At 48.8% G+C, this 284390-nt stretch overlaps 1 protein-coding gene and 1 long non-coding RNA gene across 3 annotated transcripts; both read right to left on the minus strand.

Moving 5' to 3' along the window:
* Positions 1-5156: 5156 nt before the first annotated feature.
* Positions 5157-227529, minus strand: LOC141060370 (pregnancy zone protein-like). 2 transcript variants are annotated; one of them, XM_073556575.1, is made up of 11 exons: positions 227438-227528; positions 173004-173294; positions 153800-153843; positions 151997-152045; positions 83544-83655; positions 61400-61592; positions 59044-59170; positions 57510-57625; positions 27205-27274; positions 8090-8128; positions 5157-5250 (listed from the first exon to the last, which is right to left on the minus strand). In XM_073556575.1, coding segments are annotated over exons 2-10 (723 nt in total). In that variant the 5' UTR covers positions 173014-173294; positions 227438-227528; the 3' UTR covers positions 5157-5250; positions 8090-8126. The 2 variants fall into 2 exon arrangements, with proteins under 2 accessions (XP_073412676.1, XP_073412677.1); XM_073556576.1 differs by lacking the exons at positions 151997-152045; positions 153800-153843 and having other exon boundaries at positions 227438-227529.
* Positions 227530-261288: 33759 nt separating this feature from the next.
* Positions 261289-278057, minus strand: LOC141060358 (uncharacterized). Its single transcript, XR_012222696.1, has 3 exons — positions 277948-278057; positions 277655-277859; positions 261289-263817 (listed from the first exon to the last, which is right to left on the minus strand). It is a non-coding gene; the product is annotated as an uncharacterized lncRNA (long non-coding RNA).
* Positions 278058-284390: the final 6333 nt, after the last annotated feature.

The following is a 284390-nucleotide window of genomic DNA, read 5'->3' on the forward strand; positions in this document are numbered from 1 at the left end:
ACGTGTGTTCAGGCTGTACAGAGTGGAGCTGCGTGTGTATGGAGCGGAGTCGTATGTGTACGGGGTGTACAGAGTGGAGCCGTGTGTGTACGGAGTGGATCTGCATGTGTACGGAGTGGAGCCATGTGTGTACAAGGTGTACAGAGCATGGCCGGATGTGTACAAGGTGTATGGAGCAGAGCCGTGTCTGTACGAGGCATACAAATCGGAACCGTGTATGTATAAGGTGTGCGGAGCCATGCGGGTACAAGATGTTTGGTGGGGAGCATTTATACCTCCCAACCATCCCGTATTCAGCAGGACAGTCACCATTTTGAATCTGCCCCACTGCCCCGGCCGGGAGGTTACTTTTCCCGTGGACACAGCAGTACATTGCGGAGCCTCGAGGAGCACTTTAAAATTTGTGAGTGACGTTCCACCGGAAGTGACATGCTGGAAGCTGACCGGAAATTAGGTAATTTCGGGAGGAGATTGTGACAGAACCATGGAGGCACTTCAGGGAATGCTTCAGATCCATCACTGTGTCCTCCTCTGACAGTGTGAACAGTGAGATCGCCTTGGACTTGGGGATGTTGGCCATGTGAGCGGATCATGATGTGTCCTGCATCAGTAGGCTCAGGTGGGCACTACAACGTGAGCCGGGCTGCTATAGTATCTTTATAGAATCTTTCTTTCTTTCTCTGTTTCTTTCTCTCTCTCTCTTCTTTCTTTCTTTCCCCTCTTCCTTCTCTCTCTCTGTTCTTTCTTTTGCTCTGTTCTTTCTTTCTTTCTTCCCCTCTTTCTTTCTCTCTCTAATCTTTCTTTCTCTCTCTGTTCTTTCTTTCTCTCTGTTCTTCCTTTCTCTGTTCTTTTTCTTTCCCCTTTCTTTCTCTCTCTTCTTTCTTTCCCCTTTTTTTCTTTCTCTCTGTTCTTTCTTTCCCCTTTTTCTTTCTCTCTGTTCTTTCTTTCCCCTTTTTCTTTCAATCTCTCTGTTCTTTCCTTCCTCTCTTTCTCTGTTCTTTCTCTCTCTCTGCTCTTTCATTCTCTCTCTGTTCTTTCTTTTCCCCTTTTTTCTCTGTTCTTTCCTTCTCTCTCCCTCTCTGTTCTTTCTTTCCCATTTCTTTTTTTCTCTCTGTTCTTTCTTTCCTCTGTTCTTTTTTTCATTATTTCTCTGTTCTTTCTCTCTGCTCTCTTTCTCTTTTTCTCTCTCTCTCTGTTCTTTCTTTCTCTCTGTTCTTTCCCCTCATTCTGTTTTTTCTTTCCCCTCTTTCTTTCTCTCTCCCTCTCTGTTCTTTCTTTCCCCTCTTTCTTTTTTTCTCTGTTTTTTTTCTGTCTACTCTTTCTTTCTCTCTCTGTTCTTTTTCTTGCTTCTTTCTTTCTCTCTCCCTCTCTGTTCTTTATTTCCCCTTTCTTTTTTCTCTTTCTGTTATTTTTTCTGTCCACTCTTTCTTTCTCTCTCTGTTCTTTTTCTTTCTTTCTCTCTGTTCTTTCTTTCTCTCTCCTTCTCTGTTCTTTCTTTCCCCTTTCTGTAACAACCCTGCTGGCATCACTGTATGGCCTCCCATCCCCCGCACACCAACTTACTTTCTGCTTTAAACCATGCTGTGAATACTGTCTGTTGCCAGCCCTGAGCTCCATGTGCTATGCCTCTTGTTTTCCTGCTTGCTCTCCATGTTTCCTGACTGTGTGTATAGGGGGGCAGCGCCTGAACTCTCTGGTTCTTATGCAGTCTGGGTGCACCTGGCTAATGGGTCTCTGACCAATTACCTAGAGCCCTGGACTATTTAACCCTGCCACAGCCACTGAAACATTGCCTGTGCAATGTCTAATCTCACTTAGTATCTTGCTGCTGAGGAGGCCAGGCCCTGTTCTGTGTATCTCCTTCTCTGTAGGAATACTCTGTCTCGCTTTTTACCTTGTCCGCCTGCCAGGAGGCAGAATATCCTGGCCCTTGAGTCTTGTTCCCAGTACCTTGTCTGTACTCTGTCTGCCTGCCAGGAGGCAGAATATCCTGGTCCTTGTGTCTTTGTCCCTGTGCCTCTGTCTGAACTCAGTCTTACCTCTGTCTGTCAGTCTCCTTGTTTGTGGTTCCTTCTCTGCCGTGTCTTTCCTTGTGTCCTCCCTGTCTGTGCATCTGCACCCTCGCAGCTTTATCTGTGCATCTGCACCCTCGCAGCTTTATCTGTGCATCTGCACCCTCGCAGCTTTATCTGTGCATCTGCATGGCTCCCTAGCCGCTCTGTCTGCACGGCTCCCTAGCCGCTCTGTCTGCACGGCTCCCTAGCCGCTCTGTCTGCACGGCTCCCTAGCCGCTCTGTCTGCACGGCTCCCTAGCCGCTCCGCACTCCTGCGGCTCTGCCTGCTCCGCACTCCTGCGGCTCTGTCTACCTGCACCTCCTGTGTGGACAGGTCCAAACCTGTTTCTTCATATTCCACTCCTTCCTGCCTATATCCATACCTGCACCTCCTGTGTGAACAGGTCCAAACCTGTTCTCTCATATACCACTCCTGCTTGCCCTGTGTCTCAAGCCGTCCCCTACCTGTCCAGTGTCTCCAAGCCGTGCCCGCTTGCCCAGTGTCTCCAAGCCGTGTCCAGTGTCTCCAAGCTGTGTCCAGTGTCTCCAAGCCGTGCCCGCTTGCCCAGTGTCTTCAAGCCGTGCCCGCGTGCCCAGTGTCTCCAAGCCGTGCCTGCTTGCCCAGTGTCTCAGCCGTGCCTGTCGTGTCTACCTGCCTGCCTATCTATAGCACCTGTCCAAGTAACTTGTCCCCGAGTGGGATCAGCAGCCACAGCCAGACACCACCCTGGAGTGGCACCCGACAGCTATCTGCCGCACAAGCCTGACCTCACCATCAGAGGCTCCAGTGAAGACCGAGGTAGCTGTCGTAGTCACGCCCCTTCCAGGGTAGTCTGGTTTGTGGCACAGTGGGGCCACAACCCCCCGGCTCGCGCCTTTCAGCCAAGGCGCGAGCGTGACACTTTCTTTTTTTCCCTCTTTGTTCTTTTTTTCTGTCCACTCTTACTTTCTCTCTGTTCTTTCTTTCCCCTCTTTCTTGCTCTGTTTTTTTTCTGTCCCCTTTCTTTCCCCTCTCTCTTTGCTCTTGCTTTTCTCTCTCTCTCCTTGTTCTTTCTCTATCTCTCTGTTCTTTCTTTCTTTCCCCTATTTCTTTTTTCCCTCTCTCTGTTCTTTTTTCTGTCCCCTCTTTCTTTCTCTGTTCTTTCTTTCTCTCTCTGTTTTTTCCCATCTTTCTTTCTCTCTCTGTTCTTCCTTTCTTTCTCTGTTCTTTTTTCCTTCTTTTTTTCTCTCTGTTCTCTTTGCCATCATTCTTTCTATCGCTCTGTTCTTTCTTTTTTTCTCTTTCTTTCTCCCTCCCTGTTCTTTCTTTCTCCTTTCTTTTTTCTCTCTCTGTTTTTTATTCTACCCCCTCTTTCTTTCTCTCTGTTCTTTCTTTCCCCTCTTTCTTTCTCTTTCCCTCTCTGCTCTTTCTTTTTCTGTTTTCTTTCTCTTTCTTTCTCTCTCCCTCTCTGTTCTTTCTTTCCTCCCCGCTTTTTTTTTGTCTCTCTCTGTTCTTTTTTTCTGTCCCCTCTTTCTTTCTCTCTGTTCTCTTTCTTTCTGTTTCTTTCCCCTCTTTCTTTCTCTCTCTAATCTTTTTCTTTCGCTCTGTTCTTCCTTTCTTTCTCTGTTTTCTTTCTCCCTCTGTTCTCTCTTTCTCTCTCTGTTCTTTCTTTCTCTCTCTGTTCTTTCTTTCTGTTTCTTCTTTCTTTCTTCCCCTCTTTCTTTCTTTGTTTCTTTCTTTCCCTCTCTGTTCTTTCTTTCTCTGTCTGTCTTCTTTCTTTTCCTCAGTAGCAGTCAATGTGCCAACAGTACCAGCTACTGTGCCCATAATGCCAGCCACTGTGCCCTCAGTACCAGTGTGATCAGCAGTGCTAAATGGTTGCAGTTGGGGCGTGAACATGGGTGTGACTAGTTATGAAATAGGCGTGGTCAGGGCGTGGCCTAAAATTTGCCACAGCGCGCTACATGCGCCACAGCCTTTGTCCCTCCTTCCCTTCTTCAAAAGTTGGGAGGTATGATAGAACAATAGACACATGTTTGGCCCAGGCAGTTTGGTCGGGGAACACATTCTGTTTCTCTGTGGTTGGTTTTCTGCTCATTGTGGCTTTTTATGATGGAAATGTCTCAGGGGCTGGAGAGGATCCAGATCTAAAGACGAAGATTTCGGGGAGATGATGTGATGTCTTCTCTGAGGAACCAGGAACTCGATAAGAAGCCAGAACAGCTCTACAAGCCTGGAGCACAGATAACCACACAAGAGCTGTCATTCTCAAGGTTGTCAGACCCCACAATCACCCTTATATTATGTTCCTCCATCTGAACTGCCATATCATCTGAATATCCTTTAAAGGACCACAGAGGTCCTAAACAGAACAACAATAAGATCCTTGTAGTTTTCCTTCAGGGAATCCGTCAGCAGTTGTTTTCTATTTAATGTGAGAGCAGCACGCTGTTGGGTCCAGAGACCCTGATTCCAGCCATGTGTCACTTATTGGGTGCCTTGTTTTATCAGCTGATTATCACTGCAGGACTAGGGGTCTCGTGCCTCCTGGTCATACTGCTCTGTATAACCCCGCCCCCACCAATGTGCAGTGCACGCGGATTTGCCAATCAGGGGTGTAGGCGGTGCTATACACAAATAACCAATCAGGGGTGTGGGAGGTGCTACACAGGGCTCAACAATCCGAGCTCTGCTACAACTGCAGCAGAGAAATCAAAGATTGTAACAAAATGAAAGGAAGTGACACAGCGCTAGGATCAGGGTCTTTATCGACAGGAGATAAAATTGTCAGAAGGCTCCTGATAACTATCTCCAGATTTATTAGGACTCTGCACCAATCATTTGTGTTCTCACCCCTTCCCCCGATAATTGCTGCGAGCTGTGATTTTCTGTGTAATTATTCACTATGGACTGTAAGGATTAGAGAAGCAGTGCCCCCATGTGGCCAGGCTGTGTCTGGTATTGCAGCTCAGCCCATATTAAATAAATAAATCTGGACTCTAGTAACAGATATGGCCCATGGGTGAGGAGGTCTCGGACTTTAGAGGACGGCATGACTTCCCAACTCAGGACAACTTCTCAAAGTCCTCGGCAAACTCTGAATAATGAGACACACGGGAGGATAAAGCACACAAGGTTTATTACTGACTCGACAATGTGCAGCAGATAGGGGAGGCTGAGGCTCCGCAGGACGCACTGGCACAATGCAGACCCTCCCTGCGGGAAACATGGGAAAAAACAAAATTAGAATTAGTCCAGACGAGGAGACGATCTGGTGATCTACAGACAGGACACAACAGTGAGATCAAGTAGCAGTCCGTTCACTCTCATTTACTAATTCTATCTTTTCACCATCAGCAGGTGAAATCTCTGACCATCGGCATCGCGGATCCGCAGATCGACCCTCAGGTCAGTGATTTCAATAGCATCATTTAGTGCAAATAATGTAATGCACAAGTTCTCCAGTGGGGGCGCAACAGGGGAATTGAACACTTGAAGCCAGGATCCTCCGCAGATGACATCTGATCACGGGAGGCCTCACCAGAGGGGGTTATTATGAGGAATCTTTTCCATACATCCCTGGGGACTTGGAGAACTAAGTAGCCATGCAAAGAAGAATTAAGGAATCCAGCATGACTAAGTCCATGCTTCTCTAGCAAAGATTAAGAGGGGGATCCCTGTCAGAATGTATGAAGCAATGATAGAGGACATCTCCCAATATTGGGGACAGGAGAGGTAAAGAATGGGGGACTAGTAATTGCAAATTCCTCAACCCAATGCAATATCTGTTACAGCCTCTCCTCCTACCATGTGCCATGTGGTGAGTGATACTGGAGGCCAATGGTGGACAACCATATGATGGGCAAAGCCTAGAGGTGTCTTCTGACTGTCGGAAAGGTACAACAGAGGGATTGGTGGATGGATATGTCGTGTGGATAATGCTGGGTGAGATGACATGTTGACACTGGTTGATGAACAATATATTGGACACTAGATGGACAATACATGTGGATACTGATGGATGAAAATAACTTGTAGGCAATGCTGGGCGAGATGACGTGGACACTGGTGGATGGACATATGATGAGCACAGCTTGAGAGTGTTTTCCAACCACAAGACCGATACAGTGGGTACGGAAAGTATTCAGACATCTTTGAATTTTTCATGCTTTGTTTCATTGCAGCCATTTGATAAATACAGAAAAGTTCATGTTTTTCTCCTGCTATGGGGGTGTTTTTCAGCTGCAGGGACAGGACGTCTGGTTGCCATTGAAGGAAACATGAATGCGGCCAAGTGCAGAGATATTTTGGATGAAAACCTCTTCCAGAGTGCTCTGGACATCAGACTTGGCCGAAGGTTCACCGTCCAACAAGACAATGACGCTAAGCACACAGCTAAAATAACAAAGGGGTGACTTCAGAACAACTATGTGACCATTCCTGACTGGCCCAGCCAGAGCCCTGACCTAAACCCAATTGATCATCTCTGTAGAGACCTGAAAATGGCTGTCCACCAACGTTCACCATCCAACCTGACGGAACTGGAGAGGATCTCCAAGGAAGAATGGTAGAGGATCCCCAAATCCAGGGGTGAGAAACTTGTGGCATCATTCCCAAGAAGACTCATGGCTGTACTTGCTCAAAACGTGTGTGGTGCTTGCAGGTAAGCAGGATGCAGTGACGAGTCGCGAGACAATTTGGTGCTTTCTATAATAGTGTTTATAAGACTAGAGGGAACTCTCCTCAGTCACGGCCTGATCACCAAAAGGGGTAACACGGGTTGCCCTCGCAGGGGCTCTATACAATTAAACACAAATGGGTAGAACACGACTACTTCTGGCAATAGCCGGTCACTATAGTGCCGCTGTATGGCCGACTATGGGTCCTTAAATATATAGTCAACTTAGCCATCCAGATGTCCCTCGCCGTTCGGGATGATGGTCTTTCGGCATAGTAGTTGCTGGGCCCAGTTGCTGAGGCGTTGACGAAGTCTTCACGCGCTCCGGCTGATGACACTGGAGCCCCACAGGCCCCGGCGGAGTCCTTGGATGGATGGGCCACAGCCCCCCCCGGACTGGGGCAAGTGGCAGCGATGTGTTGTGGTGAATGACAGGCCACCTGCGCAGCTAACGGCTGGGACGGGGAGTCCGCGGTCAGCAGAGGCCCGGCCCCTGCTGCGGACCGGAGCGGGACAGTGGTGGCCGCCGATGGCACTGGGCTTGCCGCGATCACGGGTGAGGGCAAAGCGGCTGCGGGCAGTGGGAGACAGGCTGCAGCCGTGGGTTGGAGTGAGGCGGCAGCTGCTGCTGGTGGCCGCGGGCAGGAGCGAGGCGGCAACGGCCGCAGCCGCGGGCTGGAAGAAGGTGGCGGCAGCCGCTGGTCAACGCGGGGCAGCGGTTCTCGGACGGTCGTCTCGGCACCGTCCTACTGATGTCCAGGGGAAGTATCTCTCCTGTCTCTGGCCTCCTTCCTGGCTCTGGTGAGTCGCATTGGCTCTGTCGCTCCCACGATCTCCTGCTCCTGTCTCGTTCTGCTGACTCATCGTCCCGGGAATTTCCCGCCTCCCTTATACTGGTCCCTCCCCCACCCCTTTTGTTTGTCACAATGGTCCGCCCCCAAACTCTGTCCCCCGGAAACAGTTTTCCCCGGAACCCAGGTGACGGTCCCCTTGGTTCCGACCCGGACACTCGACGGGGACCCTCTCTCCCACACGTGCTTCTACTCAATACTGAGCAAAGGGGCTGAATACTTATGACCATGGGAGATTTCAGTTTTTCTTTTTTAATAAATGTGCAACAATTTCTACACTTCTGTTTTTTTCACTCAAGATGGGGTGCAGAGTGCACATTAATGAGAAAAAATGAACTTTATTAATTTACCAAATGGCTGCAATGAAACAAAGAGTGAAAAATGTAAAGGGGTGTGAATACTTTCTGTACCCACTGTATAATATAGACAGTGAAGACAAGGAGAAGCATGTGAAGATCTTGGGACTGGAGGACAGGGAGGAGAGTCAGATGTGGGTCACAGCACATGCCATCACTCGCACGCTCACCTTAACAGTTTACCACGTAGCTGATCGTCTTCTCTTCCTCTGCCATAAAAGAAGAGATGAAAATCATTAGGAGAGCAGCACAAGGGAAGAAAAAGGCGGCGGCACTGATCGGGTGCCAACAGTCTGACGTGAGCGACGTTCACAAGTGTGGACACCCTGCAGCACCCGACACCTCGCGTCAAATACCCATCACATCACCATCATCACGTATGGACAAAGCAGTGTGGAGCCGCACCATTCCCTTCAATCATGCACTGCCGGGATGATGACATATCGTGACATAGCGATGTGGAGGTGCCTGAACGACTGGAGGAGAATTCTATTATTAACCCCTTTACCCCCAATGGTGGTTTGCACGTTAATGACCGAGCCAATTTTTACAATTCTGACCACTGTCCCTTTATGAGGTAATAACTCTGGAACGCTTCAATGGATCTAGGCGATTCTGAGACTGTTTTCTCGTGGCATATTGTACTTCACTTTAGTGGTAAAATTTCTTTGCTATAACGTGCGTTTATTTATGAAAAAAACAGAAATATAGCGAAAATTTTGCAATTTTCAAACTTTGAATTTTTATGCCCTTAAAACAGAGAAATATGTGACACAAAATAGTTACTAAATAACATTTCCCATATGTCTACCTTACATCAGCACAATTTTGGAAACAAAATTTTTTTTGTTAGGAAGTTATAAGGGTTAGGTTACTTTCACACTAGCTTTGTTTTGCAGCGCGTTTTTCCCGCAAAAAAACGCATGGAAAAAACGCATACAAACGCATACAAATGCTGCATTTTTTCAAGCATTTTTGTGAGCATGCATGAAAAAAACGCAGCGTTTTTATGCGTTTGTATGCGTTTTTAGTGCGTTTTACCCGCGTTTGCGTTTTTTTCCAACATTAGTTGGCCCCTCACACTAACCCAAACCATGACTTTACTAACCCTAACCCTTAACCAAACCATACCCTAACCCTTAATCAAACCATACTAACCCTAACCCTTAACCAAACCCTAACCCTAAACCCTAACTAACCCTAACCCTTAACCAAACCATACCCTAACCCTAACCCTGACCCTAACCCTTAACCAAACCATACTAACCCTAATTCTAACCCTTAACCAAACCCTAACCCTAACTAACCCTAAACCCTAACCCTTAACCAAACCATACTAACCCAAACCCTAACCCTAAACCCCCTTAACTAACCCTAACTCTAACCCAAACCCCTAATTTCCATTGTCTAACCAATGCTCAACAAAAAAACGCATGCGCAAAAAACAGCATACATGAGCATGCCAATGTGCACATATGCGCACCCATAGACTTTTATAATGGGTGTCTTGCTGTAAAAAAACGCATGCGTTTTTTTGAGGCAAGTCGGATGCCCAAAAAATGCAACAGGATGCATTTTGTGCGCCCGAGCACACACCACAAAAAAACGCATGAGCGTAAAAACGCATACAAATGCATGTGTATGCGCACATAAGCGCATCCCATGCAAAATATAGGAAAAAAAAGCACATGCGTTTTTTAGCGCTAAAATACAGCGCAAAAAAACGCAAGTGTGAAACCAGCCTTAAACAGCGATTTCTCATTTTTACAACAAAACTTACAAATCCATTTTTTTTATGGACCACATCACATTTGAAGCCACTTTGAGGGGTCTATATGACAGAAAATACCCAAAAGTGACACCATTCTAAAAACTGCACCCCTCAAGCTACTCAACACTACACTCAAGAAGATTATTAACCCTTCAGGTGCTTCACAGGAGCAGAAGCAACATGGAAGGAAAAATAAACATTTCACTTTTTAGTCTCAAAAATGATCTTTTAGCAACAATTTTTTTATTTTCTCAAGGGTAACAGGAGAAATTGGACCCCAAAAGTTGTTGTCCAATTTGTCCTGAGTACGCTGACACCCAATATGTGGGGAGGGACCACTGTTTGGGCGCATGGCAGGGCTCAGAAGGGAAGGAGCGCCGTTGGACTTTTTCAACCTATAATTGGCTGGAATTGAGATCGGAGGCCATGTCACGTTTGGAGAGCCCTGATGTGCCTAAACAGTGGAAACCCCCCCACAAGTGACCCCATTTTGGAAACTAGACCCCCTAAGGAACTTATCTAGATGTGTGGTGAGCACTTTGAACCCCCAAGTGTTTTGCTAAAGTTTATAATGCCCGGGCATGAAAAAAAAAAAAAAAAAAATTTTCCACATAAATGATTTCCTAGTCCCCAATTTATAATTTTCCCAAGAATAATAGGAGAAATTGGACCCCAAAAGTTGTTGTCCAATTTGTCCTGAGTACGCTGATACCCCACATGTGGGAGAAAACTACTGTCTGGGCACACGTCGGGGCTCGGAAGGGAAGTAATGATGTTTTGGAATGCAGACTTTGATGGAATGGTCTGTGAGCGTCTTTTTTCTTTTTCCAAAGCCCCTGATGTGCCTAAACAGTAGAAACCCCCCACAAGTGACCCCATTTTGGAAACTAGACCCCCTAAGGAACTTAAAACCTACAAAAGACAAAATGAACAAAAACCCTGCTGTAACTAAATAAGTAAAAGCAAAAGTGCATCTAAATAATACAGAGTTTCTAGTAATACTGTTTTTGATCAAAAGTAGCATGAAAGCCATCCCACCACGACACGGTAACTCTGTTCGGGATAGTCCTACACTGTCTAATATTAAAAACCTGATCAAAACCAGTATTACTAAAAACTCTGTATTATTTAGATGCACTTTTGCTTTAACTTATTAGTTACAGCAGGGTTTTTGTTCATTTTGTCTTTTGCAGGTTGTATGTTTTATGGCCAATGTCAACATGCATTTATATGCTGCATGTGTATCAACTCAAGTCAAGCTCAATTTTTGTGCTTTTTCCCCTAAGGAACTTATCTATAATATTATAATGCCCGGGCATGAAAATACAAAATCCTATTTTGTTCGCACATAAATTATCTTTTAGTCCCCAATTTTTAATTTTCCCAAGAGTAACAGGAGAAATTGAATCGCAAAAGTCGTTGTCCAATTTGTCCAGAGTACGCTGGTATCCCACATGTGGTAAAAAACTGTTTGGGCACACGTCGGGGCTCGAAAGGGAAGTAGTGATGTTTTGGAATGCAGACTTTGATGGTCTGCTGGCGTCATGTTCCGTTTGCAGAGCCCCTGATGTGCCTAAACAGGAAAAAACCCACATGTGACATCATTTTGGATACTAGACCTCCAAAGAACAAATCTAGATGTGCCCCCAACTAATCTAATGTAAATTAGTAGTGCATGAAGGTGTGGTACAATTTGAAGCAATCCTTCATACACAGGCCAGGTTTTTCAAGGCAGGTGTCGCATTGATAAGTGGTGTCCCTGCGTATTCCTTTTTTGTAACACACTTGACACCTTTTTTGTGGCTTACCTTTTCTTTGGGTTGGCGGGACCTCCCCCGGAAAATGCTGACCTGGTACAATACAAGCACCTTCAGTTCCAGAAGTACTGGGGCCCGCTGCTTCCTGAGTGCCAAACATCATGACCTTAACCACTACCTCCTGGAACTGAAGGTACGACGTATCAGTGTGGCATGCACATCGTGAGAGCAGGAATGCGTTGAGCATTGCCTGTTGTGAGTTCATTTTTCCCTTCACCATTGAGGTCTGATGAACTCCCTCTTCTGGTGAAGGAAGGTAGTGAGGCTGATTACCAGACACCTGGGCAGCTAGATGATGACTGGGTGGCTGGAATTGAGGGCTGGATATAGAATCATAGAATCATAGAATCATAGAATCATAGAATCGTAGAGTTGGAAGGGACCTCCTGGGCCATCTGGTCCAACCCCCTGCTCAAAGCAGGATTCGCTAAATCATCCCAGTCAGATGTCTGTCCAGCCTCTGTTTGAAGACTTCCATTGAAGGAGAACTCACCACTTCTCGTGGCAGCCTGTTCCACTCATTGATCACTCTAACTGTCAAAAAGTTTTTTCTAATATCTAATCTGTGTCTCCTCCCATTCAGTTTCATCCCATTGCTTCTAGTCTTTCCTTGTGCAAATGAGAATAAAGTTGATCCTTCTACAATGTGACAGCCCTTTAGATATTTGTAGACAGCTATTAAGTCTCCTCTCAGTCTTCTCTTTTGCAAACTAAACATTCCCAAATCCTGCAACCTTTCCTCATAAGACAGGGTTTGCAGACCGGTCACCATTCTGGTCGCTCTTTTCTGAACTTGCTCCAGTTTGTTGATGTCTTTTTTAAAATGTGGTGCCCAAAACTGGACACAATATTCCAGATGAGGTCTGACCAAAGAGGAGTAGAGGGAAATAATGACTTCACGTGATCTAGACTGTATGCTTCTGTTAATACATCCTAGAATTGCATTTGCCTTTTTTGCTGCTGCATCACATATATAAGGCTGCCGACGCCCTTCTTCCTGGCTGGTGATTTTCTTGCTGGATTCTTGGAGACCAGTCTGATTCCTGCATCTCAAAGCTAAGTTTTTCTGCTCTGCTTTGTACTCTTCAGTTTTGTTTTTGTTTTGCCTTGTTTTTTGGGAGTTCTGCAATCCCCGGCCGGGGGTGAGCTGAATTCCATTTTTGTCTCTGATCTGTTGATATTTTGCTCTGTCTTCAGAATATACCTGAGTGCTGATATAGTCTTTTGAAGCCTAGCGACTTCAGGGCCTGTTTTTCCGATCAGTTGGTTGGCTCATTTTGATAGGGTTTTTGCGGATGGCAGACAGCAGCTTTCCTATCCTGTCCTATGTAGTTAGCTTGGGCCCCATCATTTGCTCAACCTATCTTTCTATCTGTGTTAGTGTTTTCATCTTGCTTCACCGTCATTATATGTTGGGCGCTGCCTATTGCTTTGGGGTCTGCTCTGGGGCAGTTTAGTTTTTCCCCTTTCTGTCGTTAGGCTATATAGTTCTCTGGCTGTGATTGAGGGGTCTAGGGCACCGTAGGAACCCCCCACGGCTACTGCTAGTTGTTGTGGATAGGTTCAGGGGTCTGCAATCCGATAGCTGCCAACCTCTCTGGTTTTTCTGGACTTAGCTGGTATTTTGTTTTTTCCTCCTTCGGTGACTCATCATAACAGAATCACCAGCCATACCGCAGATCCTAGGGTACTCAATAGCAGGAGAGAATTGTAAAAAAAAAAAAAAAAAAAATGTCAGAATTTTTTTTTTTTTTTGTGTGCATATTTTTTCCTCTATATCTCTGAGGCCGTAGGGGGAATTTTTCTCTCAATGGAGATGAAGCAATTGTCTGATCGTGTGGAGCAGCTCGCTGCTGAAGTGCGGGGAATTTCCGCCTATCTTGCTCATTCACATGCTGCTGAACCAAAGATTCCTTCTCCTGATGTATTTGTGGGGGATCGGTCTAAATTCTTGAATTTCAAGAATAATTGTAAATTATTTTTTGCCTTGAAGCCTAACTCGTCGGGGAACTCCGCGCAGCAGGTTAAAATTGTCATCTCTTTGCTGCGCGGCGATCCCCAGGATTGGGCATTTTCTTTGAAACCTGATGATCCTATTCTGAATAATGTGAACTCATTTTTTCAAGCCTTGGGGTTGTTGCATGATGAACCTAATGCTATTGATCAGGCTGAAAAGACCCTGTTGGCATTAAGCCAGGGTCGGGATTCGGCAGAGTTGTACTGTCAAAAATTCCGAAAGTGGGCGGTCCTTACTACCTGGAATGATGGTGCCTTGGCAGCCCTCTTTCGGAAGGGTTTGTCAGAAACTGTAAAAGATACTATGGTGGGATTTCCTGTTCCCTCTGGTCTTGACGATTCTATGTCATTAGCCATTCAGGTGGATCGGTGTTTACGTGAACGCAAAACTACACGAGAGATGTTACCACCTGTTGAACAAATGTCTGAACCTATGCAATGTGATAGAGTTTTGTCTAGGGCGCAACGTCAGGAGTTCAGAAGGCGTAATAAGCTGTGTTTTTTTTGTGGAGATGCCTCACATATTATTTCTGTCTGCCCTAAACGAGAGAAACGTTGTGCACACACGTTTTCTGTGGGTGGTGTTCAACCTAAGTTTCTTCTGGCAATTACACTGATCTGCTCCCTGTCCACATTTTCCGCCAAGGCTTTTGTGGATTCAGGAGCAGCTCTGAACCTGATGGACTTGGATTTTGCTAAACGTTGTGGATTTCCTATGACACCTCTGCGGACGCCTATCCCTTTGAGGGGTATTGATGCTACTCCTTTGGCGAAGAATAAACCTCAGTTTTGGACCCAGGTGGTAATGCGGTTCGCCCCAGACCATCAAGAAAATTGCAGATTTTGGGTGTTGCATAATTTGCATGATACCATTGTTCTGGGGTTTCCCTGGTTGCAAATCCATAATCCAGTTCTGGATTGGAAATCTTTATCTGTGGTGAGTTGGGGTTGTCGGTGTGCCCTTAGTGATGCTCCTGTTTTCTCCACCTCTCCACAGTCACATGATGTTCCTGACTATTTGGCTGACTTTTATGATGTATTTAGAGAGAATGAGTCTGCGTCTTTGCCTCCTCATAGGAGTTATGACTGTGCTATTGAGCTGAACCCGGGGTGTAAATTCCCCAAGGGTCGGCTTTTCAATTTATCTTTACCTGAGCACGAGGCTATGCGATCCTATATTAAGGAGGCATTGGAGATGGGTCATATTAGACCATCCTCTTCACCTTTAGGTGCTGGGTTTTTTTTCGTGGCTAAAAAGGATGGTTCATTAAGGCCTTGTATTGACTATCGTGCCCTCAACAAAATTACTGTTAAATATCAGTATCCGTTACCCCTGATTTCTGATCTATTCTCCAGAGTTAAAGGTGCTTGCTGGTTTACCAAGCTTGACCTCAGGGGGGCGTATAATCTTATCCGCATTAAGCAGGGGGATGAATGGAAGACGGCGTTTAATACTCCGGAGGGACATTTTGAGTACCTGGTGATGCCTTTTGGGCTCACTAATGCCCCTTCTGTCTTCCAGTGCTTCATGAACGATATATTCCGAGACTTTGTGGATAAATTTTTGATTATCTATCTGGATGATATTTTGATCTTCTCCAAGAATTGGGACTCTCATGTGGAACATGTTCGGACTGTGTTCCGGATTTTGAGGGAGAATTCGCCTTTTTGGGGTACAGAGGATTTCATTTTTGGGATTTATTTTGTCTCTGTCAAGTAGTGAAATGGACCCGGCCAAGGTACAGGCCATTTATGATTGGGTTCAGCCCACTTCTTTGAAGGCCCTCCAGAAGTTTTTGGGTTTTGCTAATTTTTATCGGAAATTTATAGCTAATTTTTCTGGTATTGCCAAACCATTGACTGATCTGACTAAGAAGGGTGCTGATGTGTTGAATTGGTCTCCGGAGGCTGTTTCTTCCTTTCAGGAGCTGAAGCGAAGGTTCACTTCTGCTCCGGTTTTGCGGCAACCTGATGTCTCACTCCCGTTTCTGGTGGAGGTGGACGCTTCTGAGATTGGTGCAGGAGCGGTGTTGTCCCAAAAAGATCCTGTGACATCTAAAATGAATCCTTGTGCTTTCTTTTCCTGAAAGTTCTCCCCATCCGAACGTAACTATGATGTGGGGAATCGGGAACTGTTGGCCATGAAATGGGCATTTGAGGAGTGGAGACATTGGTTGGAGGGAGCCAAACACCAAGTCGTGGTCCTTACTGACCACAAGAATTTGATTTACCTGGAGTCGGCCAAGCACTTGAATCCTAGACAGGCTAGGTGGGCCTTATTTTTCACACGTTTTGATTTTGTGGTCTCTTTTCTTCCGGGCACTAAGAATGTCAAGGCAGACACCCTCTCTAGGAGTTTCCTTGCTGATTCTCCTGTTGTGACTAAACCTGCTACCATCTTAGGCGAGGGGGTAGTTCTTTCTGCCATCTCGCCCGATTTGAGACGTGCTCTGGAAGAGTTTCAGGAGGACAAACCTGAGCGTTGTCCCAGTGGAAAGTTGTATGTTCCTGACCAGTGGAGGAAGAAAGTGATGTCTGAAGTTCATTGCTCTGCATTGGCTGGTCATCCAGGTATTTTTGGTACTAGAGATCTGGTGAGTCGATCTTTTTGGTGGCCCTTCTTGTCTCGTGATGTCAGGAATTTTGTGCAGTCCTGTGGGACTTGCTCCCGGTCTAAACCTTGTTCTCACTCTAGTGGTTTGTTGATGCCTTTGCCGGTGCCCAGGAGGCCATGGACCCATATTTCAATGGATTTTATCTCTGATATGCCTGTCTCTCAGAGAATGACTGTTATTTGGGTGATTTGTGATAGATTCTCTAAGATGGTCCATCTTGTACCACTCCCTAAGTTGCTATCTTCCTCTGAGTTGGTGCCCTTGTTTTTGCAACAGGTGGTTCGCTTGCACAGGATTCCTGAGAACATTGTATCTGACAGAGGAGTTCAGTTTGTGTCTAGATTTTGGAGGACTTTCTGTTCCAAGCTGGGAATTCAGTTGTCCTTCTCCTCTGCGTTTCACCCTCAGACTAATGGGCAGACGGAGAGAACAAACCAGACTTTGGAGTTGTATTTGAGATGTTTTATTTCTGCCGATCAGGATGATTGGGTTTCATTTTTGCCCTTGGCCGAATTTGCTTTAAATAATAGAGCTAGTTCTGCCACTTTGATGTCACCTTTTTTTTGTAACTTTGGTTTTCACCCTCGATTTTCTTCAGGGCAGGTGAAGCCTTCTGCCTGCCCAGGTGTTGACACTGTGGTGGAGAGAATGCACCAGATCTGAGACCAAGTAGTGGATAAGTTGTCTCTCTCCCAGGAAAAGGCCCAGCGGTTTTCCAACCGGCGTAGGACCGTTGGTCCCCAGTTTAAGGTGGGCGATATGGTTTGGTTATCATCAAAAAATATCGCTATGAAGGTGGCTTCTCCTAAGTTTAAGCCTAGATTTATTGGACCTTACAAGATTTTGGAGATTATTAATCTCCATTAGTCTCTTTTCGGTTGGCTCTTCCTGTCACATTTAAAATTCATAATGTGTTTCATAAGTCCTTGTTGAAGAGGTTTGTTCAACCAGTAGTTCCTGTGGTGGCACCTCCTGACCCTATATTGGTTGAAGGTAACATGGAATATGAGGTAGAGAAGATACTGGATTCCCGTCTGGCTAGATGGAGACTCCAGTATTTGGTTAAGTGGAAGGGTTATGGTCAGGAGGATAATTCCTGGGTCTCTGCCTCTGATATTCATGTTGAAAGATTGGTGCGTGCCTTTCATCGGGCTCACCCGGATCGCCCTGGTGGCATGGATGAGGGTTCGGTGACCCCTCCTCAAGGGGGAGGTACTGTTGTGAGTTCATTTTTCCCTTCACCATTGAGGTCTGATGAACTCCCTCTTCTGGTGAAGGAAGGTAGTGAGGCTGATTACCAGACACCTGGGCAGCTAGATGATGACTGGGTGGCTGGAATTGAGGACTGGATATAAGGCTGCCGACGCCCTTCTTCCTGGCTGGTGATTTTCCTGCTGGATTCTTGGAGACCAGTCTGATTCCTGCATCTCAAAGCTAAGTTTTTCTGCTCTGCTTTGTACTCTTCAGTTTTGTTTTTGTTTTGCCTTGTTTTTTGGGAGTTCTGCAATCCCCGGCCGGGGGTGAGCTGAATTCCATTTTTGTCTCTGATCTGTTGATATTTTGCTCTGTCTTCAGAATATACCTGAGTGCTGATATAGTCTTTTGAAGCCTAGCGACTTCAAGGCCTGTTTTTCCGATCAGCCGGTTGGCTCATTTTGATAGGGTTTTTGCGGATGGCAGACAGCAGCTTTCCTATCCTGTCCTATGTAGTTAGCTTGGGCCACATCATTTGCTCAACCTATCTTTCTATCTGTGTTAGTGTTTTCATCTTGCTTCACCGTCATTATATGTTGGGGGCTGCCTATTGCTTTGGGGTCTGCTCTGGGGCAGTTTAGTTTTTCCCCTTTCTGTCTTTAGGCTATATAGTTCTCTGGCTGTGATCGAGGGGTCTAGGGCACCATAGGAACCCCCCACGGCTACTGCTAGTTGTTGTGGATAGGTTCAGGGGTCTGCAATCCGATAGCTGCCAACCTCTCTGGTTTTTCTGGACTTAGCTGGTATTTTGTTTTTTCCTCCTTCGGTGACTCATCATAACAATTGCCATTTGGACGATGTACATGGCCAGCTTTTAATACCACACCTTGGCCTTCCTCAAAGCATTGTACAGTTGAAGGAGTTGATCGGAGAGATCAACGCCCCCCATGTTTTTATTGTACCCCAGTACACAGGTTGGTTTGCTGACCTGTATAGAGGTACCCCGTACAGTGCAGAGGGCACTGCCATCACCGTGTATGGTGGTCAAGAGAAGGACATCCCTCTTGTCCTTGTACTTGACCACCAGTAGGTGGTCGCTACATTGGGCTCTGCGCTCACCTTTTCGGAGCATCTGCCCAAGTAGCGTCTTTGGGAGGCCTCTCTGATTTTTGCGGACAGTACCGCATGTTGTGGTACCTCGCTAAGAGAGGGATTTGTAGAGTGGCATACTGGTATAAAAGTGTAGAGGTGATAATCTTTATCCAGCTCCAGCAGTGGGTGTACCAAATCCCACACAATTTTCCCACTCACTCCCAGGAAAGGAGGACACACAGGGGGTTCAATCCTGGTGCCCTTTCTTTCCTAGACTCTAAACCTGTGGGTGTACCCTGAGGTACTCTCACACAGCTTATAGAGTTTGATTCCATACCTGGCCCTCTTTCTGGGTAGGTACTGACGGAATCGCAGCCTTCCCTTGAAATGAACTAAAGACTCATCCACGCAGATGTCTCTTTGGGGCACGTACACCTCAGCAAACTTTTTGTTGAAGTGTTCAATGACTGGCCGAACTTTGAAAACACGGTCAAAGTTGGGGTCATCTCATGCGGGACACTGCATTATCAGTATAATGCAGGAATTAATGATTGGCCTCAAAACGCGTCCGGGCCTTGACCATTCGGAACACTGGAGTGTTATATAAAATATCAACACTCCAATATTACCGAAGTTTGGGCTTCTTCAGGATCCCCATATGGAGGACCAGGCCCCAAAACTGCATCATTTCAACTGCGTCTACAGGAGACCAGTTTGAAAATGATGAACGCGGGTGTTGCTCCAAAAATTGACGAGCGTACAAATTAGTTTGCGCCACCATGAGGTTAATAAAATCCTCAGAGAAAAAGACTTTGAAAAATTCAATTTCTGTGAGGCCGGTGGTGTCAAATTTGATTCCTGATTCTGCCACAAAATCAGGAATTAGTGGCTCGTAATTTTCGGGGGCAAGGTCCATATGGGGAGCGCTGGGTCAGCTGCGGGCACGGTCAGAGCTGCCTCATCTTCTGTCCTGGAGCGTCTGTATAGCGGTTCCGCAGGACCCCAGGAGGAAGATGAGGAGGGGGAAGAGGATGAAGAATCCGAAATATATAGAAAAGTGGGATCGTCATCCTCGCTATCAGTGTCGGAGGCAAGTAAAGCTTATGCCTCCTCCATTGAATAGCGCTGTTGGGATCAATTTGATGGCATTTTTGTGTGAATATGGTGCTTGGGTGTACTTTATTGAAAACTGTGTGTATATGCGTGGGGGGGTAGTGATTGCTGTAAACTATTCCGTAAAGAAAAAGCTGTGGAAAAAAAGTCTAAAATAGCAGGCCCTAGCTCTGATAAGTGAACTGCGTGTCACTTATCAAAATTAGGCTGCTGGATGTGCGCATGGGGGTGGCGAAAATAAGTGTCTAAAACAGCCGGCATGAGCTCTGGTAAGTGAACTGTTTTACTTATCAAAGTTCGGCAGCAGCTGTATGTGCGCACAGGAGTGGCGCAGGGGGGTGTTGAAGAAAAAAAATAAGGAAAACGGCAGGCACAAACTTTAATAAGTGAACTGTGTCACTTATCAAAGTTTGGCGGCTGGGGGATTTGTGTACGGAGTTGGCGCTAAGGGGGCAGAGAAAAAAAAAGGGAGCATGAGAGTTCATCGTTGAACTGCGTCACCAATCAAAGCTCAGCGGATGCGCAAAGGGGGGAGGAGGGGGGTAAAACAAGGGGGATGGGGATTGGGGTGGATGAAGAGAGATTGGGCAGGGATCAACAGATAGGGTTGTAGTTAGGTGGCACAAAGGGGGTGAAAAAAATGAAAAACAGCAGGCACAAGCTTTGATAAGTGACAAGTGTCACTTATCCAAGTTTTGTGGCTGTGGAATGTGTGTACAGAGGTGGCGCAAATACCGACAATACATGTTGGGGGCTGTCTATTGCTTTGGGGTCTGCTCTGGGGCAGTTTAGATTTTCCCTTTCTTTCTTTAGGCTTATTTAGTTCTCCGGCCATGATGAGGCATCTAGGACCACCGTAGGCACGCCCCACGGCTACTGCTAGTTGTGTGGATAGGATCAGGGGTCTGCAATCCGCTAGTTACCAACCTCTCCGGTTTTCTGGGCTTAGCTTGCTTTTTGTTTTTTCCTCCTCAGTGACTCATTCATAACAGAAATGTGTGTGGACGTGAGGAGAAGAGCTGGAAGATTGAGCAGAGTCCAGGCTCACTTCTAGCTATAGCGCATGATCTGGAGCCCGGTCTCCAAGGTTGTTTGGATACTGATGTTCCTGCAGCAGAAACCGGAGGAATAGGAAGCTGTAAATGCTCTGTTCCCATATAAGACTCGGAAGCACAACAGCAACGGGTGAGCCAGAAGAAGAAGAAGGGTGCAGCTGTCTGCCATACGAGGGAGTTCTAGATGAGAACAAGAAAGTGGAACTTCAGTGTAACACAGTACTGCAAGTACCTAAGATAAGCGCTAGAAAGGAGACTACACAACCCATCTGCATAGAGAGATTCCTAAGTTGCTTCTAGGCCAGCCAGCCTCTGTTCCATCTGTAATCTGGAATTCTGAACTGCATTTACCAAGCAAAGTAAAGGTAAAAGAAACTGCACTATATTGTGTCCTTGCCTCCTTCCTGCAAACTCTCCAGCAATCTGTGCCAGACACTACACCCTCTTCCTCAACACCTATCCTCACTGCCCTGGGACCACAGCTCTACCTGTGGAGGGCTACAACATCATTGCTGCCCCACACCATCTGTCCCAGAGGATCTGCACTGCAGTGTCGGCTTAACACCTTCATTGCCGATCACCACAGGTGGCGTCACGTATCATCCACTTATAAACTTTAATCAGCCACTCTTAACCCCGTTTACACGGACGCCCAGGGCCATGGACTGGGTCACCGCTACTGTGACACTTCCCTCTGAGATACCGGCCCAGTACCGAGTACCCCACTGCCCTGGCGGGCGACCCACATCCTCGCCGGAGAGAGTCGCACTACTGGCGTCCTCTGCATGTGTGTCACCTGTATCTGCGGGGGACCCGGTGGTGAAGTGCACACAGGAGCGTGGAGATGGTCTGCAGCTGCCAGCACATGCTCTGCTGAAAAGCAGGGTGTGGTAATTAAACCCTGCATTATCACTCTTAAATGGGCAGCTGCACTGCAAATAGCAACATTCCCAGCAGAAAGCAATGTAAAAAACACAACTAGAAATGTAAATAAGAAAGGAAGTGGTGTGAATAGTGTCTGTGACAATGGTGAAGGGTCAGGTGTTGGAGGGGCGGTTTCTGCTGGAGGTATGGTTGGTGTGAATAGTGTCTGTGACAATGGTGGAGGGGCGGTTTCTGCTGGAGGTATGGTTGGTGTGAATTCTGCTAGTGAAAATAGTGAGGCTGAGGTCAGTGAGGTGGAGATGGTTGACTGTGAGGTTGAGAGTTCAGGGAATTTAGGGGCTGGTCCATCGCCCCCCTCACCTGCAGGCACCATTAGTTATGCGGCTGCTGCAGGTGGGATTCTGCGGGGGTCTTCCTCATCTCCAGACCCAGGGAATGATGCTTTTCACAGCCATTTCCTGGAGGCCCTCAAAAAAGGGGAGCGGACGATCAATGTAGAGGGAAGAGAGGTGGAGTTGTCCTTCTGGCTAGATAAGTTTGGTCTAGCTGCCTTCCAAGAAAAAAGGGGAGGGGAGACCGTGTGGTCCCTCCCAACAGCCAGGCAGGGGGGTCTCCAGGAGAAATGTAGTTCGTCTTCGCTGGAGGGGCGATGAGGCATGTCCATCCAGGACAAATGTGGTGAAGCTCCTCATGAAGATGGACTTCAGGGCTATTGACATCGTTGCTCTGATACATCCTTTTGGGACCTCCACCTTTGATATCAGCTTTGTCCGGCCGGAAGGCTTGGAGCTCTTTTGGTTGAATTATGAGCTGGTAAAGGAGGAGCCCGGCTGGCGAGGGTTTGCCATGGAGGCAATTTCTCGCCAAAGTGGGCCGAAGAAAGTGACCATTTTAACATGTAATGAGTCTCTTTCTGGCATCGACATAATGACCTGGTTGAGCCAGTACGGCGAGGTTGTGGAGGTCCCTAAGAAGAACCGGGACGATTTTGGCATCTGGTCAGGAGGCTGGACCTTCATGGTAAAGTTGAAGCGTTCAGGGGGCACTGTCACCCACATCCCTTCCTCGGCTTTCCTGGGAAGGGATCGGATTCTGGTCTTCTACCAGGGGCATCCGAAGGTCTGCCACAGGTGCGGTGATCCTCGCCACTTCAGCGCGGGTTGCAAGGTGCAGAAATGTGCCTTCTGTGGTGAGGTGGGTCACCTCGCCGCATCTTGTGCTGTCATTCGATGTCACCTGTGTGGTGATCTAGGTCACCCATTCAGCCACTGCCCTCATTCCTTCTCTAATGCCATGGCCGGCCGGGCATAGGGGAGCCGGGAGGAAGTTCTTGGCGGTGCAACCTCTGCAGAGTTTGGAGGAGGCAACGGGGGAGGAGCTGAGGGGCCGATGAGGAATAGCAGGGCTAGTGGCCCCTCTTACCAGCAGAGGTAGGCAAGGCGTCAGGAGGGCACGGGGCAGGATGTGCCTCGGGAAACTGGGGTAATGGCTGCCCCCTACTCTGAGGTGACGGCCCATTTCACTAAGGCCCGGGGGGAGGAAGCGGTGAATGAGGAGATCAGACAGATGGAGAATGAGGAGATAGCTGATCTCTCAGATACCTCCCAATATGAAAGTTTTGATGAGGATGGAGGAGAACCGCCAAAAGAAAGGGGTGACAAGGGTACCAAGAGTGCCAAAAGTAAAAAAAAAAGAAGAAAAAGAAGGGAGATGGAAAATCTTCTCCCTCCCTGACCAAGGTGCCTAAGGAAGGTCCCACTGACTCCCCTCTGATCCCCCTCTCTAACCGGTACCAAGCCCTTGACGACCCTGCTGAGACAGGGGTCGGGGTGAGGTTCCGGAGGTAACATCGGGAGGGTCTTGGGGAGGGGGCGGAGTCCCTTATCCAGAGGGTTTGTCTTCTTCAGGAGGTGGGGCCAACCCTAGGTCCAGTGATGAGAAATAGGTGGGAAGGATGGATACCTCTGTCTCTCTGAAAAGAAGAGGGGGGCTTCATCGTCCGGAAATGAATGGGCTAGGAAAATGGGTGGGGGGAAGAAAAAGGCCATCTAACTCGATCACTCATGATGGCGGCACCCACCCCGTTGACTCTGGCGACCATTAATGTGGCTAGTATAAAGTCTGATGCAGCTAGATTTGCGGCCTTTGATTTTCTCACCCGATTTGAGGCTGACATTTTGTTTTTGCAGGAGACCAGACTTACGGATGTGGGGGCCATACGCAAGGCGGAGAGCGAGTGGAGGTGCGGATCCTCGTACTGGTCTCTTGTGGCTGAGCCGTATAGCGGGGTGGCAGTCCTTTTTAAGACTTCATCGGTTGAGTGCCGGAGAGTTATCGATGTAGAAATGGGGAGGTGCCTGGTCTTAGACGTCTTCATGAGGGGACAGGAGCTTCGGCTCATTAACCTCTATGGTCCACAGTCAAAGTGGGACCTTAAATGTCTCTTCCTGAAGATTAAGCATTTTCTTTTTATGAGCCGGCAGGTGGTCTTGTCTTTGGAGGCGACTTTAATACTGTTACAAGGGTTCGTGATAGGGGAGGCTCCATTGACCGGCTGGCTTATGATAGTAATACTCTTAATAGCATAGCTAGTGACGCTCGCCTGGTGGATGTCCATGTCCGGCACACCTCAGGTCACAGTGGTTTCACCTTTCATAGAGGTAGCTGCAGGTCTAGGATAGACAGGTTTTTTTTTGAAGGAGGAAGCCATCTCTTCAGCAGTGTCCGTTGTTGAGGTGGAGTTCTCCGATCACTGTCTGATTTCTTTTTCTCTGAATGTTTCAAAAACCCCTCGGATGGGAAAAGGACTATGGAAGCTGAATTCGTCCCTCTTGGAAGAAGCAGGGATAAGACAATCCTTTGAGTACTTTCTTCAGAGCCAGGTACCGCTTTTGGATCTCTGTAGCGATAAGTTAGAGTAGTGGGAGATGTTCAAGGAACGGGTTGCGAGTTTCTTCCGCCAGCTCTCGAGCCTCAGGAGCCTGAGCAGGTACCGCCTGTATCAGGAACTGAGGAGGAAACTTGAACAGCTCATCTCGACTGGGGGTGACCATGAGGAAATCTCCAGAGTGAAGTCTTTACTCAAGAGGTGTCAGTATGATAGGCACACATCTTTGGTTTTTGAGAGGGATTTCGGGAGGTACCGCTCGCCCGACCCCTACAGAAACTGTAAGATGTCAGTGAGTTGTGAGGTAGTGACAGGTTTGGTCGACAGTACGGGTTCCCTGAACAGATCCAAATCAGGGATCTTGGAGGTGATCAGATCTTTCTACTCACACCTCTTGGGGAAGAGGGATCTGGATCGGAACATGATGTCGGCTTTCCTGGCCGAAGCCATCCCTTAGCCAGGGGATGTCCCCTCGCTTCACGAGGCAATCAGGGAAGAGGAAGTGCGACTGGCCATTCATGGGCTTCGGCCTAAGAAATCGCCAGGCCCGGATGGCTTAACATCTAAGTTTTATAAGACCTTCAGGGACTCCTTGGTCCCCCTCTTGACTGAGGTGTTTAAAGAGCGTCTCTCCAAGGGCACTCTTTCCCAGTCAATGAGGCAGTCGGCCCTGATTATCCTGTCAAAAGGACTCGTCCCGTATTGAGAATTGGCATCCCATAGCGCTTCTCAATACGGACCAGAAGGTTCTGGCAAAGGTGCTGTTCAAACGGCTGTTGAAGTTTGCACCCTGGCTCCTTTCGGGGACCCAGCACTTCTCTGTTCCAGGCCGCAGCACTTTTAGTGCTCGGTGTCCGAGAGGCAGTGGAGCAGGGTAGGGTGAGTCAATGGAAGGGGTATTTGCTGTCTTTAGACCAGGCGAAAGCTTTTGATCGGGTGAATCATGAGTACCTCTGGTCCGTCCTTCTGAGGTACGGTCTGCCTGGGGGGGTTTGTGAATTGGCTAAAGATCTTGTATGAAGGGGCAGAGACCTTCCCGCTCATGAATGGTTGGTCTGGCCGCCCTTTTGAGGTTGGGTCTGGGGTCCACCAGGGCTGTCCAGTGAGCCCGCTGTTATATGTGTTCGCGATAGATCCCCTTTTGAGGATTGAACGCGGTCCGTTGGGAGTCAGGATGGACCAGGCAGCCCCAGATGCCACTCTGAGGGTGGTAGCATATGCCGATGATGTCCCCATTTTCGTGTCCTCGGGGAGTGACTAGAAAGAGAGTCACAATCACTGGTCAATCCGGGGTGTCCGTCCCTTATGAGGTACAGTTCGAGCACTGGGCCCCCAACGGGACTGCACCTCTATATGATTCCACCCATGAATCACCCCACCACGGGGACAAACCTCAGATCCTCTTTGCAGCAACAGACACAGGAAAACCACACCAACGGTCAGTCTGAACAGTATAACTGCCAACTTACCGTGGTTGTCGTGGGGGATGATCAGTCCCAATTTTCCAGCACCTGTGTCCGCTCCGAGGGTCCTTTGTCTTGTTGTCCTCCGGGGGCAGAGGCGTCCCTATTCGGGGGCCCCACGTTGGGCGCCAGCTGATAGGGAGAGGATTAAATTAACCCTTCATGGTTGATCCAGTGATTTCCAAATTAATCCACAGGGCGTTGCTAGCAACTGGGAATAACCACACGGAGACGGGGGTCTCTGTACGGGAGGATCAAGACAGATTACCAGTCCCCTTTATTTTAGTCACTTTTTATAATATTTTGCTTAATTATGCAAAGTTCTCAACTACCAATAGCATCGTTGTAATGCTTCACTTTATAAGCCAATAATATTGCAAGAAAACCGGAAACTACATATATGTCAGTATCCAAATAGCATAGAAAGTAGTGTAATGGCATATTCTTCAGAGTAGTACACCCCCGGGTCCCTTATCTTGCACCTGATGAGGAAGAGTCTGGTTTCATGACAGCCTGAACTTTTCATCCCAATTGCAAAAAATGTATCTTAAAGCAACAAAAATGGAGAAATGAAACCTTCAGAGAATGGAGAAAATGAAACTACAGCTCTGATTTTAGTTTTAACCCTTCACAACACCATGTGTGGAGGTGTTACACCATGTGTGGGCGCGTTACACCATGTGTGGGGGCGTTACACCATGTGTAGGGGCGATACACCATGTGTGGGGGGCGTTACACCATGTGTGGGGGCGTTACACCATGTGCGGGGGCGTTACACCATGTGCGGGGGCGTTACACCATGTGCGGGGGCGTTACACTATGTGTGGGGGCGTTACACCATGTGTGGGGGGCGTTACACCATGTGTGGGGGGCGTTACACCATGAGTGGGGGGAGTTACACCATGTGTGGGGGCGTTACACCATGTGTGGGGGCGTTACACCATGTGTGGGGGGCGTTACACCATGTGTGGGGGGCGTTACACCATGTGTGGGGGGCGTTACACCATGTGTGGGGGGCGTTACACCATGTGTGGGGGGCGTTACACCATGTGTGGGGGCGTTACACCATGTGTGGCGGCATAAAACTCATGAAAATTTGAGGTCATAATTGCGGCGTCCCTGTTCTCGTCTTGACCGGATAGAGTAAATGCGTACGACTTCAGTGCCAGTTTGTAGAGGCTGGCATTCTCCAGAGTCTCATTGGTAACACACTTCAGTGCCCGCTGCACGATCACATCCTACAGCAGGAAATAAACGGCAGCTCTGACTTACGCTGGCACCATCCCTCTCCCCATCGCACCTTATGTAACGCAATAAGGGAAATCCCAGAACATCGCTATGTACGAGGTGTCTGGAGATCCTGGGTCTGACACTTACACTGCAGGATGACCTCCAGTAATCCAATCGTAATATATGCACTCAGATAAACCTCATCATCCATGCCGCCCTGAGAAGAGAGGAAATCACAGCAGTAATCAGTAGAGGATGGGATTCTTTACAGTAATAGTCACACTCATAAAGATAACGGAGGACACGAGGACTTACACTACAGATGCAAATCAATTATAAAATAATCAATTTTGTTACAAACATCCGCAAAAAAAAAATTGATTCCATTGAATCCAAATCGCTTAGTATTTGATTCACACAAATCCAATGGTGGCTACTGTCGTGCTGGAATGTGAGGACCAGAAAGGACGCAAAAAACAATAATATATGACACTCATCTGCCATTCCCTCACCCGCCTCACCTGTCACAACTCCGCAGCTCCTCACCTGTCACAACTCCGCAGCTCCACACCTGTCACAACTCCGCAGCTCCACACCTGTCCCACCTCAACAGTTCCTCACCTGTCCTAAGTCCGCAGCTCCTCACCTGTCCTAACTCCTCAGCTCCTCACCTGTCACAACTCTGCAGCTCCGCACCTGTCCCACCTCCACAGCTCCACACCTGTCCTAACTCTGCAGCTCCGCACCTGTCCCACCTCCACAGTTCCTCACCTGTTCTAAGTCCGCAGCTCCGCACCTGTCACAACTCCGCAGCTCCTCACCTGTCACAACTCCGCAGCTCCGCACCTGTCCCACCTCCAAACCTGTCCTAACTCTGCAGCTCCACACATGTCCCACCTCCACAGTTCCTCACCTGTCCTAACTCTGCAGCTCCGCACCTGTCACAACTCCGCAGCTCCTCACCTGTCACAACTCCGCAGCTCCGCACCTGTCCCACCTCCAAACCTGTCCTAACTCTGCAGCTCCGCACATGTCCCACCTCCACAGTTCCTCACCTGTCCTAACTCTGCAGCTCCGCACCTGTCACAACTCCGCAGCTCCTCACCTGTCACAACTCCGCAGCTCCGCACCTGTACCACCTCCACAGTTCCTCACCAGTTCTAAGTCCGCAGCTCCTCACCTGTCCTAACTCCGCAGATCCTCACCTGTCACAACTCCGCAGCTCCACACCTGTCCTACCTCCACACCTGTCCCAACTCCGCAGCTTCGCACCTGTCCCAACTCCGCAGCTCCGCACCTGTCCTAACTTCGCAGCTCCGCAACTGTCCCAACTACACAGCTCCGCACCTGTCCCACCTCCACAGCTCCACACCTGTCCCAGCTCCGCACCTGTCCCACCTCCACAGTTCCTCGCCTGTCCCATCTACGCAGCTCAGCACCTGTCCCATCTACACAGCTTCACTTCTCTCAGTACTGATCCCTCATGATAGATGTCATGCAGCACGGAGTCCAGCCAGCAATAGAAAGCGAAAATCAAAGAGGAATGAGAAGAGGACAAGGTGGGGAGATGCGGATGTTGGACAGGTGGGGGGGCTAGAATCAGGGCCGGACTGAGACCAAAAAGCAGAACTGGCACAAAAAAAAATTACCAGCCCACATACAATACCCTCACCCAAATCGTAGAACACTGGCAGGTTGTGCCAACTTTTGCTTTAGCTCACACACACACGTATCACACAGCTCACACACACAAGTAGCTCACACATAAACACAGCCTCACACATACACGCAGCCACACACACGCAGCCTCACACATACACGCAGCCTCACACATACACGCAGCCTCACACATACACGCAGCCTCACACATACACGCAGCCTCACACATACACGCAGCCTCACACATACACGCAGCCACACACATACACGCAGCCTCACACATACACGCAGCCTCACACATACACGCAGCCTCACACATACACGCAGCTACACACATACACGCAGCCACACACACGCAGCCACACACATACACGCAGCCTCACACATACACGCAGCCTCACACATACACGCAGCCACACACATACACGCAGCCTCACATACACGCAGCCTCACACATACACGCAGCCACACACATACACGCAGCCTCACACATACACGCTGCCTCACACATACACGCAGCCACACACATACACGCAGCCTCACACATACACGCAGCCTCACACATACACGCAGCCACACACATACACGCAGCCACACACATACACGCAGCCTCACACATACACGCAGCCACACACATACACGCAGCCTCACACATACACGCAGCATCACACATACACGCAGTCACACACATACACGCAGCCACACACATACACGCAGCCTCACACATACACGCTGCCTCACACATACACGCAGCCACACACATACACGCAGCCTCACACATACACGCAGCCTCACACATACACGCAGCCTCACACATACACGCTGCCTCACACATACACGCAGCCACACACATACACGCAGCCTCACACATACACGCAGCCACACACATACACGCAGCCACACACATACACGCAGCCTCACACATACACGCAGCCTCACACATACACGCAGCCTCACACATACACGCAGCCTCACACATACACGCAGCCACACACATACACGCAGCCTCACACATACACGCAGCCACACACATACACGCAGCCACACACATACACGCAGCCTCACACATACACGCAGCCTCACACATACACGCAGCCTCACACATACACGCAGCCACACACATACACGCAGCCACACACATACACGCAGCCTCACACATACACGCAGCCACACACATACACGCAGCCACACACATACACGCAGCCTCACATACACGCAGCCACACACATACACGCAGCCTCACACATACACGCAGCCACACACATACACGCAGCCACACACATACACGCAGCCTCACACATACACGCAGCCACACACATACACGCAGCCACACACATACACGCAGCCACACACATACACGCAGCCTCACACATACACGCAGTCACACACATACACGCAGTCACACACATACACGCAGTCACACACATACACGCAGTCACACACATACACGCAGTCACACACATACACGCAGCCTCACACATACACGCAGCCACACACATACACGCAGCCTCACACATACACGCAGCCACACACATACACGCAGCCACACACATACACGCAGCCACACACATACACGCAGCCACACACATACACGCAGCCTCACACATACACGCAGCCACACATACACGCAGCCTCACACATACACGCAGCCACACACATACACGCAGTCACACACATACACGCAGCCACACACATACACGCAGCCACACACATACACGCAGTCACACACATACATGCAGTCACACACACACGCAGCCACACACATACACACAGCCTCACACATACACGCAGCCACACACATACACGCAGCCACACATACAGTCACACACATACACACACATACACACATACACGCAGCCACACACATACACACCTCACATACAGCCACACACAGCATCACACATACACACACATACACGCAGTCACACACATACACGCAGCCACACACATACACGCAGTCACACACATACACGCAGCCACACACATACACACAACCTCACATACAGCCACACACAACCTCACATACAGCCACACACAACCTCACACATACACAAAGCCACACACAACCTCACATACAAACAGCCACACACATACACGCAGCCACACACAACCTCACATACACACAGCCACATACATACACACAACCTCACATACACACAGCCTCACACATACACACAACCTCACATACACACAGCCTCACACATACACACAACCACACACATACACGCAGCCACACACATACACGCAGCCACACACATACACACAACCTCACATACACACAGCCACACACATACACGCAGCCACAAACATATACGCAGCCACACACATACACACAACCTCACATACACACAACCTCACATACACACAACCTCACATACACACAGCCACACACATACACACAACCACACACATACACACAACCACACACATACACACAGCCACACATACAGCCACACACATACACGCAGCCACACATACAGCCACACACAGCCTCACACATACACACAGCCACACACATACACGCAGCCACACACATACACACAGCCACACACATACACACAGCCACACACATACACGCAGCCACACACATACACGCAGCCACACACACCTCACATACACGCAGCCCCACACATACACACAGCCACACACATACACAGCCACACACATACACGCAGCCTCTCACATACACAGCCACACACATACACGCAGCCACACACATACACGCAGCCTCACACATACACGCAGCCACACACATACACGCAGCCACACACATACACGCAGCCACACACATACACGCAGCCACACACATACACGCAGCCACACACATACACGCAGCCACACACATGCACGCAGCCACACACATACACGCAGTCACACACATACACGCAGCCACACACATACACGCAGCCACACACATACACGCAGCTACACACATGCACGCAGCCACACACATACACACCTCACACATACACGCAGCCACACACATACACGCAGCTACACACATACACGCAGCCACACACATACACGCAGCCACACACATACACGCAGCCACACACATACACGCAGCCACACACATACACACCTCACACATACACGCAGCCACACACATACACGCAGCCACACACATACACGCAGTCACACACATACACGCAGCCACACACATACACACCTCACACATACACGCAGCCACACACATACACACAGCCTCACACATACACACCTCACACATACACGCAGCCACACACATACACGCAGCCACACACATACACACCTCACACATACACGCAGCCACACACATACACGCAGCCACACACATACACACCTCACACATACACGCAGCCACACACATACACGCAGCTATACACATACACACAGCCTCACACATACACACAGCCACACACATACACGCAGCCACACACATACACACCTCACACATACACGCAGCCACACACACTCTCCTCTGTGGTGCAGGAGAGGCTGGTGTCCACGTGCAGCTCTTCAGCTTCTCCTGCTCACAGCAGCACTGTCTGCACATCCCTGATCTCTTCTCTCTACCGGGATACTAGCAGATGAGAGCAGGGGGAGCTGTCACCTGCTGACAGGAGCTTATCTCTCCCTGGGAGCAGCCACCTATGCTGACCTTTTGCTGATGTTTCATCCCTCAGAGCCAGCTGCACAGGAGGACAACAGCCCCGGAGCTTTCATAACGACGCCCCTGGAGGAGAGCAGAGAGGCGTCCTGTGCGCGCCCAGGCGGCCCTTTCAAATTTCTGACCTGGGCTCTGTGTGAGCGCACTGAAGAGGGCCGCAGCTGCACTCACACACTGAGGCAGGTGGCTGCGGCCCTTATCAGCGCGTGCACCAACAGGAGTGTGAGCGCACACAGAGCCTAGTCAGAAGTTTTAAAGGGCCGGCGGCCCATTTTGTAGTTCAGAGCCACCGGCCCACCGGGAATCTGCCCGGTTCGCCAGATTATCAATCTGGTCCTGGTTAGAATGCAGTATTGAGACTACACCGTGTGCAGAATTATTAGGCAAGTTGTATTTGAGAGGATTCTTTTTATTATTGAACAACAGCTATGTTCTCAATCAACCGAAAAGACTCATAAATATCAAAGCTTAATATTTTTGGAAGTTGGTGTGGGTTTTTTTAGATTTGGCTATCTTAGGAGGATATCTGTTTGTGCAGGTCACTATTACTGTGCATAATTATTAGGCAACTTAATAAAAACCCAATATATACCCATCTCACTTGTTTATTTTCACCATGTAAACCAATATAACACAAAATTTATAAATCAACATTTCTGACATTCAAAACCAAAAAAAAAATCAGTGCCCAACATAGCCACCTTTCCTTACGATGACATTCACCTTCCTTCCATCCAGAGATTCTGTCAGTTGCTTGATCTGTTTACGGTCAACATTGCAATGTGCCGCAGCCACCACAGCCTCCCAGACACTGTACCGAGAGGTGTACTGTTTTCCCTCCCTGTAGATCTCACAGGTTCTCTATGGGGTTCAGATCAGGTGAACAAGGGGGCCATGTCATTATTTTTTCTTCTTTTAGACCTTTACTGGGCAGCCACGCTGTGTAGTATTTGGATGCATGTGATGGAGCATTGTCCTGCATGAAAATCATGTTTTTCTTGAACGATACCGACTTCTTCCTGTACCACTGCTTGTAGAAGGTGTCTTTCAGAAACTGGCAGTAGGTCTGGGAGTTGAGCTTCACTCCATCCTCAACCCGAAAAGGTCCCACAAGTTCATCTTTGATGATACCAGCCCATACCAGTACCCCACCTCCACCTTGCTGACGTCTGAGTCGGAGTGAAGCTCTCTGCCCTTTACTGATCCAGCCTCGGGCCCATCCATCTGGCCAATCAAGAGTCACTCTCATTTCATCAGTCCATAAATCCTTAGAAAAATCAGTCTTAAGATAAAAACGTCAAGACTGGGCCAAGAAATATCTTATGTTTCTTGTTGAAAGGTGGTCGTTTTCCAGCCTTCCTTACCTTGGCCATGTCCCTGAGTATGGCACACCTTGTGCTTTTTGATACTCCAGTAATGTTACAGCTCTTAAATATGGTAGAACTGGTGATAAATGGCATCTTGGCAGCTTCACGCTTGATTTTCCTCAATTCATGGGCAGTTATTGTGAGCCTTTTTTTTATCAGCACGCTTCTTGCGACCCTGTTGGCTATTTGCCATGAAACGCTTGATTGTTCAGTGATCACGCTTCAAAAGTTTGGCAATTTCAAGACTGCTGCATCCCTCTGCAAGACATCTCACAATTTTTGACTTTTCAGAGTCCGTCAAATCTCTCTTCTGACCCATTTTGCCAAAGGACAGGAAGTTGCCTAATAATTAAGCACACCTTATATAGGGTGTTGATGTCATTAGACCACACCCCTCCTCATTACAGAGATGCAAATCACCTGATTTACATAATTGGCAGTTGGCTTTCAAGCCTATACAGCTTGGAGTAGGACAACTTGTATGAAAAGGAGGATGTGATCAAAATACTCATTTGCCTAATAATTCTGCACCCAGTGTACAACTCTCGGAAGGAAAACAAATAAATAATAATAAATAATCTTTATTTTTATATAGCGCTAACATATTCTGCAGCGCTTTACAGTTTGCACACATTTTTCATCACTGTCCCCGATGGGGCTCACAATCTAAATTCCCTATCAGTATGTCTTTGGAGTGTGGGAGGAAACCGGAGTACCCGGAGGAAACCCACGCAAACACGGGGAGAACATACAAACTCCTTGCAGATGTTGTCCTTGGTGGGATGCGAACCCAGGACCCCAGCGCTGCAAGGCTGCAGCGCTAACCACTGAGCCACCGTGCTGGATGGATGTGATCAAAATACTCATTTGCCTAATAATTCTGCACCCAGTGTACAACTCTCGGAAGGAAAACAAATGCTAATGATCAACAGCAGCAAAGCTAGTTTAATAAATAACAATTGTATGTTCATATTCAAATATGTAATAATTGCTGCTGAAGGACTAAAATATGGACCAGTTGCTATGAATGACTCAGAAAAGGGGGGGGGGGGGGGGGTTTACAACCACAACTACGACCAAAAAAGTCCATGTATAATTAACAAAAAATCATCTTTATTAGACATACAAAATACACAGAAAGCGGTGAGCATGGGTGAAACCACCGGCGCAGCTGTGCCGTAAAAACAAAGAGATGCCTGACCCAGGAGATTACATCAATATATACAAATACCATGATAGAAGACAGAATGTGGTAATAAGGAAATGTGCCAGCCGACACAAACACATATAGTGTCACCATAAGTCCTGCAGGGCACATACTGCCATATTAGATATGTAGGGACCCTTAATGTATTAAGTATTACCTATAATATGGATTGCTTGATGGGTTAATAGGGTCAGCGTGTCTACCCCGACGCGCGTTTCGGATGCTCGTCTGTCATCATTGTATTTGTACATATTGATGTAATCTCTTGGGTCAGGCGTCTCGAGTCAGGTGGCAGAGTCTTTAGAGCACAGGGGGAGGAGTCTTTAGACTACAGGTGACGGAGTCTTTAGAGCACAGGGGGCAGAGTCTTTAGAGCACAGGGGGCAGAGTCTTTAGAGCACAGGGGGCGGAGTCTTTAGAGCACAGGGGGCGGAGTCTTTAGAGCACAGGTGGCAGAGTCTTTAGAGCACAGGTGGCAGTCTTTAGAGCACAGGGGAAAAGCCAGAAACGAAAAGCAGCAAATACTCTCCAGCGATGCTCTAGGTGTGCTGAACGCTTATGGAGGAAAACAAACACACCAGAAGACTTCATACACTTCAAATTTATGTTAAGGACATATAACTCTGCCCTTCACCTCACCAAACAGACCTACTTCACCACCCTGAGCTCCTCACTATCCAACAACCCCAAGAAACTTTTTGACACCTTTCACTCCCTCCTCAGGCCAAAAGCACAAGCCCCTATCACAGACATTTGTGCTGATAACCTGGCCTCCCACTTTATAGAGAAAATAGACAATATCCGCCAGGAAATCCGCTCCCAATCACCAAGTTCAGTGACTCCCATCCCTCCCTACATCTCCCCTGGCTCACTCTCCACATTCGATACCATCACAGAAGAAGTCTCCAGGCTTCTCTCCTCTTCTCGTCCGACTACATGCACAACTGACCCCATTCCCTCACATCTCCTCCAGTCTCTCTCTCCAGTCGTCACAACTACAATCTTTAATCTCTCCCTCTCCTCTGGCATTTTCCCCTCCTCCTTCAAGCACTATCATTACTCCATTACTAAAGAAACCCACCCTCGACCCATCCTGCACAAACAACTACAGACCAGTCTCCAATCTCCCCTTCATCTCTAAACTCTTGGAGCGCCTGATATACTCCCGCCTTACCCGTTACCTCTCCACTCACTCCCTCCTAGACCCTTCACAGTCCGGTTCCCGCCCCCTATATTCGACAGAAACTGCACTCATCAAAGTGACCAATAACCTTCTTACAGCAAAACGTAACGGTGACCTCTCTGCTCATTCTTCTCAACCTTTCTGCAGCTTTCGACACTGTTGACCACCCTCTCCTACTCTCTAGGCTCCAGTCACTAGGCATTAAGGACACTGCTCTCTCCTGGTTCTCCTCCTATCTTTCTGACCGCTCCTTCAGTGTTCTGTTCTCTGGCTCCGCTTCATCTCCTCTTCCTCTCACTGAAGGGGTACCTCAGGGCTCAGTCCTTGGCCCCCTTCTCTTCCCTCTCTACACAGCCCCAATTGGACAGACCATCAGCAGATTTGGCTTTCAGTACCATCTTTATGCTGATGACACACAACTATACACATCATCCCCTGACCTTACCCCCGCTGTACTACAGAACGCCACTGACTGTCTGTCTGCAGTCTCCAACATCATGTCTGCTCTCTATCTGAAACTCAACCTCTCCAAAACTGAACTTCTTCTGCTCCCGCCGTCTACTAACCTCCCTAAATCTGACATTTCCCTCTCCGTGGGTGGCACGATAATAACACCCCGACAGCAGGCGCGCTGTCTGGGCATTATGTTTGACTCCGATCTCTCCTTCACCTCCCATATACAATCTCTTGCCCACTCGTGCCGCTTACACCTAAAGAACATCTCTAGAATCCGCCCTTTTCTCACCATGGAAACAACAAAAACTCTCACTGTTGCTCTGATCCACTCCCGCCTGGACTACTGTAACGCTCTATTAATTGGCCTCCCCCTCACTCGACTCTCCCCACTCCAGTCCATCCTTAATGCAGCAGCCAGGGTTGTCCATCTGGCTAATCGTTTCTCGGACGCGTCCACTCTTCGCCAGTCGTTACACTGGCTGCTCATTCATTACAGGATACAATTCAAAGTACTTGTTCTCACCCACAAAGCTCTCCACAGTGCGGCACCCCCTTACATCTCTTCCCTCATTTCTGTCTATCGGCCTAACCGACCACTGCGCTCTGCAAATGACTTTCGACTCACCTCTGCCCTAATCCGTACCTCCCACTCCCGACTCCAAGACTTCTCCTGTGCTGCGTCAATCCTCTGGAATGCTCTACCCCAAGATATTAGGACCTTCCACAATTTGCATCGTTGCATCGTTTTAGGCGCTCGCTCAAAACACATTTGTTCAGAGCGGCCTATCACATTCAGTAATCAAAGTCATTTTATGCTTGTGTGTGTGTTGCCCATTCACTATCTCCATCTATCCCCCACCCCCTGAAGATGGCAGGACCATCATTGTAAATACATCATTGTAAATACAAACCTGTGCTTTGTATCGCCCCCACCTCATTGTAGATTGTAAGCTCCCACGAGCAGGGTCGTCTTATTTCGCTTTAATTATTGTATTGTTAACAAGAAAAGCACTTCTGAGCATCCGCGCTGCTTTAGTGATAAGAATTCTTCAGAAATCCATATAAATCTTTCAAGTTCTTTATTATATGTACTACAGAAACTACGCGTTTCGAGGTGACAAACCGCACCTCTTCTTCAGGTTACAGTACAGAGTTGTGATCGGTCTATACAAATGACAGCTTTATATGCTGTGTGGGCGTAACCCCCCGTTGTGACAAAAGGGCGTCAACCTGCACATGCTGCACATAAAGATATTTGGAAAAGACAAGCAAAGTGACATATATATATATAGAAAAACATATATTCGGGATAGTGATAGTATTGTGTATCCTATTCAGACAATCAATGCAATAACATGGACTTTTATAATTAAATAAAAAGAAATATATAGAACACAAAAAAAAGGGAACAAGAGAGGATAAGAACCAGTTTCATTGTGGTGAGTTTGAGACATATGTCTGGCGGTTTCACCACTGAGCTATCATGAGTGATGAGCTACCAGTGAGTAGTGGAGAGTAATTACTCATTTGATATAACTAGTGAAGATAGAGTGTGCAAAAAGTTTCCTTTCACCAATAGTAGTGATAAATGGGAGTGTATAAAAGGAGCTATATTTGGAGAAATTATGTATTTTAAATCGATTTTTTTTTTTTTATTATGTTGCCATTCACATGGCAGATCTATGAAAGAACTAGAAGCACATTGCCACAATTCCCAGTGTACAAATATGCGAGTGAAAAATATAAAACCAAAGTGTTTAATTTAAAGATGTGTTTTAAAATTATTTAAAAAATTATTTAAAAATAATTTTGTGGGGAAGTTTTTAAATCCCAAAAACCAACTTAATGAAAGGACTGATACAAATTAAAAACAAATGTATTTAAAAATGAGAATTAGCGGTGAACCCAACTGTAATATAATTATGTCCACCAGAGGGAGTAGTGCTGAGTGAACTAGAATGACCCAAGGGATCCCTGAGGTATATCCCGGCCAAGAGCGTAGTAGGGGGAAAAAAAAAACAAAAAAAAAACCATTAAGAAATGTATCTCACGTAACATATATTATTTTCTCATAAAACTTCTTCTCAATTCACCAGATAAAATGTGAGGATAATTTAGTACACCTTAAAAATTTTTTACAAATAAATTAATATATTAAATATACAGAAAAATATGAAAAACATTCCTCAAGGTAAGACTTATATAAAAATATCGCATATTTCATTTAAACCTTTTGGATTAATAGTATCGAGTCGATAAATCCAATAAATTTCTTTTCTACTAAGTTGTAGAAATCTATTCGGAGCATTTTCAGGTATATGGTCAATGGGAAAAAATGTTAGAGAAGAAAAATCATTTATTTTTTATGACTGTGTTTGAAACTATTCAACTGTAAAGCGCTGCGGAATATGTTGGCGCTATATAAAGATTATTATTATTATTAAATACTCAACATTCTTATTGCGTCATGCAGAAAAATAGCAGCAGAAAAAACAGCCTTTCAGCCACGTGAGAACACGGCCTCAGCGTTACCCGTTTCTTATTCTAAAGACATACTGATAGGGAATATAGATTGTGAGCCCCATCGGGGACAGTGATGATAATGTGTGCAAACTGTAAAGCGCTGCGGAATATGCTAGCGCTATATAAAAATAAAGATTATTGTTATTATTTATTACACTTTCTTTTAGTTTAATGGAGAAAAAAGAAAGCAAAAACATTTCTTTAAGCGTTACTGTGTCTGTCTCTGCTGCAGGTAACGTGCTGTATATGTCATAGACTCCTGTGCCCGCGCAGTGCATGAACACGGCTCTCTTTCTTTTCTCCTCTTTTATGGCCATAGCTTCCAGGAAATTCTCAAATCTGTTTAGCCATTTTCTCCAGTGATGAGATTAATGATATCAGTCATATCAAACTGGGGGAACGTGTGCAAGTAGTCAGCCATGATGGAGTCTCTCAGTGGCGCTGGCGTGTGAAGCGGTACAGCAGGGGTTAGTAACTCACAGCAGCAGGTGATTGGATCCCATCCTCGTCGCCAGTTGTAATGTCCACACGATATAAGGAATTCAAGAGAGAACGCTTTAACTGTACTTTATTCTTCTCCTTCTTCCTCCAGCACACAGCATCACATTTCCTTCATCAGGCTAAACTGAAAGTGAAACTCTTCCAACCCACTTCCTGTCCATAACCTTCCAGTCACAAGATTTCCATTCTTAAAGAGACAGGTCAAATAATTTTACATTACATACACCGGGGTGAGAGAGGGGCTGGATGTTATACATCGGGGGTGAGGGTCCGGAGGTTATACATCGGGGTGAGGGGGGAGCTGGATGGTATACATTGGGGGGTGAGGGTCCGGAGGTTATACATCGAGGTGAGAGACGGGCTGGATGTTATACATCGGGGTTGCGGGTCTGGAGGTTATACATCGAGGTGAGAGACGGGCTGGATGTTATACATCGGGGTTGCGGGTCCGGAGGTTATATACCGGGGTGAGAGAGGGGCTGGATGTTATACATCAGTGGTGAGGGTCCGGAGATTATACACTGGGTGAGGGGGGCTGGATGGTATACATCGGGGGTGAGGGTCGGGAGGTTATACATCGGGGTGAGGGTACGGAGGTTATACACTGTGGTGAGAGAGGGGCTGGATGCTATACAGCGGGGTTGCGGGTCCGGAGGTTATATACCCCGGTGAGAGAGGGGCTGGATGTTATACATCGTGGGTGAGGTTCCATAGGTTATACACTGGGGTGAGGGTGAGGGCTGGATGTTATACATTGTGGGTGAGGGTACGGGGATAATGCACCGGGGTGAGAGAGGGGCTGGATGTTATACACCGGTGGTGAGGGTCTGGAGGATATACACTGGGGTGAGGGGGGGCTGGATGTTATACATCGGGGCTGAAGGTCTGAAGTTATACACTGGGGTGAGAGGGGGGGCTGGATGTTATATATCGGTGCTGAAGGTCCGAAGGTTAAACACTGGGGTGAGAGGGGGGTCTGGATGGTATACATCGGTGGTGAGGGAGCCGAGGTTATATACTGGGGTGAGAGGGGCTGGATGTTATACATCGGTGCTGAAGGTCTGAAGGTTATACACCGGGGTGAGGGGGGGCTGAATGTTACGCATCAGGGGTGAGGGTCTGGAGGTTATACACCAGGGTGAGAGAGAGGCTGGATGTTATACATCGGTGGTGAGGGTCCGGAGGTTATACACTGGGGTGAGGGGGGGCTGGATGTTATACACCGGGGGGTGAAGGTCCGAAGGTTATCCGAAGGTTATACACTAGGGGGTGACAGCCTGAATGCTACTCATCGGGGGCTGAGGAGCCAGACATTATACTCCAGTGGCTCTATTACAAGACCACCTTGGGGGTGAAGGTCCGAAGGTTATACACCAGGGTGGGGGAGGGACTGGATGTTATACATCAGGGGTGAGGGTTCGGAGGTTATACACTGGGGTGAGAGGGGGGGCTGGATGTTATACATCGTGGGTGAGGGTCTGGAGGTTATACACCGGGGTGAGGGGGGGCTGGATGTTATACATCGGGGGTGAGGGTCTGGAGGTTATACACTGGGGTGAGGGGGGGCTGGATGTTATACATCAGGGGTGAGGGGGGGGCTGGATGTTATACATCGGGGGTGAGGGTTCGGAGGTTATACACTAGAGGGTGACAGTCTGAATGCTATGCATCAGGGGCTGAGGAGCCAGACATTATACTCCAGTGGCTCTATTACATGACCACCTTGGTATCAGTGAACTCTTTACCACCCGCCAAGGAGCCACCTGTATGGAGACTATATTCACACCAGACATCAGTGCAGGCACGGAGCTCCACAATGCAGCCCCCCCCCAGCTGCAAGACTTCTCTCACTCGCTCTCTACACTGTTTAATTTTAACATCCCTGTCGGTATCACTGCATGGCTTTCCATCTCCCATCTTACTCACCACTCCGGGACATGCTGTGAGTTCTGTCCTCTGCCTGCTTCATGCTGTGAACCTCATGTCCTTGCTTGCTGCATATTTCCTGGCTGTATGCTTAGGGTGGTGGCACCGGTACTTCCTGAGTCTTGAAGAGACCGTGTGCACACTAAGTTATCCCCAGCCTATTTCCAAGAGGCATCGAGTAGTTAAAGCATCTCCACCCATAGGGTGATGCCTGAGCAACAAACTCTCAGTCCGCCTTCCGCTACTGAATTGCCAGGTCCTGTCCTGTTACTGCTTTTGCTTCTGCCACCCTGGGGTCTGTATACCCAGGCCTGTTCCTGTTTCCTGTGTGTCTCGTTTCCCGCACCCTGGGGGCTGCATACCCAGGCCTGTTCCTATCTCCTGTGTGTCCTGTGCTGCCACCCTGGGGGCTGTACACCCAGGCCCGAATCCTTCGTCCTGTACCTGTTCCAGTGTCAGCCCTTGTCTGTACTAAGTCCATTTTCTATACCTGATTGTATCCTTGTTTGTTGCCTTCCCTACTCAGCTGTGTGTATCCTTGTGTCTGCTCCCGTCCCGCATCCTGCGACTCTGCTCTGTTCCCGCTCCGCATCCTATGGCTCTGTTCTGCTCCCGCTCCGCACCCTATGGCTCTGTTCTACTCCCACTCTGCAGCCTGCGGCTCTGCTCTGCACCCTTCGGCTCTTTGTCCTTCTTGTCTGTACTGGTTCTTACCAGTTCATTTAACCCTCTAGTCTGAACTAGGTCCTACCTGTTACCATATCCTACTCATCCCTGCCTGTGTTCCCATCCCACTCCGGTTCCTCCAGTCTGAGCCGTACCCGCCTGCCTGCCAGAGTGCCAGCCGTGCCCACCTGCCTGCCAGAGTGCCAGCTGTGCCCACTTGCCTGCCAGAGTGCCAGCCATGTCCACCTGCCTGCCAGTGCCAGCCGTGCCCGACTGCCTGCCAGAGTACCAGCCGTGCCCAACAGAGTTCCTATCAGTACTTGCCCGCACTTGTCTTTAGTGTTCTGTCCCCCTGTGGGATTAGCTGCTACTGCCAGATACAGCCCTGGAACGGTACCTGGCAGCTACCTGGCGCACAGGCCTGACCTCACCACAAGAGGCTCCAGTGAAAACCAAGGTAGCTGCTTAGTCACGCTCCTCCTAGTCTGGTTTGTCGCACAGTGGGGCCACAATCCTCGCTTGCGCCATCCAGTCTGGGCGCAAGAGTTACGGTAATTCTTGCTTACAGTAATTTTTGCTTTGATAACAGGTGTTAGTATGGGTGCTAAATTCTCGCCTTCTTTGGCAAATATTGTAATGTCAAAATGGGAAGAAACCCATATTTTTGATGACAATAATGTTATTTGTAAACATATAATATGGTATGGACTAGAGATGAGCGACTTTGCCTTTTTTAGGGTTGAGTCGGGTTTCATGAAATCCGACTTTCGCAAAAGTCGGGTCGAACGAAATCGGCTGACTATAGGAAAAAGTCGGAGGCTGACTGAAACACGAAACCCAATGCAATTCAATGTGGAAGCAAAGTCGGCAGGGAGAGGAGGACAGTAAACACACCTACAGTGCCCATTTCAATGCCAAAAACATCAATTCTTATTACTGAAGCTTGTCAACCTTAATTTACTTCCTAATAATAGTTATGCATTGAAAACAGGGGGTTATTTGGCTAAAGTTGTGGGGGGGTAGGGCTGGCGCCAGGTTTTCGTGTGCCCTGGGCCAAAGAGTGTCAGTGCGCCCCATTAACACATACCACAACTCATGATGCTCCGATACGGCACAGAAATATAGGTATAGTAGAGTGACAAATACTTCACTGCTTACATGACATGACTGATCTATTTTAAATTGTACAATAGCTCAAAAAAGGACAGTATATTACTCCATACAGTATTATGGCCACCACATTGAGCCCCATATATTTCTCCATGCAGAATAATTGGTCACATATAATGTTCCATACAGTATATGATGGTCCCCATGGACAATGCTCCAGTGTGTTATGGGCCCAAATAATGCTCCACATATAATGGGCCCCATTTCTAATGCTCCAGTGTATAATGTGCCCCATAGATGCTGCTCCAGTGTCTGATGTCCCCCATTTAAAATGCTCCAGTATCTGTTGGGCCTCATGGATGATGCTCCAGTGTCTGATGTCCCCCATTTGGAATGCTCCAGTATATGATGGGCCCCATGGATGATGCTCCAGTGTCTTATGGGCCCAAATAATGCTTCATATATAATGGGCTCCATTTCTAATGCTCCAGTGTATAATGGACCCGTAAATGCTGCTCCAGTGTCTGATGTCCCCCATTTGGAATGCTCCAGTATATGATGGGCCCCATTTTTAATGAACTCAGGCATGGTATGTGAAAAGAGCTCCATGGAGTAATCTGAAGTGTGTGCTGCCGCATCCTTCACATTTCGTGTGGGTGAAGGACACAAGGAATGGGGTTGCTCCTGACCAGAAGCCTGCACTGATGACTCAGTGCTTGCATTTTTTTAAACTTCAGAAGAGGAGGCGATAGAGCTGGAGGCTGTTTCAGCAATGTAAGCCAAAAACAGTTCCTGATGTTCCTGCTTTAAAAGCAGTCTACCTACTACCAGAAAAGGGAGTCTTACAGGCCTTCCGGAGCTACACCATGACGCAGGCTCAACACCTCCTGCCCTAGCTGCTATTGTGTTTTTGGCACTACCAGCAGATGCACCACCACCATCAGTACCAGGTGGCCCCCCACGCCCACGTCCGCGTCCTCTTCCACCATACTTCCTCATGTTTTGGAAAATGGACCCAAAATACCAGCAGATATATGGTACTGTATCAGAAGCGTACAGCTCTATACAGTCTAGGGATAACAGTAAATCTCCGTATATATTTCATGAGTCATACACAGACGCTCATAGGCTCAGTATGGATTACACAATAAAATAAAAAGCTGAAAAAGGGTACAATATCACCAGATACAAGGTATATATAGTATAGTGTAAACATTCTGAATCTCCGTATATATTTCAGGAGGCAGACACAAACAGTCTCAGACCCAGTATGGATTACACAAGAATATGAAAAGCTGTAAATGGATAATGAAACACAAGCGTACAACTGTATACAGTGTAGGGGTAATCTTAAATCTCCAAATATATTTCCAGAGTAACAGACAGACGTTCACAGGCTCATTATGGATTACACCAGAATCTAAATAGCAAAAAAGGTTACTGCATCAGAAGTGTTCTGCTGTATACAGTGTTGGCCAAATTTGAAATCTCGGCATATATTTCCGGAGTCACCCTCAGACGCTCACTCAGTCTGGGTTTGACCATAATAAAAAATGCTGTAAAAAAGGTACTGGATAACAAGATAGCAAGTATATATATTATAGGATACAATTGAAATCTCCGTATACATAGTCCCGTAGTCACTTTCAGATGCTTACTCAGTATGGATTTGACCGTAATACTAAATGTCGAACAAAGGTACTGTATAACAAGTTACAAGCTGTATCGAGTATAGGGTAAAAATTGGTACCCCGATTCACCATATATATAGAAGGTGTAAACCACACACGCTCACTCACTACGGATGATACCGTAATAAAAAATTTTGAACAAAGGTACTGTATCAGCACATACCAGGTGTATCCAGTCTAGGGGTAATTGTAAATTTCTGTCTATACTTCTGGAGTCAGACACAGACACTAACAGGCTCAGTATGTATTACACCAGAATTTAAAAAGTAGAAAAAGGGAAAGGTATTCGAAGCGTACACCAGTATACAGTGTTGTGGTACTTTTAAATCTTCGTATATATTTCAATCTCTGTAAGCCAGTCCAGACTCTCCACTACTGGAAACTACATGGATACAAATACAGACGGAAAGTCGAGTGTTTGCAAAAATTTGGGAATTACTCATCGTGGGAAAACCTCCCAGTAGATGTTGCAGAGGTGATACAGACCTTCAATTACTGTGTCTGTGGAGACAGCGAAAACGGTTCTTTGTGAAAGGATTGCTTTATCGCAGTAGCGTGGATCACATCACCGTTACTCGTCTCAATCAAATTGTGATCACAGGGAGAGATGTAGTCCTCACTGCCTATCATGATGTGTCTGGTCATTTTGGAGTGCAACAGCAAGAAGCCACAGGCCGTAGGCAATTCTATTGGACTGGCATGAGAGGAGACGTTGAAAAATGGTGGCAGGAATGTTACACGTCTGTGACTATCACAACGGTGAAAGGTGATCATAAAGCACCACTGCATCCGCTTGTAAGTTGACGTCAATTACAAATGGTAGCCATTGATCAACTGAAGGTAGAGGCCAGCAGGACAGGCCATAGCTACATCTTAACCATCATCGATCAATACACCAAGTTTCTAGTGGCCGTCCCTGTGAACGATTTAACTTCCCAGACTACACAGCGGTGGAGCAGGAAGAGGTAAGTATTGCAACTTGCAAGTGCTGTGGCCATGACCAAGCAGGGGGGAACACTCATGGGTGACGATACTGGCACAAGGCCCCTCATAGTACACTGGTGTGTTTGACTGTGAGTGGCCCCCCCACCGTCAGAGACACTGTATTGTATTATGAGGGGCCCTGTGCCAGTGCCATCGGCCATCAGTGGGCCCATCCACCTGTTCAGAGCAACGGCACTTGCCCGGGTGCGCCAGGTCTTGACCTCAGCCGTTGGGGGAGGGGTGGGCAGCCCAGTTAGGGAGGTTTAAAAAATGGCATATATTGATGTGTAGGCTGGACATTCAGCAGCTGCAAATGGCGGAATTGGGCAAGTCTGAGGAAGAGGACAAAAGCGAGGCAGTTTATTGGCAACCTATGTCTCATCAGGGGAAGGTGGGATAAAATCCTTTGAAACCCATGCATGGTTCATTTTAATGAAGGTTAGATCATCAACATTTTGGGTCGACAAACGGGTCCTTTTTTCTGTCAGGATTGATCCAGCTGCACTGAAGACTCGTTCAGATAACACTCTAGCAGCAGGGCAAGTGAGCTCCTGTAAGGCATATCGTGCCAATTTAGGCCAGGTGTCCAGTTTAGAGGCCCAATATCAAAGAGGAATGACCTGTGAGGGAGAACATCAATATGGGAGGAAAAGTAGTTTGTAACCATAGTTGACAACTGCTGTCTCCTGTCACTTTTAATCAATGCAGTATTAGCAGTCGTGTGAGCGGTACTTGAGAAATCATTCCACAACATGGTCATTAAACCCGTCTCCAACGCCATTTTGGCTGTGTGCAACACGAACGCCTCTTCCATTGTGCCCACTATGGCTCGTGGGAGAACCAGCACCGCTGCTGTGTGCAGTTAAAGCCTCAAACAAATGGTTTACCAGAGTTGCTTGTTTGTTAGCCAATATTATCTCTAGGTTCTCCTGTGGCATGATGTTGTGTAATTTGCCTTTGTAGCGTGGATCGAGGATGCTGGCCAGCCAGTAGTCGTTATCCGTCATCATTTTGGCAATGCGGGGGTCCCTTTTTAGGATCCGCAAGGCATAATCGCACATATGGGCCAATGTTCCAGGTGTCAATAATGCACTGCCACTGCTGGGTGGAGGAGCACTTTCTGGCAAATCCACATCCCTCCAGTCACGCACAAACCCTGTACCTGACCTTGGAACGCCAACATTTTCTCTTGCCCCCTGAGAAGCATCCTCCTGCCCAAAATAATCATCCCCCTCATCCTCCTCCACCTCATCTAGGACAGTTCCCTGACCAGACAATGGCTGACTGTCAGCAAGGCTTCCCTCCTCCTCCGCTGCAGACGCCAGATCCTTAATGTGCGTCAAACTTTGCATGAGCAGATGCATAAGTGGGATGCTCATGCTTATGATGGCGTTGTCTGCGCTTACCAGCCTTGTACATTCCTCAAAACACTGAAGGACTTTACAGAGGTCTTTCAGCTTTGACCACTGCACATCCGACAATTCCATGTCTTCCCTCAAACTGCCTGCCCGTGTATCCTCCCACAAATGCATTACAGCCTGCCTCTGTTCGCACAGCCTCTCAACCATGTGCAGGGTGGAGTTACACCTTGTTGCAACGTCTATGATTAGGCGGTGCTTGGGGAGGTGGAGCAATCACTGCAGCTTCTGCATACGACTGGAGTGTATGGCCGAGCGACGGATGTGTGAGCACAGTCTTCGCACATTATGGAGCAGGGATGTTAACTCTGGATAATTATTAAGGAAGCACTGCACCACCAGGTTCAAAGTTTGAGCCAGGCAAGGTATGTGTGTGAGTTTTGTAGGGGCTATGGCTGCCACAAAATTACGTCCGTTACTGACTACCTTGCCTGGCTCAATATGTAGACTGCCCAGCCATGACTCAGTTTGTCGCTGCAAGTAGTCGGCCAGTACCTCCGCGGTGTGTCTGTTGTCGCCCAAAGACATCATCTTTATCACAGCCTGCTGACGCTTACCACTAGCTGTTCGATAGTGGGACACCTCGTGTGCAACACTGCAAGCTGCGGATGGAGTGCTCGTGCGACTGCACTCTGTGGACGAGCTTTCGCTTATGGAGGAGGAAGGTCGAAAGCCTCCAGCCAACTGTTTCCTATACCGTGGGCTAGGCGGCACGGTTTCGCCGCCGCTGTCCCCTGTGGAGCCTGCATCCACCACATTAACCCAGTGTGCAGTGATGGACACATAACGGCCCTGGCCATGCCTACTGGACCATGCATCTGTTGTGAGGTGCACCTTTCCACTCACTGATTGCTTGAGTGCATGGACAATGCGGTCTTTCACATGCAGGTGGAGGGTTGGGATGGCTTTTTGAGAAAAGACGTGCCGACTGGGTAGGTCATAGCGTGGGACTGCGTAGGCCATGAGCTCGCGGAAAGCTTCACTTTCAACCAAACGGTAGGGCATCATCTCTAATGAGATTAGTTTGGCAATGTAGGTGTTCAAACACAGTGTACGCGGATGAGAGGATAGTACTTTCTTGTCCTACTCAGAGTGTCTGGTAGGGTGAGCTGGACTGGAGAGCTGCATATGGGGGAAGTAGCGGTGGACCGGACGGAGTGAGAGGGGGTTGGTGATGGTATTGGTGGTGATGGCCTAGATTCAGTGTTGCGTTGCAAAACCATTTTGATTCCCTGAGTGCTTTGGCCTTGCGACGACACCTCAACATTTAGTGCTGGTGGTGTGCTTAATGGTGGCGGTGGTCTAACAGTGGAGGAAGCGATGGAGCGTTGCTGGCTACCTTCAGTCGGAGCAGGTGCACATGTGCTACCTGAGGTTTTGTAGTCCGTCCACGCTTGCAAGTGCATGTTGGTTAAATGTCTAAGCATGCAACTGGTATTCAAATTTGTTGTTTACCTCGGCTAAAGGTCCTTCCGCACTTCTTCAAGGTAACCTTTGCCTCATCAGTAGGATTTTGGACAAAGAAGTGCCACACTGCACTCTTCCTACTATGGTATACATTTTCTGGCCTTGCACGCTGTGCTAAGTTGACCGTCAGGCCAAGCTGTCCTGCAACTCTTAGTTTTTGGTCGTTTTTGGACAGCTACGGGTCTTCCAGATAACTGCTGCTGCGATGTCAATGACTGCTGCGGATCCTTCTCCTTATCTGAACTATTGCCAGCGCCACCCTCCTCCCCCAATGGATGCCAATCTGGGTCAAGAACTGGGTCATCCATTACCTCTTCTTCAAAGTCATCTGCACCTTCCTCTTTACCTTCCTCTGTGTCACTGTGTAAGGTGGTATAGTATGCGGGAAGTGGCACCTGAGTTTCATCAGGGTCAGATTCTGGCTCAGTAGACTGCGAGGGCAATGTAGTGCTCTGGGTCAATGTACCAGCAGAATCATCTAGCAGTGGCTGTGCATCAGTGCACTCCATGTCAGATTCATCTTGGACTGGGGAATTCAGTATTTGACTTGATAACCCAGGCATGGTATGTGAAAAGTGCTCCATAGAGTAATCTGAAGTGTGGGCTGCCGCATCCTTAACTTTTGGTGGGGGTGAAGGACACAAGGAAAGGTGTTTTTCCTGACCAGAACCCTGCACTGACGACTCTGTGCTTGCAGGTTTCGAACGTTCAAAAGAGGAGGCAATAGAGCTGGTGGCTGTTTTGGCAATGTACGCCAAAACCTGTTCCTGATGCTCCGGCTTTAAAAGCGGTTTTCCTACTCCAAGAAAAGGGAACCTTACAGGCCTTCTTAGGCCAGACGATGATGCGGGCTCAACACCTCCTGCCTTAGCTGCTATTGTGCTTTTGTCTGAACCAGCCGATGCACCACCACCATCAGTACCAGCTGTGCCCCCCTGCCCACGTCCACGGCCTCTTCCACCATACTTCCTCATGTTTGGGAAAATGTACCAAAAATACCAGCAGAGAGATGGTACTGTATGAGGAGCGTCCAGCTGTGTAAGCTGTATTAAAAAAATTAAATCTACGCATATATTTTGTTAGTCACAGACGCTCTCCCAGTATGTATTTGACCGTAATCCAACAAGCAGATATATGGTACTGTATCAGAAGTGTACAGCTGTATACCTTTTTTGTGTAACTAACAATCTCCGTATATGTATTTACGGAGTGTCACACACACATGCTGACTCTGTATAGATGTGACTGTAATGCGAATGGCAGATATACAATACTGTTTGGGAATCGGACAGCTCTATACGGTGTCTGTATGGAAAATTGTAAATCTCCGTCTATTTTTAAACGGAGAGACACATGCTGTCTCTGTATAGTTTTGACCGTAATCAAACAGCAGATATACTAAACTGTTTGAAAAGTGGACAGCTCTATACGGTGTAGGTCTGGAAAAATGGAAAATCTCCTGTTTTTTTTCCAAAGTCACACACAGATAGCTTGTATTTATCTGTGATACCAGCTGGTACACGGTAGTGTGTGAGGAGCGTACACCGCTATACGGTGTGTGAAAAAATGAACGCTCGGTAACTGAGCAGAACAAAATAATAAAAGTTGGAGTGCTTTGAAAAAAGCAGTTTGCACAGCAGTGTGCACACAGCAATGCAGCTATCAGGTAGCCTTAAAAGGCAGCCTAATCACCACCAGCGCTGCTGCACACAACAAAAATCCTCCCCTGTCACTGCACACTAACTGTACAGTGAAAAGCGCTATCAGCAGAAGCAGTTTTTTATTTCTTCTTCCCTGCCTAACGCTCTCCCTATTCAGAATCAGCAGCAGCAACCTCTCCCCATTCTAAGATCGACAGAAGTAAGATGGCGGTCGGCGGTCACGGCCATTTATAGCCCCTGTGACGCCACACAAAGCCAGCCAATCACTTCAATGCCCTTCTCAAAGATGGTGCTGGCCGCTGCCCATGTCATTGCGCTGCCCACAGTGTGCGTCCTCCATCATTGGCTGAAAAAAGGTGCTGGAAGCATTATTTGAAACGCGACTTTGGTGCTCGGGTCGGAGACCACATGGCCGAGCTCACGCTATGGTCGGGTTTCGATCAGCGAAACCCGACTTTAGCTAAAGTCGGCGACTTTTGAATTTGACCGACCCGTTTCGCTCAAGTCTAGTATGGACGCTATATTGATGATTTACTCTTTATATGGGGGGGTACACAAGAAGGGGCCATTAAGTTTATTGATCATATAAATAAAAATTATCATCAATTGAAATTCACTTTTGCCTTTCAAAAAAATCAGATTATTCTTTAGACTTGTGTCTTTTTGGTAACGAACTTGGACATATTGAAATTTGTACATATAGAAAGCCGAGCGCCAGTAACTCTATCCTCAGAGCCAAGTCTTGTCATCCACCACATGTCACCAAGAACATCCCATATGGTGAACTAACCAGAAGAAGAAGAAATTGTTCTGAAAAAAAATTATTTTTTAGCTGAAGCAGACAAAATCTGCGAGCGACTTTCGCTAAGAGGATATCCCAAATGGAATCTGGACGGTGCAAAGAAAAAAATTCTAAAAATAGATCGAAATAATTTATTAGCACGAAAAAAGATGAATTTATTCAAAATAATCCACAAAAAAATATGAATAATGTGGTTTTCAGCACTTCTTATAGCTCACAATACAGAGAAATTGTAGATATCAAAAAATATTTACCTATGTTAAAACAAGACGATAAATTAACCTCTTAGTGACGGAGCCAATTTTTTTAAATTCAGAAAAATATCACTTTATGTGGTGATAACTCTGGAATGCTTCAACAAATCCCATTGATTTTGAGACTATTTTTTTGTGGCACATTATAATTTATGATAATAGTAAATTTAGGTTGATATGTTTTGTGTTTATTTATAAAAAATATCAGAAACTTGACAAAAATGTAAAAAAAATTGCAATTTTCAAACTTTGAATGTTTATCCGTTTAATCCAGATAGTCATGTCACACAAAATCATTAATAAATAACATTTCCGAGATGTCTGCCTTACATCAGCACCATTTTTAGAATGCTAATTTATTTTGTTAGCCTTTTAGGAGGTTTAAAAAAAATGTAGCAGGAATTTTTCATTTTTTCAAGGAAATGTACAAAATTTATTTTTTGAGGGACCTATCCAGGTTTGAAGAGACTTTTAGGGTGCTATTTATTGAAAAACCCCAAACGTGATACCATTTTAAAAACAGCGCCCCCTGACATATTGAAAACTGCTGTCAGGTAGCTTATTAACCCTTCAGGTGATTTTCAGAAATTAATGCAAAGTAGTATAGCAGGAATGAAAAAATGTTTGTTTACCACCTAAATCTCGCTAACTTCTGAACTGACCACTATAGCCGGGAGACTCTAAAGCCCCCGTTAAACATGGCGATATCGCTAGCAATATCGCTGTAACGTCACCAATTTTGTGACGTAGCAGCGATATTGCTAGCGATATCGCAATGTATGATACTTACCTCCGACCGGCTCCCCCGCTGCTCAACGCTGGTCACGTGAGAAGGTCCTGGATCATTTCTCGTTGGCTGCTTCCTGCTGGGCTTCCTGTGGCGCCGACGAGCAACGCGTGGAGGCGGGCGGGAGGACGTCAGGACTGTAAGTAAGGTAAGTAGCGACCCCCAAGGCGTATCTAGGCTTTCTATCACCCGGGGCAAGAATTTGGTTCGGCGCCCCCCCCCGCCCAAGTACACATGCGACTTGCACACTTAGCCATGTACCCACGAGCTGCTCTCCCTAATGCTCTCAATGTTCAGTAAAAAACTGAAAGCAGGAAGAGAATCTCGTTGTCACAGGACCATACCTATGAAAATCGCATATGAGTGAAGTGTCCGTGTGATGACTACTGGAACCTGCAGAGCTGAATCCTGACATTGCAGCTTCTAAATTCTCACAACTAATGCACTGCACACTTTTAGGATTCTCACTTGCCGATGTACAGTCATGTCAGCACAAGTATGTGATTTATATACTTCTGGCCACATTCCGACTAGACGTGCCCGGCCTCGCTCCGTTCATTTTCATTGAGTGAGGCCACACATGTCTAGTCAGCATGTGACCACATGTATGTAAATTACCGGCACGAGAGAATCCTGACAGCGTTCAGTGAGCACTGTGAGAATTCAGAAGTCTGCAGTCACATAGAATGTCTGCAGACTCAGCACAAACCTGGACAACCCCTTTAATGTTCCTAACAAATAAAAACATGAGAATTAGTCAGTGTCACAAATAACATTTACATCCAGGTACCTTATAGATGACGTCTCTGCAGTCAGTCACCTTTTCTTCTTCTTGTCCAGACTCCATGATGAGTTTTCTCATCCACATCTCATCTCTGTAGACTTCCATCTTCTCCGGTCTTCTGCAGCAAATCTCCACATGACATCCTTAAAGATAGAAGTGTCATTATAATGCTCCTAAATAAAAATATCTGCAATATACTGTCTCCTCACACTATTCCCCTCCCTCCTCTAACATCCCACCTGTTCACCATACTGTCTCCTCATATATTTACCCCCTCACTCTCTATACTGTCTGCTCACACATACCCCTGACTCCCCATACTGTATCTGCACACATCCCATCACCCTCACTCCCCATACTGTGTCCACATACATTAACCCGTTAGCTCCCCATACTGTCTGCACTCATCCCCCATACTGTTTCCTCATACATACTCTTCATTTTGTGTCCTCAACTCTCCCCACACACACATTAAATACCATCCCCACTCCAAATCCCCCCACACATTAAGTATCCCCCATCCCCACTCAATAACCCCTCGTCCCTACTCCCAAATCCCCCCACACATTATGTACCCCCACTCCAAATCCCCCCACACATTAACCCCCATCCCCACTCATTAACCCCATCTCCACTCATTAACCCCCATCTCCACTCATTAACCCCCCACACATTAAACCCCATTCCCACTCATTAACCCCCATACATTAACCCCCATTTCCACACATTAACCATCTCCACTCATTAACTCCCCACTTATTAACCCCCATCCCCACATTAACCCCCATCTCCACTCATTAACCCCCACACTCATTAACCCCCACCCCCACACATTAACCCCCATCCCCACACAATAACCCCCCACACATTAACCCCCATCCCCACTCATTAACCCCATCTCCACTCATTAACCCCCACTCATTAACCCCATCTCCACTCATTAACCCCCACTCATTAACCCCATCTACACTCATTAACCCCCATCCCCACACATTAACCCCCCACCCCACTCATTAACCCCCACACATTAACCCCCATCTCCACTCATTAACCCCCACTCATTAACCCCATCTACACTCATTAACCCCCATCCCCACACATTAACCCCCCACACATTAACCCCCATCTCCACTCATTAACCCCCACAGATTAACCCCCATCTCCACTCATTAACCCCATCTCCACTCATTAGCCCCATGCCCACATTAACCCCCATCCCCACATTAACCCCCATCTCCACTCATTAACCCCCATCCCCACATTAACCCCCATCTCCACTCATTAACCCCCATCCCCACTCATTAACCCCCCCATCTCCCATCCTCGGTGGTTCTTCAGCTCCACAGAGGGGCACACTTACCACCAGCGTTTGCTCTGGGCGCCGGGGAGTGACGTCAGCAGCGTGATCACATGACCTGATCACGCTGCTGACGTCGCTCTGACCCGGCGGTCAGAGCTTCAATTGTACTGGCGTCTGTATAGACGCCAAGTACAATTGCTGCCTGGGAGCCGCCGCGGCCTCCTTCTCTGCGCTGGCTGTCAGCTTCACAGCCGACACAGAGAACAGCCGACTCACAGGATGGGGAGCGGCAGAACGCAGCCGCTGGGGGAGACACTGCGGACCGCTGCATTAGGCGGCCCGACTATGCCCCCCTGCTGCCTGCGCCCGGGGCAACTGCCCTGGTTGCCCCCCCTGGATACGCCTCTGCCCGACCCCTGCGATGTCGCTGGTGAGATCTGCCTCTGTGGCAGCTCACTAGCGACCACTTAGTGATGCACCAGCGATCCATATTGTTGTCGGGATCGCTGGTGCATCGCTAAGTGTAACGGTACCCTAAGGCCGCTCTTTGGCCATGAACTGCTTTAGCAAACATCAGGACCACACAATCATGATCTCGGTGTGTCAATTAGATTAAAGCGGAAGCCCCCACAATCTTTCAAACATTTTTCCGATGTAGTCACTTTTGACAGCAGCAACTAAGGGGTTAAACAGATATGGACGGTGCCAACACTGGTCGTTTGTGATACAACAAGTGGTCAGCTATAGTGGACAGCCGACAGCTGCTGGATTGTCACCTGTATGGGGATGCTATTCTCTTATAACTCAGGTCAGTAAAAAGACGTATTGGCTGTCATTAAGGGGTTAAAACAGATATTGTCACAAAATGATATTAAGTCTGTAGCTAAAAAGGCTCTGACCTTGGGATCGATCCGGTCACCCAGTTTGTTTTCCAGCTTTCCTGATGAATCTAATCGAGCAACTTGGCTTAACGCCACAGGGTTTATTAAGTGCGGAGCAAGTCGGTGCCAAGTATGTAATTATGTTAACACATTTTCTTCTTTATATGACAAAGAATTTGCAATACGCGATTATATTGGCTGCAATCCTGAGAATGTGGTGTACTGAGTGCAGAGTACAATATATCGGCTGCACCACGCGTCCATTAAGGCTATGTGCACATGCTGCGGATTCTGCTGCGGTTTACAATCTGCAGCACGTCAATTCTTTTCTACAGAACCGCTGCGGTTTCACACCTCATCCATTATGAGGTGTGAAACCGCAGGGCAAAACTGCAGGAAAATCCGCAGATAAACCGCAGGACTAAATCTGCAGATCCAAAAAACTCCGTGTGCACATAGCCTAAAAGTGCGGATTAGACGACATCTCTCTGCCGCAGTGAGTTCCACGCAATCTCAGCCTCTGCTGTTTCCAGACATTTCTATACTGGGAATGAAAAAGTCCATAAACCTCCAAGGGGAAGAAATTTACATCAGAAATTATAGAATCGTGAAACCCATTGGATGTTTGTGCTGGATACCTGAATTCCGCACAGTCTCAATGTGAGAGAAGATTTGATAAAGCAATATTAATTATTATTCAGAAATGCACATTTTATAGTTGATATAATTGCTATCGTGTGCAATAATCCTATATCTGTGATTGGTTTTTTCCTTTTTCTTTCATTTGCATATGTTCCATTTTTTAATTGTCTGTTCAATCAATGTTTTTCATTTATATATATATATATATATGTCCTTCTCCTACTATTAGGTAGATCATGAGTAAGACTTTTTAGATGAAACGCGTTGATCGCCGTCACTGGTGTGCCAGGTGTGCGCTATGCTTTGGATAGTTTAAGTTTTTCCAATAAAGGTTTATCCTATTTTTGCCTACTCCGTCTTGAGCTGGAGTCTTCCATTCTTCGCTTGATGTTTGCAGTAATTCTATCCACTCTCTCCCCCTCCCTTCATGGTCCTTTGTTTATCCCAGGTCGAATTTAATAAAACATGATAATCCAAGAGACAGGAAACATATATTTTCGGAATCGGTATAATTAAAGTTACGCATGGCAGAGTTTTGCGACTTCTAGGGTCACCAACCGAGGAAATGGTTTCTGCCCCCCAGAGAAACGCAGACGTGTCATATTTGGTCTCAAACGAAAGATAATTTTGCAATAATGTCGTCAGTCCGAGAGCTACCCGGCCAGAGATATGGCAAGTAGAAGTTTTAATAACTTTTAAACAAGGGGTGTACATCCCCTAGCTCACCCCACCTAGTCAGGTCAGCAAGAGAAAAGCATAAAGCTAAGACGCTCATTTGGGGGGGTTGTCAGATGCCAGAAGTGCCAGCTAAAATGCTGTGCTGAAGGACCATCCTCCCGTGGGAAGGTTCTCCTCCCCTTTATCAACACGTCCTACCTGGGACATGAGATAGGGTAAGTTTCTTATTTTAATCCTTTTCATTTGTAACTCTCTGTATATATTGTGTTCTGTCTCCTTTTGTAATATCTTTTGTATTTTTGTAAATACTGCCTATATTTTCTGGAGTAAATCTATAAAATTTACTAGTTTCGTTTTCCTTGCTCTATGATAGAACCGACACGTACCCCACGCCAAATTACGCTACCTGTGGGTTGGTTCCTGACACGATATAGTCTTTAGTATCAAACGAGGAACTGGTGGTAGCAAAGTTTTCTGGTGGTATTGGGAAACCCTGGCATTAATGGATTGGAGGTTTATGTATGTATTTCCTGCCTGAGACAAGTGATATACATACCACCCTCACTGCAAAGTGCCTGAGAGTCAGTGCACGACAAGGCAGTCTTTCCGGCGACTACTCATCCCAGGGGCAGTTCCCTGACAGACCTGAGGGTAAGAAGGGCGCCAGAGAGCTGCAAGTTCCTAACCTGTACTGTAAAGTAGAAATAGAAATTGTGGGGATTTATTTATCACCCGACTATATAATATATAAATTCCTGACAATTCAGGGCTATCTCCCCCGAATCTCTGACATCGCCCTTTCATACTCCCCCCCTCCCAGGCGGAGGTCTCTGTGCTCAGCGCTCGCAGCACTCACCACCACCGTCTTGATCACCACATCTTTGTGGACTTCTCTTGGGACCCTCGGTTCCTGTCCATCACACAGTTCCTCGCTGTTCACAGCTTCAGCGATAATAGTGACGTTCACCTGCCCTGAAGAAGGAGGAGAAGTCAGCAATAAAATAATACAGGACGTCATGTGACACTGGTTCCTGTATTTATCAACCCCAGAGGATACAGTGCAAAGGGGAGTATGATGACCATTGGGGGAGGGGCTGACAACCCCTCACATGTATACAAGCAGGTTGTCAGCAGTAATTGCTGTCGCTGGAATATAATGGATGTGGTCAAATGTAATGTCAGTGATATCATCACCAGGGGGCGGGGCTGACAACCGCAAGGGGTGTGGTCTCATGTCTATATATTAGTAATGTTATTGTAGGAGTGGTGAAGCTGACGGTCTACTCTCTGACACTCTAAAAAGGTTAAATATATTTGATGTTCACGTTTGTTATAAAAGGATGACACTCACTGCGGCTGCAGTTAGCTTAGACTGGGTTAACTGTAATGGCCGGCCCAGTTTGGAAGGGGGAACTGAGAGTTAGCGTCAAGGACAGGAAGAGACAGGGTGAGTGAGTTCTGAGCAGTGTCAGGCTCAAGACGGGGTCACCAAGGACATCATGAGCCCAGAGGCAATCCACCCCTCCTGACGAGTCCCCCTTTGCCGGCCTGGGAGCCTTGAGATGTCAGGGACCGGGGGCACATTCCTTCTGCGAGGCTGCATGAGAAACTGGACTCAGACAGTGAAAAGCAGAGTAAGATGGAATCCAGATGTACTGTTAGCAAAGGAGAAGATCCCACAGAGCTAGAAGAGATAAGAAAACGGATGTTCTACCTAAACCGAGAACCAGGGCTGAAGTTGTGACCGGTACCTGTGAGAGCTGACAACCCACTGGGCCTTATCCTCTACACCCGCCTGTAAATATTGTAAATACTCCCAATCACCAAGTAAAAGTTTGCTCATTTTTATGAACCTCGTCTCTTCTGGATTAATTGCTACCCTGGTTCCAGAAGAGGGATTTCTGGTGTCAGAAGAGGTCTGCGGGCCAGAAGTAAGCGTGATGCCCCTCACAGACAAAAGCACGCCGGGACTAGGACACAAGATGTTTGTAGAATGCCAGAGCGAGTGGGAACAGAAGCTCACCCATGACTACCTCGCTTGGGCATCTTACATCCTCACCAGGGGGCGGAGCTGACAACCATAAAGGGTGTGGCCTCATGTCACTATATCAGTGATGTCATCACCAAAGGGTGGGGCTGACCATAATGGGTGTGGTCTCATGTCACTATATCAGTGATGTCATCACCAGGGGGTGGGGCTAACAACCATAAGGGGTGTGGTCTCACATCACTATATCAGTGATGTCATCACCAGGGGGTGGGGCTAACAACCATAAGGGGTGTGGTCTCACATCACTATATCAGTGATGTCATCACCAGGGGGTGGGGCTAGCAACCATAATGGGCGTATATGGAGTGTGGTGTCATTCAGGTGGCGCTCCTGTTCTCACCTAGTGTCATTGGAGTCACATCAAAATGAGTTGTCATTTTTTCCCCTCCGGTGAGACAGAACGATTTCTTGCCGTTTTCCTCGTTCTTAAGTCGTGATTGTTTAGACGACGGTAGAGAGATGTCAATCTGGGGGTGAAACAAGACATACAGTGGGTGTAATGATAGTCTGCAGAGTACTGATGGCGGGGGAAGCTAATCAGAGTTGCTGATTGGCTGCAGCGGTCACCTGAAGCCTCCCCACTGGTAAGGCTGATGTCACCCAGCTGTGGACGAGGAGCCACATGTGGCCGGAGGGCCCATGATGTGTGGATTGTGGCTGTCTGCCATGAGCAGCAGGTGTAGCGGCCATGAAGAGCAGGTCTACAGATGGAGGCGACTTTTGTGAGCAGCCCCCGCACAAAAATCTGCACAGGTCTCTTCAGTTTGAAAAAAAAACGAAGGACGCATCAATTTTTTTTTTCGAACAGTGGAAAGAAAGTGGCCAATTTTTATGGACGTTCATTAATATCTGGACGGTTGGTGACGCTGAGCCGAGTGTGGCTCGCAACTAGGTGAGAAATGTTTGGGACCACTGTGGTTGTGGAGACCAGGAGAGCGGTGGAGGACACAGTATGAGATACTGTCCGGTGTCTGTCCAGTAGGTGTGAGCGTGCATCATTATCTACTTTCCCACCACCTCCAGCCCATTAGGACATTCATGAACTATGGCGGAAGGTACAGTCATGGCCAAAAGTTTAGAGAATGACACAAATATTAATTTTTACAAAGTCTACTGCTTCATTTTTTCTAATGGCAATTTGCATATACTCCAGAATGTTATAAAGAGTGATCAGCTTAACAGCAATTACTTGCAAAGTCAATATTTGCCTAGAAAATGAACTTTATCCCCCAAAACACATTTCAACATCATTGCAGCCCTGCCTTAAAAGGACCAGCTAACATCGTTTCAGTGATTGCTCCATTAACACAGGTGTGGGTGTTGATGAGGACAGGGCTGGAGATCAATCTGTCATGATTAAGTAAGAATGACACCACTGGACACTTTAAAAGGAGGCTGGTGCTTGGCATCGTTTCTCTTCTGTTAACCATGGTTATCTCTAAAGAAACACGTGCAGTCATCATTGCACTGCACAAAAATAGCCTAACAGGGAAGAGTATCGCAGCTAGAAAGATTGCACCTCAGTCAACAATCTATTGCAGCATCAAGAACTTCAAGGAGAGAGGTTCCCTTGTTGCCAAAAAGGCTCCAGGGCGCCCAAGAAAGACCAGCAAGCGCCAGGACCGTCTCTTAAAAGTTTTTCAGCTACGGGATCGGGCTACCAGCAGTGCAGAGCTTGCTCAGGAATGGCAGCAGGCAGGTGTGAGTGCATCTGCACGCACTGTGAGGCAGAGACTCTTGGAGCAAGGCCTGGTCTCAAGGAGGGCAGCAAAGAAGCCACTTCTCTCCAGAAAAAAACATCATGGACAGACTGATATTCTGCAAGAGGTACAGGGAGTGGACTGCTGAGGACTGGGGTAAAGTCATTTTATCTGATGAATCCCCTTTTCGATTGTTTGGGACATGTGGAAAACCGCTTATTCGGAGAAGACCAGGTGAGCGCTACCACCAGTCTTGTCTCATGCCAACTGTCAAGCATCCTGAAACCATTCATGTGTGGGGTGGCTTCTCAGCCAAGGGAATGGGCTCTCTCTCAGTCTTGCCTAAAAACACAGCCATGAATAAAGAATGGTACCAGAATGACCTCCGAGAGCAACTTCTCCCAACCGTCCAAGAGCAGTTTGGCGATCAACAATGCCTTTTTCAACATGATGGAGCACCTTGCCATAAAGCAAAGGTGATAACTAAATGGCTCAGGGAACAAAACATAGAGATTTTGGGACCATGGCCTGGAAACTCCCCAGATCTTAATCCCATTGAGAACTTGTGGTCAATCATCAAGAGACGGGTGGACAAACAAAAACCTTCAAATTCAGACACAATAAAAGCATTGATTTTGCAAGAATGGACTGCTATCAGTCAGGATTTGATCCAGAAGTTGATTGAGAGCATGCCAGGGAGAATTGCTGAGGTCCTGAAGAAGAAGGGTCAACACTGCAAATATTGACTTGCTGCATTAACTCATTCTGTCAATATAACCTTTTGTTACTCATAATATGATTGCAATTATATTTCTGTATGTGATAAAAACATCTGACAGACACACATAAAAACCAGAGGGCAGCAGATCATGTGAAAATATAATATTTGTGTCATTCTCTAAACTTTTGGCCATGACTGTATATTCTAATGATGAACGATGTGATTTTCTGGTCCTGATGGAATCCCCCTGCCTCGTACACCAGGAGGACATTTACCTTCATAGCGTGACTCATGGAGTTCAAGACTGAGACTTTGATTGAGTACTTTTCGCCACGTATCACTGAGTATGGGAGGGTGAGCTCTACAAAGAACGGCTGGAAAGTTTTAAGGTGAACTGGAGAAGAGAGACCCAACCCTCCAGAACCAGCGTCTGGGACAGAAACCGGCATCTTAGCAGAACCAGTCAATCTGCAGAAAAGAAAAAAAAACATTAAGATTCAGAGAACTACGTACATCCTTGGATGGACGATCTAATGGCGATCATTGATGACCTCACAGCAGAGACGTCTGGGGGATTTAGGAAGGAAAGTCAGAACTTGTCCCATTTGCCACCACTACCATCACCTGGACAGAGCTTCACGACCACTGACGTATAGGTACGTCCACGGTTGTGTTCTTGCCTTTGATGCGGGCTCTGGCACTGAGCCCGCATCTTTCCCGCACATGACAGCTGACCTCTCATGTGCTTCTAACATCTCTCATGTGCTGTTAACCAGTTAAATGCCGCTGTCAATCACTGACAGGAGCATTTTACGCTGTCGGCACGTCACAAGTCCCTTCCATTGGAGCCCCTGTCATGTGATCACGGGGCGCCCATTGGTTTTCATGAAAGCCGGGGGTCTGCAGAAGACCTCCGTGTCTGTCCTTGTAAATCTCTTATGAACGCCGGCCATGGGATATGCAGCCCTGTATCAGGGGCGGGCTGGGCCGGGTGGCAGGAGGGCAAGATGCTGCCTAAGCAGCTGCACAGGGCCGCTGGAGGACAGACAGGTCACGGCAGGGCTGAGCAATGTTCGTTGGGCATTTTCCTCAGTGTGTGTAAAGTGTCTCACTTCCGCCCTCTCCCCTGCCCCACTTCCGTCCTCCTTCCCCCGCCCCACTTCCGTCCTCCTTCCCCCGCCTCACTTCCGCCCTCTCCCCTGCCCCACTTCCGCCCTCTCCCCTGCCTCACTTCCGCCCTCTCCCCTGCCCCACTTCCGTCCTCCTTCCCCCGCCCCACTTCCGTCCTCCTTCCCCCGCTCCACTTCCGCCCTCTCCCCTGCCCCACTTCCGTCCTCCTTCCCCCGCCTCACTTCCGCCCTCTCCCCTGCCCCACTTCCGCCCTCTCCCCTGCCTCACTTCCGCCCTCTCCCCTGCCCCACTTCCGTCCTCCTTCCCCTGCCTCACTTCCGCCCTCTCCCCTGCCCCACTTCCGCCCTCTCCCCTGCCTCACTTCCGCCCTCTCCCCTGCCCCACTTCCGTCCTCCTTCCCCCGCCTCACTTCCGCCCTCTCCCCTGCCCCACTTCCGCCCTCTCCCCTGCCTCACTTCCGCCCTCTCCCCTGCCCCACTTCCGTCCTCCTTCCCCCGCCTCACTTCCGCCCTCTCCCCTGCCTCACTTCCGCCCTCTCCCCTGCCCCACTTCCGCCCTCTCCCCCGCCTCACTTCCGCCCTCTCCCCTGCCCCACTTCCGTCCTCCTTCCCCGCCCCACTTCCGTTCTGCACTATGAAGGCTCTCTACCACACAGCTGAATCACAGCATGACGTCATCTCCTGCAGCGGCGGCTTATTATTCCAACCCCTGGCTTGCTGAGCCTGAGCCCACCTGCATCTTCAGCAGCAGATGGCCGCCTGTCTCCCCTGCCTGCTGAGTGCTTGTGGCGCCTCCTCCCCCTGTATTGGAGTCTTTCTGCTCCTCACCTCTCCTACTTCCCTCCCGTTTGCCTTCATCTTCCATCACACTTGTTTTCTGTATTACATATTTTAGCCGCTGCTCTCCATTTTATTCCCTTTTTTTCATCCTTACCTTTAGTTACCCCTTCTGTTATATAATTATTATTTTATCACCCTCTGTTTTCTTTTTTTCCCCCTCACTTTCTATACCTAGTCCCTTCCTTGACTTTCTCACCTCCTTTAATCCTTCTGTGCCTTATCAATAAGGCTGTGTGCACACGCTGCGGATTCACCTGCGGTTTTACCTGTGGATTTTCATCTCCACAATGCAGGAGATGGGAATCCGCAGAAAGAACTGACATGCTGCGGATTGTAACCCGCAGCGACTCCGCAGCGTGTGCGCGGAGCCTAACTCTTCTCCTCACCCTTATGTGCACACACTGCGGATTCTGCTGCGGATTTGGCCTCTGCGGATCTGCAGACAGTGTACGGTACATGTAAGTCTATGGGATTTACAATCCGCAGTGCACACGCTGCAGTTTTTTCACTGCAGAAAAGCTGTGGTTTTTAAATCCGCAGAAAGAATTGACATCTCAATTCTGTGGATTCCGCTGCGGTTTGCCACCTATTCCATTGTCCAGGTGTCAAACTGCAGAGCAAAACCGCAAGTAAAACCGCAGGCCAATCCGCAAGTAAAACCGCAGGCCAATCCGCAAGTAAAACCGCAGGCCAATCCGCAAGTAAAACCGCAGGCCAATCCGCAAGTAAAACCGCAGGCCAATCCGCAAGTAAAACCGCAGGCCAATCCGCAAGTAAAACCGCTGGCCAATCCGCAAGTAAAACCGCAGGCCAATCCGCAAGTAAAACCGCAGGCCAATCCGCAAGTAAAACCGCAGGCCAATCCGCAAGTAAAACCGCTGGCCAATCCCCAAGTAAAACCGCAGGCCAATCCGCAAGTAAAACCGCAGGCCAATCCGCAAGTAAAACCGCAGGCCAATCCCCAAGTAAAACCGCAGGCCAATCCGCAAGTAAAACCGCAGGCCAATCCGCAAGTAAAACCGCTGGCCAATCCGCAAGTAAAACCGCAGGCCAATCCGCAAGTAAAACCGCAGGCCAATCCGCAAGTAAAACCGCAGGCCAATCCGCAAGTAAAACCGCTGGCCAATCCGCAAGTAAAACCGCAGGCCAATCCGCAAGTAAAACCGCTGGCCAATCCCCAAGTAAAACCGCAGGCCAATCCCCAAGTAAAACCGCAGGCCAATCCGCAAGTAAAACCGCAGGCCAATCCGCAAGTAAAACCGCAGGCCAATCCGCAAGTAAAACCGCAGGCCAATCCGCAAGTAAAACCGCAGGCCAATCCGCAAGTAAAACCGCTGGCCAATCCGCAAGTAAAACCGCAGGCCAATCCGCAAGTAAAACCGCAGGCCAATCCCCAAGTAAAACCGCAGGCCAATCCGCAAGTAAAACCGCAGGCCAATCCCCAAGTAAAACCGCAGGCCAATCCCCAAGTAAAACCGCAGGCCAATCCGCAAGTAAAACCGCAGGCCAATCCCCAAGTAAAACCGCAGGCCAATCCGCAAGTAAAACCGCAGGCCAATCCCCAAGTAAAACCGCAGGCCAATCCCCAAGTAAAACCGCAGGCCAATCCGCAAGTAAAACCGCAGGCCAATCCGCAAGTAAAACCGCAGGCCAATCCGCAAGTAAAACCGCAGGCCAATCCCCAAGTAAAACCGCAGGCCAATCCCCAAGTAAAACCGCAGGCCAATCCGCAAGTAAAGCCGCTGGCCAATCCGCAAGTAAAACCGCAGGCCAATCCCCAAGTAAAACCGCAGGCCAATCCCCAAGTAAAACCGCTGGCCAATCCGCAAGTAAAACCGCAGGCCAATCCCCAAGTAAAACCGCTGGCCAATCCGCAAGTAAAACCGCTGGCCAATCCGCAAGTAAAACCGCTGGCCAATCCGCAAGTAAAACCGCTGGCCAATCCGCAAGTAAAACCGCAGGCCAATCCGCAAGTAAAACCGCAGGCCAATCCCCAAGTAAAACCGCTGGCCAATCCGCAAGTAAAACCGCTGGCCAATCCGCAAGTAAAACCGCAGGCCAATCCCCAAGTAAAACCGCAGGCCAATCCGCAAGTAAAACCGCAGGCCAATCCGCAAGTAAAACCGCAGGCCAATCCCCAAGTAAAACCGCTGGCCAATCCGCAAGTAAAACCGCTGGCCAATCCGCAAGTAAAACCGCTGGCCAATCCGCAAGTAAAACCGCTGGCCAATCCGCAAGTAAAACCGCAGGCCAATCCGCAAGTAAAACCGCTGGCCAATCCGCAAGTAAAACCGCAGGCCAATCCGCAAGTAAAACCGCAGGCCAATCCGCAAGTAAAACCGCTGGCCAATCCGCAAGTAAAACCGCAGGCCAATCCGCAAGTAAAACCGCAGGCCAATCCGCAAGTAAAACCGCAGGCCAATCCCCAAGTAAAACCGCTGGCCAATCCGCAAGTAAAACCGCTGGCCAATCCGCAAGTAAAACCGCAGGCCAATCCGCAAGTAAAACCGCAGGCCAATCCGCAAGTAAAACCGCTGGCCAATCCGCAAGTAAAACCGCAGGCCAATCCGCAAGTAAAACCGCAGGCCAATCCGCAAGTAAAACCGCAGGCCAATCCCCAAGTAAAACCGCAGGCCAATCCGCAAGTAAAACCGCAGGCCAATCCGCAAGTAAAACCGCTGGCCAATCCGCAAGTAAAACCGCAGGCCAATCCGCAAGTAAAACCGCAGGCCAATCCGCAAGTAAAACCGCTGGCCAATCCGCAAGTAAAACCGCTGGCCAATCCGCAAGTAAAACCGCAGGCCAATCCGCAAGTAAAACCGCAGGCCAATCCGCAAGTAAAACCGCAGGCCAATCCGCAAGTAAAACCGCAGGCCAATCCCCAAGTAAAACCGCAGGCCAATCCGCAAGTAAAACCGCAGGCCAATCCGCAAGTAAAACCGCTGTCCAATCCGCAAGTAAAACCGCTGGCCAATCCGCAAGTAAAACCGCTGGCCAATCCGCAAGTAAAACCGCAGGCCAATCCCCAAGTAAAACCGCTGGCCAATCCGCAAGTAAAACCGCAGGCCAATCCGCAAGTAAAACCGCAGGCCAATCCGCAAGTAAAACCGCTGGCCAATCCGCAAGTAAAACCGCAGGCCAATCCGCAAGTAAAACCGCTGGCCAATCCGCAAGTAAAACCGCAGGCCAATCCGCAAGTAAAACCGCAGGCCAATCCGCAAGTAAAACCGCTGGCCAATCCGCAAGTAAAACCGCAGGCCAATCCCCAAGTAAAACCGCTGGCCAATCCGCAAGTAAAACCGCAGGCCAATCCGCAAGTAAAACCGCAGGCCAATCCGCAAGTAAAACCGCAGGCCAATCCCCAAGTAAAACCGCAGGCCAATCCGCAAGTAAAACCGCAGGCCAATCCGCAAGTAAAACCGCAGGCCAATCCCCAAGTAAAACCGCAGGCCAATCCGCAAGTAAAACCGCAGGCCAATCCCCAAGTAAAACCGCAGGCCAATCCGCAAGTAAAACCGCAGGCCAATCCCCAAGTAAAACCGCAGGCCAATCCGCAAGTAAAACCGCTGGCCAATCCGCAAGTAAAACCGCTGGCCAATCCCCAAGTAAAACCGCAGGCCAATCCGCAAGTAAAACCGCTGGCCAATCCGCAAGTAAAACCGCTGGCCAATCCGCAAGTAAAACCGCAGGCCAATCCCCAAGTAAAACCGCAGGCCAATCCGCAAGTAAAACCGCTGGCCAATCCGCAAGTAAAACCGCAGGCCAATCCCCAAGTAAAACCGCAGGCCAATCCGCAAGTAAAACCGCAGGCCAATCCCCAAGTAAAACCGCAGGCCAATCCGCAAGTAAAACCGCAGGCCAATCCGCAAGTAAAACCGCAGGCCAATCCGCAAGTAAAACCGCTGGCCAATCCGCAAGTAAAACCGCAGGCCAATCCCCAAGTAAAACCGCTGGCCAATCCGCAAGTAAAACCGCAGGCCAATCCCCAAGTAAAACCGCAGGCCAATCCGCAAGTAAAACCGCAGGCCAATCCCCAAGTAAAACCGCAGGCCAATCCGCAAGTAAAACCGCAGGCCAATCCGCAAGTAAAACCGCAGGCCAATCCCCAAGTAAAACCGCAGGCCAATCCGCAAGTAAAACCGCAGGCCAATCCCCAAGTAAAACCGCAGGCCAATCCGCAAGTAAAACCGCAGGCCAATCCCCAAGTAAAACCGCAGGCCAATCCGCAAGTAAAACCGCTGGCCAATCCGCAAGTAAAACCGCTGGCCAATCCCCAAGTAAAACCGCAGGCCAATCCGCAAGTAAAACCGCAGGCCAATCCGCAAGTAAAACCGCTGGCCAATCCGCAAGTAAAACCGCAGGCCAATCCCCAAGTAAAACCGCAGGCCAATCCGCAAGTAAAACCGCAGGCCAATCCCCAAGTAAAACCGCAGGCCAATCCGCAAGTAAAACCGCTGGCCAATCCGCAAGTAAAACCGCTGGCCAATCCGCAAGTAAAACCGCAGGCCAATCCGCAAGTAAAACCGCAGGCCAATCCGCAAGTAAAACCGCTGGCCAATCCGCAAGTAAAACCGCAGGCCAATCCGCAAGTAAAACCGCAGGCCAATCCGCAAGTAAAACCGCAGGCCAATCCCCAAGTAAAACCGCTGGCCAATCCGCAAGTAAAACCGCTGGCCAATCCGCAAGTAAAACCGCAGGCCAATCCGCAAGTAAAACCGCAGGCCAATCCGCAAGTAAAACCGCAGGCCAATCCGCAAGTAAAACCGCAGGCCAATCCCCAAGTAAAACCGCAGGCCAATCCGCAAGTAAAACCGCAGGCCAATCCGCAAGTAAAACCGCTGGCCAATCCGCAAGTAAAACCGCAGGCCAATCCGCAAGTAAAACCGCAGGCCAATCCGCAAGTAAAACCGCTGGCCAATCCGCAAGTAAAACCGCAGGCCAATCCGCAAGTAAAACCGCTGGCCAATCCGCAAGTAAAACCGCAGGCCAATCCGCAAGTAAAACCGCTGGCCAATCCGCAAGTAAAACCGCAGGCCAATCCGCAAGTAAAACCGCAGGCCAATCCCCAAGTAAAACCGCTGGCCAATCCGCAAGTAAAACCGCTGGCCAATCCGCAAGTAAAACCGCAGGCCAATCCGCAAGTAAAACCGCAGGCCAATCCGCAAGTAAAACCGCTGGCCAATCCGCAAGTAAAACCGCAGGCCAATCCGCAAGTAAAACCGCTGGCCAATCCGCAAGTAAAACCGCAGGCCAATCCGCAAGTAAAACCGCTGGCCAATCCGCAAGTAAAACCGCTGGCCAATCCGCAAGTAAAACCGCAGGCCAATCCCCAAGTAAAACCGCTGGCCAATCCGCAAGTAAAACCGCAGGCCAATCCGCAAGTAAAACCGCAGGCCAATCCGCAAGTAAAACCGCAGGCCAATCCCCAAGTAAAACCGCAGGCCAATCCGCAAGTAAAACCGCAGGCCAATCCGCAAGTAAAACCGCAGGCCAATCCGCAAGTAAAACCGCTGGCCAATCCGCAAGTAAAACCGCAGGCCAATCCGCAAGTAAAACCGCAGGCCAATCCGCAAGTAAAACCGCAGGCCAATCCGCAAGTAAAACCGCAGGCCAATCCGCAAGTAAAACCGCAGGCCAATCCGCAAGTAAAACCGCAGGCCAATCCGCAAGTAAAACCGCAGGCCAATCCGCAAGTAAAACCGCAGGCCAATCCGCAAGTAAAACCGCTGGCCAATCCGCAAGTAAAACCGCTGGCCAATCCGCAAGTAAAACCGCAGGCCAATCCGCAAGTAAAACCGCAGGCCAATCCGCAAGTAAAACCGCTGGCCAATCCGCAAGTAAAACCGCAGGCCAATCCGCAAGTAAAACCGCAGGCCAATCCGCAAGTAAAACCGCTGGCCAATCCCCAAGTAAAACCGCTGGCCAATCCGCAAGTAAAACCGCAGGCCAATCCGCAAGTAAAACCGCAGGCCAATCCCCAAGTAAAACCGCAGGCCAATCCGCAAGTAAAACCGCAGGCCAATCCGCAAGTAAAACCGCAGGCCAATCCCCAAGTAAAACCGCAGGCCAATCCCCAAGTAAAACCGCTGGCCAATCCGCAAGTAAAACCGCAGGCCAATCCGGAAGTAAAACCGCTGGCCAATCCGCAAGTAAAACCGCAGGCCAATCCCCAAGTAAAACCGCTGGCCAATCCGCAAGTAAAACCGCAGGCCAATCCCCAAGTAAAACCGCAGGCCAATCCGCAAGTAAAACCGCAGGCCAATCATTTTCATTTTAGCTGCAGTTTTACCTGCGGATCCGCAGATACAAATCCGCTGGTGAATCCGCAGCGTGTGCACATCGCCTCACTGACATTCCATGTTCATATCTTATTTGTTCCCACCTCCAGGACATATTCCCGTTTTTTTTTTCCTTTTCTTCTTTTTTTTCTGTATTTTTGGCTATGTGCCCACAGAATTGTCTGCAGCATTCTGCAACCCCCCCTGCAAAATGCAAGCGCTTTCAGCTTGTGGAATGCTTCTGCTTTACCAAGTGGTTTGTAGCATCGCTTGGGACGTGATTGACAGGTCGGTCGCACACAGCATAGCGCTCGACAAGTGTGACCAAATTTTACTACCGAGGCTGCCTATGCTGCAACAATAGTAAAAGATAGAATTTAAAAAAATAAAATAATAACTATGGATATACGCCCTCGATCTCCTCAGCGGTGCTGCCGGCAAGTTCCGTTCCCAGTGATGCAGCATTGCGACAATGACCTCTGATGACGTAGCGGTCACAAAGGTCCTATTGGCGTGAAGCACGCCTGGGAGCAAAGCCGCCGCCTGCACCGCTGAGGACTGGGAGGACTGCGGGGGCCGACAGAGGGTGAGTATAGCACTATTTTTTATTTTAATTCTTTTTACAGGGATATGGTACACAGGGCATGGTGGACAGTCTCCCCTCCTCCAAACCCTGGGCACCATCCGCACATGAAGCACTCACTTCATGCATGGTGGGCACAGCCACATGCGTAAAGTGAGCATTTCAATGCAATCCTATGGCAGCGGAATCGCCGCAATTCCGCCAAATTAATGGACATGCTGCGGATTTTTCCGCAATGCGATTCAGCAGTGGAAAAATCCGCAACATTGGCACAGCAACTGCGGAATCCCATTGGGATTGCATGGGATGTGTTTTAAGTAGCATTTTTTAAGCATTTCCGCGGTAGCACTTAAAAAACGCAACGTGGGCACACAGCCTTTTACTTATTCTTTTTCTCTATTTCCATGTATTTACTGACCGTGCAGGACGTTTGGCATTTTCCACAGAACACCAGGATTGGCAAATTCGCCACTGGCGCCCTGTGCTCTTCACAGATGAAAGCAGGTTCACCCTGAGCACATGTGACAGAGTCTGGAGACGCCGTGGAGAGCAATCTGCTGCCAGCAACATCCTTCAGCATGACCGGTTTGGCAGTGGGTCAGTAATGGTGTGGGGTGGCATTTCTTTGGAGGGCCGCACGGTGTTGGGCTGTGAGCACAACCCCCATCTGTGGACGTCGGGCCCTCAGACCGTCCTCATGGAGTCAGTTTCTAACCGTTTGTGCAGCCACATGCACATTTGTGGTCTGCTGGAGGTCATTTTACAGGGCTCTGGCAGCTAACCTCCTGTTCCTCCTTGCACAAAGGCTGAGGTAGCGGTCCTGCTGCAGGGTTGATGCCTTCCTGCGGCCCACTCCACGTCTCCTGGTGTACTGGCCTGTCTCCTGCCTCTGCAAACTACGCTGGCAGGCACAGCAAACCTTCTTGCAACAGCTGGCATTGATGTGCCATCCTGGATGAGCTGCACTACCTGAGCCACTTGTGTGGGTTGTAGAGTCCGTCTCATGTTACCACGAGTGTGAAAGCACAACCAACAATCAATAGTGACCAAAACATCAGCCAGAAAGCATTGGTACTGAGATGTTGTCTGTGGTCCCCACCTGCAGAACCACTCCTTTATTGAGGGTGTCTTGATAATTGCCAATAATTTCCATCTGTTGTCTGTTCCATTTGCACAACAGCATGTGAAATTGATTGTCAATCAGTGTTGCTTCCTAAGTGGACAGTTTGATTTCACAGAATTTTGATTTACTTGGAGTTATATTCTGTTGTTTAAGTGTTCCCTTTTCTTGTTGAGCAGTGTTTGTGTATATATATACAGTACAGACCAAAAGTTTGGACACACCTCATTCAAAGAGTTTTCTTTATTTTCATGACTATGAAAATTGTGGATTCACTCTGAAGGCATCAAAACTATGAATTACCACATGTGGAATTATATAATTAACAAAAAAGTGTGAAACAACTGAAAATGTCTTATATTCTAGGTTCTTCCAAGTAGCCACCTTTTGCTTTGATTACTGCTTTGCACACTCTTGGCATTCTCTTGATGAGCTTCAAGAGGTAGTCACCGGAAATGGTCTTCCAACAGTCTTGAAGGAGTTCCCAGAGATGCTTAGCACTTGTTGGCCCTTTTGCCTTCACTCTGCGGTCCAGCTCACCCCAAACCATCTCGACTGGGTTCAGGTCTGGTGACTGTGGAGGCCAGGTCATCTGGCGTAGCACCCCATCCCTCTCCTTCTTGGTCAGATAGCCCTTACACAGCCTGGAGGTGTGTTTGGGGTCATTGTCCTGTTGAAAAATAAATGATGGTCCAACTAAACGCAAACCGGATGGAATAGCATGCCGCTGCAAGATGCTGTGATAGCCATGCTGGTTCAGTATGCCTTCAATTTTGAATAAATCCCCAACAGTGTCACCAGCAAAGCATCACCACACCATCACACCTCCTCCTCCATGCTTCACGGTGGGAACCAGGCATGTAGAGTCCATCCGTTCACCTTTTCTGCGTCGCACAAAGACACGGTGGTTGGAACCAAAGATCTCAAATTTGGACTCATCAGACCAAAGCACAGATTTCCACTGGTCTAATGTCCATTCCTTGTGTTCTTTAGCCCAAATAAGTCTCTTCTGCTTGTTGCCTGTCCTTAGCAGTGGTTTCCTAGCAGCTATTTTACCATGAAGGCCTGCTGCACAAAGTCTCCTCTTAACAGTTGTTGTAGAGATGTGTCTGCTGCTAGAACTCTGTGTGGCATTGACCTGGTCTCTAATCTGAGCTGCTGTTAACCTCCGATTTCTGAGGCTGGTGACTCGGATGCACTTATCCTCCGCAGCAGAGGTGACTCTTGGTCTTCCTTTCCTGGGGTGGTCCTCATGTGGGCCAGTTTCTTTGTAGCACTTGATGTTTTTTGCCACTGCACTTGGGGACACTTTCAAAGTTTTCCCAATTTTTCGGACTGACTGACCTTCATTTCTTAAAGTAATGATGGTCACTCGCTTTTCTTTACTCAGCTGCTTTTTTCTTGCCATAATACAAATTCTAACAGTCTATTCAGTAGGACTATCGGCTGTGTATCCACCAGACTTCTGCACAACACAACTGATGGTCCCAACCCCATTTATAAGGCAAGAAATCCCACTTATTAAACCTGACAGGGCGCACCTGTGAAGTGAAGACCATTTCCGGTGACTACCTCTTGAAGCTCATCAAGAGAATGCCAAGAGTGTGCAAAGCAGTAATCAAAGCAAAAGGTGGCTACTGTGAAGAACCTAGAATATAAGACATATTTTCAGTTGTTTCACAGTTTTTTGTTAATTATATAATCCCACATGTGGTAATTCATAGTTTTGATGCCTTCAGAGTGAATCTACAATTTTCATAGTCATGAAAATAAAGAAAACTCTTTGAATGAGGTGTGTCCAAACTTTTGGTCTGTACTGTATATCATGCTTGCGGCCACAAGACCACCTGTTCCCGGTGCCGGCACCAGAGAATCCTCACAGCGCACAGTGTGCACGATGTGAGGATTCACACATAGTGACTGTAGACATGTAGCTTTAAGGGAACCTGTCACCTGTTTTGGCCGGTATAACATGCGGCCGCCGCCTTTTAGGGCTGATATAGAGCATTCTATAACGCTGTAGAGAAGCCCCCGATCCGACCTGAAAGAGAAAGTAAATAAGTTTTACTAAACTCACCCGGGGGGAGGTCCTATGTGGTTGAGTCCGATGGGTGTCGCAGGTCTGGGTCCGACGCCTCCCATCTTCATGCGATGCCGTCCTCCTGCTTGCTTCGTGACGCGCTCCTGCGCAGGCGTACTTGATCTGTCCTGTTGAGGGCAGAGCAGATTCCTGCAGTGCGCAGGCGCTGGGCCTCTCTGACCTTTCCCGCTGCCTGTGCACTGCAGAACTTTGCTCCACCCTCAGCAGGGCAGAAAAGTACGCCTGTGCCGGAAAGAGATGAGGAAGCAAGCAGGAGGACGGCATCACAAGAAGATGGGAGGCGCTGGACCTGTGACACCCATCGGACCGGTGCGCCCCCCCCACGGGTGAGTATAATAAAACTTATTTTTCTTATCTTGCAGGTTGGATCAGGGGCTTCTCTACAGCATTACAGAATCAGCCCTGAAAAGCGGTGGCCGCATCTTATGGCGGCCCAAACTGCTGAAAAGTTCCCTTTAAAATCCGACAACCCCTTTAAGGATGGGCTGCTACTCATGGGCCACTGCTGTGTGCTTGCCCCCCCAGGCTAAAATTTGCCAGTCAGCCCCTGCCTGCTATAGGTAGCACAAGCGAGGAAATCTACTGAAGTGAGTAAAAAGTGAAAAAAAGCTTGAAAAAAAATAAAAAAAAAAATATAAAAGTTCATATTACGCCTCTACTGCCCCACTGAAAACAAAATAAAAAAAAAAATACACATATTGGTTATTGCCGTGTACAGAAACGCCCGATCTACCAAAAGATAAAGTAAATTAATCTGATAGGTAAATGGCATAACAAGAAAAAAAAATCAAAGTTCCAGAATTATGTTTTTTGGTTCCTGCAACATTGCTATAAAATGCAATCGCAGGCGATCCAAAGATTGTGTCTACCATGGAAAGGCATCAATAACAACGTAAGCCCGAAGACAGCCTCAGATCCCGGAAAATGAGATGCTGTGGGAAACGGTGACAGAACCAATTTTTTTCTTACAAATTTCGGATTTTTTTAAACCACTTAAATAAAAAAGAACCTAGAGATGTTTGGTGTCTGCAAACTCGTAATGAGCCGGAGAATCATAATGGCAGGTCAGGTTTCATAGTGAACATGGTTTAAAAAAAAAATTGTGGAATTGCACTTTTTTTTTTTTGCAATTTTCCCGCACTTTGAATTTATTTCTCATTTTCCAGTACTTTATAAAGCGTGATCAATAGCTCTGGGAAGAAGGGGATCAAGAAACAAAATTGCAAGGGCATGAAGGGGTTAAAGAGCAGTCACCAATTTTCAGTTCAGAAATTAATGCTGAAAAAAAATAGAAACTTTATAATAATAGATTGTATCAGAGAAATTGGCTTCTTTCTTCTCCAGGATGAATCCTTCACAAAATCCTAAATTTCCAAGTAAAAATCTTGTTCAGTAAAGATAAAATGTTACATTATTGAGATAGGAGGGGGCGGAGCTAGAGGCAGAGCCCCGCCCCTCTACATAGAATCTTACCAGCACCAACTGTCATTTCCTATGTAAGGAGGGGGAGGAGTTAGAGGCAGAGCTCCACCCCTCTACAGAGACTCTTATCCATAGCAACTGTCATCTCATATGTAAGGAGGGGGAGGAGTTAGAGGCAGAGCTCCTCCCCTCTACATAGACTCTTATCCATAGCAACTGTCATCTCCTATGTGAGGAGGGGGAGGAGTTAGAGGCAAAGCTCCGCCCCTCTACAGAGAATCTTATCCATAGCAACTGTCATCTCCTATGTAAGGAGGGGGAGAAGTTAGAGGCAGAGCTCCTCCCCTCTACATAGAATCTTATCCATAGCAACTGTCATCTATGTAAGGAGGAGGGGGAGGAGTTAGAGGCAGAGCTCCGCCCCTCTACATAGATGACAGTTGCTATGGATAAGATTCTATGTAAGGAGGAGTTAGAGGCAGAGCTCCGCCCCTAATCATCCATAGCAACTGTCATCTCCTCTGTAAGGAGGGGGAGGAGTTAGAGGCAGAGCTCCGCCCCTCTACATAGAATCTTATCCACAGCAACTGTCATCTATGTGAGGTGGAGGGGGAGGAGTTAGAGGCAGAGCTCCGCCCCTCTACAGAGAATCTTGTCCATAGCAACTGTCATCTATGTAAGGAGGAGGGGGAGGAGTTAGAAATAAATTCAAAGTGTGGGAAAATTGCCAAAAAAAAAGTGCAATTCCACAATTTTTTTGGGGGAGGATGTACCCGTATTATGTCCCTGACACCCCTCCCCAATCTGATACTGAGGGTAATGATATTGATAATGATGTGAATATGCATGCTTTCCCTGACAGTGAATTACCTGATAATGCTTTACTTGAGAACTATTTATCTGATAATGATGATGTGTCTGTAGGAGGAGGAGTCCCCGCTGTGTAGCCAGACCGGAACCAAGGGGACTGTCACCAAGGTTCCTAGGGGACTGTTTCCGGGGGATATAATTAGAGGATGGACCAGAGAGAGTTCTAGAAGGGATGGGTTTGGAGCAAGTATAAAAACGGCTGAGGACGCCAGCAGGGAGCACTCGACCGACCAGGAGAGAAGGAGCAGGAAGGCTAGAGGGTGCCAGAGAGCCAGAGCTAGAAGAAGAGAGTAGGGACTGGAGGGACTCAAGAGAGACTCACCGCAGATAGGAGACAGATGGCACCAAGCCATCCAGCCGAGAGACACCGATTGCCCGACCGCGCACCTCGCGGCCACCACCGCCCGACTCCAGCCCGCGGCTGCGGCCTACCCGTGGCCCCCGCAGCTCCCCTCCAGCCTGCGGCTGCGACCTACCCGCTGCCATCCGCGGCCACCGCAGCTCGACTCCAGCCCGCGTCTGCGGGTTGCCCGCCACCATCCGTGGCCGCTGCTGTCCGCCCCAGCTTGGGGCTTCGGCCTACACACCCCGGTCCCCGGGCAACGCTGGCCCGCCTCTGCCGGGAGGCGCAACCCAGAGGAACTCTTCAGGGGCCTGCTGTGCCCTCGCTTCGCCTGGACGTAGGAACACCCGAAGTCTACGCCAGATCCTCGTCGGCTGGGCGCAGCGGCTGAAACCCCAAAGCAACACCGACCACCACTCTGCCGGACGTCAGAGAGGATAAGTGACACGTTGTCATTAATACCCTGCAGTTTTTCTGCACCCAAAGTTGGCCATATCGCGGCCCTATAGTGACCGGTCTCGACCGGGTAGTCGTGTTCGTGTTACCAGTATATTCTTGTTTTCATCCCTGTGAGGATAACTGCTGTTAGCTTGTTGGTTACTCGAGATAGCCCCTATAGGTATAAATATATATAATAAGTTACATCTTAAGTTCATCCCTTCTCCCGTGTCGTCACTGCATCCCGCGTACCTGTGATTACTACATGTCTACAGGTGCAGGAGTACTCAGCCACGTTACGCTGAGGGGTGAAGTGGCTGAGGAAACCCTAACAGAAGCAAGCGACTGTGCTAAGGGAAATGGGGAGATACACGAGAACTGTGAGGAAGGTGATGCCGTGCAACTGATCTGTGCCGCAAAGGAAGGTAACTGCCTCATATATAGCACTGCTCCTGAGGTATTGGGGGTGGATGGAGAGGTAGTACCCATAGCAGCGCTGGCTGATGGGTCGGTGGAAATCCCTGGGTAGCTACTGTCACCCGCAGTCAGAGTGCCCAGAAGGTGGGTAACGCCCTGCCTTCTGGACCCTCCTCAGTCAGAGGGTTGACTGAACCAGAGATGGACCCAGAGCAGGTTCCAGAGAGTTCCTGTGAGGAAGGGATGTCACTTTTGGCTGCCTACAGCCAGGAGTTTCAAGCTGCTCTGCACTCATATGTGAGCCTGGAGACCTTGAGACACCTCGCCCAGGAGCCCACATCCGAGACTGATAAGGAGAGGAAGGTCTGGGAACGAGGGAGGTTGTAATGGGAGACAGCTCCCGATAAATCCCAACAGGAGTGGTTGAGAGAAAGACAGCTGGTTGTCCTGTACCAATTTAGGGGTGAGTTCTTGCAGATTGCCCATGAGATCCCACTCATTGGACACTTGGGGATCACCAAAACTAAGGCCCGGCTGTCTCAACCCTTCCATTTGCCCAAGATGGGGACAGATGTAACCAACTACTGTCGCTCCTGTATCACCTGTCAAAGAGTGGGGAAGTCAGGGCCTGTTCCCAAGCCTCTCCTGATTTCTTTGCCAGTGATAGAGGAGCCTTTCCAGTGGATAGCAGTGGACATTGTGGGACCACTGGCCGTCCCCAGCAGCTCTGGAAAACAGTATATCCTTACTGTGGTAGACTTTGCTACCCGATACCCAGAGGCATTGGCTCTGTCTTCAACTAGGGCGGATAAGGTGGCGGATGCCCTGTTGGCCATCTTTTCATGAGTAGGATTTCCCAGGGAGATGCTTACCGATCAGGGGACTCAATTTGTGTATCGTCTAATGGAGGCTCTCTGTAAGAAAATGTAGATGAAGAGTCTGGTATCGAGCGCGTATCATCCCCAAACCAATGGTTTGCGTGAGTGCTTCAACAGTACCCTCAAACGGATGCTAAGAATGCTGGTTGAGACCCAAGGACCCGACTGGGAGTGTTACCTCCCACACCTGCTATTCTCTTACTGAGAGGTTCTGCAGGCCTCAACGGGGTTCTCCCCCTTCGAACTTCTGTACGGCAGGCGAGTCCGGGGACCCCTTGGGTTGGTGTGGGAATTCTAGGAAGAAGAGCCAAACCCTTCACAAGTGTCCATCATGGATTATGTCATGCGCTTCCGTGACAAGATGCAGATCTTAATGCAGTTGGTGCATGATATCATGGCGCAGGCTCAGGCTGACCAGAAGCACTGATACGACCAGAATGCCCGGGAGCGGACCTACCAGGTAGGTCAGAAGGTGTTGGTGCTGGTCCCCGTACCAAAGGATAAGCTTCAGGCAGCCTGGGAAGGCCCGTACGTCATATACCAAGTCACCTACCTGGTCACTCTTGACCACGTTCTGGGTGGGCGCAATGCCTTCCACGTCAACATGATGAAGGCTCATCAGGAACGTGGAGCCTGCATCCTACCAGTCTGCAACCTGCCCAAGGACGGGGAGGAAGACCCTCTCCTGGACATGATGGCCCAAGCTAAGGCCGGTGGGTCCATAGAGGACGTGGAGGTAAGCACCGAGCTATCCGCAGCGGTCGCAGCTGCAAGCCATGCTGAAGCACTTCCGGGCTGTGTTTAACAACTGACCCGGAAGGATTAAAATAGCGGTCCACAAAGTGGACACCGGGAATCATGCCCCACTACGGCGGACACCCTATCAGATCTCTGATGAGTTGCAACACATCATACGACAGGAGATAGATGGGATGTAGCAGCTGGGGGTGATTCAACGGTCCAAGAGCGTGTGGACCTCACCGGTAGTCCTGGTGCCAAAGAAGGATTGGACCACCCAGTTCTGTGTGGACTACAGAGGGCTCAATGCAATCACAGCCTCTGATGCGCACCCAATGCCAAGCATCGTGGAGCTGCTTGAGCGGTTAGCTGGCGTGCATTATCTATCCATTATGGATTTGAGTCGGGGATATTGGCAGATTCCCCTGAGCCCAAAAATGGAGGAGAGGTCCACCTTTATCACCCCCTTCGGACTATACAAATTCTTTGGCATGAAGAATGCCCCTGCCACATTCCAGCGGATGGTCAACCACCTGCTTCAGGGACTGGAGAGGTGAACTGTGGCATTCCTGGATGACATTGCCATCTTCAGTTCCTTGTTGTGAGCTCATTTTCTCGTTCACCTTGGATGTCCGATGAACTCCCTCTGCTGGTGAAAGGAGGTGGTGAAACTGATTTGGATGGGAGAAACCTATCACTTGAACAGGTGGATTGCGATTGGACATCAAGAATCTCTGAGTGGATATAAGGCAGCCGACGCCCTGTAGGGTTGCTGGTGATTTTTCTGCTCTGAGCTCTGGCCTCCAGTTCAGTTCCTGTCTTCTAAAGCTAAGTTTTGTTCTGTTATTGTTCCATGAGATTTTGTCTGATTTGCTTAGTTTTGTGTTCTGCCAACCCCGGCTGGGGCTCTGCTGAATTTCCATTTTTGTCCCTGATCGGTTAAATCTCTTTTGCTCTGTCTTCAGAATATATTGGAGTGCTGATATAGGGATTTTGAAGTCTAGTGACTTCAGGGCCGTTTTTCCTATCAGACGTGTTGGGACATTTTTTGTAGGGTTTTTGCGGATTGCAGCCAGCATCTTTTCTGTCCTTTCCTATCTAGTTAGTTGGGCCCCATCATTTTCTCTGCCTGTCTTTCTGTCTGTGTTTGTGTTTTCATCTGTTTTCACCGACAATACAAGTTGGGGGCTGTCTATTGCTTTGGGGTCTGCTCTGGGGCAGTTTAGATTTCCCCTTTCTTTCTTTAGGCTTACTTAGTTCTCCGGCTGTGAAGAGGTGTCTAGGACCACCGTAGGAACGCTCCACGGCTACTGTTGTTGTGAATAGGATCAGGGGTCTGCAATCCGCTAGCTACCAACCTCTCTGGTTTTCTGGACTTAGCTTGCATTTTTGTTTTTTCCTCCGGTGACTCATTCATAACAGTTCCTCCTGGGAGGAACACCTTCAGCATCTCCAGGAGGTGCTCAGGCGAATCCACCAAGCTGGCTTGACCATCAAGCCAGGAAAGTGCAAGATGGGCATGAGAGAGGTCCACTAACTGGGGCACCGGGTTGGCAAGGGTTCTATGAGGCCATAGTCTGGGAAAGTGGATGCCAGAAACAGGTGATGTCCTTCCTGGCCACTGCAGGGTACTATAGGCACTTTGTACAAAACTATAGTAGCCTTGCAAAGTCCTTGACGGAACTCACCCGGAAGAGGCTACCCCAAGCAGTCAACTGGACAGAAGGCTGTGAGGTGGCTTTCAGGGCTTTGAAAATGGCCCTGAGCAGCTCTCCTGTGCTAAAGGCAGTTGACAGCACTCAACCTTTCCTAGTACAGACCGACACCAGCGAGTTTGGCCTCGGTGCTGTGCTTAGCCAGGTCAACTCGGGGAACCAAGAGCACCCCATGTTGTACCTGAGCCAGAAGCTTCTGCCAAGTGAATTATTCCACCATAGAGAAGGAGTGCCTGGCCATGGTTTGGGCCCTGCAACGTTTGCAGCCCTACCTGTACGGACACACCTTCACTGTGGTGACCGACCACAACCCCCTGAGCTGCCTGCACACCGTATCTGATCCAAACGGAAGGTTGCTACTCTGGACCCTTGCTCTCCAACAGTACGACTTTACTGTTAAACACAAAAAGGGCAGCGAGCATGGCAATGCAGATGGGTTGTCCCGGTGGGGCGAGCCTACTGAGGTGCGCATGGCGGAGTTCCGAGAGTTCCTGCCTCCGTAGCGCAGTCCAAAAGGGGAGGTGTTGTGAATTCTCTTAGTCTGACTTTTGAGGCAGGGCTCCCTCTGGTGGATACTGCTGGTAGTGGAGCTGGTCAGGCTGATGGTAATCCAACAGCTGTAGAGGATGATTGGAGGAGTGGGGGTGGTGACTGGGAGCATATAAGCGAGCAAGCTTCTCTCAGTTGCTGCCGGTGATTGACTTCTTTCTGGGCATTTTTGAGGATATCTGTCTCCTGCCTGATCCTGCATTTTTCAGCTGTCATTTGCTAAATACTTTGCATCTGATTTTGCCTTGCTGTCAGGGTTCAGCCTGCTCCCCCTGGGGCTGCTGGCTCCTGCCCTGTATGTTACACCTTGCATTTGTTTGCTCAGTCTCCTGCTGTATTAGCCTGTTGCTTACTGCCAGTTCACACCTGAGTGCTGATATAGTGGGGGCGAGGTTGTGTAACCTCAGTATTTTTGTACATCAGACGTGTTGGAATTTTTAGGGTTCTTGCGTGATTGCAGAGGAGTGCCTTTCCTGTCCTGTCCTATTTAGACAGTCTGGGCCCCATCATTTGCTCAGTCTATTTTCTGTCTGTGATTGTACTTCATCTTGTCTCACCGACAATATATGTTGGGGGCTATCTAGTCTATGGGGGTTCTGCTCCGGGGCAGTTTAGATTTCACCTTTCTTACTTCAGGCTTAGTTATCTCTCCGGCTGTGCCGAGGCGTCTAGGGCTTCGTAGGTACGCTCCACGGCTACTGCTAGTTGTGTTGTTAAGATTAGGGGTCTGCAATCCGCTGAGTGACCAACCTCTCTGGTTTTCTGGTGGCATAGCCTATTGCTCTATCCTCCTCAATGACCCATTCATAACAGGGAGGTGTCAGGAATATGATGTAATTTCTTAGTGTTTTATTCACACATACAAAGCTCTGCTACATCTCCTTGGGTTTTGAATGACACGCTGCCCTTCTCCCCATTGGTTTGTAAAGTACACTGAGCTCACACACATTCCCCCTCACTAAGCTGCGGCCCCCCCTTCTTCTCTCCCTGCCATCACTGTGTAATTCTATCTCCCTATTTCTCACCCCTCCCTCAGAAATGTGATGTGAGCAGCTCACTCATCCATGTGCAAAAGCATATGGCTCTTTGTCTAATCCCGTGTTCATTTAAAGATCAAATATAATAGCACCGATTATTCATATGTACAAGAAACCTATGTTTTTGAGATCTACATCATTGGAGATATTCACCCCAGCATTTTTGGATGTCCTCGCTCTCTAGGAACTGAGAAACGGGTATCTGCTTCCACGTAATATCTAGAGATATTATGTTTAGTGTTAAATGGAAGGAAAACTTGTAGGCAAACCTATGATATCTCTGTCGTCTGTTGTCCAAAGTTCTCACCCAGAGATATTTCACTCATAAGCTTTTTAGTAACTAGAGGGGAGTGCATGCCATAGCTCCACCCACCCAGTGATGTCACCCACCAGAGAATATAAAGCTATGAAGTCCAATCAGGAGGGTGTCTTTCTGCCAGGGTAACCAGCTAGGGGAGGCTGTGCATTTTGACCAGTTGATTTTTGAAGGTTTCCCTCCCCTACCTCGACATGGTGTGCCATTGACTGATCACTGTAAGTTCATACCTTTATCCATTTTTATTTTATAATTGTTGTATATACTGTATCTGTCTCTCTTTGTAACATCTTTTGTACTTTTGTAAACACTGCCAATTCTTTTTGGAGTAAAATCTATAAAACTTTACTAGCTTTTTTCTCCTTGCTCTAAACGTACCCTCCACGACCTCCGTGCTAAAACTATGCTACTGTTGGTTTGGCTCCTGACCCGATATTGATTTTAATATCAGAACTAGGAGCTGGTGGTAGCAAAATGTGTTCTGGGGTATTTAGTAGACTCTGGCAATTACGGAATGGAGGTTTATATTGGTATTTCCCGCCCGAGACTGGAATATTCATACCGCCCTCACTGCAGCGTGCCCAATAGCCAATATACAGCAAGGCTGCCCTTCTGGTGACTACTTATCCTAGGTGTAGTTCCCTGACTTACCTGAGGGTAGGGGGGGCACCAGAGAGCTGCAAGTTCCAAACCATAACCAGTGGGATATAATAAATCTCCTGATGAACTGGGGGCAACCAAACACCCCCCAGTTCGTGACATGTGGTATGAGCCCTGGTCAATGTAGTCTTTCAATAGTCAGCCGGGCCAGCGGATGAGAGAACCCACTAACACCCGTGTCTCCACACCCTCAAACTGAGACTTGTCAGAATGACCAATATCCTAGAAGAGAAGGAAGCAGATTTCTCTTCTGTGAGATACAGTACACAGTTTCTTATTTTCTGGTGTATTATTCATTTATCAGATACAAGTGACAGTGACTGCGTAACAGTGATCAGACAGACGTGTGTGATGCCACATCCAGGAGATGGAGACGTTACTCACATCTCACACTGACACATCTAGACACTATGCAGCTCCAGATCCCCTTCTAATGTTCTGCATGGGCCGTCCCCATCTTGATTGGCTCATTTCATTTTGTTACATTCATTTGATTGGCCAGTCTGACTGCACCAAGAATAAGTAGAAGTAGTTCTGCTTCATTTTCAATGTATCAGAGCAGGGGAAGCTATGCACAAGGGTATACAAGGTATGTACAAGGGTATACAAGGTATATACAAGGGTGATGGGTGGTGCTGACAGTGGCGGCTCCTCATAGCCTGGGCTGAGATTATTCACTTGAATTAACAGCTTCCATTAATCGTCCACAACATGTGTCTCTGTCTCCATAGCAATGGGGAGCTACGGTCTCCAGCACACGCTCTGCTGACCTGTGGTGACAGGACATAGCCTACAGGAGGTGTATCGCCCCACACACCGGCTGCAGGCACGGTGTAAACCCTCTGGGTGTGAACACTGCACCCTGTGCCGAGCTCCAGGGATGGACCAGATCCTCTGCCGATCTGCCCTCAAATCACCAGGAAAGGATCCACCATAATAGCGAGGAGAATAATTACAGATTATGACAAGATGCTCAATACTCACTTAATAGTCTCTGGGAAAAAAGCGCGAGGCGTCGAGCGACTTCCACCTTCATCATTGTCCGCGACATCGACAGAAGTTTCTGTAGGTGACGATAAAAGTAACGCAGGAGCAGCTAAAGGAAAAGAGAAGAGACTCCGTCACCACCAATGTACTGAGGGGGATACATGTGTATAAGGTGTGGGGGGATACATCTGTATATACAGTAGTGCGGGGGGGATACATCCCATCTGTGGGATGATTTGAAGCGGGCTGTCCATGCTCGGCGACCATCAAACTTAACTGAACTTGAATTGTTTTGTAAACAGGAATGGTCACATATAACCTTCATCCAGGATCCAGGAACTCATTAATAGCTACAGGAAGCGACTAGAGGCTGTTATTTTTGCAAAAGGAGGATCTACGAAATATTAATGTCACTTTTATGTTGAGGTGCCCATACTTTTGTACTGGTAAAAATTTGTTTAAATGCAGATTGCACATTTTCTGTTAGTACAATAAACCTCATTTGAATCCAGAAATATAACTGAGTCCATCAGTTATTAGATATATGAAACTGAAATAGCTGTTGCAAAAGCCAAAATTGTTATAAAGAAAAAAGGTTAAAATTAATAGGGGTGCCCAAACTTTTACATATGACTGTAGTATATAGGGCAGGCCACACATGGTATATAGCCCAGCACCACATAGTATACAGCCCAGCACCACATAGTATACAGCCCATCACCACATAGTATATAGGTCAGGCCACACACGGTATATAGCCCAGCACCATATAGTATATAGGTCAGGCCACACACGGTATATAGCCCAGCACCATATAGTATATAGCTCAGGCCACACATGGTTTATAGCCCATCACCTCATAGTATATAGCCCATCACCTCATAGTATATAGCCCATCACCACATAGTATATAGGCCAGGCCACACATGGTATAGAGCCCAGCACCACATAGTATATAGCCCATCACCTCATAGTATATAGCCCATCACCACATAGTATATAGCCCATCACCACATAGTATATAGCCCATCACCACATAGTATATAGCCCATCACCACATAGTATATAGCCCATCACCACATAGTATATAGGCCAGGCCACACATGGTATAGAGCCCAGCACCACATAGTATATAGCCCATCACCACATAGTATATAGCTCAACATCACATAGTATATAGCCCATCACCACATAGTATATAGCCCAACATCACATAGTATATAGCCCATCACCACATAGTATATAGCCCATCACCACATAGTATATAGGCCAGGCCACACATGGTATAGAGCCCAGCACCACATAGTATATAGCCCATCACCTCATAGTATATAGCCCAACATCACATAGTATATAGCCCATCACCACATAGTATATAGCCCATCACCACATAGTATATAAGCCAGGCCACACATGGTATAGAGCCCAGCACCACATAGTATATAGCCCATCACCACATAGTATATAGGTCAGGCCACACACGGTATATAGCCCAGCACCATATAGTATATAGCTCAGGCCACACATGGTTTATAGCCCATCACCTCATAGTATATAGCCCATCACCACATAGTATATAGCCCATCACCTCATAGTATAAAGCAAATCACCACATAGTATATAGGTCAGGCCACACACGGTATATAGCCCAGCACCATATAGTATATAGCTCAGGCCACACATGGTTTATAGCCCATCACCTCATAGTATATAGCCCATCACCACATAGTATATAGCCCAGCACCACATAGTATACAGCCCATCACCACATAGTATATAGGTCAGGCCACACACGGTATATAGCCCAGCACCATATAGTATATAGCTCAGGCCACACATGGTTTATAGCCCATCACCTCATAGTATATAGCCCATCACCACATAGTATATAGCCCATCACCTCATAGTATATAGCCCATCACCACATAGTATATAGCCCAGCACCACATAGTATACAGCCCATCACCACATAGTATATAGGTCAGGCCACACACGGTATATAGCCCAGCACCATATAGTATATAGCTCAGGCCACACATGGTTTATAGCCCATCACCTCATAGTATATAGCCCATCACCACATAGTATATAGCCCATCACCTCATAGTATATAGCCCATCACCACATAGTATATAGGCCAGGCCACACATGGTTTATAGCCCATCACCTCATAGTATATAGCCCATCACCACATAGTATATAGCCCATCACCACATAGTATATAGGCCAGGCCACACATAGTATATAGCCCATCACCACATAGTATATAGCCCATCACCACATAGTATATAGCCCATCACCACATAGTATATAGCCCATCACCACATAGTATATAGCCCATCACCACATAGTATATAGGCCAGGCCACACATGGTATAGAGCCCAGCACCACATAGTATATAGCCCATCACCTCATAGTATATAGCCCATCACCACATAGTATATAGCCCATCACCACATAGTATATAGCCCATCACCACATAGTATATAGGCCAGGCCACACATGGTATAGAGCCCAGCACCACATAGTATATAGCCCAACATCACATAGCATATAGCCCATCACCACATAGTATATAGCCCATCACCACATAGTATATAGGCCAGGCCACACATGGTATAGAGCCCAGCACCACATAGTATATAGCCCATCACCTCATAGTATATAGCCCAACATCACATAGTATATAGCCCATCACCACATAGTATATAGCCCATCACCACATAGTATATAAGCCAGGCCACACATGGTATAGAGCCCAGCACCACATAGTATATAGCCCATCACCACATAGTATATAGGTCAGGCCACACACGGTATATAGCCCAGCACCATATAGTATATAGCTCAGGCCACACATGGTTTATAGCCCATCACCTCATAGTATATAGCCCATCACCACATAGTATATAGCCCAGCACCACATAGTATACAGCCCATCACCACATAGTATATAGGTCAGGCCACACACGGTATATAGCCCAGCACCATATAGTATATAGCTCAGGCCACACATGGTTTATAGCCCATCACCTCATAGTATATAGCCCATCACCACATAGTATATAGCCCATCACCTCATAGTATATAGCCCATCACCACATAGTATATAGGGCAGGCCACACATGGTTTATAGCCCATCACCTCATAGTATATAGCCCATCACCACATAGTATATAGGCCAGGCCACACATGGTATAGAGCCCAGCACCACATAGTATATAGCCCATCACCACATAGTATATAGCCCATCACCACATAGTATATAGCCCATCACCACATAGTATATAGCCCAGGCCACACATGGTATAGAGCCCAGCACCACATAGTATATAGCCCATCACCTCATAGTATATAGCCCAACATCACATAGTATATAGCCCATCACCACATAGTATATAGCCCATCACCACATAGTATATAGGCCAGGCCACACATGGTATAGAGCCCAGCACCACATAGTATATAGCCCATCACCTCATAGTATATAGCCCAACATCACATAGTATATAGCCCATCACCACATAGTATATAGCCCATCACCACATAGTATATAGGCCAGGCCACACATGGTATAGAGCCCAGCACCACATAGTATATAGCCCATCACCTCATAGTATATAGCCCAACATCACATAGTATATAGCCCATCACCACATAGTATATAGCCCATCACCACATAGTATATAGGCCAGGCCACACATGGTATAGAGCCCAGCACCACATAGTATATAGCCCATCACCTCATAGTATATAGCCCAACATCACATAGTATATAGCCCATCACCACATACTATATAGCCCATCACCACATAGTATATAGGCCAGGCCACACTTGGTATATAATATAGCCCAGGCCACATAGCATATACCTCCCCCCCCGAGAATAGCCCCACAATCCAGCACACATAGCGATAAAAAAAAAAATCCTTACCTTCTCCTCTTACCCGCTCTGCTCCCGCCTCCGGTCTTCTGCACTGCCTGGCACAACAGTGAGAGCGCGATGACATCATCGCGCACCCGCTGTGTGTCAGAGGCAGAGCGGGGAATGATGGGAGAGGGAGCGTCAGCTGGCGATTTCTCCATCATTGCATCCTTCATTGCGGCGGCGGGGGGGAGTCGGCGCTGGGGGCAGGCGGGCCCCCTGCCTCACAGGGGCCCCATAGCAGCGGCATGATGTGCCGCTAGTTGGGGGCCCCGGGGGGGGAGTGGGGCCCTAGGCAGCTGCCTGGTCTGCCTGCCCCTAACGCCGGCCCTGCCTTTTCCCACATATCATGCTTCAAACATAAAGATACCAAATGTAAATTTTTGGTGAAGAATCAACAAGTGGGACACAATTGTGAAGTTGAAGGAAATTTATTGGTTATTTTAAATTTTTGTGTAAAGTCAAAAACTGAAAAGTGGGGCGTGCAATATTATTCGGCCCCTGTAACTTAATACTTTGCTGCGCCACCTTTTGCTGCGATTACAGCTGCAGTCGCTTGGGGTATGTCTCTATCAGTTTTGTACATCGAGAGACTGAAATTCTTGCCCATTCTAACTTGGCAAACAGCTGGAGCTCAGTGAGGTTGGATGGAGATTGTTTGTGAACAGAAGTTTTCAGCTCTTTCCACAGATTCTCGATTGGATTCTGGTCTGAACTGTGACTTGGCCATTCTAACACCTGAAGACATTTATTTGTGAACCATTCCATTGTAGATTTTGTTTTATGTTTGGGATCATTGTCTTGGAAGACAAATCTCTGTCCCAGTCTCAGGTCTTTTACAGACTCCAACAGGTTTTCTTCAAGAATGGTCCTGTATTTGGCTCCATCCAACTTCCCATCAATTTTAACCATCTTCCCTGTCCCTGGTGAAGAAAAACAGCCCCAAACCATGATGCTGCCACCACCATGTTTGACAGTGGGGATGGTGTGTTCAGGGAGATGAGCTGTGTTGCCCTTATGCCAAACATATCATTTGGCATTGTTGCCAAAAAGTTTGATATTGGTTTCATCTGACCAGAGCACCGTCTTCCACATGTTTGGTGTGTCTCCCAGGTGGCTTGTTGCAATCTTTAAGCGACACTTTTTATGGATATCGTTGAGAAATGGCTTTCTTCTTGCCACTCTTCCATAAAGGCCAGATTTGTGTAGTGTACGACTGATTGATTTTCTATGGACAGACTGTCCCACCTCAGCTGTAGATCTCTGCAGCTCATCCAGAGTGATCATGGGCCTCTTGGCTGCATCTGTGATAAGTCTTCTCCTTGTTTGAGATGAAAGTTTAGAGGGACGGCCGGGTCTTTGTAGATTTGCAGTGGTATGATACTCCTTCCATTTCTATATGATCGCTTGCACAGTGCTCCTTGGGATGTTTAAAGTTTTGGAAATAATTTTGTATCCAAATCCGGCTTTAAACTTCTCCACAACAGTATCACGGACCTGCCTGTTGTGTTCCTTGGTCTTCATGATGCTCTCTGTGCTTCAAACAGAACCCTGAGACGATCACAGAGCAGGTGCATTTATACGGAGACTTGATTACACACAGGTGGATTATATTTATCATCATTAGTCATTTAGGACAACATTGGATCATTCAGAGATCCACAATGAACTTCTGGAGTGAGTTTGCTGCACTGAAAGTAAAGGGGCCGAATAATATTGCACGCCCCACTTTTCAGTTTTTGAATTTCCACAAAATTTAAAATAACCAATAAATTTTGTTCAACTTCACAATTGTGTCCCACTTGTTGTTGATTCTTCACCAAAAATTTTCATTTGGTATCTTTATGTTTGAAGCATGATATGTGGGAAAAGGTTGAAAAGTTCCAAAGGGCCGAACACTTTCGCAAGGCACTGTATATAGGTTACATACAATTGATCTACAGGTGTATACATAGGGTAAGTATAGGGGATCTACAAGTGTATATATACATATATTTATAGGTTACATATTCCACATCATCCCGTCAGCCAGAGCCACCGGACTACTACCCCTAATATCCCACATCATCCCATCAGCCAGAGCCACCGGACTACTACCCCTAATATCCCACATCATCCCGTCAGCCAGATCCACCGGACTACTACCCCTAATATCCCACATCATCCCATCAGCCAGTGCAACCGGACTAATACCCCTAATATCCCACATCATCCCATCAGCCAGAGCCACCGGACTACTACCACTAATATCCCACATCATCCCGTCAGCCAGTGCAACCGGACTAATACCCCTAATATCCCACATCATCCCATCAGCCAGAGCCACCGGACTACTACCCCTAATATCCCACATCATCCCATCAGCCAGAGCCACCGGACTACTACCCCTAATATCCCACATCATCCCGTCAGCCAGAGCCAGCGGACTACTCCCCCTAATATCCCACATCATCCCGTCAGCCAGAGCTACCGGACTACTACCACTAATATCCCACATCATCCCGTCAGCCAGAGCCACCGGACTACTACTCCTAATATCCCACATCATCCCATCAGCCAGAGCCACCGGACTACTACCCCTAATATCCCACATCATCCCATCAGCCAGAGCCACCGGACTACTACTCCTAATATCCCACATCATCCCATCAGCCAGAGCCACCGGACTACTACCCCTAATATCCCACATCATCCCATCAGCCAGAGCCACCGGACTACTACTCCTAATATCCCACATCATCCCATCAGCCAGAGCCACCGGACTAATACCCCTAATATCCCACATCATCCCATCAGCCAGAGCCACCGGACTACTACTCCTAATATCCCACATCATCCCATCAGCCAGAGCCACCGGACTACTACCCCTAATATCCCACATCATCCCATCAGCCAGAGCCACCGGACTACTACTCCTAATATCCCACATCATCCCATCAGCCAGATCCACCGGACTACTACCCCTAATATCCCACATCATCCCGTCAGCCAGATCCACCGGACTTCTACCCCTAATATCCCACATCATCCCGTCAGCCAGAGACAACGAACTACTACCCCTAATATCCCACATCATCCCGTCAGCCAGAGCAACCGGACTACTACGCCTAATATCCCACATCATCCCGTCAGCCAGATCCACCGGACTTCTACCCCTAATATCCCACATCATCCCGTCAGCCAGATCCACCGGACTACTACCCCTAATATCCCTCATCATCCCATCAGCCAGAGCCACCGGACTACTACCACTAATATCCCACATCATCCCATCAGCCAGAGCCACCGGACTACTACCCCTAATATCCCACATCATCCCGTCAGTCAGAGCCACCGGACTACTACTCCTAATATCCCACATCATCCCGTCAGCCAGAGCCACCGAACTACTACCCCTAATATCCCACATCATCCCGTCAGCCAGATCCACCGGACTTCTACACCTAATATCCCACATCATCCCGTCAGCCAGAGACAACGAACTACTACCCCTAATATCCCACATCATCCCGTCAGCCAGAGCCAACGAACTACTACCCCTAATATCCCACATCATCCCGTCAGCCAGAGCAACCGGACTACTACCCCTAATATCCCACATCATCCCGTCAGCCAGATCCACCGGACTACTACCCCTAATATCCCTCATCATCCCATCAGCCAGAGCCACCGGACTACTACCACTAATATCCCACATCATCCCGTCAGCCAGAGCCACCGAACTACTACCCCTAATATCCCACATCATCCCGTCAGCCAGAGCAACCGGACTACTACCCCTAATATCCCACATCATCCCGTCAGCCAGAGCCACCGAACTACTACCCCTAATATCCCACATCATCCCGTCAGCCAGAGCAACCGGACTACTACCACTAATATCCCACATCATCCCATCAGCCAGAGCCACCGGACTAATACCCCTAATATCCCTCATCATCCCATCAGCCAGAGCCACCGGACTACTACCACTAATATCCCACATCATCCCATCAGCCACAGCCACCGGACTACTACCCCTAATATCCCACATCATCCCGTCAGCCAGAGCCACCGAACTACTACCCCTAATATCCCACATCATCCCGTCAGCCAGAGCAACCGGACTACTACGCCTAATATCCCACATCATTCCGTCAGCCAGTGCTACCAGACTACTACCCCTAATATCCCACATCATCCCGTCAGCCAGAGCAACCGGACTACTACGCCTAATATCCCACATCATTCCGTCAGCCAGATCCACCGGACTTCTACCCCTAATATCCCACATCATCCCGTCAGCCAGATTCACCGAACTACTACCCCTAATATCCCACATCATCCCGTCAGCCAGATCCACCGGACTACTACCACTAATATCCCACATCATCCCGTCAGCCAGAGCAACCGGACTACTACCCCTAATATCCCACATCATCCCGTCAGCCAGAGCCACCGGACTACTACCCCTAATATCCCACATCATCCCGTCAGCCAGAGCTACCGGACTACTACCCCTAATATCCCACATCATCCCGTCAGCCAGAGCCACCGGACTACTACCCCTAATATCCCACATCATCCCGTCAGCCAGAGCTACCGGACTACTACCCCTAATATCCCACATCATCCCGTCAGCCAGAGCCACCGAACTACTACCCCTAATATCCCACATCATCCCGTCAGCCAGAGCAACCGAACTACTACCCCTAATATCCCACATCATCCCGTCAGCCAGAGCAACCAGACTACTACCACTAATATCACACATCATCCCGTCAGCCAGAGGTACCGGACTACTACCCCTAATATTCCACATCATCCCGTCAGCCAGAGCCACCGGACTACTACCCCTAATATCCCACATCATCCCATCAGCCAGAGCCACCGGACTACTACCCCTAATATCCCACATCATCCCGTCAGCCAGAGCCACCGGACTTCTATGCCTAATATCCCACATCACACCGTCAACCAGAGCCACCGGACTACTACCCCTAATATCCCACATCATCCCGTCAGCCAGAGCCACCGGACTACTACCCCTAATATCCCACATCATCCCTTCAGCCAGATCCACCGAACTACTACCCCTAATATCCCACATCATCCCGTCAGCCAGAGCCACCGGACTTCTACGCCTAATATCCCACATCATCCCATCAGCCAGAGCAACTGGACTACTACCCCTAATATCCCACATCATCCCGTCAGCCAGAGCCACCGGACTACTACCCCTAATATCCCACATCATCCCGTCAGCTAGATCCACCGGACTTCTACCCCTAATATCCCACATCATCCCGTCAGCCAGAGCCACCGAACTACTACCCCTAATATCCCACATCATCCCGTCAGCCAGAGCCACCGAACTACTACCCCTAATATCCCACATCATCCCATCAGCCAGAGCTACCGAACTACTACCACTAATATCCCACATCATCCCATCAGCCAGATCCACCGGACTTCTACCCCTAATATCCCACATCATCCCATCAGCCAGAGCAACCGGACTTCTACCCCTAATATCCCACATCATCCCATCAGCCAGATCCACCGGACTTCTACCCCTAATATCCCACATCATCCCATCAGCCAGCGCAACCGGACTACTACCCCTAATATCCCACATCATCCCGTCAGCCAGATCCACCGGACTTCTACCCCTAATATCCCACATCATCCCATCAGCCAGAGCAACCGGACTACTACCTCTAATATCCCACATCATCCCGTCAGCCAGAGCCAACGGACTACTACCCCTAATATCCCACATCATCCCATCAGCCAGAGCCACCGGACTATTACCCCTAATATCCCACATCATCCCGTCAGCCAGATCCACCGGACTTCTACCCCTAATATCCCACATCATCCCGTCAGCCAGATCCACCGGACTACTACCCCTAATATCCCACATCATCCCGTCAGCCAGAGCCACCGGACTACTACCCCTAATATCCCACATCATCCCGTCAGCCAGAGCCACCGGACTACTACCCCTAATATCCCACATCATCCCGTCAGCCAGAGCCACCGGACTACTACCCCTAATATCCCACATCATCCCGTCAGCCAGAGTCACCGGACTACTACCCCTAATATCCCACATCATCCCGTCAGCCAGAGCCACCGGACTACTACCCCTAATATCCCACATCATCCCGTCAGCCAGAGCCACCGGACTACTACCCCTAATATCCCACATCATCCCGTCAGCCAGAGACACCGGACTACTACCCCTAATATCCCACATCATCCCGTCAGCCAGAGCCACCGGACTATTACCCCTAATATCCCACATCATCCCGTCAGCCAGATCCACCGGACTTCTACCCCTAATATCCCACATCATCCCGTCAGCCAGATCCACCGGACTTCTACCCCTAATATCCCACATCATCCCATCAGCCAGAGCAACCGGACTACTACCACTAATATCCCACATCATCCCATCAGCCAGAGCCACCGGACTTCTACCCCTAATATCCCACATCATCCCATCAGCCAGAGCAACCGGACTACTACGCCTAATATCCCACATCATCCCATCAGCCAGAGCCACCGAACTACTACCACTAATATCCCACATCATCCCGTCAGCCAGAGCCAACGGACTACTACCCCTAATATCCCACATCATCCCGTCAGCCAGATCCACCGGACTTCTACCCCTAATATCCCAAATCATCCCGTCAGCCAGAGCCACCGGACTACTACCCCTAATATCCCACATCATCCCGTCAGCCAGATCCACCGGACTTCTACCCCTAATATCCCACATCATCCCATCAGCCAGAGCAACCGGACTACTACGCCTAATATCCCACATCATCCCATCAGCCAGAGCCACCGAACTACTACCACTAATATCCCACATCATCCCGTCAGCCAGAGCCAACGGACTACTACCCCTAATATCCCACATCATCCCGTCAGCCAGATCCACCGGACTTCTACCCCTAATATCCCACATCATCCCGTCAGCCAGATCCACCGGACTTCTACCCCTAATATCCCACATCATCCCATCAGCCAGAGCAACCGGACTACTACCACTAATATCCCACATCATCCCATCAGCCAGAGCTACCGAACTACTACCACTAATATCCCACATCATCCCGTCAGCCAGAGCAACCGGTCTACTACCCCTAATATCCCACATCATCCCATCAGCCAGAGCCACCGGACTACTACCCCTAATATCCCACATCATCCCATCAGCCAGAGCTACCGAACTACTACCCCTAATATCCCACATCATCCCATCAGCCAGAGCTACCGAACTACTACCCATAATATCCCACATCATCCCGTCAGCCAGAGCCAACGGACTACTACCCCTAATATCCCACATCATCCCATCAGCCAGAGCCACCGGACTACTACCCCTAATATCCCACATCATCCCGTCAGCCAGAGCCACCGGACTACTACCCCTAATATCCCACATCATCCCATCAGCCAGAGCCACCGGACTACTACCCCTAATATCCCACATCATCCCATCAGCCAGAGCAACCGGTCTACTACCCCTAATATCCCACATCATCCCATCAGCCAGAGCTACCGAACTACTACCCCTAATATCCCACATCATCCCATCAGCCAGAGCTACCGAACTACTACCACTAATATCCCACATCATCCCGTCAGCCAGAGCCACCGGACTACTACCCCTAATATCCCACATCATCCCATCAGCCAGAGCCACCGGACTACTACCCCTAATATCCCACATCATCCCATCAGCCAGAGCAACCGGTCTACTACCCCTAATATCCCACATCATCCCATCAGCCAGAGCTACCGAACTACTACCCCTAATATCCCACATCATCCCATCAGCCAGAGCTACTGAACTACTACCCATAATATCCCACATCATCCCGTCAGCCAGAGCCAACGGACTACTACCCCTAATATCCCACATCATCCCGTCAGCCAGATCCACCGGACTTCTACCCCTAATATCCCACATCATCCCATCAGCCAGAGCCACCGGACTACTACCCCTAATATCACACATCATCCCGTCAGCCAGATCCACCGGACTTCTACCCCTAATATCCCACATCATCCCGTCAGCCAGAGCCACCGGACTACTACCCCTAATATCCCACATCATCCCGTCAGCCAGAGCAACCGGACTACTACCCCTAATATCCCACATCATCCCGTCAGCCAGATCCACCGGACTTCTACCCCTAATATCCCACATCATCCCGTCAGCCAGAGCTACCGAACTACTACCCCTAATATCCCACATCATCCCGTCAGCCAGAGCCAACGGACTACTACCCCTAATATCCCACATAATCCCATCAGCCAGAGCTACCGAACTACTACCCCTAATATCCCACATCATCCCGTCAGCCAGAGCCAACGGACTACTACCCCTAATATCCCACGTCATCCCGTCAGCCAGATCCACCGGACTTCTACCCCTAATATCCCACATCATCCCATCAGCCAGAGCCACCGGACTGCTACCCCTAATATCCCACATCATCCCGTCAGCCAGATCCACCGGACTTCTACCCCTAATATCCCACATCATCCCGTCAGCCAGATCCACCGGACGTCTACCCCTAATATCCCACATCATCCCGTCAGCCAGATCCACCGGACTTCTACCCCTAATATCCCACATCATCCCGTCAGCCAGAGCAACCGGACTACTACCCCTAATATCCCACATCATCCCGTCAGCCAGAGCAACCGGACTACTACCCCTAATATCCCACATCATCCCGTCAGCCAGAGCCACCGGACTAATACCCCTATTATCCCACATCATCCCGTCAGCCAGAGCCACCGGACTACTACCCCTAATATCCCACATCATCCCGTCAGCCAGAGCAACCGGACTACTACCCCTAATATCCCACATCATCCCGTCAGCCAGAGCCACCGAACTACTACCCCTAATATCCCACATCATCCCGTCAGCCAGAGCAACCGGACTACTACGCCTAATATCCCACATCATCCCGTCAGCCAGATCCACCGGACTTCTACCCCTAATATCCCATATCATCCCATCAGCCAGAGCCACCGGACTACTACGCCTAATATCCCACATCATCCCGTCAGCCAGATCCACCGGACTTCTACCCCTAATATCCCACATCATCCCGTCAGCCAGATCCACCGAACTACTACGCCTAATATCCCACATCATCCCGTCAGCCAGAGCCACCGAACTACTACCCCTAATATCCCACATCATCCCGTCAGCCAGAGCAACCGGACTACTACCCCTAATATCCCACATCATCCCGTCAGCCAGAGCAACCGAACTACTACCCCTAATATCCCACATCATCCCGTCAGCCAGAGCAACCGGACTACTACCCCTAATATCCCACATCATCCCGTCAGCCAGAGCAACCGAACTACTACCCCTAATATCCCACATCATCCCGTCAGCGAGAGCAACCGGACTACTACGCCTAATATCCCACATCATCCCGTCAGCCAGAGCCACCGGACTACTACCCCTAATATCCCACATCATCCCGTCAGCCAGAGCCACCGGACTACTACCCCTAATATCCCACATCATCCCGTCAGCCAGATCCACCGGACTTCTACCCCTAATATCCCACATCATCCCGTCAGCCAGAGCAACCGGACTACTACGCCTAATATCCCACATCATCCCGTCAGCCAGATCCACCGGACTTCTACCCCTAATATCCCACATCATCCCATCAGCCAGAGCAACCGGACTACTACCCCTAATATCCCACATCATCCCGTCAGCCAGAGCAACCGGACTACTACCCCTAATATCCCACATCATCCCATCAGCCAGAGCAACCGGACTACTACCCCTAATATCCCACATCATCCCATCAGCCAGAGCTACCGAAAAACTACCCCTAATATCCCACATCATCCCATCAGCCAGAGCTACCGAACTACTACCCCTAATATCCCACATCATCCCGTCAGCCAGAGCTACCGAACTACTACCCCTAATATCCCACATCATCCCGTCAGCCAGAGCCACCGGACTACTACCCCTAATATCCCACATCATCCCATCAGCCAGATCCACCGGACTTCTACCCCTAATATCCCACATCATCCCATCAGCCAGAGCCACCGGACTACTACCCCTAATATCCCACATCATCCCGTCAGCCAGATCCACCGGACTTCTACCCCTAATATCCCACATCATCCCGTCAGCCAGAGCCACCGAACTACTACCCCTAATATCCCACATCATCCCGTCAGCCAGATCCACCGGACTTCTACCCCTAATATCCCACATCATCCCGTCAGCCAGAGCAACCGGACTACTACGCCTAATATCCCACATCATCCCGTCAGCCAGATCCACCGGACTTCTACCCCTAATATCCCACATCATCCCGTCAGCCAGAGCAACCGGACTACTACCCCTAATATCCCACATCATCCCGTCAGCCAGAGCAACCGGACTACTACCCCTAATATCCCACATCATCCCGTCAGCCAGAGCCACCGGACTAATACCCCTATTATCCCACATCATCCCGTCAGCCAGAGCCACCGAACTACTACCCCTAATATCCCACATCATCCCGTCAGCCAGAGCAACCGGACTACTACGCCTAATATCCCACATCATCCCGTCAGCCAGAGCAACCGGACTACTACCCCTAATATCCCACATCATCCCGTCAGCCAGATCCACCGGACTTCTACCCCTAATATCCCACATCATCCCGTCAGCCAGAGCAACCGGACTACTACCCCTAATATCCCACATCATCCCGTCAGCCAGAGCAACCGGACTACTACCCCTAATATCCCACATCATCCCGTCAGCCAGAGCCACCGGACTAATACCCCTATTATCCCACATCATCCCGTCAGCCAGAGCCACCGAACTACTACCCCTAATATCCCACATCATCCCGTCAGCCAGATCCACCGGACTTCTACCCCTAATATCCCACATCATCCCGTCAGCCAGATCCACCGAACTACTACCCCTAATATCCCATATCATCCCGTCAGCCAGAGCCACCGGACTACTACGCCTAATATCCCACATCATCCCGTCAGCCAGATCCACCGGACTTCTACCCCTAATATCCCACATCATCCCGTCAGCCAGATCCACCGAACTACTACCCCTAATATTCCACATCATCCCGTCAGCCAGAGCCACCGGACTTCTACCCCTAATATCCCACATCATCCCGTCAGCCAGAGCCACCGAACTACTACCCCTAATATCCCACATCATCCCGTCAGCCAGAGCAACCGGACTACTACCCCTAATATCCCACATCATCCCGTCAGCCAGAGCCACCGAACTACTACCCCTAATATCCCACATCATCCCGTCAGCCAGAGCAACCGGACTACTACGCCTAATATCCCACATCATCCCGTCAGCCAGATCCACCGGACTTCTACCCCTAATATCCCACATCATCCCGTCAGCCAGATCCACCGGACTTCTACCCCTAATATCCCACATCATCCCGTCAGCCAGAGCCACCGAACTACTACCCCTAATATCCCACATCATCCCGTCAGCAGGAGCAACCGGACTACTACCCCTAATATCCCACATCATCCCGTCAGCCAGAGCAACCGGACTACTACCCCTAATATCCCACATCATCTCATCAGCCAGAGCTACCGAACTACTACCACTAATATCCCACATCATCCCGTCAGCCAGAGGTACCGGACTACTACCCCTAATATTCCACATCATCCCGTCAGCCAGAGCCACCGGACTACTACCCCTAATATCCCACATCATCCCATCAGCCAGAGCCACCGGACTACTACCCCTAATATCCCACATCATCCCGTCAGCCAGAGCCACCGGACTACTACCCCTAATATCCCACATCATCCCGTCAGCCAGAGCCACCGGACTTCTACGCCTAATATCCCACATCATCCCGTCAGCCAGAGCAACTGGACTACTACCCCTAATATCCCACATCATCCCGTCAGCCAGAGCCACCGGACTACTACCCCTAATATCCCACATCATTACTTCAGCCAGATCCACCGAACTACTACCCCTAATATCCCACATCATCCCGTCAGCCAGAGCCACCGGACTTCTACGCCTAATATCTCACATCATCCCATCAGCCAGAGCCATTGGACTACTACCCCTAATATCCCACATCATCCCGTCAGCCAGAGCCACCGAACTACTACCCCTAATATCCCATATCATCCCGTCAGCCAGAGCCACCGGACTACTACCCCTAATATCCCTCATCATCCCATCAGCCAGAGCCACCGGACTACTACCCCTAATATCCCACATCATCCCGTCAGCCAGATCCACCGGACTTCTACCCCTAATATCCCACATCATCCCGTCAGCCAGAGCCACCGGACTACTACCCCTAATATCCCACATCATCCCTTCAGCCAGATCCACCGAACTACTACCCCTAATATCCCACATCATCCCGTCAGCCAGATCCACCGGACTTCTACGCCTAATATCCCACATCATCCCGTCAGCCAGAGCCACCGGACTACTACCCCTAATATCCCACATCATCCCGTCAGCCAGAGCCACCGAACTACTACCCCTAATATCCCATATCATCCCGTCAGCCAGAGCCACCCGACTACTACGCCTAATATCCCACATCATCCCGTCAGCCAGATCCACCGGACTTCTACCCCTAATATCCCACATCATCCCGTCAGCCAGAGCCACCGGACTACTACCCCTAATATCCCACATCATCCCTTCAGCCAGATCCACCGAACTACTACCCCTAATATCCCACATCATCCCGTCAGCCAGAGCCACCGGACTACTACCCCTAATATCCCACATCATCCCTTCAGCCAGATCCACCGAACTACTACCCCTAATATCCCACATCATCCCGTCAGCCAGAGCCACCGGACTACTACCCCTAATATCCCACATCATCCCTTCAGCCAGATCCACCGAACTACTACCCCTAATATCCCACATCATCCCGTCAGCCAGAGCCACCGGACTTCTACGCCTAATATCCCACATCATCCCGTCAGCCAGAGCCACCGGACTACTACCCCTAATATCCCACATCATCCCGTCAGCCAGATCCACCGAACTACTACCCCTAATATCCCATATCATCCCATCAGCCAGAGCCACCGGACTACTACGCCTAATATCCCACATCATCCCGTCAGCCAGATCCACCGGACTTCTACCCCTAATATCCCACATCATCCCGTCAGCCAGAGCCACCGGACTACTACCCCTAATATCCCACATCATCCCTTCAGCCAGATCCACCGAACTACTACCCCTAATATCCCATATCATCCCGTCAGCCAGAGCCACCGGACTACTACGCCTAATATCCCACATCATCCCGTCAGCCAGATCCACCGGACTTCTACCCCTAATATCCCACATCATCCCGTCAGCCAGATCCACCGAACTACTACCCCTAATATTCCACATCATCCCGTCAGCCAGAGCCACCGGACTTCTACCCCTAATATCCCACATCATCCCGTCAGCCAGAGCCACCGAACTACTACCCCTAATATCCCACATCATCCCGTCAGCCAGAGCAACCGGACTACTACCCCTAATATCCCACATCATCCCGTCAGCCAGAGCCACCGAACTACTACCCCTAATATCCCACATCATCCCGTCAGCCAGAGCAACCGGACTACTACGCCTAATATCCCACATCATCCCGTCAGCCAGATCCACCGGACTTCTACCCCTAATATCCCACATCATCCCGTCAGCCAGATCCACCGGACTTCTACCCCTAATATCCCACATCATCCCGTCAGCCAGAGCCACCGAACTACTACCCCTAATATCCCACATCATCCCGTCAGCAGGAGCAACCGGACTACTACCCCTAATATCCCACATCATCCCGTCAGCCAGAGCAACCGGACTACTACCCCTAATATCCCACATCATCTCATCAGCCAGAGCTACCGAACTACTACCACTAATATCCCACATCATCCCGTCAGCCAGAGGTACCGGACTACTACCCCTAATATTCCACATCATCCCGTCAGCCAGAGCCACCGGACTACTACCCCTAATATCCCACATCATCCCATCAGCCAGAGCCACCGGACTACTACCCCTAATATCCCACATCATCCCGTCAGCCAGAGCCACCGGACTACTACCCCTAATATCCCACATCATCCCATCAGCCAGAGCCACCGGACTTCTACGCCTAATATCCCACATCATCCCGTCAGCCAGAGCAACTGGACTACTACCCCTAATATCCCACATCATCCCGTCAGCCAGAGCCACCGGACTACTACCCCTAATATCCCACATCATCCCTTCAGCCAGATCCACCGAACTACTACCCCTAATATCCCACATCATCCCGTCAGCCAGAGCCACCGGACTTCTACGCCTAATATCTCACATCATCCCATCAGCCAGAGCCATTGGACTACTACCCCTAATATCCCACATCATCCCGTCAGCCAGAGCCACCGAACTACTACCCCTAATATCCCATATCATCCCGTCAGCCAGAGCCACCGGACTACTACGCCTAATATCCCACATCATCCCGTCAGCCAGATCCACCGGACTTCTACCCCTAATATCCCACATCATCCCGTCAGCCAGAGCCACCGGACTACTACCCCTAATATCCCACATCATCCCTTCAGCCAGATCCACCGAACTACTACCCCTAATATCCCACATCATCCCGTCAGCCAGATCCACCGAACTACTACCCCTAATATCCCACATCATCCCGTCAGCCAGATCCACCGGACTTCTACCCCTAATATCCCACATCATCCCGTCAGCCAGAGCCACCGAACTACTACCCCTAATATCCCACATCATCCCGTCAGCCAGAGCAACCGGACTACTACCCCTAATATCCCACATCATCCCGTCAGCCAGAGCAACCGGACTACTACCCCTAATATCCCACATCATCCCATCAGCCAGAGCTACCGAACTACTACCACTAATATCCCACATCATCCCGTCAGCCAGAGGTACCGGACTACTACCCCTAATATTCCACATCATCCCGTCAGCCAGAGCCACCGGACTACTACCCCTAATATCCCACATCATCCCATCAGCCAGAGCCACCGGACTACTACCCCTAATATCCCACATCATCCCGTCAGCCAGAGCCACCGGACTACTACCCCTAATATCCCACATCATCCCGTCAGCCAGAGCCACCGGACTTCTACGCCTAATATCCCACATCATCCCGTCAGCTAGAGCAACTGGACTACTACCCCTAATATCCCACATCATCCCGTCAGCCAGAGCCAACGGACTACTACCCCTAATATCCCACATCATCCCTTCAGCCAGATCCACCGAACTACTACCCCTAATATCCCACATCATCCCGTCAGCCAGAGCCACCGGACTTCTACGCCTAATATCCCACATCATCCCGTCAGCCAGAGCCACCGGACTACTACCCCTAATATCCCACATCATCCCGTCAGCCAGAGCCACCGAACTACTACCCCTAATATCCCATATCATCCCGTCAGCCAGAGCCACCGGACTACTACGCCTAATATCCCACATCATCCCGTCAGCCAGATCCACCGGACTTCTACCCCTAATATCCCACATCATCCCGTCAGCCAGAGCCACCGGACTACTACCCCTAATATCCCACATCATCCCTTCAGCCAGATCCACCGAACTACTACCCCTAATATCCCACATCATCCCGTCAGCCAGAGCCACCGGACTACTACCCCTAATATCCCACATCATCCCTTCAGCCAGATCCACCGAACTACTACCCCTAATATCCCACATCATCCCGTCAGCCAGAGCCACCGGACTACTACCCCTAATATCCCACATCATCCCTTCAGCCAGATCCAACGAACTACTACCCCTAATATCCCACATCATCCCGTCAGCCAGAGCCACCGGACTTCTACGCCTAATATCCCACATCATCCCGTCAGCCAGAGCCACCGGACTACTACCCCTAATATCCCACATCATCCCGTCAGCCAGATCCACCGAACTACTACCCCTAATATCCCATATCATCCCATCAGCCAGAGCCACCGGACTACTACGCCTAATATCCCACATCATCCCGTCAGCCAGATCCACCGGACTTCTACCCCTAATATCCCACATCATCCCGTCAGCCAGAGCCACCGGACTACTACCCCTAATATCCCACATCATCCCTTCAGCCAGATCCACCGAACTACTACCCCTAATATTCCACATCATCCCGTCAGCCAGAGCCACCGGACTTCTACGCCTAATATCCCACATCATCCCGTCAGCCAGAGCCACCGGACTACTACCCCTAATATCTCACATCATCCCGTCAGCTAGATCCACCGGACTTCTACCCCTAATATCCCACATCATCCCGTCAGCCAGAGCCACCGAACTACTACCCCTAATATCCCACATCATCCCGTCAGCCAGAGCTACCGGACTACTACCCCTAATATCCCACATCATCCCGTCAGCTAGATCCACCGGACTTCTACCCCTAATATCCCACATCATCCCGTCAGCCAGAGCCACCGAACTACTACCACTAATATCCCACATCATCCCATCAGCCAGATCCACCGGACTTCTACCCCTAATATCCCACAACATCCCATCAGCCAGAGCAACCGGACTACTACCCCTAATATCCCACATCATCCCATCAGCCAGAGCAACCGGACTACTACCCCTAATATCCCACATCATCCCGTCAGCCAGATCCACCGGACTTCTACCCCTAATATCCCACATCATCCCATCAGCCAGAGCAACCGGACTACTACGCCTAATATCCCACATCATCCCATCAGCCAGATCCACCGGACTTCTACCCCTAATATCCCACATCATCCCGTCAGCCAGAGCAATCGGACTACTACCCCTAATATCCCACATCATCCCATCAGACAGAGCCACCGAACTACTACCACTAATATCCCACATCATCCCATCAGCCAGATCCACCGGACTTCTACCCCTAATATCCCACATCATCCCATCAGCCAGAGCAACCGGACAACTACCCCTAATATCCCACATCATCCCATCAGCCAGAGCAACCGGACTACTACCCCTAATATCCCACATCATCCCGTCAGCCAGATCCACCGGACTTCTACCCCTAATATCCCACATCATCCCATCAGCCAGAGCAACCGGACTACTACGCCTAATATCCCACATCATCCCATCAGCCAGATCCACCGGACTTCTACCCCTAATATCCCACATCATCCCGTCAGCCAGAGCAACCGGACTACTACCCCTAATATCCCACATCATCCCGTCAGCCAGAGCTACCGAACTACTACCCCTAATATCCCACATCATCCCGTCAGCCAGATCCACCGGACTTCTACCCCTAATATCCCACATCATCCCATCAGCCAGAGCAACCGGACTACTACCCCTAATATCCCACATCATCCCATCAGCCAGAGCAACCGGACTTCTACCCCTAATATCCCACATCATCCCATCAGACAGAGCTACCGGACTTCTACCCCTAATATCCCACATCATCCCGTCAGCCAGATCCACCGGACTTCTACCACTAATATCCCACATCATCCCATCAGCCAGATCCACCGGACTTCTACCCCTAATATCCCACATCATCCCATCAGCCAGAGCAACCGGACTTCTACCCCTAATATCCCACATCATCCCATCAGCCAGAGCAACCGGACTTCTACCCCTAATATCCCACATCATCCCATCAGCCAGAGCAACCGGACTACTACCCCTAATATCCCACATCATCCCATCAGCCAGAGCAACCGGACTACTACGCCTAATATCCCACATCATCCCGTCCTCCAGATCCACCGGAGTTCTACCCCTAATATCCCACATCATCCCATCAGCCAGAGCCACTGGACTTCTACCCCTAATATCCCACATCATCCCGTCAGCCAGAGCAACCGGACTTCTACCCCTAATATCCCACATCATCCCGTCAGCCAGAGCAACCGGACTTCTACCCCTAATATCCCACATCATCCCGTCAGCCAGAGCAACCGGACTTCTACCCCTAATATCCCACATCATCCCGTCAGCCAGAGCAACCGGACTTCTACCCCTAATATCCCACATCATCCCGTCAGCCAGAGCAACCGGACTTCTACCCCTAATATCCCACATCATCCCATCAGCCAGAGCAACCGGACTACTACCACTAATATCCCACATCATCCCATCAGCCAGAGCAACCGGACTACTACGCCTAATATCCCACATCATCCCGTCAGCCAGATCCACCGGACTTCTACCCCTAATATCCCACATCATCCCGTCAGCCAGATCCACCGGACTTCTACCCCTAATATCCCACATCATCCCGTCAGCCAGAGCAACCGGACTTCTACCCCTAATATCCCACATCATCCCGTCAGCCAGAGCAACCGGACTTCTACCCCTAATATCCCACATCATACCGTCAGCCAGAGCAACCGGACTTCTACCCCTAATATCCCACATCATCCCGTCAGCCAGAGCAACCGGACTACTACCCCTAATATCCCACATCATCCCGTCAGCCAGAGCAACCGGACTACTACCCCTAATATCCCACATCATCCCATCAGCCAGAGCAACCGGACTACTACGCCTAATATCCCACATCATCCCGTCAGCCAGATCCACCGGACTTCTACCCCTAATATCCCACATCATCCCGTCAGCCAGATCCACAGGACTTCTACCCCTAATATCCCACATCATCCCGTCAGCCAGAGCAACCGGACTTCTACCCCTAATATCCCACATCATCCCGTCAGCCAGAGCAACCGGACTTCTACCCCTAATATCCCACATCATCCCGTCAGCCAGAGCAACCGGACTACTACCCCTAATATCCCACATCATCCCGTCAGCCAGAGCTACCGAACTACTACCCCTAATATCCCACATCATCCCGTCAGCCAGATCCACCGGACTTCTACCCCTAATATCCCACATCATCCCATCAGCCAGAGCAACCGGACTACTACCCCTAATATCCCACATCATCCCATCAGCCAGAGCAACCGGACTTCTACCCCTAATATCCCACATCATCCCATCAGACAGAGCTACCGGACTTCTACCCCTAATATCCCACATCATCCCGTCAGCCAGATCCACCGGACTTCTACCACTAATATCCCACATCATCCCATCAGCCAGATCCACCGGACTTCTACCCCTAATATCCCACATCATCCCATCAGCCAGAGCAACCGGACTTCTACCCCTAATATCCCACATCATCCCATCAGCCAGAGCAACCGGACTTCTACCCCTAATATCCCACATCATCCCATCAGCCAGAGCAACCGGACTACTACCCCTAATATCCCACATCATCCCATCAGCCAGAGCAACCGGACTACTACGCCTAATATCCCACATCATCCCGTCCTCCAGATCCACCGGAGTTCTACCCCTAATATCCCACATCATCCCATCAGCCAGAGCCACTGGACTTCTACCCCTAATATCCCACATCATCCCGTCAGCCAGAGCAACCGGACTTCTACCCCTAATATCCCACATCATCCCGTCAGCCAGAGCAACCGGACTTCTACCCCTAATATCCCACATCATCCCGTCAGCCAGAGCAACCGGACTTCTACCCCTAATATCCCACATCATCCCGTCAGCCAGAGCAACCGGACTTCTACCCCTAATATCCCACATCATCCCGTCAGCCAGAGCAACCGGACTTCTACCCCTAATATCCCACATCATCCCATCAGCCAGAGCAACCGGACTACTACCACTAATATCCCACATCATCCCATCAGCCAGAGCAACCGGACTACTACGCCTAATATCCCACATCATCCCGTCAGCCAGATCCACCGGACTTCTACCCCTAATATCCCACATCATCCCGTCAGCCAGATCCACCGGACTTCTCCCCCTAATATCCCACATCATCCCGTCAGCCAGAGCAACCGGACTTCTACCCCTAATATCCCACATCATCCCGTCAGCCAGAGCAACCGGACTTCTACCCCTAATATCCCACATCATACCGTCAGCCAGAGCAACCGGACTTCTACCCCTAATATCCCACATCATCCCGTCAGCCAGAGCAACCGGACTACTACCCCTAATATCCCACATCATCCCGTCAGCCAGAGCAACCGGACTACTACCCCTAATATCCCACATCATCCCATCAGCCAGAGCAACCGGACTACTACGCCTAATATCCCACATCATCCCGTCAGCCAGATCCACCGGACTTCTACCCCTAATATCCCACATCATCCCGTCAGCCAGATCCACAGGACTTCTACCCCTAATATCCCACATCATCCCGTCAGCCAGAGCAACCGGACTTCTACCCCTAATATCCCACATCATCCCGTCAGCCAGAGCAACCGGACTTCTACCCCTAATATCCCACATCATCCCGTCAGCCAGAGCAACCGGACTTCTACCCCTAATATCCCACATCATCCCATCAGCCAGAGCAACCGGACTTCTACCCCTAATATCCCACATCATCCCGTCAGCCAGAGCAACCGGACTACTACCCCTAATATCCCACATCATCCCATCAGCCAGAGCAACCGGACTACTACGCCTAATATCCCACATCATCCCATCAGCCAGAGCCACCGGACTTCTACCCCTAATATCCCACATCATCCCGTCAGCCAGATCCACCGGACTTCTACCCCTAATATCCCACATCATCCCGTCAGCCAGAGCAACCGGACTACTACCCCTAATATCCCACATCATCCCATCAGCCAGAGCTACCGAACTACTACCACTAATATCCCACATCATCCCGTCAGCCAGATCCACCGGACTACTACCCCTAATATCCCACATCATCCCATCAGCCAGAGCAACCGGACTACTACCCCTAATATCCCACATCATCCCATCAGCCAGAACTACCGAACTACTACCCCTAATATCCCACATCATCCCGTCAGCCAGAGCCACCGGACTACTCCCCCTAATATCCCACATCATCCCATCAGCCAGAGCCACCGGACTACTACCCCTAATATCCCACATCATCCCATCAGCCAGAGCCACCGGACTACTACCCCTAATATCCCACATCATCCCGTCAGCCAGAGCCACCGGACTACTACCCCTAATATCCCACATCATCCCGTCAGCCAGAGCCACCGGACTTCTACGCCTAATATCCCACATCATACCGTCAGCCAGAGCCACCGGACTACTACCCCTAATATCCCACATCATCCCGTCAGCCAGAGCCACCGGACTTCTACCCCTAATATCCCACATCATCCCGTCAGCCAGAGCCACCGGACTAATACCCCTAATATCCCACATCATCCCGTCAGCCAGAGCCACCGGACTTCTACGCCTAATATCCCACATCATACCGTCAGCCAGAGCCACCGGACTACTACCCCTAATATCCCACATCATCCCGTCAGCCAGAGCCACCGGACTACTACCCCTAATATCCCACATCATCCCGTCAGCCAGAGCCACTGGACTACTACCCCTAATATCCCACATCATCCCTTCAGCCAGATCCACCGAACTACTACCCCTAATATCCCACATCATCCCGTCAGCCAGAGCCACCGGACTTCTACGCCTAATATCCCACATCATCCCGTCAACCAGAGCAACTGGACTACTACCCCTAATATCCCACATCATCCCGTCAGCCAGAGCCACCGGACTACTACCCCTAATATCCCACATCATCCCGTCAGCTAGATCCACCGGACTTCTACCCCTAATATCCCACATCATCCCGTCAGCCAGAGCCAACGAACTACTACCCCTAATATCCCACATCATCCCGTCAGCCAGAGCCACCGAACTACTACCCCTAATATCCCACATCATCCCATCAGCCAGAGCTCCGAACTACTACCACTAATATCCCACATCATCCCATCAGCCAGATCCACCGGACTTCTACCCCTAATATCCCACATCATCCCATCAGCCAGAGCAACCGGACTTCTACCCCTAATATCCCACATCATCCCATCAGCCAGAGCAACCGGACTACTACCACTAATATCCCACATGATCCCATCAGCCAGATCCACCGGACTTCTACCCCTAATATCCCACATCATCCCATCAGCCAGAGCAACCAGACTACTACCCCTAATATCCCACATCATCCCGTCAGCCAGATCCACCGGACTTCTACCCCTAATATCCCACATCATCCCATCAGCCAGAGCAACCGGACTACTACGCCTAATATCCCACATCATCCCATCAGCCAGAGCAACCGGACTACTACCACTAATATCCCACATGATCCCATCAGCCAGATCCACCGGACTTCTACCCCTAATATCCCACATCATCCCATCAGCCAGAGCAACCGGACTACTACCCCTAATATCCCACATCATCCCGTCAGCCAGATCCACCGGATTTCTACCCCTAATATCCCACATCATCCCATCAGCCAGAGCAACCGGACTACTACCCCTAATATCCCACATCATCCCATCAGCCAGAGCTACCGAACTACTACCACTAATATCCCACATCATCCCATCAGCCAGAGCAAACGGTCTACTACCCCTAATATCCCACATCATCCCATCAGCCAGAGCTACCGAACTACTACCACTAATATCCCACATCATCCCGTCAGCCAGAGCCAACGGACTTCTACCCCTAATATCCCACATCATCCCATCAGCCAGAGATACCGGACTACTACCCCTAATATCCCACATCATCCCATCAGCCAGAGCTACCGAACTACTACCACTAATATCCCACATCATCCCGTCAGCCAGAGCCACCGGACTACTACCCCTAATATCCCACATCATCCCGTCAGCCAGAGCCACCGGACTACTACCCCTAATATCCCACATCATCCCGTCAGCTAGATCCACCGGACTTCTACCCCTAATATCCCACATCATCCCGTCAGCCAGAGCCAACGAACTACTACCCCTAATATCCCACATCATCCCGTCAGCCAGAGCCACCGAACTACTACCCCTAATATCCCACATCATCCCATCAGCCAGAGCTCCGAACTACTACCACTAATATCCCACATCATCCTGTCAGCCAGAGCCACCGGACTACTACCCCTAATATCCCACATCATCCCATCAGCCAGATCCACCGGACTTCTACCCCTAATATCCCACATCATCCCATCAGCCAGAGCAACCGGACTTCTACCCCTAATATCCCACATCATCCCATCAGCCAGAGCAACCGGACTACTACCACTAATATCCCACATGATCCCATCAGCCAGATCCACCGGACTTCTACCCCTAATATCCCACATCATCCCATCAGCCAGAGCAACCAGACTACTACCCCTAATATCCCACATCATCCCGTCAGCCAGATCCACCGGACTTCTACCCCTAATATCCCACATCATCCCATCAGCCAGAGCAACCGGACTACTACGCCTAATATCCCACATCATCCCATCAGCCAGAGCAACCGGACTACTACCACTAATATCCCACATGATCCCATCAGCCAGATCCACCGGACTTCTACCCCTAATATCCCACATCATCCCATCAGCCAGAGCAACCGGACTACTACCCCTAATATCCCACATCATCCCGTCAGCCAGATCCACCGGACTTCTACCCCTAATATCCCACATCATCCCATCAGCCAGAGCAACCGGACTACTACCCCTAATATCCCACATCATCCCATCAGCCAGAGCTACCGAACTACTACCACTAATATCCCACATCATCCCATCAGCCAGAGCAAACGGTCTACTACCCCTAATATCCCACATCATCCCATCAGCCAGAGCTACCGAACTACTACCACTAATATCCCACATCATCCCGTCAGCCAGAGCCAACGGACTTCTACCCCTAATATCCCACATCATCCCATCAGCCAGAGCTACCGGACTACTACCCCTAATATCCCACATCATCCCGTCAGCCAGATCCACCGGACTTCTACCCCTAATATCCCACATCATCCCGTCAGCCAGAGCCACCGGACTACTACCCCTAATATCCCACATCATCCCGTCAGCCAGAGCAACCGGACTACTACCCCTAATATCCCACATCATCCCGTCAGCCAGAGCAACCGGACTACTACCCCTAATATCCCACATCATCCCGTCAGCCAGATCCACCGGACTTCTACCCCTAATATCCCACATCATCCCGTCAGCCAGAGCCACCGAACTACTACCCCTAATATCCCACATCATCCCGTCAGCCAGAGCCACCGAACTACTACCCCTAATATCCCACATCATCCCATCAGCCAGAGCCACCGGACTACTACCACTAATATCCCACATCATCCCGTCAGCCAGAGCCAACGGACTACTACCCCTAATATCCCACATCATCCCGTCAGCCAGATCCACCGGACATCTACCCCTAATATCCCACATCATCCCGTCAGCCAGAGCCACCGGACTACTACCCCTAATATCCCACATCATCCCGTCAGCCAGAGCAACCGGACTACTACCCCTAATATCCCACATCATCCCGTCAGACAGAGCAACCGGACTACTACCCCTAATATCCCACATCATCCCGTCAGCCAGAGCCACCGAACTACTACCCCTAATATCCCACATCATCCCGTCAGCCAGATCCACCGGACTTCTACCCCTAATATCCCACATTATCCCGTCAGCCAGAGCCACCGAACTACTACCCCTAATATCCCACATCATCCCATCAGCCAGAGCTACCGAACTACTACCACTAATATCTCACATCATCCCATCAGCCAGAGCTACCGAACTACTACCACTAATATCCCACATCATCCCGTCAGCCAGAGCCAACGGACTACTACCCCTAATATCCCACATCATCCCGTCAGCCAGATCCACCGGACTTCTACCCCTAATATCCCACATCATCCCGTCAGCCAGAGCCACCGGACTACTACCCCTAATATCCCACATCATCCCGTCAGCCAGAGCAACCGGACTACTACCCCTAATATCCCACATCATCCCGTCAGCCAGAGCCACCGGACTACTACCCCTAATATCCCACATCATCCCGTCAGCCAGAGCCACCGAACTACTACCCCTAATATCCCACATCATCCCGTCAGCCAGAGCAACCGGACTACTACGCCTAATATCCCACATCATCCCGTCAGCCAGATCCACCGGACTACTACCACTAATATCACACATCATCCCATCATCCAGATCCACCGGACTACTACCCCTAATATCCCACATCATCCCGTCAGCCAGAGCAACCGGACTACTACCCCTAATATCCCACATCATCCCATCAGCCAGAGCAACCGGACTACTACCCCTAATATCCCACATCATCCCATCAGCCAGAGCTACCGAACTACTACCCCTAATATCCCACATCATCCCATCAGCCAGAGCTACCGAACTACTACCCCTAATATCCCACATCATCCCATCAGCCAGAGCTACCGAACTACTACCACAAATATCCCACATCATCCCGTCAGCCAGAGCTACCGAACTACTACCCCTAATATCCCACATCATCCCATCAGCCAGAGCTACCGAACAACTACCCCTTATATCCCACATCATCCCATCAGCCAGAGCTACCGAACTACTACCACTAATATCCCACATCATCCCGTCAGCCAGAGCTACCGAACTACTACCCCTAATATCCCACATCATCCCATCAGCCAGAGCTACCGAACTACTACCCCTAATATCCCACATCATCCCGTCAGCCAGAGCTACCGAACTATTACCCCTAATATCCCACATCAGCCCATCAGCCAGAGCAACCGGACTACTACCCCTAATATCCCACATCATCCCATCAGCCAGAGCTACCGAACTACTACCCCTAATATCCCACATCATCCCATCAGCCAGAGCTACCGAACTACTACCCCTAATATCCCACATCATCCCGTCAGCCAGAGCTACCGAACTACTACCCCTAATATCCCACATCATCCCATCAGCCAGAGCTACCGAACTACTACCACAAATATCCCACATCATCCCGTCAGCCAGAGCTACCGAACTACTACCCCTAATATCCCACATCATCCCATCAGCCAGAGCTACCGAACAACTACCCCTAATATCCCACATCATCCCATCAGCCAGAGCTACCGAACTACTACCACTAATATCCCACATCATCCCGTCAGCCAGAGCTACCGAACTACTACCCCTAATATCCCACATCATCCCATCAGCCAGAGCTACCGAACAACTACCCCTAATATCCCACATCATCCCATCAGCCAGAGCTACCGAACTACTACCACTAATATCCCACATCATCCCGTCAGCCAGAGCCACCGGACTACTACCACATCATCCCATCAGCCAGAGCTACCGAACTACTACCACTAATATCCCACATCATCCCGTCAGCCAGATCCACCGGACTTCTACCCCTAATATCCCACATCATCCCATCAGCCAGAGCTACCGAACTACTACCACTAATATCCCACATCATCCCATCAGCCAGAGCCACCGGACTACTACCCCTAATATCCCACATCATCCCATCAGCCAGAGCTACCGAACTACTACCACTAATATCCCACATCATCCCGTCAGCCAGAGCTACCGAACTACTACCCCTAATATCCCACATCATCCCATCAGCCAGAGCTACCGAACTACTACCACTAATATCCCACATCATCCCGTCAGCCAGAGCTACCGAACTACTACCCCTAATATCCCACATCATCCCATCAGCCAGAGCTACCGAACTACTACCACTAATATCCCACATCATCCCGTCAGCCAGCTCCACCGGACTACTACCCCTAATATCCCACATCATCCCATCAGCCAGAGCCACCGAACTACTACCCCTAATATCCCACATCATCCCGTCAGCCAGAGCAACCGGACTACTACGCCTAATATCCCACATCATCCCGTCAGCCAGATCCACCGGACTTCTACCCCTAATATCCCACATCATCACGTCAGCCAGAGCCACCGAACTACTACCCCTAATATACCACATCATCCCGTCAGCCAGAGCAACCGGACTACTACGCCTAATATCCCACTTCATCCCGTCAGCCAGATCCACCGGACTTCTACCCCTAATATCCCACATCATCCCGTCAGCCAGAGCAACCGGACTACTACCCCTAATATCCCACATCATCCCGTCAGCCAGAGCCACCGGACTAATACCCCTATTATACCACATCATCCCGTCAGCCAGAGCCACCGAACTACTACCCCTAATATCCCACATCATCCCGTCAGCCAGAGCAACCGGACTACTACGCCTAATATCCCACATCATCCCGTCAGCCAGATCCACCGAACTACTACCCCTAATATCCCACATCATCCCGTCAGCCAGAGCAACCGGACTTCTACCCCTAATATCCCACATCATCCCGTCAGCCAGAGCAACCGGACTACTACCCCTAATATCCCACATCATCCCGTCAGCCAGAGCAACCGGACTACTACCCCTAATATCCCACATCATCCCGTCAGCCAGAGCAACCGGACTACTACCCCTAATATCCCACATCATCCCGTCAGCCAGAGCAACCGGACTACTACCCCTAATATCCCACATCATCCCGTCAGCCAGAGCAACCGGACTACTACCCCTAATATCCCACATCATCCCGTCAGCCAGAGCAACCGGACTACTACCCCTAATATCCCACATCATCCCGTCAGCCAGATCCACCGGACTTCTCCCCCTAATATCCCACATCATCCCATCAGCCAGATCCACCGGACTTCTACCCCTAATATCCCACATCATCCCGTCAGCCAGAGCAACCGGACTACTACCCCTAATATCCCACATCATCCCGTCAGCCAGAGCAACCGGACTACTACCCCTAATATCCCACATCATCCCGTCAGCCAGAGCAACCGGACTACTACCCCTAATATCCCACATCATCTCGTCAGCCAGAGCAACTGGACTACTACCCCTAATATCCCACATCATCCCATCAGCCAGAGCAACCGGACTACTACCCTTAATATCCCACATCATCCCATCAGCCAGAGCAACCGGACTACTACACCTAATATCCCACATCATCCCGTCAGCCAGATCCACCGGACTTCTACCCCTAATATCCCACATCATCCCATCAGCCAGATCCACCGGACTTCTACCCCTAATATCCCACATCATCCCGTCAGCCAGAGCAACCGGACTACTACCCCTAATATCCCACATCATCCCGTCAGCCAGAGCAACCGGACTACTACCCCTAATATCCCACATCATCCCGTCAGCCAGAGCCACCGGACTACTACCCCTAATATCCCACATCATCCCATCAGCCAGAGCCACCGGACTTCTACCCCTAATATCCCACATCATCCCGTCAGCCAGATCCACCGGACTTCTACCCCTAATATCCCACATCATCCCGTCAGCCAGATCCACCGGACTACTACCCCTAATATCCCACATCATCCCGTCAGCCAGAGCAACCGGACTACTACCCCTAATGTCCCACATCATCCCGTCAGCCAGAGCAACCGGACTACTACCCCTAATATCCCACATCATCCCGTCAGCCAGAGCCACCGGACTACTACCCCTAATATCCCACATCATCCCGTCAGCTAGATCCACCGGACTTGTACCCCTAATATCCCACATCATCCCGTCAGCTAGATCCACCGGACTTCTACCCCTAATATCCCACATCATCCCATCAGCCAGATCCACCGGACTTCTACCCCTAATATCCCACATCATCCCGTCAGCCAGATCCACCGGACTTCTACCCCTAATATCCCACATCATCCCGTCAGCCAGAGCCACCGGACTACTACCCCTAATATCCCACATCATCCGTTCAGCCAGATCCACCGGACTTCTACCCCTAATATCCCACATCATCCCGTCAGCCAGATCCACCGGACTTCTACCCCTAATATCCCACATCATCCCGTCAGCCAGAGCCACCGGACTACTACCCCTAATATCCCACATCATCCCGTCAGCCAGAGCAACCGGATTACTACCCCTAATATCCCACATCATCCCGTCAGCCAGAGCAACTGGACTACTACCCCTAATATCCCACATCATCCCGTCAGCCAGAGCCACCGGACTACTACCCCTAATATCCCACATCATCCCATCAGCCAGAGCCACCGGACTTCTACCCCTAATATCCCACATCATCCCGTCAGCCAGATCCACCGGACTTCTACCCCTAATATCCCACATCATCCCGTCAGCCAGAGCCACCGGACTACTACCCCTAATATCCCACATCATCCCGTCAGCCAGAGCAACCGGACTACTACCCCTAATATCCCACATCATCCCGTCAGCCAGATCCACCGGACTTCTACCCCTAATATCCCACATCATCCCGTCAGCCAGATCCACCGGACTTCTACCCCTAATATCCCACATCATCCCGTCAGCCAGATCCACCGGACTTCTACCCCTAATATCCCACATCATCCCGTCAGCCAGATCCACCGGACTTCTACCCCTAATATCCCACATCATCCCGTCAGCCAGAGCCACCGGACTACTACCCCTAATATCCCACATCATCCCGTCAGCCAGAGCCACCGAACTACTACCCCTAATATCCCACATAATCCCGTCAGCCAGATCCACCGGACTTCTACCCCTAATATCCCACATCATCCCGTCAGCCAGAGCTACCGAACTACTACCCCTAATATCCCACATCATCCCGTCAGCCAGAGCCACCGGACTACTACCCCTAATATCCCACATCATCCCATCAGCCAGATCCACCGGACTTCTACCCCTAATATCCCACATCATCCCATCAGCCAGAGCCACCGGACTACTACCCCTAATATCCCACATCATCCCGTCAGCCAGATCCACCGGACTTCTACCCCTAATATCCCACATCATCCCGTCAGCCAGAGCCACCGAACTACTACCCCTAATATCCCACATCATCCCGTCAGCCAGATCCACCGGACTTCTACCCCTAATATCCCACATCATCCCGTCAGCCAGAGCAACCGGACTACTACCCCTAATATCCCACATCATCCCGTCAGCCAGATCCACCGGACTTCTACCCCTAATATCCCACATCATCCCGTCAGCCAGAGCAACCGGACTACTACCCCTAATATCCCACATCATCCCGTCAGCCAGAGCCACCGGACTACTACCCCTAATATCCCACATCATCCCGTCAGCCAGAGCCACCGGACTTCTACGCCTAATATCCCACATCATACCGTCAGCCAGAGCCACCGGACTACTACCCCTAATATCCCACATCATCCCGTCAGCCAGAGCCACTGGACTTCTACCCCTAATATCCCACATCATCCCGTCAGCCAGAGCCACCGGACTACTACCCCTAATATCCCACATCATCCCGTCAGCCAGAGCCACCGGACTTCTACGCCTAATATCCCACATCATACCGTCAGCCAGAGCCACCGGACTACTACCCCTAATATCCCACATCATCCCGTCAGCCAGAGCCACCGGACTACTACCCCTAATATCCCACATCATCCCGTCAGCCAGAGCCACTGGACTACTACCCCTAATATCCCACATCATCCCTTCAGCCAGATCCACCGAACTACTACCCCTAATATCCCACATCATCCCGTCAGCCAGAGCCACCGGACTTCTACGCCTAATATCCCACATCATCCCGTCAACCAGAGCAACTGGACTACTACCCCTAATATCCCACATCATCCCGTCAGCCAGAGCCACCGGACTACTACCCCTAATATCCCACATCATCCCGTCAGCTAGATCCACCGGACTTCTACCCCTAATATCCCACATCACCCCGTCAGCCAGAGCCAACGAACTACTACCCCTAATATCCCACATCATCCCGTCAGCCAGAGCCACCGAACTACTACCCCTAATATCCCACATCATCCCATCAGCCAGAGCTCCGAACTACTACCACTAATATCCCACATCATCCCATCAGCCAGATCCACCGGACTTCTACCCCTAATATCCCACATCATCCCATCAGCCAGAGCAACCGGACTTCTACCCCTAATATCCCACATCATCCCATCAGCCAGAGCAACCGGACTACTACCACTAATATCCCACATGATCCCATCAGCCAGATCCACCGGACTTCTACCCCTAATATCCCACATCATCCCATCAGCCAGAGCAACCAGACTACTACCCCTAATATCCCACATCATCCCGTCAGCCAGATCCACCGGACTTCTACCCCTAATATCCCACATCATCCCATCAGCCAGAGCAACCGGACTACTACGCCTAATATCCCACATCATCCCATCAGCCAGAGCAACCGGACTACTACCACTAATATCCCACATGATCCCATCAGCCAGATCCACCGGACTTCTACCCCTAATATCCCACATCATCCCATCAGCCAGAGCAACCGGACTACTACCCCTAATATCCCACATCATCCCGTCAGCCAGATCCACCGGACTTCTACCCCTAATATCCCACATCATCCCATCAGCCAGAGCAACCGGACTACTACCCCTAATATCCCACATCATCCCATCAGCCAGAGCTACCGAACTACTACCACTAATATCCCACATCATCCCATCAGCCAGAGCAAACGGTCTACTACCCCTAATATCCCACATCATCCCATCAGCCAGAGCTACCGAACTACTACCACTAATATCCCACATCATCCCGTCAGCCAGAGCCAACGGACTTCTACCCCTAATATCCCACATCATCCCATCAGCCAGAGATACCGGACTACTACCCCTAATATCCCACATCATCCCATCAGCCAGAGCTACCGAACTACTACCACTAATATCCCACATCATCCCGTCAGCCAGAGCCACCGGACTACTACCCCTAATATCCCACATCATCCCGTCAGCCAGAGCCACCGGACTACTACCCCTAATATCCCACATCATCCCGTCAGCTAGATCCACCGGACTTCTACCCCTAATATCCCACATCATCCCGTCAGCCAGAGCCAACGAACTACTACCCCTAATATCCCACATCATCCCGTCAGCCAGAGCCACCGAACTACTACCCTTAATATCCCACATCATCCCATCAGCCAGAGCTCCGAACTACTACCACTAATATCCCACATCATCCTGTCAGCCAGAGCCACCGGACTACTACCCCTAATATCCCACATCATCCCATCAGCCAGATCCACCGGACTTCTACCCCTAATATCCCACATCATCCCATCAGCCAGAGCAACCGGACTTCTACCCCTAATATCCCACATGATCCCATCAGCCAGATCCACCGGACTTCTACCCCTAATATCCCACATCATCCCATCAGCCAGAGCAACCAGACTACTACCCCTAATATCCCACATCATCCCGTCAGCCAGATCCACCGGACTTCTACCCCTAATATCCCACATCATCCCATCAGCCAGAGCAACCGGACTACTACGCCTAATATCCCACATCATCCCATCAGCCAGAGCAACCGGACTACTACCACTAATATCCCACATGATCCCATCAGCCAGATCCACCGGACTTCTACCCCTAATATCCCACATCATCCCATCAGCCAGAGCAACCGGACTACTACCCCTAATATCCCACATCATCCCGTCAGCCAGATCCACCGGACTTCTACCCCTAATATCCCACATCATCCCATCAGCCAGAGCAACCGGACTACTACCCCTAATATCCCCCATCATCCCATCAGCCAGAGCTACCGAACTACTACCACTAATATCCCACATCATCCCATCAGCCAGAGCAAACGGTCTACTACCCCTAATATCCCACATCATCCCATCAGCCAGAGCTACCGAACTACTACCACTAATATCCCACATCATCCCGTCAGCCAGAGCCAACGGACTTCTACCCCTAATATCCCACATCATCCCATCAGCCAGAGCTACCGGACTACTACCCCTAATATCCCACATCATCCCGTCAGCCAGATCCACCGGACTTCTACCCCTAATATCCCACATCATCCCGTCAGCCAGAGCCACCGGACTACTACCCCTAATATCCCACATCATCCCGTCAGCCAGAGCAACCGGACTACTACCCCTAATATCCCACATCATCCCGTCAGCCAGAGCAACCGGACTACTACCCCTAATATCCCACATCATCCCGTCAGCCAGATCCACCGGACTTCTACCCCTAATATCCCACATCATCCCGTCAGCCAGAGCCACCGAACTACTACCCCTAATATCCCACATCATCCCGTCAGCCAGAGCCACCGAACTACTACCCCTAATATCCCACATCATCCCATCAGCCAGAGCCACCGGACTACTACCACTAATATCCCACATCATCCCGTCAGCCAGAGCCAACGGACTACTACCCCTAATATCCCACATCATCCCGTCAGCCAGATCCACCGGACATCTACCCCTAATATCCCACATCATCCCGTCAGCCAGAGCCACCGGACTACTACCCCTAATATCCCACATCATCCCGTCAGCCAGAGCAACCGGACTACTACCCCTAATATCCCACATCATCCCATCAGCCAGAGCTACCGAACTACTACCACTAATATCCCACATCATCCCGTCAGCCAGATCCACCGGACTACTACCCCTAATATCCCACATCATCCCATCAGCCAGAGCCACCGGACTACTACCCCTAATATCCCACATCATCCCATCAGCCAGAGCCACCGGACTACTACCCCTAATATCCCACATCATCCCGTCAGCCAGAGCCACCGGACTACTACCCCTAATATCCCACATCATCCCGTCAGCCAGAGCCACCGGACTTCTACGCCTAATATCCCACATCATACCGTCAGCCAGAGCCACCGGACTACTACCCCTAATATCCCACATCATCCCGTCAGCCAGAGCCACTGGACTTCTACCCCTAATATCCCACATCATCCCGTCAGCCAGAGCCACCGGACTACTACCCCTAATATCCCACATCATCCCGTCAGCCAGAGCCACCGGACTTCTACGCCTAATATCCCACATCATACCGTCAGCCAGAGCCACCGGACTACTACCCCTAATATCCCACATCATCCCGTCAGCCAGAGCCACCGGACTACTACCCCTAATATCCCACATCATCCCGTCAGCCAGAGCCACTGGACTACTACCCCTAATATCCCACATCATCCCTTCAGCCAGATCCACCGAACTACTACCCCTAATATCCCACATCATCCCGTCAGCCAGAGCCACCGGACTTCTACGCCTAATATCCCACATCATCCCGTCAACCAGAGCAACTGGACTACTACCCCTAATATCCCACATCATCCCGTCAGCCAGAGCCACCGGACTACTACCCCTAATATCCCACATCATCCCGTCAGCTAGATCCACCGGACTTCTACCCCTAATATCCCACATCACCCCGTCAGCCAGAGCCAACGAACTACTACCCCTAATATCCCACATCATCCCGTCAGCCAGAGCCACCGAACTACTACCCCTAATATCCCACATCATCCCATCAGCCAGAGCTCCGAACTACTACCACTAATATCCCACATCATCCCATCAGCCAGATCCACCGGACTTCTACCCCTAATATCCCACATCATCCCATCAGCCAGAGCAACCGGACTTCTACCCCTAATATCCCACATCATCCCATCAGCCAGAGCAACCGGACTACTACCACTAATATCCCACATGATCCCATCAGCCAGATCCACCGGACTTCTACCCCTAATATCCCACATCATCCCATCAGCCAGAGCAACCAGACTACTACCCCTAATATCCCACATCATCCCGTCAGCCAGATCCACCGGACTTCTACCCCTAATATCCCACATCATCCCATCAGCCAGAGCAACCGGACTACTACGCCTAATATCCCACATCATCCCATCAGCCAGAGCAACCGGACTACTACCACTAATATCCCACATGATCCCATCAGCCAGATCCACCGGACTTCTACCCCTAATATCCCACATCATCCCATCAGCCAGAGCAACCGGACTACTACCCCTAATATCCCACATCATCCCGTCAGCCAGATCCACCGGACTTCTACCCCTAATATCCCACATCATCCCATCAGCCAGAGCAACCGGACTACTACCCCTAATATCCCACATCATCCCATCAGCCAGAGCTACCGAACTACTACCACTAATATCCCACATCATCCCATCAGCCAGATCCACCGGACTTCTACCCCTAATATCCCACATCATCCCATCAGCCAGAGCAACCGGACTACTACCCTTAATATCCCACATCATCCCATCAGCCAGATCCACCGGACTACTACCCCTAATATCCCACATCATCCCGTCAGCCAGAGCTACCGAACTACTACTACTAATATCCCACATCATCCCGTCAGCCAGATCCACCGGACTTCTACCCCTAATATCCCACATCATCCCATCAGACAGAGCTACCAGACTACTACCCCTAATATCCCACATCATCCCATCAGCCAGATCCACCGGACTACTACCCCTAATATCCCACATCATCCCATCAGCCACATCCACCGGACTTCTACCCCTAATATCCCACATCATCCCGTCAGCCAGAGCAACCGGACTACTACCCCTAATATCCCACATCATCCCGTCAGCCAGAGCCACCGGACTACTACCCCTAATATCCCACATCATCTCGTCAGCCAGATCCACCGGACTACTACCCCTAATATCCCACATCATCCCGTCAGCCAGAGCCACCGGACTACTACCACTAATATCCCACATCATCCCGTCAGCCAGAGCCACCGGACTACTACCACTAATATCCCACATCATCCCGTCAGCCAGAGCCACCGGACTACTACCCCTAATATCCCACATCATCCCATCAGACAGAGCTACCGGACTACTACCCCTAATATTCCACATCATCCCGTCAGCCAGAGCCACCGGACTACTACCCCTAATATCCCACATCATCCCGTCAGCCAGAGCCACCGGACTACTACCCCTAATATCCCACATCATCCCATCAGACAGAGCTACCGGACTACTACCACTAATATCCCACATCATCCCGTCAGCCAGAGCTACCGAACTACTACTCCTAATATCCCACATCATCCCGTCAGCCAGAGCTACCGAACTACTACTACTAATATCCCACATCATCCCGTCAGCCAGATCCACCGGACTTCTACCCCTAATATCCCACATCATCCCGTCAGCCAGAGCAACCGGACTACTACCCCTAATATCCCACATCATCCCGTCAGCCAGAGCTACCGAACTACTACTACTAATATCCCACATCATCCCGTCAGCCAGATCCACCGGACTTCTACCCCTAATATCCCACATCATCCCGTCAGCCAGAGCAACCGGACTACTACCCCTAATATCCCACATCATCCCATCAGCCAGAGCTACCGAACTACTACCACTAATATCCCACATCATCCCGTCAGCCAGATCCACCGGACTTCTACCCCTTATATCCCACATCATCCCGTCAGCCGGAGCAACCGGACTACTACCCCTAATATCCCACATCATCCCATCAGCCAGAGCTACCGAACTACTACTACTAATATCCCACATCATCCCGTCAGCCAGATCCACCGGAATTCTACCCCTAATATCCCACATCATCCCATCAGCCAGAGCAACCGGACTACTACCCCAAATATCCCACATCATCCCATCAGCCAGAGCAACCGGACTACTACCCCTAATATCCCACATCATCCCATCAGCCAGATCCACCGGACTACTACCCCTAATATCCCACATCATCCCATCAGCCAGATCCATCGGACTTCTACCCCTTATATCCCACATCATCTCGTCAGCCAGAGCAACCGGACTACTACCCCTAATATCCCACATCATCCCATCAGCCAGATCCACCGGACTACTACCCCTAATATCCCACATCATCCCATCAGCCAGATCCATCGGACTTCTACCCCTAATATCCCACATCATCCCGTCAGCCAGAGCAACCGGACTACTACCACTAATATCCAACATCATCCCATCAGCCAGATCCATCGGACTTCTACCCCTTATATCCCACATCATCTCGTCAGCCAGAGCAACCGGACTACTACCACTAATATCCCACATCATCCCATCAGCCAGAGCTACCGAACTACTACCACTAATATCCCACATCATCCCATCAGCCAGATCCACCGGACTACTACCCCTAATATCCCACATCATCCCATCAGCCAGAGCAACCGGACTACTACCCCTAATATCCCACATCATCCCATCAGCCAGATCCACCGGACTTCTACCCCTAATATCCCACATCATCCCGTCAGCCAGAGCCACCGGACTACTACCACTAATATCCCACATCATCCCATCAGCCAGAGCTACCGAACTACTACCACTAATATCCCACATCATCCCATCAGCCAGATCCACCGGACTACTACCCCTAATATCCCACATCATCCCATCAGCCAGAGCAACCGGACTACTACCCCTAATATCCCAAATCATCCCATCAGCCAGAGCAACCGGACTACTACCCCTAATATCCCACATCATCCCGTCAGCCAGAGTCACCGGACTTCTACCCCTAATATCCCACATCATCCCGTCAGCCAGAGCAACCGGACTACTACCGCTAATATCCCACATCATCCCGTCAGCCAGAGCAACCGGACTACTACCACTAATATCCCACATCATCCCATCAGCCAGATCCACCGGACTTCTACCCCTAATATCCCACATCATCCCGTCAGCCAGAGCAACCGGACTACTACCCCTAATATCCCACATCATCCCATCAGCCAGAGCTACCGAACTACTACCACTAATATCCCACATCATCCCGTCAGCCAGAGCCACCGGACTACTACCCCTAATATCCCACATCATCCTATCAGCCAGAGCAACCGGACTACTACCCCTAATATCCCACATCATCCCATCAGCCAGAGCAACCGGACTACTACCCCTAATATCCCACATCATCCCATCAGCCAGATCCACCGGACTACTACCCCTAATATCCCACATCATCCCATCAGCCAGATCCACCGGACTTCTACCCCTAATATCCCACATCATCCCGTCAGCCAGAGCCACCGGACTACTACCACTAATATCCCACATCATCACATCAGCCAGATCCACCGGACTACTACCCCTAATATCCCACATCATCCCATCAGCCAGAGCAACCGGACTACTACCCCTAATATCCCACATCATCCCATCAGCCAGAGCAACCGGACTACTACCCCTAATATCCCACATCATCCCGTCAGCCAGATCCACCGGACTACTACCACTAATATCCCACATCATCCCGTCAGCCAGAGTCACCGGACTTCTACCCCTAATATCCCACATCATCCCATCAGCCAGAGCAACCGGACTACTACCGCTAATATCCCACATCATCCCATCAGCCAGAGCAACCGGACTACTACCCCTAATATCCCACATCATCCCGTCAGCCAGATCCACCGGACTACTACCACTAATATCCCACATCATCCCGTCAGCCAGAGTCACCGGACTTCTACCCCTAATATCCCACATCATCCCGTCAGCCAGAGCAACCGGACTACTACCCCTAATATCCCACATCATCCCATCAGCCAGAGCAACCGGACTACTACCCCTAATATCCCACATCATCCCGTCAGCCAGAGCCACCGGACTACTACCCCTAATATCCCACATCATCCCGTCAGCCAGAGCAACCGGACTACTACCCCTAATATCCCACATCATCCCATCAGCCAGAGCTACCGAACTACTACCACTAATATCCCACATCATCCCGTCAGCCAGATCCACCGGACTTCTACCCCTTATATCCCACATCATCCCGTCAGCCAGAGCAACCGGACTACTACCACTAATATCCCACATCATCCCGTCAGCCAGATCCACCGGACTACTACCCCTAATATCCCACATCATCTCGTCAGCCAGAGCCACCGGACTACTACCACTAATATCCCACATCATCCCGTCAGCCAGAGCCACCGGACTACTACCACTAATATCCCACATCATCCCGTCAGCCAGAGCCACCGGACTACTACCCCTAATATCCCACATCATCCCGTCAGCCAGAGCTACCGGACTACTACCCCTAATATCCCACATCATCTCGTCAGCCAGAGCCACCGGACTACTACCACTAATATCCCACATCATCCCGTCAGCCAGAGCTACCGAACTACTACCCCTAATATCCCACATCATCTCGTCAGCCAGAGCCACCGGACTACTACCACTAATATCCCACATCATCCCGTCAGCCAGAGCCACCGGACTACTACCACTAATATCCCACATCATCCCGTCAGCCAGAGCCACCGGACTACTACCCCTAATATCCCACATCATCCCGTCAGCCAGAGCTACCGGACTACTACCCCTAATATCCCACATCATCTCGTCAGCCAGAGCCACCGGACTACTACCACTAATATCCCACATCATCCCGTCAGCCAGAGCTACCGGACTACTACCCCTAATATCCCACATCATCTCGTCAGCCAGAGCCATCGGACTACTACCACTAATATCCCACATCATCCCGTCAGCCAGAGCTACCGAACTACTACCCCTAATATCCCACATCATCTCGTCAGCCAGAGCCACCGGACTACTACCACTAATATCCCACATCATCCCGTCAGCCAGAGCTACCGGACTACTACCTCTAATATCCCACATCATCTCGTCAGCCAGAGCTACCGGACTACTACCCCTAATATCCCACATCATCTCGTCAGCCAGAGCCACCGGACTACTACCACTAATATCCCACATCATCCCGTCAGCCAGAGCTACCGGACTACTACCCCTAATATCCCACATCATCTCGTCAGCCAGAGCCACCGGACTACTACCACTAATATCCCACATCATCCCGTCAGCCAGAGCCACCGGACTACTACCACTAATATCCCACATCATCCCGTCAGCCAGAGCCACCGGACTACTACCACTAATATCCTACATCATCCCGTCAGCCAGAGCCACCGGACTACTACCACTAATATCCCACATCATCCCGTCAGCCAGAGCCACCGGACTACTACCCCTAATATCCCACATCATCCCGTCAGCCAGAGCTACTGGACTACTACCCCTAATATCCCACATCATCTCGTCAGCCAGAGCCACCGGACTACTACCACTAATATCCCACATCATCTCGTCAGCCAGAGCCACCGGACTACTACCACTAATATCCCACATCATCCCGTCAGCCAGAGACACCGGACTACTACCCCTAATATCCCACATCTTCCCGTCAGCCACAGCTACCGGACTACTACCCCTAATATCCCACATCATCCCGTTAGCCAGAGCCACCGGACTACTACCACTAATATCCCACATCATCCCGTCAGCCAGAGCCACCGGACTACTACCCCTAATATCCCACATCATCCCGTCAGCCAGAGCTACCGAACTACTACCCCTAATATCCCACATCATCCCGTCAGCCAGAGCCACCGGACTACTACCACTAATATCCCACATCATCCCGTCAGCCAGAGCTACCGAACTACTACCCCTAATATCCCACATCATCCCGTCAGCCAGAGCCACCGGACTACTACCACCAATATCCCACATCATCCCGTCAGCCAGAGACACCGGACTACTACCCCTAATATCCCACATCTTCCCGTCAGCCAGAGCTACCGGACTACTACCCCTAATATCCCACATCATCCCGTTAGCCACAGCCACCGGACTACTACCACTAATATCCCACATCATCCCGTCAGCCAGAGCCACCGGACTACTACCCCTAATATCCCACATCATCCCGTCAGCTAGAGCTACCGAACTACTACCCCTAATATCCCACATCATCCCGTCAGCCAGAGCCACCGGACTACTACCCCTAATATCCCACATCATCCCGTCAGCCAGAGCCACCGGACTACTACCCCTAATATCCCACATCATCCCGTCAGCCAGAGCCACCGGACTACTACCCCTAATATCCCACATCATCCCGTTAGCCAGAGCCACCGGACTACTACCACTAATATCCCACATCATCCCGTCAGCCAGAGTCACCGGACTACTACCCCTAATATCCCACATCATCCCGTCAGCCAGAGCTACCGAACTACTACCCCTAATATCCCACATCATCCCGTCAGCCAGAGCCACCGGACTACTACCCCTAATATCCCACATCATCCCGTCAGCCAGAGCCACCGGACTACTACCCCTAATATCCCACATCATCCCGTCAGCCAGAGCCACCGGACTACTACCCCTAATATCCCACATCATCCCGTCAGCCAGAGCCACCGGACTACTACCCCTAATATCCCACATCATCCCGTTAGCCAGAGCCACCGGACTACTACCACTAATATCCCACATCATCCCGTCAGCCAGAGCCACCGGACTACTACCCCTAATATCCCACATCATCCCGTCAGCCAGAGCTACCGAACTACTACCACTAATATCCCACATCATCCCGTCAGCCAGAGCTACCGAACTACTACCCCTAATATCCCACATCATCCCGTCAGCCAGAGCCACCGGACTACTACCCCTAATATCCCACACCATCCCGTCAGCCAGAGCCACCGGACTACTACCCCTAATATCCCACATCATCCCGTCAGCCAGAGCTACCGAACTACTACCCCTAATATCCCACATCATCCCGTCAGCCAGAGCCACCGGACTACTACCCCTAATATCCCACATCATCCCGTCAGCCAGAGCCACCGGACTACTACCCCTAATATCCCACATCATCCCGTCAGCCAGAGCTACCGAACTACTACCACTAATATCCCACATCATCCCGTCAGCCAGAGCCACCGGACTACTACCCCTAATATCCCACATCATCCCTTCAGCCAGAGCCACCGGACTGCTACCACTAATATCCTACATCATCCCGTAAGCCAGAGCCACCGGACTACTACCCCTAATATCCCACATCATCCCGTCAGCCAGAGCCACCGGACTGCTACCACTAATATCCTACATCATCCCATCAGCCTGAGCTACCGGACTACTACCACTAATATCCCACATCACCCCGTTAGCCAGAGCCACTGGACTACTACTCCTAATATCCCACATCATCCCATCAGCCAGAGCCACCGGACTACTACCCCTAATATCCCACATCATCCCGTCAGCCAGAGCCACCGGACTACTACCCCTAATATCCCACATCATTCCGTCAGCCAGAGCCACTGGACTACTACCCCTAATATCCCCCATCATCCCGTCAGCCAGAGCCACCGGACTACTACCCCTAATATCCCACATCATCCCGTCAGCCAGAGCCACCGGACTACTACCACTAATATCCCACATCATCCCGTCAGCCAGAGCTACCGAACTACTACCCCTAATATCCCACATCATCCCGTCAGCCAGAGCTACCAAACTACTACCCCTAATATCCCACATCATCCCGTCAGCCAGAGCCACCGGACTGCTACCACTAATATCCTACATCATCCCGTCAGCCAGAGCCACCGGACTACTACCCCTAATATCCCACATCATCCCGTCAGCCAGAGCCACCGGACTGCTACCACTAATATCCTACATCATCCCATCAGCCTGAGCTACCGGACTACTACCACTAATATCCCACATCACCCCGTTAGCCAGAGCCACTGGACTACTACTCCTAATATCCCACATCATCCCGTCAGCCAGAGCCACCGGACTGCTACCCCTAATATCCCACATCATCCCGTCAGCCAGAGCCACCGGACTGCTACCACTAATATCCTACATCATCCCATCAGCCTGAGCTACCGGACTACTACCACTAATATCCCACATCATCCCATCAGCCAGAGCCACCGGACTACTACCCCTAATATCCCACATCATCCCGTCAGCCAGAGCCACCGGACTACTACCCCTAATATCCCCCATCATCCCGTCAGCCAGAGCCGCCGGACTACTACCCCTAATATCCCACATCATCCCGTCAGCCAGAGCCACCGGACTACTACCCCTAATATCCCACATCATCCCATCAGCCAGAGCCACTGGACTACTACCCCTAATATCCCCCATCATCCCGTCAGCCAGAGCCACCGGACTACTACCACTAATATCCCACATCATCCCATCAGCCAGAGCCAACGGACTACTACCACTAATATCCCACATCATCCCGTCAGCCAGAGCCACCGGACTACTACCCCTAATATCCCACATCATCCCATCAGCCAGAGCCACTGGACTACTACCCCTAATATCCCCCATCATCCCGTCAGCCAGAGCCACCGGACTACTACCACTAATATCCCACATCATCCCATCAGCCAGAGCCAACGGACTACTACCCCTAATATCCCACATCATCCCATCAGCCAGAGCCACTGGACTACTACCCCTAATATCCCCCATCATCCCGTCAGCCAGAGCCACCGGACTACTACCACTAATATCCCACATCATCCCGTCAGCCAGAGCCACCGGACTACTACCCCTAATATCCCACATCATCCCATCAGCCAGAGCCACCGGACTACTACCCCTAATATCCCACATCATCCCGTCAGCCAGAGCCACCGGACTACTACCCCTAATATCCCACATCATCCCATCAGCCAGAGCCAACGGACTACTACCCCTACGTACAGGGAATCTATCTATCTGGTATGTACAAGCGATCTACAGGTGTATATATAGAGTACATACAGGGTGTGACGGACAGCGGACCCTGTGCCACCAATAGTTCACGATCCCACCACCGACACGGGTTTGTCAGCGGACGGAGGGACGTGACGCACTGCCGGCACACGGCTATCACAGGCACAGTGGGGGCTTGTCTTAGTTATCCCGCCACTGCAACCGTGTGATCAAAACACAGCAAGCTAATCTTGCTCTAACAATTTACCGCAGGGGGGTATTTTGGATGCCCCACCACTGCTAACAACCTTCCAAGAACTGCAGGGATTTATGTTTATCCCACTTTCTCAGTTCCACTTTGGAACTCGCAGCTCTCCGGCGCGCCCTTACCCTCAGGTCAGTCAGGGAACTGCACCTAGGATAATTAGTCGCCGGACGGGCTGCTTGTTGTGCACGGGCAACTAGACTACTGCAGTAAGGGAATTATCAATTCTGTGGCCTCAACCACTCATTCAGCAATATAAGACCCTTCTGTACTGCCAGCTAGCCTCGCCTGCCGCGCACACCACACTGCCACCAGCCACGCTTTACTTAATCAAAGAGTTAATTAAAAGGGTCCGTGGCAAAGCCCTGAAATTAGTAGTGAATATCTCAAAAAGGCGCATAGTTCATTTCTTAGAGCATGGAGACAGTGCTAATAGATTTTATCATTTATTTCCCAAAAGGGCAGTAGTTACATAGATAAAAGTTGCTATAAATTGAGACATTAAATATGTACAATGCAAATATATAAAAAATAACAAGGATTAAAACAGAAAGTACACTTACAGTTGCTCATGATTTTTTAGGCAAGCCATGTGAGGCAAGAAGGCGGAGCCACACTTCTCCACTCATCTGGGGTTCTTGTCAGCATCAAGACTCCAGCTACAACTGACTGGAATTTGGTAGGGAATACCTATAGCCTAGGGTCTGTGACCTCACGAAATGGGCGGTCTGGTGAGGTCCAACCCCCCTTCTCTCTCAGTTATAACTTAACTAAAAAAAGTTATGATAACCATATCTTAATGGGGGAAGCTCGTATGAACTCACCAAGGGTATCATGTTTCCCAGTGTAATGAACCCAACAAGAAAACATCAAGAATGCACTAGATAGGACACTCCATTTGGGAGCAAACCATATCTCAATTTCTGGAAGTCCGAGAATCGTGAAAATTAGGGGTTTAGAAAGCTGGCTTCGTGCCCTTTGCAGAAATGTGAGTTTAATATCTCTGTCACAAGCGAAGTGAGCGCTAGGCTTCTTTTAATATTTCCTATACCTGTATTCAAGCTTCCTGGTTTCAGAACAAAGCAATGCTTTCCCTTGCAAGGGGGTGAAGGCTGCGAGAGGAAATGGACGGTTTCAGGTTACCAGCAAGCACAGAGCTGATAAGGAGGGGGGTTGCAGCTACATGACAGGCTCGTCTCCTCAGTGTGTAGCAATGGGGAATTTCTAGAAGGTTCTAGAAACATCATACTTTACTTTAACATACAGATCTTACAGACATTTTAAATTACACAGGGGATCTACAGGAGTGTATATGTAGAGTACGTACAAGGGATCTACAGGTGTAAATATAGGCTACATACAGGGGATCTACAGATGTGTGTATATATAGGGTACATACAGGAGATCTACAGGTGTGTATATATAAAGTACATACAAGGGATCTACAGGTGTAAATATAGGTTACATACAGGGGATCTACAGGTGTGTGTATATATAGAGTACGTACAGGGGATCTAGAGGTGTATATATAGGGTACATACAGGGGATCTACAGGTGTATATATAGGGTACATATATGGGATCTACAGGTGTGTATATATAGAGTACATACAAGGGATCTACAGGTGTAAATATAGCCTACATACAGGGGATCTACAGGTGTAAATATAGGTTACATACAGGGGATCTACAGGTGTGTGTATATATAGAGTACGTACAGGGGATCTAGAGGTGTATATATATAGGGTACATACAGGGGATCTACAGGTGTATATATAGGGTACATATATGGGATCTACAGGTGTGTATATATAGAGTACATACAAGGGATCTACAGGTGTAAATATAGCCTACATACAAGGGATCTACAGGTGTAAATATAGGTTACATACAGGGGATCTACAGGTGTGTGTATATATAGAGTACGTACAGGGGATCTAGAGGTGTATATATATAGGGAACATACAGGGGATCTTCAGGTGTATATATAGGCTACATACAGGGGATCTACAGGTGTGTATATATAGGGTACATACAGGGGATCTACAGGTGTGTGTATATATAGGGCACACACAGGGGATCTACAGGTGTATATATAGGTACATACAGGGGATCTACAGGTGCGTATAAATAGAGTACATACAAGGGATCTACAGGTGTAAATATAGGCTACATACAGGGGATCTACAGGTGTGTGTATATATAGAGTACGTACAGGGGATCTACAGGTGTATATAGGGTACGTACAAGGGATCTACAGGTGTAAATATAGGGTACATACAGGGGATCTACAGGTGTGTGTATATGTAGGGTACATACAGGGGATCTACAGGTGTGTATATAAAAATATACTGTATATAGGTTACATACAATTGATTTACAGGTAAGTATAGGGTAAGTATAGGGGATCTACAGGTGTATATATAGGGTACATATGGGGGATCCACAGGTGTGTGTATATATAGTGTACATACAGGGGATCTACAAGTGTATATATATAGGGTAAATACAGGGTATCTACAGGTGTATATATATATAGGGTACATACAAGGGAACTACAGGTGTGTGTATATATAGGGCACATACAGGGGATCTACAGGTGTATATATATATATATATATATATATATATATATGGTAAATATGGGGTCTCTACAGGTGTGTATATATAGGGTACATACAGGGGATCTACAGGTGTGTGTGTATATAGGGTACATACAGGGGATCTACAGATGTGTGTATATATAGGTAAATACAGGGTCTCTACAGGTGTATATATAGGGCACAAAGAGTGGATCTACAGGAGTGTATATATAGGGTACATACAGGGGATCTACAGGTGTATATATAGGGTAAGTGTAGGGGATCTACAGGTGTATATATATAGGGTAAGTATAGGGCATCTGCAGGTGTATATATAGGGTACATACAGGAGATCTACATGTGTATATATAGGGTACATGCAGGGGATCTACAGGTGTGTATATATAGTGTACATACAGGGGCTCTACAGGTGTGTATATATAGGGTACACACAGGATATCTACTGGTGTATATATAGGGTACATACAGGGGATCTACAGGTGTATATATAGCTACATACAGGGGATCTACAGGTGTATATATAGGTACATACAGGGGATCTACAGATGTATATATAGGTACATACAGAGGATATACAGGTGTATATATAGGAACATACAGGGGATCTACAGGTGTATATATAGGGTACATACAGGATATCTACAGGTGTATATACAGGGTACATACAGTAGATATACAGGTGTGTATATATAGGGTACATACAGGGGATCTACAGGTGTATATATAGGTACATACAGGGGATCTACAGGTGTATATATAGGTACATACAGAGGATATACAGGTGTATATATAGGAACATACAGGGGATCTACAGGTGTATATATAGGGTACATACAGGATATCTACAGGTGTATATACAGGGTACATACAGTAGATCTACAGGTGTGTATATATAGGGTACATACAGGGGATCTACAGGTGTATATATAGGTACATACAGGGGATCTACAGGTGTATATATAGGTACATACAGAGGATATACAGGTGTATATATAGGTACATACAGAGGATATACAGGTGTATATATAGGAACATACAGGGGATCTACAGGTGTATATATAGGTACATACAGGGGATCTACAGGTGTATATATAGGTACATACAGGGGATCTACAGGTGTATATATAGGTACATACAGGGGATCTACAGATGTATATATAGGTACATACAGAGGATATACAGGTGTATATATAGGAACATACAGGGGATCTACAGGTGTATATATAGGGTACATACAGGATATCTACAGGTGTATATACAGGGTACATACAGTAGATCTACAGGTGTGTATATATAGGGTACATACAGGGGATCTACAGATGTATATATAGGTACATACAGGGGATCTACAGGTGTATATATAGGTACATACAGAGGATATACAGGTGTATATATAGGAACATACAGGGGATCTACAGGTGTATATATAGGGTACATACAGGATATCTACAGGTGTATATACAGGGTACATACAGTAGATCTACAGGTGTGTATATATAGGGTACATACAGGGGATCTACAGGTGTATATAGGTACATACAGGGGATCTACAGGTGTGTATATATACAGTAGGTACATACAGGGGATATACAGGTGTATATATAGGGTATATACATGGCATCTACAGGTGTATATATAGGGTACGTACAGGGGATCTACAGGGGCATAAATAGGGTACACACAGGGGATCTACAGGTGTGTTTATATAGGGTGCATACAGGGGATCTATAGGTGTGTATATAGGGTACATACAGGGGATCTACAACTGTATATATAGGGTACATACAGGGGATCTACAGGTGTATATATAGGGTACATACAGGGAATCTACAGGTGTATATATAGGGTACATACAGGGCATCTACAGGTGTGTGTATATATAGGGTACATACAGTGGATCTACAGGTGTATATATAGGGTATATACATGGCATATACAGGTGTATATATAGGGTACGTACAGGGGATCTACAGGGGCATAAATAGGGTACACACAGGGGATCTACAGGTGTGTTTATATAGGGTACATACAGGGGATCTATAGATGTGTATATAGGGTACATACAGGGGATCTACAACTGTATATATGGTACATAAAGGGGATCTACAGGTGTATATATATATATATATATATGGTACATACAGGGGATCTACAGGTGTATATATATAGGGTACACACAGGATATCTACTGGTGTATATATAGGGTACATACAGGGGATCTACAGGTGTATATATAGGTACATACAGGGGATCTACAGGTGTATATATAGGTACTTACAGGGGATCTACAGGTGTATATATAGGTACTTACAGGGGATCTACAGGTGTATATATAGGTACATACAGGGGATCTACAGATGTATATATAGGTACATACAGGGGATCTACAGGTGTATATATAGGTACATACAGAGGATATACAGGTGTATATATAGGAACATACAGGGGATCTACAGGTGTTTATATATAGGGTAAGTATAGGGCATTTACAGGTGTATATATAGGGTATATACAGGGGATCTACAGGTGTATATATAGGGTACATACAGGATATCTACAGGTGTATATATAGGGTACATACAGGGGATCTACAGGTGTATATATAGGTACATACAGGGGATCTACAGGTGTGTATATATAGGGCACATACAGGGGATCTACAGGTGTGTGTATATAGGGTAAATACAGGGAATCTACAGGTGTGTATATATAGGGCACATACAGGGGATCTACAGGTGTATATATAGGGTAAATACAGGGGATCTACAGGTGTGTATATATAGGGTAAATACAGGGGATCTACAGGTGTATATATAGGGTAAATACAGGGGATCTACAGGTGTATATATAGGGTACATACAGTGGATCTACAGGTGTATATATAGGGTACATACAGTGGATCTACAGGTGTGTATATATAGGGCACATACAGGGGATCTACAGGTGTGTATATATAGGGTACATACAGTGGATCTACAGGTATGTATATATAGGGTAAATGCAGGGGATCTACAGGTGTATATATAGGGTAAATACAGGGGATCTATAGGTGTGTATATAGGGTAAATACAGGGGATCTACAGGTGTGTATATATAGGGTAAATACAGGGGATCTACAGGTGTGTATATAGGGTAAATACAGGGGATCTACAGGTGTGTATATATAAGGTAAATACAGGGGATCTACAGGTGTATATATAGGGTAAATACAGGGGATCTACAGGTGTGTATATATAGAGCACATACAGGGGATCTACAGGTGTGTATATATAGGGTAAATACAGGGGATCTACAGGTGTATATATAGGGTAAATACAGGGGATCTACAGGTGTATATATAGGGTAAATACAGGGGATCTACAGGTGTGTATATATAGGGCACATACAGGGGATCTACAGGTGTGTATATATAGGGCACATACAGGGGATCTACAGGTGTATATATAGGGTAAATACAGGGGATCTACAGGTGTGTATATATAGGGCACATACAGGGGATCTACAGGTGTGTATATATAGGGCACATACAGGGGATCTACAGGTGTATATATATAGGGCACATACAGGGGATCCTGTCCTGTATGTTATATGTATGTTTTGTATGTTATGTGTTGTATGTTGTCGTTTTTTTTTTCTTTTTACATTCAACACATTAGCCGGATGATGGGACTACTACTGTCCCATCATTGGCTAATGTGTCAATCACTGTCAGGGTTGCAAGCATCGCCGGATGGGACTTGTAGTCCCATCAGACGATGCTTGCAGACACATGAACACACATACATGCATACATACATACATACATACACAGTCCCGCACCCCCCGCCGGACAGACCGATGCCCCGCAGCCCCCCCACAGCCCCGCACAGACCTCCGACAGCCCCCCGACAGCCCAATGAGCCCCGCAAAAACCCCTGACAGCCACGGCACGGACCTCCGACAGCCCCACGAAGACCTCCTACAGCCCCGCACGGAACTCCTACAGCCCGATGACCATCGCACAGGCCCTGCCAGACCCACGGACAGCCCGATGAGCCACGCAGACCCCCGCACATACGTCCATTCACCGCACCATACACGCACACACTCACTGCCCACACTCCGCCCCCACTCTCCCCCCCCCCCCCCCGGTCTGCAGCATTTCATCTACAGCAAAGCCGCAGATCTTTTTGAGATCTGCGGTTTTGCTGCGGATCAATGCAAGACAATGGGTGCAGAAACGCTGCAGAATCGCCCAAATAATTGACATGCTTCGGAAATGAACCTGCAGCTAATCTGCACGGATTTTTCCGCAGCATGTGCACAGCGGTTTTCAAATCCCATTGACTTTAATGCTACTGTACAATGCAGCAGAATCTGCTGCAGACCCGCAGGGCCAAAAACGCTGCGGATCCGCGGGAGAATCCGCAAGGTGTGCACATAGCCTTAGCCATTCTTGGGTGTTTTTAGCTGTGTGTTTTGGTTCATTATCCTGTTGCAAGACCCATGACCTGTGACTGAGACCAAGCTTTCTGACACTGGGCAGTACATTTCTCTCTGAAATCCCTTAATAATCTTGAGATTTCATTGTATCATGCACAGATTCTAGACACCCTGTGCCAGATGAAGCAAAGCAGCCGCAGAGCATAACAGAGCCTCCTCCATGTTTCACAGTAGGGACAGTGTTCTTTTCTTGATATGCTTCATTTTTCCGTCTGTGAACATAGAGCTGATGTGCCTTGCCAAAAAGTTCCATTTTTGTCTCATCTGTCCACAGGACATTCTCACAGAATCTTTATGGCTTGTAAACATGTAGTTTGGCAAATTCCAGTCTGGCATTTTTAAGATTTTTTTCAACAATGGTGTCCTCCTTGGTCGTCTCCCATGAAGTCCACTTTGGCTCATTCAATGACGGATGGTGCGATCTGACACTGATGTTCCTTGAGCTTGAAGTTCACCTTTAATCTGTTTAGAAGTTTTTCTGGGCTCTCTTGTTACCATTCGTATTATCCGCGTCTTTGATTTGTCATCAATGTTCCTCCTGCGGCCACGTCCAGTGAGGTTGTCTACAGTCTCATGGAGCTTACATTTCTGAGTAGTAACTGTAGTCACAGGAACATGGAGCTGCATGGAGAGGGTCTTATAACTTTTACCTGTAACATGTTTGTCTATAATTTTCTTTCTAATCTCCTGAGACAACTCTTTCCTTCGCTTCCTCTGGTCCATGTTGAGTGTGATACACACCATGTCACCACACAGCACAGTGAGGATCTGTAGCCTCTATACCGGCCACTCGCTGACTCCAGGATTGTAGACACCTGTGATGATCATCAGTGGACAGACCACGATGTCACATGTCCCTTTTATCACATTAATGTCAGGGGTACCATCATTTCTGTCCAGGCCGATTTCATGAGTATTATTTTTTTATAAATTCTGTGGAAGCATGGCTGAAAAGCAATGTCTGACTTTCATCTGTTCAGTTTCATAGATTTTTGATTTATTATTACTTTTGTCAGATTCAAGTTATTTCTGTCACCATTGTGGGTTTTTCTGTCATTAAACGAATGGTACCACATCTGTATATAGGTTACCTACAGGGGATCTACATATGTATTTATAGATACATACACGGGATCTACAGGTGTATATATAGGGTACATAGAGGGGAGCTACAGGTGTGTATATATAGGGTAAGTATAGGGGATCTACAGATGTATACAGTATATAGGTACATACAGGGGATCTACAGATGTATATATAGGGTAAGTATAGAGGAGCTACAGGTGCATATATAGGGTACATACAGGGGAGCTACAGGTATATATAGGGTACATACAGGGGAACTACAGGTGTATATATAGGTACATACAGGGGAGCTACAGGTGTATATATAGGTTACATACAGGGGATCTACAGGTGTGTATATATAGGTACATACAGAGGATCTACAGGTGTGTATATAGGGTACATACAGGGGATCTACAGGTGTATATATAGGGTAAGTACAGCGGGTCTACAGGTGTTTATATAGGTACATACACAGGAGCTACAGGTGTATATATAGGTACATACCGGGGATCTACAGGTGTATATATAGGGTACATACACAGGAGCTTCAGGTGTATATATAGTGTACATACACGGGAGCTACAGGTGTGTATATAGGGTAAGTACAGCAGGTCTACAGGTGTATATATAAGTACATACAGGAGATCTACAGGAGTATATATAGGGTACATACAGGGGATCTACAGGTGTATATATATAGGTACATACAGGGGCTCTACAGGTGTATATGTAGGGTAAGTATAGGGGAGATACAGGTGTGTATATAGGGTACATACAGCGCATCAACAGGTGTATATATAGGGTACATACAGGGGATCTACAGGTGTATATATAGGTACATACAGGGGATCTACAGGTGTATATATATAGGGTACATACAGGGGATCTACAGGTTTATATATAGGGTACATACATAGGAGCTACAGGTGTATATATAGGGTACACACGGGAGCTACAGGTGTATATATAGGGTAAGTACAGCGGGTCTACAGGTGTTTATATAGGTACATACAGAGGATCTACAGGTGTATATATAGGTACATACACGGGAGCTACAGGTGTGTATATAGGGTACATACACAGGAGCTACAGGTGTATATATAGGGTAAATACAGCGGGTTTACAGGTGTTTATATAGGTACATACAGAGGATCTACAGGTGTATATATAGGTACATACACGGGAGCTACAGGTGTGTATATAGGGTACATACACAGGAGCTACAGGTGTATATATAGGGTAAGTACAGCGGGTCTACAGGTGTATATATAAGTACATACAGAGGATCTACAGGTGTAATGTAATGTAAGATATGATTTTGCAGAACTTTCTAGAATCTCCCATTGCTACACACTGAGGAGACGAGCCTGTCATGTAGCTGCAACCCCCTCTTCCCCAACAACACACACACCAGTGTCTTCCTGCGTGCAGCTCTGTGAAACCTGAAACCGTCCATTTCTTCTCAAAGTCCTCTCCTACCCCATACCTGCACAGCTAAGTGGAAAGGATGTCCCTTTGTCTGAAACCACGAGGCCAATCTAGCTATAGGTGATATTAAAGAGACTGTATCGCAAAAACCATATACCTTCGAGATATAATAATCATATCACTGTGTAGGCAATGAAGCCAGCTTTCTAAACCCCTAAGTTTCACGATTCTCGGACTTCCAGAAACTGAGATATGGATTGCTCCCAAATGGACTGTCATAAGTATGGCATGCTTGGAGTTGTTTCACTATATTCGGTAAATTACAAACAATGGTACCCTACGGGTGGTTAGCTTTTCTCGTCCCGATTTAGTTAGTATAAGTTTTTAGTAAAGTTTCAACTTAGAGAGAAGGGGGGTGGAGCCTCCCCAGCCAGCCCCTTTTGTTGAGGTCACACAGCCTAGACCATAAGGGATGCGAGGGGACAATGAGCTGAGTTCAGCTGAAGTCCTCATGCCAGAAAGACGTGCGGATGAGTGGGGACGTTTGGCTAAGTGCCCCTCCCCCAGCCACATGGGATGCCTGATACCGACTAAGCACATGTGAGTGTTACTTTCTGTTCTTTTTAACCCCTTTATGTTATATTTGTGTGGTGCCCCCAGGAGTATGGTTGCCACACTGGCTTTGCCTTCCTCCAGGGGAGGGTAATGCCAGGCTTGGAGGCAATGATGGATCTCTCTCACAGTCAATCCATACATGCAACACAGTTCCACTCCAGGCCAGCAGGGGGAACTCTGAACCAGGATTAAGGGGAGGAGGGCTCTCTGAGGGCCAAGAGGAAGGAGTGGTTAGTTAGTCTGCGGAGAGTGAAGTGTGCAGACATGTGGAGAGAAGCTGGAGGTTGAGCTGAGGAAGGAGAGCTCCCTCAGCTTGAGAGCGCATGAACTGGAGCCTGGTCTCCATGGCTGTACGGATACTAATGGTCATACAACAGATACCAGAGGGGTCAGAGGCTGTAAATGCCCTGCTCCCATCTCAGACTTGAGGCACAACAGCAGTTTGGATAGAGAGCCGGGACTCAGGAGTGAGGAGTCCCCGAGATAGGCTACAGCTGTCTGCCGTGCAAGTAAGGTTCTTGAGAACATCTGACAGGAGGAACTCTAGAGTAGCTAAGTACTGGAGTGCTTCATACCACAAGGTGCTAGGAAGGAGACTGCACAGCCCGTCTGTGAGAGAGAATCCCTGAGTTGCTTCAAGGCTAGCCTGCTCCATTACCATCTGTAATCAGGACCCTGGACTGCGGTTATCAAGTAAAGGTACAGAAATTGCACCCCGCTGTGTCTTGTCTGCTTCCTACCCTTCCAGCACTGCTACATCCCCGTGCCAACCACATCTACACTGCCCTGGGACTACAGCTTCACCTGTGGGGAGCTTTTGCATCTTTGCTGCACCATACCATCAGTCCCAGCGGATCTGCATGCAGCGTTGGCCTAACATCTCACTTGCCGAACACCACAGGTGGCGTCACGAACTATTCCATTAACTACATTCCCCCATTACTTGGGTGCCCAGGGCCACGGACCGGGTCACCGCTGCTGTGACACATCCCCCTGACACCGGCCCGATACCGAGTACCCCACAGCCCTGGGAGGGCGACCCAAATTTGGCATCACGAACAGGATTACGGAGCCCGGTACCCCCCGGGTCCTGTGTGCCATAGACTGTGCTTAAAGACTGTGTGTGAAATTGGAGCCAGAAATCGCCATTGCCGCGCTGTTTGTCGTGCGCGGGAAGAAAGAGGCGGGCCTTCATGGGCGGAGCTTGCCGCAGAGTGCGAAGAAGTGAAGTGCCGCGTGGGAAGAGAGGACAGCGCGCGAGAAGAGGAGGAGCTGAGGCCTACAGCCTGGAGCGTTGGGCCTGTGAAGCGGCCGCCGGTGAGCTCCCATAACCCCCAGCCCTGGCTAAAGATAGCTAAGGGAGGAAGAGAATGTCCGTGCCACGAGGCGATGCAGCAGCGGACGCCGCCGCCAACCCCGCAGCACCGCAAGGAGGAGCGCCTGCAGCAGCGGTCGCCATAATGGCGCTGTCCTTCCCTACATACCGGGAGCGGCCTGGCTACCTCAGTACTCGGGTGAGTCACATACCCTGAGTGAATTTAAAGAGAGACTGTGCAGTTTGTTTAAAGTTTACCCCCTGTCTGAAAGCCAGAAAGTGAATATCCTGATTGGACAGCTAACGGGTGCAGCACAGAGAGAAGTGAAAGCCTGGCAGAACACTGATAGAGAGACTGTTAAAAAAATCCTGGCCAAGCTGAGAAGCACCTTTGACACTCGCTCTGCAGCTGAAATCAAGATGAGGTTCTTTGGCTGTAAACAGAGGGTGCAAGACAGTATCTGGGACTATGCTCTCAACCTGCAGGAGGCGCTGCGAGCAGTTAAGCAAGTTGATACTGACAGTGTAAAGGAAGAAGATAAACTGTTAAAGGAGCAGTTCATTGAAGGACTTCTATCCAGTACCCACAGAGGGCAGTTGCGCATCCTAACCCTGATTTTGACTTTGCTGATTTTAAGGACAGGGCTATTCGAGTACTGCAGGAACCCACTGACAGCCATCCAGCGCCCCTGAGGCACCCAGCGATCACCTACCATCAGGAAGCAACACCTTTTCCTTCCATCCCTGTGGAGGCTGATGCCCAGACTCTGGATAAAGATCCAACTGAAGAGCTGCGTCTTCAGGTCCAGGAGTTGACCAAAGGAATTGCTGCAATTACTAAAACCGTGCAGTCCCTGCAGGTGTCCTCCAAAGAAAAGATCCAGCTTGCTTCTAGTCCAGAGGATGTCCCGTGGCTCCGGAGGAGGAGAACCCCGCCACTTCGAGGAAGGAACAGCGATCGCTATGACCTGGAAGGACGTCCCATCTGTCGTCGCTGTGACAAGGCAGGTCATCTTGCAAGGTACTGTCCTTTAAACGAGCAACCCCTGGGGCCGAGGGCCAACCCCCAGGAGTAGGACCAGCAGGCCCAAGGAACTGGCGAGCCAAGTATGTGGGAGGGAGGCCGATCCTTCCTGTGGTGATTGACGGCATGCCCATGAGCGCTTTGCTGGACACTGGCTCCCAGGTGACCACTATGCCGTATATTTTGTATAAGATATATTTTGGCTGATTCTGAACTCACCCGTGGCCCCACTGATGAGCTAACAGTAGTTGCCAGTAATGGCCAGACTTTGCCGCAGATTGGATTTAAAGAGGTTACTGTTAAAGTGGGTCGGGTAGAGCTGAAATCTCAGGGCCTGATAGTTGTTGATATCGACCAACATGAATGTAATCCCATGATGACACTTGGTACAAATGTAATTGAAAACTGTCCGAAGTTATTGTCTTGTTGCAACAGGTGGCTGAGACTGCTGGTTTCGGAGAACAAAGAGTCCTGCAGAAGGAGATCCGAGCCCTGATGCAAAGACAACAGGTAGAACTCTCTGGCGGAGAGATTGGCAGCGTCAGAGTGAGTGATGCTTTCCCCATTGCAATACCCCCCAGATGTGAAATGTTGGTTTGGTGTCGGGCAGCTATAGGCCTTAGAGGAAGAGATTATCAGGCATTGGTAGAACCAGTATACTCCGATAGCAGGCCCACTGTCCTGACAGCCAGAGGGGTGGTGGATGTACGAAAAGGGAGAGTACCTGTACACCTTCTGAATTGTGGGGAGGAGGAAGCCACAATACCCCGGTACGCCACAGTTGCTAAGCTGCTCACTGTCAATAACAACTCATTGCAGGCAGCAGAGCCCTTGGTCCCATCTGACCAGGTGGAGGACAATGGTTCTGTGAACCAGCCAGAGGAGTGGTGTCAGCAACTGCAGGTGGGAACTAACTCTACACCTTCATACCAGAGAAATGGGATTTACAGAGTGACACAAGAGTATGAGCGGGTGTTCAGCAAACACCCACTAGATTTTGGGCAGGCAAAAGGGATCCAACATCATATCTCCACTGGAGACCATCCATCCATAAAGGAGAGGTACAGACCTATACCTCCCAACACAGTACCAGTGTGCTAAGAGTATGCTGAGAGAGATGAAGGAGGCTGGGGTTATCAGAGACAGTTGTAGCCCCTGGGCAGCTCCAATAGTGTTTGCAAAGAAAAAGGATGGTACCATGAGAATGTGTGTTGATTACAGGAAAATTAGCAGCATTACACATAAAGATGCCTACCCATTACCTAGAATTGAAGAGTCCTTAGCTGCACTTAAAACTGCTAACTACTTTTCCACCTTGGATCTCACTAGTGGGTATTGGCAGGTTCCTGTGGCAGAGGCAGACAAGGAGAAAACCGCATTTACCACTCCAATGGGTCTCTGTGAGTTCAATTATATGCCGTTTGGGCTCTGCACTGCTCTAGGAACATTTCAACGGCTGATGGAGTGCTGCCTGGGACACATGAACTTTGAGATGGTCCTGTTGTACCTGGATGATGTCATTGTTTTCTCCAAGACCTATGAAGATCATCTGGAACACCTGGCTGAAGTGCTTGAAGCTTTGTCCAATTTTGGCCTGAAGGTGAAGCCCTCCAAATGCCACCTCCTGAAGCCCAAGGTACAGTACCTCGGTCATGTGGTCAGTGCAGAAGGTGTGGCACCAGATCCTGACAAGGTCACGGTCATCCGGGACTGGACGAAGCCCAGCAACCTCCATGAAGTACGCCAATTCCTTGGACTGGTAAGCTACTACCGAAGATTCATCAAAGGCTTTACTGAAATAGCCACCCCTATGCAAAATCTTCTGGTGGGGCAGTCCAAGAAGAACAAACAGAAAAATTCCACCTTTGAATGGACTGAAGAGTTGGAAAGGTCCTTCGCCAGATTGAAGATGGCTCTCACAGATGACGAAGTTCCGGCCTACCCAGATTATGACAAACCCTTTGTGCTGTACACTGATGCCAGCAATGTGGGACTAGGAGCAGTACTGTCGCAGGTACAGAATGGAAAGGAAAGAGTGATCTCCTACGCCAGCAGAAGCTGCGCCCCACTGAAAGGAACAATGACAACTACAGTTCTTTCAAGCTGGAGTTGCTTGCCATAGTCTGGGCTGTCACAGAAAGGTTCAAGCATTACCTAGCCTCTGCCAAGTTTACTATCTTCACGGACAAAAATCCGTTGACCCACTTGGACACTGCAAAGCTAGGTGCACTGGAGCAGCGATGGATGGCTCGGCTGTCTAATTATGAGTTTACTATCAAGTACCTGGTGAAGGAGCTACTGTCACAAGTTGACTCACGCCCGGAGTCAGATGCTCCTGAAGAAACTCAGCAGTTGTGGAAGGAGAGTGGCCGGCTGTTTATCTATGAAGGAAAGCTGTGTCGGAGGAGTATCAATGCCCGTACTCATGAGCTGGTCTGGCAGGTGGTGGTCCCGAAAAGAGAGGCATCAATGGTCCTGGAAGCATACCGCAATCCTGGAGCTGGACACTTCGGATGGAAGAAGTTGGAAGTATTGCTCCGGGAGAGGTTCTACTGGGATGGTATGAGGAAAGCCATTGAGAGGTGGTGCCGGGAATGTTGGCAGTGTAACCTGCGCAGAAAGGATCGAGACAGCCAGAGAGCTCCTCTACAGCCAATCATCACCAAACAGCCACTTGAGTTGGTAGCCCTGGACTATGTGAAGCTGGTTCCAAGTCGGTCAGGCTACGCCTATGCACTTACCATCGTGGACCACTACGCAAGATTAATGGTAGTTGTACCTGTCAAAGATCTGACGGCCAGGACATCAGCCAGAGCATTCCAAATGCACTTCTGTAGACCACATGGGTATCCTGAAAGAGTGCTCACAGATCAAGGTCCAGCTTTCGAGGCAGAAGTGTTCCATGAATTCTGTAACCTGTATGGTTGTAAGAAGATCCGGACAACACCGTACCACCCACAGACCAATGGCATATGCGAGAAGATGAACCAGGTAGTGACTGACCTCCTGAAGACTTTGCCCTTGGAAGAGAGGAATCTGTGGCCAGAGAAGTTGCCCGATCTGGTAGACCTCTACAACCATATTCCAGTGAACTCTACCAACTGTACCCCAGCCTACTTAATGAAAGCAAGACCTGGTAATCTGCCTATTGATCTGGACATGGGATTCCTGACCCCTTAAGTAACGTCACCAGATGCTGACTGGGACACGAAGAGGCAGCAGCAGAACCGGAGAATTCAAGAATGTGTGGAGAAAAGTCTGGCCCAGGCAAGACAAAAGCAGAAGAAGCTTTACAATCGAGATGCACCTGCCGTCCCTTTGTCGCCGGGAGAGCAAGTCTTGAGAAGATTGCACAAATTGTATGATCAGTGGGAAGCTGAACCTTATACCATTATGCCCTCAAATTTTGATAATACTAAGGTATGCCTTGTTAGTAAAGATGGAGGAGAGACCTCAGCCGCGGTATCGAGAGATCAATTTGAAGTTGTGCCCCGACCAGTTAAAAGAAAGAAAAGAAGAACCAGATAATATCCATCCCAGAGTGGAAGAAGAGAAGGTCAGCACAATACTTGGAGAGTTTCCTGCGAACTGGACTAAAGTGAATGATGCAATATTGTGCCAGTATTGATGTTTCCCCAAGTGGTAGCACAGGAGGAAGTGACTCAAGAGAATCCTGAGGATCAGGAAAACCAGGCAGCAGATGCCACACCAGCAGTGGAGCCAGAGAACCCTCGCCCTGCCATTGGTGAACCTGTTGTGCCCCTGGTGAGTCTAAGAGTTGGTAGGAGAATGCTGCCCAGTTTACCCACACCAGTCTTACGCAGGTCTACCCACACCACACAAGGTATACCGCCCCTCAGATACCGCATATAGTAGAGCTAATGTGAATATTGAAATTGTTTGTGTAAATATGTAACTGTTTTTCAAGCTTTTGTGCCTACAGGTAACCTGTAAGAGTTCCCTTTGAATTTTTATGGACACTGAACCACAGGACTTGTGTGTGGTCAAAAACTTTGCTTGCAAATAATTCACCATTTGCCAGGAATGTACCATGGACATTGATGTTTGGACTCGTCATCATAGGACCATTTTTGAAACACTTGGTTTTTGTAACTTTTTTTTTAAATCCTGTACAAATTATTGTTGTTTAATTGTTTAAATGTTATTCATGTTTTCTTTGTTCAGCCCAGGAGTGCTGACTTTCACTAGGGGGGAATGTGGTGCCCCCAGGAGTATGGTTGCCACACTGGCTTTGCCTTCCTCCAGGGGAGGGTAATGCAAGGCTTGGAGGCAATGATGGATCTCTCTCACAGTCAATCCATACATGCAACACAGTTCCACTCCAGGCCAGCAGGGGGAACTCTGAACCAGGATTAAGGGGAGGAGGGCTCTCTGAGGGCCAAGAGGGAGGAGTGGTTAGTTATTCTGCGGAGGGTGAAGTGTGCAGACGTGTGGAGAGAAGCTGGAGGTTGAGCTGAGGAAGGAGAGCTCCCTCAGCTTGAGACGCATGAACTGGAGCCTGGTCTCCACGGCTGCACGGATACTAACGGTCCTACAGCAGATACCAGAGGGGTCGGAGGCTGTAAATGCCCTGCTCCCATCTCAGACTTGAGGCACAACAGCAGTTTGGATAGAGAGCCGGGAGTCAGGAGTGAGGAATCCCCGAGATAGGCTACAGCTGTCTGCCGTGCAAGTAAGGTTCTTGAGAACATCTAACAGGAGGAACTCTAGAGTAACTAAGTACTGGAGTGCTTCATACCACAAGGCGCTAGGAAGGAGACTGCGCAGCCCATCTGTGAGAGAGAATCCCTGAGTTGCTTCCAGGCTAGCCTGCTCCGTTACCATCTGTAATCAGGACCCTGGACTGCAGTTATCAAGTAAAGGTACAGAAATTGCACCCCGCTGTGTCTTGTCTGCTTCCTACCCTTCCGGCAATGCTACATCCCTGTGCCAACCACATCTACACTGCCATGGGACTACAGCTTCACCTGTGGGGAGCTTTTGCATCTTTGCTGCACCATACCATCAGCCCCAGAGGATCTGCATGCAGCGTCGGCCTAATATCTCACTTGCCGAACACCACAGATTGCGTCACGAACTATTCCATTAACTACATTCCCCCATTACTTGGGCGCCCAGGGCCACGGAACAGGTCACGGCTGCTGTGACACATCCCCCTGACACCGGCCCGGCACCGAGTACACCACAGCCCTGAGAGGGCGACCCATTTGTATTTGTACATATTTAATGTCTCAACTTTGTAACAACTTTTTATATTTGTAACCACTGCCCGACTTTTTTGGGGGAATAAATGATAAAATTATTTAGTCTGCCTTCATGCTCTAGGAAACTAACTATGCGCCTTTTTTAGATAATTACGCTACTGTTCGGGTTGGCTTCGAACCCCTCCATTAAGCCTATATCTTACGTGGAGAAACCAGGAGCTGGTGGCAGCGTGGTGTGTGAGGTTGGTTAGGCTGGTTGGCAGTCCGGAAGGGTCTTATATTGCTGGATGAGTGGTTGAGGCCACAGCATTGATAATTCCATTACTGCAGTAGTCTAATTGGCCGTGCACAACAAGCAGCCCGTCCGGCGACTAATTATCCTAGGTGCAGTTCCCTGACTGACCTGAGGGTAAGGGGGGCGCCGGAGAGCTGCGAGTTCCAAAGTGGAACTGAGAAAGTGGGATATACAGAAATCCCCGCAGTTCTTGGAAGGTTGTTAGCAGTGGTGGGGCATCCAAAATAACCCCCCTGCGGTAAATTGTTAGAGCGGGATTAGCTTGCTGTGTTTTGTTCACATGGTGCTAGCGGTGGGATAACTAAGATAAGCCCCCACTGTGCCTGTGATAGCCGTGTGCCGGCAGTGCATCTCGTCCCTCTGTCCGCTGAGAAACCCGTGTTAGTGGTGTGATTGTGACGTATTGGTGGCACCAGCCGCGCTGTTCGTCACAGCGGTCTTACATAGTCACCTTTATAAAATACTCAATTATCAGTCATTTCATCTTCATACAGGCCGGGGTGGATGATAATCGGACGACGGCCGGGTCCTGTGAGTTCAAGGGAAATGGTAGATGTGCCTCCTGCGAGGTCAAACACCTCCCCCATCCTAACTCACCTGCAATCAATAATTGCTAACATCCGTTCATACAAAGATCATCATAATTAAATGTCACAGCAATTATAAAATAAGAATAAAATCAGAACAAGATTGACAACAGTCTGAAAATCATACAGAACAGACCAAAGTGAAGAACAAAAATAAATTCACAAAAACACAGACCTATCCAATCTATCATTGAAAGCTGTCGGCCCCAACGCTTGAGGGCAGAGCAGAGTACTGCAGTGCGCCGGCGCCGGGAAAGGTCAGAGAGGTCCACATCTATGGAAGCTAACTGAAAACCATCTGGCCAAACGAAATCCTTAAGGGAATCCAAAAAATGTTTGGTATCCTTAATATAAGATGGAATGTCCCACAACAGCGGGCGTAACAACCACTCCATGTATTGGGACAAAGGCTCAGTACACGAACCTATCCCCGGTACAATCGGGCGTCCTGGAGGTGACAGAAGTGACTTGTGCATTTTAGGGAGGTGATACCAGTATGGTTTGCAAGGGAACTCCAGTAGCATTTTTTCCGTTTTTTTCTTGGAAACAATACCCATCTCCATGAAGATGTTTTAAAGCTACATAAATAAAGTCTGGATTTTTTAAGAACGGTGAGTGACATCCATTTTAGTCCCTTGAATGACATGCATTGGACTGTTCTTATTGGGTTGGCACCCGTGAGTTCTTGCAATTTAGCTTGAAGCGAGGTGATTGTGTGTCTGCTCTGAAGTGATAGCGGTGCGTTTTTTTTCTTTCTTGGATATTCAATTAATCAGTCAGACTGTAGCCTCTACAACATGGGCAAGACCAAAGAGCTTTTTAAGGATGTCAGGGACAAGATCATAGACCTTGCCAAAGCTGGAATGGGCTGCAAAACCATAAGTAAGACGCTGGGTGAGAAAGAGACAACTGTTGGTGCAATTGTAAGAATTGGAAGAAATACAAAATGACTGTCAATCGACACCAATCTGGGGCACCATGCAAAATCTCACCTTATGGGGCATCCTTGATCATGAGGAAGGTGAGAGATCAGCCTAAAACTACACGGGGGAACTTGTTAATGATCTCAAGGCAGCTAGGACCATAGTCACCAAGAAAACCATTGGTAACACATTACGCCATAAAGGTTTAAAATCATGCAGTGCCTGCAAGGTTCCACTGCTCCAGAAGGCACATGTGCAGCCTGTCTGAAGTTTTCCAATGAACACCTGGATGATTCTGTGAGTGATTGGGAGAAGGTGCTGTGGTCAGATGAGAAAAAATTGAGCACTTTAGCATTAACTCAACTCGCATTGTTTGGAAGAAGATAAATGCTGCCTATGACCCAAAGAACACCATCCCCACTGTCAAGCATGGAGGAGGAAATGATATGTTTTGGGGGCGTTTGTCTGCTAAGGGCACAGGACTACTTCACCGCATCAATGAGAGAATGGATGGAGCCATGTACTTTAAAATCCTGAGTGACAACCTCCTTCCCTCCGCCAGGACATTGAAAATGGGTCATGGCTGGGTCTTCCAGCAACACAGTGCCCCAAAACATACAGCCAAGGCAACAAAGGAATGGCTCAAAAAGAAGCACATTAAGGTCATGGAGTGGTCTAGCCAGTCTCCAGACCTTAATCCCATAGAAAACTTATGGAGGGAGATGAAGCTCCAAGTTGCCTCAAAATCTTAATGATTTAGAGATGATCTGCAAAGAGTGGAGCAAAATTCCCCCTGACATGTGCGCAATCCTCATCATCAACTACAAAACACGTCTGACTGCTGGGCTTGCCAACAAGGGTTTTACCACCAAGTATTAAGCCTTGTTTGCCAGAGGGATCAAATACTTATTTCTCACTGCAAAATGCAAATACATTTATATAATTTATATAATCTGATTTTCTGGATTTTATTTTTTGATATTCTATCTCTCAATGCTAAAATTAACCTTCCCTTAAAATTGCAGACTGTTCATGTCTATGTCAGTGGGCAATCTCACAAAATCAGCAAAGGATCCAATACTTATTTCCCGCACTGTAAAACATTTGGGGTTGTGCACAGGTTACAAACAGGCAATGTATAGGGAGGGTATATGCAGGGGACCGGCATACGCTTCCTTTGTTACTTTACCCCATACGGCTGCAGGGATGGAGATGAGGATGAAGATGCTGGTGATCATCTAGGAATAGATACAGGTTGCCATTATACACATATACACACATAAGGCATTGTTTACACACAGTTTTCTACAGATGGGGCTCTTATGTATCATAGTCTATGGGGCCGTTAACACCACACAGATGGGGCTCGTACGTATCATAGTCTATGGGGCCGTTCACACCTCACAGATGGGGCTCGTACGTATCATAGTCTATGGGGCCGTTCACACCTCACAGATGGGGCTCGTACGTATCGTAGTCTATGGGGCCGTGACACCTCACAGATGGGGCTCATACGTATCGTAGTCTATGGGGCCGTTCACACATCACAGATGGGGCTCGTATGTATCGTAGTCTATGGGGCCGTGACACCTCACAGATGGGGCTCATACGTATCGTAGTCTATGGGGCTCACACCTATCGTAGTCTATGGGGCCATTCACACCTCACAGATGGGGCTCATATGTATCGTAGTCTATGGGGCCGTGACACCTCACAGATGGGGCTCATACGTGTCGTAGTCTATGGGGCCGTTCACACCTCACAGATGGGGCTCATACGTATCATAGTCTATGGGGCCATTCACACCTCACAGATGGGGCTCACACGTATCATAGTCTATGGGGCCGTGACACCTCACAGATGGGGCTTATACATATCGTAGTCTATGGGGCCGTTCACACCTCACAGATGGGGCTCGCACCTATCGTAATCTATGGGGCCGTGACACCTCACAGATGGGGCTCATACGTATTGTAGTCTATGGGGCTGTCGACACCTCACAGATGGAGCTCGTACGTATCGTAATCTATGGGGCCGTGACACCTCACAGATCGGGCTTATACATATCGTAGTCTATGGGGCCGTGACACCTCACAGATGGGGCTCGTACGTATCGTAGTCTATGGGGCCGTGACACCTCACAGATGGGGCTCATACGTATTGTAGTCTATGGGGCTGTCGACACCTCACAGATGGGGCTCATACGTATCATAGTCTATGGGGCCGTGACACCTCACAGATGGGGCTTATACATATCGTAGTCTATGGGGCCGTGACACCTCACAGATGGGGCTTATACATATCGTAGTCTATGGGGCCGTGACACCTCACAGATGGGGCTCGTACGTATCGTAGTCTATGGGGCCGTGACACCTCACAGATGGGGCTCATACGTATTGTAGTCTATGGGGCTGTCGACACCTCACAGATGGAGCTCGTACGTATCATAATCTATGGGGCCGTGACACCTCACAGATGGGGCTCGTACGTATCGTAGTCTATGGGGCCGTTCACACCTCACAGATGGGGCTCGTACGTATCGTAATCTATGGGGCCGTGACATCTCACAGATGGGGCTCGTACGTATCGTAGTCTATGGGGCCATTGACACCTCACAGATGGGGCTCATACGTATCGTAATCTATGAGGCCGTGACACCTCACAGGTGGGGCTCGTACGTATCGTAGTCTATGGGTCCGTTCACACTTCCGTGTAATCTTGGGGAGTGACGGGGACTTGTCCGATTTCCATCAATCTCCCCAATACAAGTTTATGGTCCTGTAAGACATTGGACGCACCAGAGGCCACCGTGTGACTGATGGAGGCGGTGGAGAAAGCTCCATCAGCTGTTTTATATCATCCGAGAGAACTGATGAAGTTCTGACCAAAGGCTGCTTACCCCGGCACGGATCCCCTGAGGTGTGAATGAGGCCCTGTGCCGCACATATCCCATCACCCACGCATCAGTTGACATTCACAGAGTGATACTCACAGTGATTCCAGACGAGCGCTCTATCTGCAGATGTACACAAGTCTCTGGGTTCAAAAGAAAGTGAAAAATGAAAATACATATTTAACACAAAAACCCAAACTACATTATAAAGAGTATGTGCCCCAATTACTCTGCTTTCTAATGGCCCAGTGTAAGCGGGAAGAGCGTAGGCTAAACGCCAGAGTTGGTGTGACGCTAGTCACTTCTTGAGGCCAAGCAGTGAGTCAGAATGGTCAAGGAGGCCAAGGTCAGGAGCCAGAAGGGTACATCATAAACAGAAGGAATACCAGGAGGATAATGGATCAAGAGTTGAAGGGGTTAGGCTACTTTCACACATCAGGTTTTCGGCGTCAGGCGCGATCCGGCGTCATGCCGGAGCGCCGGATCCGGCAAATATTTCGTAAAACCGGATGTGACGGATCCGTTTTTCTGCCGGATCCGTCTCGTTCTTGACAGACAAAACCGGATCCGTCTCATCCGGTTAATCCGGTTTTTGTTCCGTTTTTTGACGGATTACGCCGGATCCGGTTTTTAAAATTGACCCTTGTGGCCTTCCGAACGGGATTGGCTACTGAAAAACTATATATACCGTGTTCCTACAGCCCTTCTTTGACAGGTTGTAGAGGAGAAAGTGCAGGTTGGAGAGAAGAGCAAGTTACTGGCGAAGATGGATGTTGTGATTGGAAATATTTTGAAGAATTTGGCGGATTTTACAGCGGAGGCGAATCGTTTGAGGGTGATTGTTCTGGAGAAGGAGAGAGCGAGACAGCGGCGCATCAGGCATCGTAGACGACGTTTGTGGATCCACCCCATCACAGCCAAGAGAATGACGCGTGGGGTCTATTCTACACTCTGCATGGACCTTCGACGAAACCCGGATAAATTTTTTGGATATGTTCGGATGAAAATGGAGAATTTTGATTACTTGGTGGAGCGCATTGCACACCTCATAAGAAAAGCGGACACCTATTGCGGCTTCTCTGTTTCACCTGCAGAGCGTCTGATGGTGACTTTAAGGTAAGCCACATTTATTGGATGTGATCGCATCAGAGCACACTTTCACTGCAATCTTGTTGGTGGTAGTTTGTATCTCCAAGTGTTAGAGCTGAGTTTTGGTATGTAATGCTGTGATTTTAAACTAATTGATTGTTTTTTAATTACCCACAGATTTCTTGCAACTGGAGAATCCCTTTCGTCACTGCATTTCCAGTACAGACTCGGGATTTCCACCATATCTGGAATAGTGAAGTACACATGCCGTGCACTGTGGGACTCCTTAGCTGAAGAGTTTTTACCAGAGCCCACAACAGAGAGGTGGATTGAAATTTCAGAAAAGTTTCTACAGATATGTCAGTTTCCCAACTGCTTGGGCGCTGTGGACGGGAAACATATCCGCATTGTAAAGCCAGCCGGATCGGGATCGGAATATTTCAATTACAAGAAATATTTTTCAATTGTCCTCATGGCCATCGCTGACGCGGAATACAAATTTATTGCTCTTGATATTGGGGCCTATGGCCGCTCCAATGACTCTCAAGTTTTCAAACTGTCTGCCATGGGGCGTAAACTGTATGGAAACACCTTCCAGTTCCCACCACCTAGAACGCTGCCGCAAACATCTGGTCCACCTATGCCATTTGTCTGTGTAGGGGATGAAGCCTTCCAGCTGTCAGAACACCTTTTGAAACCATACTCTAGCAGAGGATTGTCAAGAACAAAACGCATTTTTAATTACCGCCTCACAAGAGCAAGAAGAATGGTTGAATGTACCTTTGGTATTCTGACAGCCAAATGGCGGGTCCTATTGACTGCGATCAACCTCAAGACAGAAACTGTGGACGAGGTGATCAAAGCGTGCGTGGTACTCCACAATTTTGTTATCTGCAAGGAACCCATTTCCATTGAGGACACCTCTGAAGAAACCACCTTGCAAGATTACCATGACATTACCACTAGAAGTTCTGTGACGGTTTCAGTAATGAGGGACAATTTTGCACTATACTTTATGTCACCTCAAGGCAGAGTACACTGGCAGGATGACAGAGTGTGAAAGATTGGTGCCCTAACCAAACTTGTGTACCTTCTGGACCAACAGTATATACCTTTGCCAACCAAAGTTGGCTATCTTGTCATGGTCTCTATTTTTAGCTTTAGGCCACAGGTGTGTACCCGGTTGTGTTTTATGCAAAGTATTTCACCTTTTAACAAAAGTTGTGTACATTGGTAGGAAATCACCAACAATAAACACAACTTTTTAGGTGAAATACTTTGCTTCAAACACAACCAGGAACACAACTGTGGCAAAAAGCTAAAATTTACCCACAGTTATATACCTGGTTTTGAATACCTTTTTACCTTTTAAATACCCTGTATTTAACCTTTTTTTTAAACATAGTTCGCCGCAGAAAGAAATGACAGACAACCAGTGTAAACAATAATTTAACTTTTATTTAAAATATTTTTTTTTTGTAAAATGTTTTTACAAGAGCAAAAAAACTTTTTTAATAAACGTTTTAAAACCAACTGGGCATTTTTATTAAAAAACACATCATAAATCTGTGTAGTGTGGGGTGGAAATACTGCTGGAGGGGCTGCGGGACACTTCGACACTGGGAGTGTGGAGAGAGGACTGGATCGTGGTGGGGAAGGAACAGTTAGAGGTGATGGTGTGGAAAAAGCTACAGAATGGGTGGACATGTGGGAGGCAGAAGAGGTGGTGGGCGGTGGAGTGGAGGGTTGGGCAGGGACTGTAGGAGCAGATGATGTTGATGGCAAGTTGTATGGGGAAGGAGTTTGGTACGGGGAAGGAGTTTGGTACGGGGAAGGAGTTTGGTACGGGGAAGGAGTTTGGTACGGGGAAGGAGTTTGGTACAGGGAAGGAGTTTGGTACGGGGAAGGAGTTTGGTACGGGGAGGTTGCTGGTACTGGGGAGGTTGCTGGTACTGGGGAGGTTGCTGGTACTGGGGAGGTTGCTGGTACTGGGGAGGTGGATGGTATGTAATAGGAGGGGGAGGATGGAAAGTGGCTGGAGGGGGTGCAGGTGGAGGAACTACAGTGGTGGGAGGTGGAGGTTGGGAGGTAACGTGCTGGAGAGCAGCGTGGCATGAATGCATTACATGCATCTGCTGGGTAGGAGATAGCGTTTCCATGCGCTCCACAACAGACCTGAAAAAGGTGTGGTTTGGCGAAGATCTTGCTTCTGAATGCATGGTTTGCAGAAGTGTCTTCACCTCCAGAATGCTGGAGTTGATCTGCTGAAAGCCTGCGGAGATTTGCTCTGACAAGACTTTTAGACAGTTCTGGAAAGATGCATTCAGATGCAAGAACTCTGGCGCATAAGTCTTTTCCTGACCCCTCTGCCGCTGCCGCCCAGTACCCGCAGGTGTACTAGAGGTGGCAGGGGCAGAAGGGTGGGGTAAAGGGAAAGCGATCTCCTCACCAGCAGCTTCATGTAATGTAGGCGGCCACGATGCTCCTGCGCTGGTGGATGGGACAGATGGGTCGAATGTGTGGGAAGGCTGGGAAGGTGCAGATGTACCGGGGCGGTCGAAGTGTCCCTCGGTGCCGGTCTCCTCAGGGATCGCCTCAGAAGGGTCCAATCGTGCAGGCTCCCGAGTGCTGCTCACCGTGCTGTGGAATAAAGAGAAACAAAACAATTAAAATAGTGACATGGTATGGCCCTGGCTGAAAAAATTTTTTTACATCTAAACATTTTTTTGTCACATGTGGTGTGTAATATTTACCTTCTGGTGACCATTGTATCCCGGAGGAACGACAGGGCTCGTGCGTACTTGTACTTGCTCCTGCATCCTCCAGAGCCACTCGGGGCCCGCATCTCTTTATTGAACTCCTTCTTGAAACGATCCCTCACAGACCGCCACCGCTTCACAATTCTCTCCCCTGAAACGAGAAAGGACAAAGTGGTTAGTATACAACATCAGTGTTTCCCAAACTCCAGTCCTCATGGTCCCCAGGGGTCATGTTTTCAGGATTTCCATAGTAAATAGAAATCCTGAACACATGATCCGTGGGGACCACGAGGACTGGAGTTCGGGAAACACTGGTTTACATCAACCGGTACTGTATATACTTACGCTCTTTAATCTGGGCCCGAGCATCGAGGTCCTCCCAGCGGTCCACAAGGAGCGAACAGATTTCCTCCCAGAGCCGTCGGGTAACGATCAGGTCAGCGTGGCGGCGGTCAGCCATATTCCAGAGCGGCTCCCTTTCTCTGACGAGATCGATGAGGTGGTCCACATCAATTCCTCCATCCTCACCGTCAGAGTCGGCAGCACGCTGTGAAGGCTGTTAAAGTAAAATAGAAAAATAGCAAAATTAGTCACCACAAAAGACATGAAATAAAAAGTGTACCAAAATTTAACTTAAATATTATACTTACACACTGGTGACCGCCGCCGCCGACCCTGGGAGGCACTGCGAGGACTTCTTGGCCGAGCACCAGATTGGGAAGACTAGAGAAGAAAAGAAAAAAATTTATGTGTTTGGATGTTGCCATATTTGTTTGCTGTGTGTGGTCTGCAGAACATTGTTTTCTATGTGTTGTGTGTAGTGTGATGTTGTGTTTCTGCATTTGATGAAAAAAACTTACCAATTGTGAGCCCACTCCAGGTGTCTGTCCACCCCTTCCTTCTTCTTCTGGGAGCTCCTCTTCAGCTTGTGATTCCTGTTTTGAAATAAAAGCCAATGAATAGACATATATTACAGAGATGATGGATTTTGGAAATAAAAACTTACCGTCAAACGCTGACGATGCGAGGGAGGGCTCCCAGAAGAAGATGTGCTGTCCTCTTGCTGGCCAGACTCCATGGCTGTGGGTATTGCTGCTGCTGTTGCTGCTGCCAGTGATGCCATTTCTGCTGCTGCTGCTGCTGCATCTCTTGGGCGGCTGTTGAATAAAGAGAAACAAAGGGCCAATGAATATCTTGATATTCCATGGCCCTAGTTTTGAGGAATGGGGGATTTGATAATTACCGTCTCTCATCTGCTGCTGGACTCCCCTCCTGTTGTTCAGCATGCTGCTCCATTTGTGGTGGTGGTGGTGCTGATGGTGCTGCAGTGGTCTCCTGCCTTCTCCTGCACCTGGTTGCTGTCTTTGGTGGCATGTTGGGTGTGGCTGTGGGTCCCACTGTCTTGCATTTATATATGTGTGATGTGGGCAGAGCGACTGAGCATGCTCAGACCTAAAAAACCGGATCCGGCGCATTGCGGCACTCATAGACTTTCATTGTGTGCAAAAGCCGGACACGCCAGATCCGGCATGTCCGGCTTTTTCGCCGGAGACAAAAAATGTTACAGTAGCCGTTTTTTCCAGATGCCGGATTGCGACACATTGCCGGATCCGGCGAAAACCGGAAGAAACGTATGGCCATCCGGCGCGATCCGGCTCAAATGCAAGTCAATGGGGGGGGAACCGGCATTGCATTTCGCCGGATCCGGTTTTTGACTAAAGCGCCGGATCGCGCCTGGCGGCGAAAACCTGATGTGTGAAAGAGGCCTAACCAGTGTCTGACGACGCAGACAGACCGTGACTGGAGGGTCAAAGACAACGACCGATATTCTGACCGCTGGAGGCAGGGGAGGTCTAACGTAGGAACGAGGCCGTATGACAGATGGAGACGGTTCTCTCGACCTGTGGGGCAAGGTGTAGTGAGTGCCCAGTCGCGAGACCCTGGTGTAATGTTGTGTGTTCAACCCCACAAGGTTGAACAGAGGGGAAGGTATGTGAGTCCGCTAGGGGGCGCTGTGTGGATGTCCCAGGAGAAAGGATGAATGGCAGAATACTGAATCACCGTTGTTCCGTTGAGACTTATGTGTTGTTCAGCAATGATATTGCTGAGGTGTTGTTTCAATGTATTAGGGAGAAGTCTCCAGGTAACTAGAGAGATGGGCGGACCTGGTTACCTACAAACCCACCCAGGAGGTGTGTTTAAAGCACTGTTGGAAAGAGTGTGTAAATGCTTGAAGGACCTATGATGAGGTCAGAGTCATGTGACTCTGTGGGCGTGGCTATGTACCATATAATGTGGCCAGGGTAGGTCACAGGGGGTGAATGCTTGGACCCGGTTGGTCCAGTGTGGAAGGTCCCGCTGAGATGGGGCTTCCTGCCTGACAGCACGTGTGGACGCTGTGAGTAATGGCTGCAAGTGCCTGAGAGTTCCCTGGAGGGAATGAATGTCTGCAGTATGGAGAAGCAGCCAGGAGAGAACCCTGACGGGGTGAGAGATAACTGTGGGGCTGAAAAGCCTGTGTATTGGACATTGCTGACAGAGTGAAGCTCTGTCATGGACGCTATGCCGTTTATATATTGCTGGTCATGGTTTATGATGTTTAATAACCTGCTTGGACCGTTATGGTTATTGAAAAACCTGTGCCGGAGCTGATTTTGTGGCTGCCAAGTGAGTGATCCCCAACTTAAATGACAGCGCTACCTCACACCATGTGGTGATTGTTTGGCGTGCCGCAATCTTGTACGGACCGCGTCCTTCACCTCTGCTGATGGCCGCAGAAATTTCCGGGTCACAGATTTTATTTCGTGCAGCACCACATTTGTGGTGTATATGGCAGAATGCCCATGTAATCTATTTTATACTGGATTGACCTCTTGGGAATGAAGGGTACGTACCCATGAACACGTTAGAGATATTCAGGCGGCAAGCGAAGTGGAGGACATTCCTGGTCTAAAGACCATCCCACGCCATTTTAGGCTGTATCACAAATGTAACCCAGACACCCACAAGTCTGTGGGATTGATGGAGTACGATGCGGCATAAGGGGTGGTGGTACTAAACGTACTCTAGCACAATTGGAATGACGCTGGATAGCAATTTTGGGAAGCACGAGTCCAACTGGCTTGAATGAGCAATTAAGTTTGGCGCCCTCTCTTTAATAGCTCTTTTCCCTGCGCTTAGATTCTAATCCTGTGTGTCTATGTTTGTATTTAATCAGCAGCTTCATCTCATCGTATTATTCCACCATTGTCTGATGTCCTGAGTGATTCTGCAAATCTGAAAAAATGAGGGCGGAATAAAGAAACAAAGAAAAAATGAATAAAAGAAGATGTGTGATGATGATGATGATGATGTACCATCTAGCGAGGATCCTGCCATCTGACCGATGAAATCAGTGTGCTTTCCTGTGAATGGGACTCTGTTGATGCAGCATTTTATGATTAATTATTCATTATTTTTTATTTTATTCATTATATTATATCGTCATTGATTGTATTATGTTTTTCGGTTATTTTTATTTTGTTCTGTAGTTGGTCACTTTATTATATTGCATATTTGCACTTTATTGCACTTATCACTTTATTATTACCCCTGTGGTATCGTGATATTCATGTATATATATATATACTAGTTTTTATATAACACCACAGTATGTATCTGCTGTACCTTATTTGCCCCTTTCCGTGCCCTCATTTAAGATGGCGTTTTCAGCGTGTGCGCATGCCTAGTGCGGCAGGATCCTTGGTGCATTTCTCTGGGGACGCCCAGATTCGGGGTTGTTGGGGTCATGCCCTATGTTTTATTATGTACATTTTGGTGAATTTTGTGTAATTTTCAGTAAGTGGTCTTTGCCTAGCAGCATTTATTATTAGATCTGTTTGGGACATTTGGAGGTGTGCCTTCCATTTTAAATGTTTTTATTCTGTATACCTGTTTATATGTATTGGTCACATACTTTATTGCCTTGGGTGTGCGCTTTATATGCTGGGCCATTTTCTTGTTGATCATTGCTTTTGCCTTTGCATTGTGCAGCACCCCTCATTTATTTTCAATATTAATTATTCTCCTGCCCCTTAGTAGTGCATACATGAGCTCTGGTTTATGCTTTGTGTCCGAGTCTGTATATTATGTGTCAGTAATTTGGATATTAAATTTTTTTTTGATATTTTTATATATTTTTGGACTTTTTGACTCCATGGCTTATTTGTAGGATTTATGTCTGTTGGAGCGTCCATAGTGATTTTCTGTCCATTTGGCAGGTTAAATGTATTGATATTGTGGTGTAGTAACCACTGTGTCCTCTAGGGGGCACTGTGTGGAGGTCCCAGGAGAAGGGATGAATGGCAGAGTGTTGAGTGGCCGTTAGGTATCTCAAAGTGGGTGGCTTTGAGATGGAGACTTATGTATGAGTGATCAGCAAGGACATTGCTGAGGTGCTGCGTTAATATATGAGGGAGAAGTCTCCAGGTAACTAGAGAGATGGGCGGGCCTGGTTACCGACAAACCCACCCAGGGGCTGTGTTTAAAGCATGGTTGTAAAGAGTGTAAAAATGCCTGAAGGGCCTGTGATGAGGTCAGAGTCATGTGACCCAGTGGGCGTGGCTATGAACGATATAATGTGGCCAGGAGAGGTCACATGGAGTGAATGCTGGGACCCGATTGGTCCAGTGTGGAAGGTCCCGCTGAGATGGAGCTTCTTGCCTGACAGCACGTGTGAAGTGGCTGTGAGTAATGGTGACATGTGCCTGTTAGTTCCCTGGAGGGAATGGATGCATGCAGCATGGAGGAACAGCCGTGAGAGAACCCTGACAGGCGAGATAACTTTGAGGCTGAAGAGCCTGAGTACTGGACATTGAGTAACCTGTGTGACCACAGGCTTAACAGAGGGAAGCTCTGTAATGGACGCTATGCTGGCGATATGAACTTTATGTTATTGGTCACGGTTTATGCTGCACAATAAACCGCACGGAGTTATGGTTTTATGGAAAACCCGTGCCGGATCTGTTTTTTTGTGGCTGCTGAGCGAGTATTCCCTAACTAAATGACAGCGCTACCTCACAATATATATCAGTGGAATCTGTTGTAACAACAGAGGGAGCCTGACCAACACTGGAGGGAGCCTGACCAATAAAGGAGGGAGCCTGACCAATAAAGGTGGGAACCTGACCAATAAAGGAGGGAGCCTGACCAATAAAGGAGGGAGCCTGACAAACACTGGAGGGAGCCTGACCAATAAAGGTGGGAGCCTGACCAATAAAGGAGGGAGCCTGACCAATAAAGGTGGGAACCTGACCAATAAAGGAGGGAGCCTGACCAATAAAGGAGGGAGCCTGACCAACACTGGAGGGAGCCTGACCAATAAATATGGGAACCTGACCAATAAAGATGGGAACCTGAACAATAAGGGAGGGAGCCTGACCAATTAAGGAGGGAGCCTGACCAACACTGGAGGGAGCCTGACCAATAAATATGGGAACCCGACCAATAAGGGAGGGAGCCTGACTAATAAAGGAGGGAGCCTGACCAACACTGGAGGGAGCCTGACCAATAAACGTGGGAACCTGACCAATAAAGGAGGGAGCCTGACCAATAAAGGAGGGAGCCTGACCAACACTGGAGGGAGCCTGACCAATAAAGATGGTAACCTGACCAATAAAGATGGGAACCTGACCAATAAAGGAGGGAGCCTGACCAACACTGGAGGGAGCCTGACCAATAAAGGAGGGAGCCTGACCAATAAAGGTGGGAACCTGACCAATAAAGGAGGGAGCCTGACCAATAAAGGAGGGAGCCTGACAAACACTGGAGGGAGCCTGACCAATAAAGGTGGGAGCCTGACCAATAAAGGAGGGAGCCTGACCAATAAAGGTGGGAACCTGACCAATAAAGGAGGGAGCCTGACCAATAAAGGAGGGAGCCTGACCAATAAATATGGGAACCTGACCAATAAAGATGGGAACCTGAACAATAAGGGAGGGAGCCTGACCAATTAAGGAGGGAGCCTGACCAACACTGGAGGGAGCCTGACCAATAAATATGGGAACCCGACCAATAAGGGAGGGAGCCTGACTAATAAAGGAGGGAGCCTGACCAACACTGGAGGGAGCCTGACCAATAAAGGTGGGAACCTGACCAATAAAGGAGGGAGCCTGACCAATAAAGGAGGGAGCCTGACCAACACTGGAGGGAGCCTGACCAATAAAGATGGTAACCTGACCAATAAAGATGGGAACCTGACCAATAAAGGAGGGAGCCTGACCAACACTGGAGGGAGCCTGACCAATAAAGATGGTAACCTGACCAATAAAGATGGGAACCTGACCAATAAAGGAGGGAGCCTGACCAATACTGGAGGGAGCCTGACCAATAAAGGTGGGAACCTGACCAATAAGGGAGGGAGCCTGACCAATAAAGGTAGGAGCCTGACCAACAACAGAGGGAGCCTGAGTAACAAAGGAGGAAGACTGACCAGCAATGGATGAAGTCTGACCAGGTAGGAGCCTGACCAACAACGGAGGGAGCCTGAGTAACAAAGGAGGAAGCCTGACCAGCAATGGATGAAGTCTGACCAGGTAGGAGCCTGACCAACAAAGGAGGGAGCCTGAGTAACAAAGGAGGAAGCCTGACCAGCAATGGATGAAGTCTGACCAACGACAGAAGGAGCCTGAGTAACAAAGGAGGGAGCCTGAGCAAGAATGGATGAAGCCCGAGCAACAAAGGAGGAAGCCTGACCAGCAATGGATGAAGTCTGACCAGGTAGGAGCCTGACCAACAACGGAGGGAGCCTGAGTAACAAAGGAGGAAGCCTGACCAGCAATGGATGAAGTCTGACCAGGTAGGAGCCTGACCAACAACGAAGGGAGCCTGAGTAACAAAGGAGGAAGCCTGGCCAGCAATGGATGAAGTCTGACCAGGTAGGAGCCTGACCAACAAAGGAGGGAGCCTGACCAGCAATGGATGAAGTCTGACCAACGACAGAAGGAGCCTGAGTAACAAAGGAGGGAGCCTGAGCAAGAATGGATGAAGCCTGAGCAACAATGGCTCAGTGACTCAGGCAAAACTCCCTTCTCCTAGGAAGTATCTAATACTTCTCATAGTAGAGTTAATGTCTTCTCCACATACTTCATATGGATTCCTATCGGAAGCTCATGTGCTCCAGGGATAAAATTACCAAAAATGATCTCAAAGCTTCTTTTCTCTCTCAGAGAGGATAATTGGAGCTTCCTACTGATTTTTAAATTCCTCCAACAGAACAAGAAGAACAATCCCTCCAAATACAGATCTCTTTCCTGGAGGTCGCCCTCAAATTTCGATTGATACATTCCGTCAAAAAAAAAAAAAAAATCAACAAATTCCCTGTTAATCCCAGTGTGGTGGTGGTGGGACATTACACCCCATCCTGGTGATGGCAGAAGGGATTTCTGGCTTTCCCTTCAATTTCTTATAACCCCAGCTAGTATTTTACCATTTTCACTGAAATGTTTCTGACCCATAAAAAATCTTTTAAATAAAGTTCCTTTGGCTTCTTCTGCACTAGCGCCGTCCGCTCTCTATTCTGCTGAGGGGTCGCCATTACAATCTGTCTCGCATTCTAGAATTCCGCTTCTTCTGTAATAAATGATATATGCAGGGCAGCAACTTCCCCAAATAGCGCACCTCCAAGAAAACTGGGACATTGCCCGCTAATTATACCATGTCTCCAAGAACCCGTAACCAATATGGATTCCATCTCTGCGAATCTCCAATCACAGAATGTGCTATGAACCACTGCAGAGAAGGCTCTGACACGCCATGTGGATCACAAATAATCTTCTGTAAGTATAACCTGCCAAAAATCATTAAAGCATGAATATTCTTTTTTTCTCTGTTCTTAAGCCTCCGGACATACAAAATCCCTGTATCATGACAAACAGCGGATGGAGCTGGCAGCCAGCACCTTCTCCAGCCCCTTTCAAGAACTGCACGGTCCATTTATTATTCATTATGCCGCTAAAATCCCCAATAATCACCAGACAATGATTCCATTTAAAGGGAATCTGTCACCCCATTTTTCACCTATCAGCTGCCGGCACCGCCATCAGGGGCTTATCTCCCATTTTTCACCTATCAGCTGCCGGCACCGCCATCAGGGGCTTATCTCCAGCATTCTGTAATGCTGTAGATAAGCCCCCAATGTAACCTGAAAGAGAAGAAAAACACGTTATATTATACTCACCTCGGCGTTCAGTCTGGTCCGATGAGTGTCGCCGTCCCGTCCGGCGCCTCCCATCTTCTGCGCCTGTGCAGGAGCCACGACAGGCAGCAAAGAAGAAGACGTCACCGTTAGAAGAAGGGAGGCGCTGGACCGCAACACCCATCGGACCAAGACCGGACCCGGACCGCCCCCCCAGTGAGTATAATCTAACTCTTTTTTCTTCTCTTTCAGGTTACATCGGGGGCTTATCTACAGCGTTACATAATGCATTACAGAATGCAGGAGAGAATCCCCTGATGGCGGTGCTGGCAGCTGAAATGGGGTGACAGACTCCCTTTAACGGATTTAATGCTGCAGGGGAATAATGTGGAGGAACAAATACAAACCCTACAACACGTTGGCGTTTTCCTAAAACCCAACAGAGATTCGCGCCTTCCTTCCACATCACAAGGGACAAGCTGTGAAGAGTTCTGTGGATAAACTCTGACTCCAGGGTGGTAGGTGGTGGGCTGACGAGAAAGGAGCTGATGGCTGCCATCTTGTTATCAATAGTCTCTTCTGTGTTCAGATGAGTTCAGTCAGGCGTACAACTGCCGGCAGATGCCCGTCCTTGAGGTCAGGACCAGAGCACCTCGTGGTCCTGTCATTTGTGCCCCCCCTCACATTGCAGGTTAGAACTCTAGTTATCAACATAATCTAAAGAAACCTCAAAACTAGAGATGAGCGAATATTTCAAAGTTTGGTTCGGATTACATTTGTCGAATTTGCAATATTTGCCTATTAATTAGTTGAATATTTGCCGAACATATCCGAATGCCATTTACTTCAATGGGAGGCAAAAACAAACGCATGCACAACACCTTATAACGGCCCCAAATGCTGCCAAATCACATCAAATGAGGCACAGACACCAGGAAAGTGGCCTCAATTCACCCACAGTACAAATTGTAGCATGGCACGTCAGCAATCAGCCATCAGGGAATGGGACAGCATTTACAGCTTTCCAATGAACATCACGGTAAGACCAGGTGGGTGAGGGATCGGTGTAGGCCTCCTGTGCTGGGAGCCCTGATACCACATGCAACAGCTCAACCTGCTTTCATGCTGAGCCACACTCATGTGGCACAAATATCAGTTTTGTAGACTAATTGTCAGAAAAATGTAAGGATAGTAACACGGGTAGTTGAGTGCAAGGAAGTGAAGGTCTGACGGAGTCGGAGGACTACTGCTACAGACAACAGGAGACCCAACCAGGAGTGTTCACATTTCCAGAAATTATTGGCAGACACCAACAAAGTGGCATCAATTTACCACAGTAGAAATAGTATAATAGGGGCCCACAGGTCTTTCACTACACCCATGTGGGGAGGAGGACTCCCAGACAGTGAAGGGACAGGTACCCAGGGGACCGCCATCAGGGTTTCTGAGGGAACGATACTGGGAGGACAGTAAAAGGAAAGACTTGACTGAAGTTGTCAGGGAAACAGGGGGCGGGGCAAGCTTAAAAGGAGCAGGGGGTGCGCTGAAGTGGCTGCTGACAGAGAGCCGGACGTCAGACAGGAAGCCGTGTGAGAGAGAGAGAGGACCGAGGGAGCGGACGGTGTGTTGTGGAGAGACCGACAGGGGCCTGTGAAAGGAAAGCTGCGGACTCACCGACTAGTGACACGTGAGAGACTTGCACCGGCGGCCGCTCCCCGCATACGGTCACAAATAGCGGCTCCCTCTGCTTCCCACCTGGTTGTGACAAGGCGGCTACCTCAGGTGACCGCTGCGATGACAGACCCTTCCTTTACAGCGGTCAGGATACTGCCCCCCTGCCTTCTCCCACAGCTGCGGCCCTGTCATCACCAGCCCCAGGGGGCGTCACCTCACTACAGGCAGCAGTAGAGGCCCCTGTCCGGTTTGCTAAGGGACCCTGAGCAGAGGTTGGTGAACGGTTATATTTAGAGACTGCGTCATTACTGCGCCCCCATCAGCACCGTTTCTTCAGGGCCTGTTGCGCCCCACCGGCATCATTTCTTCAGGGCCTGTTGCGCCCCACCGGCATCATTTCTTCAGGGCCTGTTGCGCCCCACCGGCATCTTTTCTTCAGGGCATGTTGCGCCCCACTGGCACCGTTTCTTCAGGGCCTGTTGCGCCCCACCAGCACCGTTTCTTCAGGGTTTGTTACGCCCCACCGGTATTGTTTCTTCAGGGCCTGATGTGCCCCATCGGCACCATTTCTTCAGGGCCTGTTGCGCCCCACCGGTACAGTTTCTTCAGGGCCCGACGAGCCCAAACCTTCCTGGAAGATCGAGGCGTCAAGGCAGCCGCATCAACGACGTCTAAGCGGCCGCATCTGCAATCCCGAGCGACGCATGGAAGGATAAGTGGACTTTAGAAAATAAGTGTTATAGTTTGGCCATAGTCTGGCCACAAACCCCCGAGGAATCTGATGCGAAACGCACGTCGGGGTTCACCTCTTCACCCTCAGGTATACATGTGATACTTCACTGGAAGTTTATCTGCGAGATTATAGGCCATTATGCAAGTGGGCACTGTGCAATAATCGGTGTTTAAATCGTATGGACGCCTACATACCGGCCTGATACTGGCGCTACCAATTGGTACATATTTGATTAAGCGCCAGCATCTGGGCTAATAGACAAGCGGGCATTGATGCAATAGTATTGTTATATTAATTTGCTATTATGCGTTAATAATCACATATTTGCGTATGTATTCCATGTATTACTATTGGTATATGTATTTCTTTGGGTACTTACCCTGTGTTGGTCTTTATGACCTTTATTATATATCTATATAACATGCATGGTTTGTATATGGTATATGTGTTTTATTCAGCACTTTTTGCTGGTATATTTATGCGAAAATGGTAATGTACTATATACAATGCACCTAGGAATGCACATGGCACTTTATTCAGTTGCTCCGTCCTCATTTTTACTGGACTGCAGCTGGAGCCTTTTACTAACATGGGTTTATGTCATATTACTGTAGACTGGCTTTATTGAGCACATGTATGACTTATGGGGCTCCTTCTTATGTGGCCCATTGATGTGTATCCATGTTCACCATTGGGTGATGTTCACACTTGTTTGTTTCTTCTCCTTGTTGATGTTATATGGGCGTTAATAAAAATTTATTGCATTTATTTTCATCTTTGATGCGCCTTATTTCCTTGTTTTTTGGTATTTATGGTATTTAGGAAGGGCGGTATACATAGACCTCTTTTGGACTCATTTATAGTTTGGCCATAGTCTGGCCTCCGTCACCCGGACTAGCCGGGTTACTCGCAGTTACGCAAAAAGTACTGCTTAGTTCATTGAATCCCTGCGAGGACAGATTGCTTGTTCCCCCGTTTTGTCTGTTCAGTATAGCCCTAGTGGCTTCAGTTTATAAAAGTTTATTATACAAGTCATACCCTGTCTCATGTCTCGAAAAAAAGAGGGGGAGAAGCCAGCGCTGCTTGTGGTCAGAACGTAATACAAGAAGTGTGAAAACACACATAGGTTTCAATCTGTATTCAAAAATGAGACATTTAGCAAAAAATTGATCAATTGTTTGAGCTACCCCGCCACGTCAAGGCAGTCTCGTATGGGGAGTCTTACTCTACGTTTTTTATGCTCGCTGTGCCATTACGGCCTCCTAAATGTATAAAAGCAAGACCTCATTACATGCACACTGTACCTCAAGAATTTCAGAATCGCTCCTATGGCACCAGAGAGGACAAGCGCAGATAAAGATTAGCCAGGTCCATGCAGACATTTCAGGTCCAACCTCCACACTGCCTGTCCAGCACCACATGATAAAGGACGATCCAGGCCCAGATACAGGTGCGTAATCAAATAAAGCCTAGGGCAGGGCAGGGCTGCCGTTTAATGTGAACAGCAGCCTAGATCAATCACTGAGAAAACAGAAAGAATGGCGTACATGACCCAGCGCGTGGCGGGGTAGCTCAAACAATTGATCAATTTTTTGCTTCTCCCCCTCTTTTTTCTTGATATTGGTTTTGTGGCTGACCACCACTGTAGCCGTGCGCGCTGGGTCATGTACGCCATTCTTTCTGTTTTCTCAGTGATTGATCTAGGCTGCTGTTCACATTAAACGGCAGCCCTGCCCTGCCCTAGGCTTTATTTGATTACGCACCTGTATCTGGGCCTGGATCGTCCTTTATCATGTGGTGCTGGACAGGCAGTGTGGAGGTTGGACCTGAAATGTCTGCATGGACCTGGCTAATCTTTATCTGCGCTTGTCCTCTCTGGTGCCATAGGAGCGATTCTGAAATGCTTGAGGTACAGTGTGCATGTAATGAGGTCTTGCTTTTATACATTTAGGAGGCCGTAATGGCACAGCGAATATAAAAAACGTAGAGTAGGACTCCCCATACGAGACTGCCTTGACGTGGCGGGGTAGCTCAAACAATTGATCAATTTTTTGCTAAATGTCTCATTTTTGAATACAGATTGAAACCTATGTGTGTTTTCACACTTCTTGTATTACGTTCTGACCACAAGCAGCGCTGGCTTCTCCCCCTCTTTTTTCCTGTCTCATGTCTCGTCACTGCATCCTGAGAACCTGCTAGAACCCTACACCCAATCCAGCAGAAGGACACACAACCAGGAGTGTTCACATTTTAAGACACCACTGAAGTGGAATAACTGCTCTTCACAGCTGTTATCAGCACCCACCAAGCAGGGGGTCACAAGCCTACAACCCACATGTGGCTCCACAGGCTGGTCACAAACCTCACCATGTGGAGACCTGCTCCTCACAGTTGATACTTGCACCCACCCAGCAGGGGGTCACAAGCCCACAACCCACATGTGGCCCCGCCATGTGGAGACCTGCTCCTCACAGCTGTTATCAGCACCCACCCAGCAGGGGGTCACAAGCCCACATGTGGCTCCAGAGGCTGGTCACAAACCTCACCATGTGGAGACCTGCACTTCACAGCTGTTGTCAGCAGCAGCCACCCAGCAGGGGGTCACAAGCCCACATGTGGCTCCACCATGTGGAGACCTGCTTCTCACAGCTGTTATCAGCACCCACCCAGCAGGGGGTCACAAGCCCACATGTGGCTCCACAGGCTGGTCACAAACCTCACCATGTGGAGACCTGCACTTCACAGCTGTTGTCAGCAGCAGCCACCCAGCAGGGGGTCACAAGCCCACATGTGGCTCCACCATGTGGAGACCTGCTTCTCACAGCTGTTATCAGCACCCACCCAGCAGGCGGTCACAAGCCCACATGTGGCTCCACAGGCTGGTCACAAACCTCACCATGTGGAGACCTGCACTTCACAGCTGTTGTCAGCAGCCACCCAGCAGGGGGTCACAAGCCCACATGTGGCTCCACAGGCTGGTCACAAACCTCACCATGTGGAGACCTGCACTTCACAGCTGTTGTCAGCAGCCACCCAGTAGGGGGTCACAAGTCCACAACCCACATGTGGCCCCACCATGTGGAGACCTGCTCCTCACAGCTGATACTTGCACCCGCCCGGCAGGGGGTCACAAGCCCACAACCCACATGATGTGGCTCCACCATGTGGAGACCTGCTTCTCACAGCTATTATCAGCACCCACCCAGCAGGGGGTCACAAGCCCACATGTGGCTCCAGAAGCTGGTCACAAACCTCACCATGTGGAGACCTGCTCCTCACAGTTGATACTTGCACCCACCCAGCAGGGGGTCACAAGCCCACAACCCACATGTGGCCCCGCCATGTGGAGACCTGCTCCTCACAGCTAATACTTGCACCCGCTCGGCAGGGGGTCACAAGCCCACAACCCACATGTGGCTCCACCATGTGGAGACCTGCTTCTCACAGCTATTATCAGCACCCACCCAGCAGGGGGTCACAAGCCCACATGTGGCTCCAGAAGCTGGTCACAAACCTCACCATGTGGAGACCTGCTTCTCACAGCTGTTATCAGCACCCACCCAGCAGGGGGTCACAAGCCCACATGTGGCTCCACAGGCTGGTCACAAACCTCACCATGTGGAGACCTGCACTTCACAGCTGTTGTCAGCAGCCACCCAGCAGGGGGTCACAAGTCCACAACCCACATGTGACCCCACCATGTGGAGACCTGCTCCTCACAGCTGATACTTCCACCCGCCCAGCAGGGGGTCACAAGCCCACAACCCACATGTGACCCCACCATGTGGAGACCTGCTCCTCACAGCTGATACTTGCACCTGCCCGGCAGGGGGTCACAAGCCCACAACCCACATGTGGCTCCACAGGTTGAGAGCCCCTGGTCTAGAATAATCTGGGGAAATGTCCACTTTACCACCATTGTAGAAGATATGTGAAATGTGACAGATGTCTCACTTAAGTCTCTTTCACACTTCAGTTTTTTTACATCAGTCACAATCTTTTTTTGAAAATAACGGATCCAGCGTTTTTTCATGCTGGATCAGGTTTTTTCTCATAGACTTGTATTAGTGGCGGATGGTGACGGATGGCCACACGTTTCATCCGTCATCCGATGGATCTGTCAGAAAATCTCTGTCCGTCGACGGGAGACAATGGACAGAGGAACGTCTCTTGTGTACATCGAAAAGTCGGACAGCGACGGATCCTGCGGCGTCCGTCGTTGGCTACAATGGAAGCCTATGGGCGCAGGATCCGTCGCTGTCGGTCAAGAGAGAATTCAGCGACGGATTCCTTCTTTTCAAACTGAGCATGCCTGGAATAATTTTTCTTCCTTTAATTTAACCCCCACAGCCTTTCTGGCACTTAAAAATTCTCTCTCTCAGAATTCTGTTCCTTTAAATTTCCTGCAACTGCTGCTTGGACGGATCCGGAGCATCAGTTTTTCGCAATCTGGACAGGATTTGCTTTTTCAACACTTTGACGGATTGTGACTGATTCTAAAAGACTGAAGTGTGAACAAGGCCTTAGCAAAAAAGAAGAGACTTACCTCAGATTCCCTGCACTGGATTTCTCACTGCTGAGGTTACAATGTATCAGTCTGACATCCAGGATATTAGCTGACAGAGGATACAATGGTAACAAACGCTCAGCTGTGAGAAATATTAGGTCAGGAAGGGTTTGAGCCTCTAATTGGAATCAGAAATGTTATTAGTTAACTCTTAACAACAAATAGAAGCACTGAGAATGAGAAAAAAAACAATATTAGAAACTTGCATAAAATATTGATGATAAAACGTCTGGATGAAACTTCAATCGATGACAATAGTTACAGAGGACAATGTGACATGCACTAATCCCACCAGGTCTGCCCCTCACCTGGTCCCATGTCGCCGCTCCTCCTCGATTGTCACCTTCGTCCTCCTCTCCTGGGTTTTATAATCGGCTGGTTGTCAGGATGATGATGACATGAAGTCGTCTTTACTCTTAAGTCACTAGTTTTAATTAGAATCTTGTCCCAGTTCCATCTTGGCCCAGTTCCTGCCCTCTGAGTCCCGGGATCAAAAGCTCCAACATCGTAACCAAAGCGGAAAATCCTCAAATTCTGAAAGCTCCAACCTCCGTCATCTGCGGATCTCCATGTTCAGCACTGATTCCGATCTGATGTGTCTGTATAAAAAAAGCAAAGCTGGTCCAGACAACTCTCCACATAGACGACACATACAGTCATGGCCAAAAGTATTGACACCCCTGCAATTCTGTCAGATAATACTCAGTTTCTTCCTGAAAATGATTGCAAACACAAATTCTTTGTTATTATTATCTTCATTTAATTTGTCTTAAATGAAAAAACACAAAAAGAATTGTCCTAAAGCCAAATTGGATATAATTCCACACCAAACTTAAAAAAGAGGGGGGACAAAAGTATTGGCGCTGTTGGAAACATCCTGTGGTGCTTCTCTAATTTGTGTAATTAACAGAACCTGTAACTTACCTGTGGCACCTAACAGGTGTTGGTAATAACTAAATCACACTTGCAGCCAGTTGACATGGATTAAAGTTGGCTCAACCTCTGTCCTGTGTCCTTGTGTGTACAACATTGAGCATGGAGAAAAGAAAGAAGACCAAAGAACTGTCTGAGGACTTGAGAAACCAAATTGTGAGGAAGCATGAGCAATCTCAAGGCTACAAGTCCATCTCCAAAGACCTGAATGTTCCTGTGTCTACCGTGCGCAGTGTCATCAAGAAGTGTAAAGCCCATGGCACTGTGGCTAACCTCCCTAGATGTGGCCGGAAAAGAAAAATTGACAAGAGATTTCAACGCAAGATTGTGCGGATGTTGGATAAAGAACCTCCACTAACATCCAATCAAGTTCAAGCTGCCCTGCAGTCCGAGGGTACAACGGTGTCAACCCGTACTATCCATCGGCATCTGAATGAAAAGGGACTGTATGGTAGGAGACCCAGGAAGACTCCACTTCTTACCCCGAGACATAAAAAAGCCAGGCTGGAATTTGCCAAAACTTACCTGAAAAAGCCTAAAACATTTTGGAAGAATGTTCTCTGGTCAGATGAGACAAAAGTAGAGCTTTTAGGGCAAAAGCATCAACATAGAGTTTACTGGAGAAAAAAGAGGCATTCAAAGAAAAGTACATGGTCCCTACAGTCAAACATGGTGGAGGTTCCCTGATGTTTTGGGGTTGCTTTGCTGCCTCTGGCACTGGACTGCTTGACCGTGTGCATGGCATTATGAAGTCAGAAGACTACCAACAAATTTTGCAGCATAATGTAGGGCCCAGTGTGAGAAAGCTGGGTCTCCCTCAGAGGTCATGGGTCTTCCAGCAGGACAATAACCCAAAACACACTTCAAAAACACTAGAAAATGGTTTGAGAGAAAGTACTGGAGACTTCTAAGGTGGCCAGCAATGAGTCCAGACCTGAATCCCATAGAACACCTGTGGAGAGATCTAAAAATGGCAGTTTGGAGAAGGCGCCCTTCAAATATCAGGGACCTGGAGCAGTTTGCCAAAGAAGAATGGTCTAAAATTCCAGCAGAGCATTGTAAGAAACTCATTGATGGTTACCGGAAGCGGTTGATCGCAGTTGTTTTGGCTAAAGGTTGTGCAACCAAGTATTAGGCTGAGGGTGCCAATACTTTTGTCCGGCCCATTTTTGGAGTTTTGTGTGAAATGATCAATGTTTTGCTTTTTGCTTCATTCTCTTTTGCGTTTTTTCATTTAAGACAAATTAAATGAAGATAATAATACCAAAGAATTTGTGTTTGCAATCATTTTCAGGAAGAAACTGAATATTATCTGACAGAATTGCAGGGGTGTCAATACTTTTGGCCATGACTGTAGTACCGAAGCTACAGTAATGTGCAGAATAATAGCAGTGGGAACAGGTTGCACCCCCATAATCAATGCTAATCCCAGGACGCCATATACAGTGTAATCACAGCTCTCCCCATATACAGTGTAACCACAGCTCTCCCCATATACTGTATAATCACAGCTCTCCCCATATACAGTGTAATTACAGCTCTCCCCATATACAGTATAATCACAGTTATTCCCATATACAGTGTAATCACAGTTATCCCCATATACAGTATAATCACAGCTCTCCCCATATACAGTGTAACCACAGCTCTCCCCATATACAGTGTAACCACAGCTCTCCCCATATCCAGTATAATCACAGCTCTCCTCATATACAGTATAATCACAGCTTTCCCCATATACAGTATAATCACAGCTCTCCCCATATACAGTGTAACCACAGCTCTCCCCATATACTGTATAATCACAGCTCTCCCCATATACAGTGTAATTACAGCTCTCCCCATATACAGTATAATCACAGTTATTCCCATATACAGTGTAATCACAGTTATCCCCATATACAGTATAATCACAGCTCTCCCCATATACAGTGTAACCACAGCTCTCCCCATATCCAGTATAATCACAGCTCTCCCCATATACAGTATAATCACAGCTCTCCCCATATACAGTGTAACCACAGCTCTCCCCATATACTGTATAATCACAGCTCTCCCCATATACAGTATAATCAGTTATTCCCATATACAGTGTAATCACAGTTATCCCCATATACAGTATAATCACAGCTCTCCCCATATACAGTGTAACCACAGCTCTCCCCATATCCAGTATAATTACAGCTCTCCCCATATACAGTATAATCACAGCTCTCCTCATATACATTATAACCACAGCTCTCCCCATATACTGTATAATCACAGCTCTCCCCATATACAGTGCAATCACAGCTCTCCCCATATACAGTATAATTACAGCTCTCCCCATATACAGTATAATCACAGCTCTCCTCATATACAGTATAATCACAGCTTTCCCCATATACATTATAATCACAGCTCTCCCCATATACAGTATCACAGCTCTCCCCATATACAGTATAATCACAGCTCTCCCCATATACAGTGTAACCACAGCTCTCCCCATATACAGTGTAACCACAGCTCTCCCCATATACAGTATAATCACAGCTCTCCCCATATACAGTGTAACCACAGCTCTCCTCATATACAGTATAATCACAGCTCTCCCCATATACAGTGTAATCACAGCTCTCCCCATATACAATATAATCACAGCTCTCCCCATATACAATATAATCACAGCTCTCCCCATATACAGTATAACCACAGCTCTCCCCATATACAGTATAATCACAGCTCTCCCCATATACAGTGCAATCACAGCTCTCCCCATATACAGTGCAATCACAGCTCTCCCCATATACAGTGCAATCACAGCTCTCCCCATATACAGTATAATCACAGCTTTCCCCATATACATTATAATCACAGCTCTCCCCATATACAGTATCACAGCTCTCCCCATATACAGTATAATCACAGCTCTCCCCATATACAGTGTAACCACAGCTCTCCCCATATACAGTGTAACCACAGCTCTCCCCATATACAGTATAATCACAGCTCTCCCCATATACAGTGTAACCACAGCTCTCCCCATATACAGTATAACCACAGCTCTCCCCATATAAAGTATAATCACAGCTCTCCCCATATACAGTGCAATCACAGCTCTCCCCATATACAGTGCAATCACAGCTCTCCCCATATACAGTATAATCACAGCTCTTCCCACATACAATCTAATCACAGCTCTCCCCATATACAGTATAATAACAGCTCTCCCCATATACAATGTAATCACAGCTCTCCCCATATACAATATAATCACAGCTCTCCCCATATACAGTGCAATCACAGCTCTCCCCATATACAGTATAATCACAGCTCTTCCCACATACAATCTAATCACAGCTCTCCCCATATACAGTATAATAACAGCTCTACCCATATACAATGTAATCACAGCTCTCCCCATATACAATATAATCACAGCTCTCCCCATATACAGTATAATCACAGCTCTCCCCATATAAAGTATAACCACAGCTCTCCCCATATACAGTATAATCACAGCTCTCCCCATATACAGTATAATCACAGCTCTCCCCATATACAGTGCAATCACAGCTCTCCCCATATACAGTATAATCACAGAAGGCGCCTTCTCACCATTCTTCCCCTTATCTGTGATGCTGGACTGAAGGACACTTGTTAAACATAAATAGAGGTGATATGTCTCAGAGAGAGAGACAGCCAGAGATTCTGCCAAGACATCCAAACATCCAGGGCACCCTACGAGGGACACGGATCTATCATTCTATAGGAAACAACCTAGGAGACCACAGCTGGAAGAATACGGATCTGCTCCACTGACCATAGCTGAACCATGGATACATTTGCAGAAAGCTAGGGGGTTGGGATCCCCTGGTCACCTGGCTCCATGGAGATGTTTGGAGAAGCCAGGTTGTGACTCTCGGGTCAACTGGCCTTGTACCTTGTATGGACTGTCATCTTCCTAAGCTTGTCATTACCTCCTCTCTGTGTGTGTGCCACAGGTGGGGTAGTCGGCTCTGGAAGCCCTGAAGTCACAGCTGCTCTAATCCCGGCGCGTCAGCAGAAGGGTGACTAACATGCACCATCTTGGGGTATTATTGCTGGCACCGTTCTATGTGTGATCTGCCTGTTTTGTGGTTCAGTAAAGTATTGCCACAGTGTTTTACCCTCACCCTGTGTTTTCTGAGTAGTGTTATGCCCACTGTGGGGAAATGTGGCGCCCCTGAGGCTCAGTCACCACAGAGGTACTGCACCTTCTCCTAAGGTGTAGTGCCCCAGCATCCAGGTAAGGTGGGAACTCCTTTCCACACTCCAACACTCGCACCCCACACAACAGGGTAGTTCTGCACAACCACATTGCAGCTCAGTGCTTGGAGAGTAGCAGAGCACCTCTGGTGGTTCCCTGCATGGAATACTGGATGTGCTGGGAGGTGGGTGGAGTTGAGATATATAAAAGAGTCAGAAAGGGTAGGATTACAGGTTCAGTCTGGCAGAAGGTCAGGTGGGTAGGAAGTCACTCAGACAGGAGTGAGGATCCCTGGGAGAGGGATGGAGGAAGGAGTGCTGCAGCTGCCTCAGTGATCTGAGCCAGCTGGCACGGGAAGGGAAAAGGAGAAAGACGTAGAACTGCAACATCAGCTTCCATAAGAGAGAGAAGGATCAGTACGGAACGAAGGAGTAGGAGAACAGAGGAGACGTGGGTTGGAAGCGGAACCCTGCCTATAGGTTCTCAGCGCAAGGCCGGGGCCCGGGCCCCGAGGTTGTATGGATGCTTATGGTTCTGCAGCAGACACTGGTGGAGTAGTTGGCTGTAAATGCACTACTCCCAACTAAGACTATGGGCACAACAGCAATTGAATAGAGAGCCAGGACTCCAGAGAAGGGAGTCCCCGAGAGAGGCTACAGCTGTCTGCCATACGAGTAGAATTCTTGGGAACATCTGACAGGAGGAACTCCAGAGTATCACGGTACTGGGGATCTTCACACCTTAAGGCGCAATAGAGGAGCCGTTCAGGAAAGGTACATGTTGGCGGAGTGTTGGAGAGGAGCTTTCCATCTGGCCTGGAGGTTGGCTGAGTCTCTGACCCGGAGGACACGGCCTGGAGGCAGGCACCCTTGTGTACCGCAGACTGAGTAAAGCTTTGGAACTGCAAGCCTCGGTGTCCTCCATTCATTCTCGCGCCAACCCATTCAGCACCGCTACATCTGGGTACCATCTTTTACACTGCCTGCGCCTTTCCACAACCATTACAACTACACTGCCCGGGGACATCAGCCCTGCCTGTGGAGGGCTATACCATCACTGCTGCATCCTACCATCTGTCCCAGAGGATCTGTCTGCAGCGTCGGCTTAACACCTCCCTTGCCGAGCACCATAGGTGGCGCCATGAACTATTCCATTCCATTAACTACACTGCATTCCCCCATTGACTTGGGCACCCAGGGCCACGGACCGGGTAACCACTGCTGTGATACATTCCCCTGACACCGGCCCGGTACCGAGTACCCCACAGCCCTGGGAGGGCGACCCAGAAACAGGGATCGGCGGGCGCCCAAGTCCACTACCTTGACCCGCATGGACCAGGGATCCTCCTTCCTAATGCCCGTTCTCCCTATAAATGTGGGCATAACGCTACTCAGACAATGCAGGGTGAGGGTAAAATAGTGGGGCAATATTTTATTGAACCACAAAACAGGTAGATAGCACATAAAGTAGAACAGTGCCAGCAAAATTCCCCCAGGTGGTGCACATTACAGAGTCTCACCCTTCCACTGTCCTGCTGGGATAATGGCAGATGTTACGTCAGAGCTCCCAGGGTTGGCTACCCCATCTGTGTCACACCACAGAGAAGAGGTAACAACAAGTGTAGGGAAACGACCGTCCATAGATCCATACAAGGTCCAAAGCCAGTTGACACGAGAGTCACCACCTGGATTATCCGAACATGTCCATGGAGCAGGCGACCAACGGGTTACAATCCTGGCTTTCTCAAAGCGATGGTCAATGGAGCAGATCTGTATTCCAACCGGAGCCGAAAACCTTTAGGTTGTTTCCTATAGAATGATAGATCCGTATCCCTCGTGATGATGCTGTAAGGGGGTGAAGTGCAGGAAGAGCCGGGGGAGGGCTGCCTCCTCTGCTCCATGCCCGGAACCATTGAGCAGGGCAGCAGGTTCCCCGGGGGACAGAGAGGGGGTTGAGCACAGGAAGCCAGCAGAGGGCGAGAAAAGAGCACGTGCTTTTCAGAGGACAGCCTGGGCAGGAGATGGGAGAGGACGCTGACACAGACAGGGAGAGAGACAGAGCCCCCGTTCACACAGTAAAGACTGGGGTACCGTGCACAGAGACTGCAGACCGTGAGTATGTGAGGCCGGGTACTGCAGTGACAGCAAAGGTGCGTTCTGATCCCTGTGAAAAGACTGAGACCCATGCAGAGGTGGAGGCCTGTCTAGAGACGGAAGCCAGAGCAGAGACCGTAGCCCGTGACGACGTGAAGCTGGAGCCTGCAGTGACAGATGAGGTGTGTCCTGACCCTCGTGAGAAGTCTGCGTCCAGTGCAAAGACAGTAACTAGTGCAGAGACAGCAGCACGTGCAGAGACAGCAGCACGTGCAGGAACCGTGATCCCCGCGCGTAGCTCTGGTACCCGCGGTTTTGGTGCAGAGCCCCTGATTCCTGCTGAGAGATCTAACGGGGATGGGGCGTTGTTTCCCCAGGGAGAGGCTGCTGTGCTTATACAAAAGACTCAGAGCAGAGGGGACCCCGTTTGCCCAGGACCCCCTCTGCCTTCAGCATTAACCCTTGAGACCCCAGTGGAGGAATGTAAAGACACAATACAGAGGACTACAGAAGACAAGCGCAGCTGGTGATTCAGCGCCAATGTGGGAGAAGAGTGACCCTTTAATCAAGACCCCTTCAGACTGATAAGTTCCTCCATAGGAAAGCTACTCTTTATACGGTTTAGTACTGCTGATGCTTTTTGCCTGCTTACATTACTCATTATTCACGTTTGTACTGTTCATTTTGTCAGTGTTATCCCCTGTAAATAAACCTCCCTTTCACTGTTGGCCGTCTGTACCTTGGTGACATACTCCGCTCCTGCTCCTTATTACAGTGCCATGATGGATTGGCTGCAATCCTGTCTCTTGTCCGTTGGGTGTTTTGCAAAATGTCTGCTGTGTCTCTCAGTCTCTCTGTCTCTGAGTCTCTTTATACACAGGCATGTAACCTGCTTTTAGATTTAACCAGTGACCTTCAGTCCAACCTCACAACTAAGGGAAAGAATGGTGATGACCAAGTCGGCTTGTTTGAATATGTAATCTATTTGAATAGATTTTCCTCCTCCGATTTAAAAATCAACAAACTATCTGGCTAGACAATGTATAATTAGCATATCAGTGGCCCTCACTATTCATCAAGGATAAGAGCACACTTATCAAATATCAGCTTACAAGTCAATATTCCAGGCTTGCAAAAGCAAAAGTCTGTTTTCTTGACCCACCAGAAATCAAAACTTAAATCCAAAAGTCAGCATACAGATAAAAAGTCCATTCTTCTTGGTTTGCTAAACATAGTCGTCTGGATAATTAAGGTATAATCTGGTTTCTTCTCACCCATGTTAAATGGAGAGCGGGCGTTCGGCCGGAATGATCTTTGGTCCATGTGGTTCCAGCAAGTGGACCTGGGCGACTGTAAACCCCTGTATCTCCACAACAGGATGCAACTCAGGGTCAGTTACGTAATCTATCTACACAGTGACTGCACCAGCACAATAGTGAGTGGAGCTCTGGGGTATAATACAGGAGGCAACTCAGGATCAGTAATGTAATGTATGTACACAGTGACTGCACCAGCACAATAGTGAGTGCAGCTCTGGAGCATGATACAGGATGTAACTCAGGATCAGTAATGTAATGTATGTACACAGTAACTGCACCAGCATAATAGTGAGTGCAGCTCTGGGGTGTAATTCAGGAGGTAACTCAGGATCAGTAATGTAATGTATGTACACAGGGACTGCACCAGCAGAATAGTGAGTGCAGCTCTGGAGTATAATACAGGAGGTAAATCAGGGTCAGTAATATAATGTGTGTACACAGTGACTGCACCAGCAGAATAGTGAGTGCAGCTCTAGAGTATAATACAGGATGTAACTCAGGATCAGCAATGTAATGTATGTACACAGTGACTGCACCAGCAGAATAGTGAGTGCAGCTCTGGGGTATAATACAGGAGGTAACTCAGGACCAGTAATGTAATGTATGTACGCAGTGACTGCACCAGCAGAATAGTGAGTGCAGCTCTGGGGTATAATACAGGATGTAACTCAGGATTAGTAATGTAATGTATGTACACAGTGACTGCACCAGCAGAATAGTGAGTGCAGCTCTGGGGTATAGTACAGGAGGTAACTCAGGATCAGTAATGTACTGTATGTACACAGTGACTGCACCAGCAGAATAGTGAGTGCAGCTCTGGAGCATAATACAGGATGTAACTCAGGATCAGTAATGTAATGTATGTACACAGTAACTGCACCAGCAGAATAGTGAGTGCAGCTCTGGGGAATACTACAGGAGGTAACTCAGGATCAGTAATGTAATGTATGTACACAGTGACTGCACCAGCAGAATAGTGAGTGCAGCTCTGGAGTATAATACATGATGAAACTCAGGATCAGTAATGTAATGTATGTACACAGTGACTGCACCAGCAGAATAGTGAGTGCAGCTCTGGGGTATAATACAGGATGTAACTCAGGATTAGTAATGTATGTACACAGTGACTGCACCAGCAGAATAGTGAGTGCAGCTCTGGAGTATAATACAGGAGGTAACTCAGGATCAGTAATGTAATGTATGTACACAGTGACTGCACCAGCAGAATAGTGAGTGCAGCTCTGGGGTATAATACAGGAGGTGACTCAGGATCAATAATGTATGTACACAATGACTGCAACAGCAGAATAGTGAGTGCAGCTCTGGAGAATAATACAGGATGTAACTCAGGATCAGTAATGTAATGTATGTACACAGTGACTGCACCAGCAGAATAGTGAGTGCAGCTCTGGAGTATAATACATGATGAAACTCAGGATCAGTAATGTAATGTATGTACACAGTGACTGCACCAGCAGAATAGTGAGTGCAGCTCTGGGGTATAATACAGGATGTAACTCAGGATTAGTAATGTATGTACACAGTGACTGCACCAGCAGAATAGTGAGTGCAGCTCTGGGGTATAATACAGGAGGTAACTCAGGATCAGTAATGTAATGTATGTACACAGTGACTGCACCAGCAGAATAGTGAGTGCAGCTCTGGGGTATAATACAGGAGGTGACTCAGGATCAATAATGTATGTACACAATGACTGCAACAGCAGAATAGTGAGTGCAGCTCTGGAGAATAATACAGGATGTAACTCAGGATCAGTAATGTAATGTATATACACAGTGACCGCACCAGCAGAATAGTGAGTGCAGCTCTGGAGTATAATATAGGATGTAACTCAGGATCAGTAATGTAATGTATGTACACAGTTACTGCACCAGGAGAATAGTGAGTGCAACTCTGGAGAATAATACAGGATGTAACTCAGGATCAGTAATGTAATGTATGTACACAGTGACTGCACCAGCAGAATAGTGAGTGCAGCTCTGGGGTGTAATACAGGAGGTGACTCAGGATCAGTAATGTACTGTATGTACACAGTGAATGCACCAGCAGAATAGTGAGTGCAGCTCTGGGGTATAATACAGGAGGTAACTCATTGTCAGTAATGTATGTACGCAGTGACTGCACCAGCAGAATAGCGAGTGCAGCTCTGGGTTATAATACAGGCTGTGACTCAGGATCAGTAATGTATGTACACAGTGACTGCACCAGCAGAATAGTGAGTGCAGCTCTGGGGTATAATACAGGAGGTAACTCAGGATCAGTAGTGTACTGTATGTACACAGTGAATGCACCAGCAGAATAGTGAGTGCAGCTCTGGGGTATAATACAGGAGGTAACTCATTGTCAGTAATGTATGTACACAGTGACTGCACCAGCAGAATAGTGAGTGCAGCTCTGGGGTATAATACAGGATGTAACTCAGAATCAGTAATGTAATGTATGTACACAGTGACTGCACCAGCAGAATAGTGAGTGCAGCTCTGGGGTATAATACAGGATGTAACTCAGGATCAGTAATGTATGTACACAGTGACTGCACCAGCAGAATAGAGAGTGCAGCTCTGGGGTATAATACAGGATGTAACTCAGGATCAGTAATGTAATGTATGTACACAGTGACTGCACCAGCAGAATAGTGAGTGCAGCTCTGGGGTATAATACAGGATGTAACTCAGGATCAGTAATGTATGTACACAGTGACTGCACCAGCAGAATAGTGAGTGCATCTCTGGAGTATAATACAGGATGTAACTCAGGATCAGTAATGTATGTACACAGTGACTGCACCAGCAGAATAGTGAGTGCAGCTCTGGGGTATAATACACACTGTAACTCAGGATCAGTAATGTAATGTATGCACACAGTGACTGCACCAGCAGAATAGTGAGTACAGCTGCGGGGTATAATACAGGATGTAACTCAGGATCAGTAATGTAATGTATGTACACAGTGACTGCACCAGCAGAATAGTGAGTGCAGCTCTGGGGTATAATACAGGATGTAACTCAGGATCAGTAATGTAATGTATGTACACAGCGACTGCACCAGCAGAATAATGAGTGCAGCCCTGGAGTATAATACAGGAGGTAACTCAGGATCAGTAATGTAATGTATGTACACAGTGACTGCACCAGAAGAATAGTGAGTGCAGCTCTGGAGTATAATACAGGAGGTAACTCAGGATCAGTAATGTAATGTATGTACACAGTGACTGCACCAGCAGAATAGTGAGTACAGCTCTGGAGTATAATACAGGATGTAACTCAGGATCAGTAATGTAATGTCTGTACACAGTGACTGCACCAGCAGAATAGTGAGTGCAGCTCTGGGGTATAATACAGGATGTAACTCAGGATCAGTAATGTAATGTATGTACACAGTGACTGCACCAGCAGAATAGTGAGTGCAGCTCTGGAGTATAATACAGGAGGTAACTCAGGATCAGTAATGTAATGTATGTACACAGTGACTTCACCAGCAGAATAGTGAGTACAGCTCTGGAGTATAATACAGGATGTAACTCAGGATCAGTAATGTAATGTATGTACACAGTGACTGCAGCAGCAGAAAAGTGAATGCAGCTCTGGGGTATAATACAGGATGTAACTCAGGATCAGTAATGTAATGTATGTACACAGTGACTGTGGGTCACCCTCCCAGGGCTGTGGGGTACTCGGTACCGGGCCGGTCTCTCAGATGGGAAGGTCACAGCAGCGGTGACCCGGTCCGTGGGCCTGGGCGCCCAAGTAAAAGGGAGATTGAATGGTGAAATGTAGTGGAAATGAATAGTTTGTGACGCCACCTGTGGTGTTCGGCAAGGGAGGTGTTAAGCCGACGCTGCATGCAGATACTCTGGGACTGATGGTGTGGCGCAGCAAAGATGTTATAGCTCCCCACAGGTAAAGCTGTAGACCCAGGGCAGTGTAGATGTAGAGGCAAAGGGAAGGCGTAGGTGAGGCAATGTCGAGCACCAACATGTAGCAGTGCCGGGTGTGTTGCACAGGAATAAGTGGAGGAGACCAGAGCATGCAGTTCCAAAGCTTTACTCACAGTCTGTTGTGCAAACAAGTGCCTGCCTCCGTGTCGTGTCCTCCGGGTCAGGGACTCAGTCAACCTCCAGGCCAGATGAAGTACTCCTTTCCAACGCCCCGCCAACATATGTGCCTTTCTGAACGTCTCCTCTATAGCGCCTTTAGATGAAGTACTCCTAGTAATGAGTTACACTGGAGTTCCTCCTATCCGATGTTCCTATGAACTCTACTTGTACGGCACATGTAGCCTGCTTCGGGGACTCCTTGCTACTAAGTCCCTGCTCAATATCCAGTTATAATAATATAATAATAATTTTATTTCTATAGCGCCGACATATTCCGCAGCACTTTACATTTCAGAGGGGACTTGTGCAGACAATAGACATTACAGCATAACAATAATCACATAGATCATAACAGATACCAAGAGGAATGAGGGCCCTGCTCACAAGCTTACAGTCTATGAGGGAAAAAGGGGAGACACGAAAGGTGAGTGGTAACAGTTGCCCTGATTGTATGGACCAGCAATAATGTTAAGTGTGTAACAGTACAGACTGTGATGTACAATGTCTGCAAGATATGTTTTCTGTTGGAATGTGCTAAAAACCATCCATTTCCTTGAGAAGCTGCCTGCCAGTGTCTCAGTTACATTGCACACTGCAGTAGCCTCCCTTCCCCCCAAGTGTTATAAACCAGGACACTTCCTGTCGCACCATTTGGCTTCTCTCAGCCTCAGCTGAGAAGAGCTCCAATCCTCGTGCTGACAAGAACTCCAGATGAGTGGAGATGTGTGGCTCTGCCTTCTTTCTCCGCCGCATGGTTTTGCCTAAAGAGCCATGAACAATCGTGAGTGTACTTTCTATGTTCATCCATCTTTTATTTTATATTTGTAACTGTACATAATTAATGTCTCAATTTTATAGCAACTTTTATCTGTAACCACTGCCCTACTTTTTCGGGGAATAAATTATAAAATTATTTAGTTCTGTCTCTATGCTCTAAGAATCGAACTATACGCCTTTGTAAGATAATCGCTACTATTTTGTGGGTTGGCTTCGAACCCCTCCCTTGAGTCTATAACTTAAGCAGAGAAACCAGGAGCTGGTGGCAGCGCATTGTGTATGGTGATTGCGGCTTGCTGGCAGTACAGAAGGGTCTTATATTGCTGAATGAGGGGCTGCGGCCACAGCATTGATAATTCCCTTACTGCAGAAGCCTAATTGCCGGTTCGCAACAGGCAGCCCATCCGGCGACTAATTATCCTAGGTGCAGTTCCCTGACTGACCTGAGGGTAAGGGGGGCGCCAGAGAGCTGCGAGTTCCAAAGTGGAACTGAGAAAGTGGGATGTACATAAATCCCTGCAGTACTTTGAAGATTGATAGCAGTGGTGGGGCACCCAAAATACCCCCTGCGGCAAATTGTAGAGCGAGATTAGCTTGCCGGATAATTTTTGGTCACATGGTGCCAGTGGTGGGATAACTAAGATAAGCCCCCACTGCGCCTGTGATAGCCGTGTGCCGGCATTGTGTCACGTCCCTCCGTCCGCTGATACACCGGTGTCAGTGGTGGGATTGTGACATAGTGGTGACACAGGGTCCGCTGTCCGTCGTGTTTTGGTGACAGCGGGACCCCCGTCAGTCGCCCGTATTTGGACGAACAGCGGTGGGCTGTTCGTCACATATTGGTGGCAGAGCGGTGGGATAATCCTAGAGCATTAGTGATTTGGATTGAGCAATCATTCCTCTCACTAAAAACCTGCACGGTTCCTGCGCGAATCCTGCATCATAGGTTTTGGAGAACAGACTCAGTGGTTATTAGTCCTGAGACATTTTTGTGTACGTGCAAGTATCCCCTCCCGTTTCTTCATTTTTCTTTCCTATCTTTTATTTGGCAACCATGGCTACGCAGGGAGAATCTTATTATAAGCAGCTTAATAAGGACACCCTGAGGTCCCTGTGCACGTCAAGGCAGATTGATGTCACCGACAAGACCAAAGCCCAGTTGGTCACGGCTCTAGTGCAATGGGAAGAGAGCCAGGGCGCAGAAGGCAGCACCAGTGCCGATGGTGCAGCCGCAGGGGTCCAGCTGGTGCAGTCCAGAAGCCAGGAAGTCCTGGACCCCTATCTGCAATTCGCCCTGCAGCAACTCCCTGCCGAAGACCATGTGGGACGTCTGCAGATGATCCAGCTATACCGGCAGGAGGCCCAAGCCGAGCGCCAAGCTCAGAGAGCCCATGAGCTGGAGATGCTCCAGTGGGGGTGGAATGCCCCCACAGCCCGAAGCAGGGAGCCCAGCAGCCTCCAGACTCCTAAACCCCGGCCAGAGCATTTTCCCGGGATGGAAAAAGAAGGGGACTTGGACACGTTTCTGCGAGCCTTTGAGAAAGCCTGCAGACAGTACCAGCTGCCTTGAGACCAATGGGCAAGGTACTTGACCCCAGGGCTAAAAGGCAAAGCCCTGGAGGCATTTGCTTCTCCTCCGCCAGAAGCCGATGACGACTATGACGCCATAAAGCAGGCGCTGATCGCCAAATACCGGCTGATACCTGAGGTATTCCCGAAAGAAGTTCCGGCACCTCCAATGTGGCCCACACGATAGCTACAGTGATGTGGTGCAAGGACTCAGGACCCACTTTGACCAGTGGATCCATGGACTGTCCGTTGAATCCTTTGAGCAGCTACGGGACCTGATGATCAAAGACCAGTTCCTGCATCTCTGCCCAGCTGAGGTCTGACAGTTCATCCTGGACCGCGAACCAACGAATGCGGACAAAGCAGCGCAGATCGCTGACAACTACGAGGCCAACCAGAAGCCAGAGACGTGGAGGCTAGTCACCACCAGCTGGAGAGGGGGTAAGCCTGCACCCAACCCCAATGCCCCAGCTAGCCGTCCCTCCGGAGGCCCTGTCCCTGTTGCCAACAGGCCGGCTACTGACAGTCGCCTGTGTCACCACTGCCAGCGGCCTGGTCACTTCTTTTACGCCTGTCCGAATAGGCCGAAGAACCCCCCAGCCAAGGCCCCTGGGCCCAACGCCTCTGTTCTTTTGGTGGGAGGTGTGGTTGGGAGGGCTGACGACAACGTTCAACCTGTTCAGGTGGGGGCCCGTCTTGCTACAGGCCTCAAGGACACCGGGGCTGAACGAACCCTCATCCGTCCTGGACTGGCGGCCCCTGAAGAGTTTGTCGAGGGGAAAACCCTGACTGTCACTGGGATTGGAGGCACCCGTTGTCCCTTGCTAGTTGCCCAGGTCTATCTTGATTGGGGTGCTGGGAGCGGGTTGAGGGAGGTGGGAGTGTCTGAAAATTTGCCCACTGATGTTTTATTGGGGACTGACTTGGGGCGGATGGTTGCATACTATGTCCCTGACACCCTTCCCCAAACTGATAATAAGGGTAACGTTAACCCTGATGATGATGATGGGAAACTGAATGTGTTACCTGCTAATGCCTGATGAGTAATGATGCAACTAACAACCATTATTTCGCCAGGTATGATGCTGATGCAGATGTGAATGTACCAAAGCAAACTGATAACCATTCTTTTCCTAGGAAGGACGATGATGATGTTGATGTATCTGTGCCGACTGAACCCGTTAACCCTTTCTTTGAAATGGTAGATGTGTCCACAGGTACCGAGGTGCTCAGCCCCGTCACTCTGCGGAGTGAGACGGCTGAGGAACCCCTGGCAGAAGCAAGCAATGGTGCTTAAGGAAATGGGGAGGTGCATGGGGACCATGAGGAAGGTAATGCCATGCAACTGACCAGTGCCACCGAGGAAGGTAACTGGCCCATAAGTAGCACTGCTCCTGAAGTGTTGGGGGTGGATGGGGAGGTAGAGTCCAGGGCAGCACCGGCTGGTGGGTCTGTAGAAATCCCCAGGGAGGCAGCATACATAGCAGCTGTCACACGCAGTCAGAGTGCCCAGATCGCAGGTAACGCACTGTCTTCTGGACTCTCTGCTGCTACAGGAGAGACTGAACCAGAGGTGAACCCAGAGCCGGTTCCAGAGGGTCCCAGTAAGGAAGATACCCTGACGTCACTTCTGGCAGCATCCAGCATGGAGTTCCAGGCTGCTCTGCACTCAGATGCCAGCCTGGAGAAATTGAGAGGTCTCGCCAAGACGCCCACCTCCAAGTCTGATAAGGAGAGGGTGTTCTGGGAACGGGGAAGGTTGTACCGGGAGACAGTACCCGGAGATCCTAAAAAGGAGTGGTTGAGGGAAAGACAGCTGGTCGTCCCCTATCAGTTCAGAACTGAGTTGTTGCGGATTGCCCATGAGATTCCACTCGCTGGACACTTGGGGATCAGCAAAACAAAGGCACGGCTGTCTCAACACTTCTATTGGCCCAAGATGGGGACAGATGTAACACACTACTGCCGCTCCTGTGCCCATTGTCAAAAAGTGGGTAAGGCGGGGCCTGCTCTTAAGGCTCCCCTTATTCCTTTGCCGGTGATAGAGGAGCCTTTCCAGAGAATCGCGGTGGACATTGTAGGACCGCTGTCCGTCCCCAGCAGCTCTGGAAAGCGATACATTCTCACCGTGGTAGACTACGCTACCTGGTACCCAGAGGCAGTAGCTCTGTCTTCAATCAGGGTAGATAAGGTGGCTGACGCACTGGTGACCATCTTTTCAAGGGTAGGATTTCCCAGAGAGATGTTTACCGATCAAGGGACCCAATTCATGTCTCGCCTAATGGAGGCTCTCTGTGAGAAAATGCAGGTGACGCACATGGTATCGAGTGCGTATCACCCACAGACTAATGGTTTGTGTGAATGCTTCAACGGTACCCTCAAACAGATGCTCCGCATACTGGTTGAGACCCAAGGGCGCGACTGGGAGCGGTACCTCCCACACCTGCTGTTCGCTTACAGAGAAGTTCCGCAGGCCTCGACCGAGTTCTCCCCCTTCGAGCTCCTGTATGGCAGGCGAGTCCGGGGACCTCTTGGGTTGATAAGAGAATCCTGGGAAGATGAGCCAAACCCCACAGAAGTGTCCATCGTGGATTATGTCATGCGCTTCCGCGACAAGATGCAGACCTTTACGCAGTTGGTGCATGACAACATGACGCAGGGTCAGGCTGTCCAGAAGCGCTGGTACGACCAGAACGCCCGGGAGCGGACCTACCAGGTGGGTCAAAAGGTCTGGGCGCTGGTCCCTGTACCAACGGATAAGCTTCAGGCAGCCTGGGAAGGCCCGTACGTCATCCACCAACAGCTCAACCCGGTCACCTACGTGGTCATGCTTGACCATGCTCGGGGTAGGCGCAAGGCCTTTCACGTCAACATGCTGAAGGCGCACTACGAACGTGAAGCTTGCGTCCTACCGGTCTGCAATCTGCCAGAGGACGGGGAAGAAGATCCCCTCCTGGACATGCTGGCCCAAGCCAAGGCTGATGGGTCCATTGAGAATATGGAGATAAGTGGTTTGCTAACCGTATCTCAGCGGTTGCAGTTGATGGCCACCCTGGAACCCTTCCGGGCCGTGTTCACCAACCAACCGGGGAGGACGGAGTTAGCGGTTCATGAGGTGGACACCGGGAATCACGCCCCATTACGGTGAACACCTTATCGGATCTCTGACACGGTGCAACAAGTCATGCGCCAAGAGATCGATGAGATGTTAAGGCTGGGGGTGATTCGACGGTCAAAAAGCGCGTGGGCTTCACCTGTAGTCCTCGTGCCTAAAAAGGATCGAACCACCCGGTTCTGCTTGGACTACAGGGGGCTCAACGCCATCACAACCTCTGATGCCCACCCGATGCCGCGCATCGAGGATCTGCTCGAGCGGTTGGCAAAAGCAAACTACATATCCATCATGGATTTGAGTCGGGGATACTGGCAGATTCCCCTGAGCCCTGAGGCGCAGGAGAAATCCGCCTTTATCACCCCCTTTGGACTGTACGAGTCCACGGTCATGCCCTTCGGCATGAAGAATGCCCCTGCCACTTTCCAGCGGATGGTCAACCACCTGCTTTGGGGACTGGAGGAGTACGCGGTGGCGTACTTAGACGATATTGCCGTCTTCAGTTCCACCTGGGAGGAACACCTTCAGCACCTCCAGGAGGTGCTCAAGCATCTTCACCAGGCAGGCCTGACCATCAAGCCGGGGAAGTGCCAGATAGGCATGCATGAGGTCCACTACCTGGGGCACCGGGTAGGCGGGGGTTTCATGAGTCTGGAGCTAGGAAAAGTGGACGCAATCGTGTCCTGGCCCACCCCCAGGACCAAGAAACAGGTGAAGTCCTTCTTGGGCACTGCAGGGTACTATAGGCGATTCGTACAGGACTATAGCGCCATTGCAAAACCCTTGACGGACCTCACCAAGCAGAGGCTACCCCAAACAGTCAACTGGACAGATGACTGAGGCGGCTTTCCAAGCTTTGAAAGCAGCCCTGTGCAACTCTCCAGTGTTGAGAGCAGTCGACAGCAGTCGCCCGTTTCTGGTACAGACCGATGCCAGCGAGTTTGGCCTCGGTGCTGTGCTCAGCCAGGTCGACTCGGGGGACCAAGAGCACCCCGTGTTGTACCTGAGCTGGAAACTTTTGCTGAGGGAAGTGGCATACTCGACCATCGAGAAGGAGTGTCTGGCCATGGTGTGGGCACTGCAACGCTTGCAGCCCTACCTGTACGGGCGCGCCTTCACGGTGGTAACCGACCACAACCCTCTGAGCTGGTTGCACACAGTGTCCGGAACCAATGGAAGGTTGCTCCGCTGGAGCTTTGCCCTTCAACAGTACGACTTCACTGTAAAACACAGGAAGGGCAGTGAAAACTGCAATGCCGATGGGTTGTCCCGCCGGGGCGAACCCACTGAGGTGCGCATGGCTGATTACCGAGAGGTAATGCCTCCTTAGCGCCCTCTTAAGGGGGGAGGTCTGATGTACAATGTCTGCAAGATATGTTTTCTGTTGGAATGTGCTAAAAACCATCCATTTCCTTGAGAAGCTGCCTGCCAGTGTCTCAGTTACATTGCACACTGCAGTAGCCTCCCTTCCCCCCCAAGTGTTATAAACCAGGACACTTCCTGTCGCACCATTTGGCTTCTCTCAGCCTCAGCTGAGAAGAGCTCCAATCCTCGTGCTGACAAGAACTCCAGATGAGTGGAGATGTGTGGCTCCGCCTTCTTTCTCCGCCGCATGGTTTTGCCTAAAGAGCCATGAACAATCGTGAGTGTACTTTCTATGTTCATCCATCTTTTATTTTATATTTGTAACTGTACATAATTAATGTCTCAATTTTATAGCAACTTTTATCTGTAACCACTGCCCTACTTTTTCGGGGAATAAATTATAAAATTATTTAGTTCTGTCTCTATGCTCTAAGAATCGAACTATACGCCTTTGTAAGATAATCGCTACTATTTTGTGGGTTGGCTTCGAACCCCTCCCTTGAGTCTATAACTTAAGCGGAGAAACCAGGAGCTGGTGGCAGCGCATTGTGTATGGTGATTGCGGCTTGCTGGCAGTACAGAAGGGTCTTATATTGCTGAATGAGGGGCTGCGGCCACAGCATTGATAATTCCCTTACTGCAGAAGCCTAATTGCCGGTTCGCAACAGGCAGCCCATCCGGCGACTAATTATCCTAGGTGCAGTTCCCTGACTGACCTGAGGGTAAGGGGGGCGCCAGAGAGCTGCGAGTTCCAAAGTGGAACTGAGAAAGTGGGATGTACATAAATCCCTGCAGTACTTTGAAGATTGATAGCAGTGGTGGGGCACCCAAAATACCCCCTGCGGCAAATTGTAGAGCGAGATTAGCTTGCCGGATAATTTTTGGTCACATGGTGCCAGTGGTGGGATAACTAAGATAAGCCCCCACTGCGCCTGTGATAGCCGTGTGCCGGCATTGTGTCACGTCCCTCCGTCCGCTGATACACCGGTGTCAGTGGTGGGATTGTGACATAGTGGTGACACAGGGTCCGCTGTCCGTCGCGTTTTGGTGACAGCGGGACCCCCGTCAGTCGCCCGTATTTGGACGAACAGCGGTGGGCTGTTCGTCACATATTGGTGGCAGAGCGGTGGGATAATCCTAGAGCATTAGTGATTTGGATTGAGCAATCATTCCTCTCACTAAAAACCTGCACGGTTCCTGCGCGAATCCTGCATCATAGGTTTTGGAGAACAGACTCAGTGGTTATTAGTCCTGAGACATTTTTGTGTACGTGCAAGTATCCCCTCCCGTTTCTTCATTTTTCTTTCCTATCTTTTATTTGGCAACCATGGCTACGCAGGGAGAATCTTATTATAAGCAGCTTAATAAGGACACCCTGAGGTCCCTGTGCACGTCAAGGCAGATTGATGTCACCGACAAGACCAAAGCCCAGTTGGTCACGGCTCTAGTGCAATGGGAAGAGAGCCAGGGCGCAGAAGGCAGCACTAGTGCCGATGGTGCAGCCGCAGGGGTCCAGCTGGTGCAGTCCAGAAGCCAGGAAGTCCTGGACCCCTATCTCCAATTCGCCCTGCAGCAACTCCCTGCCGAAGACCATGTGGGACGTCTGCAGATGATCCAGCTATACCGGCAGGAGGCCCAAGCCGAGCGCCAAGCTCAGAGAGCCCATGAGCTGGAGATGCTCCAGCGGGGGTGGAATGCCCCCACAGCCCGAAGCAGGGAGCCCAGCAGCCTCCAGACTCCTAAACCCCGGCCAGAGCATTTTCCCGGGATGGAAAAAGAAGGGGACTTGGACACGTTTCTGCGAGCCTTTGAGAAAGCCTGCAGACAGTACCAGCTGCCTTGAGACCAATGGGCAAGGTACTTGACCCCAGGGCTAAAAGGCAAAGCCCTGGAGGCATTTGCTTCTCCTCCGCCAGAAGCCGATGACGACTATGACGCCATAAAGCAGGCGCTGATCGCCAAATACCGGCTGATACCTGAGGTATTCCCGAAAGAAGTTCCGGCACCTCCAATGTGGCCCACACGATAGCTACAGTGATGTGGTGCAAGGACTCAGGACCCACTTTGACCAGTGGATCCATGGACTGTCCGTTGAATCCTTTGAGCAGCTACGGGACCTGATGATCAAAGACCAGTTCCTGCATCTCTGCCCAGCTGAGGTCTGACAGTTCATCCTGGACCGCGAACCAACGAATGCGGACAAAGCAGCGCAGATCGCTGACAACTACGAGGCCAACCAGAAGCCAGAGACGTGGAGGCTAGTCACCACCAGCTGGAGAGGGGGTAAGCCTGCACCCAACCCCAATGCCCCAGCTAGCCGTCCCTCCGGAGGCCCTGTCCCTGTTGCCAACAGGCCGGCTACTGACAGTCGCCTGTGTCACCACTGCCAGCGGCCTGGTCACTTCTTTTACGCCTGTCCGAATAGGCCGAAGATCCCCCCAGCCAAGGCCCCCGGGCCCAACGCCTCTGTTCTTTTGGTGGGAGGTGTGGTTGGGAGGGCTGACGACAACGTTCAACCTGTTCAGGTGGGGGCCCGTCTTGCTACAGGCCTCAAGGACACCGGGGCTGAACGAACCCTCATCCGTCCTGGACTGGCGGCCCCTGAAGAGTTTGTCGAGGGGAAAACCCTGACTGTCACTGGGATTGGAGGCACCCGTTGTCCCTTGCTAGTTGCCCAGGTCTATCTTGATTGGGGTGCTGGGAGCGGGTTGAGGGAGGTGGGAGTGTCTGAAAATTTGCCCACTGATGTTTTATTGGGGACTGACTTGGGGCGGATGGTTGCATACTATGTCCCTGACACCCTTCCCCAAACTGATAATAAGGGTAACGTTAACCCTGATGATGATGATGATGATGGGAAACTGAATGTGTTACCTGCTAATGCCTGATGAGTAATGATGCAACTAACAACCATTCTTTCGCCAGGTATGATGCTGATGCAGATGTGAATGTACCAAAGCAAACTGATAACCATTCTTTTCCTAGGAAGGACGATGATGATGTTGATGTATCTGTGCCGACTGAACCCGTTAACCCTTTCTTTGAAATGGTAGATGTGTCCACAGGTACCGAGGTGCTCAGCCCCGTCACTCTGCGGAGTGAGACGGCTGAGGAACCCCTGGCAGAAGCAAGCAATGGTGCTTAAGGAAATGGGGAGGTGCATGGGGACCATGAGGAAGGTAATGCCATGCAACTGACCAGTGCCACCGAGGAAGGTAACTGGCCCATAAGTAGCACTGCTCCTGAAGTGTTGGGGGTGGATGGGGAGGTAGAGCCCAGGGCAGCACCGGCTGGTGGGTCTGTAGAAATCCCCAGGGAGGCAGCATACATAGCAGCTGTCACACGCAGTCAGAGTGCCCAGATCGCAGGTAACGCACTGTCTTCTGGACTCTCTGCTGCTACAGGAGAGACTGAACCAGAGGTGAACCCAGAGCCGGTTCCAGAGGGTCCCAGTAAGGAAGATACCCTGACGTCACTTCTGGCAGCATCCAGCATGGAGTTCCAGGCTGCTCTGCACTCAGATGCCAGCCTGGAGAAATTGAGAGGTCTCGCCAAGACGCCCACCTCCAAGTCTGATAAGGAGAGGGTGTTCTGGGAACGGGGAAGGTTGTACCGGGAGACAGTACCCGGAGATCCTAAAAAGGAGTGGTTGAGGGAAAGACAGCTGGTCGTCCCCTATCAGTTCAGAACTGAGTTGTTGCGGATTGCCCATGAGATTCCACTCGCTGGACACTTGGGGATCAGCAAAACAAAGGCACGGCTGTCTCAACACTTCTATTGGCCCAAGATGGGGACAGATGTAACACACTACTGCCGCTCCTGTGCCCATTGTCAAAAAGTGGGTAAGGCGGGGCCTGCTCTTAAGGCTCCCCTTATTCCTTTGCCGGTGATAGAGGAGCCTTTCCAGAGAATCGCGGTGGACATTGTAGGACCGCTGTCCGTCCCCAGCAGCTCTGGAAAGCAATACATTCTCACCGTGGTAGACTACGCTACCCGGTACCCAGAGGCAGTAGCTCTGTCTTCAATCAGGGTAGATAAGGTGGCTGACGCACTGGTGACCATCTTTTCAAGGGTAGGATTTCCCAGAGAGATGTTTACCGATCAAGGGACCCAATTCATGTCTCGCCTAATGGAGGCTCTCTGTGAGAAAATGCAGGTGACGCACATGGTATCGAGTGCGTATCACCCACAGACTAATGGTTTGTGTGAATGCTTCAACGGTACCCTCAAACAGATGCTCCGCATACTGGTTGAGACCCAAGGGCGCGACTGGGAGCGGTACCTCCCACACCTGCTGTTCGCTTACAGAGAAGTTCCGCAGGCCTCGACCGAGTTCTCCCCCTTCGAGCTCCTGTATGGCAGGCGAGTCCGGGGACCTCTTGGGTTGATAAGAGAATCCTGGGAAGATGAGCCAAACCCCACAGAAGTGTCCATCGTGGATTATGTCATGCGCTTCCGCGACAAGATGCAGACCTTTACGCAGTTGGTGCATGACAACATGACGCAGGGTCAGGCTGTCCAGAAGCGCTGGTACGACCAGAATGCCCGGGAGCGGACCTACCAGGTGGGTCAAAAGGTCTGGGCGCTGGTCCCTGTACCAACGGATAAGCTTCAGGCAGCCTGGGAAGGCCCGTACGTCATCCACCAACAGCTCAACCCGGTCACCTACGTGGTCATGCTTGACCATGCTCGGGGTAGGCGCAAGGCCTTTCACGTCAACATGCTGAAGGCGCACTACGAACGTGAAGCTTGCGTCCTACCGGTCTGCAATCTGCCAGAGGACGGGGAGGAAGATCCCCTCCTGGACATGCTGGCCCAAGCCAAGGCTGATGGGTCCATTGAGAATATGGAGATAAGTGGTTTGCTAACCATATCTCAGCGGTTGCAGTTGATGGCCACCCTGGAACCCTTCCGGGCCGTGTTCACCAACCAACCGGGGAGGACGGAGTTAGCGGTTCATGAGGTGGACACCGGGAATCACGCCCCATTACGGTGAACACCTTATCGGATCTCTGACACGGTGCAACAAGTCATGCGCCAAGAGATCGATGAGATGTTAAGGCTGGGGGTGATTCGACGGTCAAAAAGCGCGTGGGCTTCACCTGTAGTCCTCGTGCCTAAAAAGGATCGAACCACCCGGTTCTGCTTGGACTACAGGGGGCTCAACGCCATCACAACCTCTGATGCCCACCCGATGCCGCGCATCGAGGATCTGCTCGAGCGGTTGGCAAAAGCAAACTACATATCCATCATGGATTTGAGTCGGGGATACTGGCAGATTCCCCTGAGCCCTGAGGCGCAGGAGAAATCCGCCTTTATCACCCCCTTTGGACTGTACGAGTCCACGGTCATGCCCTTCGGCATGAAGAATGCCCCTGCCACTTTCCAGCGGATGGTCAACCACCTGCTTTGGGGACTGGAGGAGTACGCGGTGGCGTACTTAGACGATATTGCCGTCTTCAGTTCCACCTGGGAGGAACACCTTCAGCACCTCCAGGAGGTGCTCAAGCATCTTCACCAGGCAGGCCTGACCATCAAGCCGGGGAAGTGCCAGATAGGCATGCATGAGGTCCACTACCTGGGGCACCGGGTAGGCGGGGGTTTCATGAGTCTGGAGCCAGGAAAAGTGGACGCAATCGTGTCCTGGCCCACCCCCAGGACCAAGAAACAGGTGAAGTCCTTCTTGGGCACTGCAGGGTACTATAGGCGATTCGTACAGGACTATAGCGCCATTGCAAAACCCTTGACGGACCTCACCAAGCAGAGGCTACCCCAAACAGTCAACTGGACAGATGACTGAGGCGGCTTTCCAAGCTTTGAAAGCAGCCCTGTGCAACTCTCCAGTGTTGAGAGCAGTCGACAGCAGTCGCCCGTTTCTGGTACAGACCGATGCCAGCGAGTTTGGCCTCGGTGCTGTGCTCAGCCAGGTCGACTCGGGGGGACCAAGAGCACCCCGTGTTGTACCTGAGCTGGAAACTTTTGCTGAGGGAAGTGGCATACTCGACCATCGAGAAGGAGTGTCTGGCCATGGTGTGGGCACTGCAACGCTTGCAGCCCTACCTGTACGGGCGCGCCTTCACGGTGGTAACCGACCACAACCCTCTGAGCTGGTTGCATACAGTGTCCGGAACCAATGGAAGGTTGCTCCGCTGGAGCTTTGCCCTTCAACAGTACGACTTCACTGTAAAACACAGGAAGGGCAGTGAAAACTGCAATGCCGATGGGTTGTCCCGCCGGGGCGAACCCACTGAGGTGCGCATGGCTGATTACCGAGAGGTAATGCCTCCTTAGCGCCCTCTTAAGGGGGGAGGTCTGATGTACAATGTCTGCAAGATATGTTTTCTGTTGGAATGTGCTAAAAACCCTCCATTTCCTTGAGAAGCTGCCTGCCAGTGTCTCAGTTACATTGCACACTGCAGTAGCCTCCCTTCCCCCCCAAGTGTTATAAACCAGGACACTTCCTGTCGCACCATTTGGCTTCTCCTAGCCTCAGCTGAAAGAAAAAAAAAAAAGTGCGGGAAAAAACTCTTTGTCTGAAATCAGGAGTTAGAAGTAAACCTTTAAGAGCCTGCCCTGTGAAAACCGTACAAAGTAGAGATATGAAAATCATATTTTGGTAATCTGAGCGGTCCCAGCTCCGCTACCGGGTATCTTTCGAAGTTCTAACCTGTCCAGAACCTGAGATATGATTTGCTCCCAAATAGAACGTCGTACCTATGGCGTGCATGGTATTGTTTGATTCTATTCGGTAAATTGCAACCATTGATACCACTGATGAGTAGAGTTGAGCGATACCGTCCGATACTTCAAAGTATCGTATCGGATGGTATCGGCCGATCTTTAAAAAAAGTATCGGTATCGCCGATTCCGATACCGGAAGTCCCATTCAAGTCTATGGGACTTCCGGTATCGGAATAAGAAAAACCCTTTCCTGCCCTTGTACAGCCTCTCTGGGGTCTGTACGGGCCTTTCGGGGGGCTGTGCCGGCCTGCCAGGGGGTCTGTGCAGGCTCCGGTGGTCTGTGCCGGCCTGCCGGGGGGCTGTGCCGGCCTGCCGGGGGGGCTGTGCAGGCTCCGGGGGGCTGTGCCGGCCTGCCGGGGGGCTGTGCAGGCTCCGGGGGGCTGTGCCGGCCTGCCGGGGGGCTGTGCCGGCCTGCCGGGGGGCTGTGCAGGCTCCGGGGGGCTGTGCCGGCCTGCCGGGGGGCTGTGCCGGCCTGCCGGTGGTCTGTGCAGGCTTCGGGGGTCTGTGCAGGCATCGTCCGATGGGACTACAAGTCCCATCGGGCGATGCCTGCTACCATGACAGTGATTGACACATTAGCCAATGATGGGACAGTAGTAGTCCCATCATCCGGCTAATGTGTTAAATGTAAAAAAAAAATAAAAAAATTACATGCTACATACATACAACATGCATACTACATACATGCTACATTCATACTACATACATGCTACATTCATACTACATAAATACTACATGCAACATACATACTACATATATACTACATACATACTACATATATACTACATGCATGCTACATACATACTGCATGCTACATATATACTACATGCTACATACATACTACATGCTACATACATACCACATATATACTACATACATACTACATACATACTACATGCATGCTACATGCATGCTACATGCTACATACATAACACATATATACTACATGCATGCTACATACATACTACATGCTACATACATACCACATACATACTACATGCATGCTACATACATACTACATGCATGCTACATACATACTACATGCTAAATACTACATATATACTACATGCATGCTACATACATACTACATGCTACATACTACATATATACTACATGCATGCTACATACATACTACATGCTACATACTACATATATACTACATGCATGCTACATACATACTACATGCTACATACTACATATATACTACATGCATGCTACATACATACTGCATGCTACATACATACTACATACATACTACATGCTACATACATACCACATATATACTACATACATACAATACATTCATACAATACATACATAGACATACAGTACATATAACATAGAGTAACATACTTACCAATACTTGTCACATTGTTCCCCGAAGCCATTGTCTTTTCCGGAATAAATATTAACATAACAAACCACAAAAATACTCACCCACGATCCGAAGCAGTCCACGAGTGTGTCCCACGACGATCTTGGGTAGAGAACTGCAGCATCAGCTGATGCTGCCGTTCTCTATGGGCTGCAGGAATCCAATGACGGAAGGTAGGTATCCTTCCGCACTGTATTCCTCCGCCACTTAAAAAAAAAAAAGTCCCTAGTCTCAATGGCATAAAGTGAGACTAGGGACTTTTTTTTTTTTTAAGTGGCGGAGGAATACAGTGCAGAAGGATACCTACCTTCCGTCATTGGATTCCTGCAGCCCGTAGAGAACGGCAGCATCATCTGATGCTGCAGTTCTCTACCCAAGATCGTCGTGGGACACACTCGTGGACTGCTTCGGATCGTGGGTGAGTATTTTTGTGGTTTGTTATGTTTTTATTCCGGAAAAGACAATGGCTTCGGGGAACAATGTGACAAGTATTGGTAAGTATGTTACTCTATGTTATATGTACTGTATGTCTATGTATGTATTGTATGAATGTATTGTATGTATGTAGTATATATGTGGTATGTATGTAGCATGTAGTATGTATGTAGTATGTATGTAGCATGCAGTATGTATGTAGCATGCATGTAGTATATATGTAGTATGTATGTAGCATGCATGTAGTATATATGTAGTATGTATGTAGCATGTATGTAGTATGTATGTGGTATGTATGTAGCATGTAGTATGTATGTAGCATGCATGTAGTATATATGTAGTATGTATGTAGCATGTATGTAGTATGTATGTAGTATGTATGTAGCATGCATGTAGTATGTATGTAGCATGCATGTAGTATGTATGTAGCATGCATGTAGTATGTATGTAGTATGTAGCATGTATGTAGTATGTATGTGGTATGTATGTAGCATGTAGTATGTATGTAGCATGCATGTAGTATATATGTAGTATGTAGTATGTATGTGGTATGTATGTAGCATGTAGTATGTATGTAGCATGCATGTAGCATGCATGTAGTATGTATGTAGCATGCATGTAGTATGTATGTAGCATGCATGTAGCATGCATGTAGTATGTATGTAGCATGCATGTAGTATGTATGTAGCATGCATGTAGTATGTATGTAGTATGTATGTAGTATGTATGTAGCATGCAGTATGTATGTAGCATGTATGTAGCATGTATGTAGTATATATGTAGTATGTATGTAGCATGTAGTATGTATGTAGCATGCATGTAGTATGTATGTAGTATTTTTTTTTTTTTTTTTAACATTTAACACATTAGCCGGATGATGGGACTACTACTGTCCCATCATTGGCTAATGTGTCAATCACTGTCATGGTAGCAGGCATCGCCCGATGGGACTTGTAGTCCCATCGGACGATGCTTGCACAGACCCCCGGACATCAGCACAGCCCCCCGGCAGGCCGGCACAGCCCCCCGGCAGGCCGGTACAGACCCCCACAGGGTGCACAGACCACCGGCAGGCCGGCACAGCCCCCCGGCAGGCCGGTACAGACCCCCACAGGGTGCACAGACCACCGGCAGGCCGGCACAGCCCCCCGGCAGGCCGGTACAGACCCCGGGCAGTCCACACAGCCCCCCGGCAGGCCGGCACAGCCCCCCGGCAGGCCGGCAGAGACCCCCGGAAGGCCCGAAATGACGGCGCATCATGATGCGCACACACCGCGCATCATGATGACGTCAGTCTGTCAATCAACTTTGAACTTCCGATTCCGATGCCGAATTCCGATATTGAAAAAATATCGGAAGTCGGTATCGGAATTCCGATACAGCAAGTATCGGCCGATACCCGATACTTGCGGTATCGGAATGCTCAACACTACTGATGAGTCCATACTAGCTTCCCCCATAGAGTTATGAGGATTATAAGTTTTAGCAAGATTCCTACATTGGAAAGAGAGAGGTGGGATTAACCCAGAATGCATCTCTCCGTGATGTCACAAAGCAGAGCCTATAAGGCATTCCCTTGGCAAAACCAGCTCAGAAGAGCTCCAATCCTCGTGCTGACAAGAACTCCAGATAAGTGGAGATGTGTGGCTCCGCCTTCTTTCTCCGCCGCATGGTTTTGCCTAAAGAGCCATGAACAACCGTGAGTGTACTTTCTATGTTCATCCATCTTTTATTTTATATTTGTAACTGTACATAATTAACGTCTCAATTTTATAGCAACTTTTATCTGTAACCACTGCCCTACTTTTTCGGGGAATAAATTATAAAATTATTTAGTTCTGTCTCTATGCTCTAAGAATCGAACTATACGCCTTTGTTAGATAATCGCTACTATTTTGTGGGTTGGCTTCGAACCCCTCCCTTGAGTCTATAACTTAAGAGGAGAAACCAGGAGCTGGTGGCAGCGCATTGTGTATGGTGATTGTGGCTTGCTGGCAGTACAGAAGGGTCTTATATTGCTGAATGAGGGGCTCCGGCCACAGCATTGATAATTCCCTTACTGCAGAAGCCTAATTGCCGGTTCGCAACAGGCAGCCCATCCGGCGACTAATTATCCTAGGTGCAGTTCCCTGACTGACCTGAGGGTAAGGGGGGCGCCACAGAGCTGCGAGTTCCAAAGTGGAACTGAGAAAGTGGGATGTACATAAATCCCTGCAGTACTTTGAAGATTGATAGCAGTGGTGGGGCACCCAAAATACCCCCTGCATCAAATTGTAGAGCGAGATTAGCTTGCTGGATAATTTTTGGTCACACGGTGCCAGTGGTGGGCTAACTAAGATAAGCCCCCACTGCGCCTGTGATAGCCGTGTGCCGGCATTGTGTCACGTCCCTCCGTCCGCTGATACACCGGTGTCAGTGGTGGGATTGTGACATAGTGGTTACACAGGGTCCGCTGTCCGTCGCGTTTTGGTGACAGCGGGACCCCCATCAGTCGCCCGTATTTGGACGAACAGCGGTGGGCTGTTCGTCACACAGACACAGAGGGCTAATGGATGCATAAAGCATGTGGGAACATGATGCGGGGAACCTGGTTATGGTAAAACTTTTGGCTGTGCCACACAAAGATAGATGAGGTTAATATGTTGAGGCGATAGGCCAGTCTGAATAAATGCGTTTTCAGGGCACACTTAAAATTGTGGGGATTGGGGACTAATCGTATTGACCTGGGAAGTGCATTCCAAAGAATTGGTGCAGCACGTGTAAAGTCTTGGAGACGGGAGTGGGAGGTTCTGATTATTGAGGATGCTAACCCCAGGTCATCAGCAGAACGGAGGGCACGGGTAGGGTGGTATACTGAAACAAGAGAGGAGATGTAGGGTGGTGCTGAGCCATGGAGGGCTTTGTGGGTGAGGGTAATAAGTTTGTACTGGATTCTGGAGTGCATGGGTAGCCAGTGTAATGACTGGCACAAGGTAGAGGCATCGGTGTAACGACTGGTGAGGAATAGGATCCTGGCTGCAGCATTCAAGACAGATTGGAGAGGGGAGAGTTTGGTAAGAGGGAGACCGATTAGAGGAGAGTTACAAAAGTCCAGACGAGAATGAATAAGAGAAACAGTAAGAGTTTTTGCAGACTCAAAAGTAAGAAAAGGTCGAATTCTAGAAATGTTTTTGAGGTGCAGATGACAAGAGCGAGCCAGTGTTCGAATGTGGGGGGCAAAGGAAAGCTCGGAGTCAAGTATGACCCCAAGACAGCGGGCATGTTGCTGGGGAGTAATAGTGGAGCCACACACAGAAATGGCAATGTCGAGTATAGGTACATTAGTAGCGGGAGGAAACACAAGGAGTTCAGTCTTTGACAGGTTCAGTTTCAGATATAGTGAGGACATGATGTTAGACACAGCATTTAGACAATCGCCGGTGTTTTCTAGAAAGGCTGGTGTGATGTCACGAGAAGAAGCATATAATTGGGTGTCGACATCATAGAGATGGTACTGGAAACCAAATCTACTGATTGTTTGACCAATAGGGGCAGTGTACAAGGAGAAGAGGAGGGGGCCTAGAACCGATCCTTGAGGAACCCCAACAGTAAGGGAAAGGTGAGAGGAGGAGGAACCGGCAAAAGAAACAGTAAAGGAGCGGTCGGAGAGATAGGAGGAGAACCAGGAGAGAACGGTGTCCTTGAGGCCAATGGAATGGAGCATAGTGAGGAGGAGCTGATGATCCACAGTGTCGAATGCTGCAGAGAGATCCAAGAGAATTAGCATGGAGTAGTGACCATTTGATTTAGCTGTTAGCAGATCATTAGAGACTTTAGTGAGGGCAGTTTCAGTAGAGTGTAAGGAGCGGAAGCCGGATTGGAGAGGGTCGAGAAGAGAGTTATCAGAGAGATAGCGGATAAGATGGGAGTGGGTCAGGCGTTCCAGGAGTTTAGAGATGAAGGGAAGATTAGAGACAGGTCTATAGTTAGCAGCACAGTTTTGGTCGAGGGATGTTTTTTTTAAGTAGTGGATGTATGATGGCATGCTTAAATGAGGAGGGAAAGATAACAGAAGAGAGAGAGGTTAAATATTTTAGTTAGGTGAGTGGTGACAGCAGGGGAAAGGGACTGGAGGAGATGTGACGGAAATGGGTCACTGATGCAAGTGGTTGGGTGAGAAGATGCAAGGAGCCTGCTTACTTCTTCTTCTGTGACTGGTTCAAAATCAGAGAGTGAGCTAGATGCAGTGGGGGAGGGAGGACAGTGCATGGTATGAGGTGATTGGGAGATAATTTCCTGTCGAATCTGGTAAATTTTTTCTTTGAAGTAATTGGCCAGATCGTCAGCTCGGAACTCCATGGTTGGGGCCTGTACTCTTGGGTTGAGTAGAGAATGAAAAGTGTCAAAGAGACATTTAGGGTTATTGGACAGTGAGGTGATGAGGGTGTTGAAATAGGTTTGTTTGGAGAGGTGAAGGGCAGTGTTGTATGTTCGAAGCATAAACTTATAATGGATGAAATCTTCGGGTAGGTTGGATTTTCTCCACAGACGTTCGGCGCACCTGGAGCACCGCTGCAGGAGACGTGCTTGCAGGGTGCGCCAGGGTTGTCGCCATCTGTGTTGTGGTGTTCTATTTATAGGGGGTGCAAATTCACCCAGGGCACTTTGAAGTGTTTCATTGTAATGCTTCAATGCAGAATCAGGACATGAGAGGGAGGAGATAGGGGCCAATGATGACTGCAAGTTCTTCATAAGTTTCTGGGTGTTAATGGCCTGTATGTTTCTATAAGTATGGACAGTGGGGGTGACCTGAGTGGCCTGGCAGTTCTTGATAGAGAATGAAAGAAGGTTGTAGTCAGAGAGCGGGAGAGGGGAGTTTGCAAAATCATCCACTGCACAAAGCCGAGAGAAGACTAGGGAGTTTCCGTCTTCATGCATTGGAGAATTAGTAAGCTGCGAAAGGCCAAATGAGGAGGTTAGAGATAAAAGGTGAGTAGCAGATGGGGAGAGGGGAAGAGCAATGGGGATGTTGAAATCTCCCATGATGAGGGTAGGGATGTTCCAGGAGAGAAAATGTGGAAGCCAAGTGGCAAAATGATCCAGGAACTGATGGGAGATGGGAGAGGCCAGGAGGACGATACACCACCGCCACTCGCATTGAGAAGGGGGTGTAGAGCCTGATGGCATGGACCTCAAAAGAAGGGAAGACTAGTGAGGGTAGTTCAGGGATAACCTGAAAGGTACATTTTGATGATAGGAGCAGACCAACGCCTCCACCTGCTCTATTGTCTGATCTTGGGGTATGAAAGAAGTGTAGTCTCCCATATCAAAGAGCAGCAGCAGCGGTAGTGTCTGACTGCTGGATCCAGGTTTCAGTAAGAGCCAGGAGGTTAAGAGAATTAGAAAGGAAAAAGTCATGAGTGAAGGAGAGTTTGTTACACAGTGAGCGAGAATTCCGAAGGGCACAATTAAGAGAGACAGATGGCATGCAAGGAATATTAATAAGATTAGAGGGGTTTCTGAATGTAGCAGTTGGGGGGTTTGACTTTCTATAACATGGGGTTGCTGTTGTGCCCCCAAGTCTTGTGTGGGAATAAAGTGGTCACTACTTCTATTCCTCCGGTGTCTGCTGCAGGACCATTAGTATCCATAGAACCTCGGGGACCGGGCCCTGGCCTTGCGCTTAGAACTTCTAGGAAGGATTCTCCTCTAACCCACGTCCTCTCTTCTCTTTTACTCCTCATGTTCCGTACTAATCCTTTCTTTCTATGGAGAATCAGGCTTTCAGTCTTTGTTGCTCTCTCTCTCTCTCTTCCTTTCCCGTGCCAGCAGACCCAGGTCACAGGGATCTGCTGCAGCACTTCCATCCATCTATCCCTCTCTCCGGGAATCTTCTTCTCTCCAGCTCTCTAATCAACTGACCTCCTCATCCCAAACTCTTCCCGCTCTGTTATGAGTTCATTTTCTCCTTCACCTCTGATGTCTGATGAACTCCCTCTGCTGGTGAAAGGAGGTAGTGAAATTGATCTGGATGGGAAGAACCTGTCATCTGAACAGGTGGAGTGTGATTGGACATCTGGAATTTCTGAGTGGATATAAGGCAGTCGACGCCCTGCTGGGTTGCTGGTGATCCTTTCTGCTCTGAGCTCTGGCTTCCAGTTTAGTTCCTGTCTACTAAAAGTCCTGTCTACTAAGTTTTTGCTCTGCTATTTTTCCATGAGATTTTGTCTGTTTACTTAGTGTTTGTGTTCAGCCTGCCCTGGTTGGGACGGGCTGGACTCCATTTTTGTCTCTGATCAGTTGATCTCTTTGCTCTGTCTTCAGAATATACCTGAGTGCTGATATAGAGATTTTGAAATTTAGTGACTTCAGGGCCTTTTCTATCAGAGGTGTTGGACATTATTTTCGGCAAGGTTTTTTGCGTGATTGCAGCAAGCATCTTTTCTGTCTTTTCCTATCTAGTTAGTTGGGCCCCATCATTTGCTCAGCCTGTCTTTCTGCCTGCGTTTGTGTTTTCATCTGGTTTTCAATGACAATGCATGTTGGGGGCTGTCTATTGCTTTGGGGTCTGCTCTGGGGCAGTTTAGATTTCCCCTTTCTTTCTTTAGGCTTATGTAGCTCTCCGGCTGTGACGGGGGGTCTAGGGCACCGTAGGAGCCCCCCACGGCTACGGTTAGTTGTGGTGAATAGGATCAGGGGTCTGCAATCCGCTAGCTACCAACCTCTCCCGTTTTCTGGACTTAGCTTGTGTTTTTGTTTTTTCCTCCTCCGGTGACTCATTCACAACACCGCTCCTTATAATGTAATCTAACACCACCCACCTCCCAGCACGTTTCGTGTTCCAAGCAGGGAGCCGCCGAAGTTGCTTTGCTACACTACTTTGTGGTGTGGGGTGCAGGTGTTGGAATGTGGTTGGGAGTTTCCACCTTACCTAGATAGTGGGATACCACACCTCAGGAGGAGGTGCAGTACCTCTGTGGCGACTGAGCCTCAGGGGCACCACAACTGCACCAGCAGAATAGTGAGTGCAGCTCTGGAGTATAATACAGGATGTAACTCAGGATTAGTAATGTATGTACACAGTGACTGCACCAGCAGAATAGTGAGTGCAGCTCTGGGCACGCCCAGGAAGAGGAGGAGCGTCTGTGCTGAGCATCTGTAGGCAGGGGTTTTGCTAAGCTCCTGGGAAGGGAGGTTTTTCCTGCAAGGACTTTCCATCTGCCCCCTTCCCGGGAAAGAGGACTCTCCCTGGGACTGAGTGCCGGGGCTGTGCCCCTGTCATCCACCCCCCGGCAAGCCAGCTGGGGGTGGGGGGCCTCCTCCACCACCAGGAGGCCCAAGGCACCGCCAGCCAGTCCCGGGGATGGGGAAAAAGCGGACCCCAGGGGGCCGCAAGGCTCCAGGGTCCGGGACCCCTGAAGTGAAGGCTGTGGCGGGCCCTTCCCCCGGAGGTGCAGCAGCCGGCAGAGGTGAGGCGGGGCCCCCCCTTAACATCTGGGGCTCCAAGGTTGCGGGAGAGTCGGCTACCACCTACGCCTCCCGCATCCATGCCCACCTCTCCGAGTACGAGCAGGCCGGCAAGCAGCTCAGGAGACTCCGGGGGGAGTTGGAGGGAGCCCGGGTCATCAGTAAAAATAGGCTCCCTGCCTCAAAGAGAGCGAAGGTCGCCGCCACAGTCAAGAGGCTGAAAGGGGAGATTCGGGCCCTGGAGGACTGGCGAAGTACCATCATGGCCGGCAGCGGCCCATTCCAGGAGAAGCTGCACAACGAGGACCAGTTCAGCGCCATGGCCGGTGGGTCTCCTGGGGGGTCAGGAGACCCCATCCAGGTGGAGGAAAGTGAGGAGGAAGAGCAAGATGGCGACCACACCACACCCGGGCCACCTCCACCTGAAGACCTGGCAGACACCAGCGTGAGCCAGGTAACCTACAGTGGGATAGCCCCCGAGCAGATGGCCCTCCCGCTGGACTCCAGTAATGCGGAGGAAAGTGGGAGCGAGGGGGAGGATGGAGGGAGCGGGAGTAGTTCTGAGGGGGGCTGCCTCATCCTTAAACAAGTATGGCAGACGGAATCCCTAGCACGGTTTGGCACGCTGTTGTTTGGGTATGAAGTCTGCCTGGAGGATGAGGCAACCGGGAAGAGGAGAAACAGGAGGCGCAGGCGTAAGGCCTCTGAAGGCGTGGAGAAACAACTGGTTTTTGCTCCTCTTCCCAGGGCCCCTCTGTCCCGCTGTGTGGAACCCGCTACCCACCCCGGCTCGGGCCCTGTGGTGGGTCCGCAGCGAGGGAGCGGGGAGAGAGATGACTGTTGTGACCTGACTGTCGCATCTGGTGACAGTTCAGACCAGGGCAGTGACATGGAAGTCGGTGCTGGTTGTGGTGTTGGTGGTGGTGTCCAGGCTCAGCCCTCGGTGGCAGGGGGGGCTGGCCTGACACCAGGTAAAGTTGGTACAGCCAGGGCCGTACCTCCGGCGGCGAGTGCTGGGGCTTCTGGACCCCCCACGTATGGATCCGCTAAGTCTGGATCGCTAGTGGGGGTCCAGAAGCCTAGGAAGGGCGAACAGAACATCAAGCAAAAGGGGTCCGTGCAGGGGGCTCCGCCGCCGCTAGGTGACGAAGGGGAGTGGCCGGCCTTGCCCTTCTCAAGTGGTGGACACAGGGTGGCGGTGGTGGTCCGTGAGGGGGGCGTGGCCTCCCCGAGTGTTGCCCGGTCTGCAAAGGCTGCGGCATCCGGGGGGGCATGTCCTCCTCGGCCGTCGTCCCAACCGCTGCGTCTGCGTCACCCAGGGGGGCGTGGTCTTGCAAGGGGTCACTGCTCTGCCCGTGGTGGCCTTGACTGGTGGGGGGGTGTGGCCTTGGCGGTCGCGGCTCCGCCCGATGTGCTCGCGTCACCCGGGGGGGCTGTGGCCTCACAAAGGGCTGCGGCTCTGCCTGGGGTGGCTGCGACCGGCGGGGGGGCGTGGCCACGGCGGTCCCGCTGCCCTCTGTTCCACCCACCCTTCCAAGTAATGCTGTGCTGCCCCCAAAAGCTGGTGGGGAGTTGTCAGGGTCCCCGGCCCACCTACCTTCATCTGAGGGTGCGGGGACTCTGGCGCTCCCTGGCAAGCCGGCGGCGGGGGTGAAGAAAAGTGCAGGGCAGGGAGCGGTGCCAGTGGCCGTCCCTGCCCAGAGTAATGAAAACTCAGCAAAAGAAAAAAAAATGGAGCTGAAACCAGGAGCTGCTGCTGCTTCTAGGCCCAGTCAGGGCAGTGTATATGATGTCATCAGCACTGAGGCATTTAAAGGGGCAGCGGTGCTCCTGGACAGGAGCTGGAGTAGCTCCCAGCAAGAGAGCTCAGGGCCCCCAGCAGGCAAAGAGAGGAACTGCACTGGTTCAGGAAATGTAAATAATGTAAATATTGTTGCTATGTTCACCAATTGTGCGAGTGAGAGTGAGTACGAAAGCGGAGTGGACATATTTGAGATGTTTGCTGAAGTGAATGGTGATATGAGTGACATGGATGAGGGAGTGAGTGCTACTGTGAATGTGGGTGAGTGTGCTGGAGTGAATGCTGGAGTGAATGCAAATAATAAATGAGTGACTGGGACGACGAATGAGGGTGCTGGCACAAGTGGTGGTAGTGGTGGGAGGGCTGGCCCGTCTGCTCCTCCGGCCGCGAGACCCCAACGCAATTATGTGGGGGCCGCGGCTGGGGTCGGGGTGGTCCTGGGGGGTCTCCTCGCCTCCGGGCTCCAGGGATGGCATTTCGCACCGCCGTTTCCTGGAGGCTCTCAAAAGGGGAGATAGATCAATAGTGGTAGAGGGGAGGACAGTGGACTTGTCTTTCTGGATAGAGAGACACGGCCTTGCTGCCTTCCAAAATCAAAGGGAGGGAGGGACTGTTTGGTCTCTCCCCACAGTCGGGCAGCGGCCGCCAAGAAGGAATGTGGTCCGTCTTAGGTGGGGGGGCAGTGAAGCTAACCAACCTAGGAGCAAGGTGGTGGAGCTCCTCCTTAAGATGGGCTTCGGGGCGAATGACATCTTTGCCCTGAAACATCATTCGGCGTCCCGCTTCTTCGATATCAGCTTCGTGCGGCCAGAGGGGCTTGAGCTCTTCTGGTCAAATTACGAGCTGGTGCGAGAAGAGCCCGGATGGCGAGACTTCGTGGCTCAAGTGGTGTCTCGACCAAAAATCCGTCAAGCGAGTGACCGTGGTTACATGTAACGAGTTACTCGCAGGCGTGGACATCATGACGTGGCTTTCCTGTTACGGGGAGGTCACCGAGGTCCCAAAAAAGAACAGGGATGAGTTCGGCATCTGGTCGGGGGGATGGACCTTCATGATCAAATTGAAGGTTTCCGGCGGCACGGTCACCCACATCCCTTCCTCGGCATTCCTGGGAAGGGACAGGATCCTGGTCTTCTACCAGGGGCAACCGAAGGTCTGCCACATGTGCGGCGACCCCACCCACTTCAGCGCCAACTGCAAGGTGCAGAAGTGCGCATTGTGTGGTGGGGTAGGTCACCTGGCCGCCTTGTGTAAGGATATTCGGTGCCACCTGTGTGGTGACCTAGGTCACCCTCTCAGCCGCTGCCCTCGCTCTTTCTCTAATGCCGCCGCAGGCCCGGTGGGGGGAGACCGTGGGGGGGCAACCCCCAGTGGCGCTTCTTCTGCTGTGACAGGTGGTGGTGGAGGGGGAAGGGCTGAGGGGCCAGTGAGGAAGGGCATTGCTGCAAGGGGCCCCGCATACCAGCGGAGGCAGGAAGAGCGCCAGGGAGGTAAGGGACAGGTGGAGCCTCGGGCAACCGGGGTGATGCCTGCTCCTCCCTCCAGGCCCGTGGCCAAAGCCTCTGAGGCCCTGGGGGAGAGAGCGGTGAGTGAGGAGATCAGGAGGATGGAGAGAGAGGAGAAAGCGGCTGACTCAGACGACTCCTCTCGTTATGAAAGTGTCGACGAGGATGTCAGAGAGCAGCCTACAGCATCAGGTGGCAAAACCAGGCGTGCCAAGCGCAAAACGGGGGGAAGACTGACAAGCCTTCAAAGTTCCCCCGCCCCCGACCACCAGGGTGCACACAGAAGGGCCCGCTGACCCCCCTCTGATCAGACTCTCCAACCGGTTCAGCGCCCTCGGAGGTTCAGATGATGAGCCGCAAGACGAGGGTGCTGGGCCGGGGGCAACACCGGAGGGTCCTTCAGGGGATGGCGGAGTCCATCCCTCAGGGGGTACTGTTCCTCCTGAGGGGGGGACAGACCTGGAACCCGGGGGGTGGGATGGACACATCGGGAGCTTCCCTGAAAAGGAAGGTGTCTGACCCCTCCCCAGGTGGAGGTGATAGCGGGGCAGGGAAGAAACTGGCCATCCAACTCCATCACCCATGATGGCTGAACTCGCCCCGTTGACGCTGGCGTCCATTAATGTCGCCAGCATTAAGTCAGATGCGGCTCGCTTCACGGCCTTTGATTTTTTCTCCCGGATTGAGGCAGAAATTTTATTCTTGCAAGAGACCAGACTAACAGACATGGGGGCCATTTATAAAGCACGGAGGGATGGAGGTGCGGGCCCTCATACTGGTCTCTTGCGGCCGAACCGTATAGCGGGGTGGCAGTCCTTTTTAAGACTGCAGCTGTTGAATGCCGACGGGTTACTGAGTTGGAAACGGGGAGGTGACTGATCCTAGATGTCTTCATGAGGGGACAAGAGCTCCGGCTCATCAACATCTATGGCCCGCAGTCCAAGTGGGACCGCAAATGTCTCTTCCTGAGGATCAAGGCCTTTCTTTTTACAAGCCGGCAGGTGGTCTTCGGTGGGGACTTCAACACCATTATGAGGTCCCGTGACCGGGGGGGGGTCCCGGAGATCGCCTGGCTTATGATAGCGTCGCGTTGAATAGCATAGCCAGTGAAGCTCGCCTGGTGGATGTCCACATCTGGCACACCCCAGATCACGGGGGTTTCACCTACCATAGGGGTAGCAGTAGGTCTAGAATAGACAGGTTTTTTTTAAGGAGGACGCCATCTTTTCTGCTGTGTCCGCCGTTGAGGTGGAGTTCTCCGATCACTGTCTAATTTTCTTTTCTCTGAATGTTGCAGAGACTCCTCGGATGGGAAGAGGGCTGTGGAAGCTCAATTCGTCCCTGCTGGAAGAAGCGGAGGTGAGACAATCCTTCGAGGATTTTCTTCAGAGCCAGGTACCACTGTTGGATCTCTGTAGTAGTAAGTCAGAGTGGTGGGAGATCTTCAAAAAGCGGGTGGCGGGGTTCTTCCGTCAGCTCTCGAGCCTCAGGAGTCTGAACAGGCACCGCTTGTACCAGGCCCTGGGGAGGAAACTCCAGCAGCTTGTCTCGACTGGAGGTGACCGTGAGGAAATCTCCAGAGTGAAATCTTTACTCAGGAGGTGTCAGTATGATAGACACACATCTTTAGTTTTTGAGAGGGACTTTGGGAAGTACCGCTCGCCTGACCCATACAGAAACTGTAAGATGTCAGTGAATTGTAAGATGGTAACAGGACTGATCGACAGTACGGGGTCCCTGAACAGATCCAAATCAGGGATCCTGGAGGTGGTCAGATCCTTCTACTCACACCTCTTGGAAAAGAAGGATCTGGATCGGGACAGGATGTCGGCTTTCCTGGCTGTAACCGTCCCTGAGCCAGGGGGTGATCCCTCTCTTGGTTTTTTGGCAGAAGAAATCAGGGAAGAGGAAGTGAGACTGGCCATTGATGGGCTTCGGCCCAAGAAATCGCCAGGTCCGGATGGCTTAACATCCGAGTTCTATAAGACTTTTAGGGACTCCTTGGTCCCCCTCTTGACAGGGGTATTTAATGAGTGTCTCTCCTCGGGCACTCTTCCCGACTCAATGAGGAAGTCAGCCCTCATTATTCTGTCAAAGGGTAAGGATCCATCCCGTATCGAGAATTGGCGTCCCATAGCGCTTCTCGATACGGACCGGAAGGTTCTGGCCAAGGTGCTGTTTAATCGGCTGGTGAAGTTTGCACCCCGGCTCCTTTCAGGGGCCCAGCATTGCTCTGTTCCAGGCCGCAGTACTTTTAGTGCTGTGCTCGGTGTCCGAGAGGCAGTGGAGCAGGGTAGGGCAGGTCACTGGAAGGGGTACCTGCTGTCTTTAGATCAAGCGAAAGCCTTTGACCGGGTCAACCACGAGTACCTCTGGTCCGTCCTTTTGAGGTAAGGTCTGCCTGGGAGGTTTGTAAAATGGTTAGAGATCTTGTACCAAGGGGCTGAGACTTTTCCGCTGGTGAACGGTTGGTCAGGTTGCCCTTTTGAGGTAGGTTCTGGGGTCCGTCAGGGCTGTCCACTGAGCCCGCTTTTATACGTGTTCGCGATCGATCCCTTCCTAAGGAGGGTAGATCGTGGACCGTTGGCGGGAGTCAGGATGGACCAGGCGGGCTCTGGGTCCTCTCTGAGGGTGGTGGCGTATGCCGATGATGTTTCCCTTTTCGTGTCCTCGAGAGGGGAGGCGGATTGGGTCATGTTTGAGGTAGTGCGCTACTCGGAGGCATCCGGGTCCATGATCAACCGGGATAAGTGTGAAAGTCTCTGGCTGGGAGGGGGAGATCTCAGGTTTGATCTCCCGGACACCCTTCCAGGGCCCCAGGCCACCGCCAAAATTCTAGGCATCGAATTTGGCCCCGGGGATTACCCCCAGCAAAATTGGGAGGGCAGACTTAAGATCGCAGCCCAAAAGGTGGACCAATGGAAGGGTTGGTCTTTAACCCTGAGGGAAAGGGTTGCCCTGGCTAAAGGCTTTCTGCTACCTTTATTAATATACCTGGGCAGTGTGTGCATCTTGCCGGAACCTCTCTGGACACGGGTCTATAGCCTGTACTTCCAATTGTTATGGGGGAATAGGCTTAACCTAATCAAGAGGGAGGTTACATACCGTATGAGGAGACTAGGCGGGTTGGGTATGGTCAACCCAGTGGTGTTTCTAGTAAACACCTTTCTTAAGACTAACATCTCCAACCTCTGGCTAGAGAGGGCTCCTCCGTGGGTAGTCTCCTGCAAGGGTTGGCTTTGGCCTTTCTTCCAGGAATGGGAGACAGGAGGGCAGGTGAAGGACCTACGCACACCTCATGGGCATCTCCCGGCTTACGCTACCCCGGTTCTGAAGGTGATCCGCCGGTGGGGTCTGGGAATGTGGGAAATCAGGACCATGTTGAGGCAATGCCTTGACAGGAGGGTCCTGTTGACCCATTTCCAGAAGCCCCTGGCCCTTAAGGATTGCCCAGGCCGGGATCTGGAGGTCGGGCTGGGGCTTTTAAATTCTAAGCGGATCCCCATGAAGTTTTGGGACTTGACATGGCGTTGCTTCCACGGGAGGCTGTAAGTAAAGGATAACTTGAAGTGCAGGAAATCCGATGATCAGGGTTGTCCCCGTGAGGAGTGTGGCGACGTGCTGGAAAGCATGGAGCACTTCCTGCTTCAGTGTCCCTTTAATGCAGAGGTGTACAACAGGGTGGGTGCTTCCATACGTTGGCCGCGGCTGGCGTCCCTCTCCTACGCTGAGTGGGCCTATGGAGCGTTCAGATTCCTGGGTGGCCGGGACCCGTGCACTTTATTCCTAGTCAGTGTAGTGGTTAGGTTCTACACTTGGAATGCACGGTGCCTAGTTTCGACACGGAAAAAAACCCTCCCAAGGGATGAGGTGGTAGGAAACATCTTGGGTGACCTGGTGAAGGTCCGTTCTTTGGAGTTCGAAAGGTTGGGTGTGAGGAAGGCCTCTTGGTTTTGGAGAGGCCTCTCCTTTTAAAAACGCACTCAAGGGAGAGCTAGCTCTGTGTGAATGAGGGTAGGGATAGCATAAGTTTCACTGGGTGTGTTAGGGACAGAAATAAGGGAAGATAGGGACAGGGAGGGACAGGCACTGAGGGACAGATAGAGAGTTAGTTATGTTAAGTTAGGTGGAGTAGGGACAGGAAGGGACAGATAGGGACAGTTTCTTTAGGGACAGAAGCAGGGACAGTCTTAGTTGTTGAGGGACAGGGTGAATGTGTTAGTGAGGGACGGGGCCTCGAGAACTCCTTTTCCTGGTGGTGGGCTAAAAGCTTGCCACTCTAGTCTTTTGTTTTGGAAACATAGAGCATTAATGGATATTGGGCTTGCAGGCACTGAACTTGGGCCTGTAAGAAACGTTTTGAAAGGTATGGTGTATTTAGTAATTATTTATATTTAATTGGTTATCTTGTATTATGTGTTATATTATATTGTATGTTATTGTGTGTTGTGTATGTGTTATTATTTTCTTTTAGTTAGAGGGCATGGGAGGGTATAGTGAGGTTGGGAGGGGGGTGAATGGGGGAGGTGAGAGTGGAAAAATCAAAGGACCCCAAGTCAAAGGGAAGTGGCAAGTGGAGATATACCACGGACCATGGAGGGAAAAGGCATGCTGGAGCACATCGGAGGCAAAAGGTGGAAGGTTTTTTTTCTTGAGGGGCATAAAACTTTCGTGCTCCTCAAGTAGATGTGATAAGGCCACGAACTGTTATGGACCTTGTGGAGTGATAGGCCAAGGACATATATGGACCTGTGGTGAGGAAAAAAGGTTGGGGGGGAGGAATAAAAAAAAAAAAAAAAAAAAAAGGATAGGGGTGTTAAGCTCGGTGGGGGTTTTTTCTTGCCAAGTTAATGGCTAAAGTTATTTTTGAGGCAGTATGGGCCGGAAGTATTTCTTTTGTTATTTGTATATAGGTATGGGTGGGAAGCGTGAAAGGGTATGCATGAGGATGAATGGATTATATCTGGGTTTTTATTTTTATTTTTTTTAAATTGTATAGTGTTGGTGGAGAGTTCCTGCTGTGGGCCTTCCAAGCTGGAAAGCTTGAGGACCACAAAGGACATTGCAAGTTTTGCACAGGCGTTGTATGTTTCTGTATGGTTTTGTCTTGGTTTTTAGTTCTGGAATGTTGTTTTTGTCTGTCTTATGTATTATGTATTGTGTTTTTGATACTTTTATAATAAAAAAGATACAGGATGTAACTCAGGATCAGTAATGTAATGTATGTACACAGTAACTGCACCAGCAGAATAGTGAGTGCAGCTCTGGGGTATAATACAGGATGTAACTCAGGATCAGTAATGTAATGTGTGTACACAGTGACTGTACCAGCAGAATAGTGAGTGCAGCTCTGGAGTATAATACAGGATGTAACTCAGGATCAGTAATGTAATGTATGTACACAGTGACTGCACCAGCAGAATAGTGAGTGCAGCTCTGGAGTATAATACAGGATGTAACTCAGGATCAGTAATGCAATGTATGTACACAGTGACTGCACCAGCAGAATAGTGAGTGCAGCTCTGGGGTATAATACAGGATGTAACTCAGGATCAGTAATGTAATGTATGTACACAGTGACTGCACCAGCAGAATAGTGAGTGCAGCTCTGGGGTATAATACAGCATGTAACTCAGGATCAGTAATGTAATGTATGTACACAGTGACTGCACCAGCAGAATAGTGAGTGCAGCTCTGGGGTATAATACAGCATGTAACTCAGGATCAGTAATGTAATGTATGTACACAGCGACTGCACCAGCAGAATAGTGAGTGCAGCTCTGGAGTATCTTGCAGGAAGAGCCGGAGCCTGCTTGCCGTATGCTCTGTGTGTGCTGCTTGGAGAGAGCTCCTGGGAAGGGAGGTAAAGTTTTCTATCCAGGACTTTTTGTCTGCCCTCTTCCCAGGAAAGGCGGCTCATTTTGGGACTGGCCTTAGGGGCTCTCCTGGTCCAAGCCAGCAGGGGGTGGGAGGACTCCCATGCCAGCTAGGGTCATAAGATCTGGCCAAGGATCAGGCAAAGGATCCAGCATGAAGACCCGTAGGATCCCCGAAGCCATTGCTGTGGCGGCTCCTTCCCCCAGAGGTAGGCCGAGTAGGAGCAGGGGTGCTGCAGCGGTTCCCCTTGCTTGGGGCACCAAGGTGGCAAAGGAATCCACCATGGGCTATGGCTTCCGCATCCATGTGCACCTCTGCGAGTATGAGGACGCCTCAAGGAAGCTAAGTTCCCTCTGGGGGGAGTTGAGGGTAGCTAAGGAGAGGTCGGACAGGGCCTCCGGCAATAAGAAGGCCGAGCCATCCGCCGCAGTCAGGAAGATAAAAAATCCATACAAGACCTGGAAAGCCAGAGGTGCGAGATCTTGGCCGGCAGCAGGCCCTTCCGCGAAAAGCTGGAGAACGACGACCGGTTCAGAGCCATGACCAGTGGGGCTCCGGAGGAGGCCACGGTGGAGGAAGATGAGGAGCAGGAATGCGAGGCGGAGGTCGTGTCCTGCCCACCACCTGGTAAGTTATCTCCAGGCGTCGCACAGTGGGATAGCCCCCGAGCAAGTGGCTCTCCAGTCAGATTCTTGCCCTTCAGAGGGCAGCGGGAGTGAGGGGGAGGATGAAGATGGTGGTAGCAGCAGTGAAGGGGGCTGCCTCGTCATGCAGCAGAGCCGGCAGATCGAGTCCCCGATCCGTTTTAACCAGCTGAGGTTTGGGGATGAGATCTGCGAGTACGAGGCAACCAGGTGGGGGACGAAGAGAAAGGCTAAGAAAAAGGTAAAGAAAACATCTATTGTGCAGAAATTTGTGTATGCCCCCCTCTCTGGGGCCCCCCGGTCCCACTGTGCGCCACCCGCTTCCCACCCTCGGGCTCTGTTGTGGGTCCGCAGCAAGGGAGCGGGGAGATTACAGGCCAGGAAACGCAGGGCGCTGCCTCTGTTTGTGGTAACGGAGGGGGTAGTGATGTGTCTGACATAGAGCATGTTGTTGAGGGCGGCCCAGTGAGCAAGAGAGTGACAGCTGGGACCGCATCTCCAGCGGTGAGAGCTGGGGTGTCTGGGTCCTCCACTTATGGATCCGTTAATGCTGGACCACTTCTGGGGACCCAGGCACCTAGTAAAGTGAAGGGGCCTGCGGCTCCGTCAGAGCCAGCTCATAAGAAGAAAATGGTGGGGTCGGCCCCCCTGGTGGGGTCTGCGGTGAAGTTGGGGCCCCCTGCGCAAGGGGTTGCCGCCAATGGACGCTGAGGGGGGAGTGGCCTAGCCTGGGGCCGGCCGCCGGTGTTGCTGTGGCCAGGCTGTTTGTGGCCCAGGGTGTGGTGGTGGGGGGCGCTGTGCCCCAGGAGACTGGGGAATAAATGTAAGGTCATGCACTTGGGTAGAGGAAATAAGATGTGTAATTATGTGCTTAATTGTAAAACACTGGGCAAAACTGTCACTGAAAAAGACCTGGGTGTATGGGTGGACGACAAACTAACATTTAATGGCCAGTGTCAGGCAGCTGCTGCAAAAGCAAATAAAATAATGGAATGCATTTGTGGAGAAGTGGACCGGATCACGGGTACCTGCATGCCGGGTCCAGAACTTGAGAGGTTGCATCTCCTGTCCCCGGGGGGAAACCTGAAGGGGTGGACCTTCCCCTGCAGCCGGGAGGAAGCAGGGGAGAGACGGAGCTTCCTGGAGTGACAGGGGGTTGGGGAGACCAGAAAAGCGCGCTCAGGATGGGAAGGCAAAAAGGAGGAAGCGCGCGAAAGAGAGTGGTTCGGCGCCTACAGAGGGCAGCGTGCAGGAGACTGGTGAGGAATGTTCATGGCTTTCCCCTCCTTTACCAGGAAGAACCACTTGCTCCATTCTCTGACGTGGAAAGTTTGCTGTCAGTCAGCTCAAGGTACCCTGATACATTGGAAGAGTTGCAAGATGCCCCTGAGGTACTCCTGACGGAAATGGTGGACTGCAAAGAAGAACCACTGGCTTCGCTCCCTGAAGTGGAAGATTCGGCGCCCGACAGCGCCGGAGATCTTGATCAGTTGGAAGAGGCGAAGCAGCTGTGTGAAACAGCGAGTGAGGCTGAAGCTACTGCTGAGATCCAGGACAAGGCTGAAGGTGAAGCTCCAGAAACTAATGGTGCTGCAGCAGAGAAAGATGTTGCTTCTGAGATCCAAGACCAGGCTAAAGTTGATGCTGCAGTAACCCAAGAGGAAGCGGCAGAGGTGGAAGAAGTCATGGGAGTGATGGAGACCAAACCAGAGATCTCCCCGGAAGCTGAGGAGTCTGCGCAAGAAGCCCCAAAGGTTTCCGAAAAAGACGAAGGAAAGGATGAACCGACTGCTCCGACGTCTGCTGACAACAAAGCCAAGAAGAAGAAGAAGAAGAAGAAGAAGAAGAAGAAGAAAGGGGTGAAAGTGATTTATGTTGCAGAGAAACTGGACAAACCTTTTTTTCCACCACTTCGGGGTGGAGTGACCTCTACTGGCAGTACTGGGAGAAGATGGAGCCAGAGAGGCAGGAAGAGTTGCAGAAATTGTGGGCAGTTGTCGTCACTCAGAAGAACAGTCACGAAGACAAACAGTCAAACTCACAAACATATATTGTTGCAAAGGGATTTTTTATTTCAATCACCAAAAATAATGCTTCACCACAGTTGAGGAAAAAAGAGATTCCAGAAGTATAAGGTTACGTTTTACCAAAGGTCTTTCTCAAACCCATACTTATAGTTCAGAGGACATGAGAAGGATAGTGTTGTAGCAGAGTCCCGTTAGGGGCTTTGTAATAATAAGTAAGCTATGTCTGTAAGGTATGACTTCTGGAACCTTACAGAAACTTCCATTGCTCTACACCCAGATGAGAAATCTGCCTGTCACAGCTGAAAAACCCCCCTTCCTCACCCACAGCTCTGTGAAATCTGAGACGCCAGTGAAGATTATTTGCCCTCCCCCCCTCCCTGCACAGGCAGGGGAAAGAATGTCTTTGTTTGAAGCCATGAGGCCAATTCAGTTTTGGGAAATATTAAAAGAAGCTATAACGCGGATTCCGTTCGCGGCAGAAAAATGATACAGACATTTCTGTGATGTGCGCTGATCCGGCTTCACTACAGTGGCTCTTGCGAAGTTCTAACCCCAGCAGAAACAGAGAACTGGATTGCTCCATTACGGTGTAACATAACTACTGCATGTTTGGTTTTGAATTATTGTAATCAACAAACTACAAAGAATGATACCATGTACGGGTTTATACGAGGTACCCTCTACGAGATATAGTTATAAGTTTTGTGGGTAGAATTGCAACTCCAGGAGTAGAGGGCTGACCCTCTCCAGACTGTCCCTTTCGTGATGTCACAAAGCAAAGGTATAAGGCATTCTCTGCCAAAATTATTCAGACGAGCTGGAGGTTTTCATGCCTAAAGGACACCCAGATGCAGGGCGACGTGTGGCTGCTGCCCATCCCCCTGCCACATGGCTAGCCTACAGACCATCTAAGCAACTGTAAGTTTAATTTCTGCTGTTAATCCCTTTTATTTTATATTTGCATTGTACCTATCTAATGTCTCAACTTTGTAACATTTTTACCTGTGTAATCGCTGCCCACCTTTTTGGGAATATATGATAAATTTATTAGTCTGTCTTCATGCTCTAAGAGCGAACGTACACGTGCCTTTAAGATAATTGCTACTAATTTGGGGGTTTGCTATGGACCCTCTTAACTCATTGATTAAGTGAATCGTAGCTGGTGGCAGTGAAGTGTGATATGGGCCCTAGGTACTGCTGGCTGTGACGGAAAGGGATACTATAAGCTAATTGTGTGGCTGCGGCCAGAGCATTTATAATTCCCTCACTGCAGCATGCTGGGTGGCCAGACCTCATTGAAGCAGCCGGACGGTGACCAATTATCCCAGATGTAGTTCCCTGACTGACCTGAGGGTAAGGGGGTGCCGGAGAGCTGCGAGTTCCGAAGTGGAACTGAAAAGTGGAATATCCATAAGCCCCCGCAGTTCGTGGAAGGTTGTTAGCAGTGGTGGGACATTCAAAGTAACCCCCCTGCGATAAAAAGTGTTAGGGCAAGACTAGCTTGCTGGTTTGTTTGTCACATGGTCCCAACGGTGGGATAACTAAGATAAGCCCCCACTGTGCCTGTGATAGCCGTGTGCTTGCAGTGCGTCGCATCCCTCCGTCCGTGACATACCGGTGTCAGCGGCGGATCTGTGACAGGCTTACATCATGTGGCACTCAGAAGAACAACGGGGAAGATGGCGAAACCTCTCCAGTGGAATGGAGAGTTAAAAGAGTGGGGGGATGTGAGGAAGTGGACCGGACTGCGGGTACCTGCATGCAGGGTCAGGAACTTGAGAGGCTGCATCTCCTGTCCCCGGGGGTAAGCCTGAGGGGGGAGGGGACCTTCCCCTGCAGCCGGGAGGAAGCAGGGGAGAGATGGAGCTTCCTGAAGTGACAGGGGGTGGGGAGACCCGGAAAAGCATGCGTGGGGGGGAGGCAAAAAGGAGAAAGAGCAAAAGAGAGGGGTTCGGCGCCTACGGAGGGCAGCGTGCAGGAGGCTGGTGATGAATGCGCACGGCTCTGCCCTCCCTCACCAGAGCATACCGGGGCAGTGAGAGGCAGTGCTGCACCCGAAGAGAGAGACAGAGACTCCTGTGCTGAGAGTGCAGAGCCATGTGGAGCCGAGCCAGAGGGTGCAGAGCCATGTGAAGCCAATCCACTGATGTCCGCCACCAACGGCGGGGACTAGGGAGAGTGGGACATACAGTGTGTCCAGTGACTGCCAGAGAACCGGGTGCTGTGCCCTACGTGACCATGAGTACTGCACACGTGCTGCACAAGAGAGACCATATACCAGACTGACACTTGCACCCTGACTGGGTCAGTAGATAGTTGCCCTGACATTTTTGACCGGACGCTACTAGTGGAAACACTTGAGGAGCCACGTTGGACCCCTACAGGACTGTGGCCCGTGCCTTTAATTAGCCACATTAATATATGGACAAGGGGCAGTGGAAGGTGCTGGAGACCGACCACTGTCACCAGAAGACGGACCAACATCTACAGTGTCCTCCAGGAGGCGTAGTGCCCGCCGTTGTCAGCGCTATTGAGTACGCAGCAGTAGCTGCAGAGCCATGACTACCTGATATACCTCTTACACAAATTGTCGTGTATTTGTACTGTTATTATTGTACTGTTCCATTAATACTGTTTAAATCGTTTATCTCCCTGCGTGGAGTAATTTCCCCTGTAAATCAGCCTGTAACCCCTGCTCTGTTGCCTGCGTCCCGTCACTGCATCCCGCGTTCCTGCTTGATATCTTACATGTTAAAAGAGGCATAGATGCTCAGGAGGAGAACATAATGTTACCTCTATATAAGTCACTAGTGCGACCACACTTAGAATACTGTGTACAGTTCTGGTCTCCGGTGTATAAGAAAGACATAGCTGAACTGGAGCGGGTGCAGAGAAGAGCGACCAAGGTTATTAGGGAACTGGGGGGTCTGCAATACCAAGACAGGTTATTACACCTGAGGTTATTCTTAGGGATGATCTTATTACAATGTATAAATATATGCGGGGACAGTACAAAGACCTTTCTAATGATCTTTTTACTCTTAGACCTGTGACGGGGACAAGGGGGCATCCTCTATGTCTGGAGGAAAGGTTTAAGCATACTCACAGACGCGGATTCTTTACTGTAAGAGCAGTGAGACTATGGAACTCTCTGCCATATGATGTTGTAATGAGTGATTCCCTACTAAAATTTAAGAAGGGACTGGATGCCTTTCTTGAAAAGTATAATATTACAGGGTATATACACTAGTGTCCTTGATATTGCGTTGATCCAGGGAGCTAGTCTGATGCCGTATGTAAGGAATTTTTTTCCCCAATGTGAAGCTTACTGTTGCCACATGGGGTTTTTGCCTTCCTCTGGATCAACATGTTAGGGCAGGCTAGGATAGGATATGGGTTGAACTAGATGGACTTAAATTGAACCTGTCAGCTGTTTTGGCCGCTATAAGATGCGGCCGCTGCCTTTCAGGGCTGATATAGAGCATTCTATAATGCTGTAGATAAGCCCCCGATCTGACCTGAAAGAGAAGAAAAAGAAGTTATATTATACTCACCTGGGGGTGGTGGCCGGTGGTTGACTGTCCGATTCTGGTGGGCTGGCGTGATTTGCTGAGATATTGTTCCTTGGATGGCCCACTTGTACCGCTGGGCTATCTTCTTCCTCATCTAGGTCCCAGACCGTGGGCATTGGTTCGGGGGCCTGAGGAGTGGATTTGCGTTGCACGGGATCATTGGATGTACAGGGCCGCAACATATTACGGTGCACAGTACGAGTGGGAAGTGCCCTATCCCTTTCAGGTCGTTTCTCGTACACAGGCCCATCGGGGCTTATTCGGCGCAGTACTCGTTAAGGACTCTCTTCCCACCGGGGTTCTAGCTTGTTCTAGGGGCGTTGTTCTACTACGAGTACTCGATCCCCAGTCTGAAAGTCGGTGAGTGGAGGTAGAGTCCCCCCTGGGTGCTCTAGGTCCTGGAGTTTTGTCTGGACAATGCGGTGAAGGGTTTGTAGCCGAAGTCGGTGGTTTCGGACCCATGATGATACTCCAGACCAGGGTTGGGGTTCCTCCGGGTTTAGTTCTACCTCTGTGATCCCTTTGCCTTCTCGCCCGAATAGCAGTGAGTAGGGGGTATAGCCAGTAACTCGACTCACACTAGTTCAGGGACATACTCAGGCCAGCAGGCCTTCCGGTCACTCTCCAGGGTACGCAACATTTGAATTAGTGTCCAATTAAAGCGCTCGCAGGCCCCGTTTCCCTGTGGGTGGTATGGTGTGGCCCGAGATTTATTGATACCATAGAGATGATATAGCTCCTCCATGACCTTCCCCAGGAAGCATGCTCCCTGATCTGAATGTATCTGTTGAGGGCAGCCGTACACTTGGAAAAAGTTCTTGCAGATTGCGTAGGCGACTGACTCCGCAGTTTGATCTCGGATGGGGGTTACCACGGCAAATTTGGTGAAGTGATCCACCATGACGAGACAATGCTCATACCCCTAGTATGCAGGGCCAATGGTCACATAGTCCACCGTCAAGAGCTTGAGGGGTGCTGATGTCACTATCGTTTGCATCGGGGTCCGTTGTGCGGGTGGTTTAGCTAGTTCGCATAGGCGGCAGGCCCGGCAAGTTTCTTCCACAGCAGCGTGCAAGTGCGGATGGTAAACTATCTGCTGCAACTATTGCAAGGTTTTCTGGACTCAAAAGTGAGCCCCCTTTTCGTGGGCTTCCCGTGCCAGTTCACTGAGTTGCGCTCTGGGCACGACTACCTGCCAAGTTGTTGCAGACGTCGTCCGTGATACTGTCTTACGATACAACAGTCCTTTCTTGATGACTAGTTTCTCCTATTGGCGGAGCATCAGCAACATATCCTGAGACGAAGTCTGTCTCTGGGCATCAGTGGGTAGTCTGCCGGTGGTCACCCATCGGCGTAGGAGCCCAATTTCTTCATCCTGCTGCTGTTGGGGGTCCTTCTTGCGTGGCAGCCATGAGCACGGCGGCGGTGAGGGCATACGGCGTCTCTTCTCCTTCCAATTCGTCGTCTCGACTTTTCCCTGGCGTTGTGTGCCAGATCCTGGAGAGGGCATCCGCGTGCACATTTTCTGCTCCTCTTTTGTAGATGATCTTGTAGTTGAACTTGGCCATCCGGGCCACCCATCGCTGTCCATTCGCCCCGGCAGGAGCCCCCTTCAGCAGGTCATGCAGGGCTCGGGCCCAGTGTGCAAAATTCTTTACGAAACAACGATAGTATCCAGCCAGTCCCAGGAATGCCCGCACGTCTTTTATCGACTCGGGGGTAGGCCATCCCTGAATCACAGCAACCTTTTCCAGGGACGGTCTAACACCCTCAGAGATGACATGCCCCAGATATTCAATCTGGGTGCGAAACAGGTGGCATTTCTGGGGCTTAACCTTCAACCCGTACTTCTGCCGCAGGTGGTCCTCAAACGTGGAGGCATAGATGATTATGTCGTCCAGGTATATCAGCGTGGCCTCGAAGTTGAGATCCCCCAGACACCGCTCCATCAGCCGCTGAAAGGTCCCCGGGGCATTGGCCAGCCCGAACGGCATTCGATTGAACTCAAACAGTCCCATAGGAAGAATGAATGCCGTCTTAGTCCTGTCTTCTTCCGACATCGGCACCTGCTAATACCCGCTAGCCAGATCTAACGTTGAAAAGTACTTTGCCTTCCCCAAGGCGGACAGGGATTCTTCTATACGAGGCAACGGGTATGAGTCTTTGATGGTACAGGCATTCAGCTTTTTATAGTCCACGTAGAACCAGGGCTGCCACTAGGAATTTCGGGGCCCCATACTGGCAAAATTTATGGGGCCCCCCTTGAGACTCCGCCCAGGCTCCACCCAAGTTTTTCCTCCACCCTAGCTCCTCCTCCACCATGCGAACCTTCCAAAATCCCACCGCCCTTTCTAGGAAAAACGGCTGAGCTGCAGGTGGAGACAGTCAACATGCTGGTACTATGCAGCACAGTCTGTGCTGGCTAAAAGGATAGGACAACAGCTGAGCTGCAGATGGAGACAGTCAACATGCTGGTACTGTGCAGCAGCATCTGTGCTGACTAAAAGGATAGGACAACAGCTGAGCTGCAGGTGGGGACAGTCAGCATGCTGGCACTGTGCAGTACACTCTGTGCAGGCTAAAAGGATTGGACAACAGCTGAGCTGCAGGTCTAGACAATCAGCATGCTGCCACTGTGCAGCACAGTCTGTGCTGGCTAAATGGATAGGAAAACGGCTGAGCTGCAGGTGGAGAAAGTCTGGCCAGCCTGGCCTATACAGAGAGGGCTCTGCAGCTGCTACCTGACAAACACAGCTCTGCTACATGCCTGTCCCATTATGAAGAGGGCTCTGCAGCTGCTACCTGACACACACAGCTCTGCTAAATGCCTGGCCTATACAGAGAGGGCTCTGCAGCTGCTACCCGACACACACAGCTCTGCTACATGCCTGGCCTGGCCTATACAGAGAGGGCTCTGCAGCTGCTACCTGACAAACACAGCTCTACTACATGCCTGTCCCATTATGGAGAGGGCTCTGCATCTGCTGCCTGGCCTTTACAGAGAGGGCTCTGCAGCTGCTACCTGACAAACACAGCCCTGCTACATTTCTGTCCCATTATGGAGAGGGCTCTGCAGCTGCTACCTGACACACACAGCTCTACTACATGCCTGGCCTATAGAGAGGGTTCTGCAGCTGCTACTGACAAACACAGCTCTGCTACATGCCTGTCCCATTATGGAGAGGGCTCTGCAGCTTCTACTGACAAACACAGCTCTACTTCATGCCTGTCCCATTATAGAGAGGGCTCTGCAGCTGCTACCTAACACACACAACCCTGCTACATGCCTGGTCTGGCCTATACAGAGAGGGCTCTGCAGCTGCTATCTGACAAACACAGCTCTGCTACATGCCTGTCCCATTATGGAGAGGGCTCTGCAGCTGCTACCTGACACACACAACTCTGCTACATGCCTGGCCTGGCCTATACAGAGAGGGCTCTGCAGCTGCTACCTGACAAACACAGCTCTGCTACATGCCTGTCCCATTATGGAGAGGGCTCTGTAGCTGCTACCTGACACACACAACTCTGCTACATGCCTGGCCTATACAGAGAGTGCGCTGCAGCTGCTACCTGACAAACACAGCTCTGCTACATGCTTGGCAGGCATGTAGCAGAGCTGTGTGTGTCAGGTAGCAGCTGCAGAGCCCTCGCCTGTGTCTGCACCAGGCATGAAGGACTTAGTCAACATGCGGCATGCCTGTGGACGCTGGAGATTTGTCCCCCACAGCCCCATCCATTATGAACCCGGGCCCACACACACCACTGGTCAGAGAGAGAGACAGACTGAGACACAGACTACTTACCCTGCCTCATGGCTCTGCCTGCCGTTGGTCTGCGCCTCGCCGTCCACAATCTTCTGCAAGTCCAACTGCTCGCACAGCCTCCCAGTCCCACGTGGTGGTACACTGCAGCTCCTCTGCTCTGGGAATGAGGAAGTGGAGCAGACGCAGAGCAGTGTGTGACGTCAGGTGAGGACGGCGCTGTGGCTGGCCTGGACCATTGTGAAGGGGGGAGATTGCGGCGCTGGCTAGACTATGGTGGGGGGGGCACAGCAGGCGCTGGGTTTTGATTATAAATAAAGCTGGAGAAGCCTGAACAAAATTTAGGGGGGCCCTAGCCCGGACCCCATACACATGTAAGGGCTGTCATGCCCTGATGGCGGCCCAGCGCAGAACCACAGGGTAGTTATGTCCTTAGTTCCACTCCACTAGGCTAAGGGGCCGAGTCCCTTCTGCGACCTGATTCCTCCACCTGATGGCTATCAGCATGGAACGAGCCCCACGGGTGGCCTCTGCCTATCCCGTGCCTCTAGATCCCTTCCCTCTTCCAGGAAACCTTCCTTCTGTCCTTATCTTCCTCCAGCATAGGAGCTGCTGGACCACATGTCCCTTCACTTCCTCCCCCTAAGGAGAATCTCTCACTTGCTCAGGCTACAAGCTCCGCCCACCTCCCAGCACCATTCCTATCCAAACAGGGTGAGTCAATCCCTGTCTGGCCATAGTGTAAGTGTGAGGTGAGTGTCAGAGTACTTGTCAGGTGTTCTGAGTGTGGTTGGGTGTCTCTCCCTTACCTGGGAAGTGGGATACTACACCTCAGGAGGAGGTGCAGTACTTCTGTAGCGACTGAACCCTCAGAGGCGCCACACAATCCTCATCAGATCTGGTCCAGGAGGAGAGAGGACCCTGCACCCGAGGGCTCACAGTCTGCAGGGGATGGGTGAGGATACAGTAGGTGAGGGTAGAGGTGATCATGGTTTGGTGGATCGGTGGTTACTGCTGGTTGTAGGTGAGGGTAGAGGTGATCATGGTTTGGTGGATCGGTGGTTACTGCTGGTTGTAGGTGAGGGTAGAGTTGATCATGGTTTGGTGGATCGGTGGTTACTGTTGGTTGTAGGTGAGGGTAGAGGTGATCATGGTTTGGTGGATCGGTGGTTACTGTTGGTTGTAGGTGAGGGTAGAGTTGATCATGGTTTGGTGGATCGGTGGTTACTGTTGGTTGTAGGTGAGGGTAGAGGTGATCATGGTTTGGTGGTTACTGCTTATTGTAGGTGAGGGTAGAGGTGATCATGGTTTGATGGATCGGTGGTTACTGTTGGTTGTAGGTGAAGGTAGAGGTGATCATGGTTTGCTGGTTACTGCTGGTTGTAGGTTTGTTGGGACATGTGGGTCTTCAGGTTCCTTTTGAATGGTTCCATGGCTTTGTGTTTGTGGTTACAATTCAGCCGATTATTTGGCTTCCTGGTGTCACGTGGTGCGAGTGTGGTGCCCCTGAGGCTTCAGTCGCCACAGATGTACTGCACCTCCTCCTGAGGTGTGGTGCCCCACCATCCAGGTAAGGTGGGAACTCCTAACCACGCTCCAACACTCGCACCCCACACAACATGGTAGTTCAGCAAAGCCACATTGCGACTCCCTGCTTAGAGAGTAGCAGAGCACCTCTGGTGGTTCCCTGCTTGGAACACAAAACGTGCTGGGAGGTGGGTGGAGTTTAGAATACATAAAGAGCGGGAAGAGTCAGTCAGTCAGTGAGTGAGTGAGAGAGAGTCACTCGGAGAGGAGTGATGATCCCTGGAAGAGGGATGGAGGAAGGAATGCTGTAGCTGCCTCAGTGATCTGAGCCAGCTGGCACGGGAAAGGAAAGAAGGAGAAAGACAGTACACTGAAATCTGACCTTCTATGAGAGAGAGGGATTAGTACAGAATGAAGGAGTAAAAGGGAACACAGAGGACGTGGGTTAGAGGAAGAACCCTGCCTAGAAGTTCTAAGCGCAAGGCCGGGGCCCGGTCCCCGAGGTTGTATGGACACTGAAGGTCCTGCAGCAGACACCGGTGGAGTAGTGGGCTGTAAATGCACTACTCCCATCTAAGACTTGGGGGCACAACAGCAACTTGGATAGTGAGCCGGGACTCAGGAGTAGAGAGTCCCCGAAGCAGGCTACAGCTGTCTGCCGTACAAGTAGAGTTCTTGGGAACATCTGTCAGGAGGAACTCCAGTGTAACTCAGTACTAGGAGTACTTCACTTAAAGGTGATATAGAGGAGACGTTCAGAAAGGTACATGTTGGCGGAGTGTTGGAAGGGATCATCCTATCTTGCCTGGATGTTGACTGAGCCCAGGACCCGGAGGACACAGCACGGAGGCAGGCACCTGTGTGTACTACAGACTGTGAGTAAACCTTTGGAACTACATGCCCTGGTGTCCTCCACTTATTCCCGCATCACTACACCCCGCACTACTACATCTGGGCACCGGCCTCTACACCGCCTGTGCCTCTCCTCCATTGCTACATCTACACTGCCCTGGGACTACAGCTCCACCTGTGGGGAGCTTCACCATCTTGGCTGCAACCTGCCACCAGTCCCAGAGGATCTGCATGCAGCGTCGGCCTAACACCTCACTTGCCGAACACCACAGGTGGCGTCATGAACTATTCATAAACTTCATTTCATTGTTCATTCATCTCCTTTTTGCCATGGAGCCCCAGGGCCACGGACCGGGTCACAGCTTCCGTGACAAGTCCCATTGAGATCAACGGGCCCGGTACCGAGTACCCCGCTAGGCCCTGGGTGGGGCGCTCCACGAGGACTTCACCTTCTATCTAGCGAGGATGTGACATCGGCAGCCGTGTCCTCAGTGCACAATTCCTGAGCGGTTAGAAGAGCAAACAATAGCTCTGTACATTCTTCCATGAGTGGATCATTGTCGTCCCTCACATTAATTTCCAGATCTGCAGTGAAAACAATGGCTCTTGTCTGACAAGTGACAACAGATGCACAAATCGTCTGACACCCAATGTGGTTTGGAACAGATTGTGGATGGGAACAAAATCTAAACCCTCATCCAGGACCACCACCTGCGGCACAGAGAGCCTGATATTAATGGTTTTATCAGTGTTACTGTGATTACTGACGTCACAAGCGCTGGAAACGCGTCGGTCTGTGGATTTGTCTTTTTCTCTTATATCAGGGGTCTCAAACACATAACCCTTGAGGCATCTTCAGGACAGCAGGAAACAGGCAAAAAGAAGAGTGGACCCCCTAATGATTCCCGTCACAGTCTCCTCCAGGCGCCAGACGGTCTCATCCCATGACTAGTATTAGTTATCACATACAAATGGTGCAAATTACAAGTGATATTTCTTCCTCATGGGGCCTTTTTCAAGTCAGATAAGAGATGTACATTTGTTTATATGACTAAAACATCGCTTGTAATTTTTGGAGGCCTTGGAGGAGACCCGTCCGACGCCTTGGAGGAGACCCGTCCGACGCCTTGGAGGAGACCCGTCCGACGCCTTGGAGGAGACCCGTCCGACGCCTTGGAGGAGACCCGTCCGACGCCTTGGAGGAGACCCGTCCGACGCCTTGGAGGAGACCCGTCCGACGCCTTGGAGGAGACCCGTCCGACGCCTTGAATCTTTTGGGACTTTAATGATCTGGCAGTACTGTGGGGAGTTGCATATAGACTGCGTGGACCATGGAAAGGAACAAGGGAGTAGACATATTCTAAGCATGCGTTGGAGTGGAGGCGACTCCTGTTTCCTGCGCTGCTGGATCGCTGGTGGTAGGCGATTATGGAGAGGTGGATTTTTTAACCCCTTCCTCATTCGCCTCACATAGACGGTGCAGCAGGAGGAGATGTTCCACAAAGTAACGTACATGTACAGAGCAGCGGCTCATGAGCAGAGCGGGCACCATCATCAGCGGAATCAGCTGTATCTCATAGCTGACACCCTGCCGCTACGGCCACGGCTGGTATTGGCACTGGTAATCGTGGCCGTTCAGCCCCCGAGGTCCGCTCTTAATAAATCATCTAGATAGCGCCAGCTCTATTATTTAAGTGAGAAAATAAAACAATATAGTTTAGACCCTAAATGTGCTGTTTTATGTAAAAACAAAAAAGCAGACGTTTGCTATCACCGTGAGTGCAATGGCCAAAAATATAAAACTACCATAATCCGTGCGATGAGCACGGCAGAGTAAGAATAATAAAAGAAAAAAACTTTTCATTATATTGACATAAAAAATTGGAATGAAAAAAGTGATTAAAAGTTATAAAGAAAATGAATGGCATCACTGAGAGCGTCATCTCGGCCCTCGGGGGGTGCCAGACGTTTATTCTTGTGCAGCCCCTTGACCCGGCTGAGTGGGAGCCCCCCAGTCTACATGGATGTCCTGAATCATCTCTTGCCTGACGGACTTTATCTAGTGATCTCTAGAAGATCTAGTTTGGATCTTTGGCGACATGGAGACATCTACGTATGGGGAGTGCGAGCTTTGACCGGTTTGGCCACAGAGTGCACGTTGTGCTGCCGGTCGGCGGTCGTCTAACTGCCCATCGTGCAGGATAACCCGACCATTGTGCGGGCCGGCAGCTGACAATGTTCCCGACTGATCTCCTGCATCTTTACTTCATCTCTTGTAAACTTTGCACCTTTGATTGCTTTGTTTCCCGGTGTACAAAGTTCCAGCAGATTGCAGAGCACTGGTCATGTGGGGTCCTTGTACCGCGTCTCTTCTCGCAGCCCCTTTTCCCATTATCCAGAGTCTGTAACAAATGTAGAATCAAAAGATTAACCATAGGCCTAGAAAATGGCGCTTCCAACAATAGATACAAAAGCAAGGGAAGTCCCTGCCCAATGTTCAAAAAATAAACGTTATTTACCATTCATAGTTTGAGATCCTCTTTCAGTAACCCTTTTTTATTATTATTTTTTTTTCCTTTGGGTTATTTGGGAAGAAATGCTTGTAGTGCAGCTACGATACCTTCTACAGCTGGTGACACACCCCAGCCTGTGTAGATTATTTTGTAACTGTAATTACTCCATTGAAAGAGGACTTTGCACTATGAATGGTAAGGAACGTTGATTTTTTGAACATTGGTCTATGACTTCCCTTGTTTTTGTAGGAATATCTATAACAAATGTGTTGCAAGGCAAGAAGGATGCAAACTGTGCCCGTGACGCTGGAAACTGGCGCTTTAGCCCGTAAATCAGCTCCGCTGAACTCCTGAGCCCGTGGTCAGGACTAAGAGGCCGCAGGACGGCGCCACAGTCTCACGTGCAGTAATAAAGCGGAGGACTCTGCCATGTGCCGCAGTGGTGCCTTCTGAACCCCAATATCTTTAGGATCTCTGCTTGCCGCCTGTGAGTGGAAACTCTCCTGGTATAAACCTAACGCTGGTCAGAGCTGAGGTGCTGCTACAGTTGTGTGCAGTCCAGATAACGCTCTGTGAGCTGAGGAGCCTGGAGTAATACATTATTACAACCTAATATGAGAGCCTTTATGTAATGCAAGCAGGTGAAGGATCTGCAGCAGCGGAGACACGGGCGGAGCGACAATCTACTGACAGGATTGTGTAATGGAGGATTAGAGGCAGATTATCCAGACACAGGATCAGCCATTGTATAAACAGGAGGGGTCCGGTAGTATCCGGAGCCGACTTACCTGGAGGATCTGTTGGAACACTGACTGGCATGATACCCACTTCCACGACTCCAGTCACCTCCTTTAGGGCCTTCACCTCAGGGTCACGATGTCTCGGGGCCTGTTAGACCTTTCACCGCATATCCACATGGTCATCCACATCACTCCGGCCACTGGTATGGGCAATGGATTGACAGCCACTAGTCTAATACTCGGCCCCTTCTTAGACTGGCCGGAATCAGGAAAATTGGTTTGAAAGTTCTCTTGACATTGTGGTGACCTGGGACCCCGTCCCCATCACACAGCAGATGAGCTCCATCAAACTCAGCCCAGGTAATAGGCCTCTCAGAAATGATATCTTCAGAGTCTTCCTCTCCTTCTTCTAGGGTACGGGGTCCCACGTTGCGCTTCTCTACACTTTAGTTTAACCCCTTAATGACAGCCAATGCGTCTTTTTACTGACCTGAGATATAAGAGAATAGCATCCCCATACAGGTGACCATCCAGCAGCTGTCGGCTGTCCACTATAGCTGACCACTTGGGATTTCACAGAATGCTTGCACGTGTTTTTTTTTTTTTTAGCCAATGAGCAAGGACGTACACTGTGGGCAACGAAATGACATGTGCAGCGTCGAGAGAGAGATTTCGAGCACTTTCAAAAAGCGGTTTGGCATGTAGGTGTCCTCCACTCCCTGCCGAGTTTGCTTCCCCATTGACTTGCATTGGGGTTCGTGTTTCAGTCGGACCTCAGACTTTTCCCGATAGTCGGCTGATGTCGCTTGACTCGACTTTTGAGAGAGTCGGGTTTCATGAAACCGGACTCGACCCTAAAAAAAGGCAAAGTCGCTCATCTCTAGTGACTACATCATATAAATGGTTAATAGATTGTGGGGGCTTTCTACTTATCCCTATAAGCACCCTGAGATCATGATTATGTAGTCTTGATGTTTGCCATGGCAATTCATGACCAAATAGCGGCTTTAGCGTCTACCGGCTATAGTAACATATTCAGATGTTAGTGACATTTAGGTCGTAAAAATACATTCCGGTTATGTCACTTTGCTTTAATTCCTGAAAAGCACCTGAAGGGTTAATAAACTACCTGACAGCAGTTTTCAATATGTCAAGGGGTGCAGTTTTTAGAATGGTATCACTTTTGGGGTGTTTCCAATATATGGGACCCTCAAAGCCACTTCAAACCTGGATAGGTGTAGGGCGGTATAGAGCCTGTCCCTTTAAGACTGCTGATGTATATGTAGTTGTTGTGGATACGTGTTATCGTGATTTAAGTCGTTTTATGCTTTATTACGCCATGTATATATTAGGGAGAGTGCAGTTAGTCATTTGGTCACTAGATGGAGCATAGACATGATAGAAACTTAGGATAATGTAAATAGTTAATGATAGGAGGGGTCACTTTGGGTAGAGGAAGGGAGCTTCCTGTAGAGAGGCAGTTAGGAGAAGGGCAAGGACGCCCACAGAGATTGGGTGGTCTTAAGGCCCAAGCAGTGTGGATACCCTACAACATTGAAGCACGTGCCCAGCTATCCAGGGCTCAGGGGGAAAAGATCGTACGGCAGCAGCTCCCACATACAGAGCAGCAACACAAAGGAAGGAAGCAGAGAAACAGAGGTCACAGAAGAAGTGTGCAGAAAGGTCGCTCCAAATGTGGCGGATCACCTCCTGGGCTGAATCTCTCCTGACCGGGGTGAAACGGGCAGGGGAGCACTTTACTGAGGTGACGCTGAAGGGGGAGGACACAGAGGCCATCTGGGACGTGCCGTCCTGTGCAATCGTTAAGTGATTCAGGGAAGAGAGAAGGGAAAGATGAAGGGATGTGCTGCAAGAACTGTAAACAAAATGCCGTGTCAGAACTGGATGTGCTGTGTCCTGAAGCAATAAAAGTTGTTCAGTTAAGATTTGCGCTGGACTGTTTATTCAACCAAAACCTGTGGCTACAGGACACCGGCGAGAAGAGAGGACTCTACCAGCACCGTGAGTACAGATCGTGCCATGCGGAATAAGAAGCAACCTATTTATGTAGGAGGCCAGGGCATACAAAGCCAGCTAAGCTCAGCCGCAACTTCTGCCCTGGCAACTCCTACACTGGTCCCTAAAAAATTATATTGTAAATTTCCTTGGAAAAAGGAAAAATTGCAGCTACATTTTTAAACCTCCTAAAATACTAAAAAAATTAAATAACATTTTACAAATGGTGTCGATTTAAAGCAGGCATGTGGGAAATGTTATTTATTAATGATTTGCTATGGTATGACGATCTGAATTAAAGAGATAATCTTTCAAAGTTTGAAAATTGCAATTTTTTTTTTTACAGTTTTGTCAAATTTCTCAAAATTTTTAAAAATAAACACAAAACATGTCCACCTAAATGTACCATTATCATAAAGTATAATGTGTCACGAAAAAAATCTCAAAAGCACTGGGATTTGTTGAAGTGTTCCAGAGTTATCTAATATATAAAGCTCAAAGTGTGTATGTATGTATGTGTGTATGTATGTCGGGGATAGGCATCCGCACCGTCGCAGCTACAGCCACAAAATTTGGCACAGTCACATGTCTGGACCCCGAGAGCGTCCTAAGCTATGTTGTGAGGTGAAATTTTAACCCCGCGCATTCCAATTCACCAAACAATTTTGCCCCTATCTACATACTGGGGAAAAAGTGTGTGCGCGTCAAGCCCCGCCCCTCATTGTGATGTCATAATGCCCCTATTTGCACACCGGGGAAGCAGTGAGTGCGTATCAAGCCCCGCCCCTCATTATGATGTCACAATGGTTGCCATGGCGGCGCTGATGTCATCATAGGTTGCAAGCCCTGCCGCCGCTCATTATGATGTCATAATGGTTGACTATGGAATGGAGGATGTGTGATGGGTATATGGGCACTGGACTATGGGATGGAGGATATGTATGATGGGTATATGGGCACTCGACTATGGGATGGCGAATATGTATGATGGGTATATGGGCATGGGACTATGGGATGGAGGATGTGTGATGGGTATATGGGCACAGGACTATGGGATGGCGGATATGTATGATGGGTATATGGGCACTCGACTATGGGATGGCGAATATGTATGATGGGTATATGGGCATGGGACTAAGAGATGGAGGATGTGTGATGGGTATATGGGCACGGGACTATGGGATGGAGGATATGTATGATGGGTATATGGGCACAGGACTATGGGATGGAGGATGTGTGATGGGTATATGGGCATGGGACTAAGAGATGGAGGATGTGTGATGGGTATATGGGCACGGGACTATGGGATGGCGAATATGTATGATGGGTATATGGGCATGGGACTATGGGATGGAGGATGTGTGATGGGTATATGGGCATGGGCCTATGGGATGGAGGATAATTATAATTTTTTATAACTAACCACAGTTAGTTACTATGCCCGGGCAGTGCCGGGCTCTTCAGCTAGTTACTACATAAAGTGACATTGGTCAGGTTTTAAAAATTTGGCCCCGTCACTAAGGGGTTAAGAGGACAGCTCCTTCCACTGCCCCAGCTTGGGCAGTCTCGGGATATGTGTCCCTGGCTACCGCAGGTCCAACACCCTACTCTACGTTCTTCCGACCGGAAGACGGACTCGAGACGATAGGCCAAGTGGGGAAGGATACGATTCTTGATTTCTTCCATAAAACTGAATCAGGGGTTGTTCCTATGAAGATTTCCAGGGGCTCCATTTATACTGCGTAATTCCACTCAGCCAGTGAACTCAATTCACCTTTCTGATGTCTGTGCGAGCGCCGTGGGAAATTTTCCCACACCGCTCATGCCAACGTCACATAGGTGGAGTTCATTGGCTGCGAACTCGCAGGACCTGTCAGATGGTACCGTGAGCAGGAGAACTTTCTCACGCTCGTGGTGCCCTCAGATAGGGAACAGCAGTTCACAGCCAGACAGTGAGCACACGGTGCTCAGCGTCTACTGGATGTAAGGCTGAATGGTCGCATCATGCAGCCTGCCATCTCGATGTAGCAGAGCTAGACCCATTGTATTACAAATGGATTAAAAGCGTCTCTGCAGAAAGGTGAGGAATATTGTTGTTTGTTTTTTTCATCTCTTTTGCAGATGACAAGGGCATCAGGGGAATGGGGGAGGTCGTAAATTTGGTTTAACTAAGATTATTAAAGGAGTCTGTCTTTCAATTAAAGGACTTTTTTCTGGGAGTATGTGCTTTCATACAATGTGACTATGGGGTTAGTAATGGGGGGGCATCTTATTGACGCCTCTCCATTACTAACCTTGGGGCTTGATGTCATCTGACAATACAAAGGTGACCTCAACCCCCCGCCCAACTATCACCCCACTTGCCACCGCTACAGGGCAAGTGAGAAGAACGAGGCCAAGTATCAGAATTTGCACATCTTAGAAATGCTCCTTTTCTGGGGTGGCTGAAAGTTTTAAGCCTGGGGGGGCAGTACCCATGACCCCTTCCTAGGCTATTAATATCAGCCCACAGCTGTCTGCATAGCCTTTGCTGGTGATTAATTATAGGGGGACCCACATTAATTTTTATGGGGTTCCCCATTTTAATAGCCAGTAAAGGCTAAGTATACATTTGTGAGCTGATAGTAATAGCCTGGGAAGTTCCATGGATATTACCCCCTGACCAGACAATAAACATAGTCCCCCAGCCTTTTCCCGCTGCTGCTGCCTTATAAAAATTACGCGAGAGCCCACGCCATTTTGTTCCAAAAAATAATATTTTATTAATACATGTACCGTAAGCTGCAAACACACTGTACTAATTGTATTTGTCACTGACATCTATTCTATGTGTACTTACTGTATGTAATCCATCTCTTATATCCTGTTGGCTCCTGCAGTGATTGTACTGTACACTGCAGATGAATTCCCAGTTTTTCTTCTATGTAATATATACATATATATATATATATATATATAGATAGATAGATAGATAGATAGATATAGTGGTGTAGTGACCACCGTGTCCACTAGGGGGTGCTGTATGGATGTCCCAGGAGAGTGGATGAATGGCAAGATACTGAATGACCATTATGTTTCTCAAGGTGGGTGGCCTTGAGATGGTGATTTATGTGTGTGTTAATTAGCAGTGATACTGCTTGCTGCGATGCTGGTTCAATGTGTCAGGAACTAGTTACCTACAAACCCACCCAGGGGGTTTGTTTATTAACACCATTGTAAAGTGTATATGTGTGTGTGAAGGACCTGTGGTGAGGTCATAGTCATGTGACCCGGTGGGCGTGGCTATGGACCATATAATATGGCCAGGGTAGGTCACATGTGGTGAATGCTGGGACCCCATTGGTCCAGTGTGGAAGGTCCCGCTAAGATGGAGCTTCCTGGCTAACAGCCTGTGGAGTGGCTGTGTGTAATGGCTGCCAGCATCTGTTAGTTCCCTGGAGGGAATGAATGACTGCTGCATGATAAAGGAACCGTGAGGTTACCTGGACGTGGGTGAGAACTTAGGGGTAGGAAGCCTGCACATTGAACACTGCAAAGCTTATATGACTATAGGACATTGCTAACAGAGGGAAACTCTGTAATGGACGCTATGCTGATTATATGCTGTTAAGTGAACTTTCTGTTGCTGTGGGTTTATGACAATGAATAAACCGAAGGGACTGTTAAGGAGTTTATGGAATACCCGTGCCGGATGTGATTTTGTGGCTGCTGAGCGAGTATCCCATACTTAAATGACAGCGCTACCTCACAAATGGTGGAGAAAGCTATGGGCAGTGTTGTAGCCTTGTTGCTGGGAGCAACGGAAGAGGACTGCAAAGTCGGTTGCTAAGGGCAACGCTGAGCCAGGAGGGCTGACTGTTGGGGAAGCCACTGACCGGCTGTGGTTCTGGAACCGTGGGGCGGCCTAGTGAGTAAGGCACTGTCCGGATCGGTGAGCCCAGTGCGGCTGTTTCCCCAGGAGAAAGAGACTTATAGGATACCTCTGCGGTAGAGGGGTCTGAGAACCTACGCGGCCAGCAGGTGATGGTCATGAAAATGAAAACTGTGTTGTACTGACCTGGGTCAGTGAGAGAGACTGTGTACCTGGAGGGTTCAGTGAGCAAGGTCCTGTAGGGTCAGTGTTGGGAGATTCTAGGAGAAGAATCGGATCCCTGGAGCACGTGGTATGACCTTGGACCTGGTGAGGCGTGAGTGTTGGGCAGTCTCAGGAGGAGATGGATGTCCTGAAGAGCACGCGCTAAGCCCCTGGACCTGGTGAGGCTGGTGTATTGGGAAACTTTGGGAGGAGGGCCGCTCCCTGAATAGCGCCCTTTGTGTTGGACGGTCTCAGGCGGAGACGGAACGTCCTGAATAGCACACAGAAAGGACACGTGAGTTTTTTGTGTGGTGTTTTTTTTCTTTTCTCAACTCAGCCTGCGGTGGCTCAGTGAGAGTCAAGAAGGTGACAGGCGGCTTCCGTTAACTCGGCGGGGTTACGAAGAGGACACCAGCCGCTGTGTGAACAGCAGCCGGTGGTGTCAGTGATCAGTGACAGCAGAAGCTGTGGTGGTGCCAGCAAGGACTTGTGTGGTATCGTTAAAAGACATAACCCAGTTTATGTGAACTGTGGTCTGAGAAGACTGGTATTAGGATATGGGAAAATCCCGGAAGGGGGTGGTAGCCCAAAAGGGGGTGGGAGTCCCAAATCGGGTTGGTAGTCCAAAAGGGGGTAGAGTCCCAGAAGGGGGCGGTGACCCAAATTGGGGTGGTAACCCAAAAAGGGGTGGAGTCCCGGGAGGGGGTGGCGACCCAAACTGGGGTGGTTCAGGAAATGGCAGCACTGGTTGCCTCAGTGGGTATGTCTGGGGAACCGCAGTGTGTCTGTATGAGTTTTGAGGACCACAGCATGTATTTTCCAGATAATGACGGGCCACAGGTGTGTGTACCGTGATGCTGCACCGGGAAGGAGTCTCTGGTAGACTGGACTCAGAGTCAGGTAACTCTGACAGGAACTCCGCTCGTTTTATCTGACTGAGAAAAACGCCAAGGTTCGCTGTAAACATGGGGTCACAGTGAACTATGCAATAGACTGAGTAATGTTTGAGGGGACCAAAGGTGGTGTGTGCCAAGGGGGCGGGATACCACGAGACTTAGTCTATGCCTTGGAGATGGGCCGGGACTTTATGTTGTTTGATGACATATGGTCGGACGATGGAGACGTTTCGACTGTGGGGCCAGCAGACACTGAGACAGTGATGGCTCCTAAAGTGGACAGGTCAGAGGTAGAACTGACTGGAAGAAGAGGTACATCTGCCCATCTGATGGACCTGACGTCTCGTGACAAGACAGATGGTCGGCTGGGAGATGAGACGACTGGACTAGACACATTGGTGGTGGACGGTAACTGGAGGGTTCATTCGACTGGTGTGACTGACCAGTGGTACCCTTTGACAATATAATTACAGAGGCAGTGATGAGACACGTGCTGGCCAAAAGAGAACAGGATTGTGAGATACAGTTGATAAAAGAGACAGTGGAAGGACATCTCGAACGGGAAAAAGTCCTGAGACAAATGGCCGAGCACAGGGTTGAGGAGCTCGAGAAAGAAGTCTTGGAGCTCAAAGAAACTAAGTGGTCTTCTGCGGGAGAAGAAATTGGACAGTGATGAACAGCGGCCGGGTCCGACTGGTGGTGAAACAGAGCTGCTGGTGCCAGTCTTGGCAGACGGTCATGAAGAGATGAGATCTCGTGAAGTTGGGGAGCTGAGAACTGAAGAAGACAGTCACCCGGTCGGGTCAACTGTAGTGACGGAAGTGTCCGTGGTAAAGCCAGAGCCTCCTGGCCAGGAAGAGAGCAAGGCCATGACCTTCAAGTTTGTGACTGATGTACCAAAAGACATGCAAGAGGCCTGTGCTGAGGAAGGTGTGCATGAGGCTTTCAAAGAGGCGGTCAAAGCGTGTAAGGTGCACTGGACGCCTGAGACTCGGCAGTTGCTGATAATGTCAGCCAGGGAAGACACAGCAAAGCGGGTGGCTGTCCTGAAAAACATGCATCTGCAGAGTCTCCATGTCAAACAGTTGGTTAGGCGGAGTAATATGAAAGCTGCTCGACGCCTAAAGTTAGCAAGGGAGGCTATGGATCGGTTGTAGGGATGGGCGAATCTACTCGTTAGGACTCGTTACTCTGCGAGTAGTAAGGGACTCGCAGGAGTCGGTACTCTGCGAGTTTCCAGGCGATTACTCGCACAGTAACGAGTCCAAAACAAATCAATGGCAATCCTAGTTTTTTCAGAGTTTAATACAAGCAATCCTAGTTTCTTAGCGATTTTGTGTCCCCCTGCTGACACAAAATGGCTAAGAAACTAGAATTGCTTGTATTAAACTCTGAAAAAAAAAAAAAAATAGGAGTCTTAGCGATTTTGTGTCCCCCTGCTGAATAGTGTTGAGCTTTCCGATTGGCTGCCGAAATGACGTCATCATGATGCGCTGTCTGTGCGCATCATGATGCGCCGTCAGTTCGGGCCTTCGGGGGGGCTGTGCCTACTGTCCGGGGGTCTGTACCGGCCTGCCGGTGGTCTGTGCCGGCCTGCCGGGGGGCTGTGCCGACTGTCCGGTGGTCTGTGCAGGCTCCGGTGGTCTGTGCCGGCCTGCCGGGGGGCTGTGCCGGCCTGCCGGGGGGCTGTGCAGGCTCCGTTGGTCTGTGCCGGCCTGCCGGGGGGCTGTGCCGGCCTGCCGGTGGTCTGTGCAGGCTCCGGTGGTCTGTGCAGCAGGCATCGTCCGATGGGACTACAAGTCCCATCGGGCGATGCCTGCTACCATGACAGTGATTGACACATTAGCCAATGATGGGACAGTAGTAGTCCCATCATCCGGCTAATGTGTTGAATGTAAAAAAAAAAAAAAAAAAAAAATTACATGCTACATACATACAACATGCATACTACATATATACTACATGCAACATACATACTACATGCATACTACATACTACATATATACTATATATACTACATGTAACATACATACTACATATATACTACATGCTACATACATGCAACATACATACTACATACATGCTACATACTACATGCATACTACATACATACTACATACATACAACATATATACTATATATACTACATGTAACATACATACTACATATATACTACATGCTACATACATGCAACATACATACTACATACATGCTACATGCATACTACATACATACACTACATGCATGCAACATGCATACTACATATATACTGCATATATACTACATGCATGCAACATACATATATACTACATACAATACATACATATAGACATACAGTACATATAACAGAGTACATACTTACCGTCACTTGTCACTTTGATCCCCGAAGCCATTGTCGTCTGAGGAATAAATATCAAAATAAAAAAACACCAATATACTTACCCCGATCCGCAGAAGTCCACGAGGGTCCCACGTCCATCTTGCGTGGAGAACAGCAGCATCAGCTGATGCTACCGTTCTCTACCAGCTCCAGGAATACAATGACGGAAGGTAGGTATCCTTCCGCACTGTATTCCTCCACCACTGTAAAAAAAAAAAAAGTCCCTAGTCTCACTTTATGCCATTGCTGTGTGGGAATTTCCCACACTTTTTTTTTTTTTTTTTTTTTTTTTTTTTTACATTCAACACATTAGCCGGATGATGGGACTACTACTGTCCCATCATTGGCTAATGTGTCAATCACTGTCATGGTAGCAGGCATCGCCCGATGGGACTTGTAGTCCCACCGGACGATGCCTGCACGGACCACCGGAGCCTGCACAGCCCCCCGGCAGGCCGGCACAGCCCCCCGGCAGGCCGGCACAGACCACCGGCAGGCCGGCACAGCCCCCCGGCAGGCCAGCACAGACCACCTGAGCCTGCACAGCCCCCCGGCAGGCCGGCACAGCCCCCCGGCAGGCCGGCACAGACCACCGGCAGGCCGGTACAGACCCCCGGACAGTCGGCACAGCCCCCCCGAAGGCCCGAACTGACGGCGCATCATGATGCGCACAGACAGCGCATCATGATGACGTCATTTCGGCAGCCAATTGGAAAGCTCAACACTAGTCAGCAGGGGGACACAAAATCGCTAAGACTCCTATTTTATTTTTTTTTCAGAGTTTAATACAAGCAATTCTAGTTTCTTAGCGATTTTGTGTCAGCAGGGGGACACAAAATCGCTAAGAAACTAGGATTGCTTGTATTAAACTCTGAAAAAACTAGGATTGCCATTCCCCATTCATTAACATTGGAATCGCTAGACTCGCAACGAATAGCAAGTTTCCGACTCGCACTCGTTACAGTCTAGCGATTCCGAGTATTTCAGGATTCGCCCATCCCTAATCGGTTGTGTTTGTGGAAAGAGGTGGTTCCGGTACCCAAAGCTCTGATTGGGAGAATCGGAAGATCCGGGAAGGAAATGCAATACCTTGTGAATATCTCCGGTGTGGTGAGGGTGAGGATCCCTCCTGATGATGAAGACCAGGTATTCAGTGAAGAGGGTAGGCATCCCGTCCTGGTGGTTGGCTCCGTGGAAAGCCTGAGAAACTGTCGGATGCTCTTGGAGTATCGAGTGGGGTACCTGCAAGAAATTGAACAGTTGAGGCTGGACCGTCAGCGAATCAATAGAGAGGTTCGGAACACCAAGTGGCGCCCGCCTTCGACCCAAGATGTAAGGACCCGAAGGGTACCGCCAAGAAGTGACATGGCAGATGGCCGAAGAATGTCAGCAAGTGGTAGTTCGACTGGCAGGACCACGTTGAGAGACCGTAGTTCCTGTGAGACGCTGAATGAGTCAGACTCAGGCTTAACTATTGTTGAGCATTCCGATACCGCAAATATCGGGTATCGGCCGATATTTGCGGTATCGGAATTCCGATACTGAGTTCCGATACTTTTTGCATATCGAATACCGGAATCGGAAGTTCCCATAATGCTATGAGCCAGTTTGATTTGATTCAGCCAAAGAGGAATCCTCAGAAGTGTGGGAACATCCTGTTAGACATGTAGGCATGTTAACTAATGGCATGACTGTGATTGGCTGCTGAAATGATGTCATGATGCACTATAAAAGCTGCCGCCGCCATTTAGGGTTCACTCTGCTGTGAATTCAGTTAGGGACAGGCTGCTGTTCAAGACTGTGAGGGACAGTTAGAGATAGCGATTTGCTAAATAATATTGTGCTTTACCGAGGCTACACTATCAATCACTGTAGCTTTCTTTTGCCTTGCAGCGCTGTTCACAGCTGTCTGCAAGGTCTGTGTGAGTGCAGCTCACACTGTAGTGTGTCCTGCAGCCACGTCTGGTTGTAGGCCGCTCAGCGTGCGTCACTGCCTCATACATATTTTTGTTTATTGCTGCTCATTTTTCATTAATTCTCCTATTAGTGTGCATCCATCCGTATCCATCTACATTGATTGCAAACATTATAGGAGTAGACAACGGAGCCTTTCTGCAGCCTTTCAGTGCTAGTGCCCAGTTCTCTGCACTGTTCACGGCTGTCTGTGAGGTCTCTGTGTGTGAGTGCAGCTCACGTTGTAGTGTGTTCTCCAGCCACCTCTGGTTGTAGTCCACTCAGCGTGCGTCACTGCCTCATACATAGTCCTTTTTTTGTTTTATTGCACCTCATTTTTCCTTCTCCTATTAGTGTTCTTCCATCCGTATCCATCTACATTCGTTGGTTGCAAACACTATATAGGAGTAGATAGAGGAGACTTTTTGCTGGCTTGTGCCCTGCAGCCGCAGCCAGATTAGTATTAGCCTATTTTTTTGGAGCCTCATCTATTGCATTGTAGGTTACCTTCCTGCATTGTAATAGCTCCAAAAAGTTTGTGATACTATCGCTTTCACATCTTTGGTCACATCCTTTTTGTTTTTTGAAAAAAAACATGCAAATAAAGTTCACCAAACACTCCACTTGACAGTTGTGTAGGCCACATTAGCTCATATTAAAGTGTAGTCCACACACTTTATAAAATTTGTGTTTCTTATACCTGTTAGCAGCTGTTCAGGAATAAGCACACTAAGCCCCCCCTTTGTACTTTTTTGCCTATCTTTATCAGTCTACCAAGATGAAGAAGGCATGGAGTAAGGCTCGTGGACGTGCAGTTTCTGCAGGGAGAGTACGTGAGGATTCTGTGCCTGCTGCAGGCACCAGTGACTCAGCATCCCCCAGTTTTACCAGGCAACAGTCCTTTATGCGCAGCTTTGTAGGACCTCGCCGTACCCCACTGCTGCGGGACGAACAAATTGAAGCGGTGTCATGATCCCAATGCAGGTTTTTGAGCTGCACACCGGGGGTTAATGTCTGGAGCTCTGTGCAGGTTTTGACCTGCACACTTGGGGTTAATGATTGTGGCCTCTTTCTGGTTCTGGGAGAGCTTCATAAACCTCTGGGTAGCTTCAATCCCTGCCAGTTATACTTTTGCCTTTGGTCTAGTGTGCTGACCCCCCATGTGCCTGTTTATTGCTATAGCTTGTTTATATGGTTCTGACCCGATTCTGTTTCCCGTTGTGAGTTTGCCTGTTGATTTTGTACTGCGTTATTATCTGTGTATGACTCATTGCCTGTGACCTGATTACTCTCTGCTTGCCCCTCTTGTACCTTGCAGCTATCTGTGTATGACTCATTGCCTGTGACCTGACTACTCTCTGCTCGCCCCTCTGGTACCTTGCAGCTATCTCTGTGTGTGACTCATTGGCTACGTCCTGACTATTCTCCCTGTCTATGCCCCTTGGTAACTTTGTCTCGCAGTTACTCTGCTAGGAATGGTCTTGCAGCTCCTAGCTCTGTGGAGTTTAGGCCACGCCTCTAGCAGTCACGTGCTTCAGGTCCTGCAGCTCTGAAGTACGCATCTATTCGGTTGCTGCCCGCTCCACAGGTATCTTTGAGCACTGTTCGCTTACTCGGGGCACGCGCACTGGCTCAGTGAGCAAGTTCAGTGCGGTGTCTCTGACATTATAACTGGCCTGCAATTTTTTTTTCTCTCCTCACTTCTGCAGCATGGACCCAATGTGTGCTTTATCTGAGCAGGTGAGAAGCTTGACTCAGTCACTGCAGAAGCTTAGTTTGGAACACCAAGCTCTGGCCCAGTCCCAACGGCGGGTTGAGGACTCAGTTCAGGGGGTACTTTCCGCTGGCTTCCAGCAGGTGGGGAATAGAGATGTCATTTTAGTCCCACCTGAATCCCTGGTTAAATTGCCAGATATATTTTCTGGTAACAAGGATGATTTCAGGGCATTTAAGGAGGGCTGTAAGCTTTTTTTTTTCTTTGAGACCCCGCTCCTCTGGGGATGAGAAACAGAGGGTGGGGGTGGTGATGTCCCTGCTTAGGGGGTCCCCACAAGCCTGGGCATTCTCGCTTTCCTCTTCTGCCCCTGAGAGAATGTCTGTGGATGCATTTTTTGAAGCCTTAGGGCTTATTTATGATGAGCCTGATAGAGTGCGGTTGGCTGAGGACAAAGTGATGAGTGTCTGTCAGGGGGAGCACTCGGCCGAATGGTTCTGTACTGAACTCAGACGTTGGGCAGCGGAGATTTCCTGGAGTGATGCCGCCCTTCGAGGGCTGTTCCACAGAGGCCTGTGTGAACGTCTGAAGGATGCTTTGGCACTTCATCCTCCGCCTGACTCCCTGGAGGATGCCATGGTCCAAGCGGTTCGCATGGATCACAGGCTGCGGGCTAGAGGCATTATGCAACGGGAAACGCCCTTATTCTTCAGTGGAGATGAGACCCAGACTCTTCCTATGGCTATGGAGGTGAACGCTGTCACCTGTGAGGGAAAGGAAAGAAGTCGCCGCCGGGAAAAGCAGTTGTGCTTCTATTGTGGGAAATCTGGACATTGGAAGAAGGACTGCCCCTCCTGTCCGTCATCCTCCAAGATGGCGGGAAACGACTAGGTCTGGGTAGTGATCAAGGAGGCTACCCAGACCTTCAGGTACAATTTTCCTCATGTGCAAAAATGGTGCTGCAGGTGGAACTTGGTTATGGTCCTGTTCAGACTACTGCTTTTATTGACTGCGGTTCGGCTGTGAACCTGATTGATACCAAGGTTATGACTCTTTATAAGATAGGGACAGTCAGGCTTCACGATCCTGTTAAACTTGTGGCAATTGACTCCTCTCCTCTTACCCAAGATGGGATCTGTTGCAGGTCTGAACTTTTTTCTCTAAAAGTGAGTTCCACTCATGTGGAGAAACTAAGTTGTCAGGTGGTAGATAACTTGCCTGCAGGACTGGTACTGGGGATGCCTTGGCTTCAATGCCATAATCCTACCATTGATTGAGTTACAGGGGAAATCACTCAATGGGGATGCAATAGTAAATGTGGTAACCGGGGACATCTTGTTAACGCTGTTAAATCCGTGTCTGTGTCGTCTGTCGATCTGGAAGGTATTCCGGAGTACCTGAAAGATTTCGAAGACGTTTTTTCCGAAAGTGAGGCTGAGGCGCTGCCACCACATAGACCCTATGATTGTGCCATTGATTTAGTACCCGGAGCCAAGTTACCTAAGGCTCGATTGTTCAATTTGTCTGGGCCTGAGCGCCAAGCCATGAAGGAGTACATAGCTGAGAGTCTCCGCAAAGGGCATATCAGGCCTTCTGTGTCACCTGTGGCAGCAGGGTTCTTCTTTGTGAAGAAAAAAGATGGTGGTTTGCGGCCGTGCCTCGACTTTCGAGAACTGAACAAGATAACGGTTAGGAACTCTTACCCACTTCCCCTCATCCCAGACTTATGTAACCAGTTAGCTGGGGCCCAATGGTTCTCCAAGTTGGATCTGCGGGGGGCCTACAATCTGATAAGGGTTCGGGAAGGGGACGAGTGGAAAACGGCATTCCTCACATCAGAGGGACTCTTCGAGAACCTGGTAATGCCATTTGGGTTAACTAATGCACCCGCTATTTTCCAAAATTTCATCAATGTTGTGTTTTCTGATCTGATAGGCCGTTTTGTTATTATTTATTTGAATGATATTTTGGTGTATTCCCCGGACAGTCAATCTCACTTGCAACATCTAAAGACTGTTCTCCAGAGACTCAGGGAGAACCAATTGTTCGCCAAACTGGAAAAATGTTCGTTTTTTGTACAGGAGTTGTCTTTTTTGGGGTTGATTGTGTCCTGTGAGGGGTTTCGTATGGATCCTAAGAAGGTGCTGGCGATCGCTGACTGGGTTCAGCCTCGAGATCTCAAGGGGCTCCAGCGCTTCTTAGGATTTGCGAACTATTACCGGAGATTCATTAAAGGTTTCTCACAAGTGGTTAAACCACTCACGGATCTTACCCAGAAGGGAGCTGATGTAAAAAATTGGTCTGTACTCGCTAAGGAATCCTTCTCAGCAATTAAGAAATGTTTTATGTCTGCCCCGGTGTTGGTGCAACCTGACCCGTCCAAACCATTCATTGTGGAGGTGGATGCTTCTAAAGTCGGGGTGGGGGCTGTGCTGTCCCAGGGTCCGGCCGCCCTTACCAATCTCAAACCCTATGCCTTCTTCTCCAAGAAGTTCTCTTCAGCTGAGAAAAACTATGATGTAGGCAATAGAGAACTTCTTGCGGTCAAGCTGGCATTTGAGGAATGAGGCACTTTTTGGAAGGGGCGGCTCACCCTATCACGGTTGTCACGGATCACAAAAATTTGGCATACCTTGAATCTGCTAAGAGGCATACTCCTAGACAGGCCTGTTGGTCACTTTTTTTTTCACGATTTCAGTTCTCAATTACTTTTCGACCAGGATCCAAAAATGTTAAAGCGGATGCCCTGTCCAGAAGTTTTGATCCAGTGTCTCCCCCTGAGCCGCCGTCCTCCATTCTTCCCCCAGGGGTGGTAGTGGCGGGGGTCTCAACTGAGTTGGAACAAGAAATCCTAAGGGCTCAGGCCCTAGCTCCGGCAACCAGGCCAAGCGATAAACTGTTTGTTCCAGATTCATTGCGGCCTAGACTTCTGCAGGAGTTTCATGATTCTAGGCTGAGTGCTCATCCAGGTATCACGGCCACTAGAGAGGCAGTAACCAGGGGTTTTTGGTGGCCTTCATTAAGGGCCGATGTCAAGGAATTTGTTTCTGCTTGTGGCATGTGTGCCCGTTCCAAAAGCTCGCATAACCGACCGGCTGGGGAACTCATACCTTTACCGGTTCCTGATAGGCCATGGACTCATCTTTCCATGGATTTTATTACCGGTCTTCCACCTTCCAGGGGCAATACCGTGATCTGGGTGTTGGTGGACAGGTTTTCTAAACAGGCCCATTTCATTCCCTTGGCAGCATTACCTTCAGCAGAAACATTGTCAAGGTTGTTTGTGCAGCATGTGGTCCGATTGCATGGGGTACCACTAAATGTTGTGTCTGACAGAGGTGTGCAGTTTGTGGCCAAATTTTGGAGGGCGTTCTGTATGAAATTGGGCATCTCACTCTCCTTCTCGTCGGCATAGCACCCGGAGAGCAATGGTCTGACGGAACGCACCAATCAATCCCTGGAACAAATTCTCAGGTGTCTGACCTCCGCCAGACAGGAGGATTGGTGTGATGCGTTACCGTTGTCTGAATTTACTTTTAACAACCGGGTGAGTCAGTCCACCAACATGTCCCCATTCCTGATTAACTATGGCTTTAATCCGCATTTTGGGGAGTTTTCTCGGGTGGATTCCGGTTGTCCAGGAGCAGAGGGGTCTGTTCAACGGTTAAAAAACCTCTGGGCTGAAGTCCGGCGTAATATCTCTCGGGCCCAGGGGAGATACAAATATTTTGCGGACAAAAAGAGAGCCTCGGGAGACATGTTTCAGGTGGGAGAGAAGGTTTGACTCTCCACGCGTAACATCAACTTGAAGGTACCATCAGTTAAGTTGGGACCAAAGTTCATTGGTCCGTACGAGATTATGGAGATAGTCAACCCTGTGGCATATAGGTTGCGTCTCCCCGCCTCCTTAAAAATATCTAATGTGTTCCATAAGTCTCTGTTGAAACCAGCAGGATCTGTCAAAGAGAACTCTGAGACTGTTGTTCCTCCAGTGCTGGTAGAGGGTCAATTGGAGTATGAGGTCGGACATATTGTGGACTCTCGGCGGGTGCGCCGCTCTTTGCAGTACCTGGTCCACTGGAAGGGATATGGACCAGAAGAGCGCTCATGGGTCCCTGCTCATTCGGTACATGCGGATCACATGGTTCGGGCGTTCCATGCCAAGTACCCGGGGAAGCCTGGGGGTCCAGAGGCCCCCCGTTGAGAGGGGGGTACTGTCATGATCCCAATGCAGGTTTTTGAGCTGCACACCGGGGGTTAATGTCTGGAGCACTGTGCAGGTTTTGGTAGCTTCAATCCCTGCCAGTTATACTTTTGCCTTTGGTCTAGTGTGCTGACCCCCGTGTGCCTGTTTATTGCTATAGCTTGTTTATATGGTTCTGACCCGATTCTGTTTCCCGTCGTGAGTTTGCCTGTTGATTTTGTACTGCGTTATTATCTGTGTATGACCCATTGCCTGTGACCTTATTACTCTCTGCTCGCCCCTCTTGTACCTTGCAGCTATCTGTGTATGACCCATTGCCTGTGACCTTATTACTCTCTGCTCGCCCCTCTTGTACCTTGCAGCTATCTCTGTGTGTGACTCATTGGCTACGTCCTGACTATTCTCACTGTCTATGCCCCTTGGTAACTTTGTCTCGCAGTTACTCTGCTAGGAATTGTCTTGCAGCTCCTAGCTCTGTGGAGTTTAGGCCACGCCTCTAGCAGTCACGTGCTTCAGGTCCTGCAGCTCTGAAGTACGCATCTATTCGGTTGCTGCCCGCTCCACAGGTAGCTTTGAGCATGCTTTCGCTTACTCGGGGCACGCGCACTGGCTCAGTGAGCAAGTTCAGTGCGCTGTCTCTGACAAGCGGTTGTCGGATGGATGGCAGCTAACGCATCGACTTCAATGACTTCCACATCCTCTCAGGGCCAGAGCACCGAAGAGCAACCATCTGTCTCTTCACCACCTGCCAAGTTGCCCAGGCAGTCAGAGATCCCTGGACAGGAGCCATCTCTACTTCTGTTCTCTGAATCTCTTGGCTTGGAAACGGGGCCAGCCAAGCAGCATTCTAGAATGTGAAGAAGAGGGAGTATGCAGTGATACATGCAGTGATGCTTTGTTCCTCTGTATCTGAAGAGGCGGGTGGGCCAGTGCCTATGGTCAGCACACCTCAGCACGCATCAGATGATGAGACTCAGGTGCCACTTTCTGTTGCGTACTGTGCTGGCGAGACTACCCAGGAGAAGCAGGTGTTTGAAGAGGGGAGTGTAGATGATGAGGTCCTTGACCCATCATGGCGTGAGGAACAGGAAGGTGGTGGGAGCAGCTCTGAGGAAGAGATTCCTCAAACGGCCAAAACAGGAGGGAGAGGGCAAACTTGGTTGCCTGAAGCCTCCACTTCGGCATCCGTTAGGAGCATTCCTCTTCCAAAAACCAAAACGGGTGCTCACAGGACTTGCAGTGTGTGGTCCTTTTATGACACCGTTACAGATGACATTTGCTTTGTCAAATGCAAGCTGTGTCACCAGAAAGTCAAAAGAGGGAAAACTGTCAGCAACCTCAATACGACAAATATGTGGAAACATGTGCGGACCAAGCAGGTGGTGGAGTTACAAAGACACACTGAAGACGTAGGCCAACCTACAGCACCACCTACCACCTCTTCAACTTGTGTTGTAGCCTCTTCCTCCAGCTCACACACAGCTGGTTCGGCTTCCTCACAGGATCGCCATGGAAGAACCTGTGGCACTGTTGTCCAGAGACCCAGTGACATTCCACCCACAGCACCACGTTCCCTGTCATCCTCACACTCCCAGGCCACTCTACAGCCATCGGTAGCACAGGCATGGGAGAAAAGGTGGCCATACTCGGCAAACCATCCCCGAGCACAGGCTCTGAATGCTGGCATTGCAAATCTACTGGCCCTTGAAATGCTCTCATTCTGTCTGGTGGAGACTGACACCTTCTGTAACTTCATGGCATTGGCAGTCCCACAATACACCGTGCCCAGCCGCTTTTATTTCAGCAGGCAAGCCGTCCCTGCCCTGCAAAAGCATGTGGAGGGAAAAATTAAACATGCGCTACTAAATGCCGTCAGTAGCAAGGTCCACCTGACCACCGATGCGTGGACCAGTAACCATGGACAGGGACGATACCTTTCCCTCACTGCCCATTGGGTCAATGTTGTGGAGCCGGGTACAGATCTGGAGAATGGCGCTGTGCGTGTTCTGCCAACTCCAAGGATTGCAGGAATCCAGTCTGTACACATTGACTCCTCCTCCTACTCCAGTTCCTCAGAATCAGCACTGCAGCAGCCGTCACGGTCCACCTCCACATGGACCCGTGAATGCTTAACTGTTACGACCGATATGAGCACAGCCGTGGCCAAACGTCAACAGGCCGTACTGAAATTAATTTCTTTGGGGAATCGAAGCCACACAGCGCAGGAGCTCTGGAATGCCATCAAGCAGGAGAGCGACGTGTGGTTTGTGCCAGCGAATCTCCAGCCAGGCTTGGTAGTGTGTGACAATGGCCAAAATCTGGTGGCAGCTCTGGGCCTAGGCAACCTCCCTCACATCCCATGTATGGCACATGTGCTCAACTTGGTCGTGCAGAGCTTTCTGAGGGACTATCCGGATCTTGAGGTATTGCTGCACAAGGTCCGCATAGAGTGCGCTCACTTGCGGCGTTCCAGCATGGCAAGATCGCGCCTTGCTGCTCTGCAGCGCCGATTCCGCCATCCGGAACATCGCATCATATGTGACCTACCCACCAGGTGAAATTCAATGTTACATATGTTGGAGCGGTTGTTTGAGTAGCAGGCAGCAGTAATGGAGTACCAGCTGCATCAGACGCAAACAAGTCGCACTGTGCGCCGGTCACACTTCAGCACCACTGAGTGGGCCTCTATGAAGGACATCTGCCACGTTTTGCATGCCTTCGATGATTCCACGCGGATGGCGAGTGCAGATGATGCACTAGTCAGCATGACTGTCCCCCTTATCTAACTGCTTCAAGAAACACTGCAAGCACTAAGGGATGAGGTTTTGGAAGAGGTGGAGGATGAGGAGTCACAAATGCCATCTGCTTCTGGACAGTCTGCGCAATGTGGTTCCTCACAAAGGCCTAGGCAGGGGACACTTTGTGAGGAGGATGAGGAGGAGTCAGTTGAGGAGGAAGACATCTCTCCAGAGAAGGGAGGTACACAATGCTCTAGTAGTCAGTATGTACAGCGAGGGTGGGGTGATGCAGAGCAGGCAGAGATGACACCTCAAGCAGGGGACAACGTTTCTTGGCCAGTTGGCAGTCTGCAGCACATGGTTGATTTCATGCTGCAGTGCCTGAGAAACGACCACCGCATCGCCCACATTCTCAACACTGCTGATTATTGGGTGTACACCCTCCTAGATCCTCACTACCGGGACAACTTACAAAGCCTCATAATGCCGTTGAACCGGGAGCGTAAAATGCGGGAGTACCAAGACACACTGGTGCATTCCATCATGTTCTCCATTCCACCCGAGAGCAGTGCTGCTAGTGCTTTACAAAGCAGCTCTGTGCTTCAAGGCAGTGGAAGAAGCTCTGCACAAAGAGGGAGCAGATGCAGCGCCTCAGCACAAGGCAAGACCAGTATGGCCCAAATGTAGCAAAGTTTTGTGTGCCCGCCACAAATGTCTACACCATCACTGACGGCTCCAGTCAGCAGGAGGCAAGGTTTCCGTCAGATGGTGACAGACTACATGTCTTGCCCTGTCAGTGTACTCCCAGATGGCTCTTCCTCCTTCAAGTTTTGGGTCTCTAAGCTGGATACATGGCCAGAGCTTAGCCAGTTTGCATTGGAGGTGCTGGCTTGCCCTGCTGCTAGTGTATTATCGGAACGCGTCTTTAGTGCCGCAGGTGGTGTACTAACAGACCGTCGCACGCGACTATCCTCCGATAACGTTGACCGACTTACTTTTCTGAAAATGAACAAGGCCTGGATCTCACCGGAATTTGCCAGTCCTCTTCCAGAATAAATAATTGGTTGGCAACAGTATCCAGTATCTCCTGTTGTGTTCATGTTTCTACCAGCTGAACTGTAATCACTGGGCTTCAACACAGCCAGTTGTCGCTCAGAAGTGCCGTCTGCACAGAGAAAAACACTAGCTCCTGTGTTAGTGGGGTTCAGTAACACAAGCTGCTCCCCTGCTGTGTGTCCGGCAAAGTCTCCTGCTGCCTCCACATTCAAACTACATCAGATTTTACACTTGCTCCAAGTAGGCCTCAGCCTACTCCATGATTGACCCTGGGCTCTAACACTGCCAGTTGCTGCTCAGAAGTGCCGTCTGCACAGAGAAAAACACATGCTCCTGTGTTAGTGGGGTTCAGTAATGCCAGCTGCTCCCCTGCTGTGTGTCCGGCAAAGTCTCTTGCTGCCTCTGTGGTGCCCCTGAGGCTCGGTCGCCACTGAGGTACTGCACCTTCTCCTAAGGTGTAGTGCCCCACCGTCCAGGTAAGGTGGGAACTCCTTTCCACACTCCAACACTCGCACCCCACACAACAGGGTAGTTCTGCACAGAGAAAAACACATGCTCCAGTGTTAGTGGGGTTCTATAACGCCAGCTGCTCCCGTGCTGTGTGTCCGGCAAAGTCTCCTGCTGCCTCCACATTCACACTACTACTGATTTCAAACTTGCTCCAATTAGGCCTCTTGCTCCACTCTGTCTCTAGTATTTACCCTGGCCTCCAACACCGCCAGTTGCTGCTCAGAAGTGCCGTCTGCACAATCAACACTTGTTCCTGTGTTACTGGGGTTCAGTAATGTCAGCTGATCCCCTGATGTGTGTCCGGCAATGTCTCCTGCTCTGTCCACACTCACAACTTCAGATTTTAAACTTGTTCCAATTAGCCCTCTGTCTCCACTCTGTTTGTAGTATTTTCCCTGGCTTCCAGCACCGCCAGCTGTTTCCCGGCATTGTCTTTGGCACAGGTACTCCCTCCTGCCCAGCCTGGTTCCAGCACACCTGCTGTTTCCGGGTAGTGTCAACGTCACTTTGCCACCATTATATTGTCCTGTCGTGTTGCGGTCGGGTTAGCCGAGTCTATGGTGCCTGCAGTTTATGGGCTTCCTTTGTGGGCTGCGGGATCTGGCAACAAAGGCTGGTTCCGTAGTGCCAATAGGACAACCACCCCCTGTAGGACTATGGGTTTCGGTAACTGCGGCCGGCTTGCGGCCTTACAACTTTGTTTTTCATGGGTACCTTCTGCTACCCATCCAGGTTCCAGCACAGTCAGCTGGTTCTCAGCAGTGCCTTTGGCTGAGGTGCCTCCTTCTCGGTATCCGAGTTCCAGCAATGTCTGCTGGTCCTTGGTAGTACTTTCTAGCACAGGTACCTCCTGCTTAGTAACCGGGTTCCAGCACAGTCAACTGGTCCTCGGTAGTGCCATTGGCTTTTGTTCCTTCTGCTGCCCCTCCGGGTTCCAGCACCGTCAGCTGGTCCTCGCTAGTTCCATTGGCTCTTGCAGCTTCTGCTACCCATCTGGGTTCCAGTACTGTCAGCTGGTTCTCGGCAGTGCCTTTGGCTTAGGTGCCTCCTTCTCGGTATCAGAGTTCCAGCAATGTCTGCTGGTCCCTGGTAGTGCTTTCTAGCACAGGTACCTCCTGCTTAGTAACTGTGTTCCAGCACCGTCAACTGGTCCTCGGTAGTGCCATTGGCTCTTGTTCCTTCTGCTGCCCCTCCGGGTTCCAGCACCGTCAACTGGTCCTCGGTAGTGCCATTGGCTCTTGTTCCTTCTGCTGCCCCTCCGGGTTCCAGCACAGTCAGCTGGTCCTCGCTAATTCCATTGGCTGGTTCTCGGCAGTTCCTCAGCCTTCTTGTACCTTCTGCTACATTTCCAAGTTCAAGCTTTTGGAAATGGTTTTTGGTTATCACTCTGGATCTCCCTGACGACGACGACGACGACCCTGAAGACCACCCCGAAGAAGACTACGACCACGAAAACGATGACCCTGAAGATGACGACCCAGAAGACCACCCCGAAGAAGACCAAAAAGATGACCCTGAAGAAGATGACAAAGAACATGAAGACAACCACCAAGATGCAGAAGACCAAAAAGCAGAAGAACAAAAAGTAGAAGAACATTAAGCATAAGATTAAAAATCAGAGCAAAAGATATTATCTAAATTATAAGCAGAAGAAGACTAAGCAGTGTATGGGGGTGAGTCCGTTCCACCTCGTGGTACCCCTGGAAAATGTCTGCTGCTGCAGGCCAAACTGAACGCGGACAAATCCTGTTGTAAATCTTTTGTGACAGGCAGAACGGAAGGTGTAATCTTCAAACTTTTATAGATAACTACAGGAATGACTGTCACAAATAAGAATATGATGAAAAAGAAGAATAGCAAGAAGATGAAGAAGAATAATAGTTGAATATGAAGAATGTAAAAAAAAAATAATAGGAAGAAGGTGAAGAAGAAGATGAATAAGGTGAAGTTGATGAAAAAGATGCTGCTGCTGCTGAGGATCATGAAGGAGAAAGTGTGGGAGAAGTAAAGAAGAAGGTGAAGAGCATGGAAGTAGTGAAACAAATATCTGACAAAATATAAAAAAGCTCAACAGTCAATATGATTGTAACTCCGAACGTCTTAAAAAAAAAAAAAAAAATTTAATTCCTGCTATTCCATTTGATTGGGCTAAACCTCTATGTCTTTAATGTCTCCTCCACCTCCCCCAATACTTTCTACATTATTCTTAGTTGTTTTTCTTCATGTAGAATTAACCTACAAGGAAAGAAAGGGTTTTTTTAAATTCCGATATTTCTGTCCCATTGACTTGCATTGGTTTCCGGTATCGGAATCGGCGATATCAGATACCCAAAAAGTATCGGTCCGATCCAATCGGATATGATATTTCACGATATCGGATGGTATCGCTCAACACTACTTATGACCGCTGGGGGCGGGGGAGGCCGTATGGCGGACGCAGATGGATCTCTCGACCTGTGGGGCAAGGTGTAATAGGTGCCCGGTCTCGAGATCCTGGTGTAATGTTGTGTGTTCAACCCCACAAGTTTGAACAGAGGGGGGAGGTATGTGGTATAATGACCACTGTCCACTAGGGGGCACTGTATGGATGTCCCAGGAGAGTGGATGAATGGCAAGATACTGAATAACCATTATGTATCTCAAGGTGGGTGGCCTTGAGATGGAGATTTATGTGTGTGTTAATCAGCAGTGATACTGCTGAGGTGCTGGTTCATTGTGTCAGGAACTAGTTACCTACAAACCCACCCAGGGGTTGTGTCTATTAACGCTATTGTAAAGTGAAGTGGGCAGCAACTAACAGAATGGTTTTTAACAGGGAAAAATGCAATGTACTACATCTGGGCAATAAAAATGAAAAAGCATATACAGAATGGGAGGAATAGGGCTAAGCAACAGCACATGTGAAAAAGACTTGGGTATACTAATAGATCACAGACTGAATGAGTCAACAGTGTGATGCAGCAGCAAAAAAGGCAAATGCAATTCTAGGATGTATTAACAGAAGCATACAGTCTAGATCACGTGAAGTCATTATTTCCCTCTACTCCTCTTTGGTCAGACCTCATCTGGAATATTGTGTCCAGTTTTGGGCACCACATTTTAAAAAAGACATCAACAAACTGGAGCAAGTTCAGAAAAGAGCGACCAGAATGGTGACCGGTCTGCAAACCCTGTCTTATGAAGAAAGGTTGCAGGATTTGGGAATGTTTAGTTTGCAAAAGAGAAGACTGAGAGGAGACTTAATAGCTGTCTACAAATATCTAAAGGGCTGTCACATTGTAGAAGGATCAACTTTATTCTCATTTGCACAAGGAAAGACTAGAAGCAATGGGATGAAACTGAATGGGACGAGACATAGATTAGATATTAGAAAAAACTTTTTGACAGTTAGAGTGATCAATGAGTGGAACAAGCTGCCACGAGAAGTGGTGAGTTCTCCTTCAATGGAAGTCTTCAAACAGAGGCTGGACAGACATCTGACTGGGATGATTTAGCGAATCCTGCTTTGAGCAGGGGGTTGGACCAGATGGCCCAGGAGGTCCCTTCCAACTCTACGATTCTATGATTCTAAAGTGTATATGTGTGTGTGAAGGACCTGTGGTGAGGTCATAGTCATGTGACCCGGTGGGCATGGCTATGGACCATATAATGTGGCCAGGGTAGGTCACATGGGGTGAATGCTGGGACCCGATTGGTCCAGTGTGGAAGGTCCCGCTGAGATGGAGCTTCCTGGCTAACAGTGGAGTGGCTGTGTATAATGGCTGCCAGCACCTGTTAGTTCCCTGGAGGGAATGAATGTCTGCTGCATGATAACGGAACCGTGAGGTTACCTGGACGTGGGTGAGATAACTTAGGGCTAGGAAGCCTGCACATTGTACACTGCAAAGCTTATATGACTATAGGACATTGCTAACAGAGGGAAACTCTGTAATGGACGCTATGCTGATTATATGCTGTTAAATGAACTTTCTGTTGCTGTGATGGTTTATGATGATGAATAAACTGAAGGGACTGTTATTGAGTTTATGGAATACCCGTGCCGGATGTGATTTTGTGGCTGCTGAGCGAGTATCCCATATTTAAATGACAGTGCTACCTCACAATATATGTGTGTGTGTATTATATATATATTCCGAGTGCTGTGCGATAAATAAAACCTGCGTGGGTTCCCCTGTATTATTGATAACCAGCCAGGCAAAACTCACAGCTGGGGGCTGCAACCCTCAGCTGTCAGCTTCAGCAAGGCTGGTTATCCCACGCCATATTATTTAAAATATCTATTAGATGCACCAATTCTGGCGCTTTGCCCTCTTCCCACTTGCCCTGTAGTGGTGGCAAGTGGGGTTGATGTCACCTTTGTATTGTCAGGTGACCTCAAGCCCACGGCTTAGTAATGGAGAAATGTCTATGAAACCTCTCCATTACTAATACTATAGATACAGTGGGGCAAAAAAGTATTTAGTCAGTCAGCAATAGTGCAAGTTCCACCACTTAAAAAGATGAGAGGCGTCTGTAATTTACATCATAGGTAGACCTCAACTATGGGAGACAACCTGAGAAAAAAAAATCCAGAAAATCACATTGTCTGTTTTTTTTTCATTTTATTTGCATATTATGGTGGAAAATAAGTATTTGGTCAGAAACAAAATTTCATCTCAATACTTTGTGATACATCCTTTGTTGGCAATGACAGAGGTCAAACGTTTTCTGTAAGTCTTCACAAGGTTGCCACACACTGTTGTTGGTATGTTGGCCCATTCCTCCATGCAGATCTCCTCTAGAGCAGTGATGTTTTTGGCTTTTCGCTTGGCAACACGGACTTTCTACTCCCTCCAAAGGTTTTCTATAGGGTTGAGATCTGGAGACTGGCTAGGCCACTCCAGGACCTTGAAATGCTTCTTACGAAGCCACTCCTTCGTTGCCCTGGCGGTGTGCATTGGATCACTGTCATGTTGAAAGACCCAGCCACATTTCATCTTCAATGCCCTTGCTGATGGAAGGTGGTTTGCACTCAAAATCTCACGATACATGGCCCCATTCATTCTTTCATGTACCCGGATCAGTCGTCCTGGCCCCTTTGCAGAGAAACAGCCCCAAAGCATGATGTTTCCACCACCATGCTTTACAGTAGGTATGGTGTTTGATGGATGCAACTCAGTATTCTTTTTCCTCCAAACACGACAAGTTGTGTTTCTACCAAACAGTTCCAGTTTGGTTTCATCAGACCATAGGACATTCTCCCAAAACTCCTCTGGATCATCCAAATGCTCTCTAGCAAACTTCAGACGGGCCCGGACATGTACATGCTTAAGCAGTGGGACACGTCTGGCACTGCAGGATCTGAGTCCATGGTGGCGTAGTGTGTTACTTATGGTAGGCCTTGTTACATTGGTCCCAGCTCTCTGCAGTTCATTCACTAGGTCCCCCCGCGTGGTTCTGGGATTTTTGCTCACCGTTCTTGTGATCATTCTGACCCCACGGGGTGGGATTTTGCGTGGAGCACCAGATCGAGGGAGATTATCAGTGGTCTTGTATGTCTTCCATTTTCTAATTATTGCTCCCACAGTTGATTTCTTCACTCCAAGCTGGTTGGCTATTGCAGATTCAGTCTTCCCAGCCTGGTGCAGGGCTACAATTTTGTTTCTGGTGTCCTTTGACAGCTCTTTGGTCTTCACCATAGTGGAGTTTGGAGTCAGACTGTTTGAGGGTGTGCACAGGTGTCTTTTTATACTGATAACAAGTTTAAACAGGTGCCATTACTACAGGTAATGAGTGGAGGAAAGAGGAGACTCTTAAAGAAGAAGTTACAGGTCTGTGAGAGCCAGAAATCTTGATTGCTTGTTTCTGACCAAATACTTATTTTCCACCATAATATGCAAATAAAATGAAAAAAAAACAGACAATGTGATTTTCTGGATTTTTTTTTTCTCAGTTTGTCTCCCATAGTTGAGGTCTACCTATGATGTAAATTACAGACGCCTCTCATCTTTTTAAGTGGTGGAACTTGCACTATTGCTGACTGACTAAATACTTTTTTGCCCCACTGTATATGGTAAATAAAGACACAGCCAGAATAAAGTCTACTATTACAAATAAAGTAAAACTGTGCTTAATCTTATTTAAAAAAATAAGCAGTTACTCACATAACGCCTATTCCACCGAAGCCCTTGTTCTCTTGTAAAAAAACTAAAATAAAAAAACAATATCCCTCACCTCTCCATCGTTCTGTCAGTGACATCAGTGACCAGCAATGACGTCATTGAAAAATATGAACCCCTTTGCAACCACTACAGGGCAAGTGGGAAAAGCCGGACAAAGCACCAGAATTGGCGCATCTAATAGATGTGCCTTTTCTGGGTGGTTGTGGGCTGCTATTTTTAGGTTGGGGGGGGTCAATATCCATGGCCCTTTACCAGCCTGAGAATACCAGCCCCCAGCTGTCTACTTTAGCAAGGCTGGTTGTCAAAAAATGAGGGGACCGCACACAGTTTTTTTCTTAAATTAAATATATGGTGTGGGGACCCCTCTATTCTTAATAACCAGTCTTGTTGAAGCAGGCAGCTGAGGGTTGCAGCCCCCAGCTGTCAGTTTTGCCTGGCTGGTTATCAAAAATACAGGGGAGCCCACACAGGTTGTATTTTTTTTTAATTATTTACAGCGCAGGAGTCAACTAATGAATATTACCATAGTGGAAAAAGACAGCAGGATGGCACTCACTGTTCACTTGAAATGATTCACTTTATTTCATATTGACAAAGCATAGGCATCAGCACAGGAGAGATGTAAAAAGACGGACAGCCGTTTCGTGCACAATGCACTTCAACAGGGCCTATGCTCAGGCTCAAGGAAACACTAATTTATACCACATGTGTGAACAAAAAAAAACTCCACACTTTACCTGAACGTGTCTTAAAAAACCCCTAAAATAAAATTAAAAACAAGCATAATTTACATACACCATATGCAATAAAACCAGCAATCATAACCGCTTCAGAGAAATACGGACATATCCACTATTTCATTTAGACCCAAAGGACCTGTGGTTTTTGTACGGAGGATCCATTTATCTTATATTTGTAAAAGATGTTTTTTATGACTCCCTCCATGCTGCGGTGCAGACACCCTTTCGATGCCAGTAAGCCGTAATGCTTCCGCATTCCCCCCCCCCATGTACCTTCCTCATGTGTTCTATTAGTCTAGGGACGCCCTTTCCTGTGCCGATAGAATTGAAATGTTCCCTGAATCTCACACAGAGGGGCCGAATCGTTTTCCCAATGTAGAAAAAACCACATGGGCAAAACAATGCATACACTACAAAGGATGTCCTGCAAGTAATGAATTCCGAGACTTCATGAAATATAGGTCCCACCTTTACAGTTTTACCACTTAATTTGAGAGGACACCAAGAACAGTTTTTACATGTATAATTTCCCTTTGGGGTACTGGATTCCAACCAATTATTTTGTTTGTTTTGCAATCTGTTCTTGACTAATAAATCTCGAAGGTTAGTACTTCTTCTACTCACAAATAGGGGACCCCTACTGACCACATCTGTGAGGTCTCTGTCACTTTCCAGCAGATGCCAATTCTGTCTGATGACTGTTCTAATGTGTCTATCCATAGAATTATATGTAAAACTGAAAACAAACAGTTTCTCTTTTCCTTTTTTGGTCTGCCCAGTAATAACTGGTTCACTATTAACCCTCTGTAAGGCGGAATCTAGAACAGAGTCAGGATACCCTCTTTTTTTAAATCTGTTATGCAATTCATCCGCTTGTCTCTGAAAACCTTCATTATGACTATTACATTTCTTTAATCTCAAAAATTGACCATAAGGCAAGGAATTCTTTACATAATGGGGGTGTGCACTATTGTAATGTAAGTGGGAGTTTGTGGATGAAGATTTACGGAAAGTTTCTGTATATAAAACTCCATTGGTTGACTTTAATTTGACATCCAAAAAATCTATTTCCAAACCTCCAAATAGCGAAGTAAACTTCATATTCATATTATATGAATTAAGAAACTCCACAAATAAATTGAAATCCTCTTTTGACCCATCTCACACAATGAAAATATCGTCCACATAGCGAATGAATAATTTTATATACTTCAAAAAGGGATTGGTGACCGCATAAACTACCTTCTCCCCCAAAACCCCAAAACTGCCAAAAACAGGTTAGCGAGGGTGCTCGCGAACGGCGTACCCATCGCTGTACCCTCCGGTTGTCTATACCAGACATTGTCAAATTGGAACGCGTTATGTGTAAGAATAAAATCAAGACCATCTGTGATGAAATTGATGGTTCCCAGATCTCTATCAGAACTCAACAGTACTTGTCTGATTGCGTCTACTCCACCCTCATGTGGAATTCTGGTGTATAGATTTTCCACATCTATGGATGTCATCTGGAAATTATCTTGCCAATCAATTTCTTTTAGAACTGTCACAATCTTTCGAATCTTTTATGTACGAAGGAATCTCCTTGAGGAGAGGACACAGAAGCCAGTCTATGTACTGGGATGAGAGACCCTATCCCAGACACTATAGGGTGGCCAGGAGGATTATTAATGGACTTGTGTATTTTAGGTATATGATACCAATGTGGCTTTCTCGGAAATTCTGGAAACAATTTCTCAGCTTTACGCTTTGAAAGTACATTATTCTGGACCTATTGCCTTAAAAGAGACCGCAATTCTTCTTTGTATCTATTGGTAAATGGGGGGAAATGGGAGGCATGTATGAGGAGCTACAACCTCCCAAGAAAGGAACATAACTATGAGTAGTGGTTACACTGGACTGAGTTACAGGATCAATATCCATCAGAATTAATGCGTCATCTCTAATATCCGCTAGCGATCTATGTCCAGCCGTAAACCCCAAAGGGCCAATGGTGCCTGGAATCTCTCCAGGGTAGCTACTGATTTCAGAGGAACCATTATTAGATAGAAAGGATTTATGCAAATGGGTTTTTCTCAGTGCTTTGAAAAGATCTCTTTGAAAATCAACCATATTAAAGTCCAGAGGAATGCAATAATTAAGACCCTTGGACAATACATCTAAATGTCTCTTTTCCAGGACACGGTGTGTTAAGTTGATGACCACATTTTGCATGGAATCAGTCTCCTCTATGTTTTCCAAGACACCTGTTAACTTTTTCGTAAATTGCCGCTTGGACCTCCTCTTTCCTCTGCGGATTCTACGTCTAAAGGGAATGATGTAGACTCTGCGATATTCTTCCTCTCACCTGGACATGCAGACGGAATAAAGTCCTCATTAGCGCTAGAGTCTGAATCAGTAGTCAAATAATCCCTTTTGTTGTGTCGTGGTTTCATATTCTCTCTTTTGAAACTTCTCTTAAAACGAGGATTTCACTGTAAATTTTTGTTCCATGAAAAAATTTGATTATTGTCAAAATCATGTTTATTCCAGATAAATTTGTCTTTTTTTCTTTGCTTGCATCCACCAGTAATAATCACACAGAACAGACACATTGCATCCACCAGTAATAATCACACAGAACAGACACATCGCATCCACCAGTAATAATCACACAGAACAGACACATCGCATCCACCAGTAATAAAGTATCACACAGAACCGACACATCTCATCCACCAGTAATAAAGTGTCACACAGAACCGACACATCGCATCCACCAGTAATAAAGTATCACACAGAACCGACACATCGCATCCACCAGTAATAAAGTATCACACAGAACCGACACATTGTATCCACCAGTAATAATCACACAGAACCGACACATCGTATCCACCAGTAATAAAGTGTCACACAGAACCGACACATTGTATCCACCAGTAATAATCACACAGAACCGACACATCTCATCCACCAGTAATAATCACACAGAACCGACACATCGTATCCACCAGTAATAAAGTGTCACACAGAACCGACACATCGTATCCACCAGTAATAAAGTGTCACACAGAACCGACACATCGTATCCACCAGTAATAATCACACAGAACCGACACATCGTATCCACCAGTAATAATCACACAGAACCGACACATCGTATCCACCAGTAATAATCACACAGAACCGACACATCGTATCCACCAGTAATAATCACACAGAACCGACACATCGTATCCACCAGTAATAAAGTATCACACAGAACCGACACATCGTATCCACCAGTAATAAAGTATCACACAGAACCGACACATCGCATCCACCAGTAATAAAGTATCACACAGAACCGACACATTGTATCCACCAGTAATAATCACACAGAACCGACACATCGTATCCACCAGTAATAATCACACAGAACCGACACATCGTATCCACCAGTAATAAAGTGTCACACAGAACCGACACATCGCATCCACCAGTAATAATCACACAGAACCGACACATCGTATCCACCAGTAATAAAGTGTCACACAGAACCGACACATCGCATCCACCAGTAATAAAGTGTCACACAGAACCGACACATCGCATCCACCAGTAATAATCACACAGAACCAACACATCGTATCCACCAGTAATAAAGTATCACACAGAACCGACACATCGCATCCACCAGTAATAAAGTATCACACAGAACCGACACATCTCATCCACCAGTAATAAAGTGTCACACAGAACCGACACATCGCATCCACCAGTAATAAAGTGTCACACAGAACCGACACATCGCATCCACCAGTAATAAAGTATCACACAGAACCGACACATCTCATCCACCAGTAATAAAGTGTCACACAGAACCGACACATCGCATCCACCAGTAATAAAGTATCACACAGAACCGACACATCGTATCCACCAGTAATAAAGTGTCACACAGAACCGACACATCGCATCCACCAGTAATAATCACACAGAACCGACACATCGTATCCACCAGTAATAAAGTGTCACACAGAACCGACACATCGCATCCACCAGTAATAAAGTGTCACACAGAACCGACACATCGTATCCACCAGTAATAAAGTGTCACACAGAACCGACACATCGTATCCACCAGTAATAATCACACAGAACCGACACATCGTATCCACCAGTAATAAAGTGTCACACAGAACCGACACATCATATCCACCAGTAATAAAGTATCACACAGAACTGACACATCTCATCCACCAGTAATAAAGTGTCACACAGAACCGACACATCGTATCCACCAGTAATAAAGTGTCACACAGAACCGACACATCATATCCACCAGTAATAAAGTATCACACAGAACTGACACATCGTATCCACCAGTAATAAAGTGTCACACAGAACCGACACATCGTATCCACCAGTAATAAAGTATCACACAGAACCGACACATCGCATCCACCAGTAATAAAGTGTCACACAGAACCGACACATCGTATCCACCAGTAATAAAGTGTCACACAGAACCGACACATCATATCCACCAGTAATAAAGTATCACACAGAACTGACACATCGTATCCACCAGTAATAAAGTATCACACAGAACCGACACATCGCATCCACCAGTAATAAAGTGTCACACAGAACCGACACATCGCATCCACCAGTAATAAAGTGTCACACAGAACCGACACATCGCATCCACCAGTAATAATCACACATAACCGACACATCGTATCCACCAGTAATAAAGTATCACACAGAACCGACACATCGCATCCACCAGTAATAATCACACAGAACCGACACATCTCATCCACCAGTAATAATCACACAGAACCGACACATCGCATCCACCAGTAATAAAGTGTCACACAGAACCGACACATCGCATCCACCAGTAATAAAGTATCACACAGAACCGACACATCGCATCCACCAGTAATAAAGTATCACATAGAACCGACACATCGTATCCACCAGTAATAATCACACATAACCGACACATCGTATCCACCAGTAATAAAGTATCACACAGAACCGACACATCGTATCCACCAGTAATAATCACACAGAACCGACACATCTCATCCACCAGTAATAAAGTGTCACACAGAACCGACACATCGCATCCACCAGTAATAAAGTATCACATAGAACCGACACATCGTATCCACCAGTAATAAAGTATCACACAGAACCGACACATCGTATCCACCAGTAATAATCACACAGAACCGACACATCTCATCCACCAGTAATAAAGTATCACACAGAACCGACACATCGCATCCACCAGTAATAAAGTATCACATAGAACCGACACATCGTATCCACCAGTAATAAAGTATCACACAGAACCGACACATCGTATCCACCAGTAATAAAGTATCACACAGAACCGACACATCTCATCCACCAGTAATAATCACACAGAACCGACACATCGCATCCACCAGTAATAAAGTGTCACACAGAACCGACACATCGCATCCACCAGTAATAAAGTATCACACAGAACTGACACATCGTATCCACCAGTAATAAAGTATCACACAGAACCGACACATCGCATCCACCAGTAATAAAGTTTCACACAGAACCGACACATCGTATCCACCAGTAATAATCACACAGAACCGACACATCGCATCCACCAGTAATAAAGTGTCACACAGAACCGACACATCGTATCCACCAGTAATAATCACACAGAACCGACACATCTCATCCACCAGTAATAAAGTGTCACACAGAACCGACACATCGCATCCACCAGTAATAAAGTATCACACAGAACCGACACATCGCATCCACCAGTAATAATCACACAGAACCGACACATCGTATCCACCAGTAATAATCACACATAACCGACACATCGTATCCACCAGTAATAAAGTATCACACAGAACTGACACATCGTATCCACCAGTAATAAAGTATCACACAGAACCGACACATCGCATCCACCAGTAATAAAGTATCACACAGAACCGACACATCGCATCCACCAGTAATAATCACACAGAACCGACACATCGTATCCACCAGTAATAATCACACATAACCGACACATCGCATCCACCAATAATAAAGTATCACACAGAACCGACACATCGCATCCACCAGTAATAAAGTGTCACACAGAACCGACACATCGCATCCACCAGTAATAAAGTGTCACACAGAACCGACACATCGCATCCACCAGTAATAATCACACATAACCGACACATCGTATCCACCAGTAATAAAGTATCACACAGAACTGACACATCGTATCCACCAGTAATAAAGTATCACACAGAACCGACACATCGCATCCACCAGTAATAAAGTATCACACAGAACCGACACATCGCATCCACCAGTAATAATCACACAGAACCGACACATCGTATCCACCAGTAATAATCACACATAACCGACACATCGCATCCACCAGTAATAAAGTATCACACAGAACCGACACATCGCATCCACCAGTAATAAAGTGTCACACAGAACCGACACATCGCATCCACCAGTAATAAAGTGTCACACAGAACCGACACATCGCATCCACCAGTAATAATCACACATAACCGACACATCGTATCCACCAGTAATAAAGTATCACACAGAACCGACACATCGTATCCACCAGTAATAATCACACAGAACCGACACATCGTATCCACCAGTAATAAAGTATCACACAGAACCGACACATCGTATCCACCAGTAATAATCACACAGAACCGACACATCTCATCCACCAGTATTAAAGTATCACATAGAACCGACACATCATATCCACCAGTAATAAAGTATCACACAGAACCGACACATCGTATCCACCAGTAATAAAGTATCACACAGAACCGACACATCGCATCCACCAGTAATAAAGTGTCACACAGAACCGACACATCGCATCCACCAGTAATAAAGTGTCACACAGAACCGACACATCGCATCCACCAGTAATAATCACACATAACCGACACATCGTATCCACCAGTAATAAAGTGTCACACAGAACCGACACATCGTATCCACCAGTAATAAAGTATCACACAGAACCGACACATCGTATCCACCAGTAATAATCACACAGAACCGACACATCTCATCCACCAGTAATAAAGTGTCACACAGAACCGACACATCGCATCCACCAGTAATAAAGTGTCACACAGAACCGACACATCGCATCCACCAGTAATAAAGTGTCACACAGAACCGACACATCGCATCCACCAGTAATAATCACACAGAACCGACACATCGCATCCACCAGTAATAAAGTGTCACACAGAACCGACACATCGCATCCACCAGTAATAATCACACATAACCGACACATCGTATCCACCAGTAATAAAGTGTCACACAGAACCGACACATCGCATCCACCAGTAATAAAGTATCACATAGAACCGACACATCGTATCCACCAGTAATAATCACACAGAACCGACACATCGCATCCACCAGTAATAAAGTATCACACAGAACCGACACATCGTATCCACCAGTAATAAAGTGTCACACAGAACCGACACATCGCATCCACCAGTAATAAAGTGTCACACAGAACCGACACATCGCATCCACCAGTAATAAAGTGTCACACAGAACCGACACATCGCATCCACCAGTAATAATCACACATAACCGACACATCGTATCCACCAGTAATAAAGTATCACACAGAACCGACACATCGTATCCACCAGTAATAATCACACAGAACCGACACATCGTATCCACCAGTAATAAAGTATCACACAGAACCGACACATCGTATCCACCAGTAATAAAGTGTCACACAGAACCGACACATCGCATCCACCAGTAATAAAGTGTCACACAGAACCGACACATCGCATCCACCAGTAATAATCACACATAACCGACACATCGTATCCACCAGTAATAAAGTATCACACAGAACCGACACATCGTATCCACCAGTAATAATCACACAGAACCGACACATCGTATCCACCAGTAATAAAGTATCACACAGAACCGACACATCGTATCCACCAGTAATAAAGTGTCACACAGAACCGACACATCGTATCCACCAGTAATAATCACACAGAACCGACACATCGTATCCACCAGTAATAATCACACAGAACCGACACATCTTATCCACCAGTAATAAAGTATCACACAGAACCGACACATCGTATCCACCAGTAATAATCACACAGAACCGACACATCGTATCCACCAGTAATAATCACACAGAACCGACACATCGTATCCACCAGTAATAAAGTATCACACAGAACCGACACATCGTATCCACCAGTAATAAAGTATCACACAGAACCGACACATCGCATCCACCAGTAATAAAGTATCACACAGAACCGACACATTGTATCCACCAGTAATAATCACACAGAACCGACACATCGTATCCACCAGTAATAATCACACAGAACCGACACATCGTATCCACCAGTAATAAAGTGTCACACAGAACCGACACATCGCATCCACCAGTAATAATCACACAGAACCGACACATCGTATCCACCAGTAATAAAGTGTCACACAGAACCGACACATCGCATCCACCAGTAATAAAGTGTCACACAGAACCGACACATCGCATCCACCAGTAATAATCACACAGAACCAACACATCGTATCCACCAGTAATAAAGTATCACACAGAACCGACACATCGCATCCACCAGTAATAAAGTATCACACAGAACCGACACATCGTATCCACCAGTAATAAAGTATCACACAGAACCGACACATCGCATCCACCAGTAATAAAGTGTCACACAGAACCGACACATCGCATCCACCAGTAATAAAGTGTCACACAGAACCGACACATCGCATCCACCAGTAATAAAGTATCACACAGAACCGACACATCTCATCCACCAGTAATAAAGTGTCACACAGAACCGACACATCGCATCCACCAGTAATAAAGTATCACACAGAACCGACACATCGTATCCACCAGTAATAAAGTGTCACACAGAACCGACACATCGCATCCACCAGTAATAATCACACAGAACCGACACATCGTATCCACCAGTAATAAAGTGTCACACAGAACCGACACATCGCATCCACCAGTAATAAAGTGTCACACAGAACCGACACATCGTATCCACCAGTAATAAAGTGTCACACAGAACCGACACATCGTATCCACCAGTAATAATCACACAGAACCGACACATCGTATCCACCAGTAATAAAGTGTCACACAGAACCGACACATCATATCCACCAGTAATAAAGTATCACACAGAACTGACACATCGTATCCACCAGTAATAAAGTGTCACACAGAACCGACACATCGCATCCACCAGTAATAAAGTGTCACACAGAACCGACACATCGCATCCACCAGTAATAATCACACATAACCGACACATCGTATCCACCAGTAATAAAGTATCACACAGAACCGACACATCGCATCCACCAGTAATAATCACACAGAACCGACACATCTCATCCACCAGTAATAATCACACAGAACCGACACATCGCATCCACCAGTAATAAAGTGTCACACAGAACCGACACATCGCATCCACCAGTAATAAAGTATCACACAGAACCGACACATCGCATCCACCAGTAATAAAGTATCACATAGAACCGACACATCGTATCCACCAGTAATAATCACACATAACCGACACATCGTATCCACCAGTAATAAAGTATCACACAGAACCGACACATCGTATCCACCAGTAATAATCACACAGAACCGACACATCTCATCCACCAGTAATAAAGTGTCACACAGAACCGACACATCGCATCCACCAGTAATAAAGTATCACATAGAACCGACACATCGTATCCACCAGTAATAAAGTATCACACAGAACCGACACATCGTATCCACCAGTAATAATCACACAGAACCGACACATCTCATCCACCAGTAATAAAGTATCACACAGAACCGACACATCGCATCCACCAGTAATAAAGTATCACATAGAACCGACACATCGTATCCACCAGTAATAAAGTATCACACAGAACCGACACATCGTATCCACCAGTAATAAAGTATCACACAGAACCGACACATCTCATCCACCAGTAATAATCACACAGAACCGACACATCGCATCCACCAGTAATAAAGTGTCACACAGAACCGACACATCGTATCCACCAGTAATAATCACACAGAACCGACACATCTCATCCACCAGTAATAAAGTGTCACACAGAACCGACACATCGCATCCACCAGTAATAAAGTATCACACAGAACCGACACATCGCATCCACCAGTAATAATCACACAGAACCGACACATCGTATCCACCAGTAATAATCACACATAACCGACACATCGTATCCACCAGTAATAAAGTATCACACAGAACTGACACATCGTATCCACCAGTAATAAAGTATCACACAGAACCGACACATCGCATCCACCAGTAATAAAGTATCACACAGAACCGACACATCGCATCCACCAGTAATAATCACACAGAACCGACACATCGTATCCACCAGTAATAATCACACATAACCGACACATCGCATCCACCAATAATAAAGTATCACACAGAACCGACACATCGCATCCACCAGTAATAAAGTGTCACACAGAACCGACACATCGCATCCACCAGTAATAAAGTGTCACACAGAACCGACACATCGCATCCACCAGTAATAATCACACATAACCGACACATCGTATCCACCAGTAATAAAGTATCACACAGAACTGACACATCGTATCCACCAGTAATAAAGTATCACACAGAACCGACACATCGCATCCACCAGTAATAAAGTATCACACAGAACCGACACATCGCATCCACCAGTAATAATCACACAGAACCGACACATCGTATCCACCAGTAATAATCACACATAACCGACACATCGCATCCACCAGTAATAAAGTATCACACAGAACCGACACATCGCATCCACCAGTAATAAAGTGTCACACAGAACCGACACATCGCATCCACCAGTAATAATCACACATAACCGACACATCGTATCCACCAGTAATAAAGTATCACACAGAACCGACACATCGTATCCACCAGTAATAAAGTATCACACAGAACCGACACATCGTATCCACCAGTAATAATCACACAGAACCGACACATCTCATCCACCAGTATTAAAGTATCACATAGAACCGACACATCATATCCACCAGTAATAAAGTATCACACAGAACCGACACATCGCATCCACCAGTAATAAAGTATCACACAGAACCGACACATCGCATCCACCAGTAATAAAGTGTCACACAGAACCGACACATCGCATCCACCAGTAATAAAGTGTCACACAGAACCGACACATCGCATCCACCAGTAATAATCACACATAACCGACACATCGTATCCACCAGTAATAAAGTGTCACACAGAACCGACACATCTCATCCACCAGTATTAAAGTATCACATAGAACCGACACATCATATCCACCAGTAATAAAGTATCACACAGAACCGACACATCGTATCCACCAGTAATAAAGTATCACACAGAACCGACACATCGCATCCACCAGTAATAAAGTGTCACACAGAACCGACACATCGCATCCACCAGTAATAAAGTGTCACACAGAACCGACACATCGCATCCACCAGTAATAATCACACATAACCGACACATCGTATCCACCAGTAATAAAGTGTCACACAGAACCGACACATCGTATCCACCAGTAATAAAGTATCACACAGAACCGACACATCGTATCCACCAGTAATAATCACACAGAACCGACACATCTCATCCACCAGTAATAAAGTGTCACACAGAACCGACACATCGCATCCACCAGTAATAAAGTGTCACACAGAACCGACACATCGCATCCACCAGTAATAAAGTGTCACACAGAACCGACACATCGCATCCACCAGTAATAATCACACATAACCGACACATCGTATCCACCAGTAATAAAGTGTCACACAGAACCGACACATCGTATCCACCAGTAATAAAGTATCACACAGAACCGACACATCGTATCCACCAGTAATAATCACACAGAACCGACACATCTCATCCACCAGTAATAAAGTGTCACACAGAACCGACACATCGCATCCACCAGTAATAAAGTGTCACACAGAACCGACACATCGCATCCACCAGTAATAAAGTGTCACACAGAACCGACACATCGCATCCACCAGTAATAATCACACAGAACCGACACATCGCATCCACCAGTAATAAAGTGTCACACAGAACCGACACATCGCATCCACCAGTAATAATCACACATAACCGACACATCGTATCCACCAGTAATAAAGTGTCACACAGAACCGACACATCGCATCCACCAGTAATAAAGTATCACATAGAACCGACACATCGTATCCACCAGTAATAATCACACAGAACCGACACATCGCATCCACCAGTAATAAAGTATCACACAGAACCGACACATCGTATCCACCAGTAATAAAGTGTCACACAGAACCGACACATCGCATCCACCAGTAATAAAGTGTCACACAGAACCGACACATCGCATCCACCAGTAATAAAGTGTCACACAGAACCGACACATCGCATCCACCAGTAATAATCACACATAACCGACACATCGTATCCACCAGTAATAAAGTATCACACAGAACCGACACATCGTATCCACCAGTAATAATCACACAGAACCGACACATCTCATCCACCAGTAATAATCACACAGAACCGACACATCGCATCCACCAGTAATAAAGTGTCACACAGAACCGACACATCGCATCCACCAGTAATAAAGTATCACACAGAACTGACACATCGTATCCACCAGTAATAAAGTATCACACAGAACCGACACATCGCATCCACCAGTAATAAAGTGTCACACAGAACCGACACATCGTATCCACCAGTAATAATCACACAGAACCGACACATCTCATCCACCAGTAATAAAGTGTCACACAGAACCGACACATCGCATCCACCAGTAATAAAGTATCACACAGAACCGACACATCGCATCCACCAGTAATAAAGTATCACATAGAACCGACACATCGTATCCACCAGTAATAAAGTATCACACAGAACCGACACATCGTATCCACCAGTAATAAAGTATCACACAGAACCGACACATCGCATCCACCAGTAATAAAGTGTCACACAGAACCGACACATCGCATCCACCAGTAATAAAGTGTCACACAGAACCGACACATCGTATCCACCAGTAATAATCACACAGAACCGACACATCTCATCCACCAGTAATAAAGTGTCACACAGAACCGACACATCGCATCCACCAGTAATAAAGTATCACACAGAACCGACACATCGCATCCACCAGTAATAAAGTATCACATAGAACCGACACATCGTATCCACCAGTAATAATCACACATAACCGACACATCGTATCCACCAGTAATAAAGTATCACACAGAACTGACACATCGTATCCACCAGTAATAAAGTATCACACAGAACCGACACATCGCATCCACCAGTAATAAAGTGTCACACAGAACCGACACATCGCATCCACCAGTAATAAAGTGTCACACAGAACCGACACATCGCATCCACCAGTAATAATCACACATAACCGACACATCGTATCCACCAGTAATAAAGTATCACACAGAACCGACACATCGTATCCACCAGTAATAAAGTATCACACAGAACCGACACATCGTATCCACCAGTAATAATCACACAGAACCGACACATCTCATCCACCAGTAATAAAGTATCACACAGAACCGACACATCATATCCACCAGTAATAAAGTATCACACAGAACCGACACATCGTATCCACCAGTAATAAAGTATCACACAGAACCGACACATCGCATCCACCAGTAATAAAGTGTCACACAGAACCGACACATCGCATCCACCAGTAATAAAGTGTCACACAGAACCGACACATCGCATCCACCAGTAATAATCACACATAACCGACACATCGTATCCACCAGTAATAAAGTGTCACACAGAACCGACACATCGTATCCACCAGTAATAAAGTATCACACAGAACCGACACATCGTATCCACCAGTAATAATCACACAGAACCGACACATCTCATCCACCAGTAATAAAGTGTCACACAGAACCGACACATCGCATCCACCAGTAATAAAGTGTCACACAGAACCGACACATCGCATCCACCAGTAATAAAGTGTCACACAGAACCGACACATCGCATCCACCAGTAATAATCACACATAACCGACACATCGTATCCACCAGTAATAAAGTGTCACACAGAACCGACACATCGCATCCACCAGTAATAAAGTATCACATAGAACCGACACATCGTATCCACCAGTAATAAAGTATCACACAGAACCGACACATCGCATCCACCAGTAATAAAGTGTCACACAGAACCGACACATCGTATCCACCAGTAATAATCACACAGAACCGACACATCGCATCCACCAGTAATAAAGTGTCACACAGAACCGACACATCGTATCCACCAGTAATAAAGTATCACACAGAACCGACACATCGCATCCACCAGTAATAAAGTGTCACACAGAACCGACACATCGTATCCACCAGTAATAATCACACAGAACCGACACATCTCATCCACCAGTAATAAAGTATCACACAGAACCGACACATCATATCCACCAGTAATAAAGTATCACACAGAACCGACACATCGTATCCACCAGTAATAAAGTATCACACAGAACCGACACATCGTATCCACCAGTTATAAAGTATCACATAGAACCGACACATCGTATCCACCAGTAATAAAGTATCACACAGAACCGACAACTCGCATCCACCAGTAATAATCACACAGAACCGACACATCGTATCCACCAGTAATAAAGTGTCACACAGAACCGACACATCGTATCCACCAGTAATAATCACACAGAACCGACACATCGTATCCACCAGTAATAATCACACATAACCGACACATCGTATCCACCAGTAATAAAGTATCACACAGAACTGACACATCGTATCCACCAGTAATAAAGTATCACACAGAACCGACACATCGCATCCACCAGTAATAAAGTGTCACACAGAACCGACACATCGCATCCACCAGTAATAAAGTGTCACACAGAACCGACACATCGCATCCACCAGTAATAATCACACATAACCGACACATCGTATCCACCAGTAATAAAGTATCACACAGAACCGACACATCGTATCCACCAGTAATAATCACACAGAACCGACACATCTCATCCACCAGTAATAATCACACAGAACCGACACATCGTATCCACCAGTAATAAAGTGTCACACAGAACCGACACATCGTATCCACCAGTAATAATCACACAGAACCGACACATCGCATCCACCAGTAATAAAGTGTCACACAGAACTTATTACTTAAACGCCTTTGGGCTGAAACATCCTATATTCTCCAGATTATTGCACCACTGACTTCTAGACTTCTGCGGAGCGTCACCTCCCACCTACAGACAGGTGCACACTGTATTCTGCAGATTACTGCTCCACTGGTCGCTGCAGACCTTTGCTTACATTATGTTATCACTGTGTAAACCTACAACCTCTGACTGCCTGCAGTGTTCGGGTATGTTAGGAGTGGTAGTTTCTCAGCCGCTGGACACGCAGTGGGTTTATCCGCGGCCTGTGATGGCAGCTGCCACTGGTGCAGTAACTGAAGCCTTCACTGATCGCTGCAGATTTCCTGCTGCCAGTACCAAAGTCAATGAGAAATGTTTACTCAGAGATTAGAGGAATTCTCTGCTGACGAGAAGATCATGCACCCGGATACACCAGAATCTTCCCCGTCATTAAGAAATGGGTGGCGGAGCTGGCACAGGGTTACAGGTGAGAAGCCAGACCCTGAGCATCACCAGTACAACCTGCCCCCTCGAACGAAGATGAAAACTCACCACTGCTCCCAGCATGCCCGAAACACAACATGCCAGGAGTAGTTTTATCATTTTATATCTACGAGGTCAAACCAAGGGACTAATGGTAAAAGCCCCGCACAGGATCCTCACCCCCGTTGACCCGGCTCCTGAAAGTCCTAGAACCAGACCCTATCCCCTCTGGCCCACAGTCGCCATTTCTGCACTTGTGCTTTTCCCATTGCTGTCTGACGACGCATTTATGGGATTTATGATCAGTGACGTTCACTTACTATATAAGGTCCTGGGAAAACAATCGTGGCGTATAACGGTGAAAAATCAAAGTGGGAGCCGTTCGCTCCGCACCCAGACGTAGAGAATACCCAACTGTGACCGTCCCGAGCAGGACACCACAATCTGTCATAGTACCCTGTGCGGCAGATATCGTCATAGGAGGCGCGGACGATCCAGGACCGGCCGCCGATTATCGATCACGGTCTGCAATTCATGAAAAAAAATAAATGTCGCCTTCCCTTAATTTAGTAAAATTAATCTGGAGCCGGTTTCTGCAGCTCAGTACCCTCACCTGTGTGCGCCTCATCCACCTAAATGGCAGGTTCTCCGCATCATGGCTCTTCACTTGTGAGATATCTTTGCAAGTGTAATATTCCGTCACAATGCAACATCCACCCCTCCAGAAGAAAAAAAAAAAAATATATCGTAAATTAATCAAGGAAACTTGTTTTCAAGAGACCTCGCAATTACAAAATTCGTAATGCGTGCGTTAAAGGAAAGGGGAGTGGACATGCTGATGATTGTGCACTCAGATGCCAAGGAGGGGGGCAGGGGCGCCTATGCCTGTTGCTGGAGCACAAGAAACACCTATACACGGCATATAAGCTCCTGACCCACGTTGTAGGGAGGCACAGTACACCACTTCTGAAGCCAGAGCAGTGTGAAAAGGTGGTCTGTAGGAAAGCAGATGTTTCCAGCAGACCTGGCAGCACCACCCAGTCTTCCACATAGTCCAGACTCACCGGCCTAAAGTCTGAAGCATTTAATCCTCACCCTGATCCTCCTTGTCAAGTACCAGGAGACCTGCGATCCCACACTAGGACACTGAGGAGATCTTTACAACCCCTTTAAATTTTTCACTATTTGTTTCATTGCAGCCATTTGGTAAATTCAAAAAAGTTGATTTTTTTTCTCATTAATATACACTCTGCACCTATCTTGACTGAAAAAAAAAAGTAGAAGTTTTTGCAAGTTTGTTAAAAAAAGAGAAACTGAGATATCACGTAGATTAGCCCACACCAGACGGCAGCAGCACAAATTGTTTGAATGAGGCCCAGCCTTTGTTGCCCTTCAGGGATGTATGGATGACCCTGCTTGTAATTTTTGGCAGAATTTGCACCATTTGTCTAGGAGTACCAGAACATGACAATTTGAACAGAAATGTGTTTGACGCCCTCACTTATTTTTAATACTGGGTATATCTCAGTCCCTCTTTTACATCACATTTTCACAGTTCTTGCTTCCTTCATAAATTACACTGAAATTTCCAATTTAATAAAATTGCAATTTGTTTCCTTTTTTAATTTATTTTGCTTTATATGCAAGTCATTGCACAGGAAAGAATGTTTTTAAAGTTTTTTTTTTTTTCCCCCTTTAAGCTCCAATTTGTCAATTTTGAAGGTTTTATTGTCAATCCTTACAGTGGAGTTAAAGTGTGACCCCATTGTTCTCAGCAGCGATCTGGGGGTCAGGGATACTGTTGAGGGTCTTCACCATGCTGTTTTCTTTCCATTATGTACTTTCCCCACCCATTTTAATCTCCCAGACGTTCTTGTAGGCTACCTGGTGGGTAGCCACTTCTCAGTTAGAGGGAGTTCAGTGTCAGCCAGAGAGAAGTAGGGTTCAGGCGAGATGGTGGGCTGCTAGAGACAGCATATGCCTAACATTCGAGGTAGTGAGAGGTCAAATGGAAATCCCTTATGGACATGACAACAGCACCCAGAACCCAGTGCTCAGGCCATGTACCATGGTGTCACACAGAACCAACACATCGCATCCACCAGTAATAAAGTATCACACAGAACCGACACATCGTATCCACCAGTAATAAACACACAGAACCAAAACATCGCATCCACCAGTAATAAAGTATCACACAGAACCGACACATCGCATCCACCAGTAATAATCACACAGAACCGACACATCGCATCCACCAGTAATAATCACACAGAACCGACACATCGCATCCACCAGTAATAAAGTATCACACAGAACCGACACATCGCATCCACCAGTAATAAAGTGTCACACAGAACCGACACATCGCATCCACCAGTAATAAAGTATCACACAGAACCGACACATCGCATCCACCAGTAATAAAGTATCACACAGAACTGACACATCTCATCCACCAGTAATAAAGTGTCACACAGAACCGACACATCGCATCCACCAGTAATAAAGTATCACACAGAACCGACACATCGTATCCACCAGTAATAATCACACAGAACAGACACATCGTATCCACCAGTAATAAAGTGTCACACAGAACCGACACATCGCATCCACCAGTAATAAAGTATCACACAGAACCGACACATCGCATCCACCAGTAATAATCACACAGAACCGACACATCGTATCCACCAGTAATAAAGTGTCACACAGAACCGACACATCGCATCCACCTGTAATAATCACACAGAACCGACACATCACATCCACCAGTAATAAAGTATCACACAGAACCGACACATCACATCCACCAGTAATAAAGTATCACACAGAACCGACACATCGTATCCACCAGTAATAAAGTATCACACAGAACCGACACATCGCATCCACCAGTAATAATCACACAGAACCGACACATCGTATCCACCAGTAATAAAGTGTCACACAGAACCGACACATCGCATCCACCAGTAATAAAGTATCACACAGAACCGACACATCGCATCCACCAGTAATAATCACACAGAACCGACACATCGCATCCACCAGTAATAAAGTATCACACAGAACCGACACATCGCATCCACCAGTAATAATCACACAGAACCGACACATCGTATCCACCAGTAATAAAGTATCACACAGAACCGACACATCGCATCCACCTGTAATAATCACACAGAACCGACACATCGTATCCACCAGTAATAAAGTGTCACACAGAACCGACACATCGCATCCACCAGTAATAAAGTATCACACAGAACCGACACATCGCATCCACCAGTAATAATCACACAGAACCGACACATCGCATCCACCAGTAATAAAGTATCACACAGAACCGACACATCGCATCCACCTGTAATAATCACACAGAACCGACACATCGTATCCACCAGTAATAAAGTGTCACACAGAACCGACACATCGCATCCACCAGTAATAAAGTATCACACAGAACCGACACATCGCATCCACCAGTAATAATCACACAGAACCGACACATCGCATCCACCTGTAATAATCACACAGAACCGACACATCGCATCCACCAGTAATAAAGTATCACACAGAACCGACACATCGCATCCACCAGTAATAAAGTGTCACACAGAACCGACACATCGTATCCACCAGTAATAATCACATAGAACCGACACATCGTATCCACCAGTAATAAAGTATCACACAGAACCGACACATCGCATCCACCTGTAATAAAGTATCACACAGAACCGACACATCGCATCCACCAGTAATAAAGTATCACACAGAACCGACACATCGTATCCACCAGTAATAAAGTATCACACAGAACCGACACATCGCATCCACCAGTAATAAAGTATCACACAGAACCGACACATCGTATCCACCAGTAATAAAGTATCACACAGAACCGACACATCGTATCCACCAGTAATAAAGTATCACACAGAACCGACACATCGCATCCACCAGTAATAATCACACAGAACCGACACATCGCATCCACCAGTAATAAAGTATCACACAGAACCGACACATCGCATCCACCTGTAATAAAGTATCACACAGAACCGACACATCGCATCCACCAGTAATAATCACACAGAACCGACACATCGCATCCACCAGTAATAAAGTATCACACAGAACCGACACATCGCATCCACCAGTAATAAAGTATCACACAGAACCGACACATCTCATCCACCAGTAATAATCACACAGAACCGACACATCGCATCCACCAGTAATAAAGTATCACACAGAACCGACACATCGCATCCACCAGTAATAATCACACAGAACCGACACATCGCATCCACCAGTAATAAAGTATCACACAGAACCGACACATCGTATCCACCAGTAATAAAGTATCACACAGAACCGACACATCGCATCCACCAGTAATAAAGTATCACACAGAACCGACACATCGCATCCACCAGTAATAAAGTATCACACAGAACCGACACATCGCATCCACCTGTAATAAAGTATCACACAGAACCGACACATCGCATCCACCAGTAATAATCACACAGAACCGACACATCGCATCCACCAGTAATAAAGTATCACACAGAACCGACACATCGCATCCACCAGTAATAAAGTATCACACAGAACCGACACATCTCATCCACCAGTAATAATCACACAGAACCGACACATCGCATCCACCAGTAATAAAGTATCACACAGAACCGACACATCGCATCCACCAGTAATAATCACACAGAACCGACACATCGCATCCACCAGTAATAAAGTATCACACAGAACCGACACATCGTATCCACCAGTAATAAAGTATCACACAGAACCGACACATCGCATCCACCAGTAATAATCACACAGAACCGACACATCGCATCCACCAGTAATAAAGTATCACACAGAACCGACACATCGCATCCACCAGTAATAAAGTATCACACAGAATCGACACATCGCATCCACCAGTAATAAAGTATCACACAGAACCGACACATCATATCCACCAGTAATAATCACACAGAACCGACACATCTCATCCACCAGTAATAAAGTATCACTCAGAACAGACACATCGTATCCACCAGTAATAATCACACAGAACCGACACATCGTATCCACCAGTAATAAAGTATCACACAGAACAGACACATCGTATCCACCAGTAATAATCACACAGAACCGACACATCGCATCCACCAGTAATAAAGTATCACAGAGAACCGACACATCGCATCCACCAGTAATAATCACACAGAACCGACACATCGTATCCACCAGTAATAAAGTATCACACAGAACCAACACATCGCATCCACCAGTAATAATCACACAGAACCGACACATCGCATCCACCAGTAATAAAGTATCACACAGAACCGACACATCTCATCCACCAGTAATAAAGTATCACACAGAACCGACACATCGTATCCACCAGTAATAAAGTATCACAGAGAACCGACACATCGCATCCACCAGTAATAATCACACAGAACCGACACATCGTATCCACCAGTAATAAAGTATCACACAGAACCAACACATCGCATCCACCAGTAATAATCACACAGAACCGACACATCGCATCCACCAGTAATAAAGTATCACACAGAACCGACACATCTCATCCACCAGTAATAAAGTATCACACAGAACCGACACATCGTATCCACCAGTAATAAAGTATCACAGAGAACCGACACATCGCATCCACCAGTAATAAAGTATCACACAGAACCGACACATCGTATCCACCAGTAATAAAGTATCACACAGAACCGACACATCGTATCCACCAGTAATAATCACACAGAACCGACACATCGCATCCACCAGTAATAAAGTATCACACAGAACCGACACATCGCATCCACCAGTAATAAAGTATCACACAGAACCGACACATCGTATCCACCAGTAATAATCACATAGAACCGACACATCGTATCCACCAGTAATAAAGTATCACACAGAACCGACACATCGCATCCACCTGTAATAAAGTATCACACAGAACCGACACATCGCATCCACCAGTAATAAAGTATCACACAGAACCGACACATCGTATCCACCAGTAATAAAGTATCACACAGAACCGACACATCGCATCCACCAGTAATAAAGTATCACACAGAACCGACACATCGTATCCACCAGTAATAAAGTATCACACAGAACCGACACATCGTATCCACCAGTAATAAAGTATCACACAGAACCGACACATCGCATCCACCAGTAATAATCACACAGAACCGACACATCGCATCCACCAGTAATAAAGTATCACAGAGAACCGACACATCGCATCCACCAGTAATAATCACACAGAACCGACACATCGCATCCACCAGTAATAAAGTATCACACAGAACCGACACATCGTATCCACCAGTAATAAAGTATCACAGAGAACCGACACATCGCATCCACCAGTAATAATCACACAGAACCGACACATCGCATCCACCAGTAATAAAGTATCACACAGAACCGACACATCGTATCCACCAGTAATAAAGTATCACAGAGAACCGACACATCGCATCCACCAGTAATAATCACACAGAACCGACACATCGCATCCACCAGTAATAAAGTGTCACACAGAACCGACACATCGTATCCACCAGTAATAAAGTATCACACAGAACCGACACATCGCATCCACCAGTAATAAAGTATCACACAGAACCGACACATCGTATCCACCAGTAATAAAGTATCACAGAGAACCGACACATCGCATCCACCAGTAATAATCACACAGAACCGACACATCGCATCCACCAGTAATAAAGTATCACACAGAACCGACACATCGCATCCACCAGTAATAAAGTATCACACAGAACAGACACATCGCATCCACCTGTAATAAAGTGTCACACAGAACCGACACATCGCATCCACCAGTAATAATCACACAGAACCGACACATTGCATCCACCAGTAATAAAGTGTCACACAGAACTTATTACTTAAACGCCTTTGGGCTGAAACATCCTATATTCTCCAGATTATTGCACCACTGACTTCTAGACTTCTGCGGAG

The sequence above is a fragment of the Dendrobates tinctorius genome, unplaced genomic scaffold (assembly GCF_039654945.1).
Source record: "Dendrobates tinctorius isolate UK_male_01 unplaced genomic scaffold, ASM3965494v1 ptg000236l, whole genome shotgun sequence".
In the NCBI taxonomy this organism is placed as follows: domain Eukaryota; kingdom Metazoa; phylum Chordata; class Amphibia; order Anura; family Dendrobatidae; genus Dendrobates; species Dendrobates tinctorius.

Coding starts and splice junctions, on each gene's coding strand:
- LOC141060370 (XM_073556575.1), bottom strand. Junction 152,046..153,799: donor AGCGCTCGTCTGGAATCACT/GTGAGTATCACT, acceptor ATCTATTCCTAG/ATGATCACCAGCATCTTCAT. Junction 83,656..151,996: donor CATCCCTGCAGCCGTATGGG/GTAAAGTAACAA, acceptor CTTTTCCTTTAG/CTGCTCCTGCGTTACTTTTA.